The 288,358-nt window shown below is 39.9% G+C and overlaps 3 protein-coding genes across 15 annotated transcripts; all 3 read right to left on the bottom strand.

Moving 5' to 3' along the window:
- Nucleotides 1–46,471: 46,471 nt before the first annotated feature.
- On the bottom strand, nt 46,472–65,449 carry cfap298 (cilia and flagella associated protein 298). Of its 4 annotated transcripts, none has more exons than XM_063049812.1 (8): nt 64,153–64,364; nt 61,787–61,927; nt 57,529–57,696; nt 54,723–54,790; nt 53,359–53,517; nt 53,028–53,159; nt 49,943–50,038; nt 46,517–48,295 (listed from the first exon to the last, which is right to left on the bottom strand). In XM_063049812.1, the coding sequence occupies exons 1-8, from the start codon at nt 64,193–64,195 to the stop codon at nt 48,182–48,184; spliced, it is 921 nt and encodes a 306-aa protein (XP_062905882.1). In that variant the 5' UTR covers nt 64,196–64,364; the 3' UTR covers nt 46,517–48,181. The 4 variants fall into 4 exon arrangements, with proteins under 4 accessions (XP_062905885.1, XP_062905882.1, XP_062905884.1 ...); XM_063049814.1 differs by lacking the exon at nt 64,153–64,364 and adding an exon at nt 65,344–65,443 and having other exon boundaries at nt 46,518–48,295; XM_063049813.1 differs by lacking the exon at nt 64,153–64,364 and adding an exon at nt 65,339–65,449 and having other exon boundaries at nt 46,519–48,295.
- A 15,331-nt stretch (nt 65,450–80,780) lies between these two features.
- On the bottom strand, nt 80,781–200,920 carry synj1 (synaptojanin 1). 9 transcript variants are annotated; one of them, XM_063050477.1, is made up of 33 exons: nt 200,787–200,920; nt 200,070–200,212; nt 179,530–179,616; nt 178,984–179,251; nt 176,003–176,228; nt 173,527–173,610; nt 172,487–172,548; nt 172,236–172,332; nt 170,888–171,060; nt 170,716–170,797; nt 162,605–162,757; nt 154,112–154,277; nt 149,750–149,773; nt 147,306–147,497; nt 140,627–140,711; nt 139,663–139,803; nt 137,423–137,615; nt 131,834–131,992; nt 129,530–129,686; nt 129,018–129,135; nt 126,742–126,957; nt 123,560–123,638; nt 121,661–121,823; nt 120,566–120,781; nt 112,530–112,664; nt 110,379–110,417; nt 109,506–109,553; nt 105,984–106,022; nt 105,821–105,891; nt 105,576–105,687; nt 102,633–102,862; nt 96,723–96,746; nt 84,133–84,269 (listed from the first exon to the last, which is right to left on the bottom strand). In XM_063050477.1, the coding sequence occupies exons 2-32, from the start codon at nt 200,197–200,199 to the stop codon at nt 96,726–96,728; spliced, it is 3,966 nt and encodes a 1,321-aa protein (XP_062906547.1). In that variant the 5' UTR covers nt 200,200–200,212; nt 200,787–200,920; the 3' UTR covers nt 84,133–84,269; nt 96,723–96,725. The 9 variants fall into 9 exon arrangements, with proteins under 9 accessions (XP_062906539.1, XP_062906542.1, XP_062906541.1 ...); XM_063050478.1 differs by having other exon boundaries at nt 96,723–96,743; XM_063050469.1 differs by lacking the exon at nt 96,723–96,746 and having other exon boundaries at nt 80,781–84,269.
- A 23,147-nt stretch (nt 200,921–224,067) lies between these two features.
- On the bottom strand, nt 224,068–287,857 carry LOC134347486 (sorting nexin-9-like). Of its 2 annotated transcripts, none has more exons than XM_063049811.1 (17): nt 287,179–287,857; nt 272,144–272,218; nt 266,721–266,804; nt 265,102–265,141; nt 261,969–262,056; nt 260,537–260,618; nt 258,887–259,012; nt 257,022–257,139; nt 245,603–245,733; nt 244,598–244,698; nt 243,891–243,991; nt 241,202–241,279; nt 237,976–238,052; nt 237,743–237,832; nt 229,227–229,341; nt 227,300–227,391; nt 224,068–225,708 (listed from the first exon to the last, which is right to left on the bottom strand). In XM_063049811.1, exons 1-17 carry the CDS (start codon nt 287,185–287,187, stop codon nt 225,664–225,666), a joined length of 1,452 nt encoding a protein of 483 aa, XP_062905881.1. In that variant the 5' UTR covers nt 287,188–287,857; the 3' UTR covers nt 224,068–225,663. The 2 variants fall into 2 exon arrangements, with proteins under 2 accessions (XP_062905881.1, XP_062905880.1); XM_063049810.1 differs by having other exon boundaries at nt 287,629–287,857.
- Nucleotides 287,858–288,358: the final 501 nt, after the last annotated feature.

Below are 288,358 nucleotides of genomic sequence, written 5' to 3'. Positions count from 1 at the left end.
GCCATCAGTGATGGACATTATTTTTATATATTTAAATAGCCTTTATTCACTGTGTTTTTAAAAATTACTCTTTTATTTGGTCTGCTGGTAGTCTCCCTTTTTGAATCAACTGTTTCCTGAGGAAAATTGCTTTTACCTGTGGTACAATAGTCAAATTGCAATGAAACACAAACCTAACCTATCTCCATCTCACTGATGTAGTTCTGTCATTAACCCTTGGGGAATTATTAATGGAAACTAGACAGGCAAACTGCTGGAAATCTGAGTAACACACACAAAATGCTGGAGGAACTCAGCAGGCCAGGTAGCATCTATAGAAAATGTACAGTTGACGTTTCGGGCCAAAACCCCTCGGCAGGACTGGAGAAGAAAAGTTAAGGAGTAGATTTGAAAGGGTGGGGTTGGGGAGAGAGAAATGCCAAGTGAAAAGTGAAACTTGGAGGGGAAGGGATGAAGCAAAGAGCTAGGAAGTTGATTGATGAAAGACAGGAGGCCATGGAAGAAAGAAGGAGGGGGTAGGAGTACCAGAGGGAGGCGATGGACGGGCGAGGAGATAACATGAGAGAGGGACAATGGGATGGGAAATGGTGAAGGGGGTGTGGTGGAGGCATTACTAGAAGTTTGAGAAATCGAGGTTCATGCCATCAGGTTGGAGGCTACCCAAATGGAATATAAGGTGTTGTTCCTCCAAACTAAGTGTGGCCTTAGCCTTGCAGTGGAGGAGGCCAAGGATGGACATATTGGAATGGGAAGTGAAATTAAAATGGGTGGCCACTGGGAGATCCCTCTTCTTCTGGCAGATGGAGCGTAGATCCTTGGTGAAGCAGTCTCCCAGTCTACATCAGGGCTCACCAATACACAAGAGGCCACACCGGGAGCACCGAACACAGTATATGACCCCAACAGACTCACAGGTGAAATGTTGCCTCAATTGGAAGGACTGTTCAGTGCCCTGAATGGTAGTGATGGAGGAGGTATAGGAGCAGGTGAAGCACTTGTTCTGCTTGCAAGTGCCAGTAGGGAGATCAGTGGGGAGGGATGAATGGACAAGGGAGTCACGTAGGGAGCAATCTCTGCAGAAAGTTGTGGGGGGGGGAGGAAATGAAAGATGTGTTTGGTGGTGGGATCTAGTTGGAGGTGGTGGAAGTTACGGAGAATTATGTGCTGGACGTGGAGGCTGGTGGGGTTGGTAGGTGAGAACATGAGGAATCCTATCCCCGGTAGAGTGGCAGGGGGATGGGGTAAGAGCAGACATGCATGAAATGGAAGAGATGTGGTTGAGGGCAGCATTGATGATAAAGGGAAGCCTTTTTCTTTGAAAAAGGAGGATATTTCCTTCATTCTAGAATGAAAAGCCTTATCCTAAGACCAGATGCGGCAGAGACGGAGGAATTGAGAGAAAGGGGATGCCTTTTTTTTTACGAATGGCAGGGTGGGATGAGGTATAGCCCAGGTAGTCGTGAGCGTCCGTTGGTATATAATAAACACTGGTGGGTAAGCTATCTCCAAAGATGGACAGTGAGATCAAGAAAGGGAAGTGTCAAAATACCACTTCTCTTCCAGAACCATCCCAGAGATGTTGGCATTTTTTTTTCTCTTTAAATGTGGCAGAAGGACTGCTCCTTTTAAGGGTCTCTGGCATTTAATGGAATGTGATTCAAGGCTAAATCCAAAGCTAGGCTTTTCAACCCACCATGCACCAAGAACATGCGAGTGGCTGATAAAGTGAATGAGGTTGGTGGTATAGTGTCCCAAATGGGATGCTGAGTCAGATATTGCAACATTTCTCCCCACCCCTAATAAATACACATATTCAGAATGCAAAATGCTGGTGAAACACATGTCTTCCTCTGAGTCGTTGAGCCACGTGAATCTAGAATCCCAGGTAAAATAATCGAACCACTTTTGCACATAGTCCCTTGAGAATAATGCCAAACGGGGCACTTTTTGCAGCAAAGAACTACACCCACAAACTTCAAGTACCTGCTCAGAAATGCCTAGTAAGTATTTCAACATTGCGTCTGAGTATTTTTAAAAATGGCGACAGTGTAAAAGGAATATTAAGTCAGGTCACCTTAACCCGATTGGAACTTTAACTTTCAGATGATTAACTAGTTCTGTGTACATAGTTCAGCACAAATAAACATAATTCACTGGAAGGGAGATTTGACTTTGGAAGTAGAGCTAGTTACATATAAAATTTCCTGCTATGCAACACCATGAAATTCCAGCATTCTGACAAGTAAATTCCAGATTGACAAAGGGAGGAAATGTATCATTTCCTAGAGATGATATTGATGTAATACTTTCCACTTTAGTACCGCCATTCTATCAGAGACTTGAAGTTCTTATTTAAATTGTGGGTGAGAAGAGGGCATGAACAATGTAGCAGTGTTTATATGTGGCAAGGAACATAATCATAGCTGATGTACAAAGTGTATAACCAGAGTATAGATCATTTCCTTGCATTTAAAAGTCTATCCTGATATAAATGAGTCATAGGAACTGAATGAGGTTTTCAGTCAATGCACTTATTAAACTTTGGCTGCTTATACAGTAAGGGCCTAAACTTTTATGGTAGCATTTTACAGTTTATTGTAGAGGAAGGAAATGGCAAAGGTTCCATCAGATAAGAAAGTTGAGTAATATTAACCCATTTGACATAAGGAGCAGAATTAGACCATTCGGCCCATCAAGTCTGCTCCACCATTCCATCATGGTTGATTAGTTACCCCTCTCAAACCCATTCTCCTGCCTTCTTCCCATAACCTTTGAATCCATTCTGCAGAATTTTTTTGTAACAAGAATTTTCCAAAAGAAATGCAATTATTAGTATTACAGTCAGTATATAAAATGCTTAAATTCAGACTTTAATAGTTTAACCACATAATGCAGAACATTTTCAAATATGTAATGTATGCTTACTACATGCATATGTGCTAATGTGAGTAACTTCACTTTTTTTTTAAAAAAAACTTTTGAAATATGCTGAGAAATCAAGCTGAAAGGCTAAAGTTCTGGTTGCTGAACAGTACAATGAAAACAGTAAATCTAATCTGCAGATAGCAATTAATTGATGTTAGACTAGAAATACCTGGTGAACTTTGAAGAGAAAGCTGGGGAAGGAATAACCTTCCACCGCTGACAGTAAATTGCTGGAAGCTCTGAGTCAGACAGAATGAGTGAGAAAAGAAAAATATTAACATTCTCAGCATCGTCTGTCTCTTTCCATTCAATTTTCCAGTTATGTGCAATATTTTGCTGCTACTGCAATTTAAGGTCCTGGGAAAGATTCTGCTCTTTACAGCAAGTGGTAAAAAATCCAAGAGGTAATGAACTTAATGTAAACCCTGAAGACTTCAATGAGAGTATTGTATGCGCTACTAGACTCTACACTATTGAGAGAACAATGAAGCTTTAGACCTAGTACAATTAAAATGTGCAAAAAATGCTGTTTAGTATAAAGATATACAAATGCAATGAAACACTTGAAGATTAAGGTTTTGTTTGAATCACATATTGCTATAATAATGCATTTAAAAGTATGAAAAGGTATGTCTTAGTAAACAGAAAAGATTACTGTACTTGATAATTAAGTCATTATGAATTTAATTATGAGATTTGGAACAGAATATAAGAAGACCAAACTCTGAGCTTGTGAAAGGGATACGCATATGTTGTTACAAGAAATTTAACTACATTTCTTTCTCGAGAGCAAAAGGCTTTTGTTGCAGTCACTGTTCTTAAAAACTACCAACATTGTGACATTTAAGATAGTGGGGAACAGACTTAATGGCTCACTCATGATTATCATACAAATAAGCTCTTTGGTTAAGCATTGTGTGTTGTCATGCTGATGAGAGAGAATAATAGATTTGACATAAAAAGCATGGAGATAGAAAATGCTGGAAGAATTGAATTAAAAGTTAAAATATTCCCCGTCCTAACTTTCAGCAGTGATTCCATGTGGATTGGGATATTGTGCCGTAATGAAGAATGAAATTCCCACTGTTGTATTGACTGCCAGATGTTAATGGGTAGTCTCCAGAAAGTAGTAAAGATCAAAACTCCATAGGAATTTAATACATAAACATGGAAATGAAAAGATCATTTGTGCAGTTAAGAAAAACAAAAAAAGTTACCAGATAGAAGTAAAGGTTTGCAGAAGTGGTGGAAATGGAAGTTCGGTGAGTGAAAGTTTCTATGAATATTAGGAGAACACTAATGGAGGGCATTGGTAGTTAAATATGAATACTGAGACTAATAGAGAATTCAGAAATTTAAATGAGTATTTTGCATCCTTTCATGGAATTCTGCTAATGATATTTTGCACTATTTTGCAATGTGAAGAAGAGAAATTTGTGAATTTAATTCATGAATTAATTAAGTTAGTAGAGAAACTAATGGGCTTGAACATGTAGTTGTATGTCTTCTGCTAAATTTCTTGGAGTTAATTTGGCAACATTGGCCAGGAACCTGCAACGTTGATTGGAGAATATTGTGTGCAGGGCAAACGAATGTCCAGCAAGGGGGAGGCTTTTTAAAAGTGAGATGATGAGAGTTTGTTTGCACACTTCTGTTAGACTGATGGGCACGGCTGGCAGGAGTACAGAAACCTAGATGAGGAATATTAAGGTTCTGACCTGGATGAAAGGAGGTATAGCTTGGGTACAGGCAGCTGGTATCAAATTGATCCCTAGAGGAGTATAAGGGATACAGGAGTGTATTTAGGGAAATCAAAAGGGTAAAAAGGGGGCAGGATATGGCAGAGAAGGTTAAGGAAAATCCAAAGAAACTTTACGAATATTAAGAGAAAAAAAGTAACTAGGGAAGGAATAGGGCTCCTGATAGACCAAAATGGACATCTTGTGCACAGTTGCAGGAGATGGGTGAGGTCCTCAATGAATACTTTGTTTATTAGTGTGAAGATTTCAGAACTTGAGATAGTTGATAGAGTTGTCCGTGCTGGATGCCTTAAAATGTATGAAGGTAGAAAAATCTTCAGGGCCCAGTCGGGTATATCCAAGAACATTGTGGGAAGCTAAAGAAAAAATTGTGGGTCCCTGGCTAAAATGTATGCATTATTATTAACTACAGGTGAGGTTCCAGAGGACTGGAGGATGGTTAATGTTGTGCCTTTTTTTGTAAGAAGGGCTGAAAAAATACCTGCTAAATATAGAAGAGTAAGCCTATCATTTATGGTAGACAATTTGCTGGAAGGGATTCCAAGGGAACAGATGTACAAGCATTTTGAAAGACGGGTTGATTAGGGATAGTCAACTTCACTTTGTGCATGGGAGATTATGTCTCCTGAATTTGATTGAGTTTTTGAAGAAGTAACCAAGATGGTTGATGGAAGGGTGATAGATGTGGTCTATATGAACTTCAGTAATGCCTTTGAACGTGTTCTGCATACTGAACTGCTATGGAATGTTAGACCATGTGGGATTGAAGGATAACTAGCTAATTGGATACCATCTTAGCTTGACAGTAGGAATCAGGATGATGGTAAGAGTAGTTGTGTGCCTCAGATATTGTAGCTAGACTCATTGTCATTTGTATCAACAATTTGGTTAGTAAGTTGGTTGTTGACATCTAAAATAGTGTAGATAATTATCAAGAACTGGGTGACAGATTAGAGGTGTTGCATTTTGGGAAAACAAGTAAGGGTAGGACTTTCATAGTGAACATTGTAGGGTGTGTTGTAGAATGTGGGTGGGGGGGTGGAAGGATAACAAGTACGTAGTTCCCTGAAAGTGGCATCACAGGTAAACAGGGTGGTGAAGGTTTATGCCACACGTCTTCATGAGTCAGGGCATAGAAGATATTGGAGAGGCCACATCTGAAATATTGTGTTCCATTATGGTCACTCTGCTTTTGGAAAGATGCCATCAAGCTGCAGCAAGTGGGAAGATGATTTACAAGGACGTTGTCAGGACTTGCGAGACTGAGTTCTTCTGAGAGGTTGAGCGGTCCAGGACATTATTCTTTGAAGCTCAGAAGAATGAGAGGTCACTTAAGTCGAGTATGATGTTCTCCTAAGGGGTTATTCCCTTAATGAAGAATCCCTGTGCGTGACTTTGTTTAATGTGGGGTGGCTTATGCACAGGCTATCATCACATGGTCCTTGACGGATTGGGGTCAGGGTTCTGTGGCTTGGAATGCAAGTCGACTTCACTGCTGTTGTGATGTGTTACTATCTTCACCAGCTCCACCATTGAGATCTCATTTGGATTGTCCTTTGTCGGGAACCTGCCCCTTGACCCTACCACCAAGTCCAAGCTTCAGGAGCCATTGCTCATGGATTCGCAGGAGCCCAAGCCTCTCCACCATGACATAGGGTAAATGCACAGTTTTTCTGAACATTTGGAAAATTGAGAACTAGAGGTCATAGGTTTAAGGTGAGAGGTAAAAGATTTAATAGATCCTGAGGAATTTTATTCACCCAGAAAGTGATATGTATACGGAATGGGCTGTGTGAGGAAATGGTTGAGACAGATACATTAACAACATTTAAAAGGTACTTGGACTGGTACTTGAATAAGAAAGGTTTAAAGAGATATGGCCCAAATCAAGCAAGTGGGACAGCTTGGGCATCTTGATCAGAATGGACAAGTTGGGTCAAAGGCCATGTTTCTACGCTCTGATTCTATTTGAGGGTGCTTCCACAATATTATTACGACAGCCAAGGTAATAAATTGGATATTTTGGCACAGGTTAAATATAAATAAAAATAAAACAAAGAAAAAATGGCCATTTGACTCTTGGCATGTTCTGCCTTTCAACAAAATTGTGGCTGTTTTATGTCCCAACTCAGTTACTTTCTCTTCTTCCCATATACCTTAATACCATTCAAGGATGAAAGATTCGTATATGCAGGTTTGTAAATGAAGCCAAATTATTTTTTTTCATTTATTAATGTTTTGAGGAGGTTCTCTTTGTTGCTAATAGCATCCCTAATTGCTCTTGGGTAGATGTTGCTGGGCTTCTACCTTGGACCACAGTAATTCTTTCGGTGAAGGCATGATGTCAGGTAGAGAATTCCAGGCTTGGACACAATTAATGAATGGTCATACATTTCCAAGAGATAGTGAGATGGGATTAGGTTTACTGATTGTGAAGTTCTAAACTCAAACAAAGACCTTATGTCCTATCCAATATGGGTACACTCACACTCACTAACAGGAGGTTATACTGTAGCTACCTACTCTTCAAAGACTCGTTCACTTCTCTGTTTATCCTCCATGGCATATTTAGCTGCCAATAGCCACTATTTTGATGGTGGGTCCCCCTCCCTAGCAAGGAGAGTATACTTCCAGCTAACAAAGTGTTTCAAACACAGATATATGTTTCAATAGACAAAATTTTTAAAACATACTTAAAACTCAGGTTTTCTATCTTATAAAAGATTTCCAAATTACCAAAACTAAAACATGAAGGACTTCCAAAACACAGATACAACTCCTATATGCTAAAAAAAAAGACATACCAATAGTTGCAGATGAGCAAATTGTCTGTTGCAGAAATTGAAGGCAGAGGAATAGATTCTAGTCCACTGTCTGTCGTCTTGCTGTTCCATGACCATCTCTAACAAGCCTGACTGTTCTCTTGCATATTGTTTTTCTACCATTTGGGTGACTTCACACACATGTGATTTTTAGTTTCAGATGTCTTTTTACATAGATGGTCTAAAAGCTTCTGGAGGCAAAGTTCCCAGAGACACACAATTAATGCTGCGAAGCTGACTTTCTGACCTTTCTGACACAAACCTTTCAACTATTTGAAGTGCTAAGTGATGGTATCAATCTGGTCTGCAACCTTCCTTGAATTAAGTAACTTAGCCAGTATAGTCTTCTTTGAAACAGGCCACTTAACATAACCCCAATATCTTGCACTGCAACCAGCCCCATGCTGTATAGACAGTGCACTTTGTCTGCAAAGCTGTCTTTTGGTTGCAATTTACGGTAAGAACTGAAGAGTAGTTCTCATTTATGACAAGAAGCTGACAAAGAATGTTGGTTGGAAGTTAAAAACAATTCTTTGATGGCTAGAAGTGTCAGCTGCTATGTTAGAAAGATGAGTTTAGCAAAAAAGGCCTGATAGCCCTGACAGTGAGTATCCATCACAGTAGTGTGAAATTTAGAGGGGAACCTGCAGCAGATGTAGTCCTTATCCTTCTTGGTGGTGTGGGTGTGTGTGTGTATGATAGGTTCTGTCAGAGGTTAAACCCATCAATGCTAGTATGTATCCAGGAGAACGTCCTCAATATTCCTGTACCGACTGTTTTTTTAGTGGTTTCCCTGTAGCTCTTAATCCAAAAATCCCATCATAGTATGTACTTAACAGTTTGGAATTCAGGATGTTTCCTGGATTGGAGGATTTTTGTTAAAGGAAGAGAAGCAGATTGAGGGGTAAACTGACAAAGGTATATAAAATTGAAAGGCACCAACAGGATAAAGAATATTCTTTCCACAGTAAGGTTATCAAAAACACGGTATAGATTTAAACTGCGAGGAGGGAATTTGTTGGAATGGTTCTTACACAGGGTAGTCGATGCCTAGAACTTGCTGCCAGAGGAGGTGGTGGAATTGAATATAATCACTACATTTAAGGAACATTCAAGTAAATGTGTAAGTAGTCAAGTCATGGAAGTATGCAGTCCTTTTTGTAAGCAAATGGTATCATTGCAGAGTAGCAGATAGGAAGGCAAGGGCATGTTGTACTATTCTCAGACGCTGTGAATCTACAATCACCAGCTTAGATCCACATCTACGTATCTATGGGAACATCCTCAATATCACTGTTTCCCCGTAGCCTTTAGTCTAAAATATCAGTCATAGCTTTGTATGTACTTAACAGTTTGGAATTCGGGAAGTTTCCTGGATTACAATTTCTTGTAATGCTTCTCTTTTCTATGACCGATTAAACACTGCTGAACATTAAGAACACTACCAAGCAAAGTAACAAAGGTTTAATGTTCAAAGTAAATTTATTATCAAAGTATATGTTTGTCACCATATACAGCTCTGAGATTTATTTTCTTGTGGGTATACTCAATAACTTTATAGTATAATAACCATAACGGAATCAATGAAAGACTGCACCAACTTGGGCACTCAAACAGAGTGCAGAATACAACAAACTGTGCAAATACAAAAAGAAAGAGATGATAATAGATGAGCAATAAATATCGAACACGAGATGAGTCCTTCAAAGTGAATCAGTTGGCTGTGGGAACTTTTTAATGATGGTGCTGAGCAGTTGTAGACTAACGCGGGGATTTGGCTCTTGCCCTGTGCCACAGTCTACCGCAGCTACTCGGGGAAGCGGCGTGCTCAAACGCAGAAGCACGGTAAAGCATGACAGTCTCACAGTAAAGCGGATCCTTGCAGGCCCGTGCTCCCGGCAATTGTACTTGCTAACGTCTCATCACTAGAAAATAAACTGGATTACCTGCATGTGCATCAGTACCAACGGGAGATGCGGGACTGTCGCACACTCATCCTGACGCAAACATGACTTCAAGGCACCATTCCAGATTCAGCCAACCAGCTAGAAGACCTAATCTCCTTTTGGGCGGACAGAAATGCTGCAACCTCTGGATAAACCCATGGAGGAGGTCTGTGTGTCTATGTCAATAAGCACCGGTGTGTGAATGCCTCGGTAGTGATGGTCCTCTCCTCACCGCAGATAGTGGTGAAGTGCAGTCCCTTCTACTTACCGAAAGAGCTCACTACCATTGTGATTATTGCTGGTTACATCCCTCCCGTGCTAGTGCTGGGGATGCGCTGCAGGATCTCTACGGCGCAATCTGCAGCTTTGAAGTTACTCATTCCTATGGTGTTTTCATTGTGGCTGGTGACTTCAATCATGCCAATTTAAAAACTGTCCTGCCGAAGTTCTACTAGCATGTCACCTTCACAGCCAGAGGAGAGGATATACTAGACATGGTTTATATCAACATTCATGGTGCCCACAAGACTACCACCCGTCCTCCCCTCAGATATTCTGATCAGGTAGCCATTTTGCTAATCCCTGCACACAGACTACTGGTTAAATGAGTCAAACCAATTCAGAGGACCAGGACAGAAGGCGATACCTCAACGCTGCAGGACTGCTTCGAAAGCATAGACTGGAGTATATTCAGTGAGGCGGCTACCTACAAACGTCACTTCAACATTGAGCGTGCAGGATCGATGACTGACTACATGGGAAAGTACACTGAGGACATTGTCATGATTAAGCTATACTGCAGGGCAGACTAGAAACCATGGCTGACTGCAGAGATTACTGCACTGCTTTGGGATGGGGATGCTGCCTTTAGATCAGGGGATAAGGCCGTGCTCTCGTGCCATCAATAAGGCAAAGTGTGAGTGTGCACAAAGAATGCACAGACACCTTTGTGACACCAGGGGCATGCAGTGCATGTGGCAAGATACACAAACCATAACCGATTACAAGTCCACCCTGTGCATCAGCAACAGTGACACCTCCCTTTCTGATGGGCTGAATGCTTTCTCTGCATGATTTGACCAATTGAATGATGTGACAGTGAGGAAAGCCCCCTCTCTTCCTAAGGAACTGGTACTCTGTATGGCCACAGCCAGGGTGAGGAGGACCCTAGTCAGGGTAAAACCACACAAAGCTGCAGAGCCAGACAACATATCTAGTCAGGTGCTGAGGATCTGTGAGGTCCAGCTAACAGAGATCTTAATGGCCACCTTTAATGTCTCTCTGAAAGAATCCACTGTCCCTGCAGGCTTCAATGCAGCTACCCTTGTTCCAGTGCCCAAGAGAGCAACAGTAACTAGCCCAAATGATTACCACCCAGTGGCACTGACTTCAACAATCATGAAGTGCTCTGAGTGGCTTGTAATGGATTGTATAAAATCCCACCTTCCAGCTACATTGGATCCTTTCCAGTCTGTTTACTGCTTAAACCTGTCCACTGATAACGCCGTGGCCCCAGCCCTCCACTCTGTCTTAACCCAACTAGAAAGTGAAGCCTTGTACGCCAGGAGGGCAGAAAACTTCTTAACTCTTGTTGATCAGCATTGTGTCCAGATACTAAAGTTTTCCAAAGCCTTGAGACAGAGATCTGTCACCTATAGATGAAACTCCGGCTTTCGATTGTTACCTACAAGAGAAGGTTACTGTCATCCAGAATTACTTAGTTTCAGGAATATTCCAGCCAGTGCAGTAGCTGATAAGAATCACTTATAACAGCAATAACATACAGGGCTGAAAATAAGTTTTCATGACATTTATACCTTGTGTATGTATACTTCTGACAATAGGCTTGAACTTGAACCACTACTCGCAGAATGCTTCAGATACCCAGAATAGGGAATTTTTGCTGCTGCCTTCTTAAACACAGACCAGTGATTATTTGAAACATAGATCTTCCAAGATCACTGGCTTTCCAAAAGATACAGGGAATGCACACAAAACTCTTTGGGAAGAGCATTCGTAAAAATTTCCTGATTGTATTGTCAGATACAATCAGGAAATTTGGCCACAGTGGGCTCAATAGGAACTACTCTTACAATGTATTTTGTAGCTCTTCAATACATTCAGATGATTAGTTTGGAGATAGGATGTGCAATGAGATCTTAGTAACATTTCTTTTTGAATTGATAAGTGACAGATCCCTATTCTGCCATGCTTGAGATTGGCAATCAGTGTTGGTAGCTAATAAATTCTCTCCATTTCTTCTCAACATTCAATGCATTAGCATTGTGTATTCTTAACAGAAAGATCCTCTGATCAAAAAATTACCCTGAGCCAGGTATCTGATCATTATGGCCATGAATGGCTTCCTCGTATGCAAGACATTCTTTCAGAGTAGTTCCTCTTCCTCCATGTTTTTGAAGTCTATACTAGCGAGCCTGCATCCGTAAATACTAAAGAATGTAAAAGTTGGAACCAGGAACAAAACAGCACTGAAAGAATTTGATGGATCAAGCAGCATCTGTGGATACAATAATAGTAAGTTAATGTTTCGGGCCATGACCCTGCATCAGAATTGTCTTTGTAATGCTGATGCTGGAGTGAATGATTCAAGTGCACAGTGACCTCATTCAATGTTCTTCTCCCCTTATAAACGCAACATGAAGTTTGCTGGCACTAATTAGATTTGGCACGTATGCAATCATCCTGAAATTATGCACATTTAATTAGGATGAAACTTGCAAAAATTTCAAATCTAACACTTTCAAAAACACATTTGCAAAAGGTCACTCTCTTCTGATACCAGGCGTGACTCCTTTCCAAATTATTAAATTAGTACAGGTTTTCAGTGGTCTATTTCTAGCACCATTTACCTTTACTCGACCAAACTTTTAGTCTCCTAATTTCAGAATGAATCCTCATAACTAGAATTACTGTCGGATTTGAATCCCTTTCACTATCAAAATGGAGTTTAGAAATCTACATGCTTATAATACATGAGAATCTAAGTTTTTTTAATATTAGTTACATCATCACAGCCTCTTCCAATTGCATAAAATAGCTAAGGAAATTAAAATACTGTGACTACTCAGAATGTATTTTAAAGGGACATGGAGAAATCATACATGACAACACACACTTGTAATGAACTGGAATTATGACACCTGTGGCAAAATGTCAGTGATCAACATTATTATTAATGCTTTATTGCTTTGTGCTGTGATGTGGGATTTAGTGCCTCATTTGGGCTGTGGGGAAGTACATGCTGGTTTAATGAGAGTCATTGCTATGGAGGCTGGGCATGTGCCTTGCCCTGGTGAAGAATGAGACTTGCTTTCTGTTGCGGTGACAGAGGTCAGCCACCACACCACATGACAGACCTTTCAGAAGCTAAGGGCAAGGAGAATTTCCGGAAGTGCAACCTTCTTAACTACACTCTAGCACGTCTTAACAAAAGATTCCTGTGTGTAGTGTTGTGGGGGAAATTTAAACACAGATAGAGGCAGACACTTCTTCAAATACCATTATTTCTGTGTGATTTCTTAAGCAGAGACCAGAAATTTTAATGACCCCTTGATCCTTTTAGGTTTACATTAAACATGAAGTTTGTATCTGACTTGACAAGTATTTGAATAAAGCCAGTAATCATTTGAGCATAGTTAATGTTGATTTTTATTTTGTTTCGTCTTCTTTGTACTACTATCTCTGTTGGACTTAATTGAATAGAAATGCCATCCAGCTTTGTAGTGAGCCAACTTTCTTTTGCTAATGGAATCTGCACAAAACACATAAATTAGCTGGCTTATTTTATTTGCATTCATGTTCTAACTCCAGGAAGCCAATGTTCCGAATAAGCTTAGATCACCTTTCATCTGGCAATAATTCAAGAGCCTTACTGCGGAGTACTACCGTCATTTAATTTCATCCTTGTAAAAAAAATCTTTTCATCCTTATACCATCACATCATATTCATTTCACGATCAAAAGGGTAGTCATCAAACCTGTCTCTAGACTTCTGCCAGCACTTCTCTGTAACCGAATTCTGACGAGCAGTATTGGTTAAATTATTCTGCGGATTTTGTGCGTGAGAAAAATGCTTTGCCAACAATGGTGCCTCGCCATACAACGCAGCAAAAATCTGTAACTTTCCACAACATTTTGCTATGAATCCAAAGGCTATAGTGATATGGTTTGCCAATTTGCTCGTGTTTCTAATTGACACATTGGAACATATTGTATTATTAAATTTCTGAAATAGTTAGCACATACAGTACCTTAAATCATCGCCAATATTTTATGACACATTGTCATTCCGGCTGTTGCACACTTTGACCACAAGATGGAGCTTCATAAAGCAGCGGCAACAGGTTTCCAAAATCTATGTCCTCTTAAAGACTTTCTTTTGAAAACCAAGGGGGATTTCAGTAATTTTTATTTTGGGAGGGGAGGTGGGTTGAAATTAAAATAACATTTCAATGGCCTGGTGACAATGTGAAAAAGTAACTTTGAGTGTCAGCCTTGTTAATTAACCTGGACTTACAACAACACCTCATTAATCAAGAAGACCCAGCAAGAGTCTACATTTTCTGAGGAGACTAAGGCGTGCAAGGCTCCCACGCCCCCCTCACCCTTCTTGGAGCACCATCAAGGCTATCCTGTCTGGCTGCATTATTGTGTGGTATGGAAGGTGTAAAGGATTGGACCGCAAGATCCTGCAGAAGGTGATAAAAACCACCAAGATTATGGGGGTTCCCTCCTTTCTGTGACATTTACCGGGTGTGTTGCAGACGAAGGGTCCAAAGCATTGCTGGGGATCCCTACCACCGATCCCACAATCTCTTTGACCCACTACCATCAGGAAGGAGGTACAGAAGCATCAAGACGAGGACTGCCAGACTGGGTAACAGCTTCTTTCTCCAGGCTGTGAAACTAATGGATACCCTGGCACCACCAAGGGTCTCATCACTCGGTTAGCGAGTTGTTTACCTGCGCCACGCACTAGGAATTTTGAATTATATTTGATTAACTTTAACTATGGTAATATTAGTTATGTTCTATGTGTGATTGTTTTGTGGGTGCACCATAGTCGGAAGTGTTGTTTCATTTGGTTGTATATCTGTACAGTCAGATGACAATGAACTTGAATTAGATAGTTTCACCAAGTTTTATCAAGAGATCTCATATCAATTAAAAATGCAGTAATGCGCTTAGCCCAAAACGTCAACTGTTCATTCTTTTCCATAGATGCTGCCTGGCCTGCTGAGTTCCTCTAGCATTTTGTGTGTGTTGCATTGGATTTCTGGGATCTGCAGATTTTCTCTTGTTTGTGAAATGCACTTGCCCTGCAGCCTCTTGAGGATGATAATGCATTATAGCATCTCTATTGTCCCACGGCATATCCTCCTTTTCCAGGTGTATGATTTGTCTGCTTATCTGATGCTATGTTTTTCATTGTACCTGTGCATACGTAAAGGTTCAATAGGTGTATATAATGTCAGAGAAATGTATACAATTTATATCCTGAAATTCTTTTTCTTCACAAATGTCCACAAAAAAACAGAGGAGCTCCCCAAAGAATGAATGTTAGTTAAACATTAGAACCCCAAATCACCCCCCCCCCAGCTCCCCCCTCCCATGCATAAGCAGCAGCAAGACAACAAACTTCAGTAAGGCCTTTGACAAGGTCCCGCATGGGAGGTTAGTTAGGAAAATTCAGTCGCTAGGTATACATGGAGAGGTGGTAAATTGGATTAGACATTGGCTCGATGGAAGAAGCCAGAGAGTGGTGGTAGAGAATTGCTTCTCTGAGTGGAGGCCTGTGACTAGTGGTGTGCCACAGGGATCAGTGCTGGGTCCATTGTTATTTGTCATCTATATCAATGATCTGGATGATAATGTGGTAAATTGGATCAGCAAATTTGCTGATGATACAAAGATTGGAGGTGTAGTGGACAGGTGAGGAAGGTTTTCAAAGCTTGCAGAGTGATTTGGACCAGCTGGAAAAATTGGGCTGAAAAATGGCAGATGGAGTTTAATACAGACAAGTGTGAGGTATTGCACTTTGGAAGGACAAACCAAGGTAGAACATACAGGGTAAATGGTAAGGCACTGAGGAGTGCAATAGAACAGAGGGATCTGGGAATACAGATACAAAATTCCCTAAAGGTGGCGTCACAGGTAGATAGGGTCGTAAAGAGAACTTTTGGTACATTGGCCTTTATTAATCAAAGTATTGAGTATAAGAGCTGGAATGTTATGATGAGGTTGTATAAGGCATTGGTGAGGCCGAATCTGGCGTATTGTGTTCAGTTTTGGTCACCAAATTACAGGAAGGATATTAATAAGGTTGAAAGAGTGCAGCTAAGATTTACAAGGATGTTGCCGGGACTTGAGAAATTCAGTTACAGAGAAAGGTTGAATAGGTTAGGACTTTATTCCCTGGAGCGTAGAAGAATGAGGGGAGATTTGATAGAGGTATATAAAATTATGATGGGTATAGATAGAGTGAATGCAAGCAGGCTTTTTCTACTGAGGCAAGGGGAGAAAAAAAAACAGAGGACATGGGTTAAGGGTGAAGGGGGAAAAGATTAAAGGGAACATTAGCGGGGCCTTCTTCACACAGAGAGTGGAGGAAGTGTGGAATGAGCTGCCAGACGAGGTGGTAAATGCAGGTTCTTTTTTAACATTTAAGAATAAAATGTTAAATTGGACAGATACATGGATGGGAGGTGTATGGAGGGATATGTTCTGTGTGCAGGTCAGTGGGACTAGGCAGAAAATGGTTCGGCACAGCCAAGAATGGCCAAAAGGCCTGTTTCTGTGCTGTAGTTTTTCTATGGTTTCTATGGTTTCTAAACCCCAGCCCCACCAGTAAAACAGCATCAGCGCCCTCCACTGAGCACTCAGGTGTACAGCAAAGCATCAGTAAAGACACAGCCTTGCAACTTGCAGTACTCCAACGACTACTCGTTCACCCAGTAATTCGACATACCACGGGCTCGCTCTCTCCCTAATAAGGGAAAAAGGTGTCCCCGTTTCACAGCAAGAGGGGAGACGTAACAAACAACTCACTGATTTATGATAAAAGTTTGTTGCATCGCTTTTTCCAAGCTCTGTGCCTAGAGAATCGGCCCCGGAAATGCTCGGGTCTCTGGACACACAGCCGGCAGCTAGCCCACTGCTCCTGACGTCTGTGTTCTCTGGCGACCTCTCAGTCAGGGGCACCTGCCTTGAATTAGCCCGTCTCCAGAGCCACGAAAATCCAGCACCCTGAATGCACGCTAGTCTTCCAGACCGCGTTCTCGGGTTATCAAAAAGCGGCCGGTCGTGAGGCCCTGAGAGCAGGACCCATTCCCACAACGAACTGAAGTTAGAGTGTAACTCCAGGCCAGGGTCTTCAAACAAACCTTGAAAAGGGTGGGGGGGGAAGAGATATCAAAGGTAGAAATCAAGCTGTTTCTGAAGATGCAAACAAGGGAGTCACTGTTTAGCACGATCTTGACTTTGCTCTGCCTTCCATCTTACCTTATGCATATAACAATAAATTTGACTTTGAAGTTCTTCTGAACCAAGTTTTCAACTTCATCTACTCTAAAAGGCCATGAATTTTTGATTAAAGCATAGCCTATTTGACAATGTGTCACTCTGAGGTTGCAGCATGACTAAAATGAGTAGTTTGCAGTGTTCCCAGCCACACATTATCCAAATGAATCCACTTGATTCCCTCTGAGGTAGGACCAGTACATTTGTACTCCAAAGTTGGAGTGGAAGTCTGATCCCCTCTGTGCCTTCCATGGTTGGGTCATGTATTAACTGCTATGCTGTTTTGTGTTAGAAAGAACTGGAGATTCATGAGCTGTTCACTGAGACCCAACAATAGTTCATTTAGATGTCAGAGCCCACTGTTTGATAGATGCTACTTCCCTTTCAGTAAATTGTAAACGACCTCTTGCCATTGCTTCTCACTCAGGGCTACGATGTGAACACAAGAGATTTGGTCACAGGGAAAGTCATTGCCAGTGTCCCCTGCAAACAGTAGTTAAGTAGCTGCCCTCTGGATCTCGGCGTGTATTCCATTCACCTGCAAGCACGATGGTGGTGATCAACAACTTGCAGTAACTCTTCAGAGAAATTGGGGGAGTAGCATCAACCACTTCATGTGAGCTCTGTGGTCCTCCAGTGTTGAACCTGTACCAGTGGGGAAAACCCTGCAGCAAATATCTGTGTAGCTGAGTGCCAAGGACTGAGTCCACTTTTGCAAATGATTTCTTCTGAAACATTGCCAGTTTGTTTGTTTTTTGACATTTCCCACCAGCAATAAAATCTCATTTTCAATTCTCCACATATATTTCACAATTGTAAAGCTGCCAAATCTTTCTGCTTCACAGCAGCAGTAGAACTTGCCACTTGCCTATATTGTTACTTTACAGTTTAAAATTTAATTTTAAAACATTAAGAACCGCAAAGGCTTAAATATATCCAATGCCTTGAGCAGTTTACAGCTACATCTCAGAGCCTTTTAAACATTGATTTATGAGAGGTAAGGTCTAAGGATTATCTTGGGACTCTGGACTTTGTGCCATTCAAAGCAGCCGTTTGAAATGAGCATGTAAATCAAGCAGTTCTCAGAACTCCATGTCTTAAAAGCAAGAAATTTACAATTGTACTGATGTTAATGTTGAGTGTATTATGATAATTGGCTGGCATTTGCGGTGAATGCCTCTGTCATGTAGCCTCAAAGTCAAGTTCATTGTTATGCATACAAAGCTGCAATGAAAATCTTACAACTGCATCTCAGGCATACAGATACAGCATTATATGAGCAGCTAGTCCCCAGAACTGTAAACCTAAATTAAACACACTTTCTTGTTCTAATTGTGCTCTTTCTGGCAAAAAAAAATGAAGTCCATTTTCGTGTAAGGTAGTCATTGCTAAACTTTTGTGATTAGTTTGGTGCTGGTTGGCTGAAGAACTGAATGGTTCCTGAACCTGGTGGCGAAGGTCTTCAGGGCTTCTGATCCTCCTGCCCAGTGGTAGCTGTGAGAAGGTGGCATGGCCCACATGGTATCCTTCGTTCTTACACAGCCTAACTAATGATGTTCCCTCCAGAGTATAATTGAGCTGCATGCTGTAGGTCCTAGTGACAGACTTAACTCCTTCGATAATGTTGTTGTATAATACTTCTAGGTAATCTCGTCCTCTGAAATGATGTTGCAATTCTAATCATGAAATTGTCATCATATGGCATTGCAAAATGAAACTGACAGCATTTTCATGATTGTTACATATGTGGCTTAATGCAGAAATCTGGAAATGACTTGATAATATAAGACAGCATTATACAGTACCTCATAACATAAGTGGGTGACACAGCATAATGCTTCTCAGCACCAGCGACTTGGGTTCAATTCCCACACAGCCTGTAAAGGGTTTGTATAATCTGCCAATGGTCATGTGGATTTCCTCCGGGTGCTCTGGTACACGGGCAGACTATACAAACAGGCAGATATACTAGTTGGTAGGTAATTTGGTCATTATAAATCATCCCATGATTAGGCTGGGGTTAAATGGAGGTTTGCTGGGTGGCTCTTGCAATTGATCAAAAATAAATCATATCAGTTATAAATCATGATCAATAAATCAATCGTAAATAAAACATCATTGAATAAATTGACTGTAAATAATCAAAAATTGATCCTCATTCAATTAATAACAGAGCAAATCATCTCAAATCACTTTTCAGGGGTCTTGCCAGTCTGAACATTGGGCTATACTGTAAGAAGTAGAATATAAGGAACATATCAAAAGAGAAGGGATGAAATTTCATGGAATTCCAGAGCTTGCTCCAGGCAGCTACTTTTTTTATTAGATGTGGCAATCTTAAAATTGGCTTGATCTAGATCTGGGGGAATGCTGATCTCTTGGAGTTAAAGGACTGAATTAAAAAGAAATAGATTTCAAAGCAAGAATGAGAAGCTTAAAATCAAGGTGTTGCATAGCAAAAAGGTAACTTGGGCCATCAAAGCAATGTGATGAGGATTGCTGCAAATTGGGGAACTAGTTCCCTACAGGTTGGTAGTGCTTCTGTCTTCTACTTTGCAATCAATGGAAAACAATGATTTAATCAAATTCAATTAATGACAGCCATGGTAAAATACCTTGAATTTCATTGCACAAGGTACAAGGATTTTAATGGATTTGTGCCTGGTAACTCCATTTTTAAAAATATGTTTGTAAATGTGTGTAATTTAATTATTTTAGATAGTATAAAGTTCAAAAATTGAGCAACTTGAAATATCAAATTATTGTTTTATGTTTAGGTTCTGCTTTGTAAATAGAAGAATCCTCTGCTAATATGTGATGCCAAGTCATTTTCTGACCTTACTGCCGCTAAATGTCAGAGTCTATTGAACCAGCAGCAACAGATAATAGAAAAAGATTTTGTCTCCCAGAGTTTACTCTGTGAGCCTGGTCAGATGAGTGACATCGGTGTGACACTGAACAATTTGGGACACAAATGAATGTTTCTGAAATCCTACTCCATGTAGGCATATTGTAAATTAATTTGCAAGAAAGTGAAGTGATGGATGAGCTGTTCCTTTTGGATTGTTATATAGTAAGCATGTGGGAGAGAGGAGCAAGAGGGGAGTTTTCTGTATCTCAGTGTCAAATAGATACACATTTTAGTGTTGACTATACTACAGAGCTTAGCATCTACAATGCTCAGAGTTGTCATGTGTGGGATGACAACTAGATTCAATAAACTGATCATCTCTGGCAAACAGCTAGTTGTAATGTTTGGCCATATAAGATTATTAAGGGATTGGACGTGCTAGAAGCAGGAAACATGTTCCCGATGTTGGGGGAGTCCAGAACCAGAGGCCACAGTTTTAAGGATAAGGGGTAGACAATTTAGAACGGACTTGAGGAAAAACTTTTTCACACAGAGGGTTGTGGTTCTGTGGAATGCTCTGCCTCAGAAGGCAGTGGAGGCCAATTCTCTGGATTCTTTCAAAGAAGAGTTAGATAGCGGAGTGAAGGGATATGGGGAGAAGGCAGGAAAAGGGTACTGATTGTGGATGATCAGCCATGATCACAGTGAATGGTGGTGCTGGCTCGAAGGGCTGAATAGCCCACTCCTGCACCTATTGTCTATTGCCAAAAAGCCCTATACTGACTGTGTGCTTGAAGGCTGAGAGTTGTGTCCACTTTGCAATGGCTCATGTATAGTTGTAGACTTGAATGCAAGTCTGATTCCTGCAAAAAAAACACTCAAATGCTTTGACAGAAATACAGGTACCATAAGAAGCAATTAGGTCCATGGTGTCCACTGGATCAGTAATGCAAGACAGGGTAACTAATTTCTGGTATTGCATGACTTACCTGGCTTCCTGCCATCATCATGCAGAGTCTGTTGGTTGAGCTCATTGTGAAACTCTCAAGACACAGGAACTATTCTTGAGTAGAATGCTTTCAAAAATATTTTGTAGAGGGAATTCTTGATATTAACTGAAAATGTGATTGAGTATTCTGTGAGGTCCAAGCCACAGTCAGAACAATCTACATAGAAATAAGGTTTGTGAACAGTCTTCATTAAACAAATTTCATCCACCTGGGAGAACAAGATGACAAAAGAACTTTTAATTAATTCTCAAAGATGGAAAATGGAATTCAAAGAATTTAATGTGTAAATAATGTCATCTATATTCATTTATATTCAGTGGCTATCTTGTTAGGTACTGTGCTTTACAGTACAGGTGACCTGGGTTCAATTCCCACCACTGCCTGTAAGGAGTTTGTACATTCTCCCCGTGACCGTGTTGGTTTCTTCTGGGTGCTCTGGTTTCCTCCCACAGTTCAAAAACTTACCAGTTGGTAGGTTAATTTGGCATTGTAAATTGTCCATGATTAGGGCTCAAATTAAATTGGGGGATTGCTGGGCGGCGTAGCTCGAAGGGCCTATTCCACACTGTGCCTCAATAAATAAATTCACTACCCATGCCATTTCTTTGGTCATTTTCAGTTTTGTCAGCATTAAAGCTGGAACAGTCTAAACCTGAATGGACCCATTTTAGAGAAGGCAACACAGCCACGTCCGAAGCATTGCTTGGCGATCTAATAGAAACACCAAAGCCAAATAGTCCAATCCCCAATTACTAAAACCGCACTGAGCACCAATAGAAACACAAACTTATTTAGCATTGCACAAAATGACTTGCAAAGCAGAGTTAATCAGCAATTTGGGGAATAGAATCTCATTGCTGCAATAAACCTCAAAAGACCATAAGACATGGGAGCAGAACTAGGCCATTCGGCCCATTGATTTATGCTCTGCCATTCCATCATTGCTGATTTATTATCCCTCTCAACCATATTCTCCTGTCTTCTCCCCGTAACCTTTGACATCTTTACTAATCAAGAACCGATCAAATTCTGCTTTATATATACCCAATGATTTGGCCTCCATGGCCACCTGTGTCAATTAATTCCACGGATTCACCATTCTCTGGATAAGGACACTTATCTCTGTTCTAAAGGGACATCCCTCTGTTCTGAGGCTGTGCCCTCTGGTGTTGGACTCCCCCACTACAGGAAACATTCTTTCCACATCCACTCTATCTCGGCCTTTCAACATTCAATAGGTTTCAAAGAGATACCACCCCCTTCCCCCCGCCCCCCCCAATTCTTCTAAACTCCAGCGAGTACAGACCTAGAGCCATCATTCGCTCCTCATATGTTAACCCTTTCATTCCTGGAATCATTCTTGTGAACCTCCTCTGGACCTTCTCCAATGCCAGCACATCTTTTAGATAAAGAGCTCAAAACTGGTCACAATACTCCAAGTGCAGTCTGACCATTGCCTTGCAAATCCTAAGCATTATGTCCTTGCACTTGTAGTCTAGCCTTCTCAAAAAAAAGATCAACTAATGAGTGAGAACATTTCACACAAGTTAAGGTGGCTGAATGACTGAAATGTAGAAACGTGAACATCTTTCATGCTCGCTTTCACTTGTGTCATATATTTGTAGCCCCACAGTTTTCTTTTCTCCCTTAAGTCTCACTGGAAAGCCACCAAGTTCAATGTGAAAAGGAGCATGTAGTTAAGATCTCACAATTCTTTTGTGTTTTAATTTACTATTTCAAAAAAAATACAGCCTTTGATTCCTATGGGATCCTGTTCTAGGACAATCCAGGCTGAATAACAAGAAACCTGGCTTCATCTAAATAATACAGCTATTGTATCCTTTTGTACAAGCAGGTCATTAACATTGCATTCTTTAATTCTTCAAATGTTTGTTTAAACTTTAGAATGTGGTATGCAGCAACCATGCATAAAGTGATGCACATTTTCAGTTTAATTTGAAGTTTGATATATGCTGTAAAACGTTGTTAAAATAAAGTCGTCTTCTTTGCTTGTCACATTAGTTGCATTCCTGATGCCCCCTCAGGTTACCACGGAGACAATGGCATTGATGGTCTGGGATTTATTTCCTGCTAAACTGATAGCCCAGATCTAGATGGGAAATAGAAAGTCTCTCAGACACTGCAACAAAATCTGAATGGATGTATGTTGCTTTGATCAATTGAATACAGATGCAGAACAGGGCTGCAGCAAACTGCACCAATCAAAACTCCCTTTCTGTCATTAAGCTATCATCTACTTCAGTACAATGCTTCCTGACTATTTAAGGACGCTGGTAACTCTCAACTAAGTTTTTGAATTATCAAAATACTCTACAAATTCTAAAATAATAATTGAGTTCTTCACATTAATTATTTTCAATTTGTTAGTCTGAAGAGAGCATGTTATGTAGTTTTCCCTTGTACAGTTCAACTTGGTGCAACTAGTACTGTTTCACTACATACTGTAGGCTTGCAGAAGTCTATGGGTAGGCAACAGATTGAGAAAGTGAGCATGGAGTCAGAGTTCTTGGAGATCTGTGAAACAGATTCTGCATTTCAAATTGCAGTAGCGATAGTGGCTGCTACAACTGGATAGGATTCATACTAACTCGAGAAGGAACAAAGTTAAATTAATATTGGCCAAGAAAGCTAAAGAAAAAAGAGTAAACAACAGAGAATTAGATAATTGGTTTCAGAAAGGCCTTTATCATATTAAAACAACTTATATCTGCAACTCCATGACAAAATCTCTTAAGAAAGAAGATGCAACAAAATGATTGCAACATGACAGCTTTGCAGAAGGACCTGATGCACAAGTGAAAACTTCTCATCATGTCTACAGGTTCTCTTAATAAAGCAATATTAGTGCACAGTCTGCTTCCTAGTAAAGGCTATCAGATATGACTTTCTGTCCCTAGTAAGTTAAGCTTTTCAGATCTGAGTAAATCCTGTCCTTAAGAATCTTCAATGATTTTTTTTCGCCCAACTGGTGTAGGGCTTACTGGCCTATAATTTCCTAGTCTGTACCTATTAGAACACCGAAATCTACAGCACATTACAGGCCCTTTGGCCCACAATGTTGTGCCGACCAGCTAACCTACTCTATAAACAACAGGAATTCTGCAGATGCTGGAAATTCAAGCAACACACATCAAAGTTGCTGGTGAACGCAGCAGGCCAGGCAGCATCTATAGGAAGAGGTACAGTCGACGTTTCAGGCCGAGACCCTTTGTCAGGACTAACTGAAGGAAGAGTGAGTAAGGGATTTGAAAATGGGAGGGGGAGGGGGAGATCCAAAATGATAGGAGAAGACAGGAGGGGGAGGGATAGAGCCGAGAGCTGGACAGGTGATTGACAAAAGGGATACGAGAGGATCATGGGACAGGAGGTCCGGGAAGAAAGACAAGGGGGGGGGAACCCAGAGGATGGGCAAGGGGTATATTCAGAGGGACAGAGGGAGAAAAAGGAGAGTGAGAGAAAGAACGTGTGTATATAAATAAATAACGGATGGGGTACGAGGGGGACGTGGGGCATTAGCAGAAGTTTGAGAAGTCAATGTTCATGCCATCGGGTTGGAGGCTACCCAGACGGAATATAAGGTGTTGTTCCTCTAACCTGCGTGTGGCTTCATCTTTACAGTAGGGGAGGCCGTGGATAGTCATGTCAGAATGGGAATGGGACGTGGAATTAAAATGTGTGGCCACTGGGAGATCCTACTTTCTCTGGCGGACAGAGCGTAGGTGTTCAGCAAAGCGGTCTCCCAGTCTGTGTCGGGTCTTGCCAATATATAAAAGGCCACATCGGGAGCACCAGACGCAGTATATCACCCCAGCCGACTCACAGGTGAAGTGTCGCCTCACCTGGAAGGACTGTCTGGGACCCTGAATGGTGGTAAGGGAGGAAGTGTAAGGGCATGTGTAGCACTTATTCCGCTTACACGGATAAGTGCCAGGAGGGAGATCAGTGGGGAGGGGTGGGGGGGACGAATGGACAAGGGAGTTGCGTAGGGAGCGATCCCTGCGGAAAGCAGAGAGGCGGGGGAGGGAAAGATGTGTTTAGTGGTGGGATCCCGTTGGAGGTGGCGGAAGTTACGGAGAATAATATGTTGGACCCGGAGGCTGGTGGGGTGGTAGGTGAGGACCAGGGGAACCCTATTCCTAGTGGGATGGCGGGAGGATGGAGTGAGAGCAGATGTACGTGAAATGGGCGAGATGCGTTTAAGAGCAGAGTTGATAGTGGAGGAAGGGAAGCCCCTTTCTTTAAAAAAGGAGGACATCTCCCTCGTCCTAGAATGAAAAGCCTCATCCTGAGAGCAGATGCGGCGGAGATGGAGGAATTGCAAGAAGGGGATGGTGTTTTTGCAAGAGACAGGGTGAGAAGAGGAATAGTCCAGATAGCTGTGAGAGTCAATAGGCTTATAGTAGACATCAGTGGATAAGCTGTCTCCAGAGACAGAGACAGAAAGATCTAGAAAGGGGAGGGAGGTGTCGGAAATGGACCAGGTAAACTTGAGGGCAGGGTGAAAGTTGGAGGCAAAGTTAATAAAGTCAACGAGTTCTGCATGCGTGCAGGAAGCAGCGCCAATGCAGTTGTCGATGTAGCGAAGGAAAAGTGGGGGACAGATACCAGAATAGGCACGGAACATAGATTGTTCCACAAACCCAACAAAAAGGCAGGCATAGCTAGGACCCATACGGGTGCCCATAGCTACACCTTTAGTTTGGAGGAAGTGGGAGGAGCCAAAGGAGAAATTATTAAGAGTAAGGACAAATTCCACTAGACGGAGCAGAGTGGTGGTAGAGGGGAACTGATTAGGTCTGGAATCCAAAAATGCCTAGAATTCCCCTACCACAAAGCCCTCCATTTTTCTAAGCTACATGTACCTATTTAAGAGGCTCTTAAAAGACCCTATTGTATCCACATCCATCACTGTCGCCGGCAGTGCATCCCATGCACACACCATTCTCTATATGGGGAAAAACTTGTCCCTGACATCCCCCTTGTACCTACTTCCAGGCACCTTAAAACTATGCTCCCTCGTATTAGCCATTTCAGCCCTGGGAAAAAGCTTCTGGCTATCCACACGATCAATGCCTCTCATCATCTTATACACCTCTATCAGGTCACCTCTCATCTTCTGTCGCTCCAAGGAGAAAAGGCCAAGTTCACTCAACCTATTCTCAAAAGGCATGCTCTCCAATCCAGGAAACATCCTTGTAAATCTCCTCTGCACTCTTCCTATAGCTTTCCTTAAGCAACACTGGCTTCAATTCTCGAATTTTCTGGGAATGTACCTGAGACCAAAAGGAGATTCAAAGATCTCTGACAAGGCCCCAACTATCTCCTCCCCTGCCTCTCACTATCTGACCTGGGATAGATCCCATCAGGCCTTGGAGATTTATTCACCTTGATGATCTACAAAAGACTCAGCATCAGCTCCTCCTCAATGTCAATATGCTGAACATTCCCTCTTGCTTGTGATATAAATTCCATCCTTGGTGTGTAAAGAGAGTTTGTGCCAGTGATTTGGATACTGTGGAGTGCGAAAATGTCTGGGGAAAATGAGGATCAAGTTCAAAGATGGATTGTTAATGGAAGAAAGGAAGGAGCCTACTTTCTTTACTTGTATATCCTTACTGCTCGCCCTGCGGGCTTGCTTTTTCCTTGGAACACTTCTGTCATCTTTAATAATATCTACTGCATTCCAGAACTCTTTCAAATTCCTCTGAATAATCTTTCCTAGAAACCCAAGTAACTTTACTCCAGCTTCTGCACCAGTCATGATAAACACAAGAAAATAACCATTTTCTTCAACGTCTGGGGTGGGGGAAGGAAGGTAGAGAAAGAAGAAGAAATCCCCATTATAAAGAGGTAATCTTAATCATTTCTACTTTTTGAGGTAGATTTCCTTGTAGGTCTTTATTTATATACTTGCAACTGGCAAGCTACCAGCATACACTGGGCAAAACAAACTTCTGGAGTACAAGAGATGAGGTTGTTAAAGATTATGAACTAGATTGGAATGAAAGGCTCCAGTGAAGCAAAAATAATAACAGAACTTTGTAGCTATTTTAATCTTGTGTTTTGTAATGTACTAAATTACATTTGACATGATAGATTCTTGACCCAGGCTTTGTGCTGGCAAAACTGACAGCAATTGGTGCCATTTCAGCATGAAATATGCAGCAACTTCTTAAGCACATGCTTCCAGATGCCATTTTGTTAGGTACCTCCTGTACCCAATAAAGTGGCCACTGAGTGTATATTCATGGTCTTCTGTTGCTGTAGCCCATCCAGCTTCAATGCCTTGTGCATTCAGAGATGCTCTTCTATACACCACTGTTGTAATGGGTGGTTACTTGAGTTACTGTCACCTTCCAGTCAGCTTGAACAAGTCTGGCCATTCTCCTCTGACTTCTCATTAACAAAATGTTTTACCCACAGAACTCCCACTCACCAGATGCTTTTCCTTTTGTGTGTGTGTGTGTGTGTTATTTTTTGTAACATTCTCTGTAAACTCTGTAAAGAGTGTGCATGAAAATCCCAGGAGATCAGCTGTTTCTGAGATACTCAAAACACTCCACCTGTTACCAACAATCATTTCACAGTCAAATTCACTTGGATCACATTTCTTCCCTATTCTGATCAACACACACAAATTGCTGGAGGATCTCCGCAGGCCAGGCAGCATTTTGTGTGTTTGCTTGGATTTCCAGCATCTGCAGATTGTCTCTTGTTCCCTACTCTGATGTTTGGTCTGAACAGCAACTGAATCTCTTGACCTTGTATGCATGCTTTTATGCATTGAGTTGCTGCCACATGATTGGCTGATCAGCTATTTGCATGAAGTGGCCACTGTGTGTATGCAAGGTAACCTAGATTTCCAAAGTGTGCTGTCTATAATTCTGCAGTTGTACAGCCTTTGCAACAGTAATTAGTAAATTGACAAATCATTTGGTTACTCGCAAACTCTCCACCCTATATACTAACCTCAGAATGTCTTTTCTTTGAAATGCAGTTTAATTCTTAGAGGTGGGTGACCATAATTGTTGTTTAGAAGTATCTTTGCTCCAAAAGGGTATGAATTATAATTCTTCTGGTGTTTACTTCAGAAGATAATGGGCTATAAGGTATCCATAGTATTTTTCAAAATGATTGCAGCGTACTTTAGTCCTCTTCTACGCCCTATTGAAATCTCTCTCTGAAATTTTTTTTTAATGATAATACTTGTAACAGTGCTTTATTGAGAGAATGCTTCAGTGTAATATGCTGCTGAGATGGTCTGATTACATTATCACTACTTGGAGCCGGGGATCTTTTTGAATTTGTTGCCTCAAATCGCCAGCTTTCAGAGACGGGGGTTATTTGTGTTGCAGAGATTACGCTATTCTATCTTGTTTATAAGAAACTTTCTCCAAGGTTCACAGAGACTACACACAGTTTACTACCAAATGAACTTGACAATGCAGTGATGCACCTTTTTTTTTGCTAATGGTACAATTGCTAATTTTAGCATGATTGTGAAGTCTGAATACACTAACAATGGGTCATACTCAACTCCCCCTTTCCCCCAACATGATTTTGCTTTAACTAACCCCAAATTTCTCTTGCTCCATTCAATGCTAATTTGAGAAACTTGCTGAATGCTTATATTCACAAAAGATATTGGGGCCCAAATAAATTGAAATTACCTGTAATATAAATGATTTGAGAAAAATGGGGGATATTATAATACCTCCAAATATACTGATATCCATTTCACCTCTGATGGTTTGTTCAGCCTGGTGCCAAGCACAATATAGCCATATTTTCTGGAGTTTCCAAAACATTCTAAAGTAACTGAACCTATTAAGCAAGCTGATTTTGGTGGGGTTATTTTTGGTAATTGCTACTGATTCAGGATCTGAAAGTAAATAAGTCATTTAGGTTAATCATTTTTTGGCATTTCACATGGCCCTTACTTCATGAATATTTATGGTCAGTTATCCCTACTCAGGAATATACTTGGAATTTGTGGGTGCAGCAGAGGTTCATCAGACTGATTCCTGGGATGGTGCATTTGTTCTGAAGAGAGATGGAAATTAGCCTTGTAATCTCTTGAGTTTGGATGCATGAGAGATGATCTTATTAAAATGAAATTCTTAGGGATTACACAAGTTTGGTATGAATTTGATGCTTTCCCTGGCTGCAATATCCAAAACCAGGATTCTCAATCTCATCATTGAAGTGACGGGCATTTTTTCCCCACTCGGATTGTGGTGAAGCTTTGAAGTTATGAACACCCAGTCACCCTGCATATCCAATGCAGAGATTGATACACCTGTAGATATTAAAGAAATCAAGGGAGTATCAGTTACTGCAGTAACAGTACTGAGTTAGAAAATTTGTCATTATCCTATGAGTGGCAGAGCAAGGAGCTGGTTGGATTAATCCTGCTACCATTTCTTGTCATCTTGGGTATTCAAAGTTCAAAGAAAATTTATTATCAAAGTGCATATTTGTTACCATATACAACCCAGAGATTCATTTTTCTGTGGGCATACCCAGCAAATTTATAGAATAGTAACTATAACAGGATCAAGAAAGATTAGCCGGAGTGCAGAACACAACTAATTTTGCAAATGAATAGCAATAAATAATGAAAGCATGAAATAACAAGATAGAGTCCTTAAAGTGAAATCATTCATTGTGGGAACATCTCAATAGATGGGCAAGTGAGTGTAGTTACCCCCTTTTGTTCAAGAGTCTGATGTTTGTGGGGTAGTAATTGTTCCTGAATCTGGTGGTGCAAGTCCTGAGGCTCTTGTACCTAATGATAGCATTGAGAAAAGAGCATGGCCTGGGTGGTGGTGATCTCAGAAGATGGATGCTGCTTTCCTAAAACATCATTTCTTGGAACTGCGCTCAATTCACCCTCCTGTATTAGTTTTTTAAAATTTTCGGATGCACAAAAATATTGTTGTTACAAAAATGGGAAAATCATTTTGATTCTCCACCTTTTGCTGTATCAAGTTGAAGATTTGGATTTAAAAAGTGAACATACCACAGGAATTTCAATTATCTTTCCATACTGAGATTTGTTATGTGTTTAGTAGATCTAGTAATTAATTTTAGTTTTTCAAAATTGTCTTCCTAATTCCATGCTATTCTTTTCAGCACCAAGTATTAGCACTATAAGAGATTTTGTTAAACTAATATCTTGTAACTGTCTTATTTTCAAGAGCAGCTACTTCCCTTCAATCAGTTGTTCTTGAACCAACCAGCAAAACCCTAATTACAACAGTTTTGCAACACCATAGCAATTTGGCACTAAAATAGATCGTTTTATTTGTTCTAATTGTGTGTTTTGTAAAATAAAAATGTGTATAATTTGTGTTTAATTTATGCTTTTCTTGTGTTCCAAGAGAGTCAGAATGCTGTGCATTCAGAGATGCTCTTCTGCACACCAGTGTTGTAACAGTTATTTGAGTTACTGCCATCTTCCTGTTGGCTTGAAGCAGTCTGGCCATTCTCCTCTGACCTCTCTCATTAACAAGGCATTTTTTGCTCATAGAACTGCCGCTCACTGGATGCATTTTGTTTCATGCATCATTCTTTGTAAACTCTAGAGATTGTTGTGCATGGAAGTCCCAGGAGATCAGCAATTTCTGAGACACTCAAACCATCCTGCCTGGCTCCAGCAATCATTCCATAATCAAAGTCACTTAGATCATAATTCTTCCCAATTCTGATGTTTGGTCTGAACAACAACTGAACCTCATGACCATGTCTGCATGCTTTTATGCACAGAGTTGCTGGCATGTGATTGGCTGAGTAGCTATTTACATAAATGAGCAGGTGTACCTCATCAAGTGACCACGGAGTGCATGTTGCCATGTGCTTGTGATGCTGCCACAAGTAAGCTTTTCGTTATTTAGAGATACAGTACAGAACAGGCCCTTCCAGCACACTGAGCCTTGCTGCCCAGCAACCCAACTATTTAACCCTAGCCTCATCACAGAACGATTTGCAATAACCTACTAACCATATGTCTTTGGACTATGGGAAGAAACTGGAGCACCTGGATGAAACTCATGCAGACATGGGAAGAATGTACAAACTTTTATACAGAGGACACTGGAATTGAACTGTGCATGCTGATGCCCCAAGTGGTAATGGCATCATGGTAACAGTTACACTACCCTTGTACCCTTTTACACCGATGCACATGTCATAACCTTGACCTGCTAAATTTGAGGCTCATCATCTAAGTGCAATCATAGCCAGGGTACGTGAAGAAATTCCTACTTTTTCTATATTGGACCCCTGTTGCAATGCCAGTAAATTTCCTCTGATTTCCTTCTAATCACAGGCAATAATCTCTTGTTTTGCTGGTGTGAACAGAAGTCAATTAATTCAGTAAACCTTTGATTGGAACTGTAATGGAGAAAGCTCTGAGCAGTCCTTGTTTGCACTAGGATAGTTAGATTGACATTGGTTTAATTGTTCTTGCCTGCAGCTACTAACATTTAATAATAAATTTAGCCCCTGAAGATAGTTTTGTTATGCAAATTTATGCTTAATTAAATACTATATCAATTTGGAAAAAATAATTTCACTTATTTTCTGCTAATTTTTCATTTGTATAAATTTGTGCACTTCTGAAATGGGTTTATGTACATCTGGTTAAAATTCAGTATTTGTATTTATGTTGCAAAGGGTTTTCAGAGTTCTATATTTTAATGTTGTTATTTACATGTTCTATATTCATCCTTTAAAAATGCTTCATGTTTTTGTAAATTTTAAAAAGTTGTTCAATGGCATAAATTACTGAAAGTTAGAGGATTGTGAAAGAAGTTTCGTCTTCTGTACTGATTCAGATTTAAGGCTATAACAACACTTCAGCAGGTATTTATAAATGTGCAAAAATAAATGGCAAAAACTGTCAGGTAGCATCTTGGCTGGGAGTTCAGCAAGTACTTCTGGAGTTGACTCCATGAGGTTTGGACCTTTTTTAAAAAATAAATAAATAAATAAATAAATAGATAGATTGATTTTAAATTCGTTCATGGTTGTGGGAATGAGCACCAAGGCCAGTGATTATCTTAATCTGCTCTTGCAGTCAGTGATGAAAACACTTTGTGGAACGGGGGTTTTGGCACAATGAAGTAAGAATAACTGCTATCACATTTCCAAGAGGGGAAGATGTATAACTTGCTGTCCTTGTGCTTCAGATGATGGTAGCTGTGGCCATGGGAGTGCTGCCAAAGACATCTTGATGAATTACTGCTGTACAAGCTTCAGATGGTTGTACACTGTGACCATGTTGTGCCAGTGGTGCAGGGAGTGCATGTTTAAAGAGGGTTTACATTAACGAAGCACATTTTATGTCACTTTCAGGAAATCCAATTGCAGCCAATGACATACTTTGAATTGTGGACGTAGAACATTATATCACAGAAAGGCCCCTTGGCCTGCAATGTGTTGACCTTTTAACATAGTCTAAGATCAATCTAACCCTTCCCTCCTGCAAAGCCCTCCATTTTTCTACCATCCATGTGCCTAACTAAGAGATTCTTAAATGTCCCTAATATATCTGCCTCGACCATCACCCCTGGTAGGGTGTTTCACACACACACCACTCTCAGAATCGGGTTTAATATCACTGCCATATATCATGAAGTTTATTAACTTATTGGCAGCAGTGCAATGCAATACATGATAAATATAGAAATAATTATATATGTATATTAAAAATCCCGCAAAAACAGAATGAAATAAAGTGAGGTAGTGTTCATAGGTTCAATGTCCATTTAGAATTCTGATGGCCAAGGAGAACAAGCTGTTTCTGAAGTAGAGTGTGCTCCTTAAGGTATCTCTTTCCTGATTGGTAACAGTGAGAGGAGCACATGTCCTGGGTGATGAGGGTACTTAATAACAGATGCCGCCTTTCTGAGGCATCGCTCCTTGAAGATGTCTTAGATACTACAGAGGCTAGTACCCATGATGGAGAGGACTAATTTTACAACTTTCTGTAGCTTCTTGTGATCCTATGCTGTAGTGCCCTCCATCCCCACCACAATACCAGACAGTGATGCGGCCAGTCAGGATGCTCTCCGTGGTACACCTGTAGAAGTTTTTGAATGTTTTAGGTGACAAAACAAATCTCCTCAAGCTCCTAATGAAATATAGCCACTGCCTTCCCTTCCTTATACAGAAGCTGCATTGATATGTTGGACTAGGTCAGATTCTCGGATCTTGACACCCAGGAACTTGAAATTGCTCACTCTCTCCACTTCTGATCTCTGAGGATTGGTTCATGCTCCCTCATCTTGCCTTTCCTGAAGTCCACAATCTGCTGTTTGGCCCTGGTGACATTGAGGGTAAGGTTGTTGCTGTGACACCACTCAATTTGCTGGTGTATCTCGCTCCTGTATGCTCTCTCGATTCCATCTAATACTTTACCAACAATAGCTCTATTATCAGCAAATTTATAGATGGCATTTGAGCTATGCCTAGCCATACAATCATGGGTATATAGAGAGTAGAGCAGTGGGCTAAGCAAACATCCCTGAGGTGTGCCAGTGTTGATCATCAACAATGAGGAGATGTTATTACCAATCTGCACATATTGTGGTCTTCTGGTTAGGAAGTCGAGGATCAATTACAGAGAGATGTACAGGTGCCCCTAGTTCTGTAGCTTTTCAATCAGGACTGTAGGAATGATGGTGTTAAATGCTGAATCAGAGTCAATGAACAGCATCCTGACATAACTGTTTGTAATGTCCAGGTGATCTAAAGCCACGTGAAGAGCCATTGAGATTGTGTCTGCTGTAGACCTATTGTGGCGATAGGCAAATTGCAGTGGGTCCAGGTCCTTACTGAGGCAGGAGTTGATTCTAACCATGACCAACTCAAAGTATTTCATCATGATAGATGTGAATGCTACTGGACGATAGTCATTAAGACAGCTCATGCTCTTCTTGGGCACTGGTATAATTGTCGCCCTTTTGAAACAGGTGGGAACTTCTGACCGTAGCAGTGTGAGGTTGAAAATGTCTTTGAATACACCAGCCAGTTGGTTAGTACAGGTTTTCAGAGCCTTATCAGGTACTCTATTGGGGCCTGTTGTCTTGCAAGAGTTCACCCTCCTGAGGGACTGTGTGTGTGGTGGAGTGGGGGGAGGTTGAACCAACAACAAAAACAGCTTACCTCAGACATCCACCTCCAATACTTTCCTCCAATCAATTTAAAGTTGTAGTGCATATAAAAAGTATTCCCCCCCCCCTGAAGTTCTCATGCTTTATTGCTTTACAACATTGAATCACAGTGGATTTAATTTGGCTTTTTTTGACACTGATCAACAGAAAGACTCCTTTGTGTCAAATTGGAAACATATCTTTACAAACTGATCTAGATTAATTACAAATATAAAACACAAAATAATTGATTGCATAAGTATTCACCCCCTTTAATAAGACAGACCAAATCATCCATGGTGCAGCCGATTGATTTTTAGAAGTCACGTAATTCGTTAAAAGGAGATCTGTTTTTGGAGACCAGTGTGCAGTCAAGACGTTTCAATTGATTGTGGTAAAAATACACTGATATCTGCAAGGTCCAAATGCTGGTGAGTCAGTATCCTGGTAAAAACTACATGAAGACAAAAGAACACTCCAAACAACTCCGCAAAAAGGTTATTGAAAAGTACAAGTCAGGAGAGATGAATACAAGAAAATTTCCAAGTCACTGAGTATCCCTTCGAGTACAGTTAAGTCAATCATCAAGAAATGGAAAGAATATGGCACAGCTGTAAATCTGCCTAGAGCTGGCTGTCCTCAAAAACTGAGTGATTGTGCAAGGAGGAGACTAGTGAAGGAGGCCACCAAGAGACCCATGACAACTCTGGAGGAGTTTGAAGCTTCAGTGGCTGAGGTGGGAGAGATTGCGCATACAACTGTTGCCCGGATGCTTCACCAATCGCAGCATTATGGGAGAGTGGCAACCAGACAGACACTGTTGAGAAAAACTCACATGAAATATCAGCTAGCGTTTACCAGAAGATGTGGGAGATTCTGAACACAACTGGAAGAAGCTTCTATGGTCTGATGAAACCAAAATTGAGCTTTTTGGCTATCAGACTAAACGCTATGTTTAGCATAAGCCAAACACTGTATGTCATCAAAAGCATGCCATCCCTGCCATGAAGCATGGTGGTGGCTGCATCATGCTGTGGGGATGCTTCACTGCAGCAGGTCCTGGAAGGTTTGCGAAGGTAGAGGCTAAAATGAATGCAGCAAAATACAGGGAAATCCTGGAGGAAAGCCTGATGCAGTTTGCGAGAGAACCGCGACTTTGGAGAAGATTTGTTTTCCATCGAGACAATAACCCCAAGCATAAAGCTACACAAGAATGGCTTAAAAACAACAAAGTTAATGTCCTGGAGTGGCCAAGTCAGAGTTCAGACCTCAATTCAATTGAGAATTTGTGGCTGGACTTGAAAAGGGCTGTTCACTCACGATCCCCTTGTATTCTGACAGAGCTGGAGCACCTTTGTAAAGAAGAATGGGAAAAATTGCAGTGTCCAGATGTGCAAAGCTGATAGAGACCTAACCACACAGACTTGAGGCTGTAATTGCTGCCAAAGGCACATCTACTAAATACTGACTTGAAGGGGTAAGTAATTATGCAATCAACTATTTTGTGTTTAATAATTACAATAAATTTAGACTAAGTTGTAGAAATTTGGTTTATCTTTGACAAAGTCTTTTTCTGTTAATCAGTGCCAAAAACGGCAAATTAAATCCACTGTGATTTAATATTGTAAAACAAGACATGAAAATGTCCAAGGGGAGGGGGTGAATACTTGTTATAGGCACCGTATATTCCATTTATTAACTATTTCTGCCCTGGGAAAAAGACTCTGCCTTGAAATGTGCCTCAATACACTGTTGTATTGTGAAAAACCTGTAATCAAATTAAGCACAAAACTCTCTCAATCAGTAATCTGATAATGGCCAGACAATCTGGTCCAGAAATTCACTGGGGCCCACGGGATCACATCTTTCATTGCAATTTCACATCTACTTGCATTGCTTTTTAGAGTCAACTGTCAGTGCCAACTTCAGGTTTTCTTTCCTTTCAACAGCATTTTAACATGGTAATGTAAAACTTAAATGGAGTCCTGACTTCAATGAGCCTTGTCCTGGAATGAGTTTGATTGGAGATTAGTCTCTTGTAGATGGAATAATGCATTGACAATTTCCTTCTGAAAACACGGCAAAATCAAGTACCAAGGTATAGGTTATGTTAAGTATAAAACTAAGAACTTGTCTCAATGTGGAGCAGTGGAATCTGCTGTCATGTGTAGATCCGGCACTGAGCAGAAATAAGGGAAATTGGTAACATTGTGTTTGCCTAAAATCTATTAATGTAACAAAATAGCTATCCCAAGATGCTTCACAGTAAAGCTTAAAATATATTTTTAAAAAATAGTTAATAACAGCATTAGACATCGAATTTCTCTCAACCTCCTTGGTGGAGCAGGCTTGATGAGCTTAGTGGCCTAATTCTGCTCCTATGTCTATGGTCTTTCCCTAATTCTCCCACCAACACCTCTTTCTCCCCCCCCTCCCCAAATTGGGGCTTCTGTTATTAACCTTCCTAATGTGCTATTTTGCTTGTGACTATAGTCATCTATGCCTGTAAAATTACCTTACTGCATAGAGAAAAATCTAATTTTTCAACAGAATGAGGAAATAATTTTAATAAAATAGCATGGGCACACTTGCATAATTACAATTCAGATTGATCAGCTTTAAATTAAGAAGGAGGAAGAGACTTTGTGCCTAGTAGCCACACTATACGAAATGAGTTGATACAAAATTGTACAAAGTAGTATAGAATATTTTCTCCTAGTGGAAACTAATCATAGAAAAATTAAATTTATTTACACATCAGCTCAGAAGATATTATTAATTTATTGTAACTAACATTTATGTTATTAATTGAACTCCACAACAAAGGTGAGATTTCAAATTACCAGAACAGAATTTCAGAATCAAAATCAGGTTTAATATCACCAGCATATGTCGTGAAATTTGTTAACTTAGTGGCAGCAATGCAATGCAATGCATGATAATACAGAAAAAAGTAAGTAAATCAATGACAGTAATGTCCTCAGTAATGACATCACCTTTCTGAGGCACCTCTCCTTGAAGGTGTCTTGGATACTACAGAGACAAAAGAATGATGTTCTGGTATTGTTCTTTAATATATACTTTCCCTCCCTTGAAATAGTCAAGAGTTTAAACCAGCTCAAGTAAAGCTACTCCCATTTCATGAAAGACTCCTATTTTAAGCTAAGTAGGTTACCATATTTGTGCCAAATCCAAGCAACACATCACTTAATCCTTTTGCTCATTGTCTGTACACCCACACCTAAACTCAGAAATCCTGAAATTCCTTCAGCGTAAGATTAGGTGATCCACATTACAAATATGCAGGATAAAACTTGTAAGGAAGTGAGTTTAATAGTCATAACTGAAAAGTAGATGCATCTGGTTCCAAAGAGCCCACTTCAGCTATTTGATTGTGGAAAATCATTTGGTGTGTTTTTACCTGTTTGGCAAAAAGACAAAAAGGTAAAAGACCCGGTGGGGAAGGACCACAGTATAGGTTTCTCCACCCGTGGGAGTGGGAGGGGTCGGAGGGCGGGGAGTATACCCCTCAACAATGAAATGATGTGGTATAAATACGGATATGTACTGTGTATAATGCAAACGTATGTAAAGGATGAAAAGTTATTGAATGGTTTATTGTATATATTTATTTTTGAATAAAGTATATTTTGAAATAAAAAAAAAGACAAAAAGGCATAGCGTGAAGGTTGATATCAGTTAAGTACTACCAGCCAACACCCGCAGAGAATTTGATCTGAAATAACTAGACAAAAAAAAGCTTTTGTTGAAACGCCAATGAATATTTCATACAACCTGTGCGAATCAGATACAGTGTGTCTACAATAAATAATGAAGGCAAGTGCCATTAAATTGTCTGCCACTCATTCAAAATAGACATTCTGTACTGGATTCCAAGAGAACAGTGTATTACAATAGCATGTGTAATAACAAAAGCCTATAATGTTTCTGTCCTGTCAGGGATAGAGGAATTGAATGATGTGGAAATATTGAGGTGGGAATTCTCAGAAGGTTAAGGGAAGATTCGAAGGAAGTGTTCAGAACTGCTACCACCTACGTGGCTATAAAATTGCCTGAGTTTTCTCTTGGTCATCATTGACTTCTAAGGCAGTCCCTTGGGATTATGGATAATTTGGTTCTAAGGTTGCTATGGAAACTGAAGATTCTTCCAGAAATGGGGCAGGAGGTGCTTGACAAGGCAAGTGGGTGGGGAGTCATGAAGAAGTGAACCACTTCTGCCATTTAGAGCCTTTGATTTCCCAGTGCATGGTTTCTATTTTTTAAAATATATCCTGTGTTGTGACTGTGATCAAAGTCACCGGAGAGACACCAAAGCTGGTGATATGGATGACTTTATTCATCACATGTAGACACTCTTGGTAGAGACTTAACAAACCCAAAAGTACATCACATTTTTATACTCTTCAGATCAAAGTTAACAGTGTAGGTGACTCAATACAATTCCCATAATTACAATGACATCTGTTTACTTCAATACTTTCGGCTGACAAATGGTTCCTTTTGAGGTACATGTTTACAGTGGAAGCACGTTGTAATTGAAAAGACACCTCTGAATGTTCAAACACCCTTGTTGGGAGAAAATAATTAACACATATTCTTTAAAAACTTCTGATGACAGAGCTAGACACTCAAAAATAATGTTGCCAGGGCTGTCTCCGAGTATGCAAAAAAACATTGATTGCCTATACCTGAAGCCATGATGGATCTGCTTAGTGACATCAGCCTGGTCTTCCAGCTTGAACTCAGTCACAATGGTGCAAATAACTTGGCCATGTTGCAGATCAATTAATACAAACCTGTTGTCTTAACATTTGGCTGATACATATGTAATCTTTTGGTCTGTGGGTCAGTTTAACTTCAATTTACTGCCTGCAATTTACAATAAGAACTGAAGACTGGTTCTTACTTGAATTAATGTTATTTTCACTTAACTCCAGAATACTCCCAAACAGTCTGAATGCTGCTTTGAGAGTTGTGAACTAAGTATTCCCAATATTAGTTAGGATGTTGCCTTTTAAAAATAGGGTTGTGCATAATCCTTGGACATTAATCTCTGTCCACCTGGTAGTCATATAAACAGTCATTTTTAACTTGTCCATGGCATTCAAGATGCCTGGGCTAATCCTATTTGCCTGCATTTGGCCCTTAACCCTCTACACCTTTCTTGTCATATAAATTGATTTATTATTATCACATTTTGCATGTCATCCATACAGATCATTTCATCACATCAGTGCATTGAGGTAGTACAAGGGAAAACCATATGAGAACACTGAATAAAGTGTTACCGTACAGAGGAAATGCAGTGCATGTAGATAATAAGGTGCAAGGTCATAATAAGGTAGATTGTGAGGTCAAGAGTCCATTTTGTCTACCGGGGACCAAATCAATATTTTTACAGCAGCAAGACAGAAGCTGACCTTGAGCCTGGTGGTACATGCTCTCTAATTTAATCACATTCTTCCTACGGTAGAATGACTAGTACAGCACACAGTACTCCAAGTGCAGTCTCACCAATGTCTTGTTATCTCTTCCTATAACAGAGCTGTGAACAGAATAAGACTTCTGGGGGCTTATAAGATGACACTGATCTTTCCAGTGAATTTTAAAAGAATTTTTTTTCCAGAGATGCCATTTTTCTCCACTACCTTGTGCCTGATATAAGGACTGCAAGTCCCATAAGCACATAAGAGGCCAAGTATTGCCGTTACTCACTAAATGGCGTAATCTGCAAGTCCTTTGGTCTTGACATTCAAGGAACCTTTATTTGACTGAGAACTAGGGTGTGCTGGTGCATTTAAGGTGATCACATTATTTTATCATTAACTATGTTCACAAATGGGTATTTTCTAAGATGTGAGAAATGTTTCACATTTTTCAATGTCTTATGTGAACCTTTGGATCAATGGCGGACTTCTATCCAGTAAATATTGATTTATAAGTTGCATCCTTTTGTGTACTCGGATAAGCAAGTTAGCGATTGCTCGGGTTTAATTTCTAAGCGTGCATTCACCCTAGCATCAGTTGCATATGGTAGCATGACCTTGGAGTAGCTTGACCTAGCATGACCTTGATATTGTAGCATGGTGTTGGAGTGACCTTGGTTCTGGAGCATTGGCACCACATTTTGAACTGTTTCCATGAGCTCCAATCTGTAGGATTTTTGGTTGAAGTGCCACATAACAGCAAGGAAGATTGAACAAAATGTCAAAGCATTGAGACTGCCTTGTCTGGGTGGCAGCCACAGCCCTCCTACCTTCCACCAGTGTGTTAAAATGCTGGCTCTATTGTTCCTTTTAAGACAACCAACTAATGAGGGAAAGCATGAAGTGATATTACTTTATTTAATTAAAGTTACATTACTTGAAAAGTAAAAATCTTCATAATTGGTTATTTGATATTCATTCATTCAAAGCTTCACTTCAAGTGTCAACAGTTTTCAAAGTGGCTGAAAAGTACATTGGAAAGGTGTAACACTAGATCTAGATCAGAAGTAGATTGATTGGTCTCTAGGCTATGCTATTGTACAGTTGTATAAGGAGTGACAACTTTTTTAAAAGATGCTCAGATTACCTCTAGGAACAATTGAACAGAACAAATATCCATAATGTAAGAATTTCAACTGTGAATTCAAGTTTATTTAATTAAAATCCCTCCAAACTCATTTTGGCAAATCCTTCTGAGAAGGCAAAATAAGCCTTCACCCCAAAGCTGACTGCTCTTTTCCCCATTGATGTACCACACTTAGAACTTTGAGCATAGAACGGTACAGTACGGTACAGGTCCTTCACCCCACACTGTTTGTACTAATCGTGATGCCGATTTAAACCTCACAGCTGCCTGCACACAATCTGTATTCATTGTGTGTGTGTGTGGTGTGTGAGAGAGACTAAATACCTCTAAAACATTACTATCAATGTTTAATAGCAGGGATTTTAAAAGCATATTCCCAGAAACCAAGAATCTCATTAACTACCATGCTATTTTCCTCCTACCTATAAAGACCACCTTAAAACCATTTTCAACTGTGTATTCATTCAATTCTACCACTCAGCTAGTTCTCCCAATGAAGGACATCCTTCAGCAGTTTATTCATGCACCTCCTTACTGAATTTCTTTGGCTAAACAAGGTGAAATATCTTAGTTTGCAGTGCATCCTTTTTACTAGGCATAATGAACAGTAGAAAGATTGAAATAAAACATTTAATAGTCATTGAAGTATTTGATAGTTCTTAGTAATTCAATAGTTACTTGGTAGTTAAAGGGCCAGCCATTTTACATGATGCTCTTACCAAATAAGAATTTACCCCAACATCTATTTAATTCAACTAGCAATAGATCAAACCATGAAATGTGTACATTTTCCTCTTTCAAATCAATAATTCAGAAGCTGTGATAAATTATTCATTAATACAATATGATTTCAGCACCAGCTGTTAAATTCTACACCTTTAAGTGGGATGTCAATTTTCAGTAATGTGTATTTATGTATTGTGATGGATATTCACTGGCCAGAGCTGGGAGGTTTTTCTTTTTTGCCATGTTCAGCTTTCCAAACACTAGCAGATGACACTTCTAGAGATCGAAGTGTTGTTTTTGAATAAATTGAACTTCCAACCAATATTCTTTGTTTAGCTTCTTGTCAATCTTTAATTGATAATCTAAATGACAAGCAGTAATCAGTTTGGAGTTAAAAGGCCAGCTTTGCAAACAAACACCATCTATTGGAAATTGGCTCACAACACCTGGGCTTATTGCTCGAGGTGCAGTGTAAGACAATAGGGTATGTTAATTGCCCTACGTCAAACCAGACAATACTGGCTAAATTATTTAGTTCAAGGAAGCTTGCAGACCAGATTGATATTATCACTTAGCATATCGAGTAGCTTATCAGTTAATAGTTGGAAGGTGTATGTACCAAAAGAGTTGGCTTCACTATGTTAATTGTGGGTACCTCAGATCTCCAGAAGCTCTTAGACCACTGGTGTTAAAATGTATCTGAAAAAGTATCACGTGTGTGAATTCACTCAAGTGGAAGAGAAACAGTATAAATGTGAAGAGCTGTACAGGCTTATTAGGAATAGCTAAAGCTCTCAAGAAGAATGACAGAAACACGAGTGAAATAAATTCCATTCCTCTGCCTTTTGATTTCTGTGAAAGACAACTGGTTCATCTGTGGCTCGTGAATATGACTTTTTACCTTGTAGGAATTGTACCTTTTGTTTTGATATTCTTTGTGTTTTAAAAATGGTTTGTAATTTGGAAGTCTTTTATAAGATAGAAATCCTGAGTTTTAAATGTGATGTCAAGGCTGCAGTTACTGCAGTGGGGTCATCTCCCAGAAACTGCTAAGCTGCAGAGAGGTGAGAACATGTGAAGTCCATCACTGCATCACTATCTACCACTACAACTTCCATTCAATCCCTGATACTTTTCATATTGTGAAGGGAAGTTCAATTCGCTTTTCTTGATAGTATGTAGCATTTTAAGTGATAAGTAGCTTGGATAACAAGTTAAGTCTGACATATTTTGCCTGTCAGATGGATTTTTAAACTGAATTTATTAAACAGTTATGAGGGGAAAAACTGCAATCTCATATCATGCAAAGAGGTTATTACAGCTTTCCTTGGAAAACTCAATTTTTAGCAACAATATTTGGACGTTTCAAGTTTATGCAATTTCTTTCACTGGACACCCTGAAGATAGAATTGCAAGATGATGATCTGATTCTATATCTTGATCATTTGAAACAACTGCGCACTAATTACAGAATTTCAGTTCAGAGACCTGCTGGAGATGCATATTCCAGATTGTGTGGTGGACCCATTTGGGGTGAATCTGAATGATGTTGACACATTGCAGGAATGTCTTATTGAGCTTCAGAGTGATCTAATGGCCCAAGCAAAATTCAAACATAGCAAGCAAAATTTCTGGATAACTAGTGATATTCAAAATGTTTCCACAGTTCTGTGAGAAAGCAAAGTTGTTTTTAATTGGGATCTTATTGAAACGTATAAAATCCTAAAGGGATTGGACAGGCTAGATGCAGGAAGATTGTTCCTGATGTTGGGGAAGTCCAGAATGAGGGGTCACAGTTTGAGGATAAAGGGGAAGCCTTTTAGGACCCAGATTAGGAAAAACAACTTCACACAGAGAGTGGTGAATCTGTGGAATTCTCTGCCACAGGAAACAGTTGAGGCCAGTTCATTGGCTATATTTAAGAGGGAGGTAGATATGGCCCTTGTGGCTAAAGGGATCAGGGGGTATGGAGGGAAGGCTGGTACAGGGTTCTGAGTTGGATGATCAGCCATGATCATACTGAATGGCGGTGCAGGCTCGAAGGGCCGAATAGCCTACTCCTGCACCTATTTTCTATGTTTCTAGTCAAGCTCCTCACTTACTGTCAAAAATGTGTGACAGTCTTGATGTTGTGAAAAGAGGTATTCTTTAGTTATCATTAACCAATTTGCAACCAGATATTCAAAATCTCACTAGTTTGCATCAGTTGCAAAAATCACACTAAATGCCTAAAGTAATAACATTAAGTGCTTTTTTTGCTGTTTGGAAGAATATTATATATTAAAATGATCCTATTCAGATTTTGAAATGTTTTATGTTTCATATACACCTGTAAGATATCTAACATATAATAATACTCAACCTGTTAAATATTGACTGTATATTAGAATAATTAGTGCAGTTGGCCACAAGCAGAAAAAAGTTGAGAGCCACTGATCTTTCCATACGCTGAATGTTTATTATTCCTTTGGATAATTTTTGCTCATAGTTGTTTCTTATCCAGAGCTCTTTCACTTTTTCTTCTTATCTACAAATCTGGGAATAGTTTTTTCTCCAATTTCTGTTTACATAAGGCCATAAGACAGCAGGATAAATTAGGCCATTTGGCCCATCGAGTCTGCTTTGCCATTCCATCATGGCTGATTTATTAGCCCTCTCAACCCCCATTCCTCTAAATTCTCCCATTAACCCTTGACAACCTGACTAATCAAAAAGCTATCAACCTTCACTTTAAATGTACCCAATGATATGGCTCCACAATCTTCTGTTACAATGAGTTCTACGGACTCGTCACCATCTGGCTAGGTGCAATCTCAATGGCTCTCCACATGGCTTTAGACCAGCTGGACAACACAAATACCTATGTCAGGATGCTGATCATCGACTATAACTCAGCATTTAATATAGTTTCCACAGTCCTGATTGAGAAGTTGCAGACCCTGCGCCTCTGTACCTCCCTCTGCAATTGGATCCTTGACTTCCTAACCAGCAGACCACAATAGGGGCTGATGGGTGATAACATATCCTCACTGGCGCACCTCGGGGTGTGTGCTTAGCCCGCTGCTCTACACATGACTGTGTGGCTAGGCATAGTTCAAATACCATCTATAAATTTGCTGATGATACAACCATTGTTGATAGAATCTCATGTGGTGATGAGAGGGTGTACAGGAGTGAGATATGCTAACTAGTGGAATGGTGCCACAGCAACAACCTGGCACTCTACGTCAGTAAGACAGAAGAGCTTGATTATGTACTTCAGGAAGGGTAAGACGAAAGAATACATACCAATCTTCATAGCGGGATTAGAAGTGGAGAGAGTGAGCAGTTTCAAGTTCCTGGGTGTCAAGATATCCTGAGGACCTAATCTGGTCCCGACATATTGATGCAGTTACAAAGAAGGCAAGACATCGGCTATACTTCATTAGGGGTCTGAAGAGATTTGGCATGTCAACAAATACACTCAAAAACTTCTATAGTTGTACCATGGAGAGCATTCTGACAGGCTGCATCACTGTCTGGTATGGAGGGGCTACTGCACAGGACCGAAAGAAGCTGCAGAGGGTTGTAGATCTTGTCAGCTCCATCTTGGGTACTAGCCTACAAAGTGCCCAGGATATCTTCAGGGAGCAGTGTCTCAGAAAGGCAGTGTCCATTATTAAGGACCTCCAGCACCCAGGGCATGCCCTTTTCTCACAGTTACCATCAGGTAGGAGGTACAGAAGCCTGAAGGCACACACTCAGCAATTCAGGAACAGTTTCTTCCCCTCTGCCATCTGCTTCCTAAATGGACATTGAATCTTTGGATACTACCACACTTTTTAAAAAGTGCAGTATTTCTGTTTTTGCACGTTTTAAATCTATTCAATATACATATACTGTAATACTGTACTTTTATTTTTTCTCTCTGCTAGATATGTATTGCATCGAACTGCTGCTGCTAAGTTAACAAATTTCACATGATAATAAACCCGATTCTGAAAAGACGCATCTGTCCTAAATTCACATTCCACTATTCTGAGGCCCTCTGGTCCTAGACTCCCCACTATTGGAAACATCTAATCTATCTAGGCCTTTCAATATCTGGTAAGTTTCAAAGAGATCAGCACCCTCCCCCCATTCTTAAGCGATTTCAGGCCCAGAGCCATCAAATGTTCCCCATACGTTAACCCTTTCATTCCTGGAATCATTCTTGTGAACCTCCTCTGGATCCTCTCCAATGCCAGCACATCTCTCCCTAGATATGGGGTCCAAAACTGCTCACAATACTCCAAGTGTGATCTGATCAATACCTTCTGAAGCCTTGGCATTACATCCTTCTAGTCCTCTCAAAGGCAAATGCTAACACTGCATTTGCCTTCCTTACCACCATCACAAGCTGCAAGTTACATTTGGGGAATTCTGCATGACAATACCCAAGTCACTTTGCACCTCTGATTTTTAAGTTTCTCTGTTAGAATCTTTCTACAGAAGTGCATGACCATACACTTCCTACTACAATATTCCATCTGCCACTTCTTTGCCCATTCTCCTAATCCAAGACCTTCTGCAGACCCCCTTCTTCCTCAACACTACAAAGCCATCAAATCCATACGTTAATAGTGAAAACTGAAGGGTAACAAACAGAACCCTTCCAGGATTTTGGTAATAATTTGGTATTAGTATTCATACCATCCTTCTCCCATTGAGGCTTCAACTAGGCTTTTTTTAAATACCCACCTCCAGACCCATTTTTTGGTCCTGCAAGGCTCTTTAGTGTAGTAGCCTATTGTTTGGCAGTACTGAAACTGGAAATTATTGTTGGCTTGAAAATAATCTGGTCATCAATTTCTAACTTGAGTGCAAGATATCATGCTAAGCCTATAGTCGCTATCTGTTGTTCAAGTGTTATATTAATTTCAGGCTGAAAATTTGTATTTTGCAAAAGTGTTTTATTCACTGCACTGTTTTAAAAGATTACGACTTACTGAAGTATGGTCATGCAGCGAATTTAAACACTTGTATTTTGTGGTGGTGGGGAATGCTTTTCAGGTTGTTACTAAGATTTGAATTGCTTCTGCAATTTGGTGGAAAACAATCTTTATTCTCCCTTCGAGATGGCTCCCCCTTCTGTCTAAAGAGGTGAATTTATAAGTGGAATCTAAAAGGAAAAGTAATGTGATTTTTTTCCCCATAAACCATGTGATTGTCCTGTATGACAATTGTGTTTATTTTTTTTGGGGGGGGGGAGGGAATCCAAATCCAGTAATATTGATGTTGCACAGTCAGTATTCAGTATGTAGACAGTCAGCCCTGGCATTTGTGGAATTTTTTTTATATAAGTAGAAACTTGTTGATTATCAGGAACTTGAATCACTAGAATGCCTCTGTGCTAAAGAGAAAATAAGCCCAACCACCTGCAAAAGAATCCTCTAATGAGCAAATCAAGACCAAAACAGAACTTAAGTTGTAAATAATGTTTAGAAAGTGATTGATGAAATAAAATAGGAAAACACATTTAATAGATAGATTGGAAATGGTAAAAACTGTTTAAAATCTCCAGATTATATATTTACACATTACCAGGGCAAGAGGATTGCTTGGTAGTAATTATGCTTGCCCAAAATTTTTTAAAAAATCACTCGTATGCATAAGTTTTAATAAACATTTCTACCTAACTGGACACTGCCTGGCTTCATGACCCATGATGAGCAGTGTTGGACAACTGACCTCTGTATCCAACAGGCAGGCATCCAGCAAGGTGGTACAGCCTCCTTACCACAGACAGGCTTTGAATATCAAATTGTGATGCATTCCCCAACCACTCCAGAATTCTTTGCCAATATTCTTAATCATTTTTAATGCTGCAAATGCTTTTATCAATCAAAGGCTTTTTTGTTTCTGAATGTGAGAAGTAAACATTTAAATAAAGTTGCAGTAACAATGCAAAACATCTCAAAACCAGATAAGTTAGGCACTTAAATCAAATTGAGAATATATAGCAGGTTATGTAGCATGTGCAGGAGTGAGTTTTTGTTTTGAGATAATTTAGGGAAAAAAGAAGCACATCTTAAAACATAGAGGGAGGGGAGGGGAGGGGAGGGACAATGGAGAATGCATCTGATAGGGTGGAGATTGAGAAGCTGACAAAGTGTTTGTGCCAGCTGAGAGGTGGTTGTGAAGGTGTGTTAATTTGTCTGGAGGTGGTGTAAATGGAGAGAGATAAATTAGAGGGAAATAAAAAAAAATGCAATAACTGAAATACAGAATATGGGCACTTGATTCCCACTTTGCAACATGCGTGCACTCAAGTATAAGAGATACTGAAGGGTTGAAGTCGAGTAGTGGTCAGCATTAAAGAGAATGAAGTACAATTAGAGACCAAGCAAGCAGTGTCTAAACATGCACAGGCATATACAGAAGTTGCTCTTCAACTTGCTTCATAACACTGAGCACTGATAGCCTCAGCATTGCTTGCAAAGTTAAATTTGAGCCAGTGGCTTTTTCTAAGATATTGTAGAATCCTTAAAATTTTTAATCTGTGCATGAATCCTGAAGAATGTACAGCAAAATATAAACTGGAAAATAAATATTTATTTAACATAAATACAAGTGTTCCTGAATTTCAACATGTATAAAATAGAGCTAAAGAAAAGTTTCTACCAAACAAATTTATCATTAACAATATTTTGAAATCTAGAACTTTCCATTTGTTCAAAATGTAAAAGAGGCTTAGAGAATGACAGATTATTTCATTAGCTAAATTGCAAAAAGTTGAGATGGGAACATCATGGCATCCCCATTGTTTGTGATAGCAAAGCAGCAAAGTCTGCCAGGTGAGATGATCACTGTTATTTTCCAGGACCCCATCTGATGTTGCTTACACCCTGAAACTGCCTTTTCAGAGCATGCCTATCTGCCCAAGCTGAATCAAGATAGGATTCATCATCATTTTCATCAAGTTTCTGGAAAGAAACAATTCAAATATTCAAGTTAGAAATGTTCATTGAAAAAAAATTAAACATGCATTTTAAACAAATTTTTAAACTAGAAAAGAAAATGTAATCTTTTTTAATCTATCTATTGTTCAGTTTGCAGCTCTAGTCACTAGTATTCTTCTGAAATTCAGTGATCAGAGATTTTGCCAACTCAGTTTCTCGTGTCTTGACGTGACCAGGAATCAAATCTATATTCCATGTGCCAGAAGTATCCTTTCTCATATCAAAACTCCACAAACTCCAAGATGGGGGCTCACCAACACTACTACAACTGCGGCAACATAAGCTTGATATTGTACTCAAATTCATTACAATAAAGGCCTTCAAAACATTTTACTGTTGTCTGAATTCCTATTTTCTAACCATATGAAGGTTTAAATACCAATTTCTCCAATGTACTTTCAGGCTGTTTCATCATCGAATATGATTATGAATTATGTCTTGCTCAATTCCATATATCTGTCCTTAGAAACATAGAAAACCTACAGCACAAAACAGGCTCTTCGGCCCACAAAGTTGTGCCGAACATGTCCCTACCTTAGAAATTACTAGGCTTATCCATAGCCCTCTATTTTTCTAAGCTCCATGTACTGATCCAAAAGTTTCTTAAAAGACCCTATCATATCCGCCTCCACCACCGTTGCCAGCAGCCCATTCCACGCACTCACCACTCTGAGTGAAAAAACTTGCCCCTGATATCTCCTCTGTACCTGCTCCCCAGCACCTTAAACCTGTGTCCTCTTGTGGCAACCATTTTAGCCCTGGGAAAAAGCCTCTGACTATCCACACGATCAATGCCTCTCCATCTTATACACCTCTCAGGTCACCTCTCATTCTCCGTCGCTCCAAGGAGAAAAGGCCAAGATGTCCTTGCCCCATCTCTTGAAGTTCTTGGTTACCAAATTTATCAATCACAAGCTTGCTTATAACAACAGCATCAAATGCCACTTCAGAAAGCTACTTTTAAACAGTTACCACAATTTGCACATAGAAAAACAATTCTTAACTTTATTTCTGGAATGCCTGCCTTTTTGCTTTTTTGGTTATGTTCCCAAATCCTAGACTTCCAACTCAAGAGTGATATTATCCATCTACGTTCAGTTCTTAGTATCTTGATCTTCAATAACATCACTTTTTATAATCTAAATTCAAAGGGTATGCAACGAATGGAGTTCCAGTAATTCTGGTAACTCTACACTATAGAGTGCTGCAAAATCTGTATATCCTTCCAATACCGATCCCTGCAGGACACAAGTCATACTGTTCCAATCAGAATATCTGAGTATTGCCCCCATTGTGTCAATACTCGAAGAATTTCCTTGTTAAATTAATATTTTTGCCTTCACTTCCGTGATAGCAACTTGAGCAAATTAAACATCTACCTAAATATTCATGTGTCAACTTTAAAACATTTCAATTAGCTGCACTTCACATGACAAATCTGGGGCTCTATTAAAATTGTTCATTCCCTCTTTATAAGGGACTCCAACAGTTTCATAACAACCACTCTTGTCTATAATTCCCTGGTTCTTCCTTTCACATACTAAATAGCGAATGGATTTTCAGATTAAATGAAGGATAAAACTTCATGTAAGGTAGATAAAATTGCTGTACCTTGAGTTCTTCTTGTCTCCTGTAGTAATACATCATCATTTGCTTCTGTTCGTCTTCTGTGATAATTGGTTCTCTGGCTGGAGCACCATGACTTTGCTATTGAAAAATCAAAGCCACAAATTAGCATCCAGTTGCTAATGCTGCTTTGTTATTTTATGGCTATTAAACCTTTCCCTCTTTTCCTTCTGTCCTAATGTTTTTCACCAGTGCTTTGCTCCTGTGGGCTTTGTTTAGATATGTCCAGGTTATGCACAATGTCGTAACATCCCAACTTTTACACCACGCCTTAACTTCACAAACTTGCCATTTGCTTCCTCACCACCCTATCTAACCATGGTTCAAGGGACTATGGACTTGAATCCAAGATCCATCTGCTTTGCAACATTTTGCATTTTGTAGTGCTCTGCGTTTTACTGTGGAAGCTTTAGAGAGAGTGCACAGGAGATTTACCAGGATGCTGCCTGGATTAGAGAGCATGTCTATGAGGATAGGCTGAACAAGCTAGGGGTTTTCTCTTTGTAGCAAAGAAGAATCAGAGATGGCTTGACAGTTGTAAAGATAAGAGGCATAGATCAAGTGGACAGCCAGCAACTTTCTCCCACAGTGGAAAATGCTAATACAAAGGGGTATAATTTTATGGTGATTAAAGGAGTGTGGGAGAGGGGGATGTCAGAGGTAAGTTTTACACAGTGGTGGGTGTGCAGAATGCACTGTAAGGATGATGTTAGAAGCAGATACATTAGGGACATTTAGAAACTTAGGCACATGAATGATAGAAAAATCGAAGGAAATGTAGGAGGAAGGATTAGATTGATCTTGGAGTAGATTAAAATGTTGGCACATCATGGGCCAAAGGATTTATGCTATGCTGTTTGCACTATACTATGTTCTAAGTCGTTAACATGTATGATAAAAACAAAGGCCCCAACAAAGATTCCTGTAGTACACCACTGGTCACAGACTTCCAAGCAGATAAGCATTCTTGCACTGCTACTCTGCATCCTATCTCCAAGCTAATTTTGGATCCAATTAGCCACCTCCCCTTCAGTGCCATATGCCCAGCAATGTGGGACTTCAGTAAATTATTTGATAAAGTCTATATGGACAATGTCTGGTATACTGCCTTCATCAGTCATCTTAGTTAACACCTTAAAAAAAACTCAAATTAGTGAGATAGGATTTGCCACGCTGATCATCCCCGATCAGCACCTGCCTTTCCAAATATACTTGATTCTCATCCCTTATTTTCTGCAAGAATTCTCCTAGCACTGATATAAGCATCGTATACTTACCTACCTGGATTACCCAGCTACCCTTCATAAATAAAAGAACATTACCTATCCTCCAAAACCTCACTGTGGCTAGAGAAGATACAAATAATTGTCAAAGCCCCAGCTATATCTCCTCACAGCAAACTAGGATAGTTCTCATCTAGTTTTGGGAATATATTAACCCTTAGGCATCCCAAAATATCTAACATCATCTCCTTAATACTAACCATCTCTACACACCTCTCAAACTGCCATCTTCCATGTCTTCCTCCTTGGTGACTTGTCAAGGACCCAAGTTTTAATTTATGCTTCCCTCCTCGTTTAGCCCATGGATTTTAGTGTTTTCTACCATGGAGATACAACATTTTGTTTCTATGTGCTATATCAGCATACAGCGGGTACTGTCCCAATGATATTCTATGGCATTACTTCTCATTGTCCTAACCAGGTGAATTATCTGCAAACATTTATTGGTTAATGTATTTTTTACATCTCAATTTTGAAAGAACATTGGGGGTGGGGCAGTTTTCTTTTGGGTTTTGCTGATGATCTGTAATTTTGTGGGTGTATGGGGTGTCCAGGGAGGGAAAACACCTCTGGTGAAGGGGCTTGTCATGTCCATTCTGAGGCAGCTCACTCACCTTTGGGCCCCACTGGACACTCAGATCCTCGCCTGTGGCTCCAAGTAGCTGTTTGCATATGACAGCAGCCACATCCCAGTGCATCGCTTCAAAAGGCCAACTAAACCAGGTGAAGGTAGCTGGCAGGCCTCATACCCTGGTGAGATAGGGTAATACATGCCTGTTCTAGCATGTGAAGTCAGCTCCCGTGTACTGAGCAGATGAGATCAAGAGTAAGATCCAACAAGCGGGAAGGTGGTTCTGCAAAGCTTCGTGGAGTGAAATGGGCATGATATGACACAGAAGTAGTCACTGTCATCTACTGCAACCAAGACAGACCGCAGTTTGTGACTACTAGAGAGAGTGGAACTGCCTCAGTGCAATGGTTTCTCCACTTTAAAAACTCTTATACACAGGTCTCCTGTCATTGCTGGAAATGATGATGACTTAAGCCCAGCATCCAAACTGGGGCAAAGGCTGCCAAAGGCAGCTCCCTGGAGCCCTCTATCCTGAACAAGTCTTAGAAATTTTCCCAGGTGTAGCCAATTTTCTTAGTGTATCCTTCCTTTCCCAGCGATGCAGTCCTTGGAGCTTCTGTTGGCATTTCTGTAACATTTTATATATAAAAAAATAAATGGGATGGGGTTAGTAGCCCCTCGTCCAACCCTCCACCTTTTGCAGCTGGGCTTAGAACCATCCATGGCAAAGTTGGATACGATGGACAACCGATAATTTTGTGAAAGCTCTAGAGAAATACTGGAAGAATAGCAAATGCCCACAATCTTGAAGACAGTTGAGATAGCATATTTACAACATAGTGATAAGTTTTAACAGATCAAAGTTAACAGGATTTATACAGCTTAGTTTTACTGCCTCACATCTATTCCTCTAAATTTGAAGCTGTAGTGGGGCTTGAGAAAGGGGAAATAAAACATTTTTTTACTCTTTGCAAATCAAGTGCTTCTGATACTATTCTTAAACCTCAAAGAAGCAATCTAAAATTGCTTCTGGGATCAATTTTATGTTTACTCTCTCTGGCAAATTGCAACTTTAGAAAAAAAAAACACCCTCTTATTTAGTCCACTCTAAAAGGGGGAAAAAAGGAATTCCAAGTTATTCATCTTATGTTCATGATCAAATGCTTAAAAGTACTAGGCTGGTAATGCATTAAAGTACTCTTATCCACATATTTACCTTTTGTATCTTTACAACAATTTTGGTTTTCTCATTCTTGCCAAGATAATCAGATAGTTTCTTTCCTCTTTGCAACTCTTTTCCTGCCCACCACAGACGAGCCTCAGAATCTTCAATCACCATTTTCCCAGCCTACCAAAATAACGATTATACAATATTTAATAATTTCAAATACAATAATCTTTTTCATTAGCTGCTTATTTCCATTATTGAAACTTTAAGAAAAAATAATCTGTAAACATTCATGTATCTCAAAAATAAATGTAGGTGAAGAAATAGAATTCAAGCTGCTCTCATCTATCAGTTAACTCTCATATAGTTTTCTACTTGCCTGTAATCCGGACAGATCTTCTTTCCCTTCAAATTCTTGTCGGATTGGATCATGTGGTGGAAGTCCCATGGGGTAAACTATCATAACAGCTCCTCGCAGTTGGTCAAGTGCTTCGTTAACCATCTCCATTGTTACACATACGTTGGCCTGAATTTGTTTCTTATATAAAAGAGAGAACCAATCTTTCACTTGAGATGCTTGTTTGTTTCTGTCACAACTAAGTTATTAAACTTTTATCAAACAGTGCTCCTTAATGAGAAATGCCCTTGAACCAGGGACATACAGCAGCAGCAGCTTAACTCAGCTTGCGCAATTGCCCATATAGTAATCATCAGCTCAGGAAAAAAACTTAAGGATTTCTGATTTCAATCAGAAATAAGACTTGCTAGAAAGTGAGTTGATGGACATGAGGAAAATTGAGGGCAAGATCAAGCTTAATGCTAATGAAGTATTTGAACAGTTTTTCAATGTATTTCTTTACATTCTTTACAATAGAGTTTCTTTACATTCAAACTTGATAGAAAATAAACCAGTCAGATGACTATGAAATGGTTTGAAATGGATTTCTGGCATGTTAAAATTAAGTATTAGAGTTGTGTACAGTTCTGTTGCCACACTACTGGAAGGATGTGGCAGCATTAGGGACTGCAGAACAGATTCACCAGGATGCTGTCTGGAATGTAGGGCTGTAATTATAAGAGATTAGATAGGCCAAGTTTATTCTCACTACACAAGGTTGAGGAGTAACTTTAGAGATTTATAAAATAAGGAGCAAGATGGGACAAGTAATCCTTTTTTGCAGGGTAGTGAAGGTTTTGCAGTGACAGGGAAGAAATCTAAGGGAGATCTGAAGGCTAAGCTTTTCCACAGCAAACATCTGGATCAAGTTGCCAGAGGGGTAGTGGAGACAGTACAATTACAATGTTTAAACAGGTACATGGAAAGGAAAGGCAAAAAGATACAAGCCAAATATTTGCAACAATGATTAGTGTAGATAAGCATCATAGTCAGCATATGTGAAGTAGGCAGAAAGAATCCATTTTTGTTATTTATTTCCTTTTATAATGAATGAACCTTTGTTCCAGAGGTAGAATCTTTCAAATCTATTAAACTAAAGTCTTCATCTTTCTAAGATCTCAATCAAGTAACTTTTTAAAAAAAACTGCAGAAAAGTTGGTTCTCCTGGGGTCCAGGACAATAAGTAACCCACAAACAACAACACAAAAATCAACAATATTTTAATTTTATTCCACTGCTTCCTGCAATCTTCTTGTGTCTAAAACAGCCGCCTTGTTAAAAAATATCAGGCAGTAATTATACTTGGGTTGTAAAGTGGATTTGGCCATCTTAATTATAAAATATACCTTTGAAATTAGTGCTTTTGCCTCTTCTTTAGTTTTTGTTAAAACTGCTTTCATTGACTGATTTGGAGCTGGAAAAGGAAAAGATGACATTTTCAGACCAGTTTCCTGAACAATGTTTCACATCAGCTTTCTTTAAAAGTAAACATAGAAACATAGAAAATAGGTGCAGGAGTAGGCCATTCGGCCCTTCGAGCCTGCACCGCCATTTATTATGATCATGGCTGATCATCCAACTCAGAACCCAGCCTTCCCTCCATACCCCCTGACCCCTGTAGCCACAAGGGCCATATCTAACTTCCTTTTAAACATAGCTAATGAACTGGCCTCAACAGTTTGCTGTGGCAGAGAATTCCACAGATTCACCACTCTCTGTGTGAAGAAGTTTTTCCTAATCTCGGTCCTAAAAGGCTTCCCCTCTATCCTCAAACTGTGACCCCTTGTTCTGGACCTCCCCAACATCGGGAACAATCTTCCCGCATCTAGCCTGTCCAATCCCTTTAGGATCTTATACGTTTCAATCAGATCCCCCCTCAATCTTCTAAATTCCAACGAGTACAAGCCCAGTTCATCCAGTCTTTCTTCATATGAAAGACCTGCCATCCCAGGAATCAATCTGGTGAACCTTCTTTGTACTCCCTCTATGGCAAAGATGTCTTTCCTCAGATTAGGGGACCAAAACTGCACACAATACTCCAGGTGTGGTCTCACCAAGGCCTTGTACAACTGCAGTAGTACCTCCCTGCTCCTGTACTCGAATCCTCTCGCTATAAATGCCAGCATACCGTTCGCCTTTTTCACCGCCTGCTGTACCTGCATGCCCACTTTCAATGACTGGTGTATAATGACACCCAGGTCTCGTTGCACCTCCCCTTTTCCTAATCGGCCACCATTCAGATAATAATCTGTTTTCCTATTTTTGCCACCAAAGTGGATAACTTCACATTTATCCACATTAAATTGCATCTGCCACGAGTTTGCCCACTCACCCAACCTATCCAAGTCACCCTGCATCCTCTTAGCATCCTCCTCACTGCTAACACTGCCACCCAGCTTCGTGTCATCCGCAAACTTGGAGATGCTGCATTTAATTCCCTCATCCAAGTCATTAATATATATTGTAAACAACTGGGGTCCCAGCACTGAGCCTTGCGGTACCCCACTAGTCACCGCCTGCCATTCTGAAAAGGTCCCGTTTATTCCCACTCTTTGCTTCCTGTCTGCTAACCAATTCTCCACCCACACCAATACCTTACCCCCAATACCGTGTGCTTTAAGTTTGCACATTAATCTCCTGTGTGGGACCTTGTCAAAAGCCTTTTGAAAATCCAAATATACCACATCCACTGGTTCTCCCCTATCCACTCTACTAGTTACATCCTCAAAAAATTCTATGAGATTCGTCAGACATGATTTTCCTTTCACAAATCCATGCTGACTTTGTCCGATCATTTCACCGCTTTCCAAATGTGCTGTTATCACATCCTTGATAACTGACTCCAGCAGTTTCCCCACCACCGACGTTAGGCTAACCGGCCTATAATTCCCCGGTTTCTCTCTCCCTCCTTTTTTAAAAAGTGGGGTTACATTAGCCACCCTCCAATCCTCAGGAACTAGTCCAGAATCTAACGAGTTTTGAAAAATTATCACTAATGCATCCACTATTTCTTGGGCCACTTCCTTAAGCACTCTGGGATGCAGACCATCTGGCCCTGGGGATTTATCTGCCTTCAATCCCTTCAATTTACCTAACACCACTTCCCTACTAACATGTATTTCGCTCAGTTCCTCCATCTCACTGGACCCTCTGTCCCTTACTATTTCTGGAAGATTATTTATGTCCTCCTTAGTGAAGACAGAACCAAAGTAATTATTCAATTGGTCTGCCATGTCCTTGCTCCCCATAATCAATTCACCTGTTTCTGTTTGCAGGGGACCTACATTTGTCTTTATCAGTCTTTTCCTTTTTACATATCTATAAAAGCTTTTACAGTCCGTTTTTATGTTCTCTGCCAGTTTTCTCTCATAATCTTTTTTCCCCTTCCTAATTAAGCCCTTTGTCCTCCTCTGCTGAACTCTGAATTTCTCCCAGTCCTCAGGTGAGCCACTTTCTCTGGCTAATTTGTATGCTACTTCTTTGGAATTGATACTATCCCTAATTTCTCTTGTCAGCCACGGGTGCACTACCTTCCTTGATTTATTCTTTTGCCAAACTGGGATGAACAATTGTTGTAGTTCATCCATGCAACCTTTAAATGCCTGCCATTGCATATCCACCGTCAATCCTTGAAGTGTCATTTGCCAGTCTATCTTAGCTAATTCACGACTCATACCTTCAAAGTTACCCCTCTTTAAGTTCAGAACCTTTGTTTCTGAATTAACTACGTCACTCTCCATGTTAATGAAAAATTCCACCATATTATGGTCACTCTTACCCAAGGGGCCTCTCACGACAAGATCGCTAATTAACCCTTCCTCATTGCTCAAAACCCAGTCCAGAATAGCCTGCTCTCTAGTCGGTTCCTCGACATGTTGGTTCAAAAAACCATCCCGCATACATTCAATCAGTATTAATAATTCCTAATTTTTAAGATAGCATTTCTAATAGTAGGTATGAAGCCTTTATTTCCTTATAAATCTTTAATTTTAAACTTCATTTTTGTTTGCAGCAGTTTTCATTTTCTGCAACTTAATCTCTTGCAATAGAGGGAATTAGAAAGGAGTCTTCTCAGTTTTGGTCTACAGTAAAACATGGGAGGACCAAAATCCTGCAAATAGTTCAGAATGTTGTCAACTCCCATCATCTTACCTTGTCCATTTCTCCGTCCAATTTCATCTTTTTTAAATTCAGAACCTCCACTGGGTATACATTTCTCTGCCCACTCATCCTTCAGTTTGAGTTCTTCTATCTGCTCATCTGTTAGTCCTTGCATATTAATAGGAAGGAAGGTACCATGCTCTGCCAATTCACTTATTTCTAAAAAAAACATTTGAAAGCTGAGTCAGGATGTTGAACAGTGTCTTCCAAGTAAGACTTGCACAAAACAATAGGGATTTTCATCAGAATGGATCAGATATTTGCCTGATCACTAGTCTACTTATTTCATCAGTGGATCAAAAGTTTGTAGATTCTAGAGACTTCAGCAAAAATTCCACAAGCTCAATCCATTTGAGAGTGCTTTACAGTTAAGAGGTGCTATCATTCAGTTGAACTGCTATTAAACAGACATTACAACTATTTTATTGGGTGGATGGAAATTTTCATAGCTTCCTGGTATTCGTCAAACAGGTAGCTAACAGGTATTCCTCAAACACACATAACAAAATAAACTAAGGGCCAAAATTAATCAGATCTTCTCATTTTCAAATTTAACTTTTGATTTTTTGAAGAATACATCTCACAATGCTCTGAACACATCATTAGTGATGTAACCCGAGGTCATTGGGTGCTTCGGGTCTTTCGTCAGACCCCTGACCCAGGTGACCCAGCTGTGGTTGACCAAGCCGAGGCTTGCGTAGAGGTAGCATGTGCCGCAGATCCCCGTGGACTTGGTCTCTTCATTCAAAGCCATCTTGTGGCTTTCTCTGCTGCCTCGGTAATGTTGCTAACGGCTCTCTGCCTCCTTGTACCAGCTGAGATACTGGCACGATTAGCTGACAGGCAGGAGGTAGTGAGTGAGAATAAAGTGTTTTTTCTAGTTGACCGCCAGTATGTAACTGCTACTTTTCACATTGTTTGTCAATGATTTGGATAATGGAATTGGTGACTTTGTGGCAAAGTTTGCAGATGATACAAAGACAGGTGGAGGGGAGATCGTGCTGAGGAAGCAATGCGATTGCAGCTGGACAGACAAATTGGAAGAATGGACAAAAAAGTGGCAGATGGAATGCAGTGGTAAATGTATGATAATGCATTTTGGTAAAGGGCACAATAGTGTGGACTATTATCTAAATAGGGAGCGGTGCAGAGGGACTTGGAAGATCTTGTGCAAGACTCCCAGGAAGTTAATTTCCAGGTTGAGTCTGTGGTAGAGAAGGCAAATGCAACGTTGGCATTAATTTCAAAGGGAACAGGATATAAGAGCAAGGAGATAATTCTGAGGCTTTATAAGACACTAGTCAGGCCACACTTGGGAGTATTGTCAACAGTTTTGGGCCCCTTATCTCAGAAAAGATGTGTTGTCATTGGAGAGACTCCAGAGGTTCACGAGGATGGTTCTGGGAATGAAGGGACTAACATGAGTGTTTGGCAGCTTTGGGCATGTACTCACTGGAATTTACAAGAATGCAGAGGTGATCTCATTGAAACCTACCGAATGTTCAAAGGACTAGACCGTGGATGTGGAGAGGATGTTTCCTCTGGTAGGGGGCATCCTGAACTCGGGGGCAAAGCCTCAAAATTGAGGGGGGCAACATTTTAGAACAGAGGTAAGGAGTAATTTTTTTAGCCAGAGAGTAGCAAATCCATAGAATGCTCTGCCACAGACTATGGAGGAAGCCAAGTCTGTGGGTATACTTAAGGTGGAAGTTGATTGTTTCCTGATCGGTCAGGGTATGGTGAGAGGGCAAGTGTATGGGGTTGAGTGGGAACAACTGAGCAGACTCTGTGGGCCAAATGGCCTAATTCTGCTCCTATGTCTTACTGTCTTATGGCTTTGTGAAGAGACTGTCCAGTGACGCCCCAGCAACCCACTCCAACAGACATAGCAGTTTACCTTCCATCCCTGCCTCCAACAGTCACTGACCATCATCTTCCAGGAGTTGACAGTACTGCGGGAGGAGCATCTGGAGGAGGCCCACGAGAGGAAGCTTGCCAGATACGAAGAACTGGTCAGTGACTCTCGGAGGCAGGGATGGAAGGCAAAGTGCATGCCCATTGAAGTAGGCTGCCAGTGCTTTGCTGGACAGTCTCTTCAAAGAGCCTTCAGCACACTGGGCATCACTGGTACAAGGAGGTAGAGAGTCATCGGCAACATTACTGCGGCAGCAGAGAAAGCCACAAGATGGCTCTGGATGAAGACAGCAAGCCCATGGGGATTTGCAGCACATGCTACCTGAACACAAGTCGTGCCTTGATCAACCAAATCCCAATGCACCTGATGACCTCGGGTTACATCACTGTGTTCAGGGCATCGCGAGGTGTGCTTTTTCCAAATGAAGTACAAAATAGAAATGGAGTGTAATCCTCAGAGATCAGAAAACTAAAATAATAGGGACAAGCAGTTATCTCAAACAATCAGAATGCAGAATTATATACCTAATATATAAGGAAGTGAAAGCTGGAGCATTCTGATATGCAATATGCATGAGGTAAGTCCATATGGGAGTGGAAATACTGGGAGATCCCTGCTAAATTAGTTGGATTCCTCCCTCTAAAGCAGGAGATCCTAACCTTTTTTTTTTAAATGCCATGGACCAATATCATTAAGCAAGAGGGTCCGTGGACCCCAGGTTGGGAACCCCTGCTCTCAGGTGAAGCTGTTAATATGTTCTGGTTTAAAAGTTCAGGTTAACAGTATATCAGGGCCAAATATACAACTACAGATACCATCAACAGCAAGTTCCGTAGAAGCACTGATAGGAACATGGGATGCATTGTCATAGCTTCCTGAAACTGACGCTTGTAGACAGGATAGTAAGGGAGGGACCTAGCATGCTTTCATTCACAGGCAGGAATTCAGAGTATTGGAGTTGGGACATCATGTTTGCAATGATACAAGACATTGGCTCAGTTAGCATTCCATCTATAAAGTCAGGTTTGTATGATCTATTTCATGCTGCACAATTTCTCCCCAGATTTATAATTCAGTTTGGACTCCACTTTGTCCCTCAGCACCATGTGGGTACCTGAATGATCTTTCCAGTTGAGACAAAGATTCAGTTAACCCTCTTCTATCTAGTCTATTCAATTCAGTACTCTTGATGTGTCCTGTTCAATATCAGCAAGACCAAGTATGCTGAGACTAGGCAACAAATTTTTGCAGAGCACCTGCACACTGGGTGCACTCGTCTTGAGCGCTCTGTTGCATGCCATTTCAATTCTCAATCCTACTTCCATACTGTCCATCCTCTGCTTTCTCCACTGCTAGCATGAAGCCCAATGCTAACTAGAACAATTTTCCAATTTCAGATAACCCTCACCTCTGGTTTCACCACTCTCTTCCCCCACTATCTGATCTTCTTCTCGTCCTCTTATGTCTGTCCCTGTACCTACAAACTCCTCCACCTCATAATTACAGCTACTAACCCTCACCTGGCTTGATCAGTCCATCAACTAACTTTCCCTCAACTTGCTCCTCACCCAATCTACCCGTCCTCCATCTCACCACTCCCCCCAGTTTTGATGCAGGGTTTCAACCTGAAACATCAACAACTCCTTCCCCTACCCCCAAATGCTGCTCAGCCTGCTGATTTCCTCCAGCAGGTTTGTTGTAAATAAAGAGAAGTCCATCCTGAACTGCCTGCCTGTGCCAAGATACTGATCTCAGAATAAACGCCAATAATGGCTCTACAAATGTTGTTGTACTCTCTGAAGCTTTCCACTGATTCCACAGTTGATTCTAAATGGAAACTGTACAGGAACACAAGATTATTATCCTACTTTAGCATTCAACTGCTATCTCAGCTATAATAATCCTTCAGTTATGGATGTTGAGAATCAACTTAATTGTGTAGAAAATAATACCCCAACTCAATATTCATTATGGTTATGTGCAATTTTCCCAGGGCAGTGGTTTGCCATTACTTTCTCTTGGCAGTGTCTTTACAAGATGGGTGAACTCAGCCATTATCAATACTCTTCAGAGATTGTCTGCCTGGCATCAATGGTCACATAACCAGGATTTGTGATATGCACCAGCCACTCATACAACCATCCACCACCCGCTCCCTTGGATTCACATGACCCTGGGGGCTAGCGGAGGGAAGGAGCACCTTACACCTCCTTCAGTAGAGATGCATCTCCATCCCACCACCCCAATTTTGCTTTTATTAATCACATTTGATTACGCCTAATTTATTCATGCCAATGTATTAACACATTTTCAGGAACTTTATCAAATACTCACCCGAACAAATCCTGTCTACTTTGAGTCTGCCATTGTAAATGGCTGATACTTGCTTGGTTAGATCCTCCACTGTAACATCTACTGTGGTGTCAAGCAAAAATTGGCTTTCACTACCATGTTTGATGTGTAATTGAACCATAGCTAGAATTTAAAATAAACAATATTTAGTATACAAAGATTATACAAGAACAACACTGGAGGTAAACAACAATGATATGTGACTGATTGGAGTGGGTAGAAGCCCCCTTTATGGTTTTTGGGAGGGAGGGACAAAAGGTGAAAATGAAAATACAGGAAAGATGGGAGAAAGGGAGATGCAGTGGATGTTGTACATTTGGATTTTCAGAAGGCCTTTGACAAGGTGTCACACATGAGGCTGCTTGACAAGATAAGAGCCCATGGAATTACGGGAAAGTTACATACGTGGATAGAGCATTGGCTGATTGGCAGGAAACAGAGTGGGAATAAAGGGATCCTATTCTGGTTGGCTGCCCGTTACCAGTGGTGTTCCACAGGGGTCCGTGTTGGGGCTGCATCTTTTTACGTTGTACATCAACCATTTGGATTATGGAATAGATGGCTTTGTGGCTAAGTTTGCTGACGATACAAAGATAGGTGGAGGGGCCGGTAATGCTGAGGAAACGGAGAGTCTGCAGAGAGACTTGGATAGATTGGAAGAATGGGCAAAGAAGTGGCAAATGAAATACAATGTTGGAAAGTTTATGGTTATGCATTTTGGCAGAAGAAATAAACAGGCAGACTATTATTTAAATGGGGAAAGAATTCAAAGTTCTGAGATGCAACGGGACTTGGGAGTCCTCGTACAGGATACCCTTAAGGTTAACCTCCAGGTTGAGTCGGTAGTGAAGAAGGCGAATGCAATGTTGGCATTCATTTCTAGAGGAATAGAGTATAGGAGCAGGGATGTGATGTTGAGGCTCTATAAGGCGCTGGTGAGACCTCACTTGGAGTACTGTGGGCAGTTTTGGTCTCCTTATTTAGTCATAGTCATACTTCATTGATCCCGGGGGAAATTGGTTTTCATTACAGTTGCAACATAAATAAATAGTAATAAAACCATAAATAGTTAAATAGTAATATGTAAATTATGCCAGTAAATTATGAAATAAGTCCAGGACCAGCCTATTGGCTCAGGGTGTCTGACCCTCCAAGGGAGGAGTTGTAAAGTTTGATGGCCACAGGCAGGAATGACTTCCTATGACGCTCTGTGTTGCATCTCGGTGGAATGAGCCTCTGGCTGAATGTACTCCTGTGCCCAACCAGTACATTATGTAGTGGATTAAATCCTTACGAATGAAGGATTTACGAATTTAAGAAAGGATGTGCTGACGTTGGAGAGGGTACAGAGAAGATTCACTAGAATGATTCCAGGAATGAGAGGGTTAACATATGAGGAACGTTTGTCTGCTCTTGGACTGTATTCCTTGGAGTTTAGAAGAATGAGGGGAGACTTCATAGAAACATTTTGAATGTTGAAAGGCATGGACAGAGTGGATGTGGCAAAGTTGTTTCCCATGATGGGGGAGTCTAGTATGACAGGGTATGACTTGAGGATTGAAGGGTACCCATTCAGAACAGAAATGCGAAGGAATTTTTTTTGTCAGAGGGTGGTGAATCTATGGAATTTATTGCCACGGGCAGCAGTGGAGGCCAAGTCATTGGGTGTATTTAAGGCAGAGATTGATAGGTATCTGAGTAGCCACGGCACCAAAGGTTATGGTGAGAAGGTGGGGGAGTGGGACTAAATGGGAGAGTGGATCAGCTCATGATAAAATGGCGGAGCAGACTCAATGGGCCGAATGGCCGACTTCTGCTCCTTTGTCTTATGGTCTTATGAAAAAGCCACAGCCACTCATAGAAAAGAGTAGAATTTGATTAAGTTCATAAATTTGCAGTTATAATACAAAGCTATCAGCATAACCATACAGGAAAGAAAAGCAAAGAACATGAATATTTTTAGAAGGAATGCCATATATCCCATGAAATAACCTCCACTACCATAAGCGTGTCTCGTTTTTAAAAAATAAAATAAAGGAAGTGAGTTATTAAAGGAGAAGGTATTCATTGCAAGAACTAATTCAGCCAGGTGAAGGAAAGTGATTCGACAAGGGCTTACTAGTGGTCCTGTAAAAGATGAAGGTTAATAGTATTAAACATCCTACAAGGTGCTTATTGGTTAAGGTTAGGAAACCACAAGCTTTTAAAGTGGAGTACCAGTTTGTAGCTAGCTGCTACAGCCTGTTGACTTCCACCTGAAGCTAAAACTCGAATGGTGATTGCCAGTCTCTGAGTATACTGATGCGAAATAAATGGTTGGAGACGATGAACCAAATCGTCAAATCTACCTGCCGACATCTGAAAATATTTGAAATGCCTTTCCTCGTCCATCTCTCTTAGTAGCCGGACAAGCGCAGAAAATTCACTCTCCGTCTGCCTCAATCCGTTCAATGGTCGTACACGCCATCTCCTCCGATGTCTTCTCTCTTTTCTGCATTGCAGTAATTTCAGTAAAAGTAACTCTTGTTCAACCTTTATTAGCTCCAACTCCAACACGATGCGCTCCGTGTCAGTCACCATTGTTTGAAGTACACAAAGAAACTCAATGCGGTGGCACAGAAACTCCACCGCCAACCAGTGTTGTGGCAGTGAATTGCAGCGCGACGCAACGCCAACGCACAGGTATAAATGCCCATAGCGGCGTAGAGCCTACGCGGCCCTGACTCTACGACCGTAAAGGAATCTTTACTAATACTGTACAACAACAGGAATTCTGCAGATGCTGGCAATTCAAGCAACACACATCAAAGTTGCTGGTGAACGCAGCAGGCCAGGCAGCATCTCTAGGAAGATCCTGAACGTCGACTGCACCTCTTCCTAGAGATGCTGCCTGGCCTGCTGCGTTCACCAGCAACTTTGATGTGTGTTTACTAATGCTGTTCTCGGTATGACTTTCATTTGCAGGTTGCCTTCTTTTGTACATTGGCGTTTGTCGGTCTTTGTTCGTGTATAATTTTTCGTAAATTCTTATTGCATTTCTATTTTTTTCCTGTAGATGTATGCAACAAAATGAATCTTGAGGTAGTAGTTTCGTACAGGTACCTTAGTAATAAATTTACTTTGATCTTTGAAACTGGGGGTGGTTGGTAGCGAAGAACTTGTTTTAAACAGAGTGCAGATGCCGGAATGCAGAACGACACACAATGCACTGGAGAACCTCAGCGGGTCAGGCAGCATCTTTGCCCCAGTCCTGGTGTCTCGACGCGAAACACTGAATGCCCATTTCCCTCCAAAAATGCTGCTCGACCCGCTGAGCTCCTCGTGTGTTGAACTTGAACTTTTTCCTAATACCGAGTAAATTTTATATTTTAATTTCTGGCTATTACTCGGACCCAAGACGCTGTTTTCGAAACAAGACCACGAGTTGCTATGGTGACCAACACGACTCCGCAATTTAACAGCTTCGGAACAGAAGAAACGAAATGCACAACACTGCTGAAATTAAATGTATTAATTCCCCACAATTAGACATACCTTACCCAACAGCCCGAGCTTTAAATTCCCCGAGCACAGGCTACGAGAGAGCTCAACGCTTTGCAGGCGCACGAAAAGCAACCCGGAAGAACATACGTACTGGAAATCGGCAATGTACCCTTTGGGCGCATGCGTGTTGACGAGACTTGCCGGAGCCTCTCACGGACGCGCATGCGTTACATTGCACGCGAGCTGTTCTTGGCCGCCTTCCGTTCAGGCGCATGCGAATTGACATATATTGCCGGCCCTCCCTCGTCCAGGGTGGCACTATTTGTTTCTAAGGTTTGTGTGCTATGCCTTGGGGTTTATATTTTCTCTGTAATGACAAGTTAACTTGTTTCGGCAATTCTCGGAAGTTCTGTATGACGAGTCGGTGCTTTAACAAGTTACTTTGTAAGTTGGCTCAGTCGCAGCGGTTCATGGTTACAGGTAAAAACTGTCAAATTAAATATAAGATGGTTTATTGTTGACACTTGTACCGAGGTACTTTGAACAACTTGTCTTGCATACCGTTCAATTTATTATAATAGAGTAATGAAATGGTGCAAAGCAAAACTTTAATTATAACACATTAGTCTGCATCACAGAGCGAATACAGTACAGGTAGCTAGTAAACTGCAAAATCATATCGATGTACACCGAGAGGTCGAGTTGATTGAGCCTGGTGGCACCTGCTTTCATATCTTACCCATGGAAGATGCCCTCACCTGCATCTCCATTTCTCAGACATTCACACTCACCCCTTCTTCCCGCTCGTCCTTACCTACCACCCCATTAGCCTCTGCACCCAACACATCATTTCCAGGATGTTTGGGGTGGGTGGAAGTTTTCATTGTGTTGCCTGCTTTTCTGAGCAGCAAAACGTGTAGACAGAGGCTATGGTGGGGAGGCTGGTTTCTATGATGTGCTAAGGCTGTTTGTTTGCAACTCTCTTCAGTTTCTTGAATTCATGGGAAGAGTAGTTGTTGTACCAAACTATTAATGTACTTGGTCCATTTCTGACACCTCTCTCCACTTTCTTGATCTCTGTCTTCAGCATTGGAGACAAACTTTCTACCAATATCCCTTATAAACCCACCAATTCCCTTGGCAATCTTGACTATACCTCTGTCTGTAAAAATGCCATTCCATTTTCTCAGTTCCTTCTTTACCGCATCTGTCCCCAGGATGTGGCTTTCCTTTCCAAGGCATCAGAGAAGTTGTCCTCCTTCAAAGAATGGGGGTCCCACTCCTCCACCATTGAGGCTGCCCTCACCTGCATCTCCACCATTTCCCAAACATCCACATTCACCCCATCTTCCCATTTGCCCTTGCCTACCAAATACAACTTTACCTCCCCCCACCTCGCTCTTTGCTTTCTGCAGCATTTGCTTCCTCTGTGGTTCTCTTGTCCTTTCATCCTCCCCACTGGCACTTACCTCGACAAGTGGCAGAAGTGCTACACCTGCCCACTCACCTTCTCCCTCACCTCCATTCAGGGCACCAACCAGTCCTTCCAGGTGAGTTAACACTTCACCTCTTGGAGTTGTCTACTGTATCCAGTGCTCCTGATGTGGCCTTATCTACACTGGTGAGACCCAACATAGATTGTGGGCCAGTTTGTTGAGCACCTCAGCTCTATCCGCAAAACGTGGATATTCCTGGTGGCTAATCATTTCAATTCTTAACCCCATTTCCGTTCCAACACGTCAGTTAGTGGCCTCCTCTTCTGCCATGTTGAAGCCACTCTCAGGTTGGAGGGAAAATGGCTCATATTCTGTGTAAGTAGCCTCCAACCTGAAGGCATGAATATCGATTTCTCCAACTTCCAGTACTTTTTTCTCCTCCTCTTCCCTCTTCTTCTTTTCCTCACTCTTCTCCTTACCTGCGTATTATCTCCCCTGCGTCATTCTTCCTTCCCTTTCTCCCATGATCCACTCTCCTCTCCGATCAGATTCCTTCTTCTCTGGCCCTTTTCCTTTTCCAGCTGCCTTCTCCCAGCTTCTTACTTCAAACCTCCCTCCCTCACCCACCCAGCTTCACCTATCAGTGTGCAGCTAGTCCTCTGTCCCTTCCCCACACTACCTTATTCTGGCATTCTCCCCCTCCCTTTCCAGCCATGATGAAGGGTCTTGGTTCAAAATGTGGTCTGTTCATTCATTTCCATAGATGGTGCCTGACATACAGAGTTCTTCCAGTAATTAGTGTGTATTGCTCTGGATTTGCAATATTTGCTGAACCTCTTTTGTTTATGAATCTGGATAGGATGTTTTCCGTGGTGCATTGATAAAATATTTTGAGTGTCAAAGGACCAAGTTTTTCCTTCTCCTGAGGAAGGAGAAGATGAACAAGATTGGCTTTTATTTGTCACATGTATATTGAAACCTACAGTGAAATGCTTTATTTGCACCTTTAAGTGTCGCCATGCCAACTTGGCATGCCCATAATTTACGAACTGTAATCTATAAGACCATATGATCATCATCAGGTGCCGTGCTCAGTTTGAGCTTTGACTGCCATGGCCCACACACTCCTGTTTCGGGTCAAGTGGATCAATTCATTGGTATTCATTTCCAGTTCTCTGGCTGCTGTCTCCATCATCATTTGTCTTTGTCTTCCTCTTGCTTTCTTCCCTTCAATCTTTCCCATAATTACCCATGCATTCTAACTCCTCTTTCCTAATCACATGTCCAATGAAGCTACGTTGCCTTTTCATGATCTCATACATTATTTCTCTTTTTGTGTTTGCTCTGTTCATGACATCCTCGTTAGATATTCGTTTTGTCCATGATATTCTTTGCATCCTCCTCAAAAACCACATCTCTGCTGCTACAATTCATTTCCTCATGTTATTAGATATTGTCCAACATTCTGAGCCATATAACATAACTGGATAAATGTAACACTTCAGTACTCTGAGGCGGATTGTCATGCCTAGTTTAGTATTGGTCAGTATACTCTTCATTCTTGTAAAGGTGTCTTTTGCTATCCCTATTCTTCTTTTGATGTCCAAGTCGCACCTGCCATCTGATGTCACCCAGCTTCCTAAGTAGCAAAAGTTCTGTACTTGTTTTATGTCTTTCCCCGTTTATTCTCAGCCTGCAGATAGGATTCTCCTTCTTTTTGGATATCACCATACATTCTGTCTTTTTGCAATTGATAGATAGACCCATTTTTGCACTTTCTTCAACAACTATATCAATTAAGCTTTGTAGTTCTTCCTCCGTACTTGCAATTAAGTGTCATCTGCATATCTGAAATTATTGATGTTTTCACCGTCAACTTTGATTCCCAAGATGTCTCTTATTTTTTGTAATATTGTTTCACTGTACACATTAAATAAATCAGGGGAGAAAACACACCCTTGTCTAACGCCTCTCTTGATTTTCGTAAACTGACTCACTTCTCCATCTATTCTTACAGCGGCAGTTTGTTCCCAGTATAGATTTCTGATTAGGCGGAGGTCTTTCGAATCTAGATCTAGAGTTTTCTGTAATATTTCAAATAACTTATTGTGCTTCACTTTATCAAATGCTTTTGTGTAGTTGATAAATCAAACAAACCAATCTTTTTGCACTTGAATAGTTCGTTCTGATAGTATCCTTAACATCAATATTGCATTTCTTGTACCTTTGTCTTTCACAAAACCACATTGTTCTTTGCCTATTTCAGCTTGTATCTTACTTTTAGCTCTTGTCATCAAAATTCTTAGAAGTATCTTGGTGATATGACTCATTAAACTTATGGTCCTATGTAATTTTCATTCTATTCCTCCAGCTTTCTTAGGGTGATAAATACTGATTTTTTCATCTCTTCTGGTATTATTCCAGTCTCATAAATGTCATTGATTAACTCAGTCAGTTTTTCAATTCCATAATCTTCAAGGGCGATAATTTGTTCTATTACTAATTCATCAGGACCTGCTGCCTTTCCTTTCTTCATCTTATTTATTGCATTATGAACTTCAGATTTTAAAATACTTGGACCTTCAATGTTTTTCTTAATTTCTGGTTTTTCGCCTCGATCGTCTTCAAACAATTCCTGAATATATTCAGCCCATCTGTTCATAATCTCATCTTTTCCCATGATAATGGTACCGTCCTTTGCTTTCAGACATCTACCTGAAGAACAGAGGAGCTTTTTACCAGTGATATTCTTGATTTGTTGATGTAACCTTTTTGGATCAGTAATAGGGATTCTTTCTATTTGCTCACATTCTTGGTTTAACCATTCTTCTTTGGCTTTTTGACATAAGCTTTTAACTTTTTTATCTAAGGACTTGTATTCTATAGGATTTGCTTTCTTCCATCTCCTTTCTTCCATTAGATTTTTGATTTCGTCAGTCATCCATTTATTCTTTGTGCTTTTTTCTTTTTTAGGAATCACTGACTTTGCTGATTCTACCAAGGCATCCTTTAGGGAGTTAAATTTCATTTCTATATGATTGCTATCATCTTCAACAGATTCTATTTCTAGACTTTGAAATCTATTCCTTACTTCAATTGTAAATTTTTGTCTTAAGTTTTCTTCTTTAATTAATTGCAAGTAGTCAAGGGATTGTTGAGGTTTTTTCTTCTTTAGTTTTTTAAGTTTTACTTTCACATGACATACTACTGGGTTATGGTCGCCATTATAGTCTGCACCTGGTTATGTTTCGCATTGAGTCACTGAATTTCTAAATCTTTGGTTTATAGTCATAAAGTCAACTTGATTTCTAGTGTTACCACCTGGACGTTTCCAGGTCCACAAGCATCTTAGATGGTTTTTAAAGTAGGTATTCATAATGACCTCATTATTCATCTTGCACCATTCTACCTATTTCTCACCTCTTTCATTTCTTTCCCCTAGTCCAATTTTTCCTATGGCATTTCCATCAGCACCTTGTCCTACTTCAGCATTTAGATCTCCCATCACAATAACAATATCTTTAGATTTGCATTCATTCTTTGCTTGTTCAAGCTCTTCATAGAATTGATCTATATCCTCATTTGTTCCATCTGTTGTTGGTGCATTTACCTGCATAATTGCTAAATCAAATGGTTGTCCTCTGAATCTAACAAGGAGCACTCTTTCTGATATTGTCCAATGTCCTAAAACACTTTTTGCCATGTTTTCATCCATAAGAATTCCTACTCCATTAGTATGGGATGTTCAACAAGAATAAATTGGTGTTTTATTTCTATTCTGACATGTTCCAGCAGCTGCCAAAGAACTTCGCTAATTCCCATGATGTTAATCTTTAGTCTTTCCATTTCATTTATCACATTGTCCAATCTTCCTGGTTGATATCGGGTTCTTACATTCCAAGTGACAATAATTTTCTTTTGTGTTACTTGAATTTTATGAGCAGTAGCTTGATGACGGTCGGGGTTCCCCTGCTGACCAGAATCAACCCTACCGAGCAAAGCATCTTCAGAATTGTCTTGAAGATCCTCTTGACGCTGTTGTTGTGTGATACATTTTATGAGTTTGACCATGGTTTTCTTAGCAAATAGCAATGGTGGTTTGCTATTGCCTACCGTTGGGTGAACTAAAGAAATCGTCATTTCTCTTCCCAAATGTTCATCCACCTATACTATAGCTGTTGACATTTGAGGTCCTAGCTCACCCGCCTTCTCCATCTTTTACTGAACCTGCCAGATCTGCCGTTGGCCTTTGCTCGTATCCTGAGCAGAAACCCTTGCACGTGCTACCGCTCCAGGTCACAGTGGCCCTGGGAGCAATGAATGACTATGGGGTAACTCCACTTTCCCCAAAGCTCTGAAAGTTCCCATTCAGAGCCTCATCACTGGTTGCAGTTTACAGTCATACCCATAAGACCATAAGACAAAGGAGCAGAAGTAGGCCATTCGGCCCATCGAGTCTGCTCTGCCATTTTATCATGAGCTGATCCATTTTATCCTATTTAGTCCCACTGCCCCGCCTTCTCACCATAACCTTTGATGCCCTGGCTACTCAGATACCTACTAATCTCTGCCTTAAATACGCCCAATGACTTGGCCTCCACTGCTGCCCGTGGCGACAAATTCCATAGATTCACCACCCTCTGACTAGAAAAATTTCTTCTCATTTCTGTTCTGAAAGGGTGCCCTTCAATCCTGAAGTCATGCCCTCTCGTACTAGACTCCCCCATCAGGGGAAACAACTTTGCCACATCCACTCTGTCCATGCCTTTTAACTTTCGAAATGTTTCTAGGAGGTCTCTCCTCATTCTTCTAAACTCCAAGGAATACAGTCCAAGAGCGGACAAACGTTCCTCATATGTTAACCCTCTCATTCCCGGAATCATTCTCGTGAATCTTCTCTGTACCCTCTCCAATGTCAGCACATCCTTTCTTAAATAAGGAGACCAAAACTGCCCACAGTACTCCAAGTGAGGTCTTACAGAACCTCAACATCACATCCCTGCTCCTATACTCTATTCCTCTAGAAATGAATGCCAACAATGCATTCGCCTTCTTCACTACTGACTCAACCTGGAGGTTAACTTTAAGGGAATCCTGTACGAGGACTCCCAAGTCCCGTTGCATCTCAGAACTTTGAATTCTTTCCCCATTTAAATAATAGTCTGCCTGTTTATTTTTTCTGCCAAAGTGCATAAGCATACACTTTCCAACATTGTACTTCATTTGCCACTTCTCTGCCCATTCTTCCAATCTATCCAAGTCTCTCTGCAGACTCTCCGTTTCCTCAGCACTACCGGCCCCTCCACCTATCTTCGTATCGTCAGAAAACTTAGCCACAAAGCCATCTATTCCATAATCCAGATCGTTGATGTACAATGTAAAAAGAAGCGGCCCCAACACTGATCCCTGTGGAACACTACTGGTAACCGGCAGCCAACCAGAATAGGATCCCTTTATTCCCACTCTCTGTTTCCTGCCAATCAGCCAATGCTCTATCCACATATGTAACTTTCCTGTAATTCCATGGGCTCTTATCTTGTTAAGTAGCCTCATGTGTGGCACCTTGTCAAAGGCCTTCTGAAAATCCAAATATACAACATCCACTGCATCTCCCTTGTCTAGCCTACTGGTAATTTCCTCAAAAAATTGTAATAGGTTTGTCAGGCAGGATTTTCCTTTAAGGAATCCATGCTGAGTTCTGCCTATCTTGTCATATGCCTCCAGGTACTCTGTAACCTCATCCTTGACAATCGACTCCAACAACTTCCCAACCACCGACGTCAAGCTAACAGGTCTATAATTTCCTTTTTGCTTCCTTGCCCCCTTCTTAAATAGCGGAGTGACATTTGCAATCTTCCAGTCTTCCGGAACCATGCCAGAATCTATCGACTTTTGAAAGATCATCGCTAATGCCTCTGCAATCTCCACAGCTACTTCCTTCAGAACGCGAGGGTGCATTCCATCTGGTCCAGGAGATTTATCAACCTTTAGCCTATTCAGCTTCCTGAGTACTTTCTCTGTCGTAATTGTGACTGTGCACACTTCTCTTCCCTGCCACCCTTGAGTGTCCGGTATCCTGCTGTCTTCCTCAGTGAAGACTGATGCAAAATACTTTGTTCAGTTCCTCTGCCATCTCCTCATCTCCCGTTACAATTTCTCCAGTATCATTTTCTATCGGTCCTATACCTACTCTCACCTGTCTTTTACTCTTTATATACTTGAAAAAGCTTTTGGTATCCTCTTTGATATTATTTGCTAGTTTCCTTTCATAGTTAATCTTTTCTCTCTTAATGACCTTCTTGGTTTCCTTTCGTAAGGTTTTAAAAACTTCCCAATCCTCTGTCTTCCCACTAATTTTTGCTTTCTTGTATGCCCTCTCCTTTGCTTTAACTTTGGCTTTGACTTCTCTTGTCAACCACGGTTGCATTCTTTTTCCACTCGAAAATTTCTTCTTTTTTGGAATATACCTGTCTTGCACATTCCTCATTTTTCGCATAATCTCCAGCCACTGCTGCTCTGCCGTCTTTCCTGCCAGTGTCTCTCTCCGGTCAACTTTGGCCAGTTCCTCTCTCATGCCACTGTAGTTTCCTTTACTCCACTGAAACACCGACACATCAGATTTCGGCTTCTCTTTTTCTAATTTCACAGTGAACTCAATCATGTTATGATCATTGTCTCCTAAGGGTTCTGTTACGAGAATACACATAAAATTAAGATGTTTGCTGGCCTGGGCTAGCATCAGTGGCATCAGCAGTTGGTCTGCCACCTGCCCTCAGGGGAAGGAGAGATAAGGAACAATGGAGCAGCGTCTGGAGATGTGTAATGGAGGGACGTGGGAGAGGGAGCTGTCTGGAGCGGCTCCCCCTTTGAACCCTGAACTGTTTGAAGTGATGGACAGGCGATACCCCAGCAGGGGGATAAAAAGGGGACAGGTTCGCTAAGACAACACACACGCCACCCGAGGTAACGAGACCCTGGAAGCGGTACGCTTCTCACGAGTGGGTGAGAAGTACCAGACAACGACCAGGGTGGAAAGGTACGATCAGCGGGAACCCGGAGTGTGTCCGCCCTTGCCTGGGTGCCGGGTTCACTGCAGAGGATCGACCGCATCTGGAGGAGGGGTCACAGTCGGTGACCTCAGGTGACATCACCAAGGACCCGCCCAAAAGCTGTTTGTGAGCCATATCGCTGGTCTGTGAGTGAAGCTGTTCTGAATGATCAGTTGTTCCTATTCTATCTCTGTCTCTTCCCCCACCTTGTCCATCGCCATGGCAACGATTACTGCGAACTGAACTACTAACTGGACTGAACTTTGAGTCATTTTGAAATTGGTCATTTACCCCTAGACAACGATAGAGCTTGATTGATGCTGTTATCTTAATTCTGTGCACATGTGCGTTTATCATCGCTGAACTGTTGCATTTATTATCCTTTCGATTAATGTGTTGCTTGTTTCTTTAATAAAACTTTCTTAGTTCTAGTACTCCAGACTCCAACTGAGTGATCCATTTCTGCTGGTTTGGCAACCCAGTTACGGGGTACGTAACAGTTCCTTCACCTCAATCTCTCCAATCACCTCCGGTTCATTACACAATACCCAATCCAGTACAGCCGATCCCTTAGTGGGCTCAACAACAAGCTGTTCTAAAAAGCCATCTCGCAGACATTCTACAAATTCTCTCTCTTGAGATCCAGTGCCGACCTGATTTTTCCAATCTACTTGCATGTTAAAATCCCCCACAATTATCATAACACTGCCTTTCTGACAAGCCTTTTCTATTTCCAGTTGTAATTTGTAGTCCACATCCCTGCAGCTGTTTGGAGGCCTATAAATAACTGCCATCAGGGTCTTTTTACCCCTGCTATTCCTTAGCTCAACCCATAAAGATTCTTCACCTTCCGATCCTATATCACCTCTTTCTAATGATTTAATATCATTTCTTACCAATAAAGCCACGCCTCCCCCTCTGCCTACCTTCCTATCCTTCCGATACACCGTGTATCCTTGGACGTTCAGCTCCCAGAGACATGCATCCTTTAGCCAGGTCTCAGTGATGGCCACAATATCATACCTGAAAATCTGTAGCTGTACAACAAGATCATCCACCTTATTCCTTATGCTGCGTGCATTTCAGTACAACACCTTAAGACCTGTATTTGATACTTTTTGCTTTGATTTCACTGCAACTTTATTGCACTTCAACTCATCCCAATGGCTACACATTTGCCCCATCACCTACCTGTCTTTCCTGACATCTTTACTGCTCACTATCTTAGATTTATTTCTGTTTTCCCCTTCCTCCGCTCTATCATTCCGGTTCCCATCCCCCTGCCAAATTAGCTTAAACCCTCCCTAACAGCTCTATTAAACTTTCCCGCCAGGATATTTGTCCCCTTCGGGTTCAGGTGTAACCTGTCCTTTTTGAACAGGTCATACTTTCCCCAGAAGAGATCCCAATTATCCAAGAATCTGAAGCCCTGCCCCCTACACCAGTCTCTCAGCCAGGCATTCATCTGCCTGATCCGACGACTCTTGCCCTCGCTAGCACGTGGCACAGGTAGCAATCCCGAGATTACTACCCTGGAGGTCCTGCTTCTCAGCTTCCTTCCTAACTCCTGGAAATCTCTCTTCAGGACCTCCTTCTTTGTCCTATCTATGTCATTGGTACCAACATGTACCAAGACAACTGGCTGCTCACCCTCCCCCTTTAGAATATTCAGGACCTGATCCGAGACATCCTGTACCCTGGCACCTGGGAGGCAACACACCATGCGGGTATCTCTGTCAGGCTCACAGAATCTCCTGTCTGTTCCCCTGACTATGGAATCCCCCATGACTACCGCATTTCTCTTCTCCTTCCTTCTCTGCTGCACAACAGCGCCAGGCTCAGTGCCAGAGACCCGGTCACCGTGGGCATCCTCTATCAGGTCATCCCCCTCAACAGCATCCAGAACAAGATATTTGTTGCTGAGGGGGACAGCCACAGGGGTGCTCTCCACTACCCGTAAGATATAGGAGCAGAATTAGGTTATATGGCCCATTAAGTCTACTACGCCAATTCATTGCGACTGATCCATTTTTCCTTTCAGCCCCAATCTCTTGCCTCCTCCCTGTTTCCCTTCATGCTCTGATCAATCAAGAATCTATCAACTGTTGCCTTAAATAAACATACAGGCTTGGCTTCCACAGCTGCCCGCGGCAAAGAGTTCCACAGATTCACCAATCCCTGGCTAAAGATATTCCTCCTCATCTCCATCATAAAAGGACACCCTCTATTCTGAGGCTGTGTCCTCTAGTCTTAGACTCTCTCACCAAAAGGAACATCCTCTCCACATCCACTTTATCAAGGCCTTTCACCATTGGATAGGTTTCCATTAGGTCACCCTCATTCTTCTGAATTCCAATGAATACAGGCCCAAAGCCACCAAACACTCTTCATACAACAAGCTGTTAGATCCTGGAATCATTTTCATGAACATCCTTTGAACCTTCTCCAGTTTCAGCACAACCTTTCTAAGATAAAGGGCCCAAAACTGCACACAATATACCAAGTGAAGCTTCACTAGTGCTTTCTAAGTATCAATATTACATCTTTGCTTTTATATTCTAGTCCTCTTGAAATGGATGCAAACATCACATTTGCCTTCCTCCTGTAAATTAACCTTTAGGGAATTCTACACAAGAACTCCCAAGTTCCTTTGCGCTTCAGATTTTTGCATTTCCCCTCTATTTAGAAAATAGTCTATCCTTTCATTTGTTCTACCAAAGTGCATGATCATACACTCCCCCCCCACTGTATACCATCTGCCATTTTATTTTTGCCCATTCTCCTAATCTATCTAAGTCCTTCTGTAGCCTCTTTACTTCCTCAAAACTACCTGCCCCTCCAACTATCTTTGTATTGTCTGCAAACTTTGCAATAAAGCTGTTAACTTCCTCATCCTAATCATTGACATATAGCATAAAATAATCGGTCCCAACACAAACCCCTGTGGAACACCACTAACCTCCTGCAGCCAAATTGAAAAGGCTCCCTTTATTCCCACACTTTGCCTCCTGCCAATCAGCCACTGCTTTATCCATGCTAAAATCTTTGCTGTAATACCACAGGCTCGTAGCTTGTTCAGCAGCCTCATGTGACACCAGAGCAACTGGAGGAAGCCCATGTGGCCACAAGGAGAACGCACAAACTCTTTACAGACAGCGGTGGGAATTGAACCTCAATCTTCTGACCGCTGGAGCGGTGAACTGTTACAATAAACCGTGCGCCCGGAAGTACAGCTGGTGAGTTTTCTTGGCCGTGATATTTCTATGATTGGACCAGGACAGGGCTATTGGCAATGTTCACTGCTAGGAAATTGAATCTCTCACCCTTGTCCTCCGCACTGTTGATGTATTTAGAAACATTTACATTGCTCTCCCCTCCCCTTTCCTGAAGAAATGCAGCCTTGCATTAATAGAGATCTGTCACATCCTATAGAGGGCAGGCCCTGGATAGCTGTGCTCCATGTGGAAAATGAAAAATATCTCTAAACACTGATGCTGACCATAGCTCATATCAAGAACTTTAGTTCCAATACATGCTTAGGTGGTCACTTACATAGGCTTCCTGATCCTCAGCCTCTACACGGAGCTAAACTTCTGCTGAGATAGCAAAAACAATGAAGTAAGGACACCTCAAAGATATTGTTTAGCCATTTAAAAAAAAAATGGTTGAAGCATAATCAATGCCACAGATTTGTGTGCAGCATGCTCTTACAGAGCCATGACAATAGCAAATTTATTTATTCTAGGAATTGAAAAAGCTGGGCCAAATACTAGAATAATTACGCTGTTCAAAATAATATTGAGATCCTTTGCATCCTACTGATTAAATGAGGCCTTAATTTTACACATCATTCAATGATGCAGCACCAAAGTCTCCAATAAGATTGAAAATCTCAGAAGTAGGACGTGATCTCAGGCAAGTCTTACTAACACAGCCACAGATGGTACACACTGAAGAATTGTCTTTCTTTCCCCATCCATTTTGAAAAATAAACTACATTTCCCATTGGCTTCACTATTCCATATCATTTGGACTTGCATAAGGAAAACATTATGGTACATTTTAGTAGGTATTTCTAAATATGTATTCTCAAATTGTACTCCCACAATTTAAAATTTTATTCAGGATTAACCTTTCATGTTTTGTATCTTTAAATTTATTTTTTGTGCTTTTGTTCTATTGGTGACTATCTCGAACAGAAGGCAGAATTTAGACATTTCATGTATCTTTCTAGACTTAAACACGTTTACATATTTCAGCCATGTTTGAAGTACATCCTTGTTTTAGTGTAAACCAGTGTATAATTTAGGTGCTTTAATAATTAAATGAGCATGCAGAATAATAAAGAATATTTGCAATCTCGTTAATGACAAATCATACTTACTAGACTTTCTTGAAGGAAATGCTGTTGATGTGTGTGGACTTTCAGAAGGCAGTTCATAAATAGGCTAGTCAACAAAAACTGGATATCATGGAATCAAATATGTTGGATACAGTATTTAGATTAGTGACAAAAGATAAAGTAGTGGAAATTGTTTATCAGGCTGGAGGAAAGTATGCAATGGGATCCTCAGAGTTTGTTGTTCAGTCCACTACTTTCCATAAAGTAGATAAATAATTTGAACTTGTTTACGGTTAAAATATCAAAATATTTAGATGACATCATGGAATGTGGTAAATAGAAGTTTAGTGATAGTTTTCAACAAACAATTAGTGTGATTGTAGAATAGTTAAAAACATGACAGATGGAGTTCAACAGTCTGAAATGTGGAATGTTGATCTTTGGTAAGATGAATGAGGAGAGACGTAGGCAGGTATAATTCCAAAGAAAGTGAAAGATTAGAGAGCTGGAGTATACATCTACACAAATTTGAATGTAGCGGGATCATTTTGGAATGCCATTTAAAAAAAAAAATCACTTGTGATCCTGGAAATTAAAAAGGCATTGAGTGTAAAAGCAGGGATCATCAAAGATAAATGTTGGGTTACATGGCAAGAGGCAGAGTGATACAATCTATTATATATGGAAACAATCAGTCAACTTTTTGGGCCAGAACCCTTCCTGACGAAGGGTTCCGGCCCGAAACGTTGACTGATCATTTCCACGGATGCTGCCTGACCTGCTGAGTTCCTCCAGCGTGTTGTGAGTGTTGCTTTGACCCCAGCATCTGCAGAGTATTTTGTATCTCTTATATATAATGTTCTAGTTAGGTTTAATTGACCAAATACCCCCATTTTGTTCTTTAATAACCTGTTACTTCTAGCAGTCAAGTTCCTTATTAATTCTCAACATTCACCCCAATTCATTGAGTTTTTAAGCCTATTAAATTTAATGTGGAATTTTTGTCAAAAAACCTATTGCAAGTTTAGGATCACCATGCTTTAAAATACTGTACAAACCTTTTAAGATGCCACTTCAAATACTTTCTGGATAAAGAGTAAGTGCTGATTTACAGATTTTGCAAAGCATTTACACTGTAGCATCCATCCAAGTGGTTGCTGCCATTTCTGATGCAGGACTAGTGTCTCATTTGAATGGATGAAATGGCTTTGAAGAGTAAGGAAAGTTAATCAGTCAAAATGTATTTGGAAAATGAAGTTCTAATTATCCATTGACTTGTATCCCGTTGTTCCGTATGCTTATGAGACGGGCTGTGTATTACTGAGTACAATTCTCCAGTACTCTGCTCTGTGATATCCAGTAAATCCCATTAGCTTTGAGATAGATTATATTTCACTACCTGCCATCACTGATACAAACTATTGGAGCTGGAACCAAGATTGGCAACAGTGGGGAGGGTTGGAAGAAATGGTCAGAAATGTTGACTGGAGTGAGAGTATGCAATGTGTTTGCCCACGTTGAAATTTGCTAGCTGAAGCTTACATAAGTCTTCATATCTGTGAAGGACTGGACTGCTGATGATCATTGCAGTCTTAGTGGTCTCTGCGGAGTCTATTCCATGCAACTAAATAGAATTTGGTGTATCTGCCAGGGCAGTAGTATCTTCTGTACATTGGCTAGACTAAGTGTAGACTAGCTGACAGTTTTGTCCCCAATGAGCATCCTGGCATCCCATTTGGATGCCATTTTAACTCCCCTTCCCATTTCCAGGCTGACCTGTTAGTCCCACTGCCAGGGTAAGACCAAACATACACCTCTTCCTCTCCCATCTGTCCTTTATTCCCATCCTCACGTGTTCTACATGTCTCACCCCCTCCTTTTCATCTCTCTGTACCGTCCGTCTCCCGTCTATAATCTCAATCCTGTTGTTAGCCCAAAATGCTGACTATCCCTTTGCCTGCACAGCTGCTGCCAGAACTGTTGTCCCTCCAGCAATTTGCTTTTTGTTCTAGATTACTGCATCTGAAGTCTCTTGTGTCTCCATGATTCATTATGTATGATTTTGATATTTCAGACATCCCACCTCTCCCGGAAGTTCCGGGAGTCTCCCGCATATTAATAGTGGCTCCCTGATGCCCGCAAATTATATACAATATCACGGAAATCAATTTTTTGAGAGCGAGCGAGAGAGAGAGCGCGCACGAGAGTGAGCAAGAGAGCGAGAAAGAAAGCAAGCGAGAGCACGAGAGAGAGAGCAAGATCGTGCCATGGCAGAGTGTTCCAAAAAATATATAAAACGTACATCACCCCAGACTACACTAAAGTGTACCCCTGCCTAATAGGAGTAAAAATAATAACAGTGTTGCTCGCTGCACTGTTTTCAACAGGGACTTTTTTATTGCCCATGGTGGGTTAAAACTGTAAAAGACATGTTGAGGTAAGTTTAACAGGTGTCATTCGTTTATTAGCATAGCTAACGTTATTTAAACTAGCTGGCCAGCTGCTAAGGAGCTACTCTATTGCAGACATCTTACCTCTCCTGGAAGTTCCAGGAGTCTCCCACAAATTGATGGTGCTACCTCCCTGAAATGAGTTTTTGCAGGGTGGGATGTCTGATATTTGCATCAAAATGAAAATTAACATGCTACAAAAATACATTTATAGGACAAAGCTACATTTATTGAATGAAGATACATCTCAAACATTGCATGATATGTACAATTTACTGTGCACACAAATTTCAATATTGCAGTCTTCAGGTAAAAGAATTAGACATAATCTACTGAATATAATATAACCAGTTTAAATTGTAAGTTTATTGATATGCATTGAGACGCTCTAAAGATCAAGAGACTTATAAAAACTATAAACAGCCAAGTTACCACATTGAAACATTGCAGTTACGATTTTGTAAACACTGTTTAAGTTCTGGCAAAATACATGTTTGCTGCAGCCCTATTAGAAACCACATAAGTCAGTGGATTACTCAACAGTTACAGATTGGGAGTTTGCACACCAGCAGTACCATACTTGCACATTGACAGTATTAAAATTTAGTATATGATTAAGAGTTATACATGGAAGTGGTGTATTCAGTTGAAATGTGACTAGAGAATTTTTAAACAACTATTCCCCATTGTACCACAGGCAAGAACAGCAGCAACAAGCATGATATTGCTTTTTGGATATCAGTAGGACTATCTAAAGCAAGGCTGCAAGGTTATGTAATTAAACTTTCAGCATCTTTAGTTAGATTTTCCACTTTTCACCTGATTGAAAAGTCCATTCCATTTTCAGATTGTTCAGAATGAAGTTCAAAAATGGGAAAGGAGGATAACGTATCCAATGAATCACCTGGTTATTTAATACATACTTTAAATAGATCACGTGGTTCATGGTATTTTTATTTACTACATTTGAATATATAGAAGTGCATCCAACTGCCTATTTAGCACAATTTCACCAAAACCCCAAACATATATTTGCATCGTGGAAAACCAAACAAATGTATTAAAATGATCTGAACATAGGTCAGGCTTGGGAAATACATAAAGATTAGTTATAGTTCCTGATATATAGATTTGTCTTATTCAATAGTCTTGGCTCCATCATTGGTCACGATCTTGGTTTTACTCAGATTAACAAATCCTTTGTGAAATGTATTCTTTGATAAACTAAACTATAGTCTAACTATTTAAATCACAAGTAGGCTCAAATAAGTTAAATAAATGTACATATAATGACAGAAATATATTATAAAATTAACTTTGATAGGTATTTTACAAATGTTCTAGATAGGATGGGCAGGGTATAGGCTAAGTGTGCTTGTTGATGTGACCACTAATTTTGGATTTTGAATGAAAATTCAAGTTTTAGTAAAATATAGTTTACATTTGAAGTAAGTTTAATCTTGGAAATGTGAAAGGATATTGCATGCAGGGTCATACAGTAAATTAAGAATGAAATATAATTTTATGCAGTCAGTGTTATGATTTTTTATATGGAAATATCTGTTGATAAATATGGCTTAATTGTCAACCATCAAACTTTACACCAAAATGTAATTTGCTATTTTTTTCTCCAGATAATGATGGAATATAGGCAAATTGAGCTTATGGGCTTTAATATTTAGTAGTAGAATTTCAAGGTACCTGTGGCATCTGAGTCAATATAGTAAAGCATATATGCTGTTTATTTTCCTCAAATCTACCTTGCAAAAAGAGCATTTCATTCAGTGAACCTGTTAATTTAGTTACTATCATTGGTTGCATCTTTGAACTTATTAGGTACCACCTAGTTTTAGTCACAAAGACCAAAAATATAATTTATCCCATTAACAGAATTAAATTCACTGTGATCAAAACAGAGTGCACAATATTAGTCGAATAAACTACTTGATAGATTCCATAATAACTATTAGACACAAGCTGCACAACAATTGCAACCCTTTTGCTTTAATATACAGTATAACCACAACTTTGCAAAGTAAACTGCCAGTTTGATTGTGTTACTCAAAAAGCTTGTGATCCAACTTAGTGACAAATTTTGACAATTTAGTCAAAGCTATATAATCGTGTTAAGAAATAAATCTGTTTCACTTTCACTGTGCAGCAATTATAGTAATCCTGTTCATTAGTACAAAGTATCTTTTAACCACCACAACCAGATGCAGCAAGATAAACAAAAGCACAACAATATTTTTAAAAATCAGCAAGTATTTTATATCGTAATGTCTCCTGCTTTATGACAAAAGTAGTAAAATCTTGAGGCATTAAAATGAATGCCAAAATGAATCTGTTGTATACGATGAAAACAATAAAACACACAGAGCTATGTGACTGTTACAAATTTTAACCCTGATGCAAAGTTATCACGGGACAGATTTGAACCAAGATTTCTCAGGTGGGTTTAGGATTATAAATTTTACTTTAACCAGAGTGATTCACATTGATCAAATAACTCATGAATTATGTCACTTAAAGCCTTATCACTTCTCCGTGCACAAGTAATTTTAACTACATCTTAGACAAGGTCATTTCCTAAAATGCCATTCATTTTCTGATATCCAGGAAATAATTTTGAACTTGGACCGTTAACAAAATATTGTAATAATCTGTTGACTATTCAAATCTATTACCAATATTTTAAAGCTAATACTGATCTTGTACAAGAGATACCAGGTGTTTAATAATATTTCAAACACAACATATTGCACATGTAATGTCCCAATAAAGAATTCAACTTACAAATAAAATCAGCCTGCCTTATTGGAATACCTTTCATCTTTCTGTGAAGTCTTGTTTTGATAAAAAGGCAGTTGCCGCTGAATTAAATGGCAGGATTGGTATGATGGCATTTGATCTCTGAGGTATAGGAGGTGGTGCTCTTCGAGATGGTGCAGGTATTGATGTACCAGATGCTGTGTTACTTTTGTTCCAGTCATTGCCAAACCCGAAATCTGTACCTGGAAATAATTCTTCAGTGCTCTTTTGTGACAAATTGCTAATGTTTTCATTCCATAGGTTCTGGGTATCAATTTTTTTTGCATCTGTTGACATATTTCTTTCTTTTACACCGAAGTCATTATCCTCAAAGGTCACCCACCCGCTAATTTGCATTTTTTCTTTTGTAAGTTTGCTTTGGAGGGTACTGTCATCTGCAAAAGGATTTGATGAAAAGGCAGTTTTGCCAATCTCCACTCCAGAAGTCATTGTGTTAGTGGACAGAACAGGGTAACTGCTGCTGCTTTGCACAGACAGTTGTGATGCAACAGGTTTCTGAACAGCATTTTGAGCATCAGTCCTAAATGGATTGTAACTGACTTTTCCAGTGAAAGGATTTGTGCTGGAGCCATTTCCATCAACTAAGAAGTTGAAAGCAGGTGGAGAGACTCGGAAGTTCTCCTGTGATTTACCTCGGGGAGGAATGGGAGGGGCAAATGGCATGCAATCAGGCTGTGTTGATACAATGGGTTGCATGGATTGTTGCTGGCACAAAGTCGGAGATACAGAAGCAAATGCTGGCCGCATTCTGGTGTTTCCACTTGATAACTGGGTCGTTGTCCAAGGGTCAGCAAGCCGGTCAAGTGAAAAGTCAGCAAAAGGGTCAACGGTGGATGTTTCTCCATTGTTAAATCCATTAATATTGGCTTTTAGCTATAATAGAAAAACATAATTACTTCATTCCAACCAAAATGAGAAGAAGGCTATCATTTAATTTTCCAAAAATTATGACTGACTGACATCTCTACAGGTCCCTCCCTACACTATAGTCAATAAATACTTAACAGCAAGAGTTGTTTTTCCTGCCTGTCTTTAGAAAGGGACTTCATGTGGAACTATTTCACTGCAATATAGCCAATGTTATATATTCATTACTGTACCTGTGACAGTGATTAAGTCCTTTTGATGATTATTTTCTGTTTGTATACTATGCAGACCAAAACCTATTGCTTCTTTTTCCTGTTCTTTCCTCTTTTCCCTCTCTGTACCATCTGCTCCCTCTGCTGGTATGCTCACTTTTCCCCTATTCCAACTCTTCATTCACCTTCAGCCTTCCTAAAACTTACCCTTTGTGCTGTTTTGATATTCCCAAAGGACCCCAAGGGACATTTGACACACTACTTCACAGCAGCAACAGTACATGTCATTTGTTGAGGCCTTGTAAACCTTTACATTTTTGTCCACCAATCCTTGTAATGTCATTCATTATAAGGCCTCTCTACATTTGGCTTCAAGATGTCATCTTTAGCATCCATCTGTTTAAGAATTGCATTGGTGTTTGTTCTTGGTGGAATCTTGGCAAATAAGCTACAAGCTTCATAGTTTGCCCTAGTATCAGTAGTAGTGTAGCACTCAGTACTAAATCACTTGATCCATCTGAATCAAGAGAGATAAATGCAAATGGGTGCTTAAGTTATCAATACATTTAGCACTGTGTTCAGAGAATAATTTCTCCTCCTTGTTCCTTGTACCTATCTAAACACCTCCGCACCTTTCTCACATTTTCACTCCTTTCCTCGCTTATGAATCAGCACTAAGCAATTTTCATTGCTTTAATTGCATGCAAACTCCTGTCTTTTCTCAATTCACTGAAATTCAATTTAATTTAAATCCCTGCTCCAAGCTTTGTTATGACATTCACAGCCATCCTCCTCAATCCTGCCATCTTCAAGAACCTGTTGTTTCTTTATGAATCATGTTAGATTCCCTTGTATCTCTCAACTTACAATCAACTTGTATGTCTGGTATATTTCAAATCACTCGGCATTTCAAAGTACCAAATATCAAACCCTTATCACTCACAACACAACAACATCTCCTAAGCTCCTACTTTATTTAATATATCCGTAACTACACCTAAATGTCAACTCTTTTCCATTGATGCTGCCTGGCCTGCTGAGTTCCTCCAGCATTTTGTGTGTGTTGCTCTCTCATTCCAGTGGTTTCCCCAGTATAACCTGCACCTCCACTTCTAGGAAATCCAAGAGATGACAATCCAAATGCTATTGGTGAAAAAATGATTGAGCTATTCATTATCAGAATTGTCTGCAAGCAATGAACCACTAAAAGACCCTGCTTTCCTTTGGAAAATCTCCTTACTATACCAGAATTGTCCTGGAATACAAATAAATGTCAGCTTCTCTTCTCCACTACAATGTAAAATTATCACTTTTTATCACTGTGACCATCCCATCATCATTTCACTCTTTTCCCAGTCCACTAATCAAACATTTCTGTGCCCTCAGATATCTCTGATCTGGTGCAGAACATTCTGAAGGAGAAGGGAAAATGGCTGGAAGTTTAGGTATGTATACTAGCATCAGAGGTAGAAAGGGAGATGATGTTTTCAGAGTGAATTTAGGGAGTTAGGCACATATTTACAAAATACCAGCTTTAGGGTTGTAATCCTGGTAATATTCCTGTGCTTCAAGGTAACTATAGAAGGACAGATGAAAGTATGACAAAGGAGCTGGTGCAGGAGAGAGAGACTTTAGGGACTTGGATAAGTAGGATTGTTTCTGGGGCAGATGTATCTTGTATAAGGAGGACTGTTACATCTAAACTAAAAAGAGACCAGTATCATTGCAGGGTGATTTACTCATTCTACTTGAGGGTTTTCACTAATTTCGCAGAGAGGAGGAAACCTAGTAGCAATATGGCAGTTGGAGTGAGTGACTTAAATGTAGAGGATAAATCAAGTGAGTCCATTTGGCAGACTGGATAAATGCAGGTTACAGTAAGTCTATAGTAGGCCTAACTGCATTAACTTCAACGGAGGAGCTTCAAGGGGAAGTTGGAAAAGCTTCGAGCATGATTAAACGTATCACTATTACTACAATGATAGAAACCTGTTTGAGTAAAGTACAGGGCTAGAAACTTAATGTTACACCATGCAGAAGTTTTGGGCGTGAGAAGCTGATGTGATACGAATGGGAAAATCGGCACTCAGTAAGAAGCACATCACAGCAGTATGCAGGGATGATCAAAAATCAGGTTAGTTATCACAAACATATTTCACGAAATTCATTGCAGCAGCATTAAAGTGAAGGAGAAAAATTATTATAAGTTACAGAAGTAAATAAATAGTGTAACAGTTGAGCAATGAGGCAGTGTCCACAGCTTCATGGACTGTTCAGAAACCTTACGGTGGACGGGTAGAATGTATTCTCAAAACATTGAGTCTACTGAGCAGCTTCGAGTTCCTGGGTGTCAGCGTTTCAAGATTGATCTAGGGCTCAGCAAGTTAATGCAATTGTGAAGAAGGCACGACAGCACCTCTACTTCATTAGGAATGTCACCAAAGACTTCTGTAAATTTGTACAGATGTACTGTGGAGAGCATTCTGATAGGTTGCTTCACAGCCTGGTATGAAGCCTCCGATGCACAACATCACAAAAGGCTGCAGAGGGTTGTAAACTCGGCCAGTTCCATTATGGGCACAACACCACCTTCCCCCCACCCCACGGAGGACATCATCAAGAAATGGTGTCTCAATAAGGTGCCATCCATCACTAAATGCCTTCACCATTGGTACATGCCCTCTTCACATTACTACTATTAGGGAGAAGGCACAGGAAAGAAAGGGGTGATTACTTTGATTTTATACTATAGGCCTCTCAATAATCAGTGGGAATTAGAGGAACAACTATGCAAACAAATTCTAGAAAGGTGTAAAAAAAAAGAATTATTACATTGAGATACAGTATGGAATAGGCCATTCCAGCTCTTTGAGCCACACAGCCCAACCAACCCCAATTTAACCCTAGCCTAATCACAGGACAAGTTACTATGACCAACTAACCTACTAAGCGGTACATCTTTGGACTGTGGGAGGAAACGGAAGCACCTGGAGGTAGCCCATGCATTCCATGGGGAGGATGTACCAATTCCTTGCAGATGATGCTGGAATTGAACTCTGAACACCAATACCTCAAGCTATAAATAGTGTCTTGCTAACCGCTAGCCTACTGCGGCACCCAAATGTTGACTGGGATTGCCTCAGTACATGGGTCTTAGATGGGGCAGAATATGCTAAGCATGCCCAAGACAGTTTGAGGCATTATGTAGATAGCCCTATCAAATAAATGGCTGTACTTGACCTTATCTTAGGAAATGAAACTGAGCAGCTGATGGAAGCATCATTTGGAGAACACTTTGGAAATAGTGACCACAGTTCTAAGTTTCAAGGTAGTTATGGAAAGAGATGAGGTTGGTTCTCGAGTTAAGTCCTAAATTCGGGAAGACTGATTTTTTTCAGATTACAGTTGAGAACCTGGCTAAAGTAGATTTGGAGCAAATGCTTGTGGGTACAATAACATCTAACAAGTAGGACTCCCCCCCCCCACCCCGCAAAAGTTTAGGGACAGCATTTCCAGCGAAGAAGAGAAGAATAAATGGCAAGATTAGGGAACCTTGGATGGCAAAGGTTACTGAAGGTTTGCTTAGGAAAATAAAGTAAGCATACGACATATAAGTAACTACAGTCAAGTGAACCCCTGAGGAATATAGAGGGTGTAAGACAGCAATTAAAAAAGGAAATTAGGAGGACATAAAAAGGTAATGAAATATCCTTGGTAAGTAAGATTAAGAATCCCAAGACATTGTTAGTACGTTTGTATGTCAAAGCAAGAAGGTAGCAAGGGAAAGAGTGGTTCTTCTTTGGAATCAGAGGATAAGTGGAGCCAGGGGATTTGGAAGAGGTCTTAAATGAATACTACTTGTCTGGAGAAGGATAGTGAGTTCAGGAAGGGATATGCTGATTATCTGAATGCACATAGTTATTAAGGTGGAGGTGTTAGATGTCATGGAATGGATAAGGGTGAATAAATCTCAAGGGCAGCAAGGGAAGAAATCATTTGGGCCCTGTTGGATATTTTTGCATCCTTAGCAATCCTTCAGTCTTTTGCTACTCGCATGTGGTTAATGCTATTCCTTTATTTAATAAGGACAGCATATATATGCTAGGTAAATACAGGTCAGTAAGACTTGCTTCACTGGTAGAGAAATTACTGGAGAAAATTCTAATGGACAGGTTATACATACATTTGGAAAGGTAAGGACTACTTGGGAATAGCCAGCACAGCTTTGAGAACAGGAAATTCTGCCTCTAATTTGACTTTTTTTTTGAGGAGGTTAACAAAGGAGATTGTTGAAGGCAGGGTTGGTAGATGTTGTCTATATGGACTTTAGTAAAGTATTTGATGAAGTCCCATATAGTAGGCTGGTCAAGAAGATTAATGCACAAGGGATCCAAGGGAAGCTACCTCATTAGATGTAAAATTAACTTGGTAATAGGAGGCAGAGGAAATTGAAGGGATATTTTTCCCGATTGGGAGTGTGTGACAAGGGATTGGGACCTTCCGTTTGTGCTGTATATGAATGACAGGTGTAAATGAAGGAGGTGTGATTAACAAATTTGTGGCCAACAAAAAAATTGAGCTGATAGCCTCAGGTCCAACACCACCAGGTTCAAGAACAGTTATTACCCTTCAACTATCAGGCTTCTGAACTGGGTGAATAACTTCACTCACCAGTAATCATGTTCTCAGTGTTATTTTTATTTGCACAGTTTGCCTTTTGCTTATTGTTTCACTGTTTGTCTCACTGGTGCTTGCCAGTCTTTGCCTATGTATATTTTTTCATAAAATGTAATTGTATTTCTTTTTGTGTGAATGCCTATAAGAAAATGAATCTCAAGGTAATATACTGTAACATATACAGTGGCATGCAAAAGTTTGGGCACCCCGGTCAAAATTTCTGTTACTGTGAATAGTTAAGCGAGTAAAAGATGAACTGATTTCCAAAAGGCATAAAGTTAAAGATAACACATTTCTTTAATATTTTAAGCAAGAGAACTTTTTTTATTTCCATCTTTGTAATTACAGTTTCAAAATAACAAAAAAGGAAAAGGGCCTGAAGCAAAAGTTTGGGCACCTTGCATGGCAGTACTTAGTAACACCCCCTTTGGCAAGTATCACAGCCTGTAAACGCTTTTTGTAGCCAGCTGAGAGTCTTTCAATTCTTGTTTGGGGGATTTTCGCCCATTCTTCCTTGCAAAAGGCTTATAGTTCTGTGAGATTCTTGGGCCATCTTGCATGCACTGCTGTTTTGAGGTCTATCCACAGATTCTCGATGATGTTTAGGTTGGGGGACTGTGAGGGCCACAGCAAAACTGTCAGCTTGCACCTGGTGAGGGAGTCCATTGTGGATTTTGAGGTGTGCTTAGGATCATTATTCTGTTGTAGAAGCCATCCTCTTTTCATCTTTGGCTTTTTTTTTTTACGGATGGTGTGATGTTTGCTTCCAGAATTTGCTGGTGTTTAACTGAATTCATTCTTCCTTCTACCAGTGAAATATTCCCCATGCCACTGGCTGCAACACAAGCCCACAGCATGATCGATCCACTCCTGTGCTATTTTACCTTCATCAATCCACAGGACTTGTTTCCAAAATGCATCAGGCTTGTTTAGATGTTCCTTTGAATCTTTTGAATAGAACTTTTTGACCGCAATGAGCAAAGGTATGTTTGGAGAAAAAAGGGTGCAGAATTTCATGAGAAGAACCCCCCTCCAACTGTTAAGCACAAGGGTGGATCGACCATGCTTTGGGCTTGTGTTGGAGCCAGTGGCACAGGGAATATTTCACTGGTAGAAGGAAGAATGAATTCAATTAAACACCAGCAAATTCTGGAAGCAAACATCACACCGTCCGTTTATATAAAAAAAAGCCAAAGATGAAAAGAGGATGGCTTCTACAACAGGCTATTCCCAGTAACAGAAATTTTGACCGGGGTGCCCAAACTTTTGCATGCACTATATGTACTTTAATAACAAATATATTTTGAACTTGAAGAAAGTTTGTGCAAGGATACAGCAAGACATAGACAGAATTTATTCTTCACTAGTATGAAGTGATACATTTTGGGTTAAATTAGGTAAAGTCAGGCAATTTATAGATTATTATTAAAGAATGTTGATGAACAGATATTAGAGGTTCAAGTATATATTCTTTGACAGTGGCAATATGGGAGAAATGCAGTGGCAAATAAGGCAAATGGCATGCTTGCCTTCAAAAGTTAGTGTTGTGTTGCAAGTTTTCAAAATACTGATTGGACTACATTAGGAGTATTATGTACCACCAAAAGAAAAGGTGGTTGTGTTGGAGAGTACAGAGGAGATTCACCAGAATGGTGCCTGATACTGGAAGACTTCTTTTATGGGGAGCTAAGGAGTCTGAGAGGTGATTTAGTTAAAACTGTATATAAAATAATGAGAATTCTAGATAAGGTAGATTGTTGGAATCTTTCACAGTTGGGACATCAAAATCACAAGGGCATAGGGTTAGGGTGAGAAGAAAAGGCTTTGAAGGGTCTCTGAGGGGTGTGTTTTCCATATTTAGAGTAATTGCAATGTGGAATGTAATGCCAGCGAAGCTGGTGGAACCAGATACAATTACTATATGTAAGATGCATTTAGATATATGCTTAATAAGCAAGGCAGAGGATACAGACCTAATGTGGGTAATTAGGGTTAAGGAAGATGGGCAAAAAGGCCGAGGAGCTCATTTCTGCATTTGGTGTTACCCATAAATCCCTTCTACTTTTGCAGCTATCTCTGTGCTATGAAGCACTAACCATCCATGTAAATCTGTTGATCTAAACTATCTCCATGTATACTTTAAAAAATTTAAATCGTCATTGTTTTTTGTTTGCTCTGCAGCTATGCAATTCTATATTTGTAACATCCTTAATTCCTGCTAGCCTTCAAGCCTACTTTGCGTTCTTAATACTCAAATAATAATTAGGGTAGGTTCCGGTAAGTTTTTTGTTCCGATTGTTTAGTGCAGTGAGAATGCCAGGCAGGATGTTGGAATGCTCCTCTTGCAGGATGTGGGAAGTCAGGAAGCCCTCCGGTGTCCCTGACAACGACACCTGTAAGAAGTGCATCCAGCTGCAGCTCCTGACAAACCGCGTTAGGGAACTGGAGCAGGAGCTGGATGACCTGCGGATCATTCGGGAGAATGAGGAGATTATAGATCGTAGCTACAGGGAGGTAGTTACGCCAAAGGAGCAGAGGACAGGAAATTGGGTCACTGTCAGGCGAGGGAAGAGGAAAGGGCAGGCAGAGCAGGGTTCCCCTGTGGCCATTCCCCTCAACAACAAGTACACCGCATTGGATACTGTTGGTGGGGGGATGACTTACCTGGGACTAGCTACAGTAGCCGGATCTCTGCACTGAGTCTGGCTCTGCAGTGCAGAAGGGAGGGGGGAAAAGAGGAGAGCGGTAGTGAAGAGTGAAGAGGTCCTGGACAGTGAGTATAGAGAGCTTGGTAGGAAGTTGAAAAGCAGGACCTCAAGGGTGGTAATCTCAGGTTTGCTACCTGTGCTAGGTGCTAGTGAGGGTAGGAATAGGATGCTCTGGAGGAGGAACAAGTGGCTGAGGAACTGGTGTAGGGGGCAGGGTTTCATATTTCAGGATCATTGGGACCTGTTCTGGGGCAGGTGGGACCTGTACAAGAGAGACGGGTTACACTTGAACCACAGGGGGGACCAATATCCTTTCAGGGAGGTTTGTTAGTCCTATTGGGGAGGCTTTAAACTAGATTTGCAGGGGGATAGGAACCAGAGTGCCAGAGCTGACAGTGTGGCTGGGGTGAAAATAAATGATATTGAAAGTTTAAGCAAATCCGCTGATAGAAAGGTTGTGAGTGGTGGTAAAAATCTTCTGAGGTGTATATATTTCAATGCTAGGAGTATTGTGGGGAAGGCGGATGAGTTGAGGGCGTGGATTGACACGTGGAATTATGATGTTGTAGCAATTAGTGAAACTTGGCTACAGGAGGGGCAGGACTGGCAGCTTAATATTCCGGGGTTCCGATGTTTCAGATGTGATCGAGGCAGGGGAATGAAAGGTGGGGGAGTAGCATTGCTTGTTAGGGAAAATATTACAGCAGTGCTCAGGCAGGACAGATTAGAGGGCTTGTCTACTGGGTCCTTATGGGTGGAGCTGAGAAACAGGAAAGGTATGGCCACATTAGTGGGATTGTATTACAGACTACCCAATAGTCAACGAGACTTGGAAGAGCAAATCTGCAGAGAGATAGCAGGCAACTGCAGGAAACATAAAGTTGTGGTGGTAGGGGATTTTAATTTTCCATACATTGATTGGGACTCCCATACTGTTAAGGGTCTAGATGGTTTAGAGTTTGTAAAAGGTGTTCAGGAAAGTTTTCTAAATCAGTATATAGAGGGACCAACTAGAGGGGATGCAATATTGTATCTCCTGTTAGGAAACGAATTAGGGCAAGTGACAGAAGTCTGTGTAGGGGAGCACTTTGGTTCCAGTGATCATAACACCATTAGTTTCAATTTGATCATGGACAAGGATAGATCTGATCCTAGGGTTGAGGTTCTGAACTGGAAGAAGGCCAAATTTGAAGAAATGAGAAAGGATCTAAAAAGCGTGGATTGGGACAGGTTGTTCTCTGGCAAAGATGTGATTGGTAGGTGGGAAGCCTTCAAAGGGGAAATTTTGAGAGTGCAGAGTTTGTATGTTCCTATCAGGATTAAAGGCAAATTGAATAGGAATAAGGAACCTTAGTTCTCAAGGGATATTGCAACTCTGATAAAGAAGAAGAGGGAGTTGTATGAAATGTATAGGAAACAGGGGGTAAATCAGGTGCTTGAGGAGTATAAGAAGTGCAAGAAAATACTTAAGAAAGAAATCAGGAGGGCAAAAAGAAGACATGAGGTTGCCTTGGCAGTCAAAGTGAAGGATAATCCAAAGAGCTTTTACAAGTATATTAAGAGCAAAAGGATTGTAAGGGATAAAATTGGTCCTCTTGAAGATCAGAGTGGTCGGCTTTGTGCGGAACCAAAGGAAATGGGGGAGATCTTAAATAGGTTTTTTGTATCTGTATTTACTAAGGAAGCTGGCATGAAATCTATGGAATTGAGGGAATCAAGTAGTGAGACCATGGAAACTGTACAGATTGAAAAGGAGGAGGTGCTTGCTGTCTTGAGGAAAATTAAAGTGGATAAATCCCCGGGACCTGACAGAGTGTTCCTTCGGACCTTGAAGGAGACTAGTGTTGAAATTGCGGGGGCCCTGGCAGAAATATTTAAAATGTCGCTGTCTACGGGTGAAGTGCCGGAGGATTGGAGAGTGGGTCATGTTGTTCCGTTGTTTAAAAAAGGATCGAAAAGTAATCCGGGAAATTATAGGCCGGTGAGTTTAACGTCAGTAGTAGGTAAGTTATTGGAGGGAGTACTAAGAGACAGAATCTACAAGCATTTGGATAGACAGGGGCTTATTAGGGAGAGTCAACATGGCTTTGTGCGTGGTAGGTCATGTTTGACCAATCTGTTGGAGTTTTTCGAGGAGGTTACCAGGAAAGTGGATGAAGGAAAGGCAGTGGATATTGTCTACGTGGACTTCAGTAAGGCCTTTGACAAGGTCCCGCATGGAAGGTTAGTTAGGAAAATTCAGTCACTAGGTATACATGAAGAGGTGGTAAATTGGATTAGACATTGGCTCGATGGAAGAAGCCAGAGAGTGGTGGTAGAGAATTGCTTCTCTGAGTGGAGACCTGTGACTAGTGGTGTGCCACGGGGATCAGTGCTGGGTCCATTGTTATTTGTCATCTATATCAATGATCTGGATGATAATGTGGTAAATTGGATCAGCAAGTTTGCTGATGATACAAAGATTGGAGGTGTAGTAGACGGTGAGGAAGGTTTTCAGAGCCTGCAGAGGGACTTGGACCAGCTGGAAAAATGGGCTGAAAAATGGCAGATGGAGTTTAATACTGACAAGTGTGAGGTATTGCACGTTGAAAGGACAAACCAACATAGAACATACAGGGTTAATGGTAAGGCACTGAGAGTGCAGTGGAACAGAGGGATCTGGGAATACAGATACAAAATTCCCTAAAAGTGTCGTCACAGGTAGATAGGGTCGTAAAGAGAGCTTTTGGTACATTGGCCTTTATTAATCAAAGTATTGAGTATAAGAGCTGGAATGTTATGATGAGGTTGTACAAGGCATTGGTGAGGCCGAATCTGGAGTATTGTGTTCAGTTTTGGTCACCCAATTACAGGAAGGATATAAATAAGGTTGAAAGAGTGCAGAGAAGGTTTACAAGGATGTTACCGGGACTTGAGAAACTCAGTTACAGAGAAAGGTTGAATAGGTTAGGACTTTATTCCCTGGAGCGTAGAAGAATGAGGGGAGATTTGATAGAGGTATATAAAATTATGATGGGTATAGATAGAGTGAATGCAAGCAGGCTTTTTCCACTGAGGCAAGGGGAGAAAAAAACCAGAGGATATGGGTTAAGGGTGAGGGGGGAAAAGTTTAAAGGGAACATTAGGGGGGGCTTCTTCACACAGAGAGTGGTGGGAGTATGGAATGAGCTGCCAGACGAGGTGGTAAATGCGGGTTCTTTTTTAATATTTAAGAATAAATTGGACAGATACATGGATGGGAGGTGTATGGAGGGATATGGTCCATGTGCAAGTCAGTGGGACTAGGCAGAAAATGGTTCGGCACAGCCAAGAAGGGTCAAAGGGCCTGTTTCTGTGCTGTAGTTTCTATGGTTCTATGGTTCTATCTGTGCCTTCACGTGTTTATGCCTTAAATTATGAAATTCCTTTTCTAATCTTCACTCAACTTTTTTTTTCCTTGAACATGCTTTTTAAAAGCAAGCTTTTGATCACCTGCATTAATCTCTTTGCATGATTTTTAAATTTGTATAATTAACAGATAAATAAGGATGCTATACTACATTAAAGGTGCTGCATTAACAAAGGTTTCAGTGTTACCAAATTAAGTGACAACTGAAGTGAAAATCTCTTCTCATTCCTTACCCATGTGGTAATTTGTCTCTTGAACCAGAATATTACTGGTTAGCTTTTGTCTCATTTGGGAAAATACCAATAATACTACCATTCTCTTTCAGACCTCATTTTTCTCAGCATTAGAAAATGCTGAAATTATTATGTAATGAACTAATGCCAAAAGGATATTAAAATGTATTGTGCTATTTCAATTTGATTGGAATCCTTTAACATACGCAGGAGACTTGCATACTATGAACCTAAATAAGGAGAGAGCTCTAAATTCAAGAAAAAGAAAAGCAGAAAGGTAGAGGTATTGTCAACCAAGCATGTCTAGAGTTTAGAAAAGCAGGACTAACACATTATGGGGAAACAAAACAAAAATATGGAATTCAATGGGATGAATATTCCAGTAGTGACTGAAATGATGTTGATTAGAAGATACTCAGTTGAAGAACATTCATAACATTGTGTTATAACACATTTTTGAGTTAGACATAAGCTCAGTCCCTAGAGGCCAATTCTGGAAAATAAAATCTTTGAACCAATATTTTAACTTTACTCTCATTATATTAGCAGATATTAAGTATGTCCCAAGCACGTTTGGTATAATTTGAAAGTAATCGATTGGCAGTAGTGTAAAACTTTTAAAAAAGCTTGCGCTTGCATTTTATTTTGTTCTTTAATTTCAGAAGATACTTTGCTGCTTCAATTTGATAAATCAATTGGGAGATAACGTTTTTAATTGGATAGGTGAAATAATATACATCAGCCATTAAAGGAGGCATAAGTAAAACGTTATCCCATGGGATAAATTGAAGGTTCAAATTTCAAGTTGTATATAATTTATTTCCAAAGTTTACAAATTTAAAATGCATTATCGTAAGTAACTTTGCTTTATTGATCTGGTATTAATAATTCAACTGTATTTTTAAACAAAGGCTTTGTTGCATTTTTAGATAAGAAACATTTTAACTAGAGTTTATCTTTAACCATGAAATCATGTATAGTAATTGAGTTCACTTTCTCCTGGAGAGATGCTTTTGAGTATTTTCTACTGTTTCATGTAAACTAAAAGCAATGACTTTCATAACTAAATCTAACATACATGAATTTTACAAAAAAAAGCAACTGTAATTTCTCCACAAAATAAAAAGTTCACTTCACAAGACTGGTACAATTGCTGATGTATGAGGTTTCAGAATTCATACATCAGAAATATAGTGAATAAATGATTAGACCACATAGAAAATTGTAAATTAATTCAATACCTTTCACCCTGATGGTTGTTCCTGCTTGTGAGAAAGAGACAGTAAATATAAGAAAGAGGAAAACAAAGTCATTATCCACTGGACAGCTACTGCTTTAAGTCGAGTCACAGGTTTCCTTGACATAATTTTTTTCCCAATATTTTATAGTTGCACCATACACCAAAATAGATATCTTTTGAAGATGCACATTATGAACAAAGTTTAACTAAACACAAACATAATGTGGTGTATTTTGGTAGGGAGTTATCATCTCCCTTAGAAAAGAAGTGCAAAAGGAAAAGAGGCATTAGATATATACATGGTAACAAAACTACCAAAAGGTAATAACATCACACTGCAGTTCATTCTTAGTAGGTTAAAATTCAAGAAAACAGTTGTACTGTATTTCATGAGAATGAGCTAGACCATACTACTTAGTGTTGTCACCACATTACGGAGGCACAAGAAAAGGTTTGTCAGTTAATTTCAAGGAAAGACTAAACAGGGATCATCAACATAAGACGGCGGGCTAGTGAATCCAATTAAAAAGGAAAAAAAATCTAGGATCTCTTTAACCAGAGATTAGTTGGAATGTGATTTCTCCTCTACAAGTGACATAAATGCAGTTAAAGGAAAATTCAGTTCGTACTTGAGCATCCAAACACCAGATTCATCCTAGTAACCCAAATAGCTTGTTTCAGTCTCGGAAAATTATGGATAAACAATTTATTCTAATTCCACCAATGTAAGTGACTACATTTTTCTATCATTTTCCTCAAGGCAACTCTGATATATCCACTGAAGCCAACAGGCCTCTGATAAGTTGCCCAAGCAGTCTGCATAAGAAAAATTGTAGAGGGCTTCATACTTGAGTACCTTTTAAGCTCACTGGATAGCAGTCAAATTCAGAAAGACCATTCAAATCCAACTCCTTAGTAGGATAAGATTGAGAAAACTGAGGAATCACCAGTAAAGTGCAAGTTAAGACTTACTAAATTCCTATCACTAGAAAAAAATTTGAAGTACAATATCAAACAACTGAAGACTAAAGGATATGCAATGTAAATTTATGCACAGTTATATCTAACTTGTTTAAAATATTGAAAGAAATACAAAAGCTAAACACACTTGAAGCCAGAAATCTGAGATAAAAATTACAATATTGGAAATACTCCGCAGGTTAGGCAGCATTAGTGGAGAGAGAAACAAAGTTGAATCTAGTCAACGCTTTTCTCTCCACGGATTTAACCTGATCTGAGGAGTATTTGGTTTTAACATAAGCCAGTTTCCCCTTATTGCCCCATCCCCTAACGAGTGGTCTCTCTTGTAACTATTCCCTTTGAGACAGATTTGGTTTTCAAACATACAAAACTGACTATTCTAAAATATTTTAATCCATAAGATACCAGGCAGAATTTTTGCTACATTCTTTATTGGTAAATTTTTTATCTGAACGAAGTTATCTTCTTTCGCAGTCTGCTCATTTTTGCCTCCATGAATACTTCTGATGGTTATGCATTTCTGCCTCATCTCCTTGGGTGTGGACCCAACACTGTCTATTTTCTCTTCCCATGTTTTCTTTAGAAATGTCAGGAAATAGGCAAAGTTTAACTTGGTTTTTGTTGACAAGTGAATGAAAATAATGCCTTGTTATTCCATAGTGTAGAATACTGGTACACTAATATGCATGTTACCCAATGTGTAATGAATAGTTTATCATTCTGCTCCATAGTATCAGTAACAAAAGGAACTTCACAGCAACCATGAGCAAATTTTGTAAAACACAAACACATATTCTCTTTAGTTGGTCTGTCTGCCTCAAAAGTCAACACAAATTTTATCATGGTCAAGAGTTTACAAACAATATTATTTAAAATTACCACCAATGTAGAATTTCCATTTGAATTGTATGGAATACAGACTAATTCTGTCAAGGCCTACATTTACCCCAAGAGCTCAGAAATCAGAGCTCACGATCCCAGAATATTGCTGTGATTTAACCAACTGAACCTGTTGTTTACTACCAAAGAACAGTAATCTATTTACTTGTATGCAAAGCCAAATGCCCAATGTACGGTTGGCAGGGTTATTTCAGATGAATAGAAAACTCCACTGCCAGAATGAAGTCTGCTCCTTCCACAATACAGTAATACCTGTTTGCTCATTTGCCCTGGAATACTTCTGTGGCTCAGCTACTGTATTTCTGAAATATGGTACTGCTTTCGGTTTATTTTGCATCCATCACACCCCACCCCCATCACCACACCTCATAAAATTCACAACACTTAGCGAAACATCACCAGTTCATCCTCCCACAAGATTACTGACCTGGCAACTCCCAATTTCAGATTCTATGACCTGACATCCAATCACACATAGCTGACTGCTCAGCACCAAGGTTCAGTGACTTAGTCAAATATTTTGTGGTACATAATAAAGGTTTCTCTCTAGTAGCTCTAAATTAGTCATTTTTAAAAAAACATTGAAACTATTTCAATTACTGGAATGAAACAGTGATAAATGACAGGAGGCAAAGAAAGTTTTGTGGATCATGCAGAGGGCCCATCAACTAGAAACATAGAAAATAGGTGCAGGAGTAGGCCATTCGGCCCTTCGAGCCTGCACTGCCATTCAGTATGATCATGGCTGATCATCCAACTCAGAACCCTACACCAGCCTTCCCTCCATACCCCCTGATCCCTTTAGCCACAAGGGCCATATCTAACTCCCTCTTAAATATAGCCAATGAACTGGCCTCAACTGTTTCCTGTGGCAGAGAATTCCACAGATTCACCACTCTCTGTGTGAAGAAGTTTTTCCTAATCTCGGTCCTAAAAGGCTTCCCCTTTATTCTCAAACTGTGACCCCTCGTTCTGGACTTCCCCAACATCGGGAACAATCTTCCTGCATCTAGCCTGTCCAATCCCTTTAGGATTTTATACGTTTCAATCAGGTCCCCCCTCAATCTTCTAAATTCCAACGAGTATAAGCCTAGTTCATCCAGTCTTACATCATATGAAAGTCCTGCCATCCCAGGAATCAATCTGGTGAACCTTCTTTGTACTCCCTCTATGGCAAGGATGTCTTTCCTCAGATTAGGGGACCAAAACTGCACACAATACTCCAGGTGTGGTCTCACCAAGGCCTTGTACAACTGCAGTAGTACCTCCCTGCTCCTATACTCGAATCCTCTTGCTATAAATGCCAGCATACCATTCGCCTTTTTCACCGCCTGCTGTACCTGCATGCCCACTTTCAATGACTGGTGTATAATGACACCCAGATCTCGTTGCACCTCCCCTTTTCCTAAATGGCCACCATTCAGATAATCTGTTTTCCTGTTTTTGCCACCAAAGTGGATAACTTCACATTTATCTACATTAAATTGCATCTGCCATGTATTTGCCCACTCACCTAACCTATCCAAGTCACCCTGCATCCTCTTAGCATTCTCCTCACAGCTAACACTGCCGCCCAACTTCGTGTCATCCGCAAACTTGGAGATGCTGCGTTTAATTCCCTCATCCAAGTCATTAATATATATTGTAAACAACTGGGGTCCTAGCACTGAGCCTTGCGGTACCCCACTAGTCACTGCCTGCCATTCTGAAAAGGTCCCGTTTATTCCCACTCTTTGCTTCCTGTCTGCCAACCAACTCTCTAACCACATCAATACCTTACCCCCAATACCGTGTGCTTTAAGTTTGCACACTAATCTCCTGTGTGGGACCTTGTCAAAAGCCTTTTGAAAATCCAAATATCCCACATCCACTGGTTCTCCCCTATCCACTCTACTAGTTACATCCTCAAAAAATTCTACGAGATTTGTCAGACATGATTTTCCTTTCACAAATCCATGCTGACTTTGTCCGATGATATCACCGCTTTCCAAATGTGCTGTTATCACGTCTTTGATAACTGACTCTAGCAGTTTTCCCACCACCGATGTTAGGCTAACCGGTCTATAATTCCCCGGTTTCTCTCTCCCTCCTTTTTTAAAAAGTGGGGTTACATTAGCCACCCTCCAATCCTCCGGAACTAGTCCAGAATCTAAAGAGTTTTGAAAAATTATCACTAATGCGTCCACTATTTCTTGGGCTACTTCCTTAAGCACTCTGGGATGCAGACCATCTGGCCCTGGAGATTTATTCGCCTTTAATCCCTTCAATTTACCTAACACCACTTCCCTACTAACATGTATTTCCCTCAGTTCCTCCATCTCACTGGACCCCCTGTCCCCTACTATTTCCGGAAGATTATTTATGTCCTCCTTAGTGAAGACAGAACCAAAGTAATTATTCAATTGGTCTGCCATGTCCTTGCTCCCCATAATCAATTCACCTGTTTCTGTCTGTAGGGGACCTACATTTGTCTTAACCAATCTTTTTCTTTTCACATATATATAAAAGCTTTTACAGTCAGTTTTTATGTTCCCTGCCAGTTTTCTCTCATAATCTTTTTTCCTCTTCCTAATTAAGCCCTTTGTCCTCCTCTGTGAACTCTGAATTTCTCCCGGTCCTCAGCTGAGCCACTTTTTCTGGCTAATTTGTATGCTTCTTCTTTGGAATTGATACTATCCCTAATTTCCCTTGTCAGCCACGGGTGCACTACCTTCCTTGATTTATTCTTTTGCCAAACTGGGATGAACAATTGTTGTAGTTCATTCATGCGATCTTTAAATGCTTGCTATTGCATATCCACCGTCAATCCTTTAAGTGTCATTTGCCAGTCTATCTTAGCTAATTCACGTTTCATACCTTCAAAGTTACCCTTCTTTAAGATCAGAACCTTTGTTTCTGAATTAACTATGTCACTCTCCATCTTAATGAAGAACTAGCCTTGAAGAACCAGCCAACATTAAAAATAAGTACTGCTGCAGTCTCCTGTGCCTATTCGCGTGCCAGCATTTCAACTCTGAGGCTTGGGCATTGCCAGTGGCTCTTATTCATGAGGCCTATACCTGTCTGCACTATGTTGAAGTGTTCATGCCACTTGGAACTCAGAATATGTTTATAAATGGGACTTGTCAAATAATGTACTGCCTGTGAAACATGTAAGGAAACGTTGGGTTTCCTCTTATCCATGCGTCACCATCAGGCATCCTTGAAGACCTTGATCTACCCACACCCTACCATTATCTGTAATGTTACTAGGGCATAATTCCTCATTTATCAGTCCATTTATTTATTACATTGGTGCATGATTTTTTTAAACAAAATATACTTTATTCAAAATGAAATTATTTACAATAAACCATTCAATGACTCTCAATCCTTTACAGACATTACCACTACATTCTATACATTTCCACACTTTTATCCACACACGTGGCACTCTGTTGGTTCATCGTTACTCACCATTGTTGAGGGGTATACTCCCCGCCACCCTACCCCCCCCCCATTCCTGCGGGAGAAGACCCTAAACCATGGTCCTTGTGGAGGCTGCACCAAGTTTCAGTGCGTCTCTCAGCACATCCTCCTGCAGCCAAGAATGTGCCAGTCGGCAGCATTCTCCCACGGACATCTCCATGTGCGGGTAGACTATCAAGTTTCGGGCTGACCAAAGAGCGTCTTTCACCAAGTTGATGACCTGCCAGCAGCGCTGGATGTTAACCAGCCATCCAGTAATTATCATTGGTTTTGTATAGGAATCTGTTAGATGAGAAATAATGCAAACACGCCCTTTCCTTCCACTTTAAAGTTGTAATCTCGTACAAAGTTAAAATCAGGGCTAATAACTTTTTCTGTTAAGATCACAATAAACTGAAATACCAGAAATAACAAATTCTCCGCAGTTACTTCACAGATCTGTTCACCACTGCCTTTAATCGCACAAGATGAAGAACATACAACCAAAGTTCTATGCAAAATAATTTTTGTTTACAATCCTAAATCAATGTTATTTAATCAATACCACTCTGTTTCCACTTACCTGCTCTGCAGTAACAGGTTCTACTGGCAGGTTTTGAGCAGATTTGCTGCGGGGTGGAGCTTGTGGTGCAAGATGATCTATATTATGAAAAGGGGGCGGTGTCTGAGAAATGGGTTTCAAACCAACTGGTTTAAGAGGTTCTTGCAGCTTCTGGGAACTTATGGAGGAGGGTTGAGATGGAAGTGGCGTAGCAATCTTTGGCTTGAGTGGTTCTGGCAGGAGCATTGGCCCTAATTGTCAAAAGAATTAGATGACATTTACTTTTAATGCATCTAAAGATTCCTCTGCATCAGGGGTTTCCAACCTGGGGTCCACAGACCTCTTTATTAATGGTAGGGCTCCATGGTATAAAGGTTGGAAACTCCTGCTCTACATATACACAGCTTCTTCTCCGTCTCGTTTTACGGCGGTTGGCACCCAGCTTAATGGTGCATTACCGCCACCGCCACCTTCAATAGACTTACATTCTAAATCCCTTCACCCAATCAATCTCACTGTCTCACTCACACACACACTCCCTAACCTACACTTTATCCTCCCATCTTCGGCCATCCTAGTACCCTATTCCTGCTTATCCATCATATCCTATTAAAAAACCCTGTACTCCTTAAGAAAGCTAAAAATACCCTGACCTGTGCTCTCTCACCCATGCCCAGCAACCCTTTTAATGTGAATTCCTGCACCCCCTATTCCCTTAGATTAATTCTCATCATCTCTCTCTGTATCCCACACTTCCTGCAACTCAGAACTACATGTTCTACTGACTCCTCTTCCTGACATTCCTCACACAATCCTGTCTGGTGTATCCCTATCATTTTCAATGTTTTGTTTAATGCACAGTGCCCCAGCCTTAACCTAGTCCACACAGTTTCCTCTCTTCTGTATCCACTACCTACCCTAGTACCTACAACACTCTTTTGTATCTGATATAAATGCCTCCCTTTCCCCTCTCTGTCCCATCTTTCTTGCCATATTTGGTTGATTTTTTTCCCAGATTATACTCTGCTTTACTGATACTAATGTGCATTTCTATATTTTCTTTCTTTAAAGCCCTCTTTGCCAACTCATCCACCCTGTCATTCCCCTTCACCCCTACATGTGCTGGAACCCATAGAAATTTTACCTGACCTCCCTGATTTGCAGTTCTTGTGACTGACTGAAGGACTTCATAAGTACATCTTGCTGACTGTTTGAGTGAAAAGATCTTAAACTTGCTAGAACTGAGGATGAATCTGAGCATATCAACACTTTGACTTGTCTAGCTTTCTCCACCCATCGCAACGCAACCAACACTGCCAGCATCTCCACTGTATACACCCCTAACTTATTAGATGTTCTTTTGCTGGTATAGCCACCCCAAACCCTGTCACTCCTGTTTCAGGTTCCTTAGCACCATCAGTATCAATGAGTATAAACACTATACTTTTCCATAAAATGACAGTTAAATGATTAACATGGGCAGACCATATCAGAAAAGTTGAGGAGGAATGTAAAAAAGTAATAAATGTGATGAGATGTTTGACTGGTAGGGAATGGGAAGCAAGTTGTTCAGCGTTGAAGAGAAAGTATGTGGCTTTAGTAAGATCTGTGTTGGACTATAGAAATATAGCATATGGATCATCAACTAGGTTTCTTATAAGGAAACGGGATGTGATTCAGGCTCAGGCTCAGGCTTTGAGAGTGTGCAGTGGGACTTTTAAAACATCACCAGTATCAGCCCTACAGGTAGAAGTGGGAGTAATGCCTTTGGAACTAAGAAGGATGCAATTGATGGCAAACTGCTGGGCTAATTTGCAGGGGCTCAATGATTCTCACCCTGCAAAAGGAGTGTTGCAGGAGTGCTGGGAAAATGGGAGGTTTCAGCAGGATACCTTTAGTCGGGTAGGGAATGATATTGCTAAACAATGTGGAGTGTTTGATCTAAGGATAAGTCCTTCAGTATTTTATCCAGTTGCTGCTCCATGGAAGCTTGTATGGCCTGACATAGACTGGCATTTGTAAAAAGGAAAGGAAAATATAAAACTAATTTGGTAAGTGCATTAACTGTCATGTGATGGAAAAGTATAGTGATTGTACTCAGATTTACATATACACATTGGCAAATGAGAGTTTCTTAATGACCACATTCATATTAATCAGGATCTCTGATCTGAGGATTAGAAAGAAGCGTGGCCAGTATTTTCCCAATTAATTTTACTTTAATGTTTTTCAAAATTATACTTTTTTCTCTTAAGAGCAAAAATAAACTTCGCTGAATGTTAAAGATATCATAAACACTTACTAAACCTGATAGACTTTGACATTTAAGGCTACTTGCCAGTTCCTGGAGCAATCCTCCACTAATTTCCTTCCACAAGATTGTACCATCCAGCTATACTCAGGGAAATTTAGTGGCCAATTAACCAATCCATTTGCCCTTGGAATATGGGAGGAAATAAAGAATCTTGGAATCCCATGTAGGTACACTAACAATTTGCCATCTCCACTACAGATCAGGGCTAAACCTGAATCACCAGAGCTGTAAAGCAACAACTTTACAAGCTGAACCAAAGTACTGCCCACACGCCCCCCGCCCCCACTTCTTGGCTCATGTGTAGTTAATTGTATTCTATTTTTTTAATCTTATCTACCCTCTAACACTGTAGAAACTATGAGTATCAATACTTTTTAGGAAGGGATAGAATATAGATCCTAACCCTATAAGATGTAAGGAAAATAAATGTGAGGAATACTTTTTGGTACAACTAGTGGTTATGATAAGGCATTCATAATACATAAAGGTTGCGCAAACAAAGTGATTCCACCTTCAAATGATAATTGGGCAAACATTTAAGTGATAACAATATACAGGACTTGGATGTTGGGGAGAAAAGCAGGGAACTTTAACTACCAGTAGCTGGCAGAGTCTGAGACTGGCTTTCCACAGTAGCTCTAAGTACAAACCTTTTAAAGGTTCTGGTTTGTTCAGAACATCTGAGAGTGGTAGTCCTACTGCTGGTTTGATAGGCACCTGATTTGCTGGTGCACTGATTACACCAGCACGTGGTGGTATATTCTGTAATGAAAAAGAATTGATAATGGAACCAAAAGCTTCAAATACTTTAACTTAGCAAGTTAATCATTTTTTTTCTCTTGTCACAATACATGCAAAATTCTATTTGAATATTAGACTATAATGATGAATTTACCGGTCTGGAAGCTGCTCCAGCTCCTGAACTAGCTAAACTTGTGACTGCATGTGGAGGTGGTTGACCACGACCTGCAGAGAAAAGGAAAAACACTGGGTAGTACAAAATGGTATTAACTTTTGTCCCTGCACTTAAAGATATTCCAGATGAGATATAACTTTACCTTCTGGTTCTTTCCTGCCTTGTGCTGGGCTCTTTGGCACTATGCAGCATAAAACGGAATTAAGCAAATTTCACAAAGTTTCAGTAATGTGCAGAATTACATTCAACACCAAAGAATATTCCAAGTTTCAACTTTATTCAATAATCATATTATTCTCTTACTGAAACAACTCAGGCAGTCAATTTTCAAGCAATAGGAGAAAGGCTGCAAAAATTGACAACACTATACTTAGAGTAGAAATATTTTGGACAATATCCCTGTGGAATAAATTTAGTAACAGCACTGTTGTGAGTGATCTGAGATTGATTTTCTGTGTATATATGTAATCAATGTTCCCTCTAATTTGTAATGACCAGTGTGTGCAAAAATCCTGTGCTGTGCAATTTTTTGCCCAGTTACAAGTGTGCACTGAATAATTTCTTCAATAAAAACAGTATAAATAAGCCAGTTCTAAATCTGCAGAGAAATCATAGCAAACTCCACATTGACCACACCTTCTGCATCAGAAAGCAGAAAAGGAAATGTGATTGTGTATGATCACGAAATATACTTAACATGCTAATAAGACAGAGGATGACAACCTTTTGCTCACAGTTTAAACTCCTTTGTGTGCTTATAGCAAAAGATGTATGCACACACACCTTAGAGGGAACAATGTATGTAAATATCATTAAGTTCATGGAGTATCTTTAAGAAATGTGTCTGTTTCATTGTACCATGTTTGAATTCTCACTTTGGATATAGAATAAAAAGTTGAGGGCACAAGATATAGGAGTAGAAACAGGCCATGGTGCCCCACGATTTTTCTAGTATTTTTATTTACAGGTACAGCACGGTAACAGTCTCTTCTGGCTCAACAAGCCTGCACCTCCCAAGTACACCATTGTGACCAATTAACCTACTAACCCATCTTTGGTGTGTGGGAGGAAACTGGTGCACCCAGAGGAAATCCATGCGGTCACAGGTAGAATGTACAAATTTCTTACAGCGGCAGTATTGAACCTGGTTCACCAGCGCTGTAACAGCATTACACTAATAACTATGCTACCATGCCTGTGCTGCCCCAACCAATAAGCTCATACCTGATTTGAACTTGGCCAAAGGTACACTTTCCCACTTGTTCATTCCTTGATTATGCTTATAATTAAAATGCATGTCCATCTCAAGCACTGTAAATTATTTCAAAGATTAACAGCCCTCTGAAAAGATTCCTCTCTTCACTTAAATGCATGATTCCCTAACTCTGTAACCGTACTTATTGACTTCATATTCTCCTATGAGTGAAAATATTCTCTTAGCATTAATCCAGTAAAATTCCTCAGCATCTTATGTATTTCAATAGGATCATCTCACTTATCTAATCTCCATTAAGTTACTGTACAAACTAATTTTAATCCTCTTGTACTACTGCATTCTATAGCCTCTGTACTACAACAACCTGCTTTCTATTTTTCCAATTTTTATTCATTCATACTGTATCTCCTTTTTGCAGATTCTTTGCATGAGAACGTCTAAATCAGGTGCAGGAGAAGAACACTTGGTCCCTCAGTCTACAACAGGCATTTACTAAGATCACGGCTGATCTGACTGCAACCTCAGTGGCACATTCCTGACTACCTGTGGTAACCTTTCAAGCCTTTGCTAATGAAATATCCATATATGGGCCAGGCTGCATCTGTAATACAAGGGAAGAGCCAACACTACATTAGGATTAAGTGTGCAGTGGAGAGATAGCCAGTAAAAAGAGATAATTACTGTACTCACCAAAGCACTATATAACTGAAGCAAAACCCCCCTATTTTGTTAGTGAATTCCTCTAGCGTAAAAAGAGAAAGTTAGATTTCCAGGATATTTGATCTACCTGCATACCAGCATTTCGTAAATCATGCACTCTGCAGCTCTGAGGCCTACAATCTTAATAATGATTTTCTATAATTTGTGCCAAAATGAACAAATTTATTATTATTCCTTATTATAATCCAGTTATTGGATATTTTCCCACTTGCCTAAACTATTTAATCACTTTGAAGCTTCATTATGTTCTTTCCCCAACCTATTTTCCTACTTATCTTTGTGTCATCAGCTAATTTCCCAACCATATTTTTGGTACCTTTATCCAGGTAATTTATATAATTTGTTAAAAAACACCTGCAGCTCTAACACTGAACATTACACCTTCCGAATCTGAAGAAGATACAATGATTCCTACTTCTGTTTTCTGTTACCTTACACATTTTCTATCCATACCAAAGTGTTATTCTTAGACCATGAGCTTTTAATTCCAGCAGTAACCTTTGTGGCATAAGAATATTAGATCTTTTCTGGAAACCTAGTATAGTACATTCACTGATTTCCCCCTCTATATCCAGAGCACCTGTAACTTCTTCAGAAACTCAAATAAATTGATCAAATAAGATTCTTCATACACAAACTATATTGACTTTGCCTGTGTAATGATTTTTTTTCATGGTATCTGTATTATTAGCTTCCAACATGTTCAGTGTGTCAGATTGTAAACTATCTGGCTCATGGTTTCCTGCTTTCTGTCTCTCTCCCTTTTTGGATAAAGGAGTTGTATTCAATCTAATGGCGCTTTCCTAAATCAGGGAATTTTGGAGAACTTTGCCCTCCTGCAATTTGCTGTTTTTGTACATCAGGAAAATTTGGCTGCAATATACTCAATCCTTTCATATAATCCTCAATGACTCTCTCTAAACCATTAATATGGATCATAAATTGGATAACCAGCACTGATTCTTGTGCTGTCCCATTAATTTTATTGGTAATTTATAGTAATCAGGCAAGAACAACTTAAGACAAATTGTGAGTGATTTGCAGCTAATATTATTTTCTTAAAGGACTATCTGCTGGTCTGAGAGAAATTATACAATTGTTAGAGACAGAAAAATAGAAAATAAAAAAAATTTGAATTGGTATAATACCTTTTGGCATTCCATTTATGATGTCCCAAAGCACTTTACTTTAAGTATAGTTGCTGTTTTAGAGTGAACATGTTAGTCAATTTGTGCAGAACAAGCCCTCACAAACAACACTGTGACAATGACTAGTTCACATATTTTTGTGAGGTTGGTTGAAAATAAAAATTGGTCAGGATGACGAGAGTAGCTTGCCAGATAAATGGAGGCAGATGGAGAGTTAAGTATTGGACAGAAAGGCAGGCAGAGGAACTGAGAAGGAGCAAACAATGGAGGAGTGAATATTCCTGTAACCATCTTTGGGAAGCAAATAAAATGGCTGCATTGCATTTTAAACAATGAGTTAAAATTTATTACATATACACTTGTTTGTATAAATGCTGCTCTGCTACTTCACTTTAGAAAGTTATTAGGAGAAAATTTTCAAAGGAACACGAGCTAATGAAGTCCCCTTGACAAAGTAATCACAGCAAACTACATGCAGATACCTATTATTTATTATGTAATTTTTCATTCAAAATCTGAAACAAAATTACTTCATTTAACTCCGATAATTTACACAAGTTATGTCATAGACAAGAGTTACCTTCCATTTCCTTTCTAGCTAACCCTGGACTGACAGGTGCCCCAGGACCTTATGAGGGGAAAAGAAAGAAAATATATTCTCTACATAATAACCATCACGGTAGACACAGCAAGAGTGGAAAATACAAAGCAAGAAATTGCAAAACAATGCTGAAGAGCCATATATCAAGCAGCTGATTTAGCCACTTAGATTTACGGAAGCCGAACGCAGAGCTAGCCTTGCAGCATTGGTTTTGGAACAGAGTTACCTGTGGACAATTACTGGAAGTCGCTATCAATTTAAGCAGAATTAAGCACAAATGGGGAATGATCTACTTTGTAGTTTATTGATAGTATTACTATGGTTACATTAATTTTGTTGCCTTTTTGTGATTGTGCAGTTCAGTAAATGGGCTACATGTGGTGCAATGTCAATTGACTACAATTACAAAATAACAGTATAACATTAATTGAGACAGTGTTCCTGCAAACCAGTCAAAGTGAATGGATTAGCTCCGAATGTACGGTACAAAAGTTGAAAAAAATACTAAAAGGTAGGCCTTGATAGGAAATTTAAAAAATACAACAGATTTCAAAACAATTAAGAGGGCAAAATGACATCCATTGTTTTGCCTTAGTCTCACTTTATATAATACACAGAAACAAAACTATCCCTGTGTAGTGAAAACAAAGAAAATTCAGTGTACTGACTCTTCTTTCAATCCATTTTTATAGTATTTTTCCATGTGCAAAGGAAAAATGAAGTAATAACTTTACTCAAGGGTTTACATTAACGTAAGATAAAAAGAAACTATTCAGCACATCATGCAGGGATTAATGTTATACATAACTGGAGGTTAAGATTTAAGGAAATATTACATATCATAATTGTTACCTTTCAACTCTTTCCTAGCGGCTGCTGGACTTCTCGCTCCTTCATGAAGCAATACGTTTATAGTGCAGAGAAGGCCATTAGTATGTATGAAGCAAACATGAGCTTAGTGTTAGTGTACACAAATGTATGTGCATGCACACAATGGTTTATTTAGTTAGAAACATGTTCCTACCAATAAGCTATATAAATGATTTTTCATTGATTAAGTAGTTTAATAAGGCTATTAACAAAGATAAAACACAGGTGCTAGAAATCTGAAAGAGTCTGGAAACACTGAACAGGTCAGACAGTATCTGGGAAAGGAGAAGCAGACTCAACATATCTGATCAAAGCATCAGAACTGGGAAAGAGATGAAACACATTAGTTTTAAGTTGTAGAGTATAGAGGTAGGATGGAAAGGTCAAGGTAAATACACTATGAAATGCAAAGCTTCAGGAAATATCCACCAAGTAAGGCTTTCTTGGTGGATAATCCAAGAGAATGGCCTGATGAGCATCCTGTTATGTGCTCTTTTACAAAATCAATATGAAACTTGAACTTACAGAATCTATCCCACTAAGACTCTTGAATGGCCTCTATGTACTATGAAGAACTTGTGATCTCTCAATCAACTTCATCACGCCACTTATTTGTATCCTTATTTGTCTACCTGCACTTCACTTTCTCTGTGACATAATTTTATATTCTGTATTTTTTTAATTGTTTTTCCCTTTGTACTTTCTTGATGTACTTGTGTTTGGAATGATCTGTATGGATGGCATGCAAACCTGTTTTTCACCTTATCTCAGTACATGTCACAATAGTAAACCAATTACCAATTTAATAAGGATTTTCAATACACAGGGAAATCAGGTATACATTGTTATTTATGTAATGATATTAAAAACAAATTGCAGAGTTGTACCTAATTGAAGTTGCAGACGTTGTTACAATGTCTGCAAGTATTCAACCCACAGGATACAGTAATTCTGAAGATGACCACCAAGTATTACAGGCTTTCTCACTTCTCCCTCACATTATAACCCAGACATAGCTAACAAAAATTAGTGGATAGCGTTAAATCAAAAATGAGTCAAAGTTGTTTGAGATATTAACAAACTTGGTTATTGTGACCAATTTAGAAATCTGCAAAGATTAAGAGTAAAGGCAGAGTAGGAGAGTAAATACGCAAAAAATAAGACAATGGGGAAAAGAATTCTACAAGATTGTTTCCAAAAACAGAAGATTAGTCAGACTGACTGGGATGTTTTAGAAGGGAAGTTATAATTGGGAAGAAAGAAATTATAGAGTTAGAAACTAGTGCAGGTCGACCTTCACTAATCCGGCACCATTGGGACCTGAGGAGTGCTGGATTAGTGAAAATGCCAAATTACAGAAGGATCACATTAAGCATAATCAGTGCCGGATTATCGAAGGAACCGGATTACAGGTAGTCGGATTAGTGAAGGTCGACCTGTACTTTGGTTCTACCCTCACAACAGGACACAAGTAACTTCCTAGAATTGGTTGGGAAAGAAATACTTATGAAAAGGAGGAATTCAAGGAAATTAATGAGGCTTTTTGAAGTACTTTTAACTTTAAAACTCTGATAATCTGCATCCAAAAGAAATAGCCATAAAAAAGTTAGTTGAGATCATCCAAAATCTGATAAATTATGAAATAATACCTGCAGATTAAAGGAGAGCTATTTTAAAAAGGAGGCAGAAAGAACTACAAACTGGTTAGTTTGACATCATTAGAAGTGAAATTGCTAGTCTATAATAGAGAAAATAATAACAAGGCACGAATTTCATACAAGAAGAAACTGCATCTCCAGATTTAGTCTCACCATTGCAATAAATAACATTCTGTTGGTCTTCCTAGTCACTTGTAGAACCTCCATTCTAGGTTTTTATAAACATGTACAAGAACATCTAAATCCCTCTACATTTCAGAACTCTAATCTGTCAGTATTAAGGAAGGTTTCTTAACTTTACCTGCCAAAAATGAACAATTACACATTTTTCTATATTGTACTCCATTTATCAGATTTTTTTCCATTCGTGTTTGGAAAAAGTTCAAAGTTAATATAGTAAAGAATAAATTAAGGAAGACAATTTCAGATAAATGTGGTGGGTAGAATAGAGAATGGGTAAGAAATAAATATCTACCTGTAGGAGGAGGAGGTCTTTGTGGTGGGACAGGTCTTGAAGGAGGAACTGTAGGGCGTGGCGGTGGTGGCCGTTTTGGTTCCAGAGTCTGACAACTTTCCTTCTGTGCTGGGACTTGTTGGAACTCTGAAGAAGCTGATAATAAAATAATATCCCATGATTTCTTAGTACAAAACTGGATACAGTCCTGGGTATTATAGTAGAAATGATAAAATCAACTGTAATAAAACCCCAGGCAACTAATTGCAGAGGAAAAACTAGCAGACCACTCAGCCCTTCCATACTGTTCTTCAATTCAATGTTAATAGCTGATCGTCCAAATTCAGTACTTTGTTTCTGCTTTCTCCCCAGATCCTTTGATTTCTTTAACTTGAAGAACAATATCTAACCCCTCTCCCCCACCTGCCTGAACATATTTCATAATTTAACATTAACTGTGATTGATGAACTTCAATAAAAAATAAATTACAAAAAAAATTCCGGAGGTTCAGTACTTTCTGGGAGATTTTTCACATCTTAGTGTTAAATGGCCTATCTTATACCCTTAGTCTGTGTCCACTGAATTCCCCAGCCATCAGGAACATCTTTCAGTTCAGTACTGTCCTCAAATAAATTGGTCCTAACTGCACACAATACTCGAGGTATAATCTCACAAAGTCCTTGCTGTACATGGCAGCAAGACCTTCCTGCTGCTGGACTCAAATCCTTACCTTTTGCTGGGCAATGTACCATTTGTTGCCTTAATTGCTACTGTTCCTACATGTTTATGTTCAATGTTTAGTGCACATTGGGCGCCCTCCCAATACTATGGTCAACACACTCCTAGAAGGCAGCAGTGCGGCTAATGTAGATGAACTGAACACACTGATGAGGGAGAGGGAGAAGTGGAGAGTCCGTCATCGTGCCCGACGCTGGCCCCCTAGGCCTGAGTCGACGTAGTAGTAGAAGTAGTTTACTGCACAAGGGACAGCCAATTCTCATATTAACTGCCCTTTCCTTATCTGTCTATCAGCATTCACAGTTATTTCTGAAGTTACTACATTCTAGATTCTTCAAGTAGCTGGAGAATTAAAGTAAATTTGCTCCTTTTTCTCCCCCTTAAAATTAGTTGGAATACCACATATTAAATACGAGGGGTGATTGATAAGTTCTGGCCTAAGATAGAAGGAGTCAATTTTAGAAAACCTAGCATATTTATTTTTCCTACATTTACACACTTAGTCCAGCGGTCGTGGAGCATACGGATCCCTTCTTTATAGAAGTCAGCATCTTGGACCTCCAGAAGTGGTCCACAGCAGGGGTGATTGGTAAGTTTGTGGCCTAAGGTAGAAGGAGATGAGTTATTAACTTCAAATTTTCTGCATTTTCACTCAAAGAGTTGATCTGCACATACATGTAATGAGAGCTGTATAACTTATCTCCTTCTACCTTAGGCCACAAACTTATCAATCACTCATGCTGTGGACCACCTGGAAGTCCAAGATGCTCTCGTTACATGCACGTGCAGTTCAACTTTTTGACTGGTAATGCAGAAAGTTTGAAGTTAATAACTCATCTCCTTCTACCTTAGGCTATGAACTTATCAATCACCCCTCGTAGTAGGTAGCCTACTGAACGTGCATTTTGAATTCAGTGGGTTTATGTAGCTTTTTAGATATTATAATTTAAAGATATATCTGCCTTGTTTTGGGGTTTCATCAGTTAGTGTAGAAAAAATGTTGGTCTTAAAAGGGTAGAATTATTGAACAGATGATAACAATAGTTAAAAGATGATTAACAGTAGTTTAAATGGATACGGTGAGGAAGATCTAGGGGTCATGCCAAATTTTGCCAGAACCAGGTTGGATATGAGGTAGTGTTTTTTAAATTGCCCAACATCATTAGGTTCGGAGAGTAATTTGATACATAAATATAAAAAGGTAGCAATTATTCATTTTTAGGGGGAGGAATTTGAAGTAATTTTCATATAGGGTATACAAATCAACTTGAGCGAAATTTCCTATATAAATGGAACTGGAGTGGAGACTCTCATATCTTAACCCCCATTTTGATGTGGATTTTTTTCCCATGCTTTCATAATGTTAGGCGTTAAGGGAACCAGGCACTATGGAGTTACGCACATCATATGCCATCTGACCTGCTGAGTTCCTCCAGCATTTTGTGTGTGTTTGGATTTCTAGCATCTGCATATTTTTTCATCTTTATGCTGCTATTACTACTACTACTGCGAAGTCTCTTCCAGGGATGCCTACCCTGAAGTTGTTCAAATTTTCCCTTCAACAGGAGTTCAGTGACAACCTCTCTCACTGCTCCCCCATTGTGATCTCTGCTGCTCTCTGGTTAAGGTTCTCTCTTTTCCATAGATGCTGCCTGTCCCGCTGAGTTCCTCCAGCATTTGGGATGTCTTGCTTGGATTTCCAGCATCTGCAGATCTTCTCATCGACATGGAGTTAGTTCACAAAAGTGGCACTTCGGTAAAAGATCAACCATGATCTTATTTGAATAGTGAACTGGACAAAATAGACTGAATAGCCTACTATTTCTTTAGTCTCTATCGCATAAGGATATTGGAAACATGTTGTCTCAGGAACAGTGAAAAGCTTGATTAATATGAATGGTCTTTACCCTTCTGTAATTTCTAAATCCATCTACAAGTTTGCAAGTGACACCTAGTGATAAGGTGCCATCACAACATTCTTTCCCTTAATGTCAGCAAAACAAAATTTAATTCGTTTTGTTGACCAAAATTTGCTTTGGTTATTGACTTGCTCTGCCCGAGAGCACAGAAAATTGCAGAGTTCTGTGCGCATTTTAATATATCACAGAAAACAAAGGAGGCCTCATGCAGAACTGGGAGTGAGAGATTTAAAATAGGAGCTGTTGCAGGATTTCAGCTTTTATCAATGGTGCAGTCACAATTCATTAGCAAGGGCAAATAAAAATAAGGTAGGGCAATTGTGTGAGAGGACCAGACTTTGGCTCATCAGGCTTTGGTGACAACAGGCTTGGCAGGGGCAGGTATCTGGTGTTTCTTCTTTATCTGTTAATGTGTAGCTAGAGCAGTGAGAGATGCTTCAGAGCTGTGCTGTGTTCATTGTGTAACGTGGGAATTCTGGGAGACCTCCAGTCTCCTGAGTAATCACTTCTGCATCAAGCAGCTACTCAGAGAATGTGTTAAGGAACTGGAGTTGCAGCTTGATGACCTTTGGTTCATATGGGAAACTGAGTTGGTGATGAATAGGAGCTACAGGGAGGTAGTTACCCCTAAGTCACAGGAGGCAGCAAAATGGATGACTGTCAGGAGAGTGAAGTGAAATGGGCAGGCAGTACTGAGTACCCCTGTGGTTGTGCCCCTCAATAAGTATATCTATATTTTGGATACTGGTGACAGGGAATGGCCTACCAAGAGGAGCCACAGCTACTGGTTTCTAGAGCTGTGGTTCAGATGGGGGACTTCATAGTTAGAGGAGTAGACACAAGATTCTGCCGACTTGATAGAAACACCTGGATGGTATTTTGCTTCCATCAGGGATGTCTCTGATTAGGTCCACAACATTCTAAAAGGGAAGGGTGAGTAGCCAGAAGTCTTGCTACATATTGGCACCAATGTCGCAAGTACGAAAAGCGAGGAGCTTCTGAAGAGAGAATATAGGGTGTTATAAAGCTGAAAAGCAGGACCCCAGGGGTAGCAATCTCTGAATTTCTGCCTATGCCACGTGCCATGGAGGGTAAGAATAGGATGATTTGGCAGATGAATGTGTGGCTGAGAAAATGGAGCAGTGGCAGGATTTCAGATTTCTGGATCATTGGGATCTCTTCTGGGGAAGATGTGACCTCTACTAAAGGGAAAGGTTACACCTGAACCTGAGGGGGACCAATATCACTGCAGGCAGGTTTGCTAGAGCTGTTGGGGAGGGTATAATTTGGCAGGGGGATGAGAACCAGACTGATAGGGCTGTTGGTTTACAAGCTAAGGCAGTGTGTAGTGAAACTGTCAGAAAGGACGGCAGATATTAGGACAAAATTGCAGTCAGTGGGATGAGTTGCAGTGTAAAAAGGGTACAAAAATCAAAGGGTGATGGATACAGCACTGAAGGTGTTAAAATTGAATGCACACAGTCTACAGAATAAGGTAGATAGATGATTAGAGATTGGCAGGTGTGTGTTGTGGGGCTCACTGAGTTGAAGCTACAAGAAGATTATAGTTGGGAGCTTAACATCTAGGAATATGCATTGCGTCCAAAGGACAGGCAGGTAGACAGAGGAGTGGCATGGCTTTGTTGATAAGAAAATTAAATCAAATCCTTAGAACAGGTGACATGGGATCGGAAGATGTAGAATCTTTGTGGGTAGAGGTAAGAAACTGCAAGGGTAAAAATACCCTAATGGGAGTTATATACAGGCCTCTGAACAGTACCCAGGATGTGGACTTCAAATTACAACAAGAGACAGAAATAGCATGTCAAAAGGGCAATGTTGTGATTGTCATGAGGAATTTCAATATGCAGGTTGATTGGGAAAATCAGATTGGTGCTGGATCCCAATAGAGAGAATTTGTACAAAGCCTACAAGGTGGCTTTTTAGAGCAGCTTGTGGCTGAGCCCATTAAGAGATCAGCTTTTCTAGAGTGGGTGTTGTACAATGAACCGGATTTGATTAAGCAGCTTAAGGTAAAGGAACCCTTAAGAGACAGTAATTATGATAGAATTCACCCTGTAATTTGAGAGGGACAAGCTGAAGTCAGATGTATCAGTATTACAGTGGAGTAAAGGGAACTACAGACACAACAGAGAGGAGATGACCAAAGTTGAATGGAAGGGAACACTTGGAGGGATACTGCCAAATCAGCATTGCTGGAGTTTCTGGGAGCAATTCAGAAGGTGCAGGATAGATGCCGTCCAAAGAGAAAGAAGTACTCCAAAGGGAAGATCATGGAAATGTGGCTGACAAGGGAAGTCAAAACCAGCATAAAAGCAAAACAGAGGCATATAATAGAGCAAAAGTTAGTGGGAAGTTAAGAGATTGGGGAACTTGTAAAAGCCAACAGTAGACAACTATAAAAGCCATAAGGGGTAAAAGATGAAATATCAAAGAGGGTACCCAAAATGTTTTTCCGATATTTAAAGAATAGAGAGATGAGTGTAGATACTGAACTGCTGGAAAATGACAGTGAGGAGAAAATAGTGGGGCACAAGGAAATGGCAGATAAACTGAAGTATTTTGTATCAGTCTTCCCTGTGCAAGACACTAGCAGTACAATGGAAATTAGAATGTGTAGGGGGCAGAAGTGAGTGCAGTTGCTGTCACTAGCAGGAATGTGCTTGGGAAACTGAAAGGTCCTAAGTTTGATGTCACCTGAACCAGAAGGACTACATCCCAGGCCTCTGAAAGGGAGATTGTGGAGGCATTAGTAATTATTCAGTAATCAACAGATTCAGGCATGGTTCTGGAGGACTGGAAAATTGCAAATGTCACTCCACTCTTCAAGAAGGGAAAGGAAATTATATGCCAGTTAGTCTGACCTTTGTGTTGGGCACGTGGCCAAGTGGTTAAGGCGTTTGTCTAGTTACCTCAAGGTTGCTAGTTCGAGCCTCAGCTGTGGCAGCGTGATTGTGCCCTTGAGCAAGGCACTTAATCACACATTGCTCTAGTTTGTGCGAGGAGTGGCGCCCCACATAGACTTCCAATATGCGCCTTGTAAGGCATGAAAATGCCCGACACAAGGCCCCTCATGGTCTGAGTCGACGTTCCCTCCCTTCCCCTGGCCTGACCTCAGTGGTTGGGAAGATGTTGGAATCAATTGTTACGGATGTGGTTTCAGGGTACCTGGAGGTGCATAATAAAATAGGCCAAAGTCAGCATGGTTTCCTTAAGGGAAAATCTTACCTGACAAATCTGTTGGAATTCTTTGAGGAAATAACAAGCAGGATAGACAAAGGAGAATCAGTGGATACTGTGTACCTGGATTTTCAGAAAGCCTTTGACAAGATGCTGCTTTTGTATTACAAGAAAGATACTATTATGGATAGAGCATTGGCTGACTGGCAGGAGGCAAAGAATGGGAATAAAGGGAGCATTTTCAAGTAGTGTTGAGGAAGCAGGGCGGCTGTAAAAGGACTTGGATAGATTAGGAGAAAGGGTAAAAAGTGGTAGATGGAATGGCGTCAAGAAGTGTAATGGTCATGTACTTTGGGAGAAGGAATAAAAACAATGACTATTTTCTAAATGGGGAGAAAGGTAAAAAATCCAAGGTGCAAAGGGACTTGGGAGTCCTCAGTCAAGATTCCCTAAAGGTTAATTTGCAGGTTGAGCTGGTGGTGAGGAAGGCAAATGCAGTGTTAGCATTTATTTCAAGAGGACTGGAATAATAAAAGCAAAGATGTAACGCTGAGGCATTAGAAGGCATTGGTCAGAACACACTTGGAGTGTTGTGAGTAGTTTTGGGCCCCTATTCTAAGTAAAGGTGTGCTGGCATTGGAGAGGGTTCAAAGGAGGTACACGAGAATGATTCTGGGAATGAAAGACTTATCGTATGAATCAGAATCAGGTTTAATATCATCGGCATATGTCATGATATTTGTTATCTTTGCAGTAGCACTCCAGTGCAATACATAATACCAGAAGACTGAATTACATTAAGTGTGTATATGTGTATGTATATATGTCTATGTAAAATAAGTAGTGCAAAAATAGAAATTAAAAAAGTAGTGATGTAGTGATCCTCTTTATAGTTACTGTTCTATGGATTTGCTAAGTCTGTCTGCAAGGAAAAGAATCTTACGGTTGTATGTGGTGACATGTATGTACTCTGATAATAAATTTTACTTTGAACATTTGAACAGCAGAGGGAAGAAGCTGTTCCTTAATCGTTGAGTGTGTGCCTTTTTCCTGAAGGTACCAATGCAAATAATGCATGACCTGGGTAACGGGTGTCCTTAATGATGGACTTCACCTTTATGAGGCATTGCTCCTTGAAGATATCCTTGATAGTACGCAGGCTAGTGCCCATGAAGGAGCTGACTAAGTTTACAACTCTCTGAAGCAATTGATGGCTCTGCACCTTTACTCATTGAAATTTAGAAGAATGAGGAAGGATCTCATTGAAACCTATAGAATGTTGAAAGGCCTAGATAGAGTGAATGTGAAGAGGATGTGTCCTATGGTGGAGGAGTATAGGACAAGAGGGCACAGCTTAAGAATAGAGGGATGTCCTTTTAGAATGTAGATAAAGAAAATTTCTTTAGCCATAGGGTGGCAAATCTGTGAAATTTGTTGGCACAGGCAGCTGTGGAGGCCAGGTCACTGGGTGTATTTAAGGCAGAGGTTGATAGGTTCTTGATTAGTCACGGTGTGAAAGGTTATGTGTGGGGTGAAGGCAGGAGAATGAGATTGAGAGCGAAATGGATCAGCCGTGATGAAATGGTGGAGCACATTCAATGAGCCAAATGGTTTAATTCTGCTCCTATGTCTTATGGACATTCTTCTCCCCCTCTCCTGTCGGGCAGAAGATACAACAGTCTGAAAGCAGATATCACAAGGCTCAAGGACAGTTCTATCCTCCTGTTATAAGATTACTAAATGGCCCCCTTTATGACAAGATCGACTTACTATCTACCTCATCAATGCCTTTCATCCCATTCTATTCCTGCAATGTACTTTCTCTGTAACTGACACTATTCTCGTTGTTTTTCCTTGACTTATATCAATACACTGAAGTGATTAAATTATCTGTATGGAGGGCATGCAAAACAAATGTTTTCACTGTACCTCAGTAAATGTGCCAGTAATAAACCAATTTACCAAATTTTTGTTTCATAATATTCATGCAGAGTATTGTTATCATTGTGCATTAACAGTGTGTCCTGAACAATGGTAACAACTGAAAGAATTGGTAAATCTATAACTAAATCGTAGCACTGTCATTGTCAATCAAAATGAAGGTCATTTCCTTGAAAGGTAATTACAAGGGGGAGGTTACTTTCCAGTCCCTCCGGTTCTCAATTTATAACATGTTGATATTCATGATAAACCTTTACCTTGATGTGACTGTTCATGTGGTAACGTGGAAGTCCTTGGAGTTGCTCGACTTGGTCTGCTAGGCAGTGATGGTGGAAGCACCTCTGGTATTGTGGGTGATGGACAGGGACTTGTCCTGGGAGTAGAACCAGGAGAAGTCCCTGAACCTGAACCAGAAAGAGGCTGCAAATGCTGAGGGATTTCATATACTTCAGCACTATAGTCGTCCACATCACCTAAATTAAAACAGTGCAAAAGACTTAATAGGCAATACAAAAAAATTGTAATAAGTGGATTTAAAAGTAACTAAACTTAACTGTTTTTAGCATTGTTTAATATGTGGCTCTACATATTGCTGTTCAAAAGCAAATTATTCTTTTGGTTTAAATTTATAGATTTGATTCCCAGATATTAATAAGTGATTTTTTTTAATGAAGCTGATCCAAAAACAATTACTAATAAGTTACAACTTGTAATATTAGCTACCTTCTGACTTTTAAAAAAAAATCAAAATATGATACACATATAAACAAAACAAAAGGATCTAGTGCCTTCCTGGTGTTAGTGAATAAATTCTTCTCGGGCTCCCAGCCAGGTACAGGTATCAATTTTAACCGGTGTTCAAATGACAAATTCTGCCATCTTCATGTGGTATTTAATACCCCGTCATATGTCCCTTTTGATTGGATGAGGACTAACCAATCAGGTTTCTGCTGTTCCACCTCAGTTACAATCTAATTCCAGTTCTTATTTAGAGCGAGACCTTCGTCTCTGTTAAAATTCTTTTCCTCTAGTTTTATTTCAATGGCTTCTTTCACCAGGCGGTCCAAAAAGGCATTGGTGCAACACATTAGTTTGTGCAGTCGAAGTCAATCCCACAGTCATTATGAATGCAATGGGAGCCCGAGAAGAGTTTAAACATATAAACAGTCAATATCTGATTGATACTTGCCTATGGATCATTAATTTATTTGTAGCCAACTGACTTAAGCATTTAATAAAGTTGACAGAAAGGGTTAACAAATTTACAAACATTACGAAAGGTCACTTTATAAATTGAATAATCTGATTTTAAAACAACTTAATACTAAGGCACCAGACTTTTTTCTACATACCTTCCATATCATAGTCAGCAGTAACAACTGTATCCTCTCCCAGCAGAGTAGAACTAGCAGAGACCGGTAAACCAAGGCCAATTCTTTCAAGATTAATTTCTTCCTCCAGTTTACTGCTCCAGTCTGGATTCTTCAGACAGATGGCAATTTTTCTGCCCAAAACCTGCATGGATACAATGATTTTTTTTCCCCCCATCATCTTTAATTTCAACTCATATTCTGCGATTCTGGTCAGATGGTTATTTCATCCAGCATTGTTCAGACAACAACTACTTATTCTAATAGCAAGATTTAGGAAAATACAAATTTAATTTTTATGACTGATAAAAATATTATTCCAAAATACAAGTATTCCGCTCTTTTCTTTTCAATGATTGATGGTTCGTCTGCTATGCTTCACCATTTGCTATGTATGCCTGTGTCTAATATTCTTTTTCTACATTTGTTTCTCTGATAGTCTCCCTGGTTCTATTACTCTCACTGCTTAACTCTTTGTTACTGCTCTTACAGGTTTCTATCTTTCCCAAAAACTAATGCCATTTTTACTTAAATATCCCACAGATTGAAAGGTAGCAAATGTAACACCACTATATAAGAATGGAGACAGAGGGAAAACAATAAACCACAGACCAGTTAGCCTGACATCAATGGAAATGAAATTGCTAGAATACACAGTGGGAGTGGAATCACAAACATGAAGAAATTTGCAGATGCCAGAAATCCAAAGCAACACACAAAATGCTGGAGGAACTCAGCAAGCCAGGCAACATCTATGGAAAACAGTAAACAGACGACCTTACGGGCCGAAACTTTTCATCAGGACTGGAAAGGGAGGGGAGAAAAATACACAGTGGATTCTGGTTAATTGGGACATCAGTTGAGCTTATTTCAGACAACTCTTAAAGAACAAAAACTAATTGAGAAAATAGCCGGGATTCTCTTCGTTTATATGGAACACTGGAGTGAAACTGGGACTGAAGACTGTTGCCGAATAGTTTCAAACTAGTATCAGTCGCAGGCACTTGATTGGCCATTAGACACTACACTGAATAGTTTTTAAATAGTTAGTTGCGTGTGTTTGTATTCAAAAATCAGTTGGTGAGAAATAAGCAATAAGACAACTCTGAACTGTTTTGCTCACTGCGGTTTCAAATATTCAGGCTTGGAGATGCCGGTAATGGCTGGGTGTGAAAATGAAATGATTTCACTACTTCAACAAGTTAGACATTACGAAGAATTTGAAGGTGTCAACAGTTTTACAATGAAAATGAAGATTTGGAGGATGCAATCATTGAAAGCATTGTATGAAGGTAGTCCATTATCTGCACTAAATGTCAGCGCATTTACAGCTGATGAAAAGAATATGACAGATGAATTCCTTCATTGATTATAATAAGGAAGTAATTCAGTTTTATAGTACCGTTGAGGTATTTATAGTATTCTAACTTGTTCTGTATTTTATTGTTACTCAGTTAAACAATAGTTTATCTTTTTTATACCTTTTAACCATTTCCATTAAACTTCAGCTAAATGGGCCAAAATGTACTGGTCACAATGTGTTCCAATTAACCAAAATCCACTGTATATCGAAGTTTGAAGAAGTGAAAACAATAGATGGAACATGACATCCATATAATGCAAGGTCATCCATTTTAGGAAGACTTTTTTTTCAAGTTCAGGGATATTTTGGTATTTTAGTACATGATTCATTGCCATTGTGCATAGAATACCAAACTCTGCCTGCTGTACAATCAAAATTGCTAAATTAACTTTTCTATTCCTACGGCATTTTGTCTAAAATAACTAATAGTGAAGCAGAAAGAAGGAGTTTTTTTTCAATATTTAGACCAGAGCAGGAGAAAGTACAGCAACAGCTTCCTTATTAGGACATTTGCTTACCTCAGTACCACTTAACTTTTGTACTGCAAGAGCAGAACTGCCTTCTAAGAACGTCACCCACATTTTGTCTTCTACAAACCTAAGGGAAAAAAAGTGCTTCTGTAATCACATTTAATATATACATTATTCAAATAGGGAAGGCTAAATTCTGGAGACATTAGTTGCAACAATGATTAGCTGCAATTAGCTGTAATGATACAATACAATCATATTGTATTTAAGACAATTGAGCCAATAATTTTCAAGTTCATTTGCAGTTGCAATAATCACACTCTAATGCTGACACAAATTATATCCAAAAATCTTATTTGAATATCCTGGTTTGAATATTATTCCCTGCACTGTTCTTCAAAATGCTATCAGAAGGTACACTTTATGCAATATTTGCATAGATCCTGAATGTGTAATGTTGATTAAGCAAAATTATCGAACACCTTTTTGCAGAGCATGAATTAAAGAATATTTTCAGACATTGGTTTTATTGTAACCAAGCTCTGGATTTGAATATAACAGCATTGTTCAATAAAGCCAAAAACACAAGAATAAATTGTGTTTTGTTTTAGTTATGTTATAGTACAGAAAAATTGCATCAAAATTTAAGTAAATGCTTGTATTTTTCTTCTACTTAAGCTACTTTGCTTGATTTAGCTCCCTGGTTCTTTTCCTATCCTTAAACTTCTAGATTCTAACAATATTTATATGAAACCTTTACTAAAAACTACCTATCACACTTTCTGCACAGATTTTATTCTGATTGCAATGGGATTACCACTCCTAATTGCCAACCATGTTTCTGTACACTTCTTATCAGTACAACATTGGATCCAGCAGTGATACCATCTTCAATTAACAGAACAGTCAACAAAGGCAAGAACAAAAACAATTAATATATGGGGGAGAACCTGGAAGCATACATTTTCAATCAGCAGATTTTGGTGAAAAGAGAGAAATTAAGTACAATAGTAGAATAAGATTTAAATCTTGTGCCACAGGGATATATCTCCTTGCTTCCAGTGTATCTAGCATATCAGAATTTTGTTTCATTTACTCCCCTCTTATTCTTCCAACTTCTACAGAATGCAGATCAAGACTGCCTTCTCTTCACAAGGTGATTCCACCATTCCAGGAATCAGTTCAACCCTCACTGCACTCCCTTAAATGGCAATTATATCCATTATTTAAAAGAGGAAACCAAACTGCACATGATACTTTAAGCATGACCTCACCAATGCCCTGTATAGTAGCAATTTGTCCTTGCTTCTCTCCTTCAATCCTCCTGCTACAAAGGCCAAAACATAGTTTGCGGCATCTGTGTCTTCACTACTGTATAAGAATGCACATATCTCTTTGTAGATAAACAAGAGATTCTGCAGATGCTTGAAAATCCAGTTATTCTTTGTTGACAAGCACTCCCCCAAAATAATGTCATTTGAATAATATACCTCCATTCTGTTTTCTTACGAAAGTGGATACTTTCACACTTTTACCAAATTTTTGCCTTGTCACTTAAACTAAGTCACCCAGAAACCTCATTTGTATTTTCCTAAAAATCCCCACTTAGGTTAGTGTCACTGGTCTACACAGCTTACAAACTAAAAAGTGCCTAATAATATTTAAAAAGAACTTGGTCAGGTACACGGATAGGAAAAATTTGGAGGTATATAAGCCAATCATAGGCTAGTTCAGGAAGTCATCTTGGTCAGCATAGAAAAGTTGGACTTGAAGTGCCTGTTCAGATTGTTTGGCCAAATAACTTCATCAAGACATTCTGAACTCTGAACACTGTTGGACTGGTACTTCATATTCTGTAACCAAGTTCCCTTGCCTCCAGCAGTATGAAATAGAGATATATGACTCTACTTCTAATTTGGAACTATGTGTCTTTGAAGCCATAAAACATTACAAACTATTCAGCACAGAGAAAATCAAAATCAGGTTTAATTATCACTGGCATATGTCGTGAAATTTGTTAACTTAGCGGCAGCAGTATAATGCAATACATAATAATATTAAAAACAAGTAAATCAATCATAGTAAGTATATATGAACGTTAAATAGTTAAATTAGAAATAGTACAAAAACAGAAATAATACAAGTGAGGTAGTGTCATGGGTTCAACATCCATTTAGGAATCGTATGGCAGAGGGGAAGAAACTGTTCCTGAATTGCTGAGTGTGCGCCTTCAGGCTTCTGTACACCGCTTCCAAAAAGATCGCTGAAATCTCCCACAGCAGATAAAATGGATGGCACTTAATTACGAGATATTCCAGGTCTGGTGAGCAGAATTGGAATGTCACCAACACATTAGTACACCACGAGGAGTTGATCATGAGGCACACACCTCCACGTCTGCTTCTGAGAGACTTGGCAGTCTTATCCTGATGGTGTATAGTGAATCCGAATTGCTGCATCAAGTACGGAAGAGGTTAACCAAGATTCCGTAAAACAAAGGACATACGCGGTCCTAAAATCCCTCCGAAACAGCACCCTAACTCTGAGATCATCAATTTTATTTACCAGAGATTGTATATTTGCCAGCAAGATAGTCCGTATTGGTAGTCGAAAGCCTAGTTATTTTTTATATAAATGCACTTGTAGCCCCGAGAGGCAGCCACATTTCCGACCAGGGGTCCACACAGCGAGTATATAGTATGGTCAGTCAATTTTAAGCAGTGATAAGATTGTTCAATCGCATTAAAACATCTTTCTTAACTGTACAGACCTTGGATGCAGTTGTGATTATCAGCTGTAGCAGGCTGAAACGTGAGTATTTAATCGTATTCATTGAGATACACTACCTTGCGCTCACCCTTTTGAAGGCACGCCATACGACATCTTTCAGAAGGAATTAAGTTTATGCCTAGCACAATACTTTGACAGCTTGGGTGTCCAGGGTTCAAGGTTCAATTCTGGCTCCATCTGTAAGGAGTCCCCGTACATCCTTCCTGTGTAATGCATGAGTTTTCCCCAGGTGCTCCAGCTTCCTCTCACAATCTGAAGACCTACCAGCTGGTTAAGTGGTCATTGTACTGTGATTAGGTTAGAGTTCATTGGGATTATGAGGTTGCTGGGGCAGTGTGGCTCAAAGGGCCAGAAGGGCCTACTCCACATTGTATTGCTAAATAAAATAAAAATAAATAAGTAGGTAGAGAAACAAACTGGCACAAGACATAGTTGGTTACCTTATCAAAATAACATCACCATATGCAGCAAACTGTTGAAGCAAATGGTCTATCAAATTATCATCAAAGTAATTCTGGTCCGAGGAGGAGCTGGTCAGTGACATTACCACTGTGCCATCCGGTGGTCCTTGCAGAGCAATAACATCCTTGTAAACTCTCTGTCGAGCATCAGGATCAATGTCAAATATGTCTATATCAATGATGGCAACCACCGGCCTAAGTAAAATAAAAATAATATATATAATTTGTAAAGTATTGACAAAGGAAATCCAACGTGGGATAACTACAATGAAGCGTGCTCTTATTGATCACCTCTCCCCAAATCCATGCAAAACTACACAGATACATGTTGCATTCAGAGATTTTCTTCATTGAGAGGTTCTGAAGACCACAGATTGGCTGGATTGGCATGTACTTCACATACTGTAACCAAGTTCCTTTGCCTCCAGCAGTATGAAATAAAATTTTAAAATTCACAAGCATTTTGTCCAATTAAAAATATAGTTAAACGGTGTATACAACCCCTATATATCACAATATAATCTGCAAACCTAAAACTTTTCACTAAGGTAAAAAAAAAAGTTCTATCAGCTGAAGATAAAAGGAAATAACTCTTTAGAATTTCTTTCCTGATACTAAATTAGTGAGAGCCACAAAATTAAAGCAGCTTTCATGCTCTGTTATATGACTGATCACAAAGATTTTCATATGGAGCTGAGTTTACGGACAGATCAGCCATGATCTTATCGAATGGTGGGGCAGGCTCGATGGGCCAGAAAGAAACATAGAAACATAGAAAATAGGTGCAGGAGTAGGCCATTCGGCCCTTCGAGCCTGCACCGCCATTCAGTACGATCATAGCTGATCATCCAACTCAGAACTCTGTACCTGCCTTCTCTCCATACCCCCTGATCCCCTTAGCCACAAGGGCCATATCTAACTCCTTCTTAAATATAGCCAATGAACTGGCCTCAACTGCTTCCTGTGGCAGAAAATTCCACAGATTCACCACTCTCTGTGTGAAGAAGTTTCTCCTCATCTCGGTCCTAAAAGGCTTCCCCTTTATCCTCAAACTGTGACCCCTCGTTCTGGACTTCCCCAACATCAGGAACAATCTTCCTGCATCTAGCCTGTCCAATCCCTTTGGAACTTTATACGTTCAATCAGATTCCCCCCTCAATCTTCTAAATTCCAGAGAGTACAAGCCTAGTCGATCCAGTCTTTCATCATATGAAAGTCCTGCCATCCCAGGAATCAATCTGGTGAACCTTCTTTGTACTCCCTCTATGGCAAGAATGTCTTTCCTCAGATTAGGGGACCAAAATTGCACACAATACTCCAGGTGTGGTCTCACCAAGGCCTTGTACAACTACAGTAGTACCTCCCTGCTCCTGTACTCGAATCCTCTCGCTATAAATGCCAGCATACCATTCGCCTTTTTCACCGCCTGCTGTACCTGCATGCCCACTTTCAATGACTGGTGTATAATAACACCCAGGTCTCATTGCACCTCCCCTTTTCCTAATTGGCCACCATTCAGATAATAATCTGTTTTCCTGTTTTTGCCACCAAAGTGGATAACCTCACATTTATCCACATTAAATTGCATCTGCCATGAATTTGCCAACTCACCTAACCTATCCAAGTCACCCTGCATCCTCTTAGCGTCCTCCTCACAGCTAACACTGCCACCCAGCTTCGTGTCATCCACAAACTTGGAGATGCTGCATTTAATTCCCTCGTCTAAGTCATGGCCTACTCCTGCTCCTATTCTTGTGCTCTTATTATTGGACCAAGAGCACTGGTAGAATGTAGTGCAGTAAATCCTCAGTGTTTCTTTATGTCAGTGACCCATATTAAATGTCCATTTAAAAAATATAATCAGTTCTTAATTTACAAATAGAATGTGTTCATAATAAGTAGTTTGTTAAGCAAAATTTTGGAAATCAAAGATTGGATGAAATCCATTACTTTGGTACAGTCTACTCCAATGCTCTGAGAGTAGTATGCTTTTCCTTAAAGTGAAAAATAGCTTTGTCAGTTGAATACCTGTATCCCAAGGAGTCAATTTTGTTACGTTGAAAATTCATAAGAACATTCATAAATTCCTTAATCATCATCCATAATTTACAAATAACCATCGGTCAGGCACCCATTTAAAAATTAGTGTTATTTACAGCTTGTTAAAACTGGAGATCCTTACTCATTTCACTTGTGACATTTTTTTTTTAAAGATCAACTTTCAAGTTGCTTCAGCACTAAAATGGTTGGTGTACCTATGATCCGATGTTTTTAATTCTGCTCGTCCATAATAAACTAATGTTCCAGGACTCCATGAATTAGTTAGTTTAGATTCATCCTTAATACTTGAATTCAGCAAATCCAGGTCTTCAGCTATAAAGAAGCAGAAATACTTTATATGGTTTCAAGTTCCTCACTACAAACACCTGCATAAAAATAAAGTCAGTGATGGTGGAATTCAGTAGATAGCTTTTCGAATTTGAACCGGAGGTTTACCTCAAAACACGAGATAAATTTAGTTGTTCAACCTATGATTTAACCAGACAGAATAATTCCGTATTCCCGCTGGGTACTTTTGCTCATATGAAGCACTGGCCAGGGAACTGGGGTTATATTGGAGCATCATAAAATACATTATGGAAAAACTGCAAAAAGCATAATTTTGGAATGGGAGGATTCAAGTATAAAGAATATTCTGTAATTTTCCCGATGATGCACAGGAATGAAGAAAGTAGTAAATGTCTTGCAAGAAAACTAGTTATCATACCTGATTTGTCAACAGGCCACTTCCGTCTTTTCCAAAGAACTCGATCTGTCCAAGCTGGAGTCCGACATTTTTCACTTGTATCATAATCATCAGAGAATAGGTCATATTTGTAAGTTGGAGCAAAACTTATTCTACCTTCCAGAAAATCTCGGAAAATCTACAAAAGAGAAAAAACAAAGGTTATTTAACTGTGAAACCAGACAGACCAAAAACTGATGAAGCATTCACTTTCCACTGCAGAATTATAAGACAGATTGCCGAAAATTTAAGTTGAAAACTATAAATATAACTACGAAAGTATTATAAATCTCCAGTGAACCCAGAGAGTTTAAAGTGAGCGTGGAAACCCTCCTAAAAACCCTAAAATACATGGTTTTGTCAACAGGAGTAACAATTGGGATTTCCAAACAAGTGTTTTTTTTAAATCTTACTGTATGAACAATGTTAATGTAAACAAGAATAGATCCTTTATGGCAGAAACAAGATAACTTACACTCTGGTTCTGACTTCTGAAGAGAATACAGATAGCTTACCAGGAATATTAGGAAGGCGGGAGGCAAGTGAAAAGAAGTAGTAAAAGTAAAGTACTTGAGAGGTAAGTTGTACTGAAGGCTGTAAATGGAAAGGAAGGCTAATCCCCAGGGCCTGATATGCTAGAGCATCAGAAGGTAGAGTAGTGGGTGCATTTGTTGTCAGCTTCTAACGTTCCTTAGCATAAATGGCAAATGCAACTATTTAAAAAAAAGATGGAGAAAACAGGGAATTAAGGATCTGAAGAGAATACAGAGAATCCTTAGTTGGGAAACTGTTCCAGTCTATTATAAAGGACATGATAAAAGAACACTTAGAAAATCTCAACAATAGTAGACAATTCAACATGAATTTAGAGAAGTGTAATTGCTATTGAAATCAACTGTATTTTGTTTTATTGAGGATATAAGAGGAGAACTAGCACACATAATAGATCTGTATTCCCTTGTACAGCAGTCATTCAAGTAAACACGTAGGTGCTGCAAGGAGTTAAAAAAGCAAATAGGATGTTGCCTTTAATTGAAAGAGGTCTTGAAGTTTGGGTGTTGACAAAACCACATATTTTATGTAATTTATCTAAGAAGAGATATATCTGCAATAGACATAACTCAGCTCAGTTTCTGAGAAGGTAGGTCCGCTGCTTGAAGATAGATTGGGTAGTTTAGGCTTATGTTCACTACAGTTTAGAAGAATGAGAGGGATTTTAATTACAATGCAAACATCAGACCAGATTGGACAAATTTGATGCAGAAAGAGTGTTTTCCTTGGCAGGGAATCTTGAATGAAAAGTGGAAGTCCCAGGATACAGGACTGAAATGAAGAAAGATTGGATGAAACTATGGAATTTGTCACTATAGAAAGCTGTGAAGGCCAAATTGTTGAATATATACAAGATATGTAGACAGATTTCTAGACAGACAAAGCATTAAGGGATTTGAGAAGTAAAACGGAATCGGGCTTTGAGATATACAGTCAGTCAGCCATGAATGAATTATATGGCAGAGCAGGCTTGAGAGGCCAAAAAGGGCCATCCTGCCTTTATTTTTCTATGTTTCTCTGAATGTGACATTGTAGGCCAACTATGGGTTTTTGGTGACTAAATGGGGATCAGTAATAGAGTATCAATGCAGGTTTGCTTTGTCAAGTGTGCAGAGGCTTGCTTGATGAAGAATAGAAAACAAAGTTTGTTTATTAAAAAAGTTTCGATTTTCTATTAATGGTCAACACAGAAAAACGTGAAAATTGCTTAAATTTCTCCTGGAGGTTCAATGGACCAACTGGGAACTTACAATATTCCATAAGAGTAAGAACTTAAGATGAGTTGAAACAAAAGTGGCAGTATTACGTTCCATAACTTCCGAGATAAAACTTACACATTTTATCCATCGCTAATATTTGGCATATATTTGAAACTAACATAATCTTGAAACGATTTGTAAATTATTTTTATATTCTGCAACAATTTGTCAACTTCAGTGTTAAGACTTTTTAATGTCTTTAAGCCAGCTGGAAGTCTTTCACCACACAACAGCAATTTACGCAAGCCAAAATAAAATATTTTTCAATTTAAGCTACCTATATGGCTTTCATGATACATTAACTATCCTGATGGCAAGCTTATTTCTTGGCAATCCATGTGAAATTACAAAATAGATCAAAAACTACTATTTCTAACTGCACTTCTCTATACTGCAATTACACCTTGTCCATGATAAGCAAGCTATGCAGTATTGATAAATTTTTAAACACAATTTTAAGAAACTTCAATCTTACATGTCCAGCATTCTTCTGATTAATAAGTTGATCCCCTGACAGAAGGCAGTCCCAATTCTGTTGTCTTATCAGCTCTTTTACTTCTTCATTTGGAAGATCAATGCGGTAATTGAAATCTCCACACCAAAATATATAATCATGAGAAAACAATAATCTGCCCTAGAGAAAGTGAAGAGAAGATAATTTTGAATTATATTGAAAATTAACCACAAAAGAACATTTTTTTCTAGTCTCCAAGGGTAGTTAAACATTATCTTCATTGGCAATTTTTGCTAACTGGATTTTGGATTTACTTCATTGACTTCAGCAAATTTCACCAAAATTCTGTACCCTCTTGCCACATTCCACAATCCATCTCACCCTCGAGGTTTCCGCCATCAAGATTTCAATTCAGTTCAGTCTACATGGCATCATGAAAAACAGCATACAGAATGCATAAGCATCATTTGGCCCAAGACCCAAGTTACAGTGCTCAAGGCAGCCAGCCTCCAAACTAGACTGTTCCTGTACACACTCAAGCACAACAACAATAGAGTGTTAAATTGGACAGCTATTCTTGTTCACATAAAGCAGGATGTCCAAATTAGCTATATTAAAATAATAGAAGATGTCATTGATGTTTTCAAGCAGCCAGTAGCGACTAAGTTCTAAATTCCAGAGGTGAAGCAAAAGTGACTGCTGCTGATATGTCCTCCAGCAATCCTAGGAAAATTGATGTCGGGAGAGGAATCATTAGCCCCATAAGTCAAGTCGAGTCAAGTCAAGTCAAGTCACTTTTTATTGTCATTTTGACTATAACTGCTGGTACAGTACACAGTAAAAACGAGACAACGTTTTTCAGGACCATGGTACTAAATGAAACAGTACAAAAACTATACTGAACTACGTAGAACAACACAAAAACAACATTAGACTACAGAACATTATACACTATACACTAGACTATACTAGAACATTACTCATACCAAGTTATTTCTTCACCTTCTGTTTTAAAAAAAGTGAGAATTGGAAATGCCAGTAATTGCAGAATTTCCAATTCAGTTAGCTACTACTTAGGAAATCACATAGCCCTTAGCTGCATGCAGTAATACTTCAGAAATAATACTCAGTTTTGACTGCTAAGTGGAAAGTAACACTTAAACCAAATTGATACCAGGCAATGACCATAATCAAGTGAAAGTAACCACCTCCTGTCACATTCTTGGCATTGCCTATGGTACAGCTCCACTATTAACACTCTGAGAGTTTAGAATTGATCAGAAATGCGATTGCATGTATTGCAGCCACAATAATAGATCAGAATTTAGGTGTTTAGAGCCGAAGGAATATCTCAAATATCCTGATCCCAAAGCTCAGCATCTACAAGGCAGTCCAAAACCATTAAACAAAGTTAGCATCAGAACAAGTTGTCGCCCTAACATATCAGTGCACCAAAACTGCAGTGCTGAAGAATCAAGTGGATGTCCTGCAGTAATTCAAAATGCCACATTTATTGTTAGAAGGACCAAGGCAAGGGGGACACAGGTATACCATCACTAAAATTTCCCATCATAAGCCATCCAACTATATAAAAGAAAATGGTAGAAAGAATCAGCAAGTCAGGCAGCACCTTAGGAAGAAGAAACAAAGTTAACATTTCAGATCAAAGATGCTACATCAGAACTACTGGTGGAGAAAGAAAACAAGTTAGGTTTAAGTTGCAGAGAGATAGCAATATGTGTGTATATACATGTTTGTTTGTGTTGGATGGAGAGGGTCTTTGACTTGAAACATCAACTCTGTCTCTTTCCACTCTAACTCATGAGTGCTTCCTGTTTCAGTTCCAGATTTCTAGCATCTGCAGTTTTTCAATTTGAAAAAAATTACTTTTCTTGAGTAAAATCCTGGAACAAATTAACAATTATGAGAATATAATTACCACACTGTGGCACAAGTTCAAGGCAGCCAATAATGACCATTTCAGAAGCACATAAGAATGAGATCTACTGCATGTGCATGTCTCCCGATACACATTACCATACATCCCCTTCTCAAAAAATAATGGTTTTATTTTTAAGAATTATTAAGGATGTGCCCTTCACTGACTATGTCAGCATATATAGTGCCTATAAAAATATTCACCCCCCCCCAGGAAGTTTTCATATTTTATTGTTTTATAAAATTGAATCACAGTAGATTTAATTTGGCTTTTTGACACTGATCAACAAAAATACTCTTTTGTGTAAACATCTCTACAAAGTGATCTAAATTAATTACAAATATAAAACACAAAATAATTGATTGCATAAGTATTCACCATCCAAATCATCACTGGTGCAGTCAAGTGGTTTTAGAAGTCACATAATTAGTTAAATGGAGATTTGTTTTTGGAGACCTGTGTGCAGTCAAGCTGTTTCAACTGACTGTATTAAAAATACACTTATATCTGGAAGGTCCAACTGCTGGTAGGTCAGTATCCTGGTAAAAACTACACCATGAAAACAAAAGAACACTCCAAGCAACTACGTGAAAAGGTTATTGAAAAGCACAATTCAGGAAAAGGATACAAGAAAATTACCAAGTCACTGAATATCCCTTCGAGTACAGTTAAGTCAATCATCAAGAAATGGAAAGAATATGGCACAGCTGTAAATCTGCCTAGAGCTGGCTGTCCTCAAAAACTGAATGACCATGCAAGAAGGAGACTAGTGAGGGAGGCCATCAAGAGATCTATGACAACTTGGAAGGAGTTACAACTTCAGTGGCTGAGATGGGAGAGACAATACATACACCATCTATTGCCCGGGTGCTTCCCCAGTCACAGCTTTATGGGAGAGTGACGAAGAGAAAGCCACTGTTAAAAAAATCCCCTATATGAAATCTCGGTTAGAGTTTGTCAGAAAGCACATCAGAGACTCTGAGGTCAGATGGAAGGTTCTATGGTCTGATGAAACCAAAATTAAGCTTTTTGGCCATCAGACTAAATGCTATGTTTGGCGTAAGCCAAAGATTGCACATCAGAAACATACCATCCCTACCATGAAGCATGGTGGTGGCTGCATCATGCTGTGGGAATGCTTCACTGCAGCAAGGCCTGGAACACTTGTGAAGGTAGAGGGCAAAATGAATGCAGCAAAATACAGGGAAATCCTGGAGGAAAACCTGATGCAATCTGCAAGAGAACTGTGACTTGGGGAGAAGATTTGTTTTCCAGCAAGACAATGACAAGCATAAAGCCAAAGCTACACAGGAGTGACTCAAAAACAACGAAGTTAATGTCCTGGAATGGCCAAGTCAGAGTGTAGATCTCAATCCAATTGAGAATTTGTGGCTGGACTTGAAAGGGGCTGTTCACTCAAGATCCTCATGTTTGAGCAGTTTTGCAAAGAATGGGGAAAAATTGCTACGTCCAGATGTGCAAAGCTGATAGAGACCCATTCACGCAGACAGACTCAAGGCTGTAATTGCTCCCAAACGACAATCGATTAAATACTGACTTGAAGAAGGTGAATACTTAGGCAATCAATTATTTTGTATTTTATATTTGTAATTAATTTGTAATATCTGTAATCACTTTGTAGAAATCTGTTTTTCACTTTGACACGAAATAGTCTTTTTCTGTTGATCAGTGTCAAAAAGAGCCAAGTTAAATCCGCTGTGATTCAATGTTGTAAAGCATGAAAACTTCTGGGGGTGGGGGGGGGGGTGGTAAATGCTTTTTATAGGCACTGTATTTTCCAACATGGACTGCCTAAGGAAAGTCAATTTTATAAATTGCAATAGTCCTTTGGACTGGCTTTGAAGAAAATAAAAGTCCCAGTTCAAGCATTGATTAAAAATTCTCCCATATTTTAAATAGGATGTAAATGAGATTATACATGTTTTAATATAGTTAGTATTTATCCCTCGGTAGGCAGAATAAAGATCGTGTAATCTTAAAACACAATTGCTTATGGAAACATGCTATGTAAAACTGGCTACCATGTTTTGAAAGCTCATGCGTACAAAGTTGCAAAGAATAGTGGGAGACTGGAGGATTGGGAAAACTTTAAAAAGCAACAGAGAACAAATAAATAAGAAATAAGGAAAGGGAAAATAGACTATGAAAGTAAATTAGCACAAAATATAAAAACAGATAGCAAAAGTTCTTATAAATATATAAAGTGGAAGAGCGTGGCTAAAGTCAACATAGGTTCCCTGGAAGAAGAGAAGTGGAAATTGATATTGGGTGATAAGGAAATGGCTGAGGCATTGAACGACTATTTTGTGTCGGTCTTCACAGTGCAGGACACGTCTAATATGCCAAAGAAGGATGTTATGGACGAAATGGGGGGTGAGGACCTCGATAAAATCACTGTCACTAAAGAGATAATGATGAGAAAACTAGAGGGCCTGAAGGTAGATAAGTTCCCTGGTCCTAATGGGATGCATCCCAGGGTGCTGAAGGAATTGGCGGAGGTTAGAGTAGATGTGTTGGTAATCATTTATTAAAACTCTACAGACTCTGGGCAGGTCCCGGTGGATTGGAAGACAGCAAATGTCATGCCACTTTTTTAAAAAGGATGTAACAAAAGATGGGTAACTATAGGCCAGTTAGTTTAACATCTGTAGTCGGGAAAATGCTTGAAGCTGTCAGAAGCTTGAAGAAATAGCGAGACATTTAGAAAGGAGTGGTTCCATTAGACAGACGCAGCATGGATTCAGAAAGGGCAAGTCCTGTTTGACAAACTTACTGGAGTTCTTTGAGGACATAATGAGTGCAGTGGACAGGGGGGAACAGGTGGATGTCACATACTTGGATTTCCAAAGGTGTTCGATAAGGTGCCGCACAAGAAACATAAATAAGATATGGATGCATGGAATTGGAGGAAGTGTATTGGCATGGATAGTGGATTGGTTAACCAATAGAAGGCAGAGAGTTGGTATAAGTGAGTATTTGTCCAGTTGACAGTCGGCGGTGAGTGAGGTGCCACAGGGGTCGGTGCTGGGCCTGCAGCTGTTTACCATTTACACTGATGAATTTGGAAGAGGGGACTGAGGGTAGCGTAGCAAAATTTGCTGATGACACTAAACTGAGTGGAAAAGCAAATTGTACAGAGAATGTGGAGAGTCTGCAGAGGGATATAGATAGGTTAAGTGAGTGGGCCAAGGTCTGGCAGATGGAATACAATGTTGGTAAGTATGAGATCATCCATTTTGGAAGGAGTAATAAAAGAGCAGATTATTATTTAAATAGTGAAAGATTGCAGCATGCTGTTGTGCAAAGGGACTTGGGGTGCTTGTGCATGAATCGCAAAACGTTGCCTTGCAGGTACAACAGGTTATTAAGAAGGCAAACGGAATGTTTGGCTTCATTGCTAGAGGGAATGAATTCAAGAGCAGGGAGGTCATGCGGCAACTATACAAGGTACTGGTGAGGCCGCACCTGGAGTACTGTGTGAAGTTCTGGTCTCCATACTCGAGGAAGGATATACTGGCTTTGGAGGCAGTGCAGAGGAGGTTCACCAGGTTGATTCCAGGGATGAAGGGGTTAACCTATGAGGAGAGATTCAGTCGCCTGGGACTATACTCTCTGGAATTCAGAAGAATTTTAAAAAATGGTGATCATACCATTGGAAAACTCAGTTTACGAGCTATTTCAACGTAATCCTCATTCCGTTCTTTGACCTGTGATTGTCCTGCAGCAAAATGGGCACAAACAAAGCAAAGGCTGGTGGTATAGAACAACATGTGGACAGCAACTGCTCCTTTGTTACCAGTAGCTCCTCCCATTCCAGTCTTCACAGTGTCCACTGCTACATCCCTGAAATAGAATCCCATCACAGCGATTAGCAAAACATAACAGCCTACTCCAACTACATTTATTGGAACAAAATAGCTTGATATCAAGGATGTTTCTTGAAATTTTATGTTATCATTTATACATAACTGTCTAGCAACACAATTTCCACCAAGGTATTAACTTCTAAAATCTTAATATTTTGTCAATTCTGTGCTCAAAGTAATGGATAATTACGTTAGAGAACATAATGTTTTTCCCTTCATTTAGCCTTGGTCATAATCAGGTTACGTTAAGGTATAATAAAAGAAGAATCAGGATCAGGTTTAATATCACTGGTATATGTCATGAAATTCATTGTTATCCAGCAGCATTACATTGTAATATATAATAATAAAAACTGGAAATTACATTGTGTGTATATATACTAAAAAAAGTTAAATTAAAATAACTAGTGCAAAATCGGAAAAAAAAGTAGTGAGATAGCGTTCATGGGTTCAATGTCCATTTGGAAATCTGAAGGCAGAGAGGAAGAAGCTATTCCTGAATCATTGAGTGTGTGCTTTCAGGCTCCTACACCTCCTCCCTGATGGTACCAATGAGAAAGGGAATGTCCTGGGGGTCCTCAATGATTGATGCTGCCTCTTTGAGGTATCGCTCTCTGAAGGTGTCCTGGATGCTGAGGAGGCTAGTGCCCATGTCGGAGCTGATGATGAATACAATCTGCTGGAGTTTGAAGTTCTATTTATCCTGGTATAACAATATACATAAGCCATATTCCTTGATGAGCATCTTTTATCAATGTTTTACTTTCTTTATTAACCTTCAATTGCCTATGCACTCCAAAATTACCAATGTCATGCCAAGTTTTGCTAAATTAACAATATACTCATGTAATGGGAAATAAGACTAAAACTCTTCAACCTCTTTTCATATTAGTTTTAAGCCCATTTTTGATACTAATTCTAGAAGTGGAAGACCAGTGTTTAACCCAAGCAACCGGCCAGTCTTTTAAGATAGTTCTTTATACTTAAAATCAAAAAGAAATAGATACAAGAACATAGCATCTACAAATTTAATCATTTTCAAAACGTCGGTAACCAATCAACCACTGAATTCTGAAGTAAAGCAGAAAGAGTATAATGCACATGTCAATGCATTGACTAAATATAAATGTCTCAATTTCAGTTCAAACACTAGAAGTATACAGAAAATACCAATGCCCAGAGGTATGACACTTTGGAAAGGAGCAACAAAGATATGGTGGGCAAAGTCATGAGGAAGCAGAAAGGAGAAACCAGAGTTGAGTAGAAAAGAGGCAGCAAGGGGGGCAGTGAGAGAGCAGCAAAACATGACCAAAGTGATCAACATCCGATTACATATAGTTCAGTTAATAAAGTCAAACTTTAAATCAGTTAAGTAATTTGTTAAAACAGATCAATTAGACTCCCAGATACCAGGAATTAAGGGATATGGGGATAGTGCAGGAAAATGGTGCCAAGGCAGAAGATAATCTATAATTGTAATGAATGGTGGAGCAGGCTCAAAAGGGGCCAAGAAGGATACTTCTGCTCTTATTTGATCTGCAGAGTTTAAAGGGACAATTGAAAAAGCAATTAAAAAAGCTTGGCATTACTAAATAGATTGTTCTTTGGTTTTCATGGACAGTAATGTAATGTAACTTTTGACATTTATGTAACGTAACATTTAATGGGGAAGAGCAAAATCAGGCTAGTGGTTTAACTGTACTTCCACTCCTACATAGCCAAGGATTACTGCTATCCTTGTCATTTTTGTTAATTGCTGAACTTGCAACTTAACCCCCATTAAACCTTAAGCTCTCCAACCATCACATCCCTACTGCAACACTATCACAGTTTACTTGCTGCTGAAGTCATCTCATGATTCTACTAGCTGAAACAAGAGTAAAATGTTTACATTTAGACGAGTTATAATTTCTTTCTCCGGCCAAATTACAGTATCGGATCATCTTAGCATTTTTTGTAGTTAATAAAAAATACTGCTAATGGCATATTTCCTTAATCAAATTATACTGAAAAAATAAACTTACCTGATAAATGCAGCATGTTGTGGTCGGATAAAAATAAATAGGCAGACACCCACAAGTTGCTCAGAAGCTAAAAGAACATACTTGCAGTCCCTGGAGATACTCTTCTGAATCTCAGCAGCCCATAATTTCTGATTGGTGGTGCTGTCAAAGAGTTGTATGCAATGATAAATAATATATACAGATGTTTTTAAACATATACATAAATGAAGGAGAACTTGGGAGATCAAAGACAGCTGATTGACAACAATGTAGCGAAAGTTCTGACTTCAGTATAACTGAAGTTTTACTCTTTCTATCACCACAGATACTGCCAAACAGTTTGTGTACTTTTTGGTATCTTTTGTTTTTATTTCAGTATTATTATAGTGGTATGGAAGAACTAAAGGAAGATTTAGAAAGAGGAAGATAAAGTCAAGGAGGTATTTTTAAAGTTTGTTCATGGAATATAAGGTAGATGACTGAAACAAAACTCTTATTGCTCATCTCTTACTACCTTTGTAGCATAATGGTGGCTTTTCTCGTGTGTCAAATTATCATGGCACGTTCAGGAATACAACAAAATAATTTTACAACATGATAGGACATTTATGGGTATAGAAAATACGTTGGGAATTTAAGAGTCTCCCAAAAAAAAGCTTCATATTTTAAGGATCTAAATTAAAAGTATTCATGCGATGTAGGAAACATAAAAAAAAATGATTTTAAATTGTTATATTTAAAGCCAAGAAAAACACAAATTGTACAATAAATTGTACAAATAAAAAAACAAATTGAACAAATATATTCAGTGGCAATGAATCAGTTTCCAATTTAAACATGCCATTCTAAAATAATTAAGTAAAATAATTAAAATTACTTAAAACTGTGTTTAACCATATCACACAAAAAGGACTTTATGGTTAAATTAACTCATTTCAGTAACAAGAAAACTTAAAATGACAAATATCAAAGTATTATTACCTACCTTGCACTTACAATATTTCCTGCATTCAGCTCAACCATTTCTTCAAATCCGATAGCAAATATGTCTACAGGTCTGCCTCCCCTATCTGAAATTAAATTATAAGAAAATAAATACTCTTCAACGAGTTAAACTCCCTAACATTGGGGAAATAAAAAGATGCCAAGCGAAAGAGACTAAATTTGGGGAGGGCACCAACAGCTAGTTGGAACATGATAGTTCTGATGAAGGAAAGAACATAAATAGATTATAATAATGACTTGGATGAAAATGTCAGTGAGCTGATTAATAGATTTGCAGATGACACAAGAATTGCTGGAGTTGTGGTATAAAGGAAGATTATCAAAGAAGACAGCAGGATAAAAATCAGTTGGAAGTATTGCTGGAAAAATGGCAGATGGAATTTAATCCACAGAGTGGCAGATGCCTGGAATATACTACCAGGGAAATCAGTGATAGAAATATTTAAGAGACATTTAGACAGACACATAGTCAGAAGATTACAGCAAAGAAACAGGTCTTTTGGCCCATCTAGTCTATGCCAAAGTATGAATCAACCTATTCACATCGATCAGCACCCGTTTCATAGCCCTCCATATCCCTCCTACTTATCTACCTATCCAAATTTCTCATGTTGAAATCAACCCCGTATCAACCACTTTCACTGCAGTTCATTTCACAGTCTCACCAACCACTGAGTGGAGAGGTTTCTCCTCCTTAAACATTTCACCTTTCACTGTTAATCCATGGCCTCTACTTCTAGTCTCACCCAACCTCAGTGGAAAAAGCCTGCTTGCATTTACCTAATCTATACCCCTCATTATTTTGTATACCTCTATCAAATCTCTCCTCATTCTTCTATGTTCTAGGAAATAAAATCCTAACCTATTCAATCTTTTCCTATAACTCAGGTCCACAAGTCTTGGCAACATCCTTCTAAATTTTCTCTGTACTCTTTCAACCTTATTTACATCTTTAGGTTATATCTACAGGGCCCTATAGGTTGGTGACCAAAACTGCATACAATACTTACCAATGTCTTATCCAACTTTAAATATAACATCGGAATTCCTCTACTCAGTACTTTGATTAATAAAGGCCAATGTGCCAATATATATTTTAACCAGTGACAACACTTTCAAGGAATTATGGATCTGTATTTCCAGATCCCTCTGTACTACCACACTCCTCACTGGCCTATCAGTCACCATGCAAGTCCTACCCTGGTTTGTGCTCCCAAACACTTCCCACTTGTCTGTGTTAAATTCCATCTGCTATTTTTCAGCCTACTTCACCAGCTGTCCCAGATCTCACTGTAAGCTTTGACAGACTTTGATAGTCTTCTTTGCTCTCCACTATACCCACAATTCAGTGTCATCACAAATTTGCTGATCCAGTTTACCACATTATCATCCAGATCATTAACAAAGATGACAAACAACAGACCAAGCACCAATCCCTGCAGCACACAACTATACAGGCCTCCAGTCAGAGAAACAACCACCTACTACCACTCTCTGGCTTCCCCCGCGAAGGCCATGTCTAATCCAATTTACTACCTCATCCTGAATGCCAAGCGACTGAACCTTCTTAACAAACCTCCCATGCGGGACTTTGTCAAAGGCCTTGCTAAGGTCCATGTAGACAACATCCACTATCTTGTCCTTGTCAACTTTCTTGGTCATTTCTTCGAAAAACTCTATAAGATTGGTTAGACATGATCTACCACGCACAAAGCCATATTGACTATCTGCAATCAGTCCCTATCCAAATACTATACATTCAGTCCCTTAGATAAGCAGGCAGAAAATGAAGGGATATGTGCAGGAATTGTGGTTGTGCAATTACATTCACAATGTGATTACATTCAAAACACAGATGACTAAATTTCAGCATATTATAAATTAAAGGATGCTGAAATAGGAGATTGATCATAATCCAGCCTTTTAGAACACAGCACAGGAGCAGGTCCTTTGACTCACATGCCTGTGCTGGCCATAATAGTAATTTAAACTAATCCCATAAACCTGCACATGATCTATATCCTTTCACCCCTATTTCATGTGTCTGCCTACTATCTCCGAAATGTTGCTACTGTATTTGCTTCCCCCACTTCCCTGGTAGTGAGTACCTGCAATATATTTGTTCTTTCAGATCCATAATCTGATCTCCCCATCCACTGATTGTCCTGCCACAGCTCACTAGATGCAATTCACTGCAACCAATTAATCTATCAACCAGCATATTTTTTGGAAGTGGGAGGAAAGTTGAGCACCCACTGGACTTGCAAATTATCACAGAAGTGAAGGGCAAATTCCATATAGACCGCACTGAAGATCACATCAAACCTGGGATGTTGAAACTGTGAGACAGGAGTATTTCCTACAGCAGCAGTCCCCAACCACCGGGCCGCAGAGCATGCACTACCGGGCCGCGAGGAAACGATATGATTTGGCGATAGGAGTCAGCGGCACCTTTCCTCATTCCCTGTCACACCCACTGTTGAGCCATTACACACGCGAGGTCATTACCCGCGCGTCCTCCACGTCAGCGCGGGAAGGAGATCAACTCCTCAAGCTTGCAAATGACAGCGGGCTGAAAAGTATGTTTGACATAACATCTCTGTCGGCTTTCTGGATCAAACTCAAGGCTCAATATCCTGAGATAGCCACGGAAGCACCAAAAACGTTGCTTCCATTTCCAACATATCTCTGCGATGAATGTAACAAAAACTAAATTGCGGAATAGACTGGACACAAGGAACCCCCTTCGAGTATCGCTGTCTCCCATCACCCCTCGATGGGGCCGTCTTGTTGCAGGGAAACAAGCCCAGGGCTCCCACTGATTCAGCGATATTTGTGTGTTGCAATGATTTTATATGTTCATACGGGGAAAACATGCACTGTGTGTTTAATATCCAAACGTTACTTAAAATGTTATGATGCTATTGATTTATAAGTGACTTATATAACCATATAACAATTACAGCACGGAAACAGGCCATCTTGGCCCTTCTAGTCTGTGCCGAACTCTTACTCTCACCTCATCCCACCGATCTGCACTCAGCCCATAACCCTCCATTCCTTTCCTGTCCATATACCTATCCAATTTAACTTCAAATGATAAATCGAACCTGCTTCTGCCACTTCTACTGGAAGTTCGTTCAACACTTACTTCAAGCTCTCCTGATTGTTGACTTATCGCTATATTCATGCGAGGAAAATATGCGCTGTGTGTTTAATATTAAATTCGTTAGATAATCCCTTTTAGAAACGAAATTGAGTGTATTAGCCACTTATCATCGATATTCTGGTCGTGATTAACACCCCCCCACCAAAACAGAATCGCCAAAAACAATTTGTAGAAAAATAATCGGCACGTGCACGCATGTGCAAGTCACACATGCGCACTTGGTGTCTGCGCAAGGCTTCATGGTCATTGTAGTCTTTCTCTGGGTAAACAATGTATTTGACTGCTACTCTTGTCCGTTGGCAACCATCCCCCCCACCGCCCCCCCAGTCCGCAAGAATATTGTCAAAATGAAACCAGTCCGCAGTGCAAAAAAGGTTGGGAACCCCTGTCCTACTGCATCACTGAGCCAGCTGCACACAACCGCATTAGTGGACCTTGTCTTCAGAAAGAATGTTATTGCATTGGAAGCAACTCAGAGAAGGTTTATTAAGCTAATACTTGGGCTGGGTAGGTTAAATTACAAGGGAAAGTTGGACAGGTTAGTCTTGCATATGCTGGACTTCTGAAGAGTGAAAGGGGACGACTAAAATACACAAGATCCTGAGGAGTTTTGACAGGGTGAATGTTGAGAAGGTGTTTCCTCTTGTGGAAAATCTAGAATAAGAGATCACTGCTTTAAGAGTAAGGAGTCACCAACTTAAGACAGAGATGGTGGTAAAATGGCAGCATGCTAGGGCTCAGGATCCAACAAAATGTGCAAGTGTTTGTCTTACACATTTTTCTTGTGATCACAAGACCTGATGGACACTGGTGATACAAAGTACTACATGTCTGGTTCACTGGCGAGACCAATGGTAGAGGAGCTGCACTGACTCAATTGTTATGCAGACCAGGCTCTCTTGCCTCACCTGTTACAGCCATCCGGGGGAGGAGGTGCTGGAGGCGGCTTGGGAGTGGAGAGAGGCATTGCAGGAGCACTAGAATCCCCGTCTGAGGACCAGGCCTGATGCTGTGGCATCACCTGTTACAGCAACCAAAGGGAGGAGGCACCAGAGGCAGTGTGGTGACAAAAGAGGCAGGCGGGCATGCTGGAATCTGTACTATGTTGGAGGCTGGCCCTGTAGGCCAGCTTGTCCATCAGTGCTGTTCTCTAGTGCTTGTTCCCTTCAGTGATGGAAGAAGCTGTGTGCTTGTTTTCCAGGGCAACATTCCATGCACCATCAATCTTCAGTCAATGTCATTCATGAACTTATGCTAATCTTATTTTGTGACTGTATATGCTATCGTAACTATATGAGTTGTGTAAACACGAGGAATTCTGCAGATGCTGCATTCACCAGCAACTTTGATGTGTGTTGCTTGTTATATGAGTTGTGTGCTTGTATGACTGTCTTTTGTTTAGCTGTATAGATGTGTATAGTTGAATGACAATTAATCTGGAAGTTGAAATTCGCACAGGATGATTGCAGAAAACAATGTGTTGAAATATCAGGAAGTAATTCCAAAGAAACTTTTGAAACTGAGAACACAGACAGTAACACTGGGATGAATTTAACAGAAATTGAGTTATAAGCATGAGGAAGTCTGCAGATGCTGGAAATCCAAAGCAACACACACAGCATGCTGGAGGAACTCAGTAGGTTAGGCATCATCTATGGTAATAAAGAAACAGTCGACATATCAGGCCAAGACCCTTCTTCAGACCTGGAAGAAAAGGGGAAGATGCCAGAAGAAAAAGGTGGGGGGGTGGGGAAGCTAGCTGGAAGGTGAGAGGTGAAGCCAAGTGGGTGTGAAAGGTCAAGGGCTGGAGAAGAGAGTGAACCATAGGAGAAAAGAAAGGAGGAGGGGACTTGGGGGAAGTAATAAACAGGCAAGAAGAAGTAAAAGGTCAGAGTGGGGATAGAGGAAGGGGGGGGAGAGGAAAATGTATTTACCTCAAGGAAAAAAAACATTCCAGTTGGAGGCTACCAAGACAGATTATCAAGACAGACCTAGACAGCTCCTGAGGGTGGCCTCATCCTAGCACAAGAGGGGGCCACGGACCAACATGTCGGAATAGGAATTATGGGAATTGGAATTAAAATATTTGACGACCAGTTAAGTCCCGGTTGAGGCCGATGTTGTGGAAGTGCTCGACAAAGTGGTCCCTAAATTTACCACTGTTCTCACCTATGTAGAGACTGGACACAATAGATGACCCCAGCAGAGTCGCAGGTAGAGTGTTGCCTCACCTGGATGGACTGTTTTGGGCTCTGAATGGAGGTGAGGGAGGAGGTGTATGGGCAGTTGTGGCACTTAGGCCACTTGCAGAGATAAGTCCATGGAGGGAGATTAGTGGGGGAGGGATAAATGGAATAAAGGTGTCGTGGAGGGAGCAATCCCCGTGGAAAGCAAAGGGTGGGGGGGGGGAGGTAAAGATATGCTTAGTGGCAAGATCCCTTTGGAGATGGCAGACATTGCAGAGGATGACGTGTTGAATGCAGAGGCCGATGGGTGCTAGGTACAGACAATAGGGACGCTATCACTACTGAGGCAGCCGGAAGATGTGGTGAATGTGGATGTATGGGAAATGGAGGAGATATAGGTGAGAATGGTATCAAGTTGTATAACTAAAAAGGCAGTCAAGTACCAAAGGAGGCGACAGAGATAGAGGCAAGCAAGGCCTGTTTCTGGGATTTGGGTCATTCGGGCAAGTTACACCTATTGCCAATTCATTACCACCTTATCAAGGGCACCAGTGATAATAATAAGAAACCATACAGTGGCAGAAGTGTTACACCTGCCCATTCAGCTCTTCCCTCACCTCCATTCAAGCCCCAAACAGGTCTTTCCAGATGAGACAACACTTCGCATGTGAATCTGTTGGGGTCGTCTACTGTATTTAGTGCTTCTGATGTGGCCTCCTCTACACTGGTGAGACCCGATGTAGATTGGGAGACCACTTTGTCGTGCACCTGTACTGCATCCGTAAAAAGCAGGATTTCCTGGTGGCCAACCATTTTAATTCCTATCCCCATTCTCATTCTGATATGTCTGTCAATGGCCTCCTCTTCTGCCATGATGAAGCCACTCTCAGTTTGGAGGAGCAATACCCCATACTCCGTCTCGGTAGTCTGCAACCTGATGGCACAAACATCGATTTCTCCAACTTCCTGTAATTTTCCCCCTCCCCCTTCCCTCTTCTTCAATTCCCCATTCTAGCCCCTTGTCTCTTCCCCTTTCCTTTCCAGTCCTGATGAGGGTCTCAGCCTGAAACATTGACTGTTTATTCATTTCTATAGAGGCTACCTGACCTGCTGAGTTCCTCCAGCATTTTGCATGTGTTGTTCTAGATTTCCAGCATCTGTAGGAACTCTTGTGTTTAAGAAACCATACTATTTGATTCCTTCCAATAATTCTATATTACAGCATTAAAATTATAAAAAAAACAATGTAGACTGTAAAATACAGTTGAAGTTACCAAACGATCATACTAAATGCAAGATTTTACCTTGGAATTCTTGAGCATTTGCTTTTTTTGGCGCATCCAACAGCCAGTCATTCAGAGTTTGATTCTTGAAAGCAATACTGCGAAATTGCTTTCCACCGTTCACATTCCAGGTTCCAACACTAACTCTGATACGTTTTGGTTTTGTATATTTATGATAGTTTTCACACATACCATGCAAGACTTGGGGTGAAGCTGTAAAGTCAGAAAAGAATGTTCTTTTAGAAACATGTAATCATAAGTATTTGTCCAGCTTCCAAATCCTGAGCTAGGACTACAGTATTATCTACTTTAAGATTAAAATGAATTTAAAATGGATTCTGACTTTTACAGTTCACTCTTTTGCCTTCACACAAGTTCGGATCTTAATCAGACAAGAGGGGCAAAGACTAGAGAGCACCATACATTAAACATGCAAATTCAATGTCTTAATTTTGTCACAGTTTGAGGATAAAGGGGAAGCCTTTTAGGACCGAGATTAGGAAAAACTTCTTCACACAGAGAGTGGTGAATCTGTGGAATTCTCTGCCACAGGAAACAGTTGAGGCCAGTTCATTGGCTATATTTAAGAGGGAGTTAGATATGGCCCTTGTGGCTAAAGGGATCGGGGGTATGGAGGGAAGGCTGGTACAGGGTTCTGAGTTGGATGATCAGCCATGATCATACTGAATGGCAGTGCAGGCTCGAAAGGCCAAATGGCCTACTCCTGCACCTATTTTTCTATGTTTCTATGTTTTCTAATCATGACTCAATTGCAATTTTGACCCAAGGTCTGTCAATAAAGATTGAATTGCATGAAGTACATGGAAGTCCTGGATCACTGGGTTTCCATTTACTCTCTAACCTCATTATCCTTCCTTACTTTCCTTGAGTAAGTATCTGGCTGCCCCATTATTGCTTGGAAGTATAAGTCTTTGATGCACCCAGGTTTCTAAATTCTATCATTTAATGATGGTATCAAATAACTATGATTTTAGTTGTTCAATAATACAAACAAATCAATGGATACAGTATATTTACAGCAGTCCATATGACCAGTCTAAACAGCTTGTACAGTAATTTCAATCCCAAATTTTTAAAAACAATTTAGCTCTGTAAAACAACCAGTCATATAGTTCAAACGATTTCACTGAAAATTGAATATGAACATTTTAAAATTCTACCCATATTCTATCCAGACCAATTTCAGATATTGTAAGGGCATTTAGCTTACTAAGTGCATTTGGCTTTCTACAAATAACTGAGTCTGAATCTGAACTTACTTTCAGAATTTTAGATGCAACAGAGCTATATGAATGCTTTCTTATCTGCATCATTGGATTAACTTTGTGAGGCATATAACTAATTGAAGGCCTCATAAAAAGAAGTTATTTCAGACTCTGAAGTTACCAATAATGTGAATGCAAATTCATCTGCTGTGTGCATCAGAATTATTTTTAGGAAGATTTTGCCTACAGTTTTTTTTGTTATTGCATGGTAGCTCCAATTGAGTGAACTTATAACTTCCACTGTTAGTTCACTGCCCTCAATCTAGTGAATCAGGGATAGATGTGTATTTTAATTAAACTTCTTCAAAAATAACAGTGATTTTCATATTTTCCCAGATAAACTGCAAACCATATTTGCAAATTCAATCGTTTCCACCTTCCTCACAGTATACTTATTAGTGTTCCCATTCTCTAATTGAAAGTGTCAATTCTCTGCTCCTCAACTAACAACTTGTCCTTCTCTTCCAATTGTTATTAGCCTTCTTCTGCTTCCCCCTCAACCCACCCTTTCACTTTTGCCTTTTATGTACTATACTCCTCTCCCGTGTTTCACAAATCTTGTGAGAAGTAATGGGGACTCCAAGGAATATTTGCATGTAACTCTTGGATACTCTGCACTTGGCCAGTGCTTCTGATCATAGGAAATGATTCTGGTATCATATTCAGGGTGTTAAAAAAGGAAGGTTCTAAACACATGCTGGATACATCCTGAACTTCTGCTACCATGGGAAAATGATAAATCACAATGCACGCTTCTGCACACAACCCCCCCCCCCCCATGCACCCCTCATCCAATATCTTAAGTAAATTTAAACGTTCACTGAGCAATTAAATGTATTTTTGTGAATAAGTATCAAATTAATGCCTTCAGTACAATTTTCTAAGAGACAATTTTTTTGTATTTGTGCATCTTATAAAAGAAGTTCACATTTTTTTGCAATATCAATTAATGGTAGTATTTGAGTCATGTAATCTAGAGCAAGAATATTTATTTAAAAAGATCAGAAATGTCCACTGTTATACAGTAAGCAAAGGGTATCTTAGAACAATACAGAATGACAACTACTTGGGTTACTTTTGCAAATAATGCAATTAGTAAAAGGCAGCTTTTTTTTTTAAGAAAAGAGGCATCTGATTTTGCTGTTGTTATTTCAGAAGGATTTAGGCAAAGCACTATACCTGATTGAAGTGTCAATTCTGGAACTGCAGCCACAGCAAAAGGAGAAGAAGAAAAAAGCATTAAACGCACTTTATGCACATCAAGCTCTTCCATAAATAAAAAGAAACCTTAACATGCATTACACAGCAGACGTTATACATTTGAACACATGGTACAACTTAAGCCTTCACACATTCATTGTTGTATAATCACATTAACTAATTGTACTTAAGTAGATTATACAGTTGATTTTAGATGTATAACAAAGGATCTTTATTTTACTGAGCTTCTACAGAATGTTAGAATGAAAAAAAAAATTGTTTTAGCATGCCCTTCAAATGCCAATTATGATCTTGTGTTCAATGTGGTTATCAACAGAATCTAAAATTAGGGAGACATTATTGCTGAGAAAACGATTTTTCACAGATGTTAGAAGCACCAAGGACACAATTTGATTCCGATATCATGATAGGAAAAGGCAACAGAAAGGGAACACAAAAATACTTAGATACTATTAAGACGGTTAAAAAGTACAATCAAGTGTTAACTGTTTCTTTTTCCACAGATGTTGTCTCACATCCTGAGTGTCTCCAGAATTTTGCTTTCCGCTAAAACTATCAAAAAGCATACCATCCATTCAAATTTCCACCAGACACAAACTAAATCTGAATTAGGTTAAGTCTCTGATGGAGTGAAATCCTCATATTTTCAGTCTAAAACCACTAGTGAATTTTACTTTCTAATTTTTTCCCACCAAAATTTTCCTACACATCTGGAAGACATTGACTCTTTGCACAGACACACAGACACCTGCAAATGCTAAACCTCCTGTAGCTCACCCAAGCGACTGTTATTTGTCATGCAGCTCACTGTACATTCACCAATCAGTAACTTATTACCAAGCACAATATCCATGACCCGGATGTTTGCACAACCATCAGAAATTCCCTCAAATCCTAAGTGACTTCCTGAATGGAAATGTATTATTTTTTTTAAAAAACAGGAATCTAACTGAATAGGAATTCTCTCTAAACATAGGAAGTACTGACCATTATAAGCTGGACCTAGAGATAATATGAAGTAATACAAGATGGGCTCATAATTATTCATAAACATGCCAACAACCGTAAAGCTGTTGAGCTTTCCCACTGCAAATTTTAACAGCTTTTTTTAACCCCCAGTTTGAACCAATCCTTTTATATGTGTTAGACAAACAAAACATAAAAAGTAAACACAAAATCCACAAGAGTGGAAAAGTTTTTTAAAAAAATCCAAGGATGATATTAGCAATTTCATGTCTAGAAAACAAATCATGAACAACCATTGTTCTGCCTACTTTACACAATGTACAAGCAAAACAACAGAACATGTGATTAGATGGTGCCTTATGTCCTTGAAATATCCCAAAATGATTTATAGGTCAGGATTTTTGTTTTGAAATATAATCAAACTGCTAGGTAGGTAAGCAATGGCTAATTTTGCACACATGCTGCCCCCAATAATGAGAAATTAATTAATGGTATTGTGGGATCTATTAAATCCACTTGAACAGGCACACGGTACCTTGAATTAATAGCTCGTGGCATTAACAACACTTCCAGTACCACAGCCTCATTCAGCATTGCATGAAGTGTCACCCAGCATTAAGTATTTAAATCCACACTGGGGCTTGATCAGAGAACCCTGAGTTAGAGATGAAATTGTTACGAATTCAGTCAAGATTACACTGAATTACAAATGGAACCTTGTAAAGTAACTAAAATGTTTTAAAAATAAAATTTTATTATTGGTTATTAAATGGAACTTCCTAGAATCCCTTTTAAAACTAAAACAATGTGGCTAGCGTACATGATCCAAATCTTCAGTGAGGAAATTTCAAGTTTTTAAGGATTTAACAGGAATTTTCTGGTTAAAAACCCAAGACTAAATTGCTTTATTCTAGGAAATCTAGTTCTGAAATTTAACGATATATTTATCCATAAATCATCTGCAGACAAAGTTCAAATGTACATTCAGTGGAGAAGATATCTCCTAACCCTGATTCTCTCGGCCATCTGCCCATGAACCATACCATCTTCTGTTAAGAGGCTAAAAGTCCACACTGATTCAAGGCAGGGGGGACAGTAGTATAGACTTAACAACAAAAGCACAGCCACATGCAGAAGATCTGCCCCATTAAAGAAATATTTAAATTTTAATGTTCAATGGAAACAGTAAAACAGGAAAGAAAAAAAAAATGTATTACTGCTACTAAATGTTCATTTGTAAAGGGATATTTCACAAAGCATCTGACCAGTATTTCTCCAGTATTATTTCTAGGGCCCACCCTGTGTCACCAAAGTGAAAGGGCAAGGAGGAGCTGTTCTGACAACAAAGATTTTTCCAGGATTGGCTTTACCTCCTGTTTTTGGAGTGACTACACTAACCATTGCCCAAACCATACAGAATTAGATTTTCTTATATTGCCTTTCTGCTATTGTAGTTTTGGTTTTCATTTACAGGTCTCAGTTTCTCTCCTACACCCCTCCCAATCTCTTCCCAAGCTCCCTAATCGTTAACCCCATTTCCCATAACAATCCTACACCAACCCCGACAATACTTGTCCACTGTCATCCTTTTCCTTCCTTACAAAATCCTCACCTCTTGGCACTCTCCATCACAATAAGAGATTGCAGAAGCAAGTCCTACAAAATGTGCATACAAGGCTGGGACCTGCCAGCTCCATTGAACATACCACCAGAGATATCATGGACTAGGGATATTGGCTTTATACAGCCTTGATCAAAAACAACTCCCCTTGCAGTGCTATTTTAACACATAGAAACTTGCACTGAAGAATTTCTAGACCAAAAACCAGTAAAAAGATATTTAACAACGCTTAATATGTGCAAATACTAATCTATGTTAGAGTACAATTCAAGGCTATTCTCAGAAAAAAGGATCATATCTATGAAAGGAACCGAAATGGATATATGTACTTAATCTCTTGAAACTGACAATGGGAGTCCAAAAATCTGGCTGGTCCATCTGGCCTGGAATGCGGCCATATCAAAATACATGTCTTATCTCACTGCTCAAGGTGACAATGCCTTGTAGAACCACGCCTGCTGCCCTAGTAACTTGACTCTCAAGAAAACAGAAAGGTTGCTACATAAGCAAGGAATCCCTTTACTTTGCCTGGTGTCCAAGAGTGATAGAATGCAATGCAAAAAACTATATTAACCAGTTGACAACCTCTTCTAAGGCAATGCCCCACAATCATAGATGACTTGCTTCCATTCTGTTTCAGTGGGTTCTAAAGTACTAAAGAGGCCAATGTGGGAATCAGTCTTCTACACAGATGGAGCAGAAAGTATTTAATGACACAGTAAATAGATAGCTAGTTTGTGAGATGGCAACCTCCTTCTGCCATTGCTAAACACCATTTCATCAGGATAACTGACTGACTTTTCTACGACTGTGATCAAATCCATCTTATTTATTTTGCTTCCTTGCCAAGTCCCCAGTGACATTAGAATGATAGCTAAAAGTATATATGTAGATGGGTATCAAGCACTGTTTACAATGGCCCAAGGAGAATACGTGAACAGATGTAGTCTCAGGATTATGGGTCGATTCAGTATTCAGATAGCAGTGATTTTTTGAAATTATCTTTACCTTGTCTAAAATATCTAATTTCCTTGAATATAATCAAGGCTGACACTGCCAGATTTCTGGTCTCCAAGAAAATCAGTGAATAAGGGTTCATATCAGAAACTGCTTTGATCAAGGGTCAGCCATGATCTTACTGAAAGCAGCCACAATGAATCACATGACCCAGTTCCAGTCATACTTGTACAATATAGGGTTTGCAGAGGTACAAGCCAAACTCCACACAACAGGACTGGGCAAGTTTGGAGAAACTGCCAGGTTTACAATCCAGATACTTCCAAGTGTCATTCACAGGAATCACATTTATTCTTGCAGTGCAAAACCAAATACTGATACTTCAAGTCACAAAAATATTATAATTCTTGATGCCTCACTGGACCCTTGCTGCTTTCTCAGCATTTTCCTCTCTGCTCCACTCACTATCTTTCTGCTATTCCATTTTTCTTTGGCAATTACCTCAACTTAGCCTTGGCTCTTTTTCACAGCACCTAGCCTTCATCTGATTGGTAAGGAGAAAGTCTTTTTTCTAGAGTGAGCCTATGGATGTCGCTCCACAAGTTGCAGATTAAATTCTGTTTTGTGTATTGAAGTAAAATAATTTCTAATAACAAAGAAGAATCAAAGCACTTTCAAGTATAGATTTAAAGTTTAATACCAGTTTGCATTACATGCCATAAATGAATTCAAAATAACTTGAATATCATTGCATGCATTTATAAAGTAAACCTTACCATGTAAAGAACCAGTCGTTAGGAGAGCTCGAGCTTTATCTGCCAAGTCACTGTTCAGCGTATTACCAAGTAACAAGATGTCAATAGCTTCCTGCTTGGAGCTATCGAAGAAATTATTCTGAATGGTTCTTGTCACTGAGCGAGCTCCATCCTTAAACTTTCCACCCTAGAAGAAAAAGATATAACATTACTATGAATAATTAAATGTTATTTAACTTACTAAACCAACCATTGATTTTAGCTGAATATACTCTGTACTTTAATGTGCTACATTACATGAAGTATCCTGATGTGAAAATGTGCTTTGCAAATACATGTTGTTAGGCAAATTTTCCATTAACTTAAGGGTCACACACAGAGACACAGGCCCTTCAGTTTAATTAGTCCACACAATTCACTGCATCCTCCTTGCTAGTCTCAATCGCCTATGTTGGGCCCATAAATATCCAAGCCTTTCCCCTCCATCTGCCTATCCAAATGCCTCTTATATGTTGCAGTTATACCTGCCTCAACTACTTCCTCTGACAACTCATTCCCGGTACTCACTACCATCCCGTGTAACAAAAAAAATGTTAACTCTCAGGTCTCTTTTTACCCTCCTTATCTTGTATCTGTGCCCTCTAGTTTTGGACTGCGCAACCCTGGAGAAAAGACCATCTATCCATCTCACCTATGCCCCTCATGATTTTATAAACCTCTGTAAGGTCAACTCTCATTTTCTCTACTTTGCAAGGAATAAAGATCCAATGTGGCCAACACACACTCCCTGGTCCAGGCAGCATCCTTGTAAATCTCTTTTGCACCCACTCCAGCTCGACACTGTCTTTCTGACCAAAACTGTAACATCATACTTCAAATGTAGTCTAACCAATAACTTATATAACAGCACCTGGAGTATTGTGTACACTTTTGGTCAGCCTTTTATAAGAAAGACAAGCTGGAAAGGATGCAGAAGATGCAGAAGACTGAAATATAATATCCCGACTCCTAAATTTGATGTCTTGATCGACAAAGACCAGCATGCCAAATGCCATCTGCACCATGCTGCCTACTTGAATAGCCACTTCCAGCGAATTAGAACACTTATGCTCTCAGGCCACCCTGTTCCACACTTGTCAATGATCTCCATTCACTGTATAGCTCCTACCCTGGTTTGACTGCCCAAAATGCATCACATTACACTTAGATCAGTTGAAAGCTATTTGCCATTCCTCATCCCATCTCCCTACCTGATCAAGATTTCTTTTAATTCAGTATCATCAACAAACTTGCTAATTGTGCCATGTACATTCACATCCAAATTATTTGCATAAATGATACAAAACAGAGGTTCCAACAATGACCTCTCCCAGGCACAGGCCACCAGTCAGAGAATTGACCTTCAACTATCACACACTGCTTCCTATCTTTGAGCCAACTCCGAATCCACCTCACTAACACCTCTTGAATCCCACGCAACCTGGTTCTAACATTTAACTGCCATTCATTCTTTGGAGCACTCCTCTGTTTTCGTGGAGGGTTGCGAAGAAAAAGAATTTCAGGATGTATACTGTATACATTTCTCTGACATTAAATGTACCTTTGAAACCTAATTTTCCAGATCAGCAGGATCTTGACAAAGGCCTTGCTAAAGTCCATAACTTCCCATCCACTGCCCTGACTTCTTTCCTCTCCTCAGTTACCTCTTCAAAAAACTCCAAAATAATTGTCAGACATGACCTCACACTCACAAAACCATGACCATTGTTCCTGGAATTATATTACTGTCACATATTGAGATACAGTGAAAATATTGTCTTGTATACAATTAATACCGAGCATATCATTAAATGGTGCATTGGGGTATTAAAAGCTAAAACAACAAAATAATGCACAATAAAGAATAACAGCTACGGAGAAAGTGTGGTGCAGGTAGACAACAAGATGTAAGAACATAACAAGGTAGATTCTGATCAGGCTATGACTATCCAAATGATGGTAGATCTGATATCTTTATGATTCTGATATACTTAACTCACCATTAGGCCAACACCCAGAGAAAGCAATAATCAAGGAAGGAAAAATAGATCAATTACTGAATAATCTACACTGATAAATCATTATGTATAGTACATTTAAACATAGTCATAAAATATTAAGGAAGTACTGCTCACTGAAAATGAAAGCAAAGTTTAAGGTTCTGCTTAAAGTGAAACAATGTGAAGTTCTTAATGCTGTAGTGGTTTTCTGCCAAGTATGTGTGTGAAAAGGTTAATTAGCAGGAGCATTCTTATCCACAACAACTTTTGAATTTGAAATTGTTACACAAGTTTTCTGTAAAGTCAATACAAACATTCGTCTGAATTTTAACATCTTATCATGGCATAAAATTGGACTCATAAAATTAAAAAAAAACATAACTTAATGGCACTTTCCCAAATACCAACAGAAGAAATACTTAAATAAGAGCCCTTTACACTTGTGAAGTATGGCAAAGTATATCCTCAAAAGTTAGTAATTTAGTAAACATATGAAAATGCATCAGAAACACAGGAGTAGAGATTGACAGATGAGATACTTCTCAAAGGTCCACTGAATTTCATATGCCTAACAGGCATACAATGGTTTAAAACTAGGAGCGGGGAAATAAAGGTACATTGCACAGGAATACCAACATGACACATTGAAAAATAGAAAACCTAGGGGAAACAATAGTTGCAGAAATTTCACTATCAGAGAAAGAGACATCCCTTGAGGAGCTACAGCTGAGAGCCCTGTACAATGTGCTGCAAACTAGCAAAGGAGGGAAAGATTTGGTATGCGTGAACCAAAAAAATGGTTCATGACAAAGCAAATACCAGGATCATAAACAGAGATTCTGCAGATACTGGAAATCCACAGTAACACACACAAAATGCTGCAGAAACTCAGCAGGTCAGGCAGCATCTATGGAAAGGAAACGTCGACTGTTTATTCTTTTCCATACATGCTGTTTGACCTGCCTGACATTCAGCATTTTGTGTGTGTGTGTTACAAATATCAGGAAATTTGAAAGTTCTGAACTAAAGAACAATCATCTTTGAAGCACTTCCACAAACTCAATTGTCATGAAGTAAACATTATAAATACCTGCTGGCTTTAGAATACAAGCAGGGTCTCATCCAAAGCACTTTGGAGGAGAAGGGGGACCAGCCAGATGTCTTGGTACATATTGATACTAATGACATGGGAAGGAAAAGCAAAGAGGTCCTGAAGAGAGAATTTAGATAGCTAGGCAGAAAGCTGAGAAGCAGGACCTCCAGGGTAATAATTTCTGGATTGCTACCTGTGCCACATGCCAGTGAGGGTAGAAACAGGATGATTTGGCAGAAAACTAAGTGGCTGAGAAGCTGGTACAGGGGTCAGGGCTTTAGGTTCTTGGATCATTGGGGTCTCTTTTGGGGGAGGTATAAACTGTACACACGGGACGGGTTGCACCTGAACCCGAGGGGGACCAATATTCTAGTGCGCCAGTTTGTTGGAGCTAATGGGGAGGGTTTAAACTAATATGGCAGGGAGATGGGAAGCAGAGTGAAGAGACTAAGGGTAAGACAGATGGTAAAATAACAAAGATAGCGTGCAGTCAGACTGTCAGGAAGAGCAGGCAGATGATAGGACATAATTGCAGCCAGCAGGGTGAATATCAGTGGATTAGGGATGCAGAATCAGAAAGATAACAAATACAATATTCAATGCACAGAGTATAAGAAATAAGGTGGATGAACTTGTAACACAATTACAGATTGTCAGGTATGATGTTGTGGCCATCACTGAACTGTGGCTGAAGGATGGTTGTAGTTGGGAGCTGAACATCCAAGGTTACACATTGTATCGGAGGGGTAGGAAGGTAGGCAGCGGGGGTGGCATGGCTCTGCTGGTAAAGAATGGCATCAAATCAGTAGAAAGATGTAACATAGGATCGGAAGATGTTGAATCTTTGTCGGCTGAGTTAAGAAACTACAAAGGTAAAGGGATCCTGATGGCAGTTATATACAGACCTCCAAACAGTAATTGGGATGTGGACTGCAGAATGCAAATGGAAAATAGAAAAGGTGTGTCCGCAGGACAATGTTATGATAGTCATGGGAGAATTTAACATGTAGGTAGACTGGAAAAATCAGGTTGGTAATGGATGTCAAGAGACTGAGTTTGTTGAATGCCTATGAGATGGCTTTTCAGAGCAGCTTGTCATTGAGCCGACTAGGGGATCAGCTAAACTGGATTGGGTGTTATGTAATGAACTGGAGGTGATTATGAGGCTTAAGTTGAAGGAACATTTAGGAGGTAGTGATCACAATATGATTGAGTTCAACTTGAAATTTGATAGGGAGAAAGTAAAGTCTGATGTAGCAGTATTTCAGTGGAGTAAAGGAAATTATAGCGGTATAAGAGAGGAGATGGCCAAAGTAAATTTGAAGGAGATGCTGACAGGGATGACAGCAGAGCAGCAATGGCTTGAGTCTCAGGGAAAAATGAGAAAACTGCAGGATAGATGTATTCCAAAAACAAAGAAATATTCAAATGGCAAAATAATACAACCGTGACTGATGAGGGAAGTCAAGACTAACATAAAAGCAGAGAGGGCATACAACAAAGCAAAAATTAGTGGGAAAATAAAGGATTGCAAAGCTTTTAAAAACCTACAGAAAGCAGTAAAAGAATCGTGAAGATGGAAAAGATGAAACATGAAAGGAAGCTAGCAAACAATGTCAAGGTGGCTAAAGCTTTTTCAAGTATATGAAAAGTAAAAGAGATGAAAGTGGATATAGGACTGCCAGAAAATGAGGCTGGAGAAATAATAACAGGGAACAAGGAGATGGCATATGAAGTAAATGAGTACTTTACATCAGTTTTCACTGTGGAAGACACCAGCAGTGTGCCATTTCAAGAGGCCTAGAAATGTGATGCTGAGGCTTTATAAGGCACAGGTGGGGCCTCACCTGGAGTATTGTGAACAGTTTTGGGCTCTGGGTCAGAGGAGGTTCACAATGAAAGAGTTATCGTATGAGGAATGTTTGACGGCCCTGGGCATGTATTCACTGGAATTTAGAAGGATAAGGAGGAGTTTCATTGAAGCCTTTCAAATGTTGAAAGACCAAAGACAAAGTAGGTGTGGAAAGGATGTTTCCCACGGTGGGAGAGTCTAGGACAAGAGGGCACAGCCTCAGGATAGAGGGGCGTCCATTTAAAACAGAGATGTGGGGAAGGTTCTTTAGCCAGAGAGTGGGTGAATTTGTGGAATTTGTTACCACAGGCAGCTGTGGAGGCCAGGTCGTTGGATGTACTTAAGGTGGAGATTGATGTTCTTGACTGGCCATGGTATCAAAGGTTACAAGGAAAAGGGTGAGAAATTGGACTGAGGAAAGGAAAAAAGAATCAGCCATGATTGAATGGCAGAGCAGACTCGATGGGCCAAATGGCCTAATTCTGCTCCTAGATCTTATAGGATCAAGACTGGATTTGCAAATTAACTGGCATCATAGTGAATGCAAATAAAGTAGATGGCAGAAATAAATAAAGCAGATCAAGACAGAAGCTGGTAGATATTGGTTCAAGTCTATGTTTTACACACTTAGTTCCTCTCAAGATGTGAAGCACAGGAAACTCAAAATATTCCTTAAGGTAGAGAAATAGATTCATCATTATTTCATATACATGTTGAGCACTCCTTTTCTGAAAATCCAGAATTTTTTTAAAATGCTGACATGATGCCACAAACAGAACTCGCACAAAATGCTGGGAAGATTCCCAGGGGATGCATGGGTCTCTGCACACCACAGGTAGTTCTGAGAAGTGATCTCACATACCCTGAGTGAGGCCCTGTTTTGCGCCAGTTGTTTTCAGCAATTATTATAGCCAGATCTTCATACATTACTGAAAGTGGTTACCATGTGTTTTGCACTTATTCTCTGCTCTGTGCTATGAAGATATTGTTGGAAATGTTAAAAAGGTCTGCAGTTACTCCTATGTGTAATAGTGAAAAGAAAAATGAGGAAGAATTTATGTTTATGTATAACACAGAAAGTCAAGATGCTGGGAAAACTTCACAAGGGTGTAAGCGTGAAGCATCTGACAGAGGAATATGATGTTGGAACGACCACCATCTACGACCTGAAGAAACAGAAGGACAAACAGTTAATGTTCTATGCTGAAAGTAATGAATGGAATTTAAAGAATAATAGAAAAACACTGCAGAAAGCAAAAAATTAAGATCTCATTATGTATTGAAAGAATGGATTCATCAGCATCAGAGTGAACATATGCCACCTAACAGTATGCTGATCATCAAACAAGCAAAAATCTATCAGGATGAACGGAAAATTGAAGGTAATTGTGAATATTCAGTAGGCTGCCTGTAGAAGTTTAAGGCAAGGCATTAAATTTTTAAAGATTTGTGGTGATAAAGCACCTGCTGATCACGAAATAGCTGAGATTAATTAAATTCAATTTTGTTTTTTATTTTACATAAAGCTGCAGTGCAGCTCTTGTTACCCTGCACACATTATATTTTCATTATGTTAATGGTGTGTAATAATTTTTACCGTTAAGTACATATGTCTGATGAACAAGTGTAAGATAAAGACTGCTTACCGGTAATTCAGAATCAGGAATGATGGCAATGTCAAAGAGCCACTGACTGCCCACCTGGGCAGACGAGGTAGTGATAGCTTACCTTTCTAATGGTTCAATATACATATTATTGTTACATGCACAAGATTATTAAAAATATTACCTTCAGGGTATAAGTTGTATATGTAATGTAAATGGATTTTGTGTTTAGACTTGGTTCCCATCCCCAAGCAATCTCCTTCTATAGATTCAAACATTCCAAAATCTGAAAAAAATCTGAAATCCGAAATACATCTAGCCTGAAGCATTTCAAATAGGGTGTGCTCAACCTGTACTAAAAGTCTTTATAAGCTCTAAGACTTTGAAGCTTTTATATTGTATTGGTTTACTATTGTCATATGCAACAAAATACAACACAAAGCATTTGTTTCGCATGCCATCCAGACAGATCATGCCACACATGATTACAACAAAAGAAAAAACAAAATGCAGAATATAGTGTTGCAGTTACAGAGGAAGTGCAGTGCAGGAAGACAAATATGTGCAAGGGCCATTATAAGTTAGATTGGGAGATCAAGAGTTCATCTGTAAAGCCTGGCTCAATAAACTAGATAATATGCTAAATAAGTGCATGAGAAACCAGGTGTAGCCCTAACTTTCTTTGAGAAGACTACTCAAACATTCCGGAAAACCAGAAATAATCTGCCAACTCATCAATTTTCTCATATAATCCTCATATTATTTGATTACTGCTCAAAATGTATATACAGTATAACATATAAATATATATGTGGTATTAACAGGCTTCTGGAATATAGAATTCCAAAAAGTTACAACCCTTGAGACCACCTACTCTACCCTCAAATTATACCCTTTAATCTCAGGATTCAATCTGGTGAATCCATGACACACTGTCTTTAAGGCAAGACCATCCTTTCTTTCATACAGAAGCCAAATCATCATCACTTATTAATGCAGTCTCACGTAAACCTTCCGCAAATACAATAACGAGCCAATGCTCTTGAACCCCATCTTTCACATTAAGATTCACCCTCCTAATTTCTGACTATGTAGTAATTGCTTGATTTGTAAATGTTCAATTTATGACTTTTTGCTAAAATGACATGGCTTGAGGTATTTTTTCCAATTTATATAATCATTTTTATTCCACTGAATAGCATATCACACTGTGCACAAAGGCTCTTAATACATTTCATTTGGCATTCCTGATTTATGGAATTTTGCTTAGCAAAACAGTTTTTCCAGAATGCATCCCTTTCATAAACTGAAGATCTTTTTATTTATATTCCTCCACCATAGTGAATTACTTCAGCTTTCTAAATTGTGCTCCCACTCTTTTACACGATTATGTGCACACACATGCATACACAATCTTGTTTACTCACTAACAGGGTACAATGCGATTCAAATGTCACAGAAAAGGAACAGTAAATATGAAAAAAACTACACATTCCAGATAGATGAACATCATGTTTAAATATGGATAAATGCTAGTCAAAGGAAATAAACTAAGAATTCTCTACAAAACCTTTCCCTCTACTGGTGAAACTTTACTCCGAGAAAAGGTCTGAACCAGCCTTTGATCAATTCTTCTAATATCCCGATCATAAACAATTTCCATTTTGCCTAATTACAATTCTGTTAAGTAGATAGAATACGTGTCTACGTTAAAAATGTGGTGAAGTAAAAGGTAAAATTGAAAAAAGTTAAAATACCAAATGTGTCTGATGTCAAGTTATATGTAAAGCAATTTTTACTTTAAACAGAGAAAACTGTAGTTTTTTGCAGAATAATTAGGAAAAAAATCTATTGTATAAATCAATGGTAACACAATTTCATTACTTTTAGATTTTCCAGTGCCAAGTACAATAATTTATACTATACCTTTGCTTTTCCTTCCAGTGCTCCAGTTCCAGCATAGATTTTACTTATTGAATCACCACACATTGACCACATGGAACGAAAGACTTCCTGAAATCTAGTGATCATCTGTTGCTTCTCAGCTAGCCCTAGAATTTCTAACTGCTTGTGAAGCATCTGTTGGGAAGAAGAATGTGGGCAGGCATAAACAGTCAAAATGCATTTTTAAAATCAATTTAAATTAAACATTTAACATGATTTATTATTGCAGACTATTTTAGTTTCCTAAGCAGCTATCCGAGATTGTACAGTCCTGTGCAAAAGTTTATAATATATAAACTTAAGCACTCTAGCTGTATATACAAGGGGTGATTGATAAATTCGTGGCCTAAGGTAGAACGAGTCAACTTTAGAAAACCCAGCACATTTATTTTTCAACACAGTCCCCTCCTACACACTTAGTCCAGCAGTCATGCAGCATATGGATCTTGGACCTCCAGGAAGTGCCCAGCAGGGATGATTGATAAGTTCGAGGCTTAAGGTAGAAGGAGATGAGTTATTAATTTCAAACTTTCTGCATAATCACTCAGAGTTCAACTGCACGTGCATGTAACGAGAGCCATATAACTCATCTCCTTCTACCTTAGGCCACGATCTTATCAACCACCCCTGCTGTGGGCACTTTCTGGAGGTCCAAGATCCGTATGCTCCACGACCACAGGACTAAGTATGTAGGAGGGGACTATGTTGAAAAATAAATGTGCTAGGTTTTCTAAAATTGACTCCTTCTACCTTAGGCCACGAACTTATCAATCACCCCTCGTACTTGCCTAAGACCTTTGCACAGTATTGTATTTGTCAATGTGGAGCGGAGAGCGACTTTGTAAATCTGGAGGAGCGAAAGATGTCGCAAATGGCGAAGGTAAAGCTCCATGGAAGGGGTGTGAAATAAGTGGCAGAGAAGGAGTACCGGGGTGGAGGGGGTGGTGGCGTGGTTGTAGACACACCCAGCCCTGAGTCACCAGGCAAGGTTATTTGATTCCAAACAATTGGTTTATTGATCATTACAGAATGTCTCTCTGGTGCTTCCTGCCCCCTCCCCTCTCCTTTCCCCTTTTTCCAACCATGATTCCCCTCTCCCTGCCCCCTTCTCACTCTCAGTCCACAACAGAGATCCATATCAGAATCTGGTTTATCACTCACATGACACGAAATTTGTTTTGTTTTGCGGCAGCAGTACAGTGCGATAGATAAAATTATTACAGTACTGTGCAAAAGTCTTTGGTACATATATACAGCTAGGGTGCCTAAGACTTTTGCACAGTGCTGTACAATGGTTGTCATTACAAATACAGTACAAGTATTTACTTCTTCCCTGCATTTCATGATCATAAAACATTATGCTTCATGTTCATAAAACTGTGCAGGATCTAAAAAATTATTAACTTTTATCATGAATACCGGAATTTTCATTGCAATTCCAGACTCACATCAGGTAATAGAACCATAGAACCATAGAAACTACAGCACAGAAACAGGCCCTTTGGCCCTTCTTGGCTGTGCCGAACCATTTTCTGCCTAGTCCCACTGAACTGCACACAGACCATATCCCTCCATACACCTCCCATCCATGTATCTGTCCAATTTATTCTTAAATGTTAAAAAAGAACCCGCATTTACCACCTCATCTGGCAGCTCATTCCATACTCCCACCACTCTCTGTGTGAAGAAGCCCCCCCTAATGTTCCATTTAAACTTTTCCCCCCTCACCCTTAACCCATGTCCTCTGGTTTTTTTCTCCCCTTGCCTCAGTGGAAAAAGCCTGCTTGCATTCACTCTATCTATACCCATCATAATTTTATATACCTCTATCAAATCTCCCCTCATTCTTCTACGCTCCAGGGAATAAAGTCCTAACCTATTCAACCTTTCTCTGTAACTGAGTTTCTCAAGTCCCGGCAACATCCTTGTAAACCTTCTCTGCACTCTTTCAACCTTATTTATATCCTTCCTGTAATTTAGTGACCAAAACTGAACACAATACTCCAGATTCGGCCTCACCAATGCCTTGTACAACCTCATCATAACATTCCAGCTCTTATACTCAATACTTTGATTAATAAAGGCCAATGTACCAAGAGCTCTCTTTACGACCCTATCTACCTGTGACGACACTTTTAGGGAATTTTGTATCTGTATTCCCAGATCCCTCTGTTCCACTGCACTCCTCAGTGCCTTACCATTAACCCTGTATGTTCTACGTTGGTTTGTCCTTCCAACGTGCAATACCTCACACTTGTCAGTATTAAACTCCATCTGCCATTTTTCAGCCCATTTTTCCAGATGGTCCAAGTCCCTCTGCAGGCTCTGAAAACCTTCCTCACTGTCTACTACACCTCCAATCTTCGTATCATCAGCAAACTTGCTGATCCAATTTACCACATTATCATCCAAATCATTGATATAGATGACAAATAACAATGGACCCAGCACTGATCCCTGTGGCACACCACTAGTCACAGGCCTCCACTCAGAGAAGCAATTCTCTACCACCACTCTCTGGCTTCTTCCATCGAGCCAATGTCTAATCCAATTTACCACCTCTCCATGTATACCTAGCGACTGAATTTTCCCAACTAACCTCCCATGCGGGACCTTGTCAAAGAACTTACAGAAGTCCATGTAGACAATATCCACTGCCTTCCCTTCATCCACTTTCCTGGTAACCTCCTCGAAAAACTCCAACAGATTGGTCAAACATGACCTACCACGCACAAAGCCATGTTGACTCTCCCTAATAAGCCCCTGTCTATCCAAATGCTTGTAGATTCTGTCTCTTAGTACTCCCTCCAATAACTTACCTACTACTGACGTTAAACTCACCGGCCTATAATTTCCCGGATTACTTTTCGATCCTTTTTTAAACAACGGAACAACATGAGCCACTCTCCAATCCTCCGGCACTTCACCCGTAGACAGCGACATTTTAAATATTTCTGCCAGGGCCCCCGCAATTTCAACACTAGTCTCCTTCAAGGTTCGAGGGAACACTCTGTCAGGTCCCGGGGATTTATCCACTTTAATTTTCCTCAAGACAGCAAGCACCTCCTCCTTTTCAATCTGTACAGTTTCCATGGTCTCACTACTTGATTCCCTCAATTCCATAGATTTCATGCCAGCTTCCTTAGTAAATATAGACGCAAAAAACCTATTTAAGATCTCCCCCATTTCCTTTGGTTCCGCACAAAGCCGACCACTCCGATCTGCAAGAGGACCAATTTTATCCCTTACAATCCTTTTGCTCTTAATATACTTGTAAAAGCTCTTTGGATTATCCTTCACTTTGACTGCCAAGGCAACCTCATGTCTCCTTTTTGCCCTCCTGATTTCTTTCTTATTTTCTTGCACTTCTTATACTCCTCAAAAACCTGATTTACCCCCTGTTCCCTCTACATTTCATACAACTCCCTCTTCTTCTTTATCAGAGTTGCAATATCCCTTGAGAACCAAGGTTCCTTATTCCTATTCAATTTGACTTTATTCCTGACAGGAACTTACAAACTCCGCACTCTCAAAATTTTCCCTTTGAAGGCTTCCCACCTACCAATCACATCTTTGCCAGAGAACAACCTGTCCCAATCCACGCTTTTTAGATCCTTTCTCATTTCTTCAAATTTGGCCTTCTTCCAGTTCAGAACCTCAACCCTAGGACCAGATCTATCCTTGTCCATGATCAAATTGAAACTAATGGTGTTATGATCACTGGAACCAAAGTGCTCCCCTACACAGACTTCTGTCACTTGCCCTAATTCGTTTCCTAACAGGAGATACAATATTGCATCCCCTCTAGTTGGTCCCTCTATATACTGATTTAGAAAACTTTCCTAAACACATTTTACAAACTCTAAACCATCTAGACCCTTAACAGTATGGGAGTCCCAATCAATGTATGGAAAATTAAAATCCCCTACCACCACAACTTTATGTTTCTTGCAGTTGCCTGCTATCTCTCTGCAGATTTGCTCTTCCAAGTCTCGTTGACTATTGGGTGGTCTGTAATACAATCCCACTAATGTGGCCATACCTTTCCTGTTTCTCAGCTCCACCCATAAGGACCCAGTAGACAAGCCCTCTAATCTGTCCTGACTGAGCACTGCTGTAATATTTTCCCTAACAAGCAATGCTACTCCCCCACCTTTCATTCCTCTGCCTCAATCACATCTGAAACATCTGAACCCCAGAATATTAAGCTGCCAGTCCTGCCCCTCCTGTAGCCAAGTTTCACTAATTGCTACAACATCATAATTCCACGTGTCAATCCATGCCCTCAACTCATCCGCCTTCCCCGCAATACTCCTAGCATTGAAATATATACACCTCAGAAGATTTTTACCACCACTCACAACCTTTCTATCAGCGGATTTGCTTAAACTTTCAATATCATTTATTTTCACCCCAGCCACACTGTCAGCTCTGGCACTCTTGGTTCCCATCCCCCTGCAAATCCAGTTTAAAGCCTCCCCAATAGCACTAACAAACCTCCCTGAAAGGATATTGGTCCCCCTGTGGTTCAAGTGTAACCCGTCTCTCTTGTACAGGTCCCACCTGCCCCAGAAGAGGTCCCAATGATCCTGAAATCTGAAACCCTGCCCCCTACACCAGTTCTTCAGCCACTTGTTCCTCTTCCAGAGCATCCTATTCCTACCCTCACTGGCACCTAGCACAGGTAGCAATCCTGAGATTACCACCCTTGATTTGGGTCATGCAAATATCAAATAATAAAATCTGTAGCAGTTTAGATTCTGTGCTATTGGTTATAGACTCAACCACAAAATACTGGATTTTGCCAAATAATTACATAATTTATTTATTCACAAGGCCTAAATTTATTATCCACCACAAACTGGGACTCTGAACTGAGTGGTTTACTAGCCCATTTCAGAGAACATTTAAGAAATAACCACAATGATTTCAGGTACAGTAAACACAAAATAATCTGCAGATGCTGGGGTCAAAGCAACACTCACAACATGCTCCTTGGTATGAACATAGAATTCTCCAACTTCCGGTAATTCCCTCCCCCTCCCTTCCCCTATCCCTATGTCACTTTGCCCCCCCCCCAGCTACCTACCACCTCCCTCTCGGTTCCGCCTCCTTCTACTACCCATTGTGTTTTCCCCTATTCTTTCTTCACCTTTCCTGCCTATCACCTCCCTGCCTCCCTTCCCCCACCCCTTTATCTTTCCCCTTACTGGTTTTAACATAGAAACATAGAATAGTACAGCACAGTACAGGCCCTTCGACCCACAATATTGTGCCGACCCTCAAACCCTGCCTCCCATATAAGCCCCCACCTTAAATTCCTCCATATACCTGTCTAGTAGTCTCTAAACTTCACTAGTGTATCTGCCTCCACCACTGACTCAGGCAGCGCATTCCACGCACCAACCACTCTCTGAGTAAAAAACCTTCCTCTAATATCCCCCTTGAACTTCCCACCCCTTACCTTAAAGGCATGTCCTCTTGTATTGAGCAGTGGTGCCCTGGGGAAGAGGCGCTGGCTATCCACTCTATCTATTCCTCTTATTATCTTGTACATCTCTATCATGTCTCCTCTCATCCTCCTTTTCTCCAAAGAGTAAAGCCCTAGCTCCCTTAATCTCTGATCATAATGTATACTATCTAAACTAGGCAGCATCCTGGTAAATCTCCTCTGTACCCTTTCCAATGCGTCCACATCCTTCCTATAGTAAGGTGACCAGAACTGGACACAGTACTCCAAGTGTGGCCTAACCAGAGTTTTATAGAGCTGCATCATTACATCGCGACTCTTAAACTCTATCCCTCGACTTATGAAAGCTAACACCCCATAAGCTTTCTTAACTATCCTATCCACCTGTGAGGCAACTTTCAGGGATCTGTGGACATGTACCCCGAGATCCCTCTGCTCCTCCACACTACCAAGTATCCTGCCATTTACTTTGTACTCTGCCTTGGAGTTTGTCCTTCCAAAGTGTACCACCTCACACTTCTCCAGGTTGAACTCCATCTGCCACTTCTCAGCCCACTTCTGCATTCTATCAATGTCTCTCTGCAATCTTTGACAATCCCCTACACTATCTACAACACCATCAAGCTTTGTGTCATCTGCAAACTTGCCAACCCACCCCTCTACCTCTACATCCAGGTCGTTAATAAAAATCACGAAAAGTAGAGGTCCCAGAACAGATCCTTGTGGGACACCACGAGTCACAATCCTCCAATCTGAATGTACTCCCTCCACCACCACCCTCTGCCTTCTACAGGCAAGCCAATTCTAAATCCACCTGGCCAAACTTCCCTGGATCCCATGCCTTCTAACTTTCTGAATAAGCCTACCATGTGGAACCTTGTCAAATGCCTTACTAAAATCCATATAGATCACATCCACTGCACTACCCTCATCTATGCCTGGTCACCTCCTCAAAGAACTCTATCAGGCTTGTTAGACACGATCTGCCCTTCACAAAGCCATGCTGACTGTCCCTGATCAGACCATGATTCTCTAAATGCCCATAGATCCTATCTCTAAGAATCTTTTCCAACAGCTTTCCCACCACAGACGTAAGGCTCGCTGGTCTATAATTACCCGGACTATCCCTACTACCTTTTTGGAACAAGGGGACAACATTCGCCTCCCTCCAATCCTCCGGTACCATTCCCGTGGACAACGAGGACATAAAGATCCTAGACAGAGGCTTAGCAATCTCTTCTCTTGCCTCATGGAGCAGTGTGGGGAACATTCCATCAGGCCCCGGGGACTTATCTGTCCTAATGTATTTTAACAACTCCAACACCTCTTCTCCCTTAATATCAACATGCTCCAGAACATCAACCTCACTCATATTGTCCTCACCATCATCAAGTTCCCTCTCATTGGTGAATACCGAAGAGAAGTATTCATTGAGGACCTCGCTCACTTCCACAGCCTCCAGGCACATCTTCCCACCTTTATCTCTAATCGGTCCTACCTTCACTCCTGTCATCCTTTTTTTCTTCATATAATTGAAGAATGCCTTGGGGTTTTCCTTTACCCTACTCGCCAAGGCCTTCTCATGCCCCCTTCTTGCTCTTCTCAGCCCTTTCTTAAGCTCCTTTATTGCTTCCCTATATTTCTCAATAGAGCCATCTGATCCTTGCTTCCTAAACCTCATGTATGCTGCCTCCTTCCACCTGACTAGATTTTCCACCTCACTTGTCACCCATGGTTCCTTCACCCTACCATTCTTTATCTTCCTCACCGGGACAAATTTATCCCTAACATCCTGCAAGAGATCTCTAAACATCGACCACATGTCCACAGTACATCTCTCTGCAAAAACATCATCCCAATTCACACCCGCAAGTTCTAGCCTTATAGCCTCATAATTTGCCTTTCCCCAATTAAAAATTTTCCTGTCCTCTCTGATTCTATCCTTTTCCATGATAATGCTGAAGGGCAGGGAGCGGTGGTCACTGTCCCCCAGATGCTCACCACTGAGAGATCTGTGACCTGACCCGGTTCATTACCTAGTACTAGATCTAGTATGGCATTCCCCCTGGTCGGCCTGTCCACATACTGTGACAGGAATCCGTCCTGGACACACTTAACCATCTCTGCCCCATCTAAACCCTTGGAACTAATCAAGTGCCAATCAATATTAGGGAAGTTAAAGTCACCCATGATAACAACCCTGTTATTTTTGCACCTTTCCAAAATCTGCCTCCCAATCTGCTCCACTGTATCTCTGCTGTTACCAGGGGGCCTATAGAATACCCCCAATAGAGTTTCACCTGGAACCTACCAGCCTTCTCCTTCCCACCCTCCCCCCACCTTCTTTATAGGGCCTCTGCCCCTTCCCCCTACAGTCCTGACGAAGGGTTCCGGCCCGAAACGTCGACCGATCTTTTCCACGGATGCTGCCTGACCTGCTGAGTTCCTCCATGTGAGGTACAGAATACTCTACAAATTCTCCACCTAGCAGTTAACTGTTTCTGCTGCAATAGCATCCTGGGTCTGAAGTGAAGCATTTAGTGACAGAAACTAAGAAAACTTGTAGTTATACTTATTTAATGGAATATATTAGAAGAATAAGCAACCACAACTTGAAACATACCTCCAATCCAAAGAAAGCTTGCACACTGTTTGTTCTGTCTAGGCAATCAAGACAATTGGTTCTGATAGCACCAGTCTGGCACCTGTGGGAAAACATCTTATGCTCAAATTAAATTGGTTTAATATCCCTTTCAGAAATACTAACTCAAACTTCAATGGTAAAATGAGCTCACCTCTGAACACCACGGGAATCACAATAAAAAAAGTCACATTCTTCCAGAAATGTCTCTAGTTTGTGTTTCAGCACAGTTATAAGTCTGTCTGTCTTTCCACCCTTTACCTGCTGGTGGTAGTCAAAATTCACCATTGGAACATCTGCAGCATGTTCCGATGCCTTCAAATGACTCTAGCAAAAAAATAAATTAAAGTTTGTAGAATGGTGCACACTTTTTATTTAACATCAGAAGAGAAGAAAACCAAAACATAGGAAGGTGTTTAATACTAACCGAGGTCATCCAAAAGCAGAAGATATTTCTTCATCTCCAGCCCTTTATCTTTCCACCCACCTGGCTTCATCCATCACCTTCCTGCTAGTCCTCCTTCCCCTCCCCGCACTTCTTTATTCTGGCATCTTCCACCTTCCTTTCCAGTCCTGAAGAAGGATCCCAGCCCAAGACGTCAACTGTTTATTCATTTCCATAGATGCTGCCTGACCTGCTGAGTTCCTCTAGCCTTTTGTGTGGGTTGCTATCAAAGATAAATCCTTTTCATTTCCTGTCCTCTCAAAACAAATTATTTTCCTAGACGCACAATGCATTTCAGCTAATTAGTTCAAATCTCCTATTAATCTATACATTAATCACCAGGTTAACACAATAAGTAGCCCAACTGCATTCTCACTTAATGTCCAAATAGATTGACATTATGTGAATAGTAAAAAAAACCTCCTGCAAAAGTTGCGAAATAAGCCATATAGATTTGTCTGGAGCTGAACCTCAAAATAGACAACCGTACCCAAACAGAGTAATTGCATTTCATCTGTACTAACATCCATGGAAAATCACAAAGTGTGTGAAAGGGACCACTCATTTGTTTTTGCTGCTTCTTCATTCCTGTCTGAGCTGAATATATATCACAAGGTGTTCGGACACAGGCAGGTTTTTCACAAAGACACAAAGATTTTTTTCCTGACTTTTGTTTATATTACAGAGATTTGGTAACTCAACAGAAGCCAATCAAAGATCTCCTACTAATCAAAATAGATCAAGTATTCCTTGCCAATCAAATGACACAATGGAACCGTAAACACTGTTTATAATTTATTGCAAGAAACTTTGGGAAACCAGAAAGATTTCAGGAGAGAATTAAATAAATGTGTTCAACAGGCTTGAGAGCAGGTCAAATTTTTCCTTGAAATACACATATTTAAGGTCACCATTTAAAATGAAGGTATTTAAGGAAGCAGCATAAATGTTTTCAAATTTCATTTGAAGATTTTGAACTGAGATACCAAAGAACATTTAATTTCCTGAAAATTGGAGCATTGAGAAACTTATTTTTACATCAAGTTTAGTCACTTACCTGGAATGCTTTACTAAGCATGTGCTCTCCTTCTTTCATTCCTAGTAAATTGATTATAGTTTGCTTCCCATATAGCTTTTTCAGTGTTCTAAAATGTCTGCAAAAATTTAGTAGGTATATTTTGGGAAATGGAGATCTGAAAGACTAATAATCAATACACATTCTAAAGCAAGCAATTGTTTTTGAAAAACATTAATTGTTACTATTGCTCAACTGATAGTAGTAATTACTGCTAAATGCAACTGCAATACCTGTCAAAAGCTGGTGCATTGGCTTCAAACCCCCTGGACATCCGAACACGATGGGACCCAACCTAAAGCACACAGCATGAATGATAGTTAATAAATATTCAATGGAAATTGCTGAAAGAAAGTTGATTAGCAAAAAAAATGTGCGAATTAAATAAATGTTAAGTTGAATACATTTTTATCTAAGTAAAAGAAAAATGACAGTAAAAATAGTTACGTCTTTTGAAATCTGGCTATCGAATAACCAACGTATTTTTGGTACACCACTACTTTAATTTCAATCTTGATATTTTTTAACAGGCCATTATTGGGTTTAAATTCTAGTGATCACTGCAGTAATTAAGCGATGCTAGCAGTAAACACGGGTCACTTCAAAGCAAATCACATTTAGCAACATTCAATGTTAATATTACAACTATTTACCAAAACACGATGGTTTTAAATATTCACTTCTACAAACAATGATGTACACATCTATGGCAATGGATGATCTCTGCCGGAGCAGTAGCGAGGATATTATGATCAGATAATGTCCATGGGTTAGAGATGGGAGAAAGGGAAACCTCGCAAAATACACATTCATCATTGAGATTAAGCTATAATGTTTACTAAAGTCAGGCATGTTGTCAGCATTCAAAGATAAAGCTCATCCAAGAGACACTGACAAAGGGTCCAGAAAAACAAAGAGAAACAAGAAGAAATAAACTAAAACAATAATCAACATTTTTCTCTAAAAATGTAGAAAGAACGGCAAGATACTAAGTCATACTAGTGAAACCCATTACTTGGAATTAATTACATCCATCTTTTCTACAGTAGTAGAATGTCTATTAGTAAACACATCCTTTGACATAATAATGGCCTCTTACTGTAACATTAAATTTAAATCAGGTAGTATCAAAAACCATTAGATGGGAATGAAAGCAAATATGTTGATACAAGTCATAACCCAGTACTGGCAGAAAACCAAAATGTCCTCTGAATTCATAGCAGAAAAATGTAGACTACAAATGTGAATTATAATGAAATTTTAAAAGGCCAACCTGAAGGCCCGGTTGCTCCCAGAACAAAGGAATGGAACCACGGATTTGAATAAAAGAAGACACACAATCATCCAAGAATATCACCTTCGGAAAATAAAAGTAAAGCATTACTGATTGGAGTTAAGCTAAAAACACCAATGATGACTTTTTCATCATTTGTACAGAGCCTCTTAAAATAAACATTTCATGACAAATAAAAAAAGGCACAGATAAATGTATATATAATTAACAGAAAATGCTGGAAGTTCTCAATTAAGCCACATACACATAACATATGCAGAAAAGTTTGCTTCAATTGGTGACCTTTCAGTTTTAATGAAGGATCACTGACATTGAATATTTTGTTCCTTTCAGATGTTAGCTGAGCTATTGTGTATTCCCGGGATTTTTAAAAGAAATCTCCAACATGTTCATTACATCACTAGATGAAAATATTCAATTTATGGTTAAATCTGATATTGCCTTCCCTGTTATATGCTTATTATTACTTGTATTACAGAACCAGGAACAGTGGAAAAAAGGGAGATGAGGGAAATGGAATACAGATCATATTAGCTGGGGGGGGGGGGGAGGTGTGCAGATTCTTATAAACCCACCCTGACAATTTCAGAAACTACATCCCTGTAACCAAATCCTCCAGGATTGGGAAATAAAGAGGCACTGAAGAAGGTGCAAAAAAAAAATTCTTAAGCATGACTCTAGAACAGAGCTTTAAGGAAAGGATGAACAGGTTGTTATTCACTTTAGAATAAAGTGAATGCAACGATTGTCTCAACAGAAGCCTTTAAAATTGTGAAGCAATTTGATCATGTGGATAAGAAACAAAATTTCCATTTTTGAAAGAAATTTAGTGTTGTGGCCATAAATCAATAAGACGTTCCTTGTCCAACAAAGAATCAGAGAAATGTATTTATTCAAGGAATGCTTAATTGATAGATTTGACCTTAAGGCAATCTACAAACCCAGATGAGTAATTAGGAGATTCAGTAAAATAGTACTGAGCTAATCAAAATTACAGGAGTTTCTGCAGGTGTTGCAAATCCAGAGTAACGCACACAAAATGCTGGGGGAACTCAGCAAGTCAGGACCTGCTGAATTCCTCCAGCGTTTTGTATGTGTTGCACTGAACTAATTAACTCTGATTTCCTTCTATGCCCCTTGATTCTCTCAACATACAAAATCTATCAGTGTAGTTATATACTATTCAATAGGCTCAGCAAAATGGCAAAGTCCAAAGGATTACAGCTTACTCAAATGAAGGAATTTTACTTCTTCTCCATGCCATCTCATTGTCTATGATATTCTATACTAGCCCCAAGTTCACTGAAGAATTTTATACATTTTAATATACAGTAAAGCTTCAGAATGCGCAGGACATTGATGGATGTTCATCCTAATCACACAACAACATTTTAATTCACTTTGATTTTTAGAAATGACTTTGCAGGACAACAATTTTTCCAGTGAATCCACTGAGTTAAAGGAAGCAAAGAAATCAGCTTCTTAAAGGGAATTGTGATACATCATCCAGAGAGCCAAACATTGAACCATTCAGATTTCTGAATAATAGGACAGATATATTATATTGAATGTAAACCTATTTTATTTACTCTCTCCTCATAGAAGGACCTTCTCACTCCCTAAATCAGTCTGGTAGTGGATTAGGTGAAGAAGGGCAGATGGAGTCTTGTGTGGAGAATCAACACTAGCGTAGGCAGGTTGCAGGTTGCACTGAGTAACCTTTTTCTGCTAATGCTAATACGTTTAAAATGCTAATATATTTTTAGCAAAGTAATCCAGAGCAGAACATTACATGAGGAAAAGAAATCCCCACTCCCTGCAGTTTAGTTTAAGATCATGAGCGGCAAGGATTTGCTTAAAGAGTTTGTACATCTTGGAGGTGTAGCATGGGTTTCCCAGTAACTGCGTGGGTTTCCTTTGGGTACTCCAGTTCCCTCCCACAGTCCAAAGGCATACTGGTTGGTAGGTTAATTGGTCATTATAAATTGTCCCGTGATTAGGCTAGGGTTAAATTGGGGAATTGCTGGGCATCGCGTATCGAAGGGCCAGAACGGCCTACTCTGTGCTGTATGTCAATAAATAAATAAAAGTTTATCATATTTGTAATGTTATGGGGAGGGGAGGAGGGAAGTTCTAATGACCAGCTCAACATCTTCAAATTATTAATTTGAGATCTCACCACAAATTTAATCTGGGTGAATGGTTGTGATATATTCTAAAACAGTACAGCTCTGAAAACACGGAGCAAGATCTGATCACCTTTAGTCACAACTGTTATATAGTTTACAATCATGTTCATAAATCAGATTATTTTTATACATTTGTATCTTTATAGTTTTACAAATTCTTTATTTTTCCTGTGAAAATGATGGGTTATTTTGTCTGCCACGAAATAGCACGCTACACCTCAAACAAGGACCATCAAAAGAAAGGAACACCTCAATAAGTATTGTACCTGTTCTGTTTCAACAAAGTTAGCTACTTGTCCGTCATCATTAGTTCCCCGCACGTTAAATCTTGTTCCAGCTCTTTCACAGCTGAGACGTGAAATTAAACAAGCTTTCGCTTGTTTGTGAGCAGCATAGATGGTCCTAATTTCCACTCCTCCACACATAAGTCTCAATACCCATTCATCACAATTCACATCATAATGCTTCAAGTGCAAGTGCAATGCCTGGTTCCTAAAGGATATAAAAGACGAATTTATGAAGATAATTTTTTTTGATTAGGTGTGATAATTCTAGAGCAAAATATTAGAAAAGCATTTAATTCTAAAAATGCATCTTAGAACTAATGGGATAAAGAGTATAGTGCAACACATATCTTTCCATGGGTTTCTTGCTACTTAAAATTTACATCATTCTAACTTTGCCTGGAAATCATACTGTGAAAATCATAGGTTTTAAACACAAAGGATAAATTAGCAAATGCAAATATATCTTGCATTTTTATATAATAAAATACATTTAAGTTTTACAGTTATTTGAAAGGACATGGACCAGGTATTATAGATCAGTGGCTTTCAAACAGAGTTCTACAGATTACTTTCAAAGGGTCCAGGAAAGCTGACTTTGCAAGAAACTAGGCTAAATCAGCAACTTAAATGTTATCATAGTTTGGATTAAGATAAATGGCATGACACCCAATTAAAAATAAATACATTACGGTTTGAAATATTTCTTTTAAATCTTTTTATTGAATAAGTATACAAAAAGGTAAGCCATATAGGCACTAATACACTGTTAGAATATAATAAAATTACAGAAGATATTAATACAAAAAAAACTACAATTGAATTTAAACATGACATACCAAGGTAACATAATAGTATACTAATTTTTATATATATATCAATAGAGAAAAGGAAAAAAAAAACCCCAAAAAAAAACCCACCGTGCAACTAACTAAAAGCAAAGCAAAGCAATGGGCTAACTTGAAACCAAACAGAGTTAAAAAACTTAAAATCGCATCCTCAATCCCGACCTCCATTAAAAACAGTAAAAAAAAACAAGAAGGGTATATATTACATTAAATGAAAATATTGAATAAAAGATCTCCAGGTCTGTTCAAATTTAAATGAGGAGTCATAAAGATTGCTTCTAATTTTCTCCAAATTCAAGCATAATATCGTCTGAGAAAACCAAAAAAAGGTAGTTGGAGCATTAAGCTCTTTCCAATGTTGTAAGATACATCTTTACGCCATTAAAGTAAGAAATGCAATCATTCTACGGGCTGAAGGGGAAAGATTACTGGAAATTTTAGGTAGTCCAAAGATAGCAGTAATAGGGTGAGGAGAGATATCTATATTCAATACCTTGGAGATAATATTAAAAATGTCTCTCCAAAAAGTTTCCAGAGTAGGGCAAAACCAAAACATATGAGTTAAAGAGGCTATCTGCCCAGGACATCTATCACAAAATGGATTAATATGAGAATAAAAGCGCGCAAACTTATCTTTGGACATATGTGCTCCATGAACAACTTTAAATTGAATTAGGGAATGTTTAGCACAGATAGAGGAAGTATTGACTAATTGTAAAATCTGCCCCCAGTCATCCACGGAAATGATAAACCCCAATTCCTGTTCCCAATCTACCCTAATCTTATCAAATGGAGCTTTCCTAAGTTTCATAATAATATTATAAATCATAGCCGATGCACCTTTCTGACATGGATTAAGGTTAATTATAGTATCTAAAATGTATGTAGGAGGAAGCATTGGAAAGGAAGGAAGTATAGTACTTAGGAAATTTCTAACTTGTAGATACCTAAAAAAATGTATTCTTGATAAGTTATATTTATTAGATAATTGTTCAAAAGACATAAGGGAACCATCTAAAAACAAATCCAAAAACCGTGAAATACCCTTAGTCTTCCAAATTTGAAAAGCACGATCCGTAAAAGAGGGAGGAAAAAATATGTTACCTAAAATAGGAATCGCTAACCCAAATTGATTAAGATCAAAAAATTTTCTGAATTAAAACCAAATACGTAAGGTATATTTAACTATCGGGTTAGACATCTGTTTAAGGCGTTTCAAATCAAAAGGAAGAGAGGAACCTAAAATAGAGCCAAGTGTAAAACCCTGAACAGATTGTAATTCCAATGCTACCCATTTAGGAATGGATAGTATATCCTGGTCAAGTAACCAGAATTTCATATGTCGAATATTAATTGCCCAATAATAAAATCTAAAGTTAGGTAATGCTAAGGTTTGAAATATTTCAATGTACTGTTTTGTTTAACCTATCTCAACATTTTTCCAAGCAAATATTTGTACCAAAGGTAGAAAGTATAGTTGAAGTCAAGCTCTGTCTTTTAGATTTGTGATAAAAGAGGGTGCAGGACAATGGATGGGAGCTGGGATAAGACAACTTCTACTCTGCTATAATATTTTTTTTTCCTTTGCAGTCCACTATCTTCATAAATTGACTGTATCAGTGGATAAGAAAATAAATTCTCAGAGTATTTTCAAGTCCTGGGACTAACGGGTTTAGAAGACAGAGAATCGGGAAGGATGGAGTCTTGTTTCACTAAAGACAAACCAGGTCCGATAATTGTGGTTGAAAATGCAGTAAATGGAAGACATTGATGGTGATTTTTGGTGGAGGACAAGGAGGAATACATTTCAAACCCATTAAATTGTACACAAATGATAAAACAAATGATGGTTTTGGCAAAGCAAGGAATGAATCTCCAGACTTGTACCTGACCTTTGTTCCCAGTTAACAAGAATTTGGAAGTAATCATTAACTTATTCTACTGTTCCTTTCTCAGCTGCCACTAACAGCCATGCTTTATTTCACTACTATGCAGTTGGGTGGTAAAGCCTGTGCTTGGCATGTTTGAAGCTCTGGGTTCCATTACCTCCAACGCAATCTTTATTATGATGTTATGCTGCTTTAGTTTTATAGAACAACACAACAGCCAACTCACCAAAAGAAACGATTATCCGTTGTATGTTCTTGCATTCTACGATGAGCATTCAAGCTCAAGTCCAGACTAACACCACTGGAGGACCAAGCAAAGTAGAAGCTTCCAGAATTCAACACTTTTCGTACTTCAGAGATGCGTTCCTCATCCAAAGGCTCGTTTCGAAGAGAAATGAACTCAGTAGAAGTGACTCTGAAGACTTCAGAGTCTTGTATCTTTCCCACTGACATACAGCCAGTTACCAGCACAAGGTAATGCAACATATTGTCATCTACGAAAAAGAGACGCATGACTGTAAACAAGAAAATAGCTGCATCTGAAAACTTCATTGGCCGTACACAACTCAAGTCAAGCCAGTTGGAATTTTTTCAAATTAAATCATCAAACATTCCAGATGATAGATAAAAGCAGAACAGCTTACCTAAGACTCAATAACATTTGTTAAAGACTAAGTGTCATTGCAGCAATATTGAAACTACCTATAACTAAATTTCTATTCACAATCACAGTTACTTACTAAGATTCAACCAAGTCATTTAGGCTACTTACCTAGATTCAACCTCAAAACACCCAAAAGGCCATAAGCATCAAGGAGCTTGGCATACATGCTTTTGATAGACTCCTTCTCAGCTGATGCTGTAGGAAGCAAAACAAAGTTCTAAGTCAGAGAGCAAGAAACTGCCAACGTAGTTTTCAGATCATTGTCATTAAAAATAAAAATAATCTTTGCCCATATTGGTTCCTAAGCAATTAACATTAGAGACAAAATGATCAAAAAAACTAATTAAAATAAATGATACTACAAGGATTAGAAAGGCAAGAAGTTCAAGAGGAAACAAATAGGAGTGTGGCAGAAAAGCCACATCAGAAGTGTGCAAAGTTCTAAGTAAAATTTTTATCAAAGTACATACATGCACCATATACAACCCTGATATTCATTTTCTTGTGGGAATTCATAGTAAATACTAAGAAACATAATAGAATCAATGAAAAAGCACACACAGAAACCAATAAACAACCAATGTGCAAAAGACAACAAACTGTGCAAAGACAAAAAGAAAATTAATAAATAATCAATAAGTATCGAAAACAAGAGTTGTAGAGTCAATAAAAGTGAATCCACAGGTTGTGGAACCAGTTCAGTGTTGGGGTGAGAGCGTGATAGTTGAGGGGTAATAACTGTTCCTGAACCTAGTGGTAGTATGGAACTTAAGGTTCCTGTACCCCCTTCCCGGTACAGCAGCAATTAGAGAGCATGTCCTGACAGTAGGGGTCCTCAATGATATTGCTGCTTTCCTGTGACAGCATTCCTTGTAAATGTGTTCAGTAGTGGGGAGGGCTTTACCTGTGATGGACTGGGATGTATCCAGTACTTTTTGTAGATTTTTCCCCGTTCAAGGGCATTAGTGTCTCTACACCAGGCTGTGATGCAACTAGTAAGCATACTTGCCACCACACATCTATAGAAGTTTGTCAAAGTTTTAGATGACATGCCAAATCTGCATAGACTCCTAAAAAAGTAGAGGTGCTGCCATACCTTCTTTGTAATGGGAGTTACACGCTGGACCCAGGACAGATGCTCTGAAATATGATACACTAAAAATGGGTAAAACAAAATGGAATTGAGTGCTCCCTGACACAAGAAATTCAATTTAGAACATTTTGGTGCTTTGTAGGATGGAGAAGAAGACATGAACTGAGAAATCAAATCTGAAAGATGAAAAAAAAATTAAAGGTGTAGTTAGTGAAAATCAACTAACGTTGTGGATGTGGAAATATGTGCTCCAAATATAATTCACCGTAGCTCCATGTCAAACATGGTTATATTATAACAGATGATCTGGATAACCTTAGTATGTAGCTGGTTAGAGATATCATCTCAGTAGCAAACAGGTTATAAAATTTTTTTGTTATTACATACCTAACAGAAATTCTGACATTTGTCTCAGGCAGCCAGATAACACGTTGCTTGGCACTGAGTTAAGGATAGGTAACACATTATCAGTATAAATAAAGAAGCTTTTATGAATGAAAAAATTATATCAATACAGTATGTAATTTTTTCATTCATCACAAATCAAAGGATTGAAAGGACATCCCAAAAGGATAAAAAAGGCAAAATAATTTTAGTATCTTTTTGATCAAAGATGTACTGGATTTTTAGTATCAGATTTAGCATTAGTGCTAAACATCTTTTAGACAAAGACTTGAGCACATAATCCAAACTGAAACATCACTAGAGTATGTTAGTAGAACTAAATTGGAAATACCATTTTATGATTGAAATGACAGTGAGGCTCCATCTGAATCAAAAAAGAAAAGACACAGGATACGAACTGAAAAATAAGTAAGTGTTCTCTGTATGTTTCTTTAACCCTCAATCAAATTCAAAACAAAATTTGATCATTTGTAGCACTGGTCAATTCTAAGTCCATACTACATATTTTCTGGATACCATTTACTTATATGGCAATAACACTATATTTTAATAGTATTTAAATAACTTCAGACCATTTTCAAGCACACACATTATTTTTCTTTAATTTTCAGTGTTTGGAAAATTTTGTGCAAGAAGTTGACTGATGTTCAGAAATCAATATTCATAGATAGAACGCATTAAATCAAGCCTACCAAGCAAATCCTACCAGAGTTTCAAACTACCAAAATTCCTAGGAGTTAAAATCCCGGTCCAACCATGTAGACACCACAGCCAAGAAAGGCCTTCAATCTACATCATTATGATCCTGCACCGCACTTTCTCTCTAGCTGTTACACTTTATTCTGCATTATGTTTTTGTTTTACCTTTTTGTTTGATCTGTATAAACAGTACGCAAATCAAGTTTTTCACTGTACCTCGGAACATGTGACAGCAATAAACCAATTCCAATTCCAAGAAAACTCTCTAATGCCTCAACTTCCTCAGTTTCTCTGCATTACCTTGTGTGACACTGAGCTGCTGATTTCCTCACAAGTAACCTGTCTAAAGGATAGAGGCAAAGAAGGAAAGAGTTTAGACTATGACTACGGCAAATAATCTTGGACAGAAAAAAAGTTAAGGTGTCATTCCATCACACTGTTTACAGAGGAAAAAACTGCAACACACAATTAGGCCTTCATATAGTGTATGATAGCAGGAAATCCACGATGCATTTATAAATGCAGCATAAACAGTCTAGAAATGAAATGCATTATTGTTAGCAGTTATTTGCTTATAATAAAGAGTAAGCAGGATTCTATAATACTTTCCTAATGGAGCTAAGACTAAGCAGAGAAGTGGAGTTTCATATATAAAAAGGCTCACTCATCTGAATTCTAATTGCTTGTACAATCTCAGAGATCATATTGACAACAGTGAGAAACAGAGACAGGAGTACACAGCTGGGCCCCATACCTTCACTACCATTCAATAACATAACAGCTGACGTTTTACCTCAGTACCACTTTCCTGCATTAACCTCATATCCCTTGATTCCCTAGTCTTGGTCATACTGACTGAATGAGCCTCCACAGCTTTTTTGACCAGAGAATTCATAAAATTCACTGCTTTCTGGGTGAAGAAATTTCTTCTTCTCTCCACCCTGAATGGTCAATTTTGTTCAACCAAGCCTAGAGAAACAGAATCAGAATCGGTTTTATTATCACCGGCATGTGTCGTAAAATTTGTTAACTTAGCAGCAGCAGTTCCATGCAATACATGATAATATAGAAAGAATAAATAAATTACAGTAAGTATAATACATAAATTGAATAGTTAAAAAAGTGCAAAAACAAATAAAATAGTTTTTTTTTTAAATTTGAGGTAGTGCTCATGGGTTCAGTGTCTATTTTAGGAATGGTATGGCAAAGGGGAAGAAGCTGTTCCTGAATCACTGAGTGTATGCCTTCATGCTTCTGTACTTCCTTCCTGACTTTAACAATGAGAAGAGGGCATGCCCTGGGTGATGGGAGTCCTTATAATGGACGTTGCCTTTCTGAGGCATGGCTCTTTGAAAACGTCTTGGGTACTATGGAGGCTAATACCCAAGATGAAGCTGACTAATTTTACAACTTTCTGTAGCTTCTTTCAGTCCTGTGCAGTAGCCTCCCCATACCAGACAGTGATGCTGCTTGTCAGAATGCTCTCCACCGTACGTCTATGGAAGTTTTCGGGTGTTTTAGTTGACAAATCAATTCTCTTCAAATTCCAAATGAAATATAGCCGCTGTCTTGCCTTCTTTATAGACATGTTGGGACCAGGTTAGGTCCTCAGAGATCTTGACAACCAGGAATCTGAAACAGCTCACTCTCTCCGCTTCTGATCCCTCTACGAGGATTGATTTGTGTTTCCTCATCTTACCCTTCCAGAAGTCCACAGTCAGCCCTTTCGTTTTACTGTTATTGAAGGCAAAAGACTGTTGCTACAACACCACTCAACTAGCTGGTATATAGATACATAGAAAACCTACAGCACAATACAGGCCCTTCGGCCCACAGAGTTGTGCCGAACATGTCCCTACCGTAGAAATTACTAGGCTTACCTATAGCCCTCTATTTTACTAAGCTCCATGTACCTACCTAAAAGTCTCTTAAAAGACCCTATCGTATCCGCCTCCACCACCGTTGCCGGCAGCCCATTCCATGCACTCACTACTAACTAAAAAACTTACCCCTGACATCTCCTCTGTCCCTAATCCCCAGCACATTAAACCTGTGTTCTCTTGTGGCAACCATTTCAGCCCTGGCAAAAAACTTCTGACTATCCACACGATCAATGCCTCTCATCATCTTATACGCTTCTATCAGGTCACCTCTCACCCTCCATCGCTCCAAGGAGAAAAGGCCGAGTTCACTCAACCTATTCTCATAAGGCATGCTCCCCAATCCAGGCAACATCCTTGCAAATCTCCTCTGCACCCTTTCTATGGTTTCTACATCCTTCCTGTAGTGAGGCGACCAGAACTGAGCACAGTACTCCAAGTGGGGTCTGACCAGGGTCCTATATAGCTGCAACATTACCTCTCGGCTCCTAAATTCAATTCCACGATTGATGAAGGCCAATACACCGTACACCTTCTTAACCACAAGAGTCAACATGCGCAGCTGCTTTGAGTGTCCTATGGATTCAGACCCCAAGATCCCTCTAATCCTCCACACTGCCAAGAGTCTTACCATTAATACTATTTTCTGCCATCATATTTGACCTACCAAAATGAACCACTTCACACTTATCTGGGTTGAACTCCATCTGCCACTTCTCAGCCCAGTTTTATATCCTATCAATGTCCCGCTGTAACCTCTGACAGCCCTCCATACTATCCACAACACCTCCAACCTTCGTGTCATCAGCAAACTTACTACCCATCCCTCCACTTCCTCATCCAGGTCATTTATAAAAATCATGAAGAGTAAGGGTCTCAGAACAGATCCTTGAGGCATTCCACTGGTGACCGACATCCATGCAGAATATGACCCGTCTACAACCACTCTTTGCCTTCCATGGGCAAGCCAGTTCTGGATCCACAAAGCAATGTCCCCTTCGATCCCATGCCTCCTTACTTTCTCAATAAACCTTGCATGGGGTACCTTATCAAATGCTGAAATCCATATCTCGCTCCTGTCTGCCCTCTCATCACCACCTGAGATTCTACCAACAATGATTATATCATCAGCAAATTTGCAGATGGTATTTGAGCTATACCTAGCCACACAGTCATGGGTATATACAGAGTAGAGCAGTGGGCTGAGCACACACCACTGAGGTGCACCAGTGTTGATTGTCATCAAGAAGGAGATATTATCACCAATCTGCACAGATTGTGGTCTTCCAGTTAGAAAGTCGAGGAACGAATTGCAGAGGGAGGTTCAGAGGCCCAGGCTCTGTAACTTCTCAATCAGGATTGTGGGAATGATGGTGTTAAACACTGAGCTATAGTCAACGAACAGCATTCTGACATAGGTGTTGTCCAGATGATCTAAGACCATGTGAAGAACCACTGAGATTGTGTCTGCCATAGACCTATTGTAGTGATAGGCAAATTGCAATCAAGTAAATGACTTGAGACAGAGTTAATCCAAGAAATGTGTATACAAATATCAAAGCTATGGAGCTATCCAAAGCCACATCAAAAATGATGGGTACCGTAAAGCAGGGTTCAAACAGCCAAGGTGGCTAAGATGTGAAGGCTAATACAATATCTGTAAAAGATTTGCCTACATATGGGAAAAATTGTGAGCATGCAGATTAGATTAGCATTTTTACAAATAGGGCACAGTAAAAAGGACATCAATACAAAATGCCATACAGAGGCAAGGTCAGAATTAGGGTATCAAATAAATACAATATAACTTGTGTCCATATGATCTATTTTATGAGAACATAATATATTGGTTGGTGCATGTGCAATCAGTGACATTTTGATTGACTTTGAAGCAACAGGAAAGACATATTCCTGAGGCAAGCTGTCATATACATGGGTTATCACCAAAGGAAAAATGGCTGGAGTCGCTTAGCACTTTAGTTCAAGGGTGCTGATTAGGTGCACTAAAAAATCAAACTTACAAAAATTAGTGAAAATAATGAAAAGAAAACTGCCAATATTTACAAAAAGTTATCTACCAAAAAACACAACAGTAGCTCCATACTTTGTCGATATGAACTCCTGGCAGCCCCGATCTCTCTCACTGAGGGCAATGAGCTTTTTATTTGGCACTAGCACATACTCTACCATCTTTAGTTACCAAAGATAACTTTAAACTGCACAAGAATTAGAATATGATACACCACACAATATCGTTACAATCATATTACAAAATAAACAAAGTATCTACCTTAAATACAGTATGTATACAAACAACATATACACACTTACACATCCCCATTACTAAAGAAATAGAATATTCCAACGTAAATGGCAGAAAAGGCACCATAAGGCCAACCCGAGTGCATCAGGTCGGTTTAGGACCCATTATGAGAATATACCGAGGAAGACATTGAAGTGCGTACACTCAGCGCAGTAATAGCAGAATGACAAGGCAACGTTTGTGTGTATGTAAATGACTATGTGTTAGGAGTACACTTACCAAGTGCTCCCCATCACACAACCCATCAAAATCAAATAAGCACTGTAAAAACAAATAAAATGTGTTATCAAAGTACAACAGCAATACAATTGATGCCATGGGATGGGTGAAGTAAAGGTGATTCTCTGAAGGTGGAAACCCAAAATTTTCTAGTATGGAGTTATTGTAGTATACCAAGAAATGTCACAGCTATACTTTTAAATACTTTAGAGCACTATAGTTCATCAATAGCATGGATAAGTCACACCATGGGAGCAGCATCAATAGATTTCAATGCAAGCAATCATTTCAACCTGGCAACTCACTGATGACTATACAAAAACTGAACATGAAGCAGTAAAAGCAGAAGTGCAACATTTTGCAAGAAGGCAGCCAAAAGAAGACAAACAAATTACTTTAGACTGTAACACCATAAGGTACAAGAGCAAAATTAAACTATTTGGCCCATCGAGTCTGCTCCGCCATTCAATCATGGCTGATTCTTTTTTCCCCTCCTCAACCTCACTCCCCAGCCTTCTCCCCATAACCTTTGATGCCATTGTCTATCAAGGACCTATCAATATCCATCTTAAATATGCTAAATGACCTGTCCTCCACAGCTGCCTGTGATAACAACTTCCACCCTCTGGATAAAGAAATTTCTCCACATTTTAAATGGACGCCACACTATCCTGAGGCTATGCCCTCTTGTCCTAGACTCCCCCACCACGGGAAACATCCTTTCCACATCCACTCTGTCTAAGCCGTTCAACATTCGAAAGGTTTCAATGAGATCCTCCTTCATCCTTCTAAACTCTAGTGAATACAGCTCCAGAGCCATCAAACATTCCTCACGTGATAACCCTTTCATTCCTAGAATCATCCTTGTGAACCTCCTCTGAACCGTCTCTGATGCCAGCACATCATTTCTTAGATGAGGAGCCCAAAACCGTTCACAATACGCAAGATCACGCCTCATCTGTGCCTTATAAAGTCTTGGCATCACAACCCTGCTCTTATATTCTAGACTTCTTCAAATAAATGGTAATATTGCATTTGCTTTCCTCACCACTGACTCAACCTGCAAGTTAACCTTTAGGATGTTCTGCACAAGGACTCCCAAGTCCACTCCATAACCTCATCCTTAACAATTGACTCCAACATCTTCCCAGCCACTGAGGTCAGGCTAACTGGTCTATAATTTCCTTTCTGCTCCCTCCCTCCCTCCTTTCTTAAAGAGTGGAGTGACATTTGTAATTCTCCATATTAGTTTAAAACCTCCCAACAGCTCTAACAAACTGGCTTGTGAAAATATTGGTCCCCATCAGGTTCAGGTGCAATCCATCCCTTTTGTATAGGTCATACCTCTGCCAGAAGAGATCCCAATGATCCAAGAACTTGAAGCCCTGCCTCCTGCCCCAGCTTCTCAGCCACACATTTCTCTGACAAATCATCCTGTTCTTACCCTCTCTGGCATGTGGCACAGGTAGCAATCCAGAAATTACTACCCTGTAAGACCTGCTTCTCAGGTTCCTGCGTAGCTCTCTAAATTCGCTCTTCAGGACCTCGTAGCATTTCCTTCCTATGCACCAAATAAGTACAAAAACATCTGACTGCTTCCCTCTTCCCCTCAAAAACACCGTGGATATGATCCGAGATGTCTCTAACCCTGGCACCTGGGAGGCAACATACCATCTGGGTGTCCCGTCCACGTCCACAGAATCTCCTGTCTTTTCCTCTGACTATTGAGTCCCCATAGAGGGATAAGAAGTGGAGACAGTGAGCAGCTTCAAGTTCCTGGGTGTCAAGATCTCTGAGGATCTAACCTGGTCCCAACATATTGATGTAGTCATTAAGAAGGCAAGACAGCGGCTATACTTTATTAGGAGCTTGAAGAGATCTGGCATGTCAACAAATACACTCAAAAACTTCGACAGTTGTACCGTGGAGAGCATTCTGACAGGCTGCATCACTGTCTGGTATGGGGGGGGGGGGGCACTGCACAGGACCGAAAGAAACTGCAGAAGGCTGTAAATCTAGTCAGCTCCATCTTGGGCACTAGCCTACAAAGTGCCCAGGACATCTTTAGGGAGTGGTGTCTCAGAAAGGCAGCATCCATTATTAAGGACCTCCAGCACCCAGGGCAGCCCTTTTCTCACTGTTACCATCAGGTAGGCGGTACAGGAGCCTGAAGGCACACACTCAGCGATTCAGGACCAGCTTCTTCCCCTCTGCCATCCGATTCCTGAATTATCATTGAAGCTTTGGACACTACCTCACTTTTTTTAATATACAGTATTTCTGTTTTTGCACATTTTTAAAAATCTATGCAATACATGTAATTGATTTACTTGTTTATTTATTGTTTTATTTTATTTATTATTTTTTTCTCTCTGCTACATTATGTATTGCATTGAACTGCTCCTGTTAAGTTTACAAATTTCACGTCACATGCCAGTGATAATACACCTGATTCTGATCACTAACGCTCCCCCTTTCTCCCTCTTTCCCCTTCTCTTTAACAGAGACCTAAGACCACTGAGAGATACAGAGAGAGTTAGGGAAAAGCCCACATCAAACTGATGACAGACATGGCAGAAGTTAGTGACATGTGCACGCACCAGAATTGTGGGGCAAGGAAACTTTTGATTATATTAAACAGGAACATGCAATAGTCAATTGGAATAGACTGGGGACAAAGGGACGTCAGGCAAATTGGAGGCTTTTAAAAGTTATATTGAGAGTTCAAGATCTGCATGCTCCTGTTACAGTGAAGGGCAAGCCTGGTAGGAGTAGGAAAACCGATGATAATGGATAATGAGGCTCTGATCAGATACAGGCAGCTGCAATCCAGTGGATCATAGGAGGATTTTGGGTTTGCTGGTGTATAGTTTGCTGGCGGGAGGAGAAGATGGCAGCGCGCCGCACGTGCGCCGCTCTCCGGTGAAAATGACATTGTATCCGTTAAATAGGGGCCGTGGACAATTCTGATTTGATGAAGAATGGACGAGAAAGCACAGAGGAACATCTGGAGAAATTTCTGAAACGCCCATTCGCTGCTGTCGTTACTGTGTGGTCGTGAATCTTTCGGAGGGTAGGCCTCAAAATCCCCGGCCTTGCCTGCTTTTGGCGACCAAGAAGGAGGTCGAATCGTTCGGACAGAGATGGCGCTCAGTACTCAGTGTCAGACAGCTGATCAGAGCTCGAAGTTTTTGGATGACTCAGAGTTGGATTGTGGTCAGCATGGCAGAGAGAGTTTTTCTTCCTTCTCCCGTCTGTGTGAGATGTGGGACATTTGAGAAACTTTGAACTTTACTATGCTCATGGACTTCTTCATCAGGTTACGGTATTGCTACACTGTCTGTAACTATATGTTATAATTATGTGGTTTTGTCAGTTTTTTCAGTCTTGGTTTGTCCCGTGTTTTGTGATATCACACCGGAGGAAATAATGTATCATTTCTTAATGCATGCATTACTAATTGACAATAAAAGAGGACTACGTGTCTTCATAATCATATCACACTCAGAAAGGAACTCAGAAGGGCAAAAGCAGACAGCATGAGAGCTTTAGTCTCTCCTTAATCTTCTCTGCCAGAGATTTAAATATATTAAGGGGGAAAAAAGACCAAAGACCAAAGATGTCATCTGGAGCCAATGAGATGGGACAGATCCTCAATAATTTCTCCTCTGTCTTTTAACCATGGATAAGGACAATGAAGACTTCTGACCTTGAGAGAGTTATTGGGGAGGTCTTAGGATAGTCTGCATTATAACAGAGGAAGTATTGAATGTCTTAAAACATTTGGAAGTAGGTAAATCTCCAGGGCCTGATTACGTATGTCCAAGAACCCTGTGGGAAGTTAGAGAAGAAATATTCACAGAGAGGATGGCGGGTATATGGAAATAAGCTGTCAAAGGAAGTGGTAGACGAGGGTAAAATTACAATGTTTAAAGGACATTTGGACAGGTGCATTGATAAGGAAAGGTTTAGAGCAGTATTTTTTATGTCATAGACCAACACCATTAAGCAAATGGTTCATGGACCCCAGGTTGGGAACCTCTAGTTTAGAGGGACAAGGACCAAATTGAGGCAGATGAGACTAGCTCAGGAAAACATCTCGGTCAGCAGGACTTTGGGCTGAAGGAGCTACTTCCATGCTGTGTAACTCCTAAGACTTTATTTTGCTCAAAAATTGCACACTGATAGTTGAGTAGCCATTTATAATTTTGACTCCACATCTGTTCAATAAAATGATGAGAAGATTTGACAGAACATATCATCCACTTAGCAAGTCGTTAAGCCATGAGAGGGCAGAACTGAAGGAGAGAAGAATTTATTTTACTCCTCCGTACAGTTATCAGTACAGGTTTCCCCCGCCATCTGAAGGTAGAGCGTTCCTATGAAACGGTTCATAAGCCGGAATGTCGTAAAGCAAAGAAGCATTTACCATTTATTTACATGGGAAAATTTTGTGAGCGTTGCAGACCCAAAAAGTAACCTACCAAATCATGCCAAATAACACATAAAACCTAAAATAACAGTAACATATAGTAAAAGCAGGAATGATATGATAAATATACAGCCTATATAAAGTAGAAATACTTTTCCACAATCATTTAGCAAAAATCTCACGCAAGTGCTCTCGGCAGGAACACGGCGCAAGCGCCATCGGCAAAAACACTCTCTCCAGTAACCTTTAAGCTATGAAGCTGTCAAATCATACCAAATAACACGTAAAAATACACAGCCTATATAAAGTAGAAATAATGTATGTACAGTATAGTATCACTTATGGGAATCGAGAAGTCAGCGCCGAGCACACTGACGATGGAGTGTTAGGCTGAGTTGTCAGAGATTGGGGTGGTGCAGTGGTCCCCAACCTCCGGGCAGCGAACCAATACCAATCCACGGAGAATGCAGGAGTACAGCAGTAGCCGGGAGGCACACAGCACATCTTTAAGAAAAAAGCCGAAATAAACAAGCTAATTAATTAGGTGTTGCCCAGCATGTAAATGTCGGCCCAGACCAGAGGCGATTGCATCGAAAATTGCAGCGAAAATCTCACGCAGTTGCTTCACGTTCAGTTCCTGGACAACTTCACTTTCGGTCCGTTCACTACTGCATTCGGTTTCGATTGTTATCCTTTCCTCTTCCAATTGCATCAGCTCTTCTTCTATCAGTTCTTGGTCATGGGATACCAAAACCTCTTCAACATCATCTTCGTCAACTTCCACAAGCCAAACTCACTTTGTCCTTGCTTCGTTCACCACGATCAAAACACTTAATTACATCTAGTGTAACACCCTTACGAGCTCTTTTAGGCTTTTCCGATACAGTACCTTAGAACTCACCTTGCAAACGGCGGCTCACAGGCTCGTGTTTAAGCAATGCCGGTGAGAATGCAGTGCCGAATCCGGGGGAGAGCGGCTGCTCGGGGTGCGCGCTGCTTTTTATCGCGCACTGCCTTTTTTCGCAACAGTGAAAACACCTTCTGTTAGCGAAAACAGGGAACTAATGTAGGTCTTTCATAACAGTGAGGTTTCATAAAGCGAACGTTCGAAAAGCGGGGGACACCTGTATCTTGAACATTTCACCTGGAAATTTGGGGTTCAGGGCTAGGAGTAAGACAAATCAATATCGTGGATGTAGTACTTATTCATTATAGACAAAAAGGAATGGTGTGGGACTGGGTATTATCACTTTATCCAAGAGCCAGCCTAGATGTGGCAAGTTGAAAGGTTTCCTTTTTGCTGTATGCTTATATCTTTTAGGAGTTTACCGTTTCTCTTTATTTTTCCTCTTAAAAATAGACTCTAATTTTATGGCAAACTTTGTTAGAATTTAAAAATAAGTGCAGTGATACAATCTTTTCCTTCTTCAATGATTTCGAAATCAGTACAATTCCACGTTAGTGGTTTTATATACACGAGAATGGAAATAGTGATAAACAAATAGAACGGTTTAAATGCCCTCACAAGATTATCGATATCAACCTCAATCATTTTTTGCCACTTAGCTTTGACTTTGAACTCTGTCCCTACCCTTAGAATTAAGCATCACACATGAAACTAAGATCAGAGAGCAAGTTGACATTTCGATGCATTTATTGAAAGTCCTTTTATAGTCCAGCTGCTACAAGCTGTCCATGACTGTACACAATAATTATACTTAAAATACAAAGAGAGATATTACACCTATATAATACTTAAAACATGATTTATTTTTCTTTTTATTTCATAACCAATTATTTTTGAAGAGCATTAATTGTAATGTCAAGAATAGCAACAGCATATTGCACACAGCAAGAACACAAGCAGCAATTGAAATGAATTGCCATTTGCCATTTTGGCGAAGGTGACAGAAGGAGGATTTGACTCAAATCCAAAAAGAGTTTTCTGACCTTTCTGAAATACCTCATAGGACTGTTGATTTCATCTAAACAATTGGATGTCTCGACTGATGGGTGGCACATCTGACAATGTACCATTTCTTCAGTAATGCAATGTGGATAATATTTGAGACGATGTGATACTTACTTAGAAACAAGTAGTGTGGACCAAAATAACAAGTCAGAAGAAAGACCAAACATATTACAAGTACACTTCTCACCACCAAAAAAAATGACGCAGCTGGAAAGAGTGGATTTTGTGGAATAATTCAGAAGGGGAAGTCTGTTTAACCTATAACCCAAAGATAGTTCTATTTATAAATGATGTTGACCGGCTGTTATCATCAGTTCACTTCAAAATGTTACTTTTCCAAATGAATCCTTAATTTGACTCATTCTCAATACATCTTCTAGCCTAATAGCAGAAAATAATTAAAAAGAGAAAAGTGATACAATTGTGTTTTACATTAAAGGTAAAATGCAAATAAAACATTTAATTACTTCAATTATTTCTACATAAATGCTAAGATTTTGTTAAAAACAGGTAAATAGAAATCTATCAACTTGAGGACAGTCTATGAGATTAACCCAGGTGGAGTGACATCATTTGGAAACAAAAACGTGAGATAAAAAGTAATGGTTACATGAATGAGGTTGAATTAATTAATGGAATCAGTATTAATTGCCTATGGAGAATTATATTTAATTAATCAATTGAATTTTTTGTGGAGGTAACAAAGAATTATTAAAGGAGTTGCTGTTGAAATGGTATATATGAACTTCCAAAGGACACAATGACTACATAATCACCAGCAAGCTTCCAAAAGAGATAATGGTATTACGGGAAAAAAATGGCCCGAAAACAGAACCGTGGTAAACAGTTTCTTTTCAGACCAGAAGAAGAGTGCATTTCCTTGGGGTTAATGCTACATACTCATCTTTTCCTGATATCTATGAATGACAGTGTGCAAGAGCTTTTTTTTTATTTCAGATAATAAGTTAGAAGTATAGTCAGTGGTCACTTTAAGATACCTTCTATACTTAGAAAAGAGGCCACTGGGTGTATGTTTGTGGTCTTCTGCAGCAGTAGCCCATCCACTTCAAGGGTTGGGATGTTGTGCATTGAAAGATGCTCTTCTGCACACCACCTTTGTAACACATGGTTATTTGAGTTACTGTCCCCCTCCTGTCAGCTTGAACTAGTCTTTCCATTCTTCTCTGACCTCTCTCAATAACAAGACATTTTTGCCCACAGAACTGCCACTCACCAGATGTTTTTTTTTGTTTTTCACATCAACCTCTGTAAACTCTAGAGACTGTTGTGCGTGAAACTCTTAGAGATTAGCAGTCTTGCACATATTCAAACTACCCCATATGGCATCGACAATATTTCTACAGTCAAGTCACTTAGATCACATTTCTTCCCCATTCTAATGTTTAGTGTGAACAACAATGGAACCTCTCGATCATGTTTGCATACTTTTATGCACTGAGTTGCTGCCATACGATAGGTTGATTAGATATTTGCATTAATGAGCAGGTGTATATATGCACTTAATAAAGTGGCCCTCAAGTGTAGATCATGGAGGAGGATAATGATAGAACACAAGCAAATTGGGGCAAAAATACACCTTAGTAGAAAAATAATAACAAGTACAGTTTAAAATAGTATCAGACAGGTTGATATTCCCTGACTATTGAATATTACTGACATTAATACGTAAGCACACTTTAAATTCACTTTACATTGCTGTAAGGTACATTTAAATATTAGATGCAAATCCTGACACCAACCCTTTCATAGTAACATATTTATTCCTCATGAAAGGCAGCGCACAAATTCATGTAGAGTGAGCGCCAAAAACTTTCATTCCTTGATAAGACAAAAGCTACTTCCTAACCAAGACAGTTATTTTCCACAGATGCATCTTTCCATTGTCACAGATTAATCCCAAAAATAAAGTTGATAAACCTCTTAAATCCCATGGTTTCAGAAAAATAATGAAGAACAGTTTAGTAACTTCATAAGATGTGCAAAAAAAAGATCTTGGAGGACATGTAGGAGCAAGATATACCAGGTGGTTGAGTGGTGTCGCAGCAACAACTTTGTACTCAACGTCAGTAAGACCAAAGAGGCGATTGTGGACTTCAGGAAGGGTAGGACAAGGGGACAAGAACCAATCTTCATAGAGGGATCAGAAGTGGAGAGAGTGAGCAATTTCAAATTCCTGTGTGTTAAGATCTCTGAGGATCTAACCTAGTCCCAACATATCGATGCATCTATGAAAAAAGTAAGACAGTGGCTATATTTCAGCAAGAGTTTGAGGAGATTTGGTTTGTCACCTAAAACACTTGAAAACTTCCACAGGTGTACGGTGGAGAGTATTCTGATAGGCTGTATCACTGTCTGGTATGGGAGGGCTACCACACGGGAAAGAAGCTACTGAAAGTTGTAAAATTAGTCAGTTCCATCATGGGTACTTGCCTCCATAGTACCCATCTTCAAGGAGCTGTTCCTCAAAAAGTCGGTGCCTATTATGAAGGCCCCCCCCCCCGCCCCGTCAACCAGGACATGCCCTCTTCTCAATGTTACGTCAAGAAGGAGATACAGAAGCCTAAAGGCACGCACTCAGTGATTCAGGAACAGCTTCTTCCCCTCTGCCATTCGATTTCTAAATAGACATTGAATGCATGAACACTACTTCACTTTTTAAAATTATTTCTGTTTTTGCACTACTATTTTTAAATGCAACTAAGTATACATACACATACACATCCTGTAATCGATTTAGTTATTTATTTTTTTATATATTATCATGTATTGCATTGTACTGCTGCTAACAAATTACATATGCCAGTGATATTAAACCTGATTATGATTATCATAAATGCTATAAAATTATGCTTATTACATATTTTAATTCTACAGAAATGAGTGAAGTGATTGTCACTAGTTAGGGATGGGACAAATTTATCAACTTATTTAAAGAACAAAAGTAAATTTAATGAGCCAAATGACCTCCTTCTGTAGAATTTCTTGGGTGGTGTCCCATAATCATAACTCATTTCCTGTGATAGAAACTATGACAATTTCTACACCATGACCATAAGTAACAAACAAGGAAAAGGGATAGTTCCTTTTGGAATTCAGCACTTATTTCCCACAATATCCATCTGTACCAATAATATATTCTAAAGTAGCAATTAAGAAACATTTCAAGAATTGCAGAAAGCCATTTGGCTCTATGTCAATTCTCCATAAGTGCCATCTAGCAAATATTTCTCTTCAGTATTCATATAATTTCATTTTGAAATTTATTATTAAAACTGCTTCTGACACCTATGCAGGAAGAGCATTCCAGATAAATCACTGCATTCAGAAAATGCATGCTGCCTCTGGTTCTCTTGCTAATTACCTTGTATCTGACTCGCTGATTACTGACTGTGTTGCCAATGAAAATAAATTTTCCTCACTCACTTTAACATGTTGAATACTTACAGAAAATTTCACGACAATCTTTACTCAGAGGATGGCAATATAATTCTCTAACCTCACTATGGAAATAAAGGTTTTCATTCAATTACATCCTTGTAAATATTTTTATACTTTCATAATGACCAAATCTGGGAACAATCAACATTTTAAATAAGTACAGCATAACTTTTGCCTTTGTACTCTATGCTTATTGATAAACCAAGGAAACCATTAGCTAAAACTTGAACACGAGGAAATCTGCAGATGCTGGAATTTCAAGCAACACACATAAAAGTTGCTGGTGAACGCAGCAGGCCAGGCAGCATCTCTAGGAAGAGGGCAGTGTTGATGGTGGAGGAAGGGAAGCCCCTTTCTTTAAAAAAGGAGGATATCTCCTTCATCCTGAAATGAAAAGCCTCATCCTGAGAGCAGATGCGGCGGAGACAGAGGAATTGCGAGAAGGGGATGGCATTTTTGCAAGAGGCAGGGTGAGAAGAGGAATAGTCCAGATAGCTGTGAGAGTCAGTAGGCTTATAGTAAACATCAGTAGATAAGTCCTGACGAAAGGTCTCGGCCAGAAATGTCGACTGTACCTCTTCCTAGAGATGCTGCCTGGCCTGCTGCATTCACCAGCAACTTTTATGTGTGTAGCTAAAACTTGACCTGAAACCTCAAATGAGCACTTCTCTCCACAGCAGCTGCCCGACCCACTAACAAGTTCAAGTTTAATCATCATTCAGCCATACACAATACCCATGAATACAACCAAATGAAACACTGTCACTCCAAGGCCGAGACGCAAAACACAGTAGTAACAGTAATACACAACACAAATCACATAGAGCACATGCAAGCTATCAAGGACATACAAGAGATCAGTAAAATACACAAAAAATATAGCCCAAGACCCTGAGTCCATGAACGTTGTAGCAGTCTGCAGTCAAACACAATACAGCTGTTGAGCAAACACTGGAGCGCAGCACCAACTCCAGCTGGGATGCCGTGCCACAATGCGCCCCCCCCAGCACCCTAAAGGAGCACACCAACTCTAACGCCTCTCTCATGAATGGCTGTAAACAGGCAACACCGTGCGATGAGGCCTTGTCTCACTACAACTGAAGCCACACAGCTCCCCTGCTGTCTCCCCTTGCCATTCTCCAATAACTCAGTGAATTGAACTTGCAGCATTCCACATTAGCAATGTGCAACAGGGTCTTGCGATCACAAGAAAAGTGACTAAGACGATCACTCACTTTTAGACTGCAAACTATCTTCGTGCACCAACTCCTCCAGAGCCTCTCTGACGCAGGCAGTAGCATTATCCACACCAAGCCCATCTCCTTCAATTTCTCCGCCAAAAAGTAACTCACTGATGGGGTAGACCTGCAGTACTTTAAATTCTTAATGTCCAGTCGGATCTTGCAATTGTAAAAAAAAGACAACACCTTTGGTGGGCCCCGTGGAAGCCACTACCACTGAGTGCGCCATTATTTTACTGGAATTTCATCTGGCATTCTGATTATTGCTCCAGATTGCAGCATCTGCAATCTCTTGTTTCCATAAACCGTTTAAAAGCAGCCTTCTCAACTCCCCATCTACCTTCATGGACACATATACGCACCTCAGATCTTTGTTACTGTACACGATTTGATTTCATCACTTACGGTGGCTCATCAGATTCTTCCAACCAAAATTAGATACTTCAGAAACTCGTTGCAGCTTTTTAACAACTGCACATCATACAATTGAAGTCAAGGATATTTTTAAGGCAGCCGTTAACAACACAATGTTTTGAAAAAACTAACCTTGTTTCTGCAACAGCACTACTGCATTCTCAACCGAGCAAACTGAAGATGTTTCTCTCATTAGATGTACACTTTTGGAAGGTCTGGCTGAATCAGCCCAGCAAATATCACATGACATGCACACACCAGATTCAGTGGACAAGGTGAAGATCTCCAGATAGCACAATTAAATTCCTTGGACTCTCCAGTCAACCCTATTTAAATTCTTATGTTAATTCTCCTCTCACAACGAGGTTGAAATCCAGATGAGTCATTGGATCTCTGCAGCCGCAGTGTTCCTCAAGAGGCTTACCAAGGAAATGAGACAAGTAAAATCAGTTCTGTGCATAGATTTTGTTTCTTTTCTCCTCACTAGTAAATTCTCCACTTCCCTTTGGGTTTCAAGGTAAAGTGAAACGCAGGACAGCAAGATCATCCATGAAATGTACTTTGCTGACTAAAGTGTTTCACAACACTGAAAGGAACATGAAAAACATTCATAAAAATGAAGCCTTGGTTTTGTGTTTTTTATACAACCCTTCAAACTACACTCATTCAAGCAGCACATAATACCAAATAATGTTTAAATTCAAACAGAAACTTTAGAAAATAAATTCTGAAAAAGATAACTAAGGAGAGGATAGGACCACTCAAGGATAAAGGCAGGAACATTCGTTTGGATGCAGAGGTTCTGGGTGAGGTTCTTAATGAGCACTTTACATCAGTATTTACCAAAAAGAATGTCATGGAGGATAGGGAGATCAGTGTTGAGAATATTGATATGCTAGGGCATTTCAAGGAAAAGGAGAAGGTAGTGTTAAATCTCTCGAAAGAGCATTAAATTGGATTATGTCCCCCAGGGCCTGATGGGATATCCCCAAGCTTATTGACAGAGACAAGAGAAGAGATTGTTGGTGCTTTGACCAATATCTTTGAGTCCTCTTTAACAACAGGCAAGATTCCGGAGGACTGGCAAGTACCTAATGTTCCATTATTCAAGAAGGAAACCCAAGATAATCTTGGAAACTATAAATTTTTGAGTCTCATTTCAGTGGTAGGGAAGTTACAGCAGAGAATTCTTAGGGTTAGGAGTTATGAGTATTTGGAAAATCATGGCCTAATTAGGGAAAGCCAGTGTGGTGTGTTACAAATTATAAAATACACTCGGCCTTCAGGACATAGTTGACAAAGCGCACCTACTTTTTTTTTCCACGCGCTTTCCTGTATAACTTCACATTAATAACATTATCTTTCCATTATTTTAAAACACCTGTAGATTTAGTTCATTGAAGCTGACAGCAGCATTATGTTTCTAACTATAACTTGCCATGCATCAAGCTCCGAATTCAGACATAAAACAATCTGGACACTTTTTTGCAGGCACAGATAATTGGTGGAAATTAAGCCCACAATGCTTATATTTCCTAAAGAATCAAGGACAATGGGCAATATCAGATAAGACTAGGGTACATAATGTACTGGTTGGGCACAGGAGTACATTCAGCCAGACACTCATTCCACCGAGATGCAATACAGAGCGTCATAGGAAGTCATTCCTGCCTGTGGCCATCAAACTTTACAACTCCTCCCTTGGAGGGTCAGACACCCTGAGCCAATAGGCTGGTCCTGGACTTATTTCCCAGCATAATTTACATATTACTATTTAACTATTTGTGGTTTTATTACTATTTAATTATTTATGGTGCAACTGTAACGAAAACCAATTTCCCCCGGGATCAATAAAGCATGACTATGACTATGACTAAATGCATTCACTCAGCATTTGGAATTCCATTCTAAGATCAGTTTGCAAACTTAATCATTGCCATAGTGTTCATTCAAAACACAGGCTGACAGATTATTTAACACTGAAGAAAACAAGAGATATGGGAAGAGTGCTGGAAAATGGGACCGAGACCACGATCAACAGGGCAAGCTAAAATGGCCCCCCTCCTGCTTTTATTTCTTATGTCATTACATTCATGAGACAAGTGGACTTTTCCACTAGAGTCTCAGGTGAAATAACTAGTCAGTGGTTAAGGGTAAAACACACAAGGTTATTCCTCCCTTTTGCACACAGAGCGATTTGCATAAAACCAGAAGTACAAACGATTTGACAGCGGCAAAAATCCAATAAAATCACAATCCAAAAAGACAATAACTTCATAATCAAATGAAAAACAAGAAATGTTAATCCAACTATTAATCGTAAATATATATTAGCTTCTAGAGAGGAAGAGAACCCTTTGAAGCATTACAATATTCAATTTTTAATTCACAACTCTTCAGTTGTCAAAGAAACATCACTAACAATCAAAATACCATCGCTCCTAACTACGAAAATATTCACTGACAATACAGTAACACCCAAAACCGAAAGAGGTTTCACTTATTACTTACAAAGAATAGCCACAGCTCCAGATTCAAACATCAAACAATCTTCTCGATTTCGGGTTTCTACAATTACACTATAAGGACTCTGTGGTGGATCCAGTTTGTGATAGATACGATATCCTTTGCTAAATGCCATCTTCTCCAGTAACCTGTCGATAGAGATAAGAGATATCGCAGATCGGACAGTGGTCTTCAGAAACGTGAAAACATCGTCATAACCACATTACAATTTTTGAAGGCCAAGTCTAAGCTCTCCACCGTCATTCTGCACATTTGATTTGCCTTACAGTAAATGCATTATTTAAACAAGTCACGTCTCCTCATCTCCCTCCATTGAAACGTTGCACACATTAAATATTAACAGATTGCTTAAACATGATCGATCATTTCCGAAATCGGTTGTCTCTCAAGGGCAAATCACAGCTGTCAACATGCAGTCAATAGGAAGAATTTTGGAAACAGACTATCAGCAAGTAATCAGCTAAATCAAAGAAAACAAATGCCTTCCGAAGACCAAAACCTTCCGAGGACGGGGTTAATTCGGTTTGCTAATGTAGAGGCCTGTCAAGTCGACAGAGAGAACCCCCACCGGACAGTAACCGAGCAAACACGATAAGCAGAGCAAATAATTTCCGGCAGTAACAATGTGGGAGGAGATCTGGTCTCGGCAGGGGCTGCATCCTCTCCCTCGACCGCCCCTCAGGATTTAAATGCCCGACTCACCAATAACAACCCTGACACCGAATCTATGGGAGCTGCGCCCACACCCACTGCCCACTGAGACGGCGGCAGTAGCGGTACCTCCTCCTACCGACTCAAACGCCGCAGCGACCTCCGCTTCTTCCCCGTCACCCGCCAGTCCCGTCGTCACTTCCTGGAAACCGAGGCAGGCGATTGTCAATCAGCTCCGTCTCCCTAAGCGTCTCCGCCCCTTCCGGGGCTTTCGCCGGGGGGCAATGGCGGTGGTGGTAGGGCGGGCGTTTGGCAATGGTCTCTATTTCGAACCTGTGGCGTCTGCTTCACTTTCACAGCTCCAGGGCACATTGTTTTCTCCAGTGATGAAAAATTGGAAGCTGTTTTTTTTAAATTCTCCGCGAGAAAATTTTCTTTCCACATTTAAAGTGAGGAAATTGAAAACGGCACGATAACTTGCTGCTGAACTCTGATACTGGAGGTAATCCCACGACCCTGTGGGAACTTCTGCGCTGACACTCAATGTGCTGCTGTAATTGAAATAATACCAACTGGTTTGTGGAAACAGCGAAAAAAGGTCTGTACGGACGGCGTGCGTCTCCCGGTGGCTACCCATTTCCATTCTGAATTGTCTGTGCGTGGCCGCCTCTGCTGCTATGATGAGGCCAAACTCAAGATAGAGGAGCAACATCTCATATTCTGTCTTGGTAGCCTCCAACCTGATGGCGTGAATCTCGATTTCTTCCATTTCCGGTAATTTCTCTCTTCCTCCTTTTCCATTCCCCATTCTGGTGTCCCTCTCACCACTTCTCACTTGCCCATCACCTCTCTCTAGTTCTGCACCTCCTTCCCATTCATCCATGGTCTACTGTCGTATCAGATTCCTTCTTTAGCACTTTACCTCTTCCACCCATCTCTTACTTCATCCACCCACCCACCTACCTTCTCCCTCACCTATCACTTGCCTGCTTGTACTCCTTCCCTTCCCCCAATTTTGTTATTCTGGCTTCTGCCCGCATCCATTCCAGTCCTGATGAAGGGATCAGCCCAAAATGTTAAATATTTATCCCCCACCTTAGACACTTCTGAATTTGTGTTCCTCCAATATTTTGTGTGTGTTGCTGAAGTTTTTCACTGTACCCAGGTACATGTGACAATAATAACAATTTGCCAGTTACACATTTGACCACCTCAAATGAATTGCAATTTAATGTTGTTTTGCATTGAATGGTGCTGGTATGTTAATCACTAACAATTAATACATGTACAACATTAAAGTTCATTTGATACACTTCCTTATTTTATGCCACTAATTTTGGCACCGCTTCTAAATAATTTTGGAATCTGCTGCCATTATTCAAATCTGTAATGAGAACAAACTTCACTCCTCCTGGGGCATAGGCTGCTGACAGTAGCTCACTGGAGGCCTCTGTCCAGGGCCAGTCTTTCAAGTTGTCACTAAATGTAAGCATCTTTGAAGATCCTTCCTCTCCCAGAGATGAGGTCTTTGGTTCTTCTGTTGGTGTTTCCATAGCACTGGTGGTTTTATGGGACGGCTTTGATAGCCCCATGCGCAAATTTCCTTTGGTTGGAATTAATCAGAACAAAATTATGGTGAAAATACTCAGCAGGTCAGGCAGCATTTGTTGAAAGAGAGAATTGGTATTTCAGTTTGAACGTCCCTCATCAAAGCAGCTGTATATTATGAGCAAAATACTCATCTCAAAATGATTTTGAAAGAGAATGAAATCCAAACAACACACACAAAATGCTGGAAGAACTCAGCAGGTCAGGCAGCATCAACTGTACTTTTCCATAGATGTTTCAGGCCATGACCCTTCTTCAGACCCAACCGAATGTTGACTGTTTATTCTTTTTCATAGATGCTGCGTGGCCGACTAAGTTCCTCCAGCATTTTGTGTATGTTGCTATGCAAACTGCATCCTGTTAGTGTGTATCAAAATAATTGTTTTATCCGTAAGTGTTAGAGGCAATAACTCAGTGTATAACAATAGATTATAGATAACACAAGGCCACAGGCTGTGATGAAACTCTCCATGCCTTCATGAATATAACAATTACTAAGTAAATTTCAGCTTATCAAAGCAATCAGAAACATACAACAAGCAATCTAGTGGAAAAACTGGCATCTGAGAGGTGTAATGAATTGTTGACTGTCGCAAAATTCCATACATTTCAATTTTGTCAGCTCCGATGAATGTACTTCATCAGTTTGGCTTGTCTGACCTTTTTCCAGAAAGACAAAAAACTCATTCCATATATTTCTCCAGTAAACATTCTCCATATTGTTTCCATATGTACTTACATCAGTCCATTAATGGAGAAACCAGTCTTGTATTCCCTAGTCCAACTGTGGTCTCTGTTTGTAAGTGAAACATGACCTCCTTAATTTTGTATTCCTCTTACAATAAACAGTAACATTCTGTTCGTCCATCACCTGCCTATTTATGAGCCTTATTTGGCCATTAGGTATAGAAACAGAATTAGGCCATTTGAGTCTGTTCTACCAATCTGTCATTGCTGGTATATTTTCACATAAAACCCCATTCTCCTGCCTTTATTCTTCACAACTTACTTTCTCGTCAATCATTGGTTATAGCAAATTGAGCAACAATATCTTCAAGCAACACACATAAAAGTTGCTGGTGAACGCAGCAGGCCAGGCAGCATCTCTAGGAAGAGGTGCAGTCGACGTTTCAGGCTGAGACCCTTTGTCAGGACTAACTGAAGGAAGAGTGAGTAAGGGATTTGAAAGTTGGAGGGGGAGGGGGAGATCCAAAATGATAGGAGAAGACGGGGGGGGGGGGGATGGAGCCAAGAGCTGGACAGGTGATAGGCAAAAGGGATTCGAGACGATCATGGGACAGGAGGTCCGGGAAGAAAGACAAGGAGGGGGTGGAACCCAGAGGATGGGCGAGGGGTATATTCAGAGGGACAGAGAGAGAAAAAGGAGAGTGAGAGAAAGAATGTGTGTATAAAAATAAGTAACAGATGGGGTACGAGGGGGAGGTGGGGCATTAGCGGAAGTTAGAGAAGTCGATGTTCATGCCACCAAGTTGGAGGCTACCCAGACGGAATATAAGGTGTTGTTCCTCCAACCTGAGTGTGGCTTCATCTTTAGAGTAGAGGAGGCCGTGGATAGACGTGTCAGAATGGGAATGGGATGTGGAATTAAAATGTGTGGCCACTGGGAGATCCTGTTTTCTCTGGCGGACAGAGCGTAGGTGTTCAGCAAAGCGGTCTCCCAGTCTGCATCGGGTCTCGCCAATATATAAAAGGCCACATCGGGAGCACCGGACGCAGTATATCACCTCAGCCGACTCACAGGTGAAGTGTTGTCTCACCTGGAAGGACTGTTTGGGACCCTGAATGGTGGTAAGGGAGGAAGTGTAAGGGCATGTGTAGCACTTGTTCCGCTTACACGGATAAGTGCCAGGAGGGAGATCAGTGGGGAGGGATGGGGGGGACGAATGGACAAGAGAGTCGCGTAGGGAGCGATCTCTGCGGAATGCAGAGGGGGGGGTAGGGAAAGATGTGCTTAGTGGTGGGATCCCGTTGGAGGTGGCAAAAGTTACGGAGAATAATATGTTGGACCCGGAGGCTGGTGGGGTGGTGGGTGAGGACCAGGGGAACCCTATTCCTAGTGGGGTGGCGGGAGGATGGAGTGAGAGCAGATGTACGTGAAATGGGGGAGATGCGTTTAAGAGCAGAGTTGATAGTGGAGGAAAGGAAGCCCCTTTCTTTAAAAAAGGAAGACATCTCTTCAGTTCCTTTGTCCATTCATTCATAAAAATAATAAAGCTTTCTATAACTGAGGCAGATTTAACATGTATATGTTTTATAATCCAGTTGAAATTGACATTTATGGCAGCAGTTTTGAGATCAGGGTAAGGCGGAAGATGTCACTTAAAGCAAGGAGCTCATTGACCAGGCTCTGACTGTCACAAGGCATTATCATCGCTCTCAACCGATAGTAGTCCAAAGTTTATCTCCTCTTGGGGTTGGGGGGGAAGAAACTATTTATTTCTGCTTGGATAGAAAGCTGTACAGTTAATTGAACTTACATACAGTTGGTTTGACTGCTGTGTGAGGCAGGTAATCCCTCTTGGTGATCTCTGTAACCTGTTTCACTGTTGCACTCAGTTATGGAATTCTGTGCATTTTAAGCAGAGTACTAAAAATGTGGAACTTGTTGCCAGTAGTATTTGGGATAACAAACAAACGGGTGTTGTATTTGAAAGAGAATGCCGAGGAGGAAGAACTGTTTCCAAATGTTGAATCCTATATAATTCACTACATTTTCATCCCGTGCTATGTTATCTTTGTGCAGTGAAAGGTGCCTTTATACTGACAAGTCATTTTTCTGAACAAACATACTAAAATTTATTGTGACAGCTATAAAGATGGAGTGATAACAATATATTTTTCTTTCTGCTTACTAATTTTAGTATATTGAGCAAATTTGCTCTGAGTGTCCTTGTGACTAGGAGGAGGTATTTCAAACCCCTGAGTCTATGTTTGCTCACAGATTTCCCTGCAACATATTCTCTCAACATGCTCATCAATTTCACCACCCACCTGCACTTGGATTGGCTTTATATTAGCCTTTTAATCTACAAACACACGAATCTGTGGCATGTAGAAGGACATCAGAACATCTGGAGAAGCCCACACAGTTGCAGAAAGAACATGAAAACACCATTCAGGTAGTGTCAAGAAGCAGAATTGAACCTGGGGTCATTGAAACTGTGATACAACAGCTTTACAGCTGTGCTACTATGCTGCCCTGCAGTATCAGTAAAGCACTGGCACAAGTAGCTGTCCAGAACTATAAAAGCTATAGTTAGGTCAATCAGACCATAAGACAGAATTATACCGTTTGGCCCATTGAGTCTACTCCACCCATTCTATCATGGCGGATTTATTATTCCCCTCAACCCCATTCTCCTGTCTTCTTTCTGTAATGTTCGACACCCTTCCTAATCAAGAACCTATCAACCTCCACTTTAGATATGCCCAATGACTTGGCCTCCACAGCCATCTGTGGAAATGAATGCCATAGATTCACCTCCATCTGGCTAAAGAAATTCCTCCTCCTCTGTTCTAAAGGGGTATCCTTCCATTCTGAGGCTGTGCCCTCTGGTCCTAGATTCCTCCAGTGGAGGAAACATCTTTACCACGTCCACTCTATCTAGGATTTTCAATATTCGATTGGTGTGAAAGAGATTGCCCTCCCCCCATTCTTCTAAACTCGAGTGAGTACAGGTCCAGAACCATCAAACACTCCTCATCCTGTCATTCTGGAATGATTCTCATGAACCTCCTCTACAGCCTCTCCAATGCCAGCACATCCTTTCTTGGATATGGGGCCCAAAACAACACCATATTCCAAGTGCAGCCTGACAAATGCCTTATAGAGCCTCAGCTTTAAATGTCATTGCCTAAACTGCTGTGCTAAATTGTCGGCTAAAATGGTAGGAAATAGCATACAGCAAGAATACTAACACTGAGCTGCACCTGAACAGCAAATCTTAGCAGTAATCAGCTTTTGAAATTCTTATGTTGGTGAGGCTGGGATTAGGTGTGGGATTTACTGTATAAATCAAAAGCTTGCAATTTGTCATTGGCTCTGCAGAATCGTGGTCAAGAATAAGAATTCTCACATTGATCCCACATGGTGCTTTGAGTTTCACAGTTCACGAACAGGCTGAATGTCCCATTGACTTGAAATCATCAATGCCTGGTCTGTTTCTTTGATTAATGCTGCTGTTGCAAAACCAAAAAATCTTCATCTAGAAATTTGCCTCTCTCTCAACCCAGTAACATTCACCAAAAATGTTAGCAAATTAAGACTGGACAAAGAAGATCAATATTAACAATCTTGCTTTATTTAAAATAAAGACTGCCATATAGAACACAGAGCAGTACAGCACTGTACAGTCCCTTCAGCCCACAATGTTGTGCTGGCCTCTTAATCTACCCTAAGATCAATCCAACCTTTCCTTCTGTATACCATACCCTCCATTTTCTATCATCCATGCGTCTATCTAGGAGTTTCATAAATACTAATGTATCTGCCTCTACCACCACATATTCTGCATATTCCATGCGCCTGCCACTCTGTGTCTGTTTCTGGGGAAAGCAATTAGAAGTAAACTTGGGGAGTTTACAGGAAAGGAATTGAAAGAGGAAATACTAGGTCACTTTGTAGGAAGATAAAAAAGGAAAATGTGTCATTGCATTTAGAAATGTGTATCCAGATGACACCATTTTGGGAAGAAAGCAGAGATAAGATTCAAAATCAGGTTTAATATCACTGACATACGTTGTGAAATTTGTTAACTTTGCAGCCGCAGTACATGATAAATATAGGAAAAAACTGGATTACAGTAAATATATATATATAGTAGTTAAGTTAAGTAGTGCAAAAGTAGAAATAAAGGGCAGTAATGAAACGGCGTTCATGGGTTCAACGTCCATTTAAAAATCAGAAGATGCTGTCCTGAATTGCTGAGTGTGTGCCTTCTGGCTTCTGTACCTCCATCCTGATATTCTGGGTGGTGTGGATCCTTAATGATGGATGCCACCTTCCTGAAACATTGTTCCTTGAAGATGTTTTGGATACTATGGAAGCTTTCATAGAACTTACTTCAATCTTGTGCAGTAGCCCCCATACCAGACAGTGATGCAGCCAGTCAGAATGCACTCCACCGTACATCTGTAGAAGTTTGAGTGTTTTAGGTGACAAACCAAATCTCCTCAACAGTTTGAGGAAGAAACTATATCAGTATCTTTCAAAGGATACTTAAAAAAACACAATTCCAGGAAGAACATACTTATTCCAAATTGTTCTTGTATATGTTTTTATTAGGGAATAAAATGTTGCTAAAAAATGCAACCTTTATTGACCATTCCTTTGTAATTGTGGCAGGGGTCAGAGGAGAGAGAGGACATGGCTGAAGGAGTGTGCAGTGTGGGTCAGTGTTGAGTGGGGTGGTAAATAGTATTTCATTTCATTTTATTTAAACCAATTCAACAGATTAATCAGAATCAGGTTTAATATCACTGGCATATGTCATGAAATTTGTTGTTTTGTGGCAGCAGTACAGTGCAAAATATAATATTTTTGCTTAAAAACCTATAAATTACAATAAATACAGTGCATTCCAGTTCATCGGGGCAGCTTTATTTAGGACAACTCTAAAAGAACAAAAACTATTCAAGATAACGGGATTCCTTTTGTTTATTTCAGACACTATGCCGCATAATTGGGACAGGAGACTTGCAGAATAGTTTCCAGTTAACATCAGTCACATGTACTTGCATGACTGTCAGGCACTACACCATACTCGGAGGGAACAGTTTTTAAATAGCAGCAGCTGCGTGTGTTTGTGTTCAAAAAGCAGTGATTTTTGTCACTGATAGTTCACGGGAAATGAGCAGTAAGACAATTCAGAACTGTTTTGCTCACTGTGATTTCAAGCATTCAGGCTTGGAGATGCCAGAAATGGCTGGGAGTGAAAATGAATTCAGAATCGGAGTCAGGTTTAATATCACTGGCATTTATCATGAAGTTTACTAACTTAGCGGCAGCTATACAATGCAATACGTTATAAATATCAAAAAAAATTACAGTAACCGCACAAGCATTTGTATATAAAATAGTTAAATTAAGAATAAAAGTGCAAAACCAGAAATAAAAAAGTGAGGTAATGTTCATGGACTCCAATGATTTCACTACTTCAACAAGATAGGAAATACAAGAAATTTGAAGGAATCAACAATCATTTCGAAAATTACAATAAAAGTTATGATTTGGAAGATGCAGTCATTGAAAGCATTGTATGAAGATGGTCCATTTCTACACCAGGCGTCCGTGCTGATTTTGTTCTTTTACAGTCAATCAAAAGAATATGGTAGTGTATACTGAATGAATTCTTCCATTAATAATTATTAGGAACCAATACACAGTTTTATAGTACTGTAGTACTATTGATAACTTTCCAATTTTCTATACCTTTTTAACTGATTCCATGAAGTTTTGGCCAATTGGGGCAGCCATTATTGAGATGGTGTTCATGAGTTCATTCTCCATTCATAAATCTGATAGCAGAGGGGAAGAAACCATTCCTAAAACACTGCGTGTGTGTTCAGCTTCTGTACCTGCCCTTGATTGTAACAGAAGGCATGACATAGGTATTGGAGGCCCTTAATGATGGAATCTGCCTTCTGAGTTTATGACTTCCTGGAGGTTTTTCCAATCCTGGACCGTGGCCCCTCATAAGCAGACGGTGATGCGACCAATCAGAATGCTTTCCATAATACATCTGTAGAAATCTGTGAGAGTCTTTGGCGAGATACCAAGTCTTCTAAAACTCCTAATGAATATAGCCACTGTAGTTCCTTCCTTGTAATTGCATCAGTATGCTAGCCCCAGAGATGTTGACACCCAGGAATTTGAAACTGCTCTCCCTTTCCACTGCTGATTCCATAATCAATTCCTTTGTCTTGCTGATGTTGAGTGCAAGATGGTTTCAACACCACCTTGATTTATCTCACTCCTGTACATTTCCTTGTAGCCATCTGAAATTCTGTCAAGAATAGTAGTGTCATCAGCAAATTTATAGATAGCATTTGAGCTGTACCTAGCCACACTGTCATGGTTGTAGAGAGAGTAGAATAGTGGGCTAAGCATGTATCCTTGAGATGTGCCAATGTTTATTGTCAGCAAGAATGAAATATTATTTCTGATCGGCACTGACGGGTCTCCTGGTGAGGAAGGATCCAGTTGCAGAGAAAGGTAATTACACCCAGGTTTTGGAGCTTGTTGATTATAACTGAGGGTAACATTGTGTTGACTGCTGAGGTGTAATCGTTAAGCAGCAGCCTGCTGTATGTATGCTATAGCCCAGGTGATCAAGGCCGAGTGGAGAGCCAGTGAGATTGCATCTGCTCTAGATCTAATGTGGCAATAAGCAAATTGCAGTGAGTCCAGGTCCTTGCTTAGGCAAGAGTTTATTCTGGCAATGACCAACCTCTCAAAGCACTTCATCACAGTGCTTTATTAAGGCACATTTTGGGGGGGGGGGGTGTCGTCCAGTATAGGCAAAAATGTGTAACCCTCTCGTTATAGGCTCGTAATGAGTTAGCTAGTACTGTGAATGCAAACTAACAGTAACACAATTCAACAATTGCATGGAAGTAACAATAAAAAGGCCATGTCCAATAAATAAACACATTCAGGATAAATATGATTCAGGTAAACACAAAGCATAAAAGATTGAATGTCCCTTTAAGTGAAAGTAGGATTGTATGAATACTGACACACCCATGCAAACTTACTGTTCACCAGGGAGCTATAATTTAACTCACAGATTAGACTAAAATATTTTGTCAATACAATTTTAAACTGTAACAAACACAATAAAGAAAAGGACCCATTACACATATTAATTAGCCTATAGTGTGTATATAATCATTGGAAATCATTGTTGCATAATCAAACTAATTTGCTTCACTTCATTTACTCATAGTACCAAACAATACTGCCTGAAACACAGTCCAAGTGAAGCATAAATAAATAGACAAGGACAAGCGTCAACCTGTCTCCAAGGTTGTGTGATAACTAGCTAACTAAAAGTTATCTGCACATTCTCTGAGACCATTGTCTGCATGAGGATTTTCCAACAGTGGCATCTCTCCTTTCAAATGAGTTCATGTTCTTCTGCTATGTTTGTTGGCCATTTCCATTTTCCCTCTTTCTCCTTCCTCCAAAACACCTGCACACTCTCTCCAGAAAATGGCTACCCCAGTCCCTCTAGAATGTTCTCAGACATCGTATTGGACAAAACGTAAACAAGGTAAATCCTATTGGCTATTTCAACAAGCCTAACTTGATCAACTGAATTATTATTTTAAACAACAAAAAATGAAATACCCAATTATACAATGTAATTAAAGGAAACATTGCATTTTGAGAAAATCAGCAGAAAATAAAATACCCAACAGCATAACTGTATTAATACAATAAAGCATGGTCTTAAATCAGGGTATTTAAAGAGAGCTTTTGGTACATTGGCCTTTATTAATCAAAGTATAAGAGCTGGAATGTTATGATGAGGTTGTGTAAGGCATTGGTGAGGCCGAATCTCGAGTATTGTGTTCAGTTTTGGTCACCAAATTACAGGAAGGATATAAATAAGGTTGAAAGAGTGCAGAGAAGGTTTAGAAGGATGTTGCCGGGACTTGAGAAACTCAGTTACAGAGAAAGGTTGAATAGGTTAAGACTTTATTCCCTGGAGCGTAGAAGGATGAGGGGAGATTTGATAGAGGTATATAAAATTATGATGGGTACAGATAGAGTGAATGCAAGCAGGCTTTTTCCACTGAGGCAAGGGGAGAAAAAAACCAGAGGACATGGGTTACGGGTGAAGGGGGAAAAGCTTAAAGGGAACATTAGGGGGGGCTTCACACAGAGAGTGGTGGGAGTATGGAATGAGCTGCCAGATGAGGTGGTAAATGCGGGTTCTTTTTTAACATTTAAGAATAAAATGTTAAATTGGACAGATACATGGATAGGAAGTGTATGGAGGGATGTGGTCCGTGTGCAGGTCAGTGGGACTAGGCAGAAAATGGTTCGGCACAGCCAAGAAGGGCCAAAAGGCCTGTTTCTGTGCTGTAGTTTTTCTATGGTTTCTATGGTATTACAACCATATCCTGGAAGCCTGCAACGAAACTGAAGGAAATAAGAAGTTACTCAATTTGTTTTTAAGGACACTTAAAACCCCCAATTACTCACTGTAGCAATCAAACCCAGAATGGTACATCTATCTTTTATATTTGAAATGGCTCCAGGAGAAGATAAGAAGTTGCTTCGGAAATATTTGTTTCATTCCACCCTCCAGAGTACTCCACTCTGATCTAGAACAGATTGACTTGGAGTGTTCCAGAGTGTCACCAGGAACATTGTCAAATAAACCTTACCAACATTTTTAGCTTCTAGTGTTATCTTGTCTTTCTATAACACTTTGTGTTTTTATTGATTCAGAATGATTCTGTCTGTAAAGAAATACTTCGTTTTTCTTAGATTTCCTTTTTAGTTTCTTGATTGATTCACCCTTGTGTATTTTCAGTTCTCTAAATCCTTTTTTAATTTTTTTGGCCAAAACTATCAAGAACTAAACTGGAAATGCTGGACATTCTGACCAGATCAGACAGCATTTAAGAAGAGAGGCAACATTTACTGGGAGTGAAAATGTCACTTCATTGAAGCTTCAGAGTGTCAATTTCATCGTCATAAAGTTGCTTCATTTAAATTCACTTGCACATCACTGTTTCATTATCTTTGAGGTTTCTGCCATACCCAATTTCAATGTTTAACCAATATTTGTATGAAGGAAATTTTCAGAGAATCAAGTTTAAAATTTGGTTTGTTCTTTACTGCCACTTTTTATTGAGAAAGGAATATTGCACCATTGCATTCAATACTTAATCCAGATTCAGGAATTAGAGCTAAGGTATTGAAGAAGAGTTTCAGCTCTAAATGTTGACTGATTTTTCATTTCAATGGGCGCTGCCTGACCTGCTGAGTTCCTCCAGTATTTTGTGTGTGTTCCTTTGGATTTCCAGCATCTGCAGGATTTCTTCTGTTTACGATTTGTGTGCGTTGCTAAGGTATTAATACTTGTTTATTTATTTTAAGGTAATAATACTGTACTTTGTATTTATTTTTGTCATTTGAGTTATGACCTTTTGAGTTGCAAGAAGTGAGTAATGTAACTGGAGTATCATGCACTTGCAGTAAGGGATGTTGGGATATCACCCACAATTGTTATTTCATATTCAGGAAGTAGTACAATGTTATTGACATTTGTTTCCCTCTGATTTCTGGCTTTCTGGCCTTTTTTGCTCTGTGATCTTTCTAAAAGAAAAAGAAATATGTTTATCCTTAGAACGGATGCCTAATTTGCTAACTTTGTTTAACCAAAGCAGCACAGTTGAGCTGGTAGTTTTCTTTAAATACTCCTTTCTGATTAGTTTGCTGTCATTCAACAAATACTGTTTTCTTGTGTGTCCCTGTTAGAGGATATTTGTTTTTACTTTTAATATACTCCTTAATATACTCATTCTTGGCAGTGGAGATGCCAGGCAGGATAGCTGAATGCTCCTCTTGCGGGACGTGGGAAGGCAAGGAGACCTCCAGTGTCCCTGATGACTACAACTGTGAGAAGTGCATCCAGCTGCAGCTTCTAACAATCTGCATTAAGGAGTTAGAGCTGGAACTGGATAAACACAGGATCATTCAGGAAGCTGAGGGGGTGATAGGACGTATAGAGAAGTAGTTATAGCCAAGGTGCAGGACACAGGAAACTGGGTGACAGTCAGGAAGGGGAAAGGGGTTAAAGAGCCAGTGCAGAGTACCCCTGTGGCCATCCCCCTCAACAGCAGGTGTATCACTTTGGATACCATTGGAGGGTGTGGGGGATGACCTAAAAGAGGAAAGCACAGTGGTTGGGTCTCTAGCATTGAGTGTACCTCTGTGACTCAGAAGGGAAAGGAGAAGAAAAGGGCACACTATGGTCAAAGGGGACTCGTTAGTTAGGGGAATGAACAAGAGGTTCTGTGGGTGAGAATGAGATTCTCAGATGCCAGGGTCCGGGATATCTCAGGTCGAGACCTCAGCATTCTTAAGTGGGAGGGTGAACAGCTAAAAGTCATGGTCCATGTAGGTACCAATGACATAGACACGACAAGTGAAGAGGTCCTACATAGGGAGTTAGGTGCTAAGTTAAAGGGCAGAACCTCCAGGGTTGTGATCTCAGGATTGCTACCCATTCTATGTTCTAGTGAGGCCAGCACTAAGAAGATTATGCAGTTCAGTACATGGCTAAGGAGTTGGTGTAGGAGGGAGGGCATGAGATTTTTGGATCATTAGGCTCTCTTCCAGGGAAGGAGGGACCTGTAAGTAGGGATTGTTTGCACCTGAACTGGAGATGGATTATATCCTAGCAGGAAGATTTGTTAATGCTGCATGGTGGGGTTTAAACTAGAGTTGCAGGGGGATGGAAATTAGAGTACCAGAACAGTTAGTGGAGGGGTTGTGGAAGAAGCTGTTGATAAGACCCCAAAGTTAGGAATCGAAAGGTTGAGCATGGTGCCACTAGTGTTCTGACCTGCATATATTTCAATGCAAGAAATATCGTAGGAAAGGCGGATGATAGTGCTGAAGATGAAGCAGCTGGCTTACGAACAGAGGCAATGTGTTTCGAGGAGAGGCTGTTTATAGGGCAAAATTGCAGGCAACAGGATGAATTTCAACATAAAAGGCAGACAAAATTGGAAAGGGTGAATGCAGGACTGAAGGTGTTATATTTGAATGCATGCAGTCTATGGAATAAGGTAGATGAACTTGGAGCACAGTTGCAGATTGGCATGTATGATGTTGTAGGCATCACTGAATCATGGCTGAAAGAAGATTATAGCTGGGACTACAATATAAAAGCAAGGATGTAATTTTGAGACTTTACAAAGCACTGGTTAGGCCTCACTTGGAGTATTGTGAGCAGTACCTTAGAAAGGATGTGCTGAAACTGGAGAGGGTTCAGAGGAGGTTCACAAAATGATTCTAGGATTGAATGGCTTTTCATATGGAGAACATATGATGGCTCTGTGCCTGTATTCACTAGAATTCAGAAGAATGAGGGGTGACCTCATTGAAACCTATCAAATGGTGAAAGGTCTTGATAGAGTGGATGTGGAGAGGATGTTTCCTATGATAGGAGCATCTAAGACCAGTGGATAAGGCCTCAGAATAGAAGGGCATCCTCTTAGAATGGAGATGAGGAGGAGTTTCTTTAGCCAGAGAGTGGCAAATCTGTGGAATTCTTTGCCACAGGCAGCTGTGGAGGCCAAATCTTTATGTATATTTAAGGCAAAGGATGATAGATTCTTGATTGGTCAGGGCATGAACGAGATTAAGCCTGAGAGGAAAATTGGATTAGCCATGATGAAATGATGTAGCAAACTCAATGGGCCAAATGGCCTAATTTTGCTTCTATATCTTATGGTCTTAAGTTACTCTGATTTAAAAGCATTTCGTGAAATAACAGAGATTATGCATGGTATTAAACATAAAAAGGGTTAGACCGTGAGATCATAACATAGGAGCAGAACTAGCCCATTCGGCCTATTGGGTCTGCGCCACCATTTCATCATGGCTGATTTATTATCCTTCTCAATCCCATTCTCCTGCCTTCTCCTACCCTAGATGCCCTTACTAGTCAAGAAACTATCAATCTCCACTTTAAATATACTTAATGACTTGGCCTCTCCAACTGCCTGTGGCAATTAATTCCAGATTCACTACGCTTTTACTAATGAAATTCTTCCTCATCTCTGTTGTGAATGGATGTTCCTTAATTCAGAGGCCCTCTGGTCCTAGTCTTACCTTCTATAGGAAACATCTTCCCCACATCCACTCCATCCAGACCTTTCAATATTCAATAGGTTTCAATGAGATTGCTCTCATTCTTCTCAGCTCAGGTCCAGAGCCATCAAATGCTTCTCACATGTTAACCCTTCCATTCCCTGAACATTTCTTGTAAACTCCCTCTCGACCCTCTTGAAGAAGGGGCCCAAAACTACTCACAATTCTCCAAGTGCTATCTGACCAATGCCTTATACAGCCTTATCCTTACTCTTATGTAAGGGGGTTTCGATTTTTATGTTACTGCGGAGGCTAATTAAAATTGCGTCTTTGTTATGTTAATCTGGGGAATGCGGCTTTGTTGTGTTAAACACTGAGAAAGTTTGCGCTAACAGTTTGTTTTTGCTTTAGAGTGTGATAAGAGAGTGCTATTAACCAATTGGGATAGTTGTTATGGTTTCGGTGTATTTGAAGATACTGTATGCGCGGGGTTTTGGGGGAGAAGGCGGGAGAGCGAGACAGAGGATGGACGAGGTGCTGTGAGTCCGCTAACGGGGTCGGACCCCGAGGGGGACGTTCGGCGAGGAGACAGAGACGGACTTGTGTGGAGCGTCTGGTCGACCACCGTTGTTGGTCCCAGGCGGCCGGTCAAGGTGGTCCGAGGGGGTCTCAGGGTGAAGAAGAAGGTCCTTGAGCTCCAACGGTTTTTGTGCACGAAGAGATTGAACTTTGATGTGTGGCGCCTTTTATTTTCCTTTTATATTTTATTCTCTTTTAATTATATAGATCCAGTAATATCTATAAACTGTAAATCATTTAATTGCATCTGGTGTATTGTCTGTTATTTGGGCGGGGTGGGGTACCTCACACAGCATCCACACAAACGAATTATCCAGTTTGGCGGGGCCGAGGCTGTTTACCTAGACGACAGCGAGCCAAGCGACCCTGAGGGTGGCTACACTTATATTCTAGTCCTCTCGAAATGAATGTTAACATTAGATTTTGCCTTCCTTACCACCGTCACAACCTGGATGTTCACCTTTAGGGAATCCTTACCTTGTTAAGCAACCTCATCTGCGGCACCTTGTCATGGCCTTCTGAAAATCCAAGTGAACAACATGCACTGGCTCTCCTTTGTCTATCCTGCCTGTTATTTCCTCAAAGAATTCCAACAGATTTATCAGGCAAGGTTTCCCCTTAAGGAAGCCATGCCAAATTTGGCCTATTTTATCATGTGATTCCAAGAACTCCAAAACCTTATCCTTAGTAATGGACTTCAACATCTTTCCAACTACTAAATTCAGGCTAACTGGCCTATAATTTCAAACAAGAAAAAATCTGCAGATGCTGGGATCCCAAGCAACGCACACAAAATGCTGGAGAAACTCAGCAGGCCAGGCAGCATCTATGGAAAAGAGTACAGTTGACATTTCAGGCTGAGACCCTTCAGCAGGACTGCGCCTTCTGAATTATCCCCAGAAACACCAGCCACTGCTGTTATGCTGTCATCCCTGCTAGTATCCCCTTCTAATCAATTTTGGCCAGTTCCTCTCTCATACCTCTGTAATTCCCTTAATTTCACTGTAATACTGATATATCTGACTTTATCATCTCCCTCTCAAACTGTAGGGTGAATTCTATCATATTATAATCACTATCCCCTAAGGGTTCCTTTGCCTTTAGCTGCCTAATCAACTGAAACAGCTTGACTGTTTCAAAATGACTAACTTGTTTTCCTGAAAAAATATTACTGAATTGAGATTTTGTCATGATTCTTTTGGTATTGAGTCCCTCTGTTGGTTGGGATCAACCATGGACATTGTATCCCAGCTGTCTACGTTTATCGAGTACCATTCAGCTAGATATTCTATTATACAAAAACAAATCACAACCTATTTTGAGTGGATCACATTATGAACACGTATTATTTTACTTGTGTTGGCGTGTGGGCTAGTGATCTGAAGGTTGCTAGTTCGAGCCTCAGCTGAGGCAGTGTGTTGTGTCCTTGAGCAAGGCACTTAACCACACATTGCTCTGTGACGAAATTGGTGCCAAGCTGTATCAGCCCTAGTGCCCTTCCCTTGGACAACATCGGTGGCGTGTAGAGGGGAGACTGCAGTTTGGGCATCTGCCGGTCTTCCATACAACCTTGCCCAGGCCTGCGCCCTAGAAACCTTCCAAGGCGCAAATTTATGGTCTCAGGAGACTAACGGATGCCTATTATTTTACTTACCTCCGAACATTATGCTGGAGAACAGTTTCCAATCTTGTGTATCAACCAAGACACTTCTATACATTTTTTGCAAGAGAACAGTCATTAGGTTGTTTCATTCGATAACATTACATTCCTCCATTATCTTTTACTTATCTCATTTTCATATTAGTTTTTTTCGAAGCTCTATCCTATCCTGTTTATCTGTTGAAGAAAACAAATCACCTGTCATAAAAAACAGCTTCCTCCCATAAAACACATAGACTTATGTAAGTTTTCCCATGCAAACCAGCAAAGCACCTTGGGACTCCATTTTTTCGCATTACATTTTACCAAAGTTACAAATTCATAATGGCTTCAGGGTTACAGATAATGTTTCCACAACGTGATATGCGTTCCAGGGCAGTATGATATGGAGAGCAAGCTGTGCCCTTTAGCGGGCTCTCCCCCCCCCCATGCCGTTGATGAATCCTAAGGAACGACAGAGACCAATACAGTTTGGCACCAGTGGTGTCGCAGGAGTTACCGGCCAACATTGAACTCAATGTAGCACTGTCTTAGAGACTCCAGCTCCAAAGTCCCTAAGGCAGCGGAGGTTTGAGATCAGAGTTTTCCTCTCCTATTTGAGCTGCCAGTAGAAACAGTTCTGTTGGGTTTAATAGCTAAACCTCACATCGAGGCCAGGAGCTAATGTGGTTGTCAGAGGCCATTTGGGATGCACACCATTGGGAGCATTTAATAGGTAGTGGGAGCTTAATCCCACTACCACCCCTAGCTATGACAATCTTAAGGAACTGATTCTTCTGGTATTGTTGTACAATTTACCAGATTTGTTGACTTTCTTCAATTTGCCAGTCTAATCCCAAACCCAGCAGGCCATAATTTAAAACTCTGATTACCACCTGTGCCTCATTGTAATTATTGCTCATGTCCTAGTGAGGTCCTGATCTAGGTAAGTGTAGGTTGAATAGTGGAAAAGATTTCAGAATGTACAAAAGCAAGTGGTTTTAGATGCAACTCACTTAATATCCACAATCTTTTGTATCACTTTAGTCATTTCTGTTTGAACTACGCAAATGAATGAAAATTCTAGCCTTGCATTTATAAACTACTCTCTGGCCACTTTATCAGGTACTGTAGCCCCTTCATTTCAAGATTCAATGTGTTGTGGATTTAGAGATGCTCTTCTGCACACCACTGTTGTGATGCATGGTTACTTGAATCACTATCCCCTCCTGTCAGCTTGTACCAGTCTGGCCATTCTCCTCTGAACTCTCTCATTAGCAAGAACTGCCACTCACTGGATGTCTTTTCTTTTTCATACATTTCTCTGTAAGCTCAAGAGGCTGCTGTATGTGAAAATCCCATTAGATCAGCAGTTTCTAAGATACACAAACCACCCCATCTGGCACCAACAATCATTCCACAGTTAAAGTCACCAAGATTACATTTCTTCTCCATTCTAATGTTTGGTCTGAACAACAACTGAACCTCTTGACCATGTCTTCATGCTTTTTTGCATTGAGTTGCTGCCATATGATTGACTGATTAGGAATTTGCATTAAAGAGCAGGGGTACAGATGAAACCTAATAAAGTGGCTACTGAGGGTATATTTAATGTTATGGGTAATTATTTAATTGCATATATACTCAAAGTATTATCAAATGAGTTATTTATATAAATTCAGTATATTTAGTGAAGATGTTAACCTTTAAGTTTATCCTTGACTTTCTCTTATCATTTAATCAAAATCTCTATGGGAGTGATTTTGACTTTCTTCAGTTCTTTTATTTATTAATTTTACAGGATTTGGTTGTCACTTGGCAATGCTGGCACTTATTGTTTCTGACAGCACTTCTTAAAACACTACAGTCCTTGTGCTGAAAATACTACTGTTGAGGAAGGTGTTTAGATTTAGGTCCAGCTGTGGTAAAGGAATGCTGATATAGAATTCAGGGTCCCGTCATTGGCTAATCCAGGGATCAAAACCAAAGATTGGAGCCCAAAGGTTGATCAGTAGTCGGGAAGTTGGAGCCTGATGCTCAAAGCCTGAAGCCGGAGGTCTGTTCTGGAGTTGGAGCATTGTCCGTGTGTGTGTGGGTGGGAAGAAAGGGACTCGATTTGTTGTTTTGTTGCTTGATGTGTTGTTTTACTGAGATTTGCAGGCATGCTATATTGGTGGTGAAATGTGTGGCAACAACTGCAGGCTGCCCCCAGCACATCGCTAGGTAGAGTTGTTAGTCAATGCAAATTACACATTTCACTGAGTGTTCAATGTGCATGTGATAATAAATAAGAATCTAAAATGATATGTACAAGTTAGTATGGAGTAATGGAGAGCACTTGGTAAACACACTCCTTCCACACATACATTTACACACACGCAAACATTGCCTTGTCATTCTGCTGTCATTGCACTGAGTGTACGCACTTCAGCGTCTTCCCTGGTAGATTCTCGTAAACGATTCTAAATTGATGCACTTGGTGCCGTTCCAGCCATACACGCGGAATAGTCCATCTCTTTGGTAATGTGTAAGTGCGTATATTTTGTTGGTATACTGTATTTAAGGTCCATACTTCTGTTTGTTTTGTAATTTGATTGTAACTACATTGTGGGGTGCACCATATTCTGATTCAAGTACTGTATAGTCCTAAGGTAACTGTGGATATTTAAAGAGGGCTTGTCCTGGTGCTTCAAAAAAAAACAGGGAGAGAGGGAGGGGGGAAGAGAGAGAGAGAGATTGAGATTCACACTGGACAAAAATAGCATGGAGCTATTATTGTGTTTTCTGCTAGATGCCTTTTGTAAATATTGGCTGTTTTTTTCAAAACTTCCACTGATTATTGTAGGTTTTATTTTTGTCGCTCCTAATCAACACCCTTGCACTAAAGTGCTTAGCGTCTCCAGCCATTTTTTTAATATCATAACCCACGTATCTAACATAGGGTGTGTGACTTGGAGTGTAACACACAGACAGTGGTGTTTCCATGCACTTAAAGTTTTCATCCTTTTTGACAGCAAAAGTTAAGAGTTTGAAAGTTCAGTCAGAGTAGCCTAGTCAAGTAGCCTCGGTGTATTTTTGTAGGTCGTATAAAGGTACAAATGGTAGCTATTGTGAAAGAAATTAATGTTTAGTGTAGTGGATGGTGTGGTCATACAAGTAGGCTGCTTTCTCCTAGGTGGTATCAAATCTCTTGAATGTTATTGAAACTGCAAGTGGAGAGTATTTGACTTGTGGCTTGTCAGGAGGTAAGTTGCTGAGCACAGGTACCCGGACTCCAGTTTAATCTTGTAGCCTTGGTATTTTAATAACTTGTCCAGTTGAGTTTGTGGCCATGTCTGGAACTTTTGTAGCAAAAATATTGTTTGCCAATTATTAGACCATCCTTAAACATTGTCCATATCTTTGTACCTTTTCTAACTCCACAAAAATGTTGAATCTTTGAAAAACTTAGTAGTGATAGGACATATGTTTAAGTAAGCCATGAACTCTTATGGAGGATATTTTAAAATGTGCTCATCTTGTGGTCCTCCAGGAAATAGTTTCAAAGTGATTTTCAAAATTTTCACTCAGCCATCATTCACCCACAATTTTACCTACGTAGGCCAGGTACAGAGGGCCTGCCTTAGGAGTTCAGCTGAGAGATTTCAACAGAGATGAGGACTCAGGCAGCACGCTGCAGAGACTCCACCTCTGTAATGTTTTAACATAGAAACATAGAAAATAGGTGCAGGAGTAGGCCATTCGGCCCTTCGAGCCTGCACCGCCATTTATTATGATCATGGCTGATCATCCAACTCAGAACCCAGCCTTCCCTCCATACCCCCTGACCCCTGTAGCCACAAGGGCCATATCTAACTTCCTTTTAAACATAGCTAATGAACTGGCCTCAACAGTTTGCTGTGGCAGAGAATTCCACAGATTCACCACTCTCTGTGTGAAGAAGTTTTTCCTAACCTCGGTCCTAAAAGGCTTCCCCTCTATCCTCAAACTGTGACCCCTCGTTCTAGACCTCCCCAACATCGGGAACAATCTTCCTGCATCTAGCCTGTCCAATCCCTTTAGGATCTTATACGTTTCAATCAGATCCCCTCTCAATCTTCTAAATTCCAACGAGTACAAGCCCAGTTCATCCAGTCTTTCTTCATATGAAAGACCTGCCATCCCAGGAATCAATCTGGTGAACCTTCTTTGTACTCCCTCTATGGCAAAGATGTCTTTCCTCAGATTAGGGGACCAAAACTGCACACAATACTCCAGGTGTGGTCTCACCAAGGCCTTGTACAACTGCAGTAGTACCTCCCTGCTCCTGTACTCGAATCCTCTCGCTATAAATGCCAGCATACCGTTCGCCTTTTTCACCGCCTGCTGTACCTGCATGCCCACTTTCAATGACTGGTGTATAATGACACCCAGGTCTCGTTGCACCTCCCCTTGTCCTAATCGGCCACCATTCAGATAATAATCTGTTTTCCTATTTTTGCCACCAAAGTGGATAACTTCACATTTATCCACATTAAATTGCATCTGCCATGAGTTTGCCCACTCACCCAACCTATCCAAGTCACCCTGCATCCTCTTAGCATCCTCCTCACTGCTAACACTGCCACCCAGCTTCGTGTCATCCGCAAACTTGGAGATGCTGCATTTAATTCCCTCATCCAAGTCATTAATATATATTGTAAACAACTGGGGTCCCAGCACTGAGCCTTGCGGTACCCCACTAGTCACCGCCTGCCATTCTGAAAAGGTCCCGTTTATTCCCACTCTTTGCTTCCTGTCTGCTAACCAATTCTCCACCCACACCAATACCTTACCCCCAATACCGTGTGCTTTAAGTTTGCACACTAATCTCCTATGTGGGACCTTGTCAAAAGCCTTTTGAAAATCCAAATATACCACATCCACTGGTTCTCCCCTATCCACTCTACTAGTTACATCCTCAAGAAATTCTATGAGATTCGTCAGACATGATTTTCCTTTCACAAATCCATGCTGACTTTGTCCGATCATTTCACCGCTTTCCAAATGTGCTGTTATCACATCCTTGATAACTGACTCCAGCAGTTTCCCCACCACCGACGTTAGGCTAACCGGCCTATAATTCCCCGGTTTCTCTCTCCCTCCTTTTTGGTAGATTTGGTAGATTTTGACAGAAGACAGTGCTGGAGGCTGGAGCTTTGCTCTGATTTGATTTTAATTTAATCAGGTTTTATATACCCATAACATCCAGAGACATTTAAAACTACTAAAAGTAATGTAAGTGATTTTTAAACATAAAATTGTTAGAACCTGTAGTACTACCTGTCTTCGGACATGCAGCAGACCACCAGTGTCACCCCAGGTTTGGCCCACCAGCTAACTTTTTCAGTGAAGTACCTGACCTTGACTGAAGGTGGAGCAATTAGTCTTATGACCAGATAAAGAGGAGAAAATGAAGATTTTTTTAAAAACTTGAACATTTTTACCATTGCTTATCTAAATCAACAAAACTTTTAACAACATACTCTTGATGGTGCTTTTGCAACACCTTGCAATTTCCTGAAAATTCCTTAATACAAACAGATGAGATATAAAATATGCACAAATTTGGATGCATTTCATTTATCTCAAGGAGCGCCTTACCTCCTTTGGCAAAGACGTATCTCCACCCCAGGTATTACAGTACATAAATTCCACTATTCAAGAAAGTGTGTGTGTTTGTGGCGGTGGGGGAGGAATGGGTGGAGAGGAAGGTTGAGTTTGAAAGAAGGAAAATATAGGCTATTTAGCCTAATATCTTTATTTGGGAAAATGTGGCATTTATTAATAGCAGGACATTTAGAAAATCACAAGATGGTCAAAGAGAGTCAACATAATTATAAGAAGAGGAAATCACATTTGACAAATTTCTTTGAGAATGTAACCATTAGGATGCAACCCATCAGAAATAATATATATGGATTTCCAGACAACATGCTGTTCAAGAGTTCGTAGAGTTGCGGGTAATATATTGATATAAAATTACTCTTTTAAGATGAACATTAAGAAGCCTTAGTTTGAAGCCTGGGAGAAATAGGTAGAAACCTACATACAGAGGAGCTGCTTTGCTCCAGAATCAAGCTGTATCCTACCTCTGATTATATATCTTTATTTTTTAACATCATTGTGAAATGGAAATATACTATATTTGTTTTCATTTTGGTCACAACTCAAGCTTCAATGGTTAATATTGAAATAAAGCTTGTTTAGAGTTTTTAAAATATTCAAAGCTGCAATTAATTTTATTGGTCTGTGATCAGAACCCTGCATAATGGAGCCCTGTGATAAATTCCACAGGATTTTCAGAAACTCCTTTAGGAACCTCATTGTCACATCATAACAGCAAACTGCGCTAACAAGACCCCTCCACATCCACTGCACAATACTCCCCCTCCAGACTAATATCCAAATTCAAAAGCCTGAGTGTATTGGAGAATTATAATATGAGGCAAGGATGAGCATATTGCAATTACAAAACTAACATTGTATAGCAAAAATATAAAACTTTACTTATAATGCTCAAAGCAAAGCACAAAAGAGCTACATTTTCCATCTTATCCTTCTAGGATCAATAAAGCATAACAATCTAAATAGGAAAGGTTCAAAACATCAAAAAAATCTGTTATTAAATATATTAATATACTATAAAATATTTACAGTTAGGTATGAACAATAAGACAATTCATTTTTATGTAGTAACAAAAACAGTTCAAACTCTCCACTTTTTCCTTAAAATTAACATTTAGTTATATCCACAAGAATTTTTTTAGCAGTCTTTTCCCCTCCATTAAGAGATTCCCAATACTCAGTTCCTAAAAAAAGAAGAAAATGTGATATTTGATGTCCTACAAAAGCTGGAATTGTGGACTCTACATCATTCATGTACATCATTGTATGCAAAGTGACTCAAAAACAGGAAACTGTCTGTCATTGTTTCAGCTGAGGTTGGGCCCTGGCACTATTGGAAAGTCCCTTTTGTGAATGCGCTCTTTGGCCTCTACCTGAATTGTTAAGAAATTGAGTATGGTGACATTGAACGAGGCATTGAAGCATTTTTTGAATGAAGTCACTCTGTAATTCAGTCAGCTCACTTATTTAGAAATCACTGAATTGCATATAAAAACCTTTTATGATTTTGAGTGCCAGGAACATGTGAAGTCAGCAAATGCTGGAAAAGCTCAGCAGGTCAGGTACCAGCTACAGAGAGGGAAGGAGGAGTAACTCTCCAAGTCATTGATCTTTTATGAATGATCTGTTCTTCCTCAACCTGTTCCAATTCTGATGCAGGTTTTCAGTCTGTAAACTTTCTCTCCCCACTGGCTGTGCCTGACCTGATGAATATTTCAAACAAATATTTTTGATTCTGTCTCTGTGTGTATAACAGGACCAATTTCAATAAAAATATAATCAAGAAGCACTGTTACTGGAAATATGATATAAAACCAGAAAATACAAGTGAAACTCAGTAAGTCAAACAACTTCTGTGGAGAGAGAAATACATTATAGAGAGATATTAAATGCTGAAGACGTAACTTAGAAAGCAAAATCATGATGCTTTGACATTTTGCTATGCTCCTTAGCCTACATTTCTTCAGCAAATTTCAAGTTCAGCTAAGATATAAATTTCAAAAACTGTATTCATTAACAATGATGAGATTTCTAATTGTCAGCCTATTGTAAGTAGATTGTGTTACAGATACATTTAAATAGATAGCTAAACCCAAGTACATTTCTGTTTAAAAAAGGGAGACACAGGAGTCCGCTGGTCCTGAAACAGAGAAAAAAACAAACCACAAGAGTATCAGTGAGTCAAGCATCATCTATGGAGGCAGAGGAAATATCATTTAAGATCTCTATTTCTCCTGTTTATTTTCTGCAGTCATTTTCACAAATGCAATGAAGTGTTAACATTTTCACTTCTTCTGTTATGTGAATGGCCTAGTTGCTGCATTGCATTTACAGCAAAGAACCTAAGAATACAGAGATTTATTTATTTCATCCATGATTTTCATGCTGCAAGAATTCACTGGTAAAATAAGGATAAATGAACAGTAAATTGCTGCTAGTGTTAATAGTACAATCATTACATGCAGCATTAAAGTAACATACAAGTGGAACCAGAACTAAAATGACAAGAAAGTTGTAAAGAACATTGATACTTCAAGTTACAACATTCAAGGATGTTATATGAATTGTAACATCTGCAGAGTCTAAATGGCCCAGTATTAGAATTCAAAACGTGCATAAGCTTCCCGCAGTTTATCTGTTATCTGAAAAGGAAAGAAGATTTTGCATCAGAAATTTATGTTACTGGTGAACCTCCTACCATGTTTGCCAAGAGATAAAATTTTGCATTTGAAATGGTCTTGCTGTGATTTTGCATTTAATTTGCCTGTCTCTTTTTCTTTCGATTTCTTTTTCTGCCATTTCTTGTTAACCGATTGCAGCAATATGGGGAAAAGCTGAAGAATCAATCTCTTTCGGTCTGCCACATCAAAGCCTCGTATGCCAGTAAAAGTATTTTACACGAGGAAAGGCTGTTCATTTAACAGTTGCACAAGTGCATTAAGTGCAAAGGTAATCAAGTATGTCCAGAGCTACAGCAAGATCCAGAGAGAGAGAGAGAGAGAGAGAAAAGACACAGGAAAGAAAGGGCAGAGTGCATGTCAGGCCGCAGATGAGAGCAATTGATGTAGAAATGGCTGAAGCCTGCCTTTGTCTGTCAGGAGTAGAAAACTGCTGTCAATAGCAAAATGTCTGGTCAGTAATTAATGTGTTTGGTTGATGATCAATAGGTGGTGGGAGGTGTTGAAACATTGATGGGTTCAGTGTAGGGCTCAGATCATGTGATCAGTGAGTGGGGGCAGGTAGCCAGGTGATCAATATTTTGGGCTGGAGGGCACTGATGCTATTATGTAGTAAGGACAGACTAAAAGAAGGCAACTGAGTAAATTGCATATTGCGGACTACTGAAGCTTGATTCCTAGGGCCAGCTTAGGACATACTCCAGATACTGTGGAATGAAAACAGTCTTTGACATTTTTTTTTAGTATTTTTTTTCCATGGGCCTAATATGGGCAGATGGGACTACCTCACTGGGCAACACAGTTGGCATGGACAAGATGGGTTGAAGGGTCTGTTTCTATGACCCTATAATTTATCTTTCAATTCAATATGATTAATAGGTCAAAAACATGGTGCTATGCAATCTAATTTCTGTACAAATGTGCCATGTTACGGTCCATACGTGCATGATTTCAAGCGTGTCACTCATGCTCCATTATCTGTGTGAACTCAAATATGCCAAACTTGAAAATTTTTTTGTGATCTACTAAAGTCCACTCCAATGGACTGGGCAGATGAGATCGACAGAGAGATCCAACAGCCAGGAAGGCAGTTCTGCAGCGCTTCATGGACAGCAAAGGCAGAGAAGTCAAGGTCAGTACAATCGAGGAAGACTCCGGTTGTGACATCACAGGACCCAACTTCCAAGGTCAAAAGAGTGGAACTGCCCCAGTGCAATAACTTGTCCACTTTAAAAACGCTCCCACGTAGCTTTCTACACGATGGATATCAAACACAATGGACAACCATTCAAGCAAATCATACTTATCATATTGTTATACTAGTTCACATATTGTAACTAAATAATGCAATAGATTTTTGTGGCTGCAAAAATATTACAATCAACCACCTTGCAATTTCCAGCACTGTATGGGATTAGCTCCAGTATCAGGAGCTCTTGTTGCTGCACGCTTATCTTCGTGCTGATGATGATAGAATATGTAAAAGGTGAAAAAGATTCATAATCAATAATTCATGAGAATTATCATATAGCTGTACATATGGTAAAATATTTACCTTATTATACATCTGAACCTGTTCATAGAGAAAATGTTGAACTGCTATTTTGTAGTCACTGGTAAGTTCATGGTTAAAATGATTGATTTCAGCTGCAATCACAAAAATGAACAAATGCACAGTTATTGAAATATAGGTTCACAAATGCACCTATTTAATAAATATTTCTTATTTATAAATGAGTGTCTATTGGTTTTCACTGCTTAGACAATGCAATGGCTTATAGAGACAATCACTTCTTTCTTATAGAATAGTTTTCTGAAAGAAATAAAGCCACTAATGATTCTTATAGAGTGAGACTAATATAAAAGAAATTATTGATCACTATATTTAACTTGCTCTTTTATCTGTCTCATTTATGCTGCAATGGCGATAGATATCAACTTTATTAGTATATTGCTTGGGGAAATTCCTGTAATAACTAGTGTGAATAATCAGAACTATATGAGCAATGATGATCATTAATAATTTGTTTTAAAAATTTATCTTTATACATTTGGCCCATCCATTACTTCTTTATTATTGAAGGTCATACAAATTTCACCTATTGGGTCAGTCATAATTTCTCAGGAATGCCATTAGCTAAGCATTTCAGTTTGGTCCTAGAACATAGAGAACTCTGGGATCTTCCCTAAGTAGGATCCAAAAAATGCATGGCGAATGGAAGGAATGTATATGAATATGTCAAGGAACACCTGGAGCGGATCGCTCACTGAAATGACAGGAGATATTTGAATTTGCCACCTTTTAAGTACTTAACTATGCGAGAGTTCAGGAATACCAAGTATACAGTAGGCTGAAATCTAGCTTTCCACTTCACTCAGCTTCACATTCTACAGAGGCTGCATGTCTTGATGAGTATTTTGAGCAATTTCTGATTTTATTTCTACTGCAGTTAAATAATAGCTTGTGAAGGCCTGTTTTTTTCTATGATCTCCTCAGCTCTTAAAACTGGGAAATCTGACCAGGTAATACTGCAACAATTGAACTTAAATAGTTTAATTTAAATGTATTTAACTTTGTATTTAAATGTGTATTTTTCAGCAGAATCAGAATCAGGTTTATTATCACTGGCATGTGACGTGAAATTTGTTAACTTAACAGCAGCAGTTCAATTCAATACATAATCTAGCAGAGAGAGAAAAAATAATAATAAATAATAAATAAAGTAAAACATAAACAAGTACTGTAAATCAATTACATGTATTGCATAGATTTTTTTAAATGTGCAAAAACAGAAATACTGAGGTAGTGTCCAAAGCTTCAATATCCATTTAGGAATCAGATGGCAGAGGGGAAGAAGCTGTTCCTGAATCTCTGAGAGTGTGCCTTCAGGCTTCTGTACCTCCTACCTGATGGTAACAGTGAGAAAAGGGTATGCCCTAGGTGCTAGAGGTCCTTAATAATGGACGCTGCCTTTCTGAGACACTGCTCCCTGAAGATTCTTTTAATTTAATTTGAATTCTTATTATCTTTCTTCAAAACCCCTATATGTTCAAAATGACACAGACATCTGGTCCTTGCCTCTGATGTCAGTTGTTTTTATGTTACGCACCTCATTAAAATGGAAACAGTGTGCCCATCGTGGAATAATCCTAACTCAGAGAATCGGAACACTGGCTTCAAGGCCCATTTCCAAAGAGTGGACTCAAAACTCTGGGCTGACCATCTAGAGCATTATTCAGGAGTGCTGCTCTTTAATAGACGTTGGCATTTGGTAGAGGTGTTAACCCCATCTTCTCTTTCAGGTGAACATAAAATAAGCTATGCACTATCGTAGTGGGAAACAGAAATATGACTCTAAAAATCACCCTATGGCCCCCACCTCTACTGGTGTGTGTGTGTGTGTGTTCTTGCCAAGCTAAGAAACTAGAATTGGCTATTAAGTAGAAAGGATCAGAAAGCTTAGATCTGAAAGAAAACAGACCTTCAATAGCTGAAGACACAATTCCAGCTCTGAAAACAACAGCTTCTTTTTCTTTCAATGTGACTTTGTTGGTGTGTGCAAGCTCTTCATATTCATGAGCCTTTTCCAGAGCTCCCTGAAAAGATAAACAAGTGCATTTTTTTCCAGTTAAAGGTCTGAAAAACACAGCAGAATTTCTATTAAGCATGCTGTTTTAAAAGCTTTTCTGTCTAAAAATATCCTATACAGGTACACCAAAAACCTATGTACTTTGCAGATTGGAAATTATGCAAAAGAACGGCAGATGCTATTATAATTGCAATAGAACTTTGGACTTGGAGACATAGATTGGAATACTGGGTACACCATCTCCTTGTTAAGTAATGCTGTCTCTTCTCTTACACTGCAACGGGAGCTCACCTAACACTGGAGCAGTGCTCAATGCATGAATATTGTATTGGAATCAGACCAGAGTCAGAGTGGTGGACACAACCTTTGGCTATCCTTCCTCTGACAGCAAAATCGTCATGCAGAACAGTCAAGCCAACACTAAGTATAGATTTTGCATCACAAAATATATTAACCTCATGACTGCATTTCACTTCAAATGAAAAAAAACTGACATTTAAAGAAAAACACAAAACTGCAACTACACTGACAACATGTTTCCTGTGTTACAAAAGTGACACACAGAGCAATCTGGGAATTCAGATCCATAATTCCTTGAAAGTGGCCTCACAGGTACAGAGGGTTGTAAAGAAAGCTTTTGGAAGATTGACCTTCATTAATCAAAGTACTGGGTACAGGAGTTGGGATGTTATGTTGAAATTGTATAAGATGCCGGTGAGGCCTAATTTCGAGTATTGTGTCCAGTTTTGGTCACCTACCTACAGGAAAGATGTCAATAAGATTGAAAGCATGAAGAGAAAATTTATAAGGATGTTGCCAGGAGTTGGAAGACCTGAGTTATCTCTAGAACATAGAAGCATCAGGGGAGATTTGACAGAGGTATACAAAATTATGAGGAGTATAGATAGAGTAAATGCAAGCAAGCACTTTCCACTGAGGTTGGCAAGACTACAACTAGAGGCCGTGCATTAACGGTGAAAGGTGAAATGTTTAAGGGGAACATGAGAGGGAACTTCTTCACTCAGACAATGGTGAGAGTGTGAAATGAGCTGCCAATACAAGTGCGGGATGCCAGTTCAATTTCAACATTTAACAGAAATTTGTATAGATATGGAGAGTTATGGTCCGGATGCAGGTTGATGGGACCAGGCAGATTAATGGTTTGGCATGGTCTAGATCGGCCGAAGGTCTTGTTTCTGTGCTCTAGAGTTCTATGATTCTAAGCCTTCACTTCAAAAGGCATTGGCTGCTAAATGCTTCTGGACAAATTGAGGTTATGAATGTTGGCAAATAAATACAAGAACTGTTTCCTCCTTTTCTTTCAAGCTGACAGAGAAACTAAACTGATAATCCAAAGCAAATAAAAGACATTCAAGTTTTGACTTAATATTGGTACATAGTGCCCTAGAAATTTGTATGCACTGCAACTGTTGAAGTGCACACCAGAGCTAAAGCAGCATCAGATCAGTAAAGACCCCATAGAAAACAATGAACATCCAAACTGAGCGATAGGCCTAGAAACAATTGAGTGTAATGGACTAAATGCTTGCTCAATGCCCTAAATATAAGCCAGTATCAGCAGCAGGCACACGAGACAAAACAAATCTTCATGCAATCTAACTTCATATACTTGTAAGGATGACATGTAAGGGTATAATTAACAGGGGAAATTTTAAATATTTACCTGAATGTGGGTCTGAGAGGCTGGCATCTAAAGCTATCATGCAGCACAATTTTCTCTGCTGCTGCACCCCCAGTGCCACTCCTTTCCAGCTTCTACTGTCTCCCAACTATATCATGTTCACGTCTCAGTTGATTTCCATTTCAGTCATCAAATAGCAATTGGAATTTGAGCTTGATCAACAATTGGCATTTTGATGTAAGTGTATCCCATGACAGAAGCAACTAGAACCTAACTACTTGTCCCCATTAGAACTGACCTTTGGTCATGTTCAAAGCTGATAGCTACAGACCTTTTAAACAATGCAGTAATAAAGTAGAAAACAAAGGAAGGTCATCTTAATCAATATGTCAACAAAAACATACAGCCACACTTATTTAAATGAAATTCTAAAATATGAGAAAAGCAAACTGTTATCCAAAAATCTTACATTTCAAAGCAAACAATGCATTTTTTATCAAAATGATAATGCATTTTTAACCTATAGTTATGTAGGTTTGGGAAGGTGGTTTATTTGTTACTAAAGGGTGAATCCCATTGAGCTGGTATGAAAGTGATTGTTAGCACAATTGTCCCATTTTTCATACTGTGATATCTGCATGCAGTTTTCTTGAATGAAAGGGCATTATTAAACAAGCCAATAAAAAGCAGCATCACTTGGTGCCTGGTTTGTACTTATTCAGTTCATGAAGAATTTGCATCAGTGGTAGGAGGGAAAATTCCTGTTGTGAGGGGGCAGGAGTATTTCGCTTTGGATGCTGTGAGCATTAGAGAGAAGCACATCTGAATAAGCTTCAAGCTGCCTTGTTTTATTTTTAAAGCCTGTCTCGTTTTTAACCACTCGGCTTCACGTATGGATACTGATGGGAAGAAGATCCTCATTCTGCGCTGCATGGAGCTACTGCTGTGCTTAGCCTGTTTTATTGCCATCACCCTGAAAGTTTCAGCTGACTTTGAATGGACAATCCTCTGTCTTTTCTGTGGCGTACTATGCACAACAATGAGCAGCATTATGCTCTTCCTGGAGAATGGCACCAGTAAGGACCAGTGTCGTCATTTGTCACATATCACAGAAGTGTGCATTTTCAGCCTTGCTTCTGCCTTCACTACAGAGGCTCTTGTCCAAGTTATCAGTGTTATTGAGATGGGAATGCTATTGCAACCTGGCCAGTATTATTTTAAACCTCCTCCAACTTGGCTGACTGACTTTCACTTTAAGCTAGCCTTAACAGTATCCATTTGTTTGGTTTCTTCATTGTACTGGATGGATCATCACCACACCAGATACCGAATTAGGCAACGGGGGCTTATTACTGTCACTCCAAAATCCATGTATGGCGTGAAACTAACATTTTCTTTGATTTTGCTATTCTTGTTGTGGCACTCTGAAGAAAAGGGAATTTTTTCAACGGTGTGTCTTTACTTAACAGCTCACATTATTTCAGTATTCAAGGCTTCAACATTTATGATTCCTTTGGAAGTGTCCACAATAAAAATCAAATCGGCAATCGTCTGTGTAAATATAGTGCTGTTTTTTATTTATGGCAAAACCTTATTAGTGTGGTCTAAACATGTTATGATGCAATGTAGTAATGAGGCATATGTAAAAAGTTGTGTGAAGAAAGGTATTGATGTATTGTGTATGTTTTCCTTTTATAACTTTTGTGCTGAAGGTGTTACCTTCACGATACTTTCAAGTTTTAACTCACTGTTGCTCATTTATGAATTAATATACTTAATTAGCTTTCATGAAAGTAATATGAATAATGTTATGCAAGACGGACCTGTGTAATGCAGTCCTCTTAAAATATCTTTGGTGAGCTGACGCAAATAACTTATGTGCTCTACTTGTTTATTCTACAGAACTTAAGGTACAAATAAAGATCAACAAAAAATATAATAAGATTCTCATGCAACTAATAGGCTTACACTAACAAATTTATCAATGTATTTATAAAGAATATCTCACAATTTAAACCGGAGTGAAAGTGGTTCTCTTCGGGAAGTAAGGTTATTAAAAATAAGCTATCAAATCAGTTTAACTGGTTGTTAATGCAAAGCAAAACGAAGTTTGAAAATAAATTTCAATTTTGTTTTTCAAAACCTGTTTTCTAGAATTTTCTGTATTTTACCTGTTCCATTCAAATCTGGACCTGATTCATTATGTAATTCTTAACTTCATCCCCTTCACTTCAAAGATACAGCTAAACCTAATAGGAGAAAAGACCTCCAAAAACAATCCCATCCTCACCGATGGCAGGGTCCAGCATGTAAGTGCCAAAGACAGAGCCCAAGCATTTTCATGCTCTGCCTGAGGTTCTGAGTGGATAATCCATCTTGGCTTTCTCCAGAAGACCCCAGAGTCAGAGAAGCAGTGTTAGTGAATTCAATTCACTCCTCTTGATATCAAGAAAGGACTGAGAGCGCTGGATACAGCCAAGGTTATGGGAGCAGATCACTCCCAGCCACAGTATGGAAAACTTGCAGCCTTGATCTAATTGAGCTGAACGGCAAGCTATCCAGTACAAGTAAAGCCCTGATGACTACCCAGCAATGTGGAAAATCCTGTCATTCACAAAAAAAGCAGAGCAAATTGAATCAGGTTAATTATCACCTAGTCGATTCACACCCATCAATAAGGTGAGGGACTCTAATCAACAGTACTGCCAGGCTGCACAGTCACTCACCATCTGCTGCCAGATGACCAGTCTAGGGTTTGCTAGGACCACTCATTTCTAGACTTCATCAAAACTTTGACGCAGTCCCACATGGGAGGTTGGCCAAGAAGGTTCAGTCGCTTGGCATTCAGAATGAGGTAGTAAATTGGATTAGACATTGGCTTCACGGGAGAAGCCAGAAAAGTGGTAGTAGATGTTTGCTTCTCTAACTGGAGGCTTGTAATCGGTGCTGAGTCCATTGTTGTTTGTCATCTATATCAATGATCTGGATGATAATGTGGTAAACTGCATCAAGAAATTTGTGGTTGACACCAAGATTGAGGGCATAGTGGACAGTGAGGAAAGCCATCGAAGCTTACTGTGAGATCTGGACCAGCGGGAAACATGGGCTGAAAAATGACAGGTAGAATTTAATGCAGACATGTGTGAGGTGTGCACTTTGCGATGACAAACCAGGGTAGGACTGGCACTCTGATTAGATTAGATTATGACGACACGCAGTCCTCTTTTATTGTCATTTAGTAATGCATGCATTAAGAAATGATACAATATTCCTCCGGTGTGATATCACAGAAACACAGGACAGACCAAGACTGAAAAACTGACAAAAACAACATAATTATAACATATAGTTACAACAGTGCAAGCAATACCGTAACTTGATAAAGAACAGGCCATGAGCACGGTAAAAAAGTTCAAAGTCTCTCAAAAGTCCCACATCTCACGCAGACGGGAGAAGGAAGAAAACTCTCCCTGCCATACCTGACCACAGTCCGACTCTGAGTCGTCGGAAAACTTCGAGCTCCGACCAGCCCTCCGACACCGAGCACCGAGCATCATCTCTACCGAACGCCTCAACCCCAACCCCGGTCGCTAGCAGCAGGCAAAGCCAAGGATTTTGGGGCCTTCCCTCCGGAGATTCTCAATCGCACAGTAGCAGTGGCAGCAAACAGGCATTTCAGAAGCTACTCCAGATGTTCCTCTGTGCTCTCACGACTGTCTCCATCAAATCAGGATTGTGCACGGTATCCTACTTACAAATACAATATCATTTCACCGGAGAGGCTACGCGTGCTGCGTTGCATCGCCATCTTCTCCCTCCCTTGTAGGGCACTGAACAATGTGGTAGAACAAGAGGAACTGGAAATTCAGATCCATAATTCCTTGAAAATGGCATCACAGGTAGATAGGGTTGTAAAGAGAGTTTTTGGCACAAAGTATGGTAAGAGTTTGGAACGAGCTGCCAGCAGAAGTGGTGAATGAAGGTTCAATTTGAACTTTTAAGAGACGTGAGGATACATACATGGACAGGAGGGACATAGAGGGCTATGGTCCAGGTGCAGGGCGATAGGACTAGGCCAAATAATACTTCAGCATGGATGAGATGGGCCAAGGAGTCGGTTTCTGTGCTGGACTATTCTATGACTCTAACCAAATTCCAGAATGCGAGGCAAGAATGGCTGTCTGGATATCACAGCAACAATTGACTGAATGTAACATCACGGTACCTGGGTGAAACTACTAAGTGGCGGGAAGGGGGGACACTCCAGTGGTCATAGATCATGCAGAGAAAGACTTTGATATGTTGGCAATCATACATCCCAGCCCTGCCTGGCATATCACCTTTGGAGCAATAGATCCAATCATCTTCAGTGGCTTATCATTGAACTTGCTGCTATCATAAGACCAGAAGTGTAGCTATTTGTTTCATTCACAACTCCTCTTAAAATGAGGCAGCTCATATGTGCACATAGCAAAACTTGGGTAAATCCCAGTCATGGCTTGATAAGTGGCAGGTAACATATGGGCTGCAAAGTTAAGTGCCAGGCAATAACTACTCTCAGCTTTTCTGCACACAGAATGCATGTTTTTCTAGAAGAGATGGTAGAGTCAGGTACAATCACTATGCTTAAGAGACATTTAGACAAACATTTAAGTTGGTAAGACATAGAAGGATACAGTCCTAGGGCAGGCATATGTGATTAGTTTATATTAAAATTAGTTCAAATATTAGAAAATATGTACATATCTTCATTATCACTGGTATATGTTGTGAAATTTGTTGTCTTTGTGGCAGAAGAATGAAACATAGATTTAAAATAGTGCAAAAATAGAAATAATTTTTGAAAAGTGAGGTAGTGTCCAAGGGGTCAATGTCCATTTAGCAATCGTTAGGCAGAGGGGAAGAAGCTGTTCCTGAATCACTGAGTGTGTGCCTTCAGGCTTCAGTACCTCCTTCCTGCTGATAACAATGCAAAGACGACACACTCTGGGTGATGGGGGTCCTTAATATTATGTGTCGCCTTCCTGAGGCATTGCTCCTTGAAGACGTCTTGGGTACTACGGAGGCTAGTATTCAAAATGGAGCAGCATAATGTTACGACTCTCTGCAGCTTCTTTCAGTCCTGTGCTGTAGCACCTCACCCCCTCCCCGTACCAGCCTGTCAGGATGCTCTCCACGTTGTTAATAATAATAATAATAATAGAGGAAAAAATGTGAATTGCAGCAATGTATGTATATATATATATGAAATACACAAAATAAATAAGTAGAGCAAGAATAAAAATAAAGAAAAGGTAGTGAAGTAGTGTTCATGGTTTTAATGTCCATTCAAAAATCTGATGGCAATGCAGAAGTTATTCTTGAATTGCTGAGTGTGTGCCTTCAGGCTCCTTCTCCTCCTCCCTGATGGTAGCAGTGAGGACAGGGCATGTCCTGGGTGATGGGATTCCTTAATGATGGATGCTGCCTTTTTGAGGCATTGCTCCTTGAAGATGTCAATGTGGGAGCTCCTTCACAGGAATGATCACTATAGGTTAAGATGGCAGCTCATTCATCAATCATCACTTTCTCAAGGCTACTTGCCGCAGGTGTAGGAGATAAATTCTGTTCTTGAAACTGATGCTCAAATCCCAAAAAAACTGAATAAACAAAAGAGAATCTGACGTAAAGAAAAATAGAGTAAGATGGCCCTCTATTGAAACCCTGCTTCAAAGACAGTTTGTTACAAACTTCTTCCTATTCCTTTAAGTGAAGGTTGAGAAATTTGTCTACCTTAAATTTCTTAAACCAACATTTTCTTAAAAATTGGACATCCAAAATTTCTTTATAAGCCCCATTCATCCTGTGTGATCACATTTATTTAACTTAAATGAGGCCTATTATTGTTTTATTGAAAAATTCAGCAACATTTATTTATTTATAGCCCAAACAAAAAGAATCAATTTGATTAGATTTTGGGTATTGGAAATGTGACAAGTAACTGAGCGGCAGGAGAAGAGCACATTATGAATAACAGAGCAATAAAAAAATGCTGGATGAACTCAGCAGGTCAGGCAGCATCTATGAAAGGGAATAAACAGTCATGTTTTGGGTTGAGATCCTTCCCCAGGTCCTGATGAAGGGTCTCGGTCTGAAGCGCCGACTGTTTTTTCCCCTTGATCGATGCTACCTGACCTGTGAAGTTCCAACAGCATTTTATGTGTTGTTTTGGATTTCCAGCATCTGCAGAATCTCTTGTGTCTATAAATAACACCTTTTACCTTCTTGTCATGGTCACCAAAGATTGTATCTGGACGATAGGACTGCATATTTTCCTAAGCTGTTTTTGTTGTACGAGTAGATTTTGAGATTGCACACTGAGTTGTACAAAGCCATGTTTCTACATTTTGATAGTCTCCCACCATATTTCACTAGCTAGTTCATCGTGTTTCACGTGAGTTACACTAAATCTCTTAAAATCTAGCAAAGATTGTCACTTTTCAAAACGCTTACTGCAGAAGGTCTGAATCTGCTCTTTACAATGCCCTCAAGCCAATTGTTGATGGCAAACTTGAATAAGATGGATGACAACACAGAATTTAGCTCTCTTAGCTTTCAAGAGAAATAGATTCACTGGGGCAACTGTTTACTCACATAGATTTTGCTATATCACAATATCTGGCAGACAGTTCTCCAGTGATCCCTGCTGGAAACTGAGCTGTAATTATATTTTCATATATTATAATTACCGTTCAAGTGCTGTATTTCAAAACAGTCATTAACTAACCTTGAGGACGTTTAGAATATCAGGGAAACAAGTCAGCATCCCTTTGTACTCTTTATTGATCTCGATCAGGCTGTGAAAATCCTTTTTTGGCTACAAGACAAACCAGAAATATACCAGGAATTTCTAGTGGTGCCATTAAGTAGTTCAAAGGCCATTAATTTTACAAAAAGCAAAGTTTAATATAAATTATGAATAAATAATTTTAAAATAATTAGTTTGTTAGAATAACGTACCTGTTCAAAATGAAGATTCCCAATGTCATTGTATGCCTTTCCAACAAATGATAAAGCATTTTCAATTGAGCTTTTCCCTTTTGAAAAACGATAGAACATTTACACTGTTATATTTAGCATTCGCACTGTAGCATTCAATGTCACAATACTTTAATGCTACATTTATTTAATATCCATTTGCTATCGCATTTATTCTAAGCATGCAAGGTCTCATTTTCTTGGCTACAATTACCATGTCCAGCTTATAGGACACCTATAATGTACTCATGCATGGAAATGTAATTGCTATTTTTCAGTGTGTAAATATGTACAATTAATTAAAAGGGATGTTTGAATTTGATATAGCCTACTTAATATTTCATAAGCTCTATTTGACTGCCTGCCAGAATTCCATTTGCTGTGATGTCAATGCAAAATAGTATCACGCACTTCTATATCAATTCTCTTTTATCTTTGGATTTGGTCTGCACTGTATCTGTTATTAGGACTTTCATCAGCAGCAGGCACATGAAATAGGTCCAATGGAGAAGATCATATTTGTAATTTTAAATTGCTCTTCTAGAAATGCACAAATCCCAGCATGTTTGCAACCTGTATTCAAACTGTAATCAACTAACTGAGTAGTGGAAAATCAGAGTGACTATATCAATTACCATTACTGCTGTGCAATATCACATGCCAGCTGTTCATAAACCTGTAACACCAAGATCATACACCACTGTTGCAAAATTATTGGACCAACACAGATCACAACCAAGATATGTCTCATTTAATTTGTTCTAGGACTAAAACAGATCCAGCTTCCATTGGGAATTTTGCAACATAATGGCTATAGTAACACTTAACTAACGCAATTCTTTTCCAAACACACAGCTCCTTCTGCTCTGCAAATGTGACTCCCTTGTAGATTAACAATCTGTCTTCCTTGCTTTTGAATATATTCAATGAATCAGCCTACAAAACTCCCTGGGACAGAGAATACTAAAGATATGTAAAAGTTAGGTTTCAGAGCCAGTGATGTTTGACAGTAAAAGTAAACAATGTGAGAAAAATTTCAGATTTGAATTGTCAGGTCTGATTTGTTTTGCTCTTAATAATGAGCCAAGGGCAGTAACTTCGTGCTGTACTCATCAACCGCCTCCTGCACATGCAAAAAGCAAATTGTTGGAGGGGCGGGGGTTTATGTTCTTGTTGCCGTTTGCGCATGTGTTTTTTGTGCATGGAGAGGGGGAGGTTGATTTTTTTGTGAACGAACTCCATGGTTTTCTTTGTTACATGGCTGCCTGGAGAAGATGCATCTCAGAGTTGCATCATACATTGATAATAAATATACTTTGAATATTGACTGGACAGCCACATGCGAAGCCTCTGAAGAATTACCATGTTTAATTGTGAATGCAACGTCAGTGGCCTGAAGATGCTGTTTAACCAAGTCCAGAGGACCACAGGCTGACAAATGCCATCAATATTGCTCAGATTACACAGCTATAACTCTGCATCAAATGTGCACAGTTTCCTGGTGATAGTGATTGACTTATGTTCCAACTTCTGTTTGTTTTCATACTTTCCAATATTATTGAGATAATGTTAATGTTTTTTTATTGTGGAAACAAATACAAAATAATTGTTCAAAGTTTTTGCCATTTTAAAATTTCTCTTTGTTAACTTCCATTCTCTTCCTCTAGAAAAAAACATTTACCTTAGGTTTTTTTTCCTGTCTCTCATAGTATTCATTCTTTATTTTATCATGAATATTCCAACTAAAGTCTATCGATCCTAATTAACATTAAATTATGCCACTTTTACCAATCCATTTCCAGTATGCAGTTTGCAAGTTTCTGATATCTTGAAGCACCCTAACTGGAATGGCAAGATTAGCCAATGATTATAGTCTAATGCATAGAAATATTTACATACAGGTAATATGTTGTAGGATGTTTACAGACAATTTAGTTGGCTAATTTGAATCCACACTGTTCTTTACACTTATCGAGGATGTGTGCTAACACATGAAAAGATATGCTTTGGCAATCTAGGCAGGGTGAGATAAAATGCTAACAGTAAACTATGATGACATGTAACTGAGGGTTAAAGTGAAAACAACAGAAACAACCTTAGAAAGAGGGACCAAATCTGTCGACTAATAGGAAAGAAATGAACCAAGAACTATGAAAGGTGTGAGAAAAGGTCTTTCCCTAGAAACTCAAAACATTTCACATGTTACACAAGTGAATTTTCATCTCTGATAACATGGGCAGAGGCTCTTCCAGGAAAGTGTAGTGTGGTCTTCATTGTTGCTGTAACAGGCGTGCAATGATCTCAACTGGCTGGCAATGCATAATTGACATCACTCCCCTGATATTCTATCCTAAATATATGGTTCTGGGGACAACTCTGTTTTCCAGAAGAGCCCCAGACATTAACACTTTTAAGGACTCAAGGTCTGTGTACCTGTTCCACAGGTAAAACAGCTCCAAAGTGGCCCCACAAATTGAAGCAGTAGTTCCTGTTGAGAACTGCATGCAATGAGCATGATAATATTGCTCCACCTCAATACGAGTTTTAATGCATTGAAGAATTCCCAACTGAAATAAATAACTAGCCTCTGACATATTTAAACACAGAAATTAGGATTTGGTTACTTCATATCATGACCACAGCTCGTATGTTGTAAGAGAAGGAGTAAAATTTAATATATTTGAAAGTCCAGCAGGTAGCAAAAACAAATTCAAAGTCAAAGCATCCAAGGTTCACCCTCAAACATATGGATTACATGTTATTTATGATGCTTGATGTATCTCACACAAAATGCTGAAGGAACTCAGCATCTATGGAAACGAATAAACAGTCCAACACCCTTCTTCAGGGGGGAGGGGAAAGACGCTAGCTGGAAGGGGATAGGTGAAACCAGATGGGTGGGAAAGGTCAAGCAGTGGAGAAGAAGGAATTTGATAGGAGAGAGACCATGGGAGAAAGGTCCTCTCCTTCCACCTTTTTTCATCCTGGCAACTTCCCCCTTCTTTATTAGTCCTGAAGAAGGGTTGACCTGAAACCTCGACTGTTTATTCATTTCCCTAGATGTTGCCTGGCTTGCCGAGTTCCTCCAGCATTTTGTTTAGGATGCTTTGTATTTCCAATATCTGCAGACTTTCTCGTGCTTGATGTATCTGTTTAAGCTACTGCAAAGGTTTTTATTTGAAATTAAATATGTCAATGTTTACTTTACCATGAAAGGTGTTTTTGCCAAATGATGCAGCCAAATTCAAGAAAGCTTTTCCTATTTTGGTATATTCAGACTTCAATGCTGAAAGAACAGATTTTTAAAAAAAGACATTGTAAAAATTATTTTAACACAACATGAAGCAACCCAAAGGATATTGTCATTGATACAGTTTTCATAATATTTTAGTATAATGGATTAATCCAAACATTCACAGCTGCATCTACCCTTTAGTTGTGAATGCAGTCAGTGGCCTGAGGATGCTGTATGACTTCAAGTCCAGAGGTCTACAGGCTGACTAATAGTTTCAGTTTGCCTTACACCATTTCCTAGTGATACTGATTGATTTACATTCCACCATATATATTGTCCCCATATTTTCCCATATTATTGAGATAGTTTTGGTGTCTTCTACTGTAAAAGCAGAGAAAATATTTGTTCATGGTCTCTGCCATTTCTTTATTTCCCATTATTAATTTCCATGCTCTCCGCTGAACATCGATGACTCCTCCGTAGAGATCGTTAAGAGCACCAAATTTCTTGGTGTTCACCTGGCGGAGAATCTCACCTGGTCCCTCAACACCAGCTCCATAGCAAAGAAAACCCAGCAGTGTCTGTACTTTCTGCAAAGGCTGAGAAAAGTCCATCTCCCACCCCCCATCCTCACCACATTCTACAGAGGTAGTATTGAGAGCATCCTGAGCAGCTGCATCACTGCCTGGTTCGGAAATTGCACCATCTTGGATCGCAAGACCCTGCAGCGGATAGTGAGGTCAGCTGAGAAGATCATCGGGGTCTCTCTTCCTGCCATTACAGATATTTACACCACACGCTGCATCCATAAAGCAAACAGCATTATGAAGGGCCCCACACACCCCTCATACAAACTCTTCTCCCTCCTGCCATCTGGCAAAAGGCACCGAAGCATTCGGGCTCTCGTGACCAGACTATGTAACAGTTTCTTCCCCCAAGCCATCAGACTCCTCAGTACCCAGAGCCTGGACTGACACCAGCCTACCGCCCTCTACAGTGTCTATTGTCTTGTTTATTATTTATTGTAATGCCTGCACTGTTTTGTGCACTTTATGCAGTCCTGGGTAGGTCTGTAGTCTAGTGTAGTTTTGTGTTGTTTTTACGTAGTTCAGTGTAGTTTTTGTATTGTTTCGTGTAGCATCATGGTCCTGAAAAATGTTGTCTCATTTTTACTGTGTACTGTACCGGCAGTTATGGTCAAAATGACAATAAAAAGTGACGACTTGACTTGACATTTACCTTAGTTTCTCTCTCTCATAGTATTCTTTCTTTATTCTGTCAGGAAAATTCCAGCTGAAGTGTATCAATCCTACTAAGCATCAGATTATGCTGTGTGTGCCTGTCCAATTCCACTATGCAAAGAGATTGCATTTCACTCGCCCCCAGGAAAGCCCAAACTAGAATGGCAAGAGTAGCCAGTGTTGATAATTTACTACACAAGTTACTTGAACTATAATCTAAGTACTGAGGCACCAAATGGAAATATGTGATTGAGCAGCCTCAGCCAAAAGGTTATTGTTGTTTTGTTGCTTGCCTAATGGAACCAGCAAGAGGAACTAATGTTCTTTATTGATGGTTCTTGCTTGAAGAGCAGTGATCCACCTGCTTTCAATAAGCATCAGTATTCAGTTTGCCAGTTTACTGAAAGGAACTTTGTTTCACAAAGTATAGCTGGAAGCAAGTCTCTGATAGAGGTAGACATGAAGAAGGAGACCAAGTAATCAACTGTCAAGGGGCAGTTATTGAATATTCAAAAGCCTAGACAGAGTGGACGTGGGAGAGGATGTTTCCTATAGTAGGGGAGTCTAGGACCAGAGGACGCAGTCGTAGAAAACAAGGACATCAATTTAGAACAGAGATGAGGAGGCATTGGAAAGGGTACAGAGGAGACTTACCAGGATGCTGCCTGGTTTAGAGCGTATGCATTATGATCAGAGATTAAGGCTAGGGCTTTACTCTCTGGAGAGAAGGAGGATGAGAGGAGACATGATAGAGGTATACAAGATATGAAGAGGAATAGGTAGAGTGGACAGCCAGTGCCTCTTCCCCAGGGCACCACTGCTGAATACAAGAGGACATAGCTTTAAAGTAAGGGGTGGGAAGTTCAAGGGGGATATTAGAGGAAGGTTTTTTACTCAGAGAGTGGTTGGTGCATGGAATGCACTGCCTGAGTCAGTGGTGGAGGCAGATACACTAGTGAAATTTAAGAGACTACTAGACAGGTATATGGAGGAATTTAAAGTGGGGGGGGGTGTTGTATGGGTGGCAGGGTTTAAGGGTTGGCACAACATTATGGGCCAAAGGGCCTGTAACTGTGCTGTACTGTTCTATGTTCTAGGTTCCTGAACTAATGTGGATAACTTCAATCACCATTACTCTGAAATGATTCTATGACCTACAGACTCACTTTCAAGGACTCCTTACAAGTCATTGTTGGTATTATTTGTTTATTTGCACAGTCTCTCTTCTTTTGCATATTGGTTATTTTTCAGTTTTTATGTATTGTTTTTCATAAAATTATTGTACATTTTCCTGTAAATGCCTGCAAGAGAATCGATCTCAAGGTAGTTATGCTAACGTATACACACTTTGATAACAAATGTACTTTGAACTTCGAACTAAAGATATGATTTTTACTTTTGCCATGCATTAATATACATACTTCCAGTACACCGAGCCATGTGGTCTTCTGTCACTGTTATGAGGTTTCTGACACTTTCTCCCATACTCTTGGCAAAGGTCAAATATTTTTCTGCATCTTCTCTTTAAATTAAAAGAGAAAAGGAATCTGTCAACAAATATAAAGAGCTGGCCAATCACGTTAACATTGCAAAATATATAAAATTGTAAGTAACACACAAAAAGTCAAGGAACTCGGCAGGTCAGGCAGCATCTATGGAGGGAAATAGCCGGCTGATGTTTCAGATGGAGATCCTTCATCAGGATTGGAAAGAGAAAGTGGAGAGAGCCAGTACATAAAGGTGGGGGGGAGCAAAAGAGAGCAGATGATGCAGGTGAGGGAGGTGATAGGCTGGTGGGAAAGAGTCGAGTGGGACTGACGTAAGAAGTTTAGAGGTGATAGGTGGAAGTGACAAAGGGCTGAAAAAGATGGAATCTGATTGGAGAGAGCAATATACCATGGAATAAAAGGAAGCGGGTAAGGAGGGGAACCAGTAGGAGGAAGGAGATGGACAGATTGAGAGGGGGCAGAGGCTAAAGAGACGGCGTGATGGGAACCAGTGGGATAAGCTCAAAGAAGGAGGAAGGGGAGTGCCTACCGAAGGTTTGAGAAATTGATGTTCCCTTTACTCCATTCTCCTCTCCAATCAGATTCCAAATATTTTCTAGCTGTAAACAAAATAAACCTACCCATCCAGCAGCTTAAATTCTGATGACGGCATGATTTCAGAGAATATCATTCCTCCAACTGCTTCATCTTTCTCTGCGATTCTTTTACCAATTTTCCATTCCTGCAGGGAACAATGCTACAATCTTAACCATTCATGAAATATGTACAGGAATAACTCAGAACCCATACAGATGAATGATCAGTGTCCTCAAGGTTTAGCGGACACGATGGCACCTATGCACTGTAACATATCCAATGCTGTTGTTTGTTTTTTATTAATTCAATATCTTCCTGATGAATTATCATGCTTACCAAAGCAGTAGAATACTTTCTTATTGTTGACGTCCATTGTCATAATCAAATGCCACACAGTGTGACCGAGAGCACAGGACAGATGCGAAATGAATTTCTCATTCACACAGAGTTAAATTTAGGTACTAGAAGTTTTGATTATAATGGATTAAATTTGGTCCTTCATTCCAGTTTCTCTCCATTTTGGCTTGCAATACAGCATTTGTTGCCTCAAATTCCAAAGTATGATAGTTCAGATTGAGCATGAAGTACAGTATAGTAAGATTCTAAACAGCATGGCCCCACTTCCATGGTTCCAAATCCTTAATGTATTATTGGCCACTTCAGTGCTGGTTTTAGGCTCTTCTTAACGTAGCCTTCAAAACATTAAGCATATTCCACTTATGCTTTGTAATTAGTATCTTTCAATTTGTGGTGTTTATTATGCTGGTTCAGACTATCATGGGGTTTAATAGAAGCAAAGGCTAAATCCATGAAATGTGGTTAAGTATGAAAATCAAGCATAAGTATGTTTTCTCAGCATAGTTTTCTTCAAAACAGTGACTGAAATACTCACAAACAAGGGAAAATCTACAGATGCTGGAAATACAAGCAACACACACAAAACGCTGGAGGACCTCAGCCGCCAGGCAGCATCTATGGAAAAGAGTACAGTCAACATTTCGGGCTGTGACCCTTCACCAGGACTCAAAAGGACTGAAGTACTCACTCACTTTTTCATCCCCTTTTCTGATAAAGTGTTGGAAAATTTCACTCCGGGAAATCACGGGGTGACGAGATATACGGTTGATCCAGATCTGCAGTCCACCCATGCGAGCCTGAATAAACTCTTCACTGAGCCGCCCTGTAGATTGAAAACAATCAAGGATGAACTTACAAAGGCAAACCAGACAGGGAGCCAAAGATCAATTGATAGCCTATTCAGAGAATCAGATGCAACCCATCGTATCGACTCTTATTGACCATACAAAGCGGGATGGCGCGGAAGCATAATGGTTAGTGCAACACTGTTACAGTGCCAGCGTGGTGGCAAGGGTTCCCTCCGGGTGCCCCAATTTCCTCCCACATTCCAAAGATGTACGGTTAGGTTAAGTAAGTTGTGGCCATGCTATTTCGTAGCTGGAAGCGTGGTGACACTTGCAGGCTACCAAGCACGATCCACAGTGATCTGATTTGATGCATGCGACACTTTTCACTGTTTGTGACAAATAAGGCTAACCTTTCTTTCTTTTGTTACGAGAATACACATAAAATTAAGATGTTTGCTGGCCTGGGCTAGCATCAGTGGCATCAGCAGTTGGTCTGCCACCTGCCCTCAGGGGAAGGAGAGATAAGGAACAATGGAGCAGCGTCTGGAGATGTGTAATGGAGGGACGTGGGAGAGGGAGCTGTCTGGAGCGGCTCCCCCTTTGAACCCTGAACTGTTTGAAGTGATGGACAGGCGATACCCCAGCAGGGGGATAAAAAGGGGACAGGTTCGCTAAGACAGGGACACACGCCACCCGAGGTAACGAGACCCTGGAAGCGGTGCGCCTCTCACGAGTGGGTGAGAAGTGCCAGACAACGACAAGGGTGGAAAGGTACGATCAGCGGGAACCCGGTGTGTGTCCGCCCTTGCCTGGGTGCCAGGTTCACTGCAGAGGATCGACCGCATCTGGAGGAGGGGTCACAGTCGGTGACCTCAGGTGACATCACCAAGGACCCGCCCAAAAGTTGCTTGTGAGCCATCTCGCTGGTCTGTGAGTGAAGCTGTTCTGAATGATCAGTTGTTCCTGTTCTCTCTGTCTCTCTTCCCCCACCTTGTCCATCGCCATGGCAACGATTACTGCGAACTGAACTACTAACTGGACTGAACTTTGAGTCATTTTGAAATTGGTCAATTTACCCCTAGACAACGATAGAGCTTGATTGATGCTGTTATCTTAATTCTGTGCACATGTGTGGTTATCATTGTTGAATTGTTACATTTATTATCCTTTCGATTACTGTGTTGCTTGTTTCTTTAATAAAACTTTCTTAGTTCTAGTACTCCAGACTCCAACTGAGTGATCCATTTCTGCTGGTTTGGCAACCCAGTTACGGGGTACGTAACACTTTCAAAAAGGTTATTACAGATGTTCTCATTGAAGCGAAGGAGGATGAGAGACGACTTAAGAGAGGTGTTCAAGATTATAAGAGGCACAGATCGAGAGGACACTCAGAGACTTTTTCCCAGGACGGAATGAGCTCATATCGGGGACATAATTTTGAAGTGATTGGAGGAAAGTATAGGGGGTTGTGAGAGGCAATCTTTTTGCAAGGGAGTGCTGAATGCAGAATTCCCTGCCAAGGGTGGTGGTAGAGGCAGGTACATTAGGAGCATTGAAGAACTCTTAGGTAGGTGCATGGATAAAAGAAAAATGGAGTGCTAGGTAGGAGGGAACGGTTAGATTGATCTTAGAGTAGGTTAAAATTTTGGCTCAATATTGTGGGCCGAAGGGCCTGTGCTATGCTGTAATGTTCCATTTTCTATATTCTGGATAACTTACTAGCATTGATACAGGGTTAGTTGAGGGTAGAGATTGGAGAGTAGGGTAAACAGATTGTTTATTGGTTGGACTTTCACTACTTTACAGGGGACCAGAGGGATAATTTCTTAGCCCCCAACATTTCAAATGATTATTAATGCCTTGGATGAAAAGCAGGGTGCAGCACAGCCACACATGCTGATGTTATAAAGCTAGGTGTGTGAGTGAACAGTGAAGCTGACATAAAGAGTCTGCATGTGGACACAGACAGAATGAACAAGTGGGAAAGAAGATGACAGATATAATGTGGGAATAATGTATGTGGTATAATGTGGGAAAATGTGACTTAAAAAGATTAGAAAGAAACACTTGTTTTGAACAGTGAGAATCTAGTAAATACTAGCAACACACACAAAATGCTGGAGGAACTCAGCAGGCCAAGCAGCATCTATGGAAAAGAGTACAGTCGATATTGGTGTGCAGAGGATACTGACTAAAATATTCATGAAAGTCAAAAGGTAAACATGCAAATGTGGTAATGGTCAGAAAATCAAATTTTTTTTTTGGACTTTATTGCAAAGTGGTTGGATTAGAAAAATAAGAGTCTTTCTGAGATACTACAGGGCTTTGGTGAGACATCATATGGAATAGAGACATTGAACCATGCAGTATATGAAATGGCCCTCTTGCCCACTGAGTGTTTGCCTACTGTTAACCAACAGTTTTCAGAACTCATTCATTAACCCCATCTCCATTCTCCCCACATTCTCATCATCTCCTCCCAGATTCTACCCCTTACCTACATACTCGGGGTGATTTACAGAGCCTCTTCATTTTGTTTTCCATATTTTCTATTGCCTCTTCTCAAATTCTTTCAAACTACATCACCTCATATTTATCTATATTAAATTTTAACTGTAATGTAACAGCTTATTTCTAAAGCTCAACAATTTTCTCCTGAAGTTTGCATCGAATCTCCTCACTGTTTATGACATTGTTTGCACAATTTATTCATGGATTCTAGGAATTCTTGGGGTGAGTGGGTGTACTGTATAAATGCAAGAATGATATCATGCATAACTGAGCAGGAAACCTCACTCGTATCAATGATGCTCTGTATATCCCAACACTAGTTTCATATAACAGAAATGCACAATCAAGTGTTACCATTAGTTCAATTATTTGGTATGAATTACATTAAAACTTCAGTCTGAAGAGAATCATATCAAAGGAAACAGGTCCATAACTTAAATACATGAGATAAAAACAGAAAACATAAGAGAGAGAACAGCCTCCCTACAATCAGCTTCAGAATGCCGGAGACAGGTAACTGGGTGACTGTAAGGAGAATGGAGGGAAATTCACTGCCAGTGCAGAGTACACCTGTGGTTGATCTCCTCAATAATAAATATACAATTTTAGATTCTATTGAGGGGGACGACCTACAGGGGTGGAGGGGGTAAAAAGTGACCAGGTCTCTGACACTGAGTCTGTTGCTGTGGCTCAGAAGAGCAGAGAGGTGAAGGAGATTGCAGTGTTGATAGGAGATTCCTTAGTCAGAGGAACAGAGACGAGGTTCTGTGGACATGACAGAGATACCTGGATGGTATGTTGCCTCCAAGGTGACAGGGTCAGAGATGTCTCAGTTAGAGTCCACGACATTCTAAAGGGGGAGTGGGAGTAGCCAGAAGTCTTGGTACATATTGGCACCAATGCCATAGGTAGACAAGGTGAGGAGGTCCTGAAGAGAGATTTTAGGGAGCCAGGTAGAAAGTTGAACAGCAGGACCTCCACAGTAGTAATCTCTGGATTGCTGCCCATGCCACACACCAGTGAGGGTAAGAATAGGATGATTTGGCAGATGAATGCATGGCTGAGGAACTGATGGAGGAGGCAGGGGTTCAAATTTATGGATCATTGAGATCTCTTCTGGGGAACCTATGACCTATACAAAAGACATAGGTTACACTTGAACCCAAGGGGGTACCAATATCCTTGCAGGCAAGTTTGCTAGAGTTGTTCCAGTGGGTTTAAACTAATTTGGCAGGTTGATGGGAACCGGAGTGATAGTGCTGAGGAAGAGATAATTGATTTGCAAACAGAGGCAATGTGTAGAAAGACTCATAGCAAGGAGAGGCTGAAGGTAGGGCAAATTGCAGTCAACAGGATGAGTTGCAGTGTAAAGGGTGGACGAAATCAAAATGGGTGAATACAGGACTGAAGGTATTATATTTGAATGCATGCAGTATATGGAATAAGATTGATGAACTTGTAGCACGGCTACTGATTAACATGTATGATGTTGTGGGTATTACTGGATCATAGCTGTAAAAAGATTATAGCTAGGAGCTTAATGTCCAAAGATTCACATTGTATTGAAAGTGCAAGCAGATAGGCAGAGGGGATGGACTAGCTCTGCTGGTGAAAAATGAAATCAACTCATTAGAAAGAGGTGACTGAAGCTGCTGAATTGTTGTGGCTAGAACAAAGAACTATGGGGGTAAGAAGACCTTGATGGGAGTTGTATACAGACCTCCAAACAGTGGTATACAAAATACAATAGCAGATAGAAAATGCAAATTAACTGAGATAAAGTATGCACTCTGCTAATCTATTGTAACTTGGGAACTCTTCTTAGAATGATTAATTAAAGATTGGTTAATTTCCCTATGAAAGGGGAAATGGAGTCATTGAATGTTATCCAAGTCAATTTGGAAACTTGATTCACCGGATTAAGGGTATAAAATGGGGTGAGCATTTCGGGTATAAGGCTATCACTGAAAAGGTCATGCAAAGATTTTTGCTAATAGATTCCACTTACATTATTTGTTAACACAAAATGTAAAAATTCTACCTTATTGTCTGTTGGAGGCTGACTTTTAACACCTTATCTTTCTAATTTCTGGAAGTATATGGTCACCTGCCAAAAGCACTTTACAAGGTGATGAACATTCAGTATGCAGACTCAATGAAGATTTACTAATGCCTCAGATGTCTGAAACAAATAAACGTATGAAAATTCTGCTCCAAAAAAAAAGAAAATGCATGCCAAATGGACAATGTATGGATGATTTCAATATGCAAGTAGACTGGGAAAATCTGGTTGGTGCTCAATCCCAAGTGGGGGAATTTCTAGAATGTCTATGAAATAGATTTTTAGAGCAGCTTGTGTTTGAGCCCACTCAAGGATCAACTATTCTGGACTGGGTGTTGTGCAATGAATCAGAATTCATGAGAGAGCTTAAGGTAAAAGAATCCTTAGGGGAAAGTGATCCTAATATGATAGAATTCACCTTTGCAATTTGAAGAGGAGAAGCAGATGTATCAGTATTACAGTGGAGTAAAGGGAATTAGAGAGGCATGAGAGGGAAGCTTGCCAAAATTGATTGGAAAAGAACACTGGCAAGGATGATGGCAGAGCAGCAATGGCTGGAATTTCTGGAAGCAATTCGGAAGGCACAGGATATATACATTCCAAAGAGGAAGAAGTATTCCAAAGGCAAGATGTCACAACCATGGCTGACAAGAGAAGTCAATGTCAACATAAAAGCCAAAGTGAGGGCATATAATAGAGTAAATGTTAGAGGGAAGACTGAGGATTGGGAAGGTTTTAAAAACCAACAGAAGGCACATAAAAAAGTCATTAAGTAAAAGATAGAATCCGAAAGTGAGCTAGCCAATAATATTAAAGAGGATACCAAAAGTTTCTTCAGATACATAAAGTGTAAAAGAGAGGTGAGAGTGGATATCAAACCACTGGAAAATGATGCTGGAGAGTTAGTAATGGGGGACATTGAAATGAAAATAATCACTTTCATCAGTCTTCACTGTGGAAGACACTAGCAATATGCTGGAAGTTCAGGGGTGTCAGGGGTCAGAAGTATGTGCAGTTGCCATTATTAGGAAGAAGGTTCTTGGGAATCTGAAAGGTCCAAAGATAGGTAAGTCTCCTTGTTCAGATAGTGTACCACCCAGGGTTCTGAAAGAGGTGGCTGAAGTGATTGTGGAGGCATTATAATGAACTTTCAAGAACCACAAAAGTCTGGAATGGTTGTGGAAGACTGGAAAATTGCAAATGTTACTCCATTTTTCAAGAAAGGAGAGAAGCAGAAGGAAGACAATTACAGGCCTGTTAGTCTGACCTCAGTGGTTGGGAAGATGTTGGAGCCAAGAATGTGGTTCTGGGATACTTGGAGGCACATGATGAAAGAGGCTGTAGTCAACATAGTTTTCTCAAGGAAAAATCTTGCTTGATACATCTGTTGGAAATCTTTGAATAAATAACAAGCGGGATAGACAAAGGAGGCTCGGTTGATGCTGTGTACTTGGATTTTCAGAAGGTCTTTGACAAGGTGCCACATATGAGGCTGCTTATCAAGTTAAAACCCCATGGTATTACAAGAAAGATACTGGCATGAATAAAGCAGTGGCTGATTGGTAGGAGGCAAAGAGTGGGAATAAAGGGAGTTTTTTCTGGTTGGCTGCCCGTGAATAGTGGTGTTCCACAGGGATCTATATTGGGACCAATACTTTTTACATTATATGTCAATGTCTTGGATGATGGAATTGATGGCTTTGATGCAAAGTTTGCGGATGGTAAGAAGATAGGTGGAAAGCAGGCAGTTTTGAGGAAGTAGAGAGGCTATAGAAGGACTTAGACAGCTTATGAGAATGGGGAAAGAGGTAGCATTTGGAATACAGTGTTGGGAAGTGTACGGTCATGCACTTTGGTAGGAGAAATAAAAGGGTAGACTATTTCCTTTACAACCAAGTGGTAAGACCTCCAAAAAGGGATTCCAACCAGCTGTACCATCTCCCCAATTTTGTTTGTCATGGGTATGAACCTCCTCAAATCAGCAGCAGCAGACATAACCTGAGGCCCAGTGTAGGATCCTGGCATCCGACAGCCTGCAATATGGGGGTTCATGGATGACATCACAGTAACCACTGTAACCCATGACCAAGCAAGATGGGTATTGGAAACCCTGGACAATGGAGCTACTTGGGCTCGGATGATCTTCCAGGCCAGGAAGTATGATGATCAAAAAGGGCAAGGTTACTAGCAAATTCAGTTTTCAAGTGCAGGGAGAAGTCAGTCCATCCATAGAGGAAAGCCCAGTAAAGTATCTTGGAAAGTGGTTTAATGCAGCAATGATGGACAGTGCCAACTCCACCGACACTGTAAAGTAGATTGAAGAGTGGCTGAAGAAGATTGACAAAACCGGACTCCCTAGTAAATTTAAGACATGGCTGTAGCAACATGGTCTTCTACCAAGGCTGCTCTGGCTTTTCACAGTGTACGAGTTCCCCAGGACCACTGTAGAAGGCATCAAGAGGAAAGTCAACATGCACCTGCCGAGGTGGCTGGGGATCCGCCCAAGTTTTTCTTCAGTGGCACTCTACATTAAATCAGGCCAGCTACAGCTCTCATTGTTATCGGTAGTGCAGGAGTTCAAGGTGGCCAGTGTAGAGCCGCGTTAACACTGAGGGGCTCTGACAACAAACTAATAAATCAAGCAGGAGTCACAACAAAATCGGGCCGAAAGTGGGCCGCCAACTTGGCTACAGACCAGGCAGTGAGCTCCCTGCAATTAAGAGACAGCATCGGCAACAAATGCCTGGGATGGCAAGGCCTCAGCTCAGCACACTTCTAATAATGGGACAGTGCAAGTGCGAGGGATAGGCATGACATGGTCAAGGCAGAGGTACGGAACCTTGAGGACCAAAGGCAGGTATCAAAAGCGGTGGAGTTGGGGTCACCGGGCGCCTGGACAAAATGGGATCTTACCAAACATAAGATCATTTGGGCAGAGCTTTAGAGACTGGAGCCCTTCCACATTTCTTTCCTCCTGCGGTCCACGTATGACACTCTCCCTACGCCATCACAGCTGCACACATGGGGCCTGAGAGAGGACACTAACAGCAAGCTTTGTGGTCACTGGGGTTCACTAGCACACATATCGTCAGGATGCAAAACAGCTTTAACACAAGGACAGTATAGGTGGCGCCACGACAAGGTCCTGCTGTCCCTTGCTGACACATTGGAGCAGGAGAGGTGTAAAAAGAGACCAGCTGGCAGAGAGGCAAACGGGGCAGTCATTTTCATCAAGGAGAGGGCTATTGCAGTCGTATCAAAGAGGCCTAAATCTAATCTGCTGCAGAACTGCCAAATCATGGGAGCTGAGGGTCGATGTGGGGAAGAAGCTGCAGTTCCCAGAGATGGTGCAGACCAGACATCGTACTGTGGTCCACCAAAGACAAGAAAATCATCCTGGTGTTCACAATACCACGGGAGGACGGATGCAAGGAGGCTCACAAAAGGAAGGTCCTGAAGTACTAGTCTTTAGTCCAGGAATGCAGAGACAAAGGATGGTTGACGTGGCTATTCCCGTGGAGATCGGCTGTAGAGATTTCCCAGCAAGGTCAGCATGGAGGTCACAGTCTGCATTAGGCCTTAATGAAAAGAGCATGAACCAAGCAGCTCACAGGTGGGGGAGGAAGCAGAAAGAGCCTTGTGCTGGATATGGAACAGGTAAAAGGAGTTGAGCTGGAGGTCAGCAGCAGATGGGCAGTGACTTGGCCGCCACTGCTGACCCACCAGCTGGAGAGTGTAGTGGTTAAGGGTGGAAACACTGTATGAAGGTTGGGCAATCTGTGAAAGGGTGTCCTTTTAGAATGGTGATGAGGAGGCATTTCTTCAGCCAGAGAGTGGTGAATCTGTGGAATTTGTATCCACTGGTGTCTGTGGAGGGCAAGTCTTTGTGTTTACTTAAGGCAGAGGTTGGTAGATTCTTGATTGGTCAGGGTATGAGGGGATATGGGGAGAAGGCAGGAAACTGGGGCAGAGAAGGGGAAAATGGATCAGCCATAATGAAATGGTTGAGAAGCCTTGATGAGCCAAATGGCCTAACTCTGCATCTATCTCTTATGGTCTAAAATGACGCAAACAGGTCAGGCAGCTTTGGTGAAAAGAGAAACGGTTAATGTTTGAGGGCCAGGACCCCTTCTTTTTCTGCAGTAGTTACAGCCTTTTCTGGTTGCATTTCAAATTTCCAGAATCTGCAACTTATTTTTCGATTTTCCTAAACGTATGGACTCTGAGTGTGGGAATTATTGAGAAAAAGATGTGTCTTATTTCTAAATGTTAGTACATTTCCTGTTAATCCTTCTTTTATAAATGATTTTATTTAATTAAATATTTATATATTTGGTGCTTGGAAAATAGGTACTGAGGGGATGCCAGGGGTAAGTTTTTCCACACAGAGAGTGGTGAGTGTGTGGAATGCACTGCCGACAGCGGTTGTGGAAGCGGATACCATAGGGTCTTTTAAGAGCCTCTTAGGTAGGTACATGGAGCTCAGAAAAATTGAGGGCTCTGCGCTAGGGAAATTCTAGGCAGTCTCTAGAGTAGGTTACATGGACGGCACAACATTGTGTTATGCCTGTAATGGGCCTGTAATGTGCTGTAAATTTCTATGTTCTATGTTCTAAATGTTAACATATTTTAAAACTGTCTTGAACGTCAGAGCTATTCTATTGGAAGATAACTTTGCAGATCACTTGCAACTTTAATGGAAGCTAGAAAGTGCACTTGTAACTTTGCTGGTTCATAAATCCTGCCCAGTCATTCCTGCTCGAGGTCTTATTGCCATTTAAACCTTATGCCTATCTTAAGGAAGCAGAGACTCAGCATGAGCAGCTTTTGGCATCTGTTCTAACAACATTCTGACAACCCTTCTTTGTAACTTACATTTTTCTATTTTGTGCAGCAATGTGGATAAATACAATTTTCTACTATAGCCTCCACCTCCCACATTTTTGTTTATTCATTCAGTTTGTCTATACCCCTTTGAAAGCTCCTCCTCATTCACAATCTCATTAATTCCTTTAATTATTCTTTAGTTTTGACAATTATCTTTGCCTATGTTGATTTTCCCTTGCATAATGGGTAGGGAAGCATGCAAGATTAATTATCCATAATCACTGTCACAGCAATTCTAACCATATCTGTACAGATTTAGTTAAAAGGAATATTTTAAAATGAAATATACAGACAGAAACATCAGGAGAAACTGTTCTTCAGTATTATTCTGTTGTTGTTATTAATTCCCTTGCTTTTTGGTCATTTAATTACCAGTAGCCATGGAGAGTTGAGGCCTTTTAGATTATAATGTAGGTCATCAATACAAATTAGTGATGTGAACTAGCCACCCATAACAGTCCATAAGACCATAAGATACAGGAACAGAATTAGGCCATTTGGCCCAACAAGTCTGTACTTGGCTGATTTATTATTCCCTCCTAGTCCCACTCTCCTGCCTTCTCCCCATAACCTTTGATGTTCTAACTAATCAAGAACCTATCAAACTCCGTTTTAAATACACCCACTGACTTGGCTACAACTTCTATCTGTGGAAATAACTTCACCATCCCCTGGCTAAAGAAATATCTCCTCATCTCTGTTCTGATGGAATATCCTTCTATTCTGAGGCTGTGCACTCTGGTTCATGACCCCCCCACTATTGGAAACATCCCCTGCTCATCCACTCTATTCAGGCCTTTCAGTATTTGGTAGGTTTCGCTGATATCTCCCCTTGTCCTTCTAAACTCCAGCGAGTACAGCCCACAACCTTCAAACACTCCTCGAATATTAACCCTTTCATTCCTTGGATCATTCTTGTAAACCTCCCTTAAATTTTCTCCAACCCCAGCACATCCCATCTTAGATAAGGAGTCCAAAACTGCTCACAAATACCCACATAGCCCTGGATTTTTCTTTCATCTATATGCCTATCTAAGAGGTTCATTAGCATTCCTAATGTATCTGCCTTTACAACCACCCTAGAAGTGCATTCTAAGCACCTACCACTCTGCGTTTAAAACCTACCTCTGACATCTCCCCTATTCCTTCCTCCAAACACCTTAAAATTATGACCCCTCGTATTAGTCACGCAGTGTGAAAAGTAGCAGACCCAATACTGACCCCAGGGAACACCAGCAGCCAGCCAGAAAAGTCCCTTTTATTCCCAGTCTTTGTCTTCTGCAATTGTGCTGATCTTCTATCCATACTAGTACCTTGCCTGTAATAACATGGGAACTTATTTTGCTTAGCAGCCTTGTGTGTGGTACCTTGTCAAAAGCCTCGTGAAAAATGAAGAAAGCAACATCCACTGACAGTCTTTTGTCTGACCTGCCTGTTCATGCAGTTGGGCAAGATCATTCCCTTGAATTTAATTGCAGCCCTTAGAAGTTGTCCACTGGTCAAATCAACGTTGAGCACATGCTTTTTCTTTTGAAACTATAATATTTGTAATCTTCATTGTTGCCCATGGCAAGATGCTATTTCACAAACATTATTCCCCTACAATAGATAGTATCTAATCCTGTTGCAAATATATACTGTAATCATATCACTTCAACATGATAGTGTGTGAACACAACTCAGCTCAATTGGAGTCCAATCAAATAAAGTCAACAAAAGCAGGTTATATTTCTCAATTTTATGACCCAGGTATGTAAGCATTACAAGTAAAACTTATTATTTTCAAGTTGCCGTGATTGCAGAGATAACATTAACGGTAGTCGACTATAAAACAATGCAAATTTATTTTTAACCAATGCTTACATGGAACGTCTTTTTCTGGAAGTAGAGGGATTGGGATTGCTGAACCAAACTTCTCTAATAGTCGACCGTACAGCCAATCAAAATGCTTGTATCGATGGTAAACCGATACAGTTGTGTCCTAAAAATAACGGCAAGTTAACTTTAAAATTGATAATGTACGCAAAAGTTCTTGTCAAGAAATAATGTAAATGTGAAATCCAGGAATTCTGACTGGAAAAATAGTTCTGAACGACTTAATGCACTGTTCAAAAGATACAGCAAGATCTCTTTCTGAACTGTGATTTCATCATCTACATTAAGGCAAAATTTTAGTATTAGGACTAACCGTTTAAACGTATTTCCATTTATGCTACAGACCACTAGTTTCATGCAGTTTTTAAATGTCTATAAATCTGGAAAAACACTGAAAACATTGATTGTTTTATATTTACATGGCAAGAAATCAAAGATAACTGATGTCGTCATGCACACTTGTTATCCACCCTGTTGCGAGAGGTAGTTCATTGATTCTATTATGGCTGTTGGATCTACTGAGTATGCCCGCAAGAAAATGAATCTCAGGGTTACATGTAGTGACATTTATGTATTTTGATAGTTTTCTATTTTGTTGTACCAAGAGCTTTTTATTATGTTGCACCGAACTTAAAGATAATCCAGGTAATGATTCAATGATGATGTTGTGATTTTACATTCATATCTTCCCTGCTTACAACACACCAACATCATGCAGCTTTGCTGAGGTAACAGATACAACAGCAGTGTGGATTTGTTACTGGGCTGGGACTAAATGATCAGGACATGAATGATCTACCTGGCTGTATTAAAACCCAACCCCAATTCTAATTGATCACTGAAAATTATTGTGTTAGTGCCTTTCTCCTGGCCCGATCAAATCTTACGTATATATTATTGTCCAGAATCCAGACCCAGACTCGACACATGTTCCCACTTGACTCAATATTGCAGAATCCCCATATGTGTTCACATTTTAAAATCATGTCACTGTATAGCATCCTTGGGTGTAGTTATTTCTTTTTCCCTTTCCACTTGACATCCCTGGAATGAATGGAAAGACTGATCTGAAGTGATTATTTGTTTCTAAGCCTTTGTAAAAGTCTTTCTGTTAACAGGCCACCTTTATTCCCCCTGCCATGACAGCCCTATAAGTGGAGTTCCAGTGAACCAACCTTCACTGGGGATCAAGGGTGAAAGTGAAATGTTTCAGGGGAAACTTCTTCACTCAGAGGGTTGAGAGAGTGTGGAACGAGCTGCCAGCACAAGTGGTGAATGCGAGCTCGATTTCAATATTTAAGTGAAGTTTTGATGGGTACATGGATGGTAGGGGTATGGAGAGCTATGGTTCCGGTGCAGGTCAATGGGACTAGGCAGTTTAAATGGTTTGGTATGGACTAGATGGGCCTTTTTCCGCGCCTACTTTTCTATGACTCTGTTTTACTAATACCTCTCCCGATATATCCTGCCATTGTCAAAGATCTTTTCACATCTACATCTATGATTGTCTGTTCCTGTAATCCTTTTTGAATCTTGCCATTTGGTTTATGTTATCTTTCCATCCTTCCTAAACACCTAACTTTTAATAGCACTTTTTATTAAATGACTGCAGTTTTAGGGGAATATTGTTTTTAGCATAACTTTAAGATCCTGTTGTTGGAAACACAGTGAGTAATAATGGAAGGACATTTATAATGGAGAAGCTGTTCCCAATCTATTCCTCTTTGAAGAAGGAGTTAATAATCAAAATAATCATGCTAACTGTTTATCCACGATCATTTCCAACAAAGGTTCCCTGCTCCAGTTTTCAGTTCATTATAAACCCTACCACCCAAGAAAAAAAGGACACTTACATTAGGTGTAATTTGATAAGAAATAAATTTCTTCATGCCTGAATATTTAGTTTCTAGCTGAGGATTAGTTACAGTGCATTCCAGTGGTACTATTGGATAAACCCATGATGCTCCATGTTCATTGAACTAAGACAAAAGAAAAACCATGTTAATTTAATTTGTTTCACATAAAATAATGATTATTCAGACAGGCTATAAGCAAATATAATTATATATTATTTTCTATATTATTGAAACTACACAATATGTAGAAGCATGAACATAATTGAAGGTAATTTAACAGTGTGTACTATTTGAAGAAATACTGAAGTATAATATTCTGCTATTGGATTTACTTTAACCCAGTCAATCGATAATTGATCAAATAGGTAGAGTTCAGAAATTTTAGAAAATTCTGCAGCATTCTCTTGCTCTTCAAAATAGTTATAGAACATTACAGCACAATGCAGGCCCTTCAGCTCATGATATTATGCCAACATTTTAACCCAGTCTAAGATTAATCTATTCGGGGCAGCTGGTGGTGCAATGGCATCAGCACTAAATTTCAAGGCAGATGGTCCTGAGTTTGAATTTGGCCAGGTCCCAACCTGCAGCAGTATCTGTGAGGAAGAAAGGCATGGCAATCTACTTCTGCGTCTTGCCACGAGAACCCTATGGACAACTAAACTACACTATGTTTTGCCATGAGTTGACAACGGCTCAACAGCACTCAACAACAAGATCAATCTAATCTTCCCCTCCTATATAGCCCTCCATTTTTGTATCATCCATGTGCCCCATCTAAAAATGTCCCTAATGTATCTGCCACTATCAACACCACCCCCCCATGGCAGCACATTCCATGCACCCACCACTTATCACTGGCATCCCGCAATACCTTCCGCCAATCACCTTAAAATGATGCATCCTCGTGTTAGCCATTTCTGCCTTGGGGAAGAAGTCTCTGGCTTTCCACTTGATCTATGCCTCTTATCATCTTCTACACCTTTATGAGTGCTTTAATTTAGAGAATGGTGGTCGTTCATGGCATGAAGCCATGTTGAATTCCTTGCTTATCCCTGCATTGGCCAGTGTTGACACTGATCAACGTAAAATTGGCCTGGTGTTTAAAAATAGCTTCTAGGTTATTTTGGTCTGAATTTCACTTTAGACAACAGCTACCTTCAATCCAGCGATACTCAGCTTGATAGGAGTGAGAGCTTTCAGCTTCAGTCCCAAATGGCTGAAAGTCAACACTGCTACCAGCAGTAGAATGCAACATCTTTGGCTGGGCTACTTACTTAAATGTGGGACCTATGACTGTGCATTTTCATTTTGCTAACACTTCCACAAACTGAGTAACTGAGATCTCAGAAGTTTCTGAATTCAAGATACATAAAAATAGATCTCTGTCCCCCTTTCTATTGTGAACTCTTACTGGACAGTAGTTCTTGCCACAATCCACAATATTCTCTTCTTTGTAACTCACAAAGGTTACACTGAGGAGAAAAAAAATGCCCTTCTTCTTTGAATGCATCTTGATTCTTGCCCACAAGCAGTTTGATCATCGATCTCTCAGATATTATCATGTGCACAAACTTAACAATGGAATTTGAAGGATCGTGTATTAAAATATCAAATTAACAACTATGATGATTACATTCTACTTACTGCTAGTTGAATTTTTGTGGTTGTCTTTACAGTTTTTCCAGAAATGAAGGGCTCAGCTTCTGTTTTTGTAACCTGATACAATCTACAAGAAAGCCATAACCATATTAAGGTAAAACCCAGACTGCACCCAGACCCCTAAGTCTGTTTATATCAAGGAATACTTTTTCCTATGTGCACAATATGAGGACAATGTTGATAAGTTGATAATTTTCTTTGAACACCACATATTCTGCACATGGAGTGTAATTAAAAAGACAACCAAACCAGCAGCATTTCCTCTGCTAGATACCTTATACCTGAGGATGCCTTAGAAAATGTGGTTTCATCTTTGACAAAGATGGACTTGGGAACAACGATGAAATATAAATATACAGATTTATACACAAAAGGCATTTTAATCATATTAGATAATTGGATATGTTACTGTAGAACAGCAGCAGCCTGTTATCTTAGCCATTATTAATCTCATAAATTAAAAGGATTTAATGGATAGAAAGCTGTCTAAACAGATGCGTATTGAGTGGCTGTTTTTTGAGCCAGAAGGAAATGTAGAAAGCAGTTGGTACTGCTTCTCAGTAATGCTCAATACTCATGTTAACAATGTCATCATGGTGATAGAAAGGAAGTTGGATAAGAACTGGAAATGGTTAAAAAAAGAATAGGGATATCAGGAAAAGAATGAGATTAATTGAATTGCATTTGGAAAGAACAGGCATGTACTCAATAGGCTGAATTGCCTTTTTCCCTCCCATAACCATGCTGTGATTCTGAAAGCAATACAAAGCCACTTCATTAGAGTATTACCTGACAAAGTCTGTCACAAAGTCACGCAAAAAGTTATTTGTGGAATTTGTTTGGGACTGCTGCTCTTTTGATTTTTATAAATGACTTGTATGTGGAAATGGAGGGATTGGTTAGTAAACTTGCAAGTGCCACAAAGATTTGAGGTGTTATGGATAGTGTAGAAGTTTGTCATAAATTTATATGTGAAGCAAGACCTAGAAATTTCAAACATGACCCTGTTTCAACTCAAAAGGCAAATTCTTCTCTCTTTGACCACAATGATTCCTACCCCGGTGTGGTAAACCATATATGTATGTTGTAGCTGGGTTGCCTGTCTGGACATGCCCCTCTGCTGGCTGCCTCTGTGGCTCCTCCCACAGACCCTTGAATAAAGGCAATTGGGCCTTGGCTCCTCCTCTCAGTCCAGAGGCAGACACTCAGCATGCTGGAGATCACATTTTACTGCGAATAAAAGCCTTTCAGTATTTACTCTACTTCCAGTCTTTTGGAGTTATTGATGGTGCATCACCCAGCTGGGTAGATCAAATGGTACAAGATCCTACTGAAAATCAGAAATGTTGACTTCTTTGTCTCATCACCCATCTTCTGCTCAAGTGCAAACCTTATCAAATGTAAAGTAAAAATTTACCTTCTAGATCCTTTAGGACACTGTTTGCTACTGCCTCCCTTATCCTCTGGTTCAGTGGTAATTATTTCATAGTCTTGGTCAATCGATTCTGTGTAAGAATGGCAAACGCTTACATGTACACATTGATACATTCAAACTTTAAATAATCTTGTTTCAAATCTTGTCATCTGAAGCCTAGTAAGATTCATGCAATATTATATTGAAGTCTGCATTTATTCCAAGTATGCTGGTGATTCGAAACTGAATGACAGTGTGGGCTATGAAAAGGATGCAGAAGGGAACAGGGAAAGACTAAGTGAAAAGGCAAGGGCAAGGCACAAGGACTACAACATGAAGAAACATAGGGTCATCCATTTTATTTGAGAAAGTGGAAAGCTGGAGCATTTTTTAAAATGACAGGTTGAAAAGTATTGATTTTTGGAGCATTGTATGGACTAATAATTGAAAATTAACAACCAATTACTGCTATCAATTGAGATGGCAACCAAATCTTGGTCTGTATTGCGAGAGATTTTGAGTACAAGAGTGAAAATATATTGGTTTACTTGTAATGGACCCCTGTAAGATTGCACCAGGAATATTATGTACATATCTAGTCTCCCTAATGAAGGAAGGATAAACTTACGGGAGTACAAAGGAGAGCGACCAGTTTGATTGTGCTATGTGATGGAGAAAACGGAAACTGGGCCTGCTGCTCACTGAGGTTTGGAAGAATGAAGAGTAAACTCATTGCAATATAGAAAATTATAATAGGAATTGGTCGGGGGAGATGCAAGGATGATATTACCCAGGCTGGAGGTCTAGTAGCAGAGACCATAGTGATAAAACAAGGGATTAGACATTAAGGATCAAGATGAGAAGACATTTCCTCACCCAGAGGGTAGCAAATCCTTGAAAATATCTGTCCAAAAGCATTGCTGTTTATACTCAAAACAGATTTATACATCTCTATTTGCGGAATCGAGGGTTTAGTGCATGTAAATGACATTGAGATGAAAGGGAACAGTGAACTTATTGAATAGCAGAGAGGTTGTAAGGTGCCAAATGGCTTTTGTGCCTCATGTACTTATTGTCGCTGGAACTGTTTCACAGGAAAGAAAATTGTTAAATGTGTTTGAATTAATGACTTCAATTTGGCCTCATAATGGGCCATCAAATAACTACATTGCACAATTCTACTATTTTTCTGGAACATCCCGAAGGTGAATATGAAATATAACTAGGAGGCATTCTGTCATGTGCTGTTCCTCTGGAGGCTGGCTGAAAAAATAGACAGTAGCAACCAAATGTGACCCAGTGTTTGTGTCAAAGCACTTTGCAGTTATATACCTGAAGGAGAACATCTTGGCAGCATTTTCAATCAAGCTTTAGCATCAAGCCACTCAGATGAGCAACAAACAAAGGTCATATGCATCATAAAACATCCCACGTACTCTTAAAAAGAATAACCTCCTCAGCTGTCAACATGATAGATTTTGCAAGAAGAAAGGGGTGGCTAATTTGTAGAATTATATCGATGATGTAGAAATAGAAAGATCTTGATATAGATCTCTGAATGTGAAAAGACAACTGGACCAAGCGGCTAACAAAGGAAAATGGAATCTAAGTTGCATGAGCTGAAAAAGTAAAAAAGCAAAGAAACTTCACAGAACACTGGCGAGGCCACTGAAGTATTGTATAATATTGATCAAGCCATTTTAAGACAGATGTGAAGCCCCAGAGAAGGTGCAAAAAAGATTTACTAAAGTAGTCCCAGAGAAGAGGAAACACTTATGAAGTTACTTTAGTGAAGCTGTGGCTGTTCCTTTCAGATCAGAGAAGGCTGAAAAAAAAAGATGTATAATATCATGGATAAATAAAAATGAACTCTCCTTATGAACAGAGACTCAAGGACAAGAGGACAAATAGACAAATCATCGAGGGTGATACAAGAAAAAGTGTTTATTCATTGTGTATGAATAACAGTTCACTGAAAATGTGGTGGATTGGATGCAGATTTACAAAAAGGAATAGTATAAATATGTGAAGGTAAACATTTCCTAAGAGAAAGAGAGGGAAATGGGATTGACTAGATTACTCCATGCAGAATCAATACGACACTCTTCAGTCCCAGAATTATTCAAAATAGAAGAGGACATGGAGATAAATTGTTAAGGAAATGCATTAAATGTTTTTTTGGAGACCTATGGAATACTTATTATGAAACTGAATGCTTAGGTTTAATGTGAGAGGCAGCAAATTGTGATATGAATTCCTGACAGGAATTATACAATGACATTATTCCATTCTATCATTCTTTGATCAAGTTTAGGATATTTGTCACTCCAGTTACTCCTTATATAATAGAAAGACCGAGAAGAAACAAATTTCCCAAAATCAGCAAAATCAAAGCCTGGTAGTTTGTTAAATAAAATTCTTGTTGAACACTGACTTACTGCCTGCTTTTCCCCACCTTTGGCCTGTAACTACTTTTTTTCAGCTCTGAAATGTTATTCAGTTCTGTTTCTACTTCTCAATTCCTGTGTGTTGAACAAATGAAATTCTCCAGCTTCCTACTCACCTTCTTGTTTCTATTTTCCATTCAGTCAAAAACATCTACTGGACAGAAGTCAAAATTGCGCTATGATGATAATCCTGTTACCTCAAGCCATGCCAAATTCCACTTTAATCCCCACCTAGGCTTCATCCTTGCACCAGTCCATCCTTATATTCCTGAATACACTCTTCACTGTCATCATCCTGACCCACATTATTTCCTGCTTCCCCAACTCCAGTTCTATCTCTAGCTTCACCATTACCAACAAGTCCTACCAGTTCTCCCCTCAGTATCTGCAGATGTTTTGTAAATTGACTTTTCCTTGACCAAACCTTCCCTGCACAGTTAATTGGCTGTCTACAACCCAATGAGGTACTTCAAGGTGCATTTCTGAACACTTTGGGTGCGACAGCAAGTTAAGTTGGTGCAAGTTATAAAAAATTACATGTGATAGTCTCAAAGACTGTGTGCCTATGTTCAGAAACGTCAAACACCAGACTTTGTAACTATGCAATGAAGCAACTTGCAGCAAAAAGATGAAAAAGTAATCAACAGACATGAAAAGAAACTCATGAATATAAAAATCCCAATACATACCTGAAGTGTCTGAATAGCTGCGAGATTTCTTTGATCTGAGCTATTAAAAGAAGATTGATGAGAAACCTTGTTCACAGGTTATTATCAAGTAGGAAAACATATTCTATAGTTAAGCACTGGCAGCAGAGGTCAAAGAAACCTTTGGTGATCTACACTGTTATGAAACATCATAGTTACATTTATATGAATTCTAAGAATAAATTTAAAAACTATCACTTGCACAGGACTAGATTTATTTTATTTGCTTTATTTTTCAATGCAGAGGCAGGAGATTATCCTGCAGTCATGGCGCAAAGTTTTTTTTTGTTTTTCGCTTTTAGAGATCCTGTACTGTCGATAAAAATACAGATTTCAATAGATTTCTGTTGGAAGAGGAAGTTAGTCACTTCCTGAAATATTTGAAAAAAAGGTACCTATATTGTGCATCAAAGTTCAAAGTAAATTTTTTTTATCAAAGTACATTATGTCACCATGTTCAACCCTGAGATTCATTTCCTCGCAGGCACAATAAAAAAACTCATAATGGAATAATAACCATAATAGAATCATTGAAAGACCGCACCAGCTTGGGCATTCAACCAGTGTGCAGAAGACAAAAAAAAACTGTGCAAATACACAAGGAATAATATAATTATAATAATAATAATAATTAAATAAGCAACAGAGAACATGAGATGAAGAATCCTTGAAAATTAGTCTATAGATTGTGGGAACGTTTCAATGGTGGGGCAAGTGAAGTTGAGTGAAGTTATCCCCTTTGGTTCAAGAGCCTAATGGTTGAGGGGTAGTAACTGTTCCTGAACCTGGTGGCGTGAGTCCGAGGCTCCTGTACCACCTTCCTGATGGCAGCAGTGAGAAGAGAGCATGACCTGGGTGGTGGGGGTCCCCGGTGATGGATGCTGCTTTTCCTGCGACAGCTCTTTATGTCCATGTAGTCAATGGTGGGGAGGGCTTATCCACTACTTTTTGTACCTTTTGCATCAAGGGTACTGTTTAAGAGCAACAATGACCAGGAATGAAACAAGTTGTCAAAGAAACATTGGGTATACAATGTCGGAGGGGATGGTGGAGGTCGTGTTGGGACAGAAACAGAATAGTCCAGAAATAAAATATTCAGGTCCATATAATGACATTTCAGTCCATTCTATGATATTCCGTATGCAACACCACTGCAGCATTTATTACTGCCAGTGTAGATTGACTTTGAAAGCAAATTTGTTCCCTTTACACAATTCGTCTCACTCAAAGTGAACTTGAGGCTACAATGATGCATTTCCTTGGCTTAGAATTAATAAATATTAACAACTGTTTACAACTTTTTGTCACATGCACCATGAAGTGAACCGTTGGGAGCTAGGACTGTAGCAGGATTGGTGAAATTCACAAGTGTGCCTGCTGCACATGAAGTATTCTGCAGCTGATCAAAATAACATGACAGTTAGTTGCAGTATGGCGACACAAATCTGACGTAGTGTATGTTTACATATTAGCTTATTGAATACAGTAAAAGACATAGTTGCACCCAACAACAATCTTGAGCTCCCACTGTACATTAGTCCAACAAGTGTAACAATAATGATACAGAATCCCCTTAGTTATCATTCTCCATCTTAACATACCTCAGCTGCGTCTATTTCTTCATAATTCGAGTCAATGTCACAGGTTTCGTCAATCTCAGGATGTGACGCAGCGCCCGTCAGCAACTAGATAGATTTTAAAATAATGAAGTTTAGGTGTTGAATAAGTAGTTGCAATTTTACTTACAAATTTATAAGTTTCAATTATCATTGTTTCCTAAACAAAAAGACATGTAAAACTAAAATCAGTTTGCGATGTCATAAAATGTTATTGCAACCAGGATGGGACAAATAAATGATTCTCTTGCATTTCTTTGTTCTACTGTGAATGCCTGCAAGAAAATTAATCTCATTTGGTGACACATATGTACTTTGATAATAAACTTACTTTGAAATTTCAAATAGTCGCTATTTTTCTTGTACAGTTATACATTCTTCCAGTAAGATGGCGGCTCGTGCAGACGCAGGAGCCTCTCAGGGGCCAAACAAGCATGCTCTTTTCTTTGTTACATTTTTTTTTACTATCATAAGACTATAATGAACTCCAATACGGGTGCAGCTGGTCTACTACATCAGTGAGCTGCTTGTTGTTCGGCGTAGCTGACTAAGGTGTCGTAGGAGCCGGCTGGTGGTTCGGAGAAGGGGAGTGCACTTGGTGGGCCACAGGGGTCATACTGGGTTCGGAGCAGCTGAACTGGATGCAGACCATGCTGCTACCTGCTACTCAAAGGCGGTGTGCAGAGAAACCATGAGTGACTATCTTGGACATTTCTCTTGCAATCACAAGACCCTATTAGACATTAATTGCTGCAGGCCTTTTTCTCTTATTTGGTGATGAGACAGGTGGTGAGGCAGCAGCATAGCCTCAGTTATAGCAAGCACTGGGTCTCAAGCCACAGGCTTGCCTGCTGCTGCAGTCTAGATGAGGAGACGCCGGAAGCAGTGTAGCATGGTGTCCGTGCTCAGTTGGGGGTGGCCGCTCCTGTCAGTGCTGCCCTCCAGTGTTTGATCAGTGGAATAACAGGTTCGATTTCCCGGAACCATCATTGTGTGGGACTCGATACTCAGGGTCTTGGAGTAAAAATGTATTTTCTAACGTGACTATATTTTCTTTTCCTTTCTCACTATTTTGAATGCACGTGTATGTTTTTTCACATTGGTCCCAGAGGAACTTGGAGGCACATGATAAAATAGGCCATAAGTCAGCATGCTTTCCTCAAGGGAAAATCTTGCCTGACAAATCTCTTGGAATTCTTTGAAGAAATAACAAGCAGGATAGACAAAGGAGAATCTGTTGATGTTGTGTACTTGGATTTTCAGAAGGCCTTTGACAAGTCTGCTTAGCAAGCTACGAGCACATGGTATTACAGGAAAGATACTAGCATGGATAAAGCAATGGCTGTTTGGCAGGAGGCAAAGAGTGGGAATAAAGGGAGCCTTTTCTGGCAGGCTGCCGGTGACTAATGGCATTCCACAGGGTCTGTGTTGCAACTGATTCTTTTTATGTTATATATCAATGATTTGGACGATGGAATTGATAGCTTTGTTGAGAAGTTTGCAGACCATATGAAGATGGGTGGAGGGGCAGGTAGTCTTGTGGAATTAGACAGGCTACAGAGGGACTTACGCAGATTAGGAGAATGGATAAAGAAATGGCAGATGAAACGCAGTGTTGGGAAGTAGATGGTCATGCACTTTGGTAGAAGAAATGAAAGCTTTGACTATTTTCTAAATGGAGAGAAAATTTTTAAAAAACTGAGGTGCAAAGGGACTTTGGGGTCCTTGTGCAGGATTCCCTAAAGGTTAATTTACAGATTGAGTTTGTGGTGGAAGGCAAATGCAATGTTAGCATTCATTTCAAGAGGTCTAGAATATAAAAGCAAGGATATAATCTTGAGACTGGAAGCACTGGTGAGGCCTCATTTGGAGTATCCTGAGCAGTTTTAGGCCCTTATTTTAGAACGGATGTGCTGACACTGGAGGGGGTTCAAAGGAGGTTCACAAAAATGATTCCAGGATTGAATGGCTTGTCATATGAAGAGCAATCGATGGCTTTGGACTTGTATTCACTGGAATTCAGAAGAATGATGGGTGACCTTACTGAAACCTATCAAGTGGACGTGGAGAGGATGTTTCCTATGGTGGGAGAGTCTAAGACTAGAGGACACAACCTAAGAACAGAGAGGCATCCTTTTAGAATGGAGATGAGGAGGAATTTATTTAGCCAGGGAGTGGTGAATCTGTGGAATTCTTTGCCACAGGCAGCTGTGGAGGCCAAATCTTTATGTATATTTAAGACAAAGGTTGGTAGATTCTTGACTGGTCTGGGCTTGAAGGGATATGGGTGAAGTCAGGAGATTGGGGCTGAAAGAAAAATCATCAGCCATGATGATTAGGCCAGATGGCCTAATTCTGCTCCTATGGAACACTGTCTCATTTGGCTGTATCTAAGTATGGTTGAATGATAATTAAACTTGATTTATTTTGAATGGTGTCTACATTGATGTGCAGGCCAACTATTATTAGGATCATATTTCATTAACATTCTTATTTTTAAAAGCTATTAACAAATTAACAATTTTTTTTATTTGAAAATATTAACTGTGAAAACTGAATTAAGCTTTAAAGGACAAAAAAACAAACCATAATTATTTGTGTAAAGGAATTGTAGTTTCTCCTTGAATTACTTCTTCAGAATACTGCAATGCCCATTGAATTTATTGGTCATAGACTTCATTGGACAGAAAACTGAAGGATTGCACCTTGATAAAAAGAGAAACGCTGGAAATACGCAGTAGGTCAGAGAGCAACTGTGCGGAGTGCAGAGTTGATGTTTCAGGTCAACAACCCAAGATCTTGATTTACGGTAAGATAAGATATGATAAAACTTTATTTATCCCAAAGGAAATTATTGTTGCATGTTTGCTCAGTCAGAAAAATACATTTTTAAAATACAAAATGTAAGCATTTACAAATGTAGATACGAAAAAAAATACAAAATGTGCATTAAAAAGTAATAGTGCAAAATAAAAATGTGAAATGAAACCATATACTTAAGGAGGAGGAGTTGTAGAGACTTATAGCCATGGGGAGAAAGGATCTCCTGTGGCGTTCAGTGGTGCACCTCAGTGGAAATCAGTCTGTTACTGAAGGTGCTCCTCTGTTTGTCCAGTGTGTCATGGAGGGGGTGAGAGGGATTGTCCATAATGCTCCATAGCTTCTGCAGCTTTCTCCTCTCAGACACAGCCACCAGGGAATCCAGTTCCACCCCCCAGAACAGAACCAGCCTTCTTGATGAGCCTTTCGATCTTCTTGGCATCAGCTGCTCTCACCCTGCTGCCCCAGCAGACTGCAACGTAGAATAGACTGCTGGCCACCACGGAGTCGTAGAATGTCTGCAGCTTAGTACTGCAGACGTTGAATGACCAGAGCCTCCTCAGGAAGTACAGTCAGCTCTGTCCCTTCTTGTGCAGAGCCTTGTAGTCCCGGATGATTTCCACATCTGTTCCCTTGATGGAGATGGGAATGCAAGGTGCTTTCACCTTCCTGAAGTCCACCGCCAAGCCGTTCTAACTGTGAGTTTCCAGCATTTTCTGTTTTCATGACTTTCACCTTGACTCAGATGTGAATTATGGAACAAGTTAGAAGGTGTATAAAAAGGAGTAAAAGCAGAGAGAACATAAGAGAGGTTTACGGCATAGTCTCCACCCTATCGCTGACCAGATGCTCCTCTTGCTCTTCCTGCTATATCCAACCCTATCTGCAACTTTTAACCAAGCTTCATTTCTAATTTTTCCTAGCTCTGCTGAAAGGTCATTGATCTAAAATATTATCTTTGTTTCATTCTCCACGTATGCTGTCTGACTTGTTGGATACTTCCAGCATTGTCTACCTTTGTTGCAGATTTCCAATGTCTGCATTTTATTTTCGAGGGAATGTGCTATTGTGGAAAAAATGTTATTTTTCTATGAACATTTAGATCCCAGAACTTCCACCAAGCAGGTCTCAGGGAATTTTCTCCTTTTTCTAAATACAAGAGATTCTGCAGAGCTAGAAAGCTTAAGTAACACACACAAAGTGCTGAATAAACTGAGCAGCTTAGGCAGCATCTGTGGAGAGGAATAAACATTTGACATTTTGGGTCGAAACACTTTATCAATGTCCCTTTCTTAGCATTTTAACCAACCGGATTTGGAAAATAACATTGAATGAGAACCATACCTATATAATTCTTTATATTTTTCACTTATTGTGAATTAAACATTCACATCTTGTGCATGCCTTTACAAAGGCTTTCTTTTAATTCCCCGCCCAAATTATCTGTAAATTTGAACTTTACCTGTTCCAAGCCTCACTACTGTTACCCTTGGATCTCACTGACAAACTGGCCATGAGCTCAAACACTGAAATGGAATTCAAGGTCTCCACCCAGTTTGACGGGACAGTTATGCAGTATGTGTGGCAAGTAGCATGCTTGGCATATCAAGCACGGGAGAGCATACCAGATAAATAAATATATAAAGGGATGCTTGCGAGATAAAAAAGAGCTAGAGTTGGTGATACAAAATGAAGAAAATAAAAGGCAGGAAAGGGACATCAAGAACAAAGTAGCCAATTGAAATCAAACGTTTATTAGAAACAAGAAGAATGTGCAAAGCCAACAAGATTTGAAATTATTAAAAGGTGATTGTTGAAAGGAAATGCAATTAGAAAAACTGAGATTACTTACTCTGCCACATAGCTTTGTGGAAGTGGCAAGCAGAGTCTCAGTTCCCACTTTTATATTTCTGTGATGAATGTCATGTCAATCCACAGATTATTTTTAGTAATGATTGTAAAACAATAAAGGAAAATCAGCTTAATCATCTATTTTATTTATTTACAGCTGCAGTGTGAAATAGGCCCTTTAGGCCCTTCTGGTCTTGCTGCCAGTAACCCTCAATTTCACCATAGCCTAATCATGGGACAATTTACAATGACCAATCAGCCTACTCGTTGGTACGTCTTTGGGTTCTGGGAGGAAACCAGAGGACCCAGAGGAAACCCACACATTCCATGGGGAGGACATACAAACTCTTGACGGAAAATGCCAAAATTGAAATTTAATTAATTAAATTTGTAAACCTCCTTTAATTCACCTCATCTTTAGCTTGCACCTGCTAAAGACATTTTTCTAAAATCTCCACAGTTGTTTTAAAGAACTTACCTAATAATGAAACAAATAACTGCTCTGTGACTTGATGCATGCAAGTGATTTTATTTTCACTATTTGCTGGTATTCTACAGAAGTGGAACAAACCATGGACAAAATACTAAAATGTGTTTCATTTGGTCAGATCAGAACATTTAGGTAATAAGGCAAATTAAATGCAATTAAATGTATTGGGGCTTTTACTGAGTTAAGTTTTAAATGTATAATAAAGTTAGTTTATAATGAATTGAGGCTAACCTGTTTAGCATCTTACCTCCACATTTTTTCCAGGGGATAGTCCATGCTCTCCATTAGAACTGATGCATTCATACCACCCATTGTCATTATCCTGAGGAAACAATCGTATCAGCTGAGAAGATATGTTTTGTGTTATCTTTAACAAACATTGCTTCCAACAAACATCACCGTCAGAACGCAAACTATATTTCAATAATATAGAAAATGGATCATGTTTAAAACTGGATTCTGTTCCTAGTATTAAAGATGCAGAAGTGGAAGTTCAGCACCATTTTGATCAGTATTTGGTTTGGAAGTGGTGTCAAACTGTGATATTTCACCCTGAAATAGGTTTATTTAAGAGACTCTAAGTATGCCTGGCAGCACTTAGACAATTACTAGTCACATTAACTAGAGGTTTTGTTTTAATGAAGCTCCTTTTGGGAAAGCTCTGTCCAGAAACAAATGATTTGTTTTTTCTTGACATAAATTGGATGAAGTCAAAAGAGTCAAGTTTCTGAATGTTTACTTTACATGAGTCATGACACCAATGAGTCAAGCTCCTGAATAGCTATTCTAGGTTGCCAGAGTATTTAGAAACAATTTTTTGTCCCTTTTGGCTGTGTTGGGGAAGTGTTATGATGACTAATTGGAACACTTGATCTTAATTTTTTCACCAATTTATCAGGGTAAAATGGAACATTGCAGGAAATACCTTTGAGATGACGTATGAAGAATGCAGGAGGCACTGGAGAATGCAGGTCTCCGCATAGAGAGTATGATACCTGAACACTGCAAATGAAGAGTTATTGAGGCTGGACTTCAGTTCAGTTGAGAGGCAGTCAGTAATCTAGTTACGTTGCTCAAGATCTCCTGCATCTGCAGGATCTCTTATAGTCAGTCATACTTTATTGATCCTGGGGGAAACTGGTTTTCGTTACAGTTGCACCATAAATAATAAATAGTAATAGAACCATGAATAGTTAAATAGTAATATGTAATTTATGCCAGTAAATTATGAAATAAGTCCAGGACCAGCCTATCGGCTCAGTGTGTCTGACCCTCCAAGGGAGGAGTTATAAGGTTTGATGGCCACAGGCAGGAATGACTTCCTATGACGCTCTGCGTTGCATCTTGGAGGAATGAGTCTCTGGCTGAATGTACTCCTGTGCCCACCCAATACATTATGTGGTGGATGGGAGACATTGACCAAGATGGCATGCAACTTGGACAGCATCCTCTTTTCAGACACCACCGTGAGAGAGTCCAGTTCCATCCCCACAACATCACTGGCCTTACGAATGAGTTTGTTGATCCTGTTGGTGTCTGCTACCCTCAGCCTGCTGCCCCAGCACACAACAGCAAACATGATAGCACTGGCCACTACAGACTCGTAGAACAACCTCAGCATCATCCGGCAGTTGTTAAAGGACCTCAGTCTCCTCAGGAAATAGAGACGGCTCTGACCCTTCTTGTAGACAGCCTCAGTGTTCTTAGACCAGTCCAGTTTATTGTCAATTCGTATCCCCAGGTATTTGTAATCCTCCACCATGTCCACACTGACCCCCTGGATGGAAACAGGGGTCACCGGTACCTTAGCTCCCCTCAGGTCTACCACCAGCTCCTTAGTCTTTTTCACATTAAGCTGCAGATAATTCTGCTCACACCATGTGACAAAGTTTCCTACCGTAGCCCTGTACTCAACCTCATCTCCCCTGCTGATGCATCCAACTATGGCAGAGTCATCCGAAAACTTCTGAAGATGACAAGACTCTGTGCAGTAGTTGAAATCTGAGGTGTAAATGGTGAAGAGAAAGGGAGACAAGACAGTCCCCTGTGGAGCCCCAGTGCTGCTGATCACTCTGTCGGACACACAGTGTTGCAAGCACACGTACTGTGGTCTGCCAGTCAGGTAATCAAGAATCCATGATACCAGGGAAGCATCCACCTGCATCGCTGTCAGCTTCTCCCCCAGCAGAGCAGGACGGGTGGTGTTGAACACACTGGAAAAGTCAAAAAACATGACCCTCACAGTGCTCGCTGGCTTGTCCAGGTGGGCATAGACATGGTTCAGCAGGTAGAAATGGAATGTCAGAAATGGAACCAGAGGCCGTATAAGTGAAGAGGTTACACGGATGCAATAATGACATGGGCAAAATTGGCCATTTTGCTGTCTATATTACAATCAGGAAGGCAAGCAGTGATAACATCTTCCAAACAGAGCTTAGATTTACCTTTATTATTAGTTTTCCATTGGTGTTAGTCATAAATGGCCAAAAACACATTGCAGTAACTTGAACATGTTCTAGTCCTTTAATATGTGGCAGGTGGGTGGTCACAGTTAACTGTAGTCCAGCAACTCCTGGCAACACTCTTCTTTGTAAATGACTACAGAAAGTGGTGGATACAGCCTGGTCCATCACAAGCAAAGCTCTCCCCACTATTACCTGGAGTGCAGCCACAAGAAACCAACATCAAAGATCAAGCATCAAAGACGCCCACCAGCCAGACCGTGCTGTTTTCTCACGACTATCATTGAGCAGGAGCTACAGAAGCCTTAGGTCCTGCAGTGCCAAATTCAGGAACAGTTATTACTCTATAGCCATCAGGCTCCTGAACAGGCATCAATATCTTCAATGACCATTACCATGAACTGATTCTATGACCTGCAGACTCACTTTCAAGGACTCTTTTACAACTCATGTTCAAAGTATTATTTATGTTTTATTTGCATATTTTGTCTTCTTTTGCTCATTGGTTATTTGACAGTATGTATAGTTTTTTGTAAATTCTATTGTATTTCTTTACTTTTCCATAAATGCTTGCCAGTGTAACACTCTGGTTAAGATTTTTACTGCTATCCTGTAGCACAAGAAAATGAATCTCAAAGTAGTATATGGTAATATAAATGTACTTGGATAATACATTTTTCTTTGAACTTTAAATGAAGGTTCTCAAAACTTACCGCTTTCTACTTGACAAATATCAGTTTAGCTTGGAGACAGAGGCTCACACACTGATTACCAATGCAATAGACAGCAAATGAAAGCAAGCAGTCTTCAATTAACAGACTGCAGATGCCCTCAGAAAGCTCTGTTAATTCTCTTAAGTTTACTACGGTTTTTCTCCATAATCCACAGAGCTACGTCTTAAAGACACCATGAGTATCAAGTGGAAGAAGATGATGATACAGATAAAGAAGAACATGGTCAGGACTGGCCACTGTATTCCTGAGGTAGAAGTCTCAATGTGAAGGGCAGCATAGTAGCGCAGTAGTTTTACAGTGCCAGTGATCAGATAATTGGGTTTGATTCCTGCTGCTGCCTATCGGGAGTTTGTACGTTTCCTCCGGGTGCTCTGATTCCCTCCCACGTTTTAAAGGTGTACGGGTCAGAGTTAGTAAGTTTTGGGCATCCAATGTTGACACCATGGACTCTCTCAAGCACATCGTCAGAGTTTGCTGGTCGTTGACGCAAATGGTGCATTTATTTGTATATTTCAATGTACATGTGACAGATGAAGCTCATCTCTCTCTCTCTCCCCCTCTTGCTATCAGGGAAAACCTGGAATGACAACCAAATTGCAATTCCCCTTTAAATGGTGATAGTTTCTTTTAAGTAGTACCAGGAATCCTGGTAGTCCTGATTCTATTGTGTAAGTGGCCAAGCAATTCCCATAATATTAATAACCCACTATTTGAAGATGACAACTCTGATCAGTTTCATTTCCCAGTGACATCCAGGCTATTTAATCTGAGCTACACTCGCAACGTCCATTGTGGGCTTGAATGTGGGACCAAGATGACAATACATGTTGATGTGAAACGGGAAGAATCTATTAACCATTTAAACCTACTTCTGCTGATGGACATTTTGCTATTAATCTCTTTCAATTGATTTATTCACACAAGAAAGCCAAAGCCCTGCAACATATTTTCCAAATACAGATAAATATGAAATTGTCTGCTTTAAAACGGGGCCAGGTCTCTTGTGGAAGTTGTGGTTAAACAGCAGCTTATATTTTGGTGATATTAGTTGGAAGTTCTCATTCAGCAGTAGTTCTGTAGAATGATAAATTGGATCCTTGACCTCGCAACTTATCTCGTTATGATCTTGCAGCTTGCTATTAGCCTGTACTGCACTTTCACTGTAGCTATTACACTTCATTCTGCAATGCTGTTGTTTAACTTGGTTTAGTTCAATGCACTATGTAATGATTTGAACTGTCTGAATATTATGCAAGACAGGTTTTTCACTGCACCTCAATACATGCAGCAATAATAGACCATTTCCAATTATAGTAGTTACGACCAACATAATGCCGATTTAATAAAGGCCATGAAACTGATACAGTATGCTCTGTTGCCTAAGTACTAAAGGCCTGATTTCAGCTCACAAATAATATTACAAAATCAAGTAAATGTTTCTGCTCTTCACTGAATGAATTGGTCTATTAGTTTTTTGAATATGAAGCACAGAATAAATTGTACACTAAGCAATAGTTCAATTTGAAAAGACTGGAGGCTAGATTTTCCATTTCAAAATGGGGCCAAATGGTGTTTAGTAACATCACAAGCAATTTCATGCAAGTATTATTAAACAAAATTTGATATCAAACCAACTAGTGATTGAAAGGAATATGGTGGCAATTCCAAACTTAGGTTCTCAGCAGCTGGAGATTTGGCTGCCTTAAAAAGAGCAATTAAAATGAGAGATATAAACGGATCGACATCTGAGGTTTGTGAAGCTCCGGAGTGAGAGAGAGAGAGAGAGCATTGGGAAGCAATAAAGAGATTTGAGGGAGGAAGATATAAACATTTCAAACTTTAAAGTAAATACATTTTAGTTTTAATTTTAGATTCCTTTAAATTCAAAGCATTTCTTCACCAGACAAAGTATAGGGCTAATAAGACATGGTGTAAATTATAAATATATGCTACTTGGTTTTGGATAACTTCAAGTTTACTGAGGCTAGCGAAAGGGATGCAAATAAGGTGCATAATGGTATATTCAAGAACCTGAACCTGATCAGCTGACAGAGTGAACATGTCAGAGATAGTAACCACATTGTCCTGATTTTAGCACCGCCATGGACATGGGAACATTTTTAATTGGGGGAGGACTAATTATAGTGGCATTAGGTTGAAAGTCGGGACGGTAAATTGGGAAGAGATGTTCTCAGATAAATGCACACTTGCATGGGGCTCCAGATAGGTTGTCCCACTAGGACAAGGAATGAATAATTGGGTAAAGGAACCATGATTGACAAGAGCTGGAACATTTAGTCAATAGGAAGAAGGAAGCATACTTAAGGATTAGGAAGCAAAAATCAAGCAGGGTTCTTGAGAGGTATAAAGTAGTCAGTAAGGAACTTCAGAAAAGATTTATATCAGCTAGAAGGGGAAATGAGAGTACATTGGCTAGTAGTGTTAAGAAGATTCCAAGGCAATCTACATAAGTGAAGAAAAAGAAGATGACTAGAGTCAAGGGAGGACCTCTCAGGGATAAAGGGGGAAATGTACCTGGAGGCAGAGAAGGTAGGCATGGTCCTTAATGAATGTTTTGCTTCAGAGTTCACCAGGGAGAGGGACTCTAATGGATATGAGGTCAGCGTAGGACAGGCTACAGAGCTGGAGGATGTTAAGGTTCAGAAAGAGATAGTGATGGAGCTTCTGAAAAATACTAGGATAGATAAGTTCTGGGGCCAGGAATATACCCTAGTTAATACAGGAAGTGAGGGAAGAGAATGCTGGGGCATTGACAATGATCTTTCCATCCTCCCTCGTCACAGGAGCGGAACCAAAGGATTGGAGGATGGCAAATGTTGTTTTGTTGTTCAAGAAAGATAAGAGGAACAATCCTGGGAAATATAAACCAGTGAGTCTTACCTCACTGCTGGGTAAAGTATTGTGTCTTATTATAAATACTTAGAATGGTTTTGTGAAGGGCAGGTTGTGTCTCATGAGCCTGATTCAGATTTTTGAAGAGGTGATGAAGGTAGAGCAGTGGATGTGGTGCACATGGACATGGGTGTCAAGGCTCCCCATGTTATACTCATCCAGAAGGTCATGAGGCAGGGTATCCATGGAAACTTGGATGCATGGACTCAGAACTGGCCTGCTCACAGAATGCAGAGGGTGGTAGTAAATGGAATATTGTATGTTCTGCCTGGAGCTGGGTGACCATTGGTGTTCCACAGCGATCTGTTCTGGGACCTCTGCAATTTGTGAGTTTTATAAATGACTTGGATGAGGAAGTGAAAGGTTATGTTATGAAATTTGCAGATGGCATAAAGGTTGGAAGTGTTGTGGATAGTGTAGAAGGTTTTCATAGATTACAGCGGACATACACAGCATGCAGAGTTGAGTGAAGAAAGTGGAAGTCAATCCAAAAAAGTTTGATATACTTTGGAAGATCAAACTGGAAAAACTTGAAGGCAGAGTACAAGGTTAATGGCATAACTCTTAATAGTGTGAAGGAACAGAAGAATCTTGGGGTCCAGTCTATAGATCCTTCAAAGTTGTCATGCTAGTTGACAAGGTGGTTAATAATGTGTATGTTGTGTTGGCCTTCATTAGTTGGGAGATTGAGTTCAAGATCCAAGAGATAATGTTGCAGTTCTAAAATTCTGGGAAGACCATATTTAGAGCATTGTGTTCAGTTTTGGTCACCTCATGATAGGAAGGATATGGAAGATTTAGAGAGGGTGTGGTGGAAATTTATCAGGATGCTGTGTGGATGAGAGAAAATGTCTTACAAGTTGAGTGAGCCAGGGCTTTTCTCTTTGGGGTGAAGAAGGATAAGAAGCAACTTGAAAGTGGCTCCAGGGTGACCAGGGATGGGAGCTCAACGTTCAGGGATATTCAATATTCAGGAGGGATAGACATGAAGGAAGGGGAGGTGGGGTGGCGTTGCTGGTTAAAAAAGAGATTAACGCAATAGAAAGGAAGGACATAAGCCAGGAAGATGTGGAATCGATATGGGTAGAGCTGCGTAACACTAAGGGGCAGAAGACGCTGGTGGGAGTTGTGTACAGGCCACCTAACAGTAGTAGTGAGGTCGGAGATGGTATTAAACAGGAAATTAGAAATGTGTGCAATAAAGGAACAGCAGTTATAATGGGTGACTTCAATCTACATGTAGACTGGGTGAACCAAATTGGTAAAGGTGCTGAGGAAGAGGATTTCTTGGAATGTATGCGGGATGGTTTTTTGAACCAACATGTCGAGGAACCGACTAGAGAGCAGGCTATTCTGGACTGGGTTTTGAGCAATGAGGAAGGGTTAATTAGCGATCTTGTCGTGAGAGGCCCCTTGGGTAAGAGTGACCATAATATGGTGGAATTCTTCATTAACATGGAGAGTGACGTAGTTAATTCAGAAACAAAGGTTCTGAACTTAAAGAGGGGTAACTTTGAAGGTATGAGACGTGAATTAGCTAAGATAGACTGGCAAATGACACTTCAAGGATTGACGGTGGATATGCAATGGCAGGCATTTAAAGGTTGCATGGATGAACTACAACAATTGTTCATCCCAGTTTGGCAAAAGAATAAATCAAGGAAGGTAGTGCACCCGTGGCTGACAAGAGAAATTAGGGATAGTATCAATTCCAAAGAAGTAGCATACAAATTAGCCAGAGAAAGTGGCTCACCTGAGGACTGGGAGAAATTCAGAGTTCAGCAGAGGAGGACAAAGGGCTTAATTAGGAAGGGGAAAAAAGATTATGAGAGAAAACTGGCAGAGAACATAAAAACGGACTGTAAAAGCTTTTATAGATATGTAAAAAGGAAAAGACTGATAAAGACAAATGTAGGTCCCCTGCAAACAGAAACAGGTGAATTGATTATGGGGAGCAAGGACATGGCAGACCAATTGAATAATTACTTTGGTTCTGTCTTCACTAAGGAGGACATAAATAATCTTCCAGAAATAGTAAGGGACAGAGGGTCCAGTGAGATGGAGGAACTGAGCGAAATACATGTTAGTAGGGAAGTGGTGTTAGGTAAATTGAAGGGATTGAAGGCAGATAAATCCCCAGGGCCAGATGGTCTGCATCCCAGAGTGCTTAAGGAAGTGGCCCAAGAAATAGTGGATGCATTAGTGATAATTTTTCAAAACTCGTTAGATTCTGGACTAGTTCCTGAGGATTGGAGGGTGGCTAATGTAACCCCACTTTTTAAAAAAGGAGGGAGAGAGAAACCGGGGAATTATAGGCCGGTTAGCCTAACGTCGGTGGTGGGGAAACTGCTGGAGTCAGTTATCAAGGATGTGATAACAGCACATTTGGAAAGCGGTGAAATGATCGGACAAAGTCAGCATGGATTTGTGAAAGGAAAATCATGTCTGACGAATCTCATAGAATTTTTTGAGGATGTAACTAGTAGAGTGGATAGGGGAGAACCAGTGGATGTGGTATATTTGGATTTTCAAAAGGCTTTTGACAAGGTCCCACACAGGAGATTAGTGTGCAAACTTATTGGGGGTAAGGTATTGGTGTGGGTGGAGAATTGGTTAGCAGACAGGAAGCAAAGAGTGGGAATAAACGGGACCTTTTCAGAATGGCAGGCGGTGACTAGTGGGGTACCGCAAGGCTCAGTGCTGGGACCCCAGTTGTTTACAATATATATTAATGACTTGGATGAGGGAATTAAATGCAGCATCTCCAAGTTTGCGGATGACACGAAGCTGGGTGGCAGTGTTAGCAGTGAGGAGGATGCTAAGAGGATGCAGGGTGACTTGGATAGGTTGGGTGAGTGGGCAAACTCATGGCAGATGCAATTTAATGTGGATAAATGTGAAGTTATCCACTTTGGTGGCAAAAATAGGAAAACAGATTATTATCTGAATGGTGGCCGATTAGGAAAAGGGGAGGTGCAACGAGACCTGGGTGTCATTATACACCAGTCATTGAAAGTGGGCATGCAGGTACAGCAGGCGGTGAAAAAGGCGAACGGTATGCTGGCATTTATAGCGAGAGGATTCGAGTACAGGAGCAGGGAGGTACTACTGCAGTTGTACAAGGCCTTGGTGAGACCACACCTGGAGTATTGTGTGCAGTTTTGGTCCCCTAATCTGAGGAAAGACATCTTTGCCATAGAGGGAGTACAAAGAAGGTTCACCAGATTGATTCCTGGGATGGCAGGTCTTTCATATGAAGAAAGACTGGATGAACTGGGCTTGTACTCGTTGGAATTTAGAAGATTGAGGGGGGATCTGATTGAAACGTATAAGATCCTAAAGGGATTGGACAGGCTAGATGCGGGAAGATTGTTCCCGATGTTGGGGAGGTCTGGAACGAGGGGTCACAGTTTGAGGATAGAGGGGAAGCCTTTTAGGACCGAGGTTAGGAAAAACTTCTTCACACAGAGAGTGGTGAATCTGTGGAATTCTCTGCCACAGCAAACTGTTGAGGCCAGTTCATTAGCTATGTTTAAAAGGAAGTTAGATATGGCCCTTGTGGCTACAGGGGTCAGGGGGTATGGAGGGAAGGCTGGGCTCTGAGTTGGATGATCAGCCATGATCATAATAAATGGCGGTGCAGGCTCGAAGGGCCGAATGGCCTACTCCTGCACCTATTTTCTATGTTTCTATAACATTATGAGAGGCATAGACAGATTGGACAGCCAACATAATTTTTCCAGAGGCTACCTATTTAATGTGAGTGGAGGAAAATTTAGGGGAGATGTTAGAGGTATGATTTTTATGCAGAGAGTGTTAAGTAGTTGGGAATGGCGAGGGTGGAGCTCCACTGGAGGGATGTGGGACAGGTGGCAGGGAAGGTGGGTCAGGAGTGGGAGAGGCATGGGTGCAGACACACCCATCTCTGAGACACCAGGCAAGGTCATTTGATTCCAAACAATTGGTTTATTGATCATCACAGAGTGTCTCTCTGGTGCTTCCTGCTCCCTTCTCCTTTTCCCAACCATGATTCCCCTCTCCCTGCCCCTTCCCACTCTTAATCCACAATAGAGACCCCTATCAGAATTTGGTTTATCATCACTCACAAGTCATGAATTTTTTTTTTTTTTTTGCAGCAGTACAGCGCAATACATAAGATTACTACAGTACTGTGCAAAGAACTTAGACACCCTGGCTATATACTATATGAGCCCAAACTTTTGCACAGTACTGTATATCAGTACAGCATCATCGGCCAAAGAGTCTTTACTATGTTCTTTGTTCTGTTGGAGATTTTTCTGTGAAATTCACTTGATTCTTGCTCCATAGCATCAGCCAACTCTGACATTCATGAGTGATATTATGGAGGTGGCATCAAGTAATTTTCTAATACGGTAAATTACTGTTCTGAAGCTCATCTCAGGATCACATAACTCTTACAGACTAATATTTTTTGCCACTGTTGTTGCCAGGGAAAAGAATGGATTCCATGTCCAATTCACATATGCTCATCTAACCTGTAGTGTGTTAATCTTATGTGAATTCTTGGAATCAAACTACATACAAAGTAACACTTGGTGAAACATCAAGGTTGGAATATCATATGTGGAGTAGTATTTGCCTATTTGGAGTAAGGGAAAATTTCAAACCAGGAAATATGAAAACTCTTATACCAACAAAGTTGAGTGGTCTTGTTTTCAAAGAAGAATATTTCTTTTCAGGAGGAAAATTAAAGCCACAATAAAGGCATCAAGTGTAAGAATCAGCTGACATTTTAATTGGCTAAAATGCAATTGGTACTGCCCTTTAAGTGGTCATAATGTACGACTGAGATGGGGAAGGCAAAAGTGCTAAATGGAAGTAAAAAGCCAACTTCCAAGATGGAAGAACTTCTTTTGTAGTTCTGAATAACTACAAAAAGAATTAGTCCAATAGAATTATCATTGTAGAAAAACAATTGTAAATATACAGAATGATAGATAACAATTTTCTACAATGTTATCGAACATGTAGGAAAAATACAAGACCCTGGCAACTGTACTGCTGAATTCTTGTTCATGAAGGACTAGAAATGTTGGGGCCAACATTAAACACATCTGACAGATGTGAAGAGATTTAACTGCCTATCCTTCGCTCCACCTAATTTTCTCCATTATCTTCATTGGAGGATAATAATCTTTGTCCAGGTATCAATACAATGGTACATTAAGTGTTCACACTGCTAATGCAACAGCCGCTAGTTAAGTTTGCACACACCTCAGCAGATAATTAAGAGTTTGGGCCCTTAGATGGATGAATGAAAATTGGTTTTTACTTCATTTGAGACCTATGGCATAGACTGCATTTAATGATAGTTTTACAAGAGAAGAGTGGTTGTCCATATCCATTTTGATTAATAAGAAAAGCTGAAGACTTGAAATATCTTGATAACTCATGAATGGGGTGTCACCTGTTACTAATAACTTAACACTGACATGACAATATTTTCATACACATTCATTTGCCAGATAATTGCTGCAAATTCTTTAGCTGGTTCAAAGTTTAAAGTAAAATTATTATCAAGGTACATACACGTCACCACATACAACCCTGAGATTCTTCTTCTGTGGGCATATAGAACAATAACTGTAAACTATAAACATCAGGACCTGTAAACAAACTATGCAACTGCAGATATAAATAAATAGCAATAAATAACGAGCATGAAATAACAATATAACGGAGTTCCTTAAATGAGTGTAGTTATCCCCTTTTGTTCAAGAACCTGCTGGTTGAGGGTAGTAACTGTTCTTGAACCTGGTGGTGCAAGTCCTGACGCACCTATGCCTTCTACCTGATGGCAGCAGCGAGAAAAGAACATAGCCTGGGTGGTGAGGATCTTTGATGATGGATGCTGCTTTTCTATGGCAATGTTTCATGTAGATGTGCTCAATGGTTGGGAGGGATTTACCCGTGATGTACTAGGCTGAATCCACTACCTTTTGTAGGATTTTCCACTCAAAGGCATTGGTGTTCCCATACCAGGCCAAAATGCAGCCAGTCAGCACACTTTCCGCCACACACCTATAGAAGTTTGCCAAGGTTTTCGATGACATGCTGAACCTCCACAGACTTCTGAGGAAGTAGAGGCACTGTCATGCTTTCTTCACAATAATATTTATATAATGGGTCCAGGACAGGTCCTCTGAGATAGAGACATCCAGGAATTTAAAGTTACTGATGCTCTCCTCCTCTGATCCCTGACAATTACTGGCTCATGGACCGCTGGTTTCCCTCTCATGAAGTCTACAATCAGCTCCTTGATCTTACTGACATTGAATGAGAGGTTGCTGTTATGACACCACTCAGCCAAGTTTTCAGTCTCTCTCCTGTGTGCTGATTCATCACCCCCTTTGATACAGCCCACAAGAGTGGTGTCATCAGCAAACCTGTGTGTGGTGTTGGAGTTGCACTTAGCCACGCTGTCATAGGTGTGAAGTGAGTAGAACAGTGGGCTAAGTACACATCCCTGCGGTGCTCCTGATGTTTTTGTCAGTCTCAGCAGACTGGGGTCTACAAGCGAGGAATCCAGGATCCAATTGCACAAGGCGGTATTGAAACCCAGGCTTTGGAGTTTACTGATTAGCTTTGAGGGGATGATGGTGCTAAGTGCTGATCTGTAATCAATAAAAAGCATCCTGATATATGCATCTTTGCTTTCCATATGTTCCAGGGTTATGTGAAGAGCCAACGAGATAGCATCTGCCCTAGACCTTTTGCTTCGGAAGGCAAACTGGAGCGGACCCAAGATGCCATTCAGACAGGAGCTGATATGCTTCCACATCAGCCTCTCAAAATAATTCATCACTGTGGATGTAAGTGCCACTGAGTGATAGTTGTTTAGACAGGTTACCATGGTCTTCTTGGGCACCAGTACGATTGAAACCTGCTTGAAGCAGGTGGGTACCACTCACTGCTGGAGCAAGAGGCCGAAGATATCCGTGACTACCTCAGCCAGTTAATAACTGTAACAACCTCTCCTGGTATGAGAGCTAGTTCACTCTCTTTACAACACTTGAAGTAGCACTGAACTGTAGCCTAAGTAAAGAAAGTGAGTTATGTCCAAAAACCACAGTTTCCTGAACTGCTTTATTTCACTGAAGTTCAGTGTGAAAATAGAAATGGCAAAATAGTTCCTAATTCTGCGTTAGCTTCCTGTGGAAGACTGTTAGATTAAGATTTGCTTGTATTTGAGCTTAGATTCAAGACCATGAGAAGGGAGAAACTCAATGATTGAATGCTGCAGCAGATCCGATGGTCTGAATGGCCTAGTCCTGCTCCTATGTCAAACGGTCTTCGGGTCTCATTTGTAAATGGATTCCTGGGATTGTGGTGGCAATTATCTGATGAAGAAAGATTTAGCAGAATATGCCTTTTCATTTTTCATTCTTCTAAGCTCAGTGGTGTAATGTACAAACATTTTCAGAGTTTACAGAGATAGATGCAGGAATGATATTATCCATAGCTAGAAGAGGCCATGGTATCAACTAAAGAGTTGGTCATCCAGGAGTGAAGTAAGACTTTTCTTCTCTGCAGTGTATTTTTGGAATTCTCTATTTATGAGCACTGTTGCCTCTAAGCTGTGCAGGTGCACGGCCATACAGTAACTGAAATGTTCCTGCATACATAGCCTTTGTTGCCATACAGCTTGAATTCTCTTTTATATAATGTTAATATAATTTTGAAATCTATGTTAACATACTTGAGTAATACCCCATAATTAATTGTGTTAATAAATATAATCCATACATCTTCTAAATAATAAATGTACTATAACCTTTACTTGAAACATTTTAGAGGTTCAATGTACTTGCATTGTCAGTGTTTCAAGTTACACTACTGTTACAAATTTTAACAATAAACACAGAATGGAAGTTGGTAGCTCACCGTTAATAAACTGCTGGCCTGCTGAATGCCAGCACTGTCAAAGCATTTTACTTTTGCCATTGTGCCTGTTTACTTACGTTGTGAGTGTGGTTTGTGTTTGTTTGAGGTGCATATTGCAAAAACAAAACATTTAAAATGCTGCTCAGTTTTCAGGCCAAGTAAAAATTTCCTGCTCAGAGCAATGGTTGGTCCATGCAACTCTAAAAAAAGTTAGAGGGAACATTATCTATGAGGGGCATAGAAGCTCATTCACTGAGTTTATTCAAAGCAACAACTGATAGATTTCTGAATATTAAGATAATGAAGACATATTAAGCTAATATAGAAATTGGGGCCGAGATAAAATATTAGTCTTGATCTTATTGAATTGTAGAATAGGTGTGAGGGGAGGGCCTGAATAGCCCTGCTTCTGCTAAGATCTATACATTCACTTTCATTCTACATCTCCTAATTATTGAGGTGTAAAATAATGCAAATTGTATCTCTTGCCCCTATATATTTCATTTGCCCATTCCACGTACATGTCACAATTGCCGGAATTCAAGCACTTTCTTTTTCACAGTTCTTGGTTCATGGGTAGATTTTTTTTTGATCCTGATTAGCTTTCACACCCTTCTCTTTGCATTGTAATAGTTTTACTCTAGTATCAGAAGAGTAAGTATTTTGATCAGCGAAGGATCTTTAAAAACTTGCATTTAAGCCTCCATCACAAATTTAACCTATAGTTTAAATAGGACAGAAATGAGGCATTGTATATTAACTATTTCCTTGCAAGTAGGCTAAGCAATTGGGCCCTGCCTGGAAATTTTTTTAACTATCTATGGCTGGCATTTATTGTCCATTCCTGATTATACCTGAGAAGTGGTGTTAATTATTGCCATTGGTCCGGTCAGCGAAAGTTTTATATTATAAAATCTGATTGGGGAAGAAAACAACAAAATTGTTTTCATTCTTAGGTTTGAATAATATAGCACAGAACCATGCCTTTGCCTCATCTTGAAAGAACTGCTGTATCACAGTTCTGGTTACCCTGGTTCAATCGTGATCTCTGCTGTTTTGCAATGGAGTCTCCCTGTGACCTACTGGGCTTCATCCCAGTAGCCCAGTATTAGAGTTTGGGGACAATAAAATGGGATGAGTGCAGGACTGGTGCCACTGGAAACTTGATAGCGAGCCATAGTGATTTCCATTTAAAATTGAACTTAAACAAAAAATACAGTAAATATTTAACGCTCAATGTAGCCTACCTTATTCATTGCGGAATGTGGGTTCGATCGTCGCTAAAATTCACACTATTAAAAACACGTTTTTAGTATTATACGCCGATATTTAACGCATTAAATCAATTCTCGCCAAATTTGTTCAGCCATATCGTGGCTGTACACAAGGCAATTATTTGTTCTCTGCAAAGGTCTAACTGTATCAGGAGCAGAAAGAGGATCCCGGTAACTTCGTTCAACAACTTCACCTCCGGTCAGTTCACACCAGCTTTTCTTCTGATGGAAGATGAGAGACTTGAAACTTCCTGCTCATTAACTAGATGGTGGTATAAAGCTTGGGTTCCATTCACAAGAATTCTAAATTATACTGAACAAATCTTAACATTCACCGCAACATGCTCCAGTCCAGGTCGGCGGAATAAAAGTAAGTTTCCCAAATGACAAAATACTAATTCTTGCCGGCAGAAGGATGCCTACCTTCCAGGACATTCTTTCCGGGTGCCCCGAGAATGTAACTTTTAACAATTGCAGCAGAGCAATGTAGTTCGATCACCGCGCACATCGGGGCTCACCGATTCATCCAACAACGGCGCGTCATTTGGTGAACTTTCTCTTCTCGTTTGTCAAATTGCAATGTTCTTCTCGATAACGGAAGGTTCTACCATCCCCTGCTGGAGGTGTATCGGTACCGTCTCACAGGATACTGTCCGAATGACTGATCATCGATGGTATTAAATATCTTACTTTGAACGAATTCACTTATATTGTGGTAAGAAGTAAACAGATTACTTACAGTAGATTGTTCCGATACAATTAGTAGGACATATTATGGTCCAAAAGCAAAATACAGCAGATGCAGGAAATCTGAAACAAACACGGTGTTACGTCCGATAGAAAATAACTAAATGCGTTCCCTGAAATGCTAACTTGTTTCTTTCTCGATTGATCTGTTGATAGTTTTCGGCATTTCCTGTTTTCAGAACTGTAACTGTATCTGTTCTGTTTCATGCAGGGTTCCACCTTTTAAAACGCGGGGAGACAAACAGGAAAACGAAGTGAAAACATCTATATTACATGTACTTGCTTAATATAAACATTGTGTTATTTTACGAAAATTGTGTTATTTTATTAAAATTGAGAACAAAGTAATTGCAATTTTGTAGGTTACTTTTGTTGATCTTGAGGGGGAATTTTCAAATATTGAGGG

This window comes from Mobula hypostoma, chromosome 6 (genome assembly GCF_963921235.1).
Source record: "Mobula hypostoma chromosome 6, sMobHyp1.1, whole genome shotgun sequence".
Lineage (NCBI taxonomy): Eukaryota > Metazoa > Chordata > Chondrichthyes > Myliobatiformes > Myliobatidae > Mobula > Mobula hypostoma.
Note: the sequence above shows the minus strand (reverse complement) of the source record. Positions and strands in the feature narration are given on the sequence as shown.

Excerpts from the sequence above, each read along its gene's own strand:
- synj1 (XM_063050469.1), bottom strand. The coding sequence starts at position 200,199 with ATGGCATTTAGCAAAGGATATCGTATCTATCACAAACTGGATCCACCA. Across the intron at positions 179,617-200,069 it reads TGGAGCTGTGGCTATTCTTT|CATCAGCTGAGAAGGAGTCT; the intron begins GTAAGTAATAAG and ends TGCTTCCTACAG. Across the intron at positions 126,958-129,017 it reads TTAAAAACATCGGATCATAG|GCCGGTGGTTGCCATCATTG; the intron begins GTACACCAACCA and ends TATTTTACTTAG.
- LOC134347486 (XM_063049810.1), bottom strand. Across the intron at positions 265,142-266,720 it reads AAGAAATAGACGCAGCTGAG|CTCAGATCAAAGAAATCTCG; the intron begins GTATGTTAAGAT and ends TTCTTTTAATAG. Across the intron at positions 227,392-229,226 it reads TGTGTCTTCAGCTATTGAAG|CTGAAATCAATCATTTTAAC; the intron begins GTCTGTTTTCTT and ends TTGTGATTGCAG.
- cfap298 (XM_063049812.1), bottom strand. The coding sequence starts at position 64,195 with ATGGACGAGGAAAGGCATTTCAAATATTTTCAGATGTCGGCAG. Across the intron at positions 61,928-64,152 it reads ATATTTTCAGATGTCGGCAG|CTATGGTTCAATTACACATC; the intron begins GTAGATTTGACG and ends TTTAAATTCTAG. Across the intron at positions 53,160-53,358 it reads AAGATCTGTCCGGATTACAG|GCTGGGAAAATGGTGATTGA; the intron begins GCAAGTAGAAAA and ends TTATTTTGGTAG.